General features: G+C 36.1%; 1 protein-coding gene across 13 annotated transcripts; it reads left to right on the plus strand.

Annotated features, from left to right (window-relative positions):
* Nucleotides 1-38787: 38787 nt before the first annotated feature.
* Nucleotides 38788-233196, plus strand: MEF2C (myocyte enhancer factor 2C). Of its 13 annotated transcripts, XM_072606199.1 has the most exons (11): nucleotides 43168-43956; nucleotides 111291-111487; nucleotides 140500-140703; nucleotides 181162-181305; nucleotides 181366-181503; nucleotides 192657-192843; nucleotides 194850-194897; nucleotides 217824-217996; nucleotides 220411-220540; nucleotides 221154-221289; nucleotides 228361-233196. In XM_072606199.1, the coding sequence occupies exons 2-11, from the start codon at nucleotides 111434-111436 to the stop codon at nucleotides 228680-228682; spliced, it is 1536 nt and encodes a 511-aa protein (XP_072462300.1). In that variant the 5' UTR covers nucleotides 43168-43956; nucleotides 111291-111433; the 3' UTR covers nucleotides 228683-233196. The 13 variants fall into 13 exon arrangements, with proteins under 13 accessions (XP_072462291.1, XP_072462296.1, XP_072462299.1 ...); XM_072606190.1 differs by lacking the exons at nucleotides 43168-43956; nucleotides 181366-181503 and adding an exon at nucleotides 38788-38881; XM_072606195.1 differs by lacking the exon at nucleotides 181162-181305 and having other exon boundaries at nucleotides 43167-43956.
* Nucleotides 233197-288358: the final 55162 nt, after the last annotated feature.

Below are 288358 nucleotides of genomic sequence, written 5' to 3' on the forward strand. Positions count from 1 at the left end.
AATCTAAGAAATCCATATACACTAAATATGTGACTTGTCCAGAGCCACATAGCTGGTAAATGTCAGAAGTAGGATTTGAGGCCATGCTTTCATGATCCAAGGCCAGGTCTGTAACAACTATGCCATATAAAACCTGGATGGCAAAAACTTCAAAAATATATTCAAATTTGCAAAATAAAAGAGGACAGGTATCCATGTTGCAATTATTAATAAGCCAGTGCTTCATGAATACTTTTTTCAAGGAGTTTTAAAAGATGTTCAATATGGTCATAGTGATGATCAAAATCATAAAAAATAAAATTACTAATATCTAAAGAGGAAGGAAATGCTTATGAATGTATGTAGCAACCGTTTCAGAATGAGTCAATAAGATCAGATCACCTACTAATCAAGACAAAGGTCAAAATCAATACCAAAATATGAGAAAGAATAAAGATAGGATGAAATTACATGTGTTTCCAATCCATATTTTTAAACTCAATAGTGTCCCAGAGGTCCTACATAGCTGCAAATAATGGAAAGCCATGATCTCAGGAGAATCAAAATTGCAAGTTACCCAAAGATGACAAAAAGATGGCAAATGAGTATAAGACAGCAGCATTTATTACCAGTGATATTTTGCAGGTAATCATTAACATAAAATATACCAAATAGAACATGTATAACTGAAAAAAGTGGCAGCACAAGCATGCATTAAGAGAGAAGGATGACAAACAGCACCCAAATACTAAATAAAAAAAGAGGAAAGATTCTAGCTCATTGCCAGGATCTTTAATAGAGGATATGCTGAGAGACACAGATAAGTATCACAACAAATAAGAAAGCTTAGAAGAGTTGTGGTTGGAACTGGTGAAAGGAGCATTGACATCAATGAGACTGCGAAACTGCTCTGCATAGTTGTTTTAATATAACACTTTGCATTGGACAGTGCCGAATCAGAAATTTAATCTCTACTTAGGATGAACACAAGTGAATGGGAGTAACATTCGTGTTCTTTTGACTGCTTTAATTTGACTCACTTAATTCTAAACAAGTTCTTCCCATCTACCTGCCCTCCTGTTTGTTACATCTTTTCTCTCTAGAATCCATGTTTTTCCTGATTGTCATTCCAGTACATTTTTATGATTCATGACTGGATTATTAAAAATATATGCATTAAAAATAATGTTAAAGATGTGGAGGGGCGGAGTCAAGATGGGGAAGTAGAAGCAGAGATTTGCTAGAGCTCTCCCCCCAAGCCCAGTCAAATGCCTGTAAAAAGAAGGCTCTAAACAAATTCTGGAGCTGCAGAACCCACAGAATGATGAAGTGAAGCAAATCTCCAGCCCAAGACAACCTAGAAGGTTGATGGGGAAGCATTTATCTATCGTGCTGTTCTGGGAGTAGAGCACAGTACAAGTGAGGGCCATGGTCTGCACAGACAAGACCCAAACAGGCATAGAGGGAGAAGGAGGGTGGACCTGAATCTCTGACTCCTGTTGTGGTTTCTAGACTTCACAACCCCAAAACACCAAGGACAAATTGGAAGGTCAGAGGAAAAAACCTGTGTGACCTATGTGAAAGAGTAGAGTGGTATGGTCCCAGCCCCAGGGCAGCAAAGGGGAGGGTTTGAGGAGACTGCCACAGCCACAGCAGCTGCTGTCTCTAGAGTTTTAGGCCTACAGATTTTGGGGGAATGGAGCGGCTAACAGTACACCCTTTACCCTCACTGGAAGCAGAGAACCACCTTGACAAAGAACTCAAAAGTCAAGTAAATGACTGGGGAAATGAGTAAACACTGGAAAAGACTATAGATTCTTACTTTGGTGACAAGGAAGAGCAAAATATACAAACAGAAGACAGCAAAGTCAAAGCTCCTACATTCAAAGCCTCCAAGAAAAACATGAATTGGTCTCAGGCCATGGAAGAGCTCAAAAAGAATTATGAAAATCAAGTAAGAGAAGTACAGCAAAAATTGGGAAGAGAAATGAGAGGGATGCAAGAAAATCATGAAAAACAGGTCAACTGCTTGCTAAAGGGGACCCAAAAATGCTGAAGAAAATACACCTTGAAAAATAGACTAACCCAAATGGCAAAAGAGATCCAAAAAGTCAATCAGGAGATGAATGCCTTAAAAAGCAGAATTGATCAAATGGAAAAGGAGGTCCACAAGCTCACTGAAGAAAATAATTCCTTAAAGATTAGAATGGAGGAGATGGAAGCTAATGACTTTATGAAAAATCAGGAAATTATAAGACAAAAACAAAGGCATAAAAATAATAGCAGACAATGTGAAATATCTCATTGAAAAAACAATCAACCTGGAAAATAGATGGAGAGACAATTTTAAAATTATTGGACCACCTAAAAGCCATGATCAAAAAAAGAGCCTAGGCATCATCTTTTAAGAAATTGTCAAGGAAAACTGCCCTGATATTCTAGAACCAGAGGGTAAAATAGAAATGGAAAGAATCCACTGATTGCCTCCTGAAAGAGACCCCAAAAGGAAAACTCCTAGGAATATTGTAACCAAATTCCAGGGTTCCCAGGTTAAGGAGAAAATATTGTAAGCAGCCAGAAAGAAACAATTCAAGTATTGTGGAAACACAATTAGGATAACACAAGATCTAGAAGCTTCTATATTAAAGGATCAGAGGGCTTGGAATACGATATTCCAGAGGTGAAAGGAGTTAGAATTAAAGCCAAGAATCCCCTATCCAGCAAAACTGAATATGATATTTAAGGGGAAAGTGATCAATCAATGAAATAGAGGATTTTCAAGCATTCTTGATGAAAATCTCAGAGCTGAATAGAAAATCTGAATTTCAAACACAAGAATCAAGAGAAGCATGAAAAGGTAAACAGGAAAGAGAAGAGACTTACTAAAGTTGAACTGTTTACATCCCTACATGGAAAGACAACATTTGTAACTCTTGAGACTTTCTCATTATTAGGATAGATGGAGGAATTATATATATGTATATATATATAGACAGAGGGCACAGGTTGAGTTGAATATGAAGGGATGATATCTTAAAAAAACAAGATTAACAGCTGAGACAGGAATATATTGGGGAGGAGAAAGGCTGAAATAGAATGGAGCAAATTATTTCTCATATAAAAGAGGCAAGAAAAAGCTTTTTCAATGGAGGAGAAGGGGGGAGGTGAAAGGGAAAGAGTGAACTTTACTCTCAAGATCTGGCTTAAGGAGGAAATAATACGTAGTATGAAAATCAGTCTTACATTGTAGGAAAGTAGGGGGGAAGGGAATGAGAGGGTTGGGAGGAGGATGGAAGGGCAAATGGGAGGAAAGGGTAATTAGAAGTAAATACTTTTGAGGATGGACAAGATCAAAAGAGAAAACAGAATAAATGGGGAGCAGGATAGGATGGAGGGAAATACAGTTAGTATTTCATATCATGACTGCTATGGAAGTGTTTATCATGACTATACATGTATAACCTATATCAAATTGTGTGCCTTCTCAGTGGGGATGGGTGGAGAGGGAGGAATGGAAAGAAGTTGGAACTCAAAGTTTTAAAAAAGAATGTTAAAAAATGTTTTTACATGCATTTGAAAAATAATACATACAGGCAATGGGGTATAGAAATCTATCTTACTCTATAAGAAAATAGGGAAGGGGATGAGAAAGGGGAGAGGTGTGACAGAAGAGAGAGAAGGTTGGGGGAAAAGATAATCAGAATGCAAGATATCTTGGGGCAGGGGGAGGGAAGAGATGGGGAGAAAATTTGGAACTCAAAATCTTGTGGAAGTGAATGTTGAAAACTAAAAATAAATTAATTAACTGAAAAGTGAATTTTAAAATTGCCTTTATATGTAAATAAAATACTAACAATACTAATAAAATACCAAAAAAATTAAAAATAAATGCTTGATACTCATTGAACAAACACTGTAAATGAACGAATTAATGAACATTTTATTAAATGCCTACTATGTGAATGAATGAAGAAAAGGATTTATTAAGCACTTTCTATGTAACAAACACTGTGACAAGTGATAATAAAAGCAGGAAAAATGAAGACAGTCTCTCTCAAATTGGAAGAGACAACACAAAAAAGAATTTTCAGTCACATGTCAGATGGAAAGGACCAGAAGACTTATGGATGCAACAATAGGTCACATTGCAAGGTTCTTAGATAGCATTTGTTGTTTAGATGACCCTTCCAAGGGAATGCAAAGCATAGAGACAGAGCAGACAATAAGACCTAAAGAATCTATAGTGATAGTAGCAAGACAGATGCTAAGTCCTGGTGGTCCGACATTTTATCAGAAGGTATAGAATTACTCTTGTTCATTTGTTCAACTGTGTCCAGTTCTATGTAACCCCATGAACCATAGTAATCCAGGTCTTTTTATCCTTCACTATCTCCCAAAGTCTGTCCAAGCTCATATTCATTGGATCCATGACACCATCATCCATCTCATCCTCTGCTATCCTCTTCTCCTTTCAAACTTTCCCATCATTGGGGTATTTTCCTTTGGTTCCTAGCTTCTCATTATGTAGCCAAAGTATTTTAAGCTTCAACTTTATTATTTTTCCCTCCAATGAGTAGTCTGAACTAATTTCTTGAAGTATTGACTGGTATAATGTTCTTGCTGTCCAAGGGTCTCTCAAAAGTCTTCTCCAACACCACAAATTGAACATGTCTATTCTGCAGCACTCAGCTTTCCTTATAGCCCAATTCTCACAGTCTTAAATTGCTACTGGAAAAAACATAGCCTTAACTCTATGGACTTTTGTCTACAGGGCAATGTCTCTGCTTTTTAGTATGCTGTCTATATGTTTTTTTTTTCCTTCAAAGAAGCAAACATCCAATTCCATGTTTGCAGTCACCCTCTACAGTGATCTTGGAGCCCAAGAATATAAAATCTGACACTACTTCCATTTTTTCTCCCTCAATGATCCAGGACATGATGAGATGAGTTGCCTATCTTACTTTTTTTTTTTTTAATGTTAAGCTTCAAGCAAGCTTTTACACTCTCCTCTTTGACCTTCATCAAGAAGTTTCTTTAATTCCTCTTCACTTTCTGCCATCAAAATGGTATCACATGTTTACATATCTGAGATTCTTCATATTTCTCCCAGGAACCATAATTCCAATTTTTGATTCATCCATTCTAGCATTTCACATAATGTACTTCACATAAAAGTCAAATATATAAGGGAACAATATGCAGCCTTACCATACTCCTTTCCCAATCTTAAACCCTGATCCATAACTTTTGGATAAGGATTGGCTCTAAGTGCTGGGCTAGTCAGGCTTGGGTGCAAAGTGGGGCTGGGCACAGACCAGGGCTGGAGAAGGCTCTACTGCTCCCCTCTCGGCATCATGGTCGCAGGAACAATCAATCGTTCCATGCTCAGTAATGACTGTTGCTTCTTGGCATACATATAGGTTCTTCCAGAGACAAATAAGATGATCTGGTACTCCCATCTCTTTGAGAATTTGCTACATGTTGTTGTGATTCGCAAAGTTAAAGACTTTAGTGTAGTCATCAAAGAAGAAGTAGTTTTGCTTTTATTTCTGGAACTCCCTTGCTTTCTCCATAATTCAATGAATGTTAACAATTTGGTCTTTAGTTCATCTGCCTCTTCAAAAACCAACCTGCACTTGTGGTAGTTCTTGGTTCACATTTTGCTGAAGCCAACTTACAAAAATTTATGCATAGCATCGTTGGCATGTGAGATGAGTACAATTGTTCAATAATTTGAACTTTTCTTGGCATTGTCCTTTTTTAGGACTGGAACATAAAGTGATCTTTTCTAATCCAGTGGCTATGGTTGAACTTTCCAAATTAACTGGCATGTTGACTACAGCACTTTAACATCATCTTTTAGGATTTTAAATCGCTCAGCTGGAATTCCCTCACCTCCACTAGCCTTATTGTTAGCAATGCTTCCTAAGGCCCACTTGACTTCATTCTCTAGGATGTCTGGTTCTAGATCAGTGACCACACCATCATGGTTATTGGTGGTGTTAACATTTTTCTTGTGTAGTTCTTTGAATTCATGCCACTTGTTAATCTATTCTACTTTTGTTAAGGTCTTATTATGTTTGGCTTTTATCATACCCATTTTTGAATGAAACATTCCCTTGCTATCCCTCATTTTCTTGAAAAGAGCTTGTGTTTTTCCCATTCTGTTATTTTCCTCTATTTCTTTATATTTCTCATTTAAGAAAACTTTCTTATCTCTCCTAACTATTCTCTGAAATTCTGTATTCAATTGAATATATCTTTCCCTTTCTCCTTTACCTTTCATTTTCCTTCTTTCTTTAGCTATTTGTAAAAAGCTTCATCAGACAGCCATTTCACTTCCTTGTTCTTTCTTTTCTTTGCGATGTTTTTTGTTGCTGCCCCTTGTACAATATTGCTAACCTCTGTCCATAGTTCTTCAGGTGCTCTATCTACCAGATCTAATTCCTTAAGTCATCACTTCCATTTCATATTCATAAGGGATGTTATTTAGGTCATACCTATATAGTCTGATGGTTTTCCTTACTTCCTTCAATTTGTGAAAATTTTGAAATTAGAAGTTCATGATCTGAAATACAATCAGCTCCAGACCTTGTTCTAACTGATTGCATAGTCAGTTGACTGCAAAATATAAAATCAATCTGATTTCAGTATTGAACTTCTGGTGATATCCGTGTGCAGAATTGCCTTTTAGGTTGTTGAAAAAGAGTGTTTGCTGTGACCAGCAAGTTATTATCTTCAAAACTCTCTTTTAGTTTCTTTTTTGCCTAATTTTGTAGTCCAAGGACAAATGACTGTTATTTCAATAATCTTTTGATTTCTACCCATCCTATGATGAATGTGACATTCTTTTTAATGTTATTTATAGGAGATATAGAATTCATAGAACTAATCTACCCTGGCTTCTTCAGCACCAGTGGTTGGAACATAGTTGTATTACTGTGATGCTGGGTGGTTTGCCTTGGATTTGGATAGATATCATTTTGTCATTTTCGAGATTATATCCCAGCACTACTTTTCTCACTCTTTTATTGACTATGAGGGCTACTACATCTCTTCTAAGGAATTCTTGCCCTCAGTAGTAGTATATGTAATGATCTCCTGAATTAAATTCAACCATTCCTGTTCATTTAGATTGACTGACACCCAAGATGTTAATGTTTAATCTTTCCATCTTCTGTTTGACCACATGCAGCTTACCTTAGTTCACAGATCTTTTATTGCTATGCAATATTGATCTTTACAGTATCAGAGTTTCCTTTCATCACTGGATGCTTTCTTTCAGCTTTGGCCCAGCCACTTCATTCTTTCTGGAACTGCATGTAATTGTTCTCCACCCTTCTGGAGCATGTTAGATATGTTCCAACCTGAGGGACTCATCTTCTCGTGTCATATCTTTTTATCATTTTAATAATATCCCTGCAGTTTTTTTTAGTAAAAATACTGGAGTGGTTTACCATTCCCTTCTCCAGTGGATCACCTTTTGTCAGAGCTCTCCAGTATGACCTGTCTGTCTTGCAAGAATAACTCAGAATGGCATAGATCATAGTTTCATTGAGATACGCAAGCCCTTTCACCATGACTAAACAATGATTTAGGACTAGGGTACAGAATTATTGACTTCCAATTCATCCAAACTCTATGGCTGTCAAGCAGGCCTGGAGAGGAAGAATGCCCCTGGTGGTAGTGGGCCTTTAAACCTTCCAGTTGTTTTTGACAAGTTCTGCAGCTGGTCTATGAAAAATTACATTGTCAGTGCCTTCAAAGAGCTTACATGCCAATGGAGGAGTCAATGGATATAAGGGAGTGATGACAAAAAAAAAAAAAAAGATTTTTGATCTGCAAAGTCACAGGTATGGGGAGCTGAGCCACAGGTGAGTGAGTTGTTATATTCTTTTCAGTAGCAGAGACAATATTGATTTGATTACTGTTCATGGCATAGTGAATGGAAAGCTGGTCTCAAACTCAAAAGACCTAGGTTGAAATTTTATTTTTTCCATCACTTAAACTATCAGTATTCTAGACTGTAAATTGCAAAGAAGTCACCAACCTTCATTGGTTGAAGGAACTTCCAAATTGAGAAATTCCCAACACACATAAGGGAATGGTAAGCAAAAATTAGGGATTTTGATGGTGAGTTGAACCATGGAGATATGTCACACTCTTTGTGGGAGAAGCACAAAACTGAAATCCCAAGGCTAATCCCTTTTTCACTATTCTCAAAGGAAGAGGAAGATGTGCAAAGAGGGGGAAAGGTTGGTACATGACAGTAAGGCAAATACTAGATGCCAATACTGGATAGTTTCCAGTTTCCTGGTTTATAGATGAATGCAATGTGAAGTATGGTCTGGAACCAGCTAGATACAGTGGGTTGGTGATTTGTATTTTCTCACCTCACCAATAAGAGCAGCTCAGCCACAGGGAAAACACCAAAGCTTAACAAATTAATTTCCTCAGAGAGGAGAATGATTGCTATTCTAACTGATGATAAATGGGGCAAAAGTAAAACAGATGACTAGAAGCCCACACTCAGTAAATGGATTTTTCTGGAGAATGGAGTGTGTGTTGAACATTGTCAAAGAAATCAAATCAATCAGCAAATTTGACTGAGTACAGAGTATGAACAAAATACTTTACTAGATCCTTTACTAGATCCTTATTAAAGAGACAAAATTCATGGCCTTGATCTCCATGTAGGCCAGTTAATATTGTTATGTTCCACAAACATAACCTCACAAGCATCTTACAAATAGAAGTACATGACTCTAGTCATAAGGGAAATGAGAAAATGTGGGTTTGTTAGACAAATATACCTCCACTATTTAAAAAAGAGAAAATAATTTAACATATTGATGTTATATCTACTGATATCATCTCTGTGTCCAGAGGTCAGCATATAAGTATTCCTTGCTTTTGAAGAGTAGAAGAATGAGTTACCATAGCAGAATACCCTCTAACATTGTGATTGGAGGGAGTGTCTCCTTGTTTTGGAAAGGAATGAACTTTGAGCAGAATTTTGAAGATAGAAAGGTAGTTATATTATCTGGTGGAAAGTATTTGGAAGTGACATACAATAGCCAGCGGGCAATTACATGGCACAATAGATAGAGTGCTAAGCCTGGCCAGGAAGATGTGAGTTCAAATGTGGCCTCAGATACCAGCTGCGTGACTCTAGGAAAGTCACTTAACCTTGCTTGCTTCAGTTTCTTCATCTGTAAAATGACAAGGCAATGGCAAACCACTCCAATATCTTTGCCAAAAAAAGTCAAAATGGGGCCATAAAGAGCTGGTCACAACTGAAAAGAATGAACAGTCACAACATGCAGTAGCTTGTGGAGAAAGAAGGAATTATATTCATAAGTAAATATAAAGGAAAGGTTAATTCCTCTTCATTTCTATGGAAAGGTTGTTGGATTTGGAAATATTTTTCATTTGTACACAGGATGAATAAATCAATCAATCAGCAAGAATTTATTAAGTACCTACAATGTGCCAGGCACTGTGAATACAAAGACTAAGGTGAAGTAGTCCCTGCCTTCAAGGAACTTATATTCTAATAGGGAGGCAACATGTATATAAAAAAGAACATAAAAAATATGCAAAACAGACTCAGGGAAACCTTAGAGTAGCAACTCTAGCACCTAGGTGGACCTTGAAAAAGATGATATCTAAACTGAGTCTTGAGAGAAACCAAGGAGAGACTGAGGGATTGAGAACATTCTAGTTATGACCACCCAAGTGTGAATGGCCATCCAAGATGAGAGATGGAGTACTATGTGTGAGAAATAGTAAGGAGGATAGTTTAATCGGATTACAAACTAGAGAGTAGGAATGAGGCTGAAAAGAGAAGGTAAGGCCTTATATGCCAAGCAGAAGGGTTTATTTTTGATTCTAGAGAAAATAGGAAGCTGTTGAAGTTCACTGAATTGGGTTGGGGTTCATATGCTCAGCCCTGCACTTTAGAAAAGGTGTCTTTGTAAGATGTGGAAAATGGATGGGAATGGGAAGAGATTTCATTAAGTCAGGGAAAGTAATTAAGAGGCTACTGCAATCTTCTAAGTGAGAGGTGATGAGGGCCTGCACAAGGGTGACCATTGTGTCAGTAGGGAGGAGATATATAAGACAGATATTATGGTGATAGAAATGACAGGATCACCAACTGATTAGATATGTAGAGTGAGAGTGAGGAATCAAGTATGGCACCAACTTTATGACCCTGGATATCTAGAACAGTGGTGGTTTCCTTGACAAAAATAGAAAGGTCTAAAAGAGGGCTGGGTAAAGCAAAATATTTTTTTGTCATCATTTAAAATTGTCATTTTAGTTTGTCACCTATGCATGTCTAATCAAATACCTAGGATAAACATCTACTGTCACCTCTACCTTTAAGCTATAAGGCATCATTTCTCATTTTTTTCACTTTCAAAATATATTTCACATGGACCCTGATCACAACACCATTTTAATTGACAACTTCTCTAGGAAGTATCCTGTGTCAAAACCCTTTCCAATCCTACCAGTTGGTAATGACACCTCATAAAACCCTTTGTTTTCTCTCTATTCATATATGTTGTATTGGTTTTTATTACATTATAGTATAAAGTAAGAACTCATTGAAGTAAGACCTTTCTCCAACAGTTTAGATTGCAAGTCATCCACATCCTATGTGATTTTTGTACATGTCATCCCATAAATACATGAAACCTCTAAAGAGGATTTATGCGAGACTCTGGATATCTTTCTCTGGGTTCTTTCCCCTACAATACCAATATGCACCAATGGTACCAATATGGTACTCAGATTGTGTAGCTTTTATTTATTGCTACAGCTACATGACTGATGACCTTCATTTGTGATCACACTTTTTCCAGATAATATATTTTATACTACCTTTGACATTCAAACTTTGTGGGGAATGTGCTGCAGCCTTCCAGATCATTAAATTCCATTTCAATGAATAACATTAAATATTGCCTAGCTATTTTTTCATTATTAAAATGAATAACTGATTTTCTTGTGTCCTCAACTATTGAGGACACAAATGGTCTGCCTATGTCCATACCATCAGAAAGTTAATGCAGATTTGAAAAAAAAAAATGTGTTAAAGTGACTAAATGCAGGATAGAGTGAAATGGGGAGAGATTTGAGGTAGACAGATCAACCAACAGGTTATTACAGTAATCAAGACATGAGCCAATAAGGACACGTCCTAGAAGGGTGGCAGCATCAGAGGAAAGTAGAGAGCATCTTTGAGAGATATTGCAAAGGTGAAATTGTCACGTCTTAACAACAGCTCAGATATGGGGGTGGGAGAAGTGAGAGAGAGTGAGGAATCCAGGATGACTCCTAGTTTGTGAGCCTGAGAATCTGGGAGGATGATGTTGTCCTCTACAGTAATAGGAAAAGTAGGAAGCAAGGGAAAACATAATGAGTTCTGTTTTGAACATATTGAATTTAAGATGCCTACTGAATATCCAGTTCAAGATGTTTGAAAGGCAGTTGGAGATGTGAGTGAGATTGGAGATCAGCAGAGATGACGGGAAAGAAAAGGTAGATTTGAGAATCATCTGCATAGAGATGGTAAATAAATCCATGGGAGCTGGTGAAATCACTAAGTGAAGTAGTATAGAGGGAAAAGAGAAAATGGCCCAGGACAGAACCCTAATCTACAGTTAGAAGATATGATCTGGATGAGGATCCATCAAAACAGAATAAGGTGTAGTCTGATAGGTATGGGGGTGGGGGACAAAGAGAAAGCGGTATCCCAAAAACCTAGAGAGAAGGAAGTATGGAGAGAATGATCAATAATGTCAAAAGGTGCAGTGAGGTCAAAGAGAATGAGAATTGAGAAAAGATGATTGAATTTGGCAAATTAAAGACCATTAGTAACTCTGGAGAGAGAAATTTCAATGAAATTTTGAGGTTGGAAGCCAGATTATAAAGGGTTAAGAAGAGATGGAGAAGAAAGAAAGTGGAAGCACCTTTTGTAGAAGACCTTTTTGAGGAGTTTAGCAACAAAGGAAAGAAGAGATACAGCATGATAGCTTGATAACAAGGATGGAAAGATCAAGTGAGGGGTTTTTTTCAGAATAGAGAAGACATGGGCATGTTTGTAGACAGTAGGAAATGAGCCAATAGAGAGGACATGATTGAAAATAAATGAGAGTAAGGATAACAAAAGGAAACGCTCTGCTGGAGGAGATGAGATGACATGAGAGCAGTTGAACCAGAAAAGAGTTAGCCTAAGTAAGGAGTAAGGATACTTCTTCATGTAAAACAGGGCTGAACAAGGAAAAAGGGACAGAAGACACCTGAGTGATGGGAGATGAGGAAGAGAAAAGAAAAGTAAGGTCATGAAGAATAGCCTCCATTTTTTTCCTGTAAAATATGAGGCAAAGTTCTCAACTGTGATGTATGAAAAGGTTCAGAAAAGCTGCTGCAGAGAAATTGATAGTGAGTTGATAAGGGAGGTATAGTAGGATTAGTTACTAGCAGCGAGGGTCCACTTGAGATTTCATAGCATACATTTGTAGTGGACAGTCAGAAAAGTTTTGTGATTTTCTTCACTTTCATTCAGCAGTTTCTGTAGGTAGGAAGGTGACAAAGGGTGGGAGTGATCCCATGCTGAGGACTGGATGGGGAAACTGGTGATATGATGAGGGAGCTAAAGATTCAAGAAAGGAGGGCAGTGTAGAGTTGAATTGGTTCCCTAGGGAGTCAAGATGGAGAGAAGAGGCAAGAGTATTATTACAAAGGCAATGTTTTGTAAATTTGACCTTCTACTATATGCCTATCTCTAAACTTTCCTGTAGTATTCTCCTTACCTGGAACCCATTCCACTCTTTGCTCCTTTGCTCCTGACTTCCTCCCTGCGCCATTCTCCTTGTCTCAATCCTTCATATCCTTCTTGATCGGTCTCTCTCTTCCATGAAGCCTACCTAATTGCTTATCTCTCCTTTGAACTTACTTTTATTGTCACTCACTAATATTTAATCACCTTATATTACTTATATAAACTTTAACCCTTTAGTTATCTATATACACATAGTATTTATCTAACTAAATTGGAAATCCCTTGAGGACAGAAACTGTTGTGTCTTACACTTTGGTAGGTATTCTACTTTCTCTAGCACAGTGACTTGCAGAGAATGAGCTCTCCATATATATTTGCTGAATGATTGGTTTAAAAAATGAAGTTAATTTCAATATTCTTCCATATGATTCTGTGGGGGCTTGCATGGTCTCTGTAATTTTGCATTATTAATACATAATAGTATTATTATGCACCACCATGCAACCATTGAATGCACAATGAGGGATAAGAAGTCATGACTTTGCTTTGGAAGCAAAATCAGCTATGAGGTCTCACAGTGAAAGAAAAAAATGGGCTGGTAATTTTTTGAAATTATTTGCAAGCCTTTAGTGAAGAAAATATACATGAGCTGTTCAACATATTTATCTCCACAGATAGAAACTTCATTACAGTACCCCTTGACTTGACAGTCTTGTTTATAATGACCATTTTAAAAGTTGCAACTTAAGACTCATAAAGCAATGTTATCCCATAATGTCTTCCCATCAACAATATTAAAAGCATTCATCTCCTGGAAAATGTTATAAAGAAATTTCACTGTGGTGATAATTCAAGCATTAAAGTAAATGTAAACAACGATTCTGGACGAAAAACACACCCTATTGAGAATGCTTAGTAAAGGAAATTTTATTTTCTGAAAAAGTAAAATATTTCTTTTGAAATGTCTACTGAAGAAAAATTTGCCCTTTTTTTTAAAAAAAAATCTTCTATTAGGAAAGCTAAATGTATGTTAAGGCTAAGGTACATTTACTGTTTTGAATTAGTGGAAATGGTTTCTATTTATGTGATTCCCCCAAGATGATAGTGACTCCCCCCAGAAATCACCGTGTGTTTACTTTGCCTATACTTTGTGTATGTTTATATTTGTATGTGTTATTTTCCCCAATAGAATAAACCTCCTTCAGGGCATAGACTTTCATTTTTATGTTTCCGTAGCCTAGCTACGCAGTGCCTGCAACATAGTAGGTGCTTTATAAATGTTTGTTAATTGATTGAAATCAGAAAGGAATGATCTGTTCTGTGAATATCCTAGCTCTCCATAGAATGAAACAGCAGCACGCTGATGTGGGAGAATTTGCATGCGCACGTGTCCTATTCTATTTCTATGCATTTCTGCCATCCTATATCATCTAAAATTTAGCACATTTTGAATACCTTTTGTGGAGATTTATACTTCAATGTAAATAGGTCAAATTAGGCCACAGGCATTTCAATGTAGACTTCCTTTTCCTCTCAGCTACAAGCAGGATGTATTTCAAAGGATGTCTCCATTTCCTCAAGGCAGTGAATTCTAACATTAGAAAGCCTTTCCCTTCATCTGGTGTTTTCTTTCTTTTTTAAGATCTATATAACCCCACCCTGTTTCCCAGTTCCCTCAACAATAGCCCAGAATTCATTTTGAAGCACGGAATTCAGACTTAAGCCTAGGAGGCAGTGCTTGAAGGCTGGAACAAAGCTTCTTTCTTTAAAATCTGAGATAACGAGCTCTGTGAAGTTTTTAACTAATGTAAAGGATATAGTCTATAAAGCAATCTCCAAAACAGAGTGGAGCTCCAAAGCGAATTATTGGAGCCTCAGATTATTCTTATTCCTAATTAATATTTCTTAGTGTGATAGAAAACATCACCTCCTCACTTAGAGTTATGCTGTTTTGTAAATTGTAAAAACATATTTGTAATTTGTAAATTACAAATAAATATGTATGTTCATATATACATGTATATTCAGGGTATAAACAAATATAATTTTATATAGGTAAGAGATAAAACAAAATGTTATTGCAATTCGTGAGTTTTATTGCAGAGTTGCAAATGCCAATCTGACTGGCTTCAAGAAAATGAGAGTTAGAATGCTTTTACCATCAGCCACCCACAGAAACTATCCAGGTAAGGAAAGGTAGAAAATACAATAGTAACTAAAGCAAATGAAATCATCCATAGCCAATAACATCTCCACACCAGGAATTCAAACCAGGTGCATTTAAATAAAACCACTAGATACTTGGTGAAAACAACAAATACTCCTAATTCAGTTCTAATCATGTCTTTATATAGCAGAACATTTAATTTATGAGGCTGGTTTAGATAGATAAGAGAGATTTATACTTACATGATTAGGTCTATATTTAAAATTACTGCATGACAAAATATACACAATAGAAACAAATCACACCTGAGTAAAATTAAATTGTACTTAAACTGTTTTTGATCTTGAAAGAGAGAGAAGACATAAAAAATAATTGAAATCTTGTTAAGAAAAGACAGAAGTAAGATATTCAAAGTATTTTGAATGTGAGTTTTCTGCCGGAGATCTTGATAATTTTGTTAATTTCCAGCACACACTTTGCAAATAGTATAGATAGAAAGGTATGGTCCATTTTAAAATGATTTTTTGTTGATGCTCATGGTGCCCTGAAAAATCATTTAGAAGCTAGTCTGAGAAATGCATTGTAATTTGTACAAACATGCACACATATATAACGAAAGAAACATTTTCAAAATCGTGTCAAAAGAATCTCAAATTCTTACTCCAACTTCACTATTGAGTCTTGACGATCAGGTTTAATTTTCAATGTCCTTAGTAATTTTTAAACTTTAGTTATTTACTTATCTATTGGCTCACTTACATGGATACAACTCAAAGTCCAATAAGTAGCTACAAGTGTTTACCAATAAAAACAAAATATTCCAACTAGTGATTTTTCTACATTTTAGACAGCAAAACAATTTATTTTTACATTAATTAGAGCTTTGCTCCTAGAACAAGACCTTTGAGGCATTGTTTCTCAGACACTAATGGGCCTTGGAAAAGTTCAGAACTCCCATTCATTAGCACTTTGAGAAAGCTGTTTTGTACCTAAGAGAGAATTGATGGAGAGATTGGGACTGAACACATAATTTTATGAAATATGATGAAAACATAAGGGTTTTGTTATGACGCACGTAACAATCAGGAACCTGTTTCTTTTTAGCAAGCTCCTAAAAAGTACCTCCTGTATAATTATTAAATAAAAACACTCACTTATTCAGTACTCAGCTAGCTTTTAAACCCTGAATAAGAGAAGTACACAGTGAGAGAGGTACTTACATGGTTTCCTTGGATACTGGATGATGCCAATCAGGTCTATGTTTTTATCTGAAAGTGGTGCCCCTGCAGAGAAATAAGGCTTGGTGAGTGGCTGTTTATACATAGTAGGTAAATAGGAACTTTGTTTATTTTACAAAGCATTTTTTATTTTGACCCAGATTTTTTTCTTCCTCATCACACCCCACCCTTTTAAGCAGCAGCAGTGTGGTACAACAGGTACCCTGCCAACTCTCTTTCACATCAGTTGAGAACACACACTTAGTGACGCTGGAGCTCAGTAGGGATGCTTTTGCTAAGTCCCTTACCCCTTAATGTTGCTTTATATATCATGGACTACTCTATTTATGCCAGGCATATCAATGAAAAGTGCCTACCTCAACTTCATTCTTTGAAAGGAAAATTTTCCACACCATCAATAAAGGAATCAATCTGGAGAATCTACATAAGTGATACATATTCTTACCTTAATCCAATGGGATAAGAAACTTTAGTCAGCTTAGAAATATCAAGGGCTTCCACATACATTAGCTGCCATTTTTAATAGGGGTGGATCCTAGCTTCTCAGCAACATCAGTGCTATGAACATACAAATTTGACATCTAGTCTTTCAACACTATATGCATTCTAATTTTGGTAGCATGATTAATACCCCTATTTGAGACGTTTTAACCTTCTAATATTTCTCTGAATCAAAAGAACAAATGACTTAGAGCAAAGAAAAGCAACCAACTTTTAATACTTAACACAATTTAATAACCTGAAATGAAATAAGTGTGTGCTGTTTCCATTAAAAAAAGTTTCCAGTCACAATTAATAGAACAAAAAACTTGTCTTGTTCTGAGATTATTCTTGGAAATGTAATTTTAAAGTCTATGTGAAAGAAGGAAACTTTTTTGTCATATGAAAGTAATTTCTTTTTTTTTTTTAGTGATTTTTGGATAGGACTACCGATTTGATATTTTCCATTTGATCTTGCAACATAGTTTTGGGGGACAGTAATTCTGTGTTCTTTTGCCAGCACTGACAAAGGTCTAGTTGTCAGTGATACCATTTACAGCTAAATTTACTCCAGAGTGGCAATAACAGGTGCACTGAGTCCTGCCAGACACTTGTGCACAGGGATCACGCATCTTACGGCTCAACAACCAAAGGGGGAAAAGCCTCTGTCTTCATAGAAAAGGAGACTGGAGCAAACACAACCCAAACTGGGGGGTTTCTCTTCAAAGCCAGCTGGTCTGGCTTTATTCTGCAGGAATTTTTTTACCTGTCAGAGTTTCATCAACAAAACCCTCAGCAGGTGCTGAGGTACGACTTCCTGGAGAAGCATAAAGGCACTGGTGAGTTTTTATGAACAAAATTTATTTTTTAAGGTCTTTAAAAGTTGATTTTTATATCTAGAAAGAGCCGTTCCCTGGGTATCCATCTTTATGAAGGTGGTGAGACTACAGGAGATGAGTACTACTCCACTCCATACATCTACATCCTGTTTCAAGTAGAGCTATCATATAATTTTACTTATCTATAAACTTTTTTTAAAGTTTTATTTTGAAAAGCAAACAGTTAATTCTTGAATATGTAGTCTCTTGCCCTTTAATGTTTGAATTCTGGAGGGTCAACCAAGTACGTGCATTAAGTGATTTAAACAAATAAACAAATTTTAATTCCATTCTTTTGTCTAATTCCAAGCAATTTTTAATGGAAAATCAAGTTTCAATTAATGTGAACTTAAATATATATGCTTATTTCTTTCTTTCAAACTATTGCACTTTGATTGTATGTGTGTGTGATAAAAGCACTGAGAGTGGAAGTCTGTAACTTTTTAAAGCATTTTGAAAACACCTTACAAGAATATAAAATATTCAACAGCTAAAGGGAAAATATATCTTCACCAATTATTTGAAATGTCTCAATAGTTAGAAAAGCAAATCTATTTTCAGTCAAAGACATCACTAGAATATCTTTTCACATCATTGATTTTCAAAGTTAAGTTTATATACTTTGTGTTTTACTTTCTTGAATTCAAAAGTTTGGAAAAATATTTTCATTAGATTTTAATTAATAAAAAACAACATGGAACAGTAAACCATGTCATATTTTTTAAAAAGCAGCTCTTTATACAATACTATTTAAGAACTTGTTCTTTCAGATATGCTTCATAGCATTTCTTACAAAATGCTGTATTAAAGTAAAACAAAATCATGTATTTAAACAAGTAAATGAAAGACTTGAAGTAGAGATTTTACAGAGTAAACCTATGAAATCATTTCAATGATAAAATCTCGTTTACCAGCAAAATATCCCAATGAATGTAGAAGACTCAGAAGACTATATATTGATCAACTATGCTAAAAATTACTGTCCAAACAACCAATTCTTTGAGATGTGGGGACTGAGGTTAGTACCTAAAAATGGAGCTGTCCCTTATTGATATGTGATTCCTTCTGCTGAAGCTACTGTTTTAATTTGATATTACTACACATAATTTTTGGTCATTATAATTTATCTGAAAGGTATGAAGGACAAACTAATAGACTAAAACTTGCTTTTGGGCGGGGGCACAATAGGAAGAAAAAACCCATAATTAAAGAAACCAGCTATTTCTTGGCAAACTGTTTCCCAAAGTTCGTATTCTTTTAGTCTGGCTTAGTCATTATTTATAGTAACGTTGATAGCCTTGTATTTGGGGTTTTCTTTTAGCCATAACTTATTGAATAAACTTAGAAGACAATGCCTTATGCTCAATGAAAAACATTCTGACGTTTTCATGTATAAAATGGTATCTGCATTTATATACATTCTAGTAATGAATTATTGCATATTTAAATAACTCTAAACTTGAATATGGTATTTATTTGGAGAATAGTGTAAGTTACTTATGTATTTCAGACAATATCAACATATTTGTTCAAGAAAGAAATAAAATGTATCTAAGGATCATATGTGTGCTATTATCTCCAAAATTTTTAATTGTGTTCTTGCTTAGAGTCTGGGTGACAGCACTTAAAGGGGATGTCTTATATGAATTTGTTGTATTTTAAAAAGGTAAACTTGTGTTTCAATGCACTTGAAAATTATTTTAAAATTTATTTTAAAAATTATTCTACTAAATGATGGAGCCTTTCAGTTGTCAAGATGGTGATTAAATCATTTTTTTTAAAATGCAGATCAAATCCTTTTCAAATAGAAATCAACTTTACAATTGCCTCTTAATTTTGAGTATTATTATTCACTATGAATATCAATTTTCCCTATTGTCAATACTAAGGATAATAAATACTAAAATGTTACAGTACATATACTTTGCTGTCTAAAATATTTAAAGTGTTTAAACATTATAGATATCTTCCACCTTTTCATATGCTTTTTAAATGGCTGCTTCCCATATTTTTCTTTTAAATTTTGAGAAATCTCAACTTTTAATTCCATTCGCAGTAATGTTTTCCTTTTGCATCAGAAAAATTTCCAGACTCCCTATCACAAATACTTGTAAATGTCCTCAACTTCAATTTTGGCAGAAATAAAAATAAAAGTGACCAATGATAGCATGACAAATAATGCATAATTTTAAAGCCTAAGATTCTTAACACTGGAATTTATTTGCAATGGCCATTATTTTTTATAAAGACTATTTATACAAGGAAAAATTGAATATATTTATATGTTATCTTGAAATTCTGTGAGCCAAAAAGACTTTTGAATAACTTTTTCTCTCAATAATATAGTTTCTAAGCCCTCATCTCCATAAGGCAAAACCCCATGTCTACAAGGAACTGATCGGCAAATACACATATATGAACTGACTTCTTCATTGAAAAACTGTCCCAGAAAGTAATACAATAAAATGTACCACATAAAACTTCTTAGTTATACCAAGGTGAAGGTATCAGGAAAAATAATGCTAATTGGTATGTTTTAAGGAGAGCAAAATATCTTTGGACTTTTACATGTAATTTGCATGTACTTTAATGTATAAGTCCCATTGACAATGCATCTGATTGACAGTTATCAGCTGTCAGTGGACAATATTTAAATGAGTGCAGTTAAAAATTACATATTACTCAGCAGTACTGACCAAACCTCAATCCAGTAGGATTTTAAATAGATTATATATGGAAAGGGGTAGAGTTTCTACTTCCTACCTTTCCCATTCTCTCTCCTCCATTTTTTTTCCTAATCTAATTTCTTTTCCTCTAATTCACATAGTTAGCTGACATGCTAAATAATACTGTGTAATTTACGAGATATTTTACTCTCATTTTCTAATTATCTTTTCACAATGACCCTATGAGACAATATCATCATTCAATTTTCCACAGACTACTCCCACATTCCATAGATTTAGAGACTCAAAGGACCTTAGTGGTCATGAGGAGATCGAGGCTCAAATCCTTTAAATTATTTGACCACAGTCACATGACTGGTAATTGACAGACCTTGGATTGATTGCAAGTCCTTTAACTCTGAACTGAAAATACTTTCTCTTCTGTTGCAACCATTACTTACATAGAGCCTTTGACGATATTTTCCACCCATCATGTCAATCAATTCTCATCTTTAGTATGTCAAATATAGACATAAATAAAGCCCAAATTAAGGGAAGTCAAACTCAAAATTAATCAGACTTATTGATAAAGAATTTTAGCTATCCCACCATCATCCATTCTAAAGTTGGTCCAGTGCACAAGGTTTTGTTTTTTCCTCTTCTTTATTTAGTTTGTCTTATGTACCTTCATTTAAATGAAAAGCAATTGATTTTCATGGTAGCGCAGTTGGTTTTCCCATGCTTTTTGTAGCCTACAGAGGGAGATAAAGGGGAAATAGTATGCCACACTGGGCCACATCAATGTGTTCCTGTCAGTTTTGGTAAGCAACCTTCCCGCAGCTGTAAAGCCACTAACATTTAGATAATCCAAGTGACAGAATATTCCTCATATTTAATCAGTAATATCAGTGAATAACGCAAAATAACTTTCCATCCATTATTGACTCAATAGTCATGTTTTTCCAGCTTCTGGTAAAAAAGACAGAGTGCTAGCTTTGGAGTCAGAAAATAGGGTTCAAGTCCCAGTTGTGTACTTTATTAGCTATATGATTGTGCTAAATACCATCTCTCTGAATCTCAACCCTTTCATGTGTGAGATAAAGACTAAAACCTTCACTACATATCTTAACAGGATTGTTCCTGGGGAAGTGTAGAGTGCTTTATAAATTTGAGCCACTTTTCTATAATTCTGTAAACTGTCTGCAGAACATATTCACAAGTCTCCTTATATTTGATATGGGATACTCACTCTATTGGGAGATAAAGGGGTTGACCCTTACAGAAACAAAATCCAAACTCCAAAGCAAATACAAGGAGATACAGTAGAGAGAGGAAGAATTGGGAGGTAACAATAAATAAACAACATTTACCAAGGTACAGACATGGATAAAGTTACAGCTTAGGAGCATGAAGTAGCATGGCAAAGAATTTCACAATTCATAAAAATAGATTTTTAACTTTAGAACTAGCCATGGAGAGAGGGATAAGGGTTTAATGACTAGAGAGAGGGTCAGCCTTGGAGTCTAGAAGAATTGGATTCAAGCCCTGCTTCCGACCCAGACTAACAGTGTGACCATGTGCAAGTCAGTTAACCTCTCACTCCTCCATATCACTCCATAGGCTTAAAAGGCTAAGTTACAAATTTAAGAAAGGAAGTAGGATGATATACAGATTAGAATGCTAAACTTAGAGTTAGGAAGACCAGAATTCAAATCCAACTTGGACACTCTGTGTATGACAATGGGCAAGTTAGACCTCTAAGGTGATTTCTTCATCTGGAAAATGGTCCCACACTCCATTTTGGGCCATCTCCAGTTGTCTTGATCTATATCTGGTTATGGGATCCAGGTGGTGCTGGAGAAGAAAGTGAGGCTGGTGACTTTGCACAGTCCTCCCTCACTTAAATCCAATTCACTCGTACGTCACAGCCTCATGTGCCTGCTGTCATGGTCTTTGAGCTCTTAGAGCGCTGAGAACAAACAGCAACCCTTCCAGGTGGAAGTGTATGTTTATGTTAAGTATTAAACACACGAGGGATCAGCAGAGTTTAGCAGAGCACCTGGAGCACGGCAGGTGCTTAATAAATGTTTACTGATTGAATTTCAGCACGAGATTTCCATCATCCTCCATCGCTGCCGCCATCAATAGTTACGAGAACCCCAGAGTGAGAATGTAACGGTAAAAGTCATTTAAATCCTATCCTTAAGGAGAAAGGCTTACTTGTGTAAAATTTTTGAAGGAAACAGAATATATAGGCCTAACCTGACCCCAAAATGATACTATTGTAAATCACTTCAAATAATTCCAAGATAATCACAGAGGGGTGAGGAGATCTTGTGACCACCTAGTAATTTTAGCTTTACAAGTTTAGGGAGCAATCTTGGAATGTTTAAAAATATATATTTACCATTTCCCATGCCGTAAGCCAACTTGAAAATGTTTGCCCAGAGCACAAAATTGCCATTTTTTCAATAACAGCTAAAGTCGGAACCAGGCATACTTGAGAAAGTTTTTTTTCCTTCCCTAGTTCTTAGTTCTAACAAAATGTCTGGCATTACATAAAGGACTTCAAGCTCATCTTGGCTACTGGGTGCCAGCATGAGAGAAGCTGGATGGCATATTTATCCCCATGGTAGCTGTTATAATGAGATGGAGAGGCCAATTGTCCATTGACTGCCTTGAAGATGATGGTAATTATTGGAACCCTAAGCAGGATTGCTAATCAATGAAAGGCTTGTTACCACAGAAACCACAGTACTTTAGTGACTAACTATAGTAAAGAATAACTTCAGTGTTGAGATGTTCAAGGTTGAGGTAACTATTATTGTGTCCCAAGCTACTGGTAGTAGGGATCCATGGGAGTAAATAAAAGGTGATTGTAAACATATGTATCACTTTACTCATTTCTATTACCACAAATATTACTTGCTGTATTAGCAATGTTTTTCTCAGTATTATCATTTTTTCCAGACTGCAAAATCCCTGCATAGAATTTCCTTACATTCAAAAGTCAATGATTATATTTGATTCTAAGCATTATCTCCTAAATTCAGAGACTATAACCACCACAAGGCAGTAGGAAAAATTAATTTCTCCAGTCCTTGAAGCTGTCACAAATTCATAAAATGCATACCTTGTGGTCAGCATTCAAAATATGAAGCACCCAAACTTCAGTGAGAGTATAGAATTGAGTGGAGTTGGTGAAACTGGACTAATAAATGATCAATATGCATGCATTTACCATGCTCCTCTTACATATTAAATATCATTATAGAAACTGAAAAGAAAACAAGTAAAGGATAAGAAATGGCATCTGTGCATCCAAGGGAACTTCAAATGAGATTGAACTGGGAAGCCAAGCCAAGGAAGACAGTTTGGTGTAGTGAAATGAGCCCTAACTTGGAACTCAAAACACAGGAACTCCTGGGTCGGGCACTTAGACACTATTCAATGTTCAGTAAGCCATTTGACATCATCAAGACTTAAATTTCTTCCTCCATAGAGTGGAAGCAGTAATATATTCACTATTGCCTTCATAGGGTTGCAAAGATAGGATAAAATAATGTAAACCTATCGTAAGCTAGGTAGAGATGTAAGCTATCGTTAATTAAGATGCAATTAGGGTCTGATTTTATGATGTCTGCCTATAAAAGAATGAGAATATCTTTCCCAAGTATATCAGAAGTTATCTTTCAATCCAATAAGCGTTTATTAAGCAGTCATTATTTGCAAAGCATCATTCTAGATGAAGGAGATAACAAGATGAAAATCTGAATCATAAAAATGAGTGCTAACCTTCAAACCCTAGAAAATTATTATTCCTGTGATGTTATCTTTTTCTCAAAACATATTGGAAATCCTTCTTATAAGGATTATGTTTTCAAACTTTGTGAGAAAATGACTCATAATTTACATGCATGTCTCTTTTTAATATGTATTAAGTGTGTATTTATATATGTGTGTGTTTATTTATATGTATTTATGTGTGCTAAGCATTGGAGATGCAAAAAGAGGTAAAAGACAATCCTCTGTCTTCAAGGAGCTTACGGTCTGATGGGGAAACAACATGCAAGCAAATATATACAAACAAGCCACGTAGAGGATAAACTGGAAATACTTAGTAGAAAGAAAACACTAGAATTAAAAGTATTGGGAAAGTCTGGATTCGAAAATGGGATTTTAGCTGGCACTTAAAGGGAAGTCTAGTAAACAAGTAGGCAGAGTGGAAGAGGGAGAGCATTATAGTCATGGGGGACAGTTGGAGAAAATACCTAGAGTAGAGTGTCATGGAGTTATCTTACTGGTGGAATAGCCAGAAGGGCAGAGTTCCTGGATTAAAGAATATATGTCAGGGAGTAAAAAGAAAAGAAATAGAAGTTAGGAGGGGGCTGGGTTATAAAGGGCTTGGAATACTAAACAGAGCATTTTGTATTTCTTCCTGGAGGCAATAGAGACCTAGTGGAATTTATTGAGTTGGAGATGGTAGGTGACATGATCAGACCTGGGATTTAGGAAAATCGCTTTGGTGGCTGAATGGAAGACTAGTGGGGAGGGACTTGATGCAGGCAGACCTACCAATGGGCTATTCCAATAATCAGGTGTGAGGTAATGAGGGCCTGTAATAGAGTAAAATTGAGAGATTTTGAAAAGGTGAAATGGACAGGTCTTGGAAGTAGGTTGGATTTGGGGAGTAAAAGAAGAGTGAGGTATCACAGCTCAGTTTTGAGCCTGAGGAACTGGGAGGATGGTGCTGCCCTCTTCAGTAATAGGCAAGGTAAGATTGGGGTGGGGAGCAGTTAGGGGGAAAGATGATGAGCTCTGTTTCAATTCATTCTCAAATAAAGAAAGTTTGTCACCAGTGAGAATTTTTCAGAGCAATCTGTCCTAAAATTTGAAAGCAGTTCTAAAGAAGAGTTCCAGAACTGTTTGGGACAATACATAGCAGAATCATTAAACTCATTGAATCCTGTTCTATGTTGGAAGGCCAACAAGAATCTGAACCTCCTACTCAATGCTAGAAGTTCTTACAAATGTAAAGGAGACAAGTCATTTGAGCACAATATGATGTGCTAGACAGAGCCTTGATTTTAGAATAAGACAGTTCAAGTACTGTCTCTAATATTTACTAGACAGGTGACTCAGAACAAGTTATTTAATTTTTGTTTGTCTCTTCTCTCAAATTTATAAAATAGGGTTGTGTGTGTGTATATGTGTGTGTGTGCCAGAAAGCTACCCCAGGTTCAAATAAGTCTATATCCATTCAAAGCTATAGCTCACAAACCACCCTTGATATGTTTACTTTTATAAGACAGCAAGAAAACACAATTAATTCAAAACAAAAGCAATTCATAACAGAATAATAATAAAGATAACAACAGTATAATCTTCCCATATACCCCAGGCTTCTGGTGCTATGGAGTCGCTGCTGTCTTTTGTTGATGTCACTGAGTTACTTCCTGTTTCTCTCATCTGGTCATATCATTCCACTGGACTAGTATTTTCTGCTTGTCTTGCGGCTGCTGTGGCCCACATCATCTTTCTACTTGTGAGACCTACAACGAGTCAGTTAATCTCCCTGGTCCCATGTTTACTCATCTAGAATTAGATGGAACGGTCCCTTTCAGAATGAGATCTTTGAGTTTCTCATCCTAATATTTCTATTAGGTATCTTCATTATTCAATTCCAGACATCTCTACTGAGTATACAAGATGACTAAGCCTTTCTCTGTTACTAACTATTGGGTTTAATTTCTTTAGGACCAACTACTGACCATCTCAGCTACTAATTTCTAAGGTACAGTGACCAAAAAAAAGGATGATTCTCTAATCATATACAAAGACTTTGAGTCATTACACCAAGCTAAGCAAGGTGCCAGCAAAGTGCTCCTATGCTGAGATTATATCATTTTCTTTTAACTTCCTCTATCTGAAGACACTGAAATTAATGTCCTTTGTCCCTGACAAATACCTGACTTAGGTTTAAAAACTCCCAAGACTCTCTGGTTTGACATGTAAATGAATGTGAATCAGAAGAAAAGCTAAGTGAACTCATGAACTTCACCTACCTGGCCAGAACACCTGACATTATAACATTATGAGGGGGTAGGGGTGCACATGAGCTCACACATGATGGGCAAGAAGTCTCTCAAACTTGTCACCATAGACTAATATTTAATTATCTCATAATATTGTGAGAAAAATATTACAGTATGTAAAACTTTAAGCATTGTATAAATGGCTTGATATTATGAAGATTTATATGTTATTAATGTTTAAAAATCCATCACATTGCTTTATATTCATTCCTCATATAAAAAGGTGCCAAATTTTGTGGGCCAGAAGACATTGGAACAATTTGGAAGCAGTGATAGGGAAAATTAAATAGGGATCACACATCTGTAATATAGGAGCCATACCAATCTGTCTCATCTCAGTTTTGAGAAGCTTAAGGTTCTCATTCAGTTTTTCTCTGCTCTTAAAACAGTTCTCTCCTGCTCCACAGTAATAAGAAAACTGGAGACCATGATCAAGTTCTCCAGGACTAAATGGAGCAGTATAAGGACACCAACAGAGAACATTGCCCAGTTTTGCTCCCAGAAATGGTAAAAAAAAAGGTCTGCACTGGATAAGAGTTAGCCCTAGGGTTTTTGGTAAACTCTTTGTAATGTACAGGGACATTACATATCATCTGTTTTTAGATAGCATTGGCACAGCAGTCCTTGGGTAATGCTTATAGGTTAATTATTATTCATGTGGATTTTAAAATGATTAAGTACAAGGAGTTATCAATTTCTCCAGCTCGAAGATCAAATGAGTGTGAATGAATAAGACAATATTTAGAGCCCTACGTACATCTTCTATCTGATTATGGGATCATGAATCTAGAAAAGCACTGAAGAAGCCATCTCAACTAACTCTCTTATTTTACACAAGAAGTAGCAAAGGCTTAAAGGAGGTTTAAGTGACTTGTCCACATAGCAAAGAGTGAGGGGGCAGCAAGTTTACAGAGAGATGGTTTTGAAGTATATTGGCTCTATTACCCTGCACAAGCTTCTAAACTTCTCAGTGGCCCTCATTAATGCCCTTAGACAACCTTCTGCAAGCCGTTGCTAGTCTACCACAGTAGAGGGAGATTTCTCACCAGGAGTTCCCTTCAACAAATAAATCACAAATTCAAGCCAAAAGTACTGGGGGAAAGTCACCAAACAATGCCTGCTGAACTATGACTTTAAAAAAGTCATTAAAAATGACATGGATGGTATTTAAAATAAGAAAGAGTGAGACTCCCTCAGAGAAATCACCTTTTGTCTGGTAAACTACTTGTGATAGCTATTTCAGCTGATTAGAGGATGTTGACAATGTGGAAAAGGTTGGTTAAGATTAAACATCAGAGAGGGCCTCATCTTACAATTGAAGAAAGTGTGGATTAGTGAGAGGAAATGTCCAGTCACCAAATCAGTGACTAGAGGGGGACCTCCTGGAGGTCACATGAGATCAGTCTTCATGAAAAGAACTTAGTTATGAAGCATGGGAAGAAAATCGAAACCCATTACCATTATAGGTCAAACAATTCCAAGCATACTGCTGCACTGACGATGAATTAACTTTTGCCTGCTTCCAGATTTGTTTCATCTTTGTCTACAAATGGAAGAAATAGTATCAATAATTATAACTAGAAAGAAAAAGAAAATTTGAGTCATATATTTTGTAGGGTACAATCTACCCCTAGAAGTTCAGCACATTTGGAAGGAATATTAATTTTTTCAGGTAATTCAGAGACCATTTAGGGACCTGAAGTAACAATTTATTAGAAACATTCTGGTATCCTGAAATAAAAACGAATGATGGAGCAGAAGTTTATTCCTTTCCCTTCCAGCTACCCAAAATTGTAAAACATAAGTCAACAAGTCCATACACACAGCAGCCGCCAATGTGTGGTAAATGGCAATCGAGGAGGTTACAATCTACAGGCAACAAGACAGTTACAACTTAATGAGTCATCTTTTTCCCAAGTTCACTGAAAGTATTTTTTTTTAATTTATTGCATCCCACTATATCTTTGTAAAATTAAAGGGAGCCAGGGAGACTGGAACAGGAGAAGAGGGGAGTAGGTTTAATAATGAAAAATAAAGGGGTCAAAAGGAAAAATGAGATCGGATGTGTTTCTCTATAAGTTTTCTAAAAAGATAAAATTATTCATTTAGAATTACATTTATTTCTGATTCTATCTAAAGGGATACATTTATCACATAAAATAACCATATCTACATATTTATGATATATCATATTTGCTTGTCTCCTGAAACATATAATGGGCTCAATTCTTCCATTTATACAAGAAAAGAAAAGATATTAGGTCTGTCATAGAAATGATCCCACCTTCCATAATTTTTACCCACAATAGCCTGTGATAACACTTAATAATTGTTATTTTTCCCTCATCAGAACTTCCATGAACATAGTTGTTGGAAGTAAAGGCATGGTTTCTACTTGTGTCAAACTTTACTGGCATACTAACCAAGTATAACGCAATTCCATTTAATTCAACAAATATTTATCAAGATCCCCTATGTGTAAGGCACTGGGGAGGGGGAGGGGGGAAGGAAGAATGAAAAATGGTTAAGTCTCTGCCGTTAGAGTGATTCCATCTGACATATGACCCTGTGACTCAAATACAACCAGGGAAAGGAATAAACTTCTACTCCATCAATAGAGGTTTTTGGAGAAAAGAAAAAAGATTGCCATTGATCATTTTCTTTACTATCTTTAACCCCCTGAAGTCTGCCTTCTGTCTTCATGACCACTCTATTGAAATTGGTTTCATGAAAGTACGGAATAATCCCCAACAAATCTAGAATTCTTTTCTCAGTCTTCAACCAATTTTCTTCTTTTGTCAGTATCTAATTTCCTTGAAATTGTCCTTCCGTGGATTCCATGAGAGTATATTCTCTTGGTTTTGTCATCTTCCATGCTGACCACTCCTTTATCCTCCCTCCGCTTTTTCCTTTTTCCTGCTTCTTAAGATTAGACAATCGTAAAAACTCTATCTTTTCCTCTCTGGATAAAGCTATTTAGTCTGGTGACCACAATTCTCACCTATCATGAAGTTGACTCTCAAATCTACAACTCTAGTCTCAGCCTCTTTGCTGATTCCTACCTGCTAGAAATCTCTTCCTAGATGAACTAGGTACCGTTCAAATTCAAAATGTCCAAACTTTTCTCCCCAAGTCACTTCTTCCTCCCAATTTCCTTGTTTCTGTAAACAGCACCATCATTTCCCCAATAACCCAAGCAAGAAACTGCAATCACATTGATATATACTTCTCCCTTGTTTCCATGCTCAACTAATCATATTCTACCACTTCTAGTTCCATAATCCTCAATTGTCCAATCATATCCCATCGCCACTACTATAGATCTGATACTTATTGCCTCTCACTTATATTCATTCAATAGCCTCCTAATTTAAATCCCTGCCTCTTATCTTTCACTTTACATACATCCTGTACATTCCCTCCAGAATAAATTTCCTGAAACAAATTCATCACACACACACACACCCCTCAAAAGCCCATAATGACTGCCTCCTTATTGCCTACAAAAAAAGTATAAATTTCTTAGTGACAGTCACAGTCTACCTTCAACCTGACTTCGTATCTTCATTTCTTCCAGTCATGCACCCTATGCTCCAGTCAAACTATACTACTTGCCATTCCCTGAACATCCCTTATATTTTCCTAACTCTATGTCTTTGAAAATACTTTTCCTGCTACTAGAAATGACTTTCTTCTATTTTCAGTCCATCCTTCCAGGCTGTTTCTCCATTTCCTATACCAAATCCTACCTTCATCCCTTCAGTCAGAAGTAATCTCTCCCATCTTTATTTTCCCATTGCCCTTTGCATGACCTCTTTTGCAGCGTTCCTATAGCAAATTTTGGCTTTTATTATGGCAATTTGTGGACTTGTGATAGTTCCCCTCCTACACCGTAAGCTTCATGAGGAAGGTCATTGTGTCTTATCCTTCTCTATTTCTCCTGTAGAACATAGCATGGAATCTTGTACATAGCAGATACCTTTAAAAAATCTTTTAAATTGAATTAGATAATCAGAAGGCATTCTTATACTGTTTGAGTTCTTGGAGATGCTCTTTTGGGTTAGTATATCACCTCCAGTAAGTCCCCTTAAAAAGATTTTTTAGGGCATAATTAAGCCTCAATATAGCTGCGGGTTATCTTCCTTGCCACATTATCACTTACACACATAATTAATTTATAGAAAATTCAAAATTTCAAAATAATGCCAAGTAGATACTGGAAAGAGAATACAAGGAAACTTCATATATTTTGTCTCAGGAAAATACATTTATACAGTTTTGTAAATTCATAAAATTCCTTATAAATATAAGGCAGTAAGTGTTGTTTATCAGATTAGTTAGCTGCTATCTAAGAAAGTAGAATTTTAAAGAATAAAGATTAAGAAGATTCTAAAGAATAAATGATATTTCAAAAATGGAATCTAGAAAAATATGGAGCATAGGGTAGTGGTTAGGAGGGGCAGAATCTTATAGGGTATCATATTATAGGGTCATGGGGCATTTTATATACAGTATCTCATTTGATCTTCACAACAACCCTATGAGTAGTTGCTATTATTATATTAAAGATGAAAAAAATGAAACTCACAAAGGGAAAGTAACACAGCTAATAAGTACCTGAAGTGGGGTAGGAACACAGTTCCAGTCATAGAGCCACCATAACACACTAATTTTATTCTATCAGAAACAAAAGTGATGTGACAAACCAGGGATAAAAAAGTGGGAATCACCAAAAATCACCAAAAATATCAGTTTGGGAGGAGTCAGTTGATATTTCTCAACAAAAATATTGAAATAATTATATTTTTTCCCAACATGACTACCCAAGAAAAGGACATCCCTTGGATGTGTATGTTCTAGCATTGTTGTTAAACAAATACAGACATACTCCCATTTGTTTCTGAGGAAATAGGACTTCAGGTAAAATTGTGTTTCATGGACAGGTCAGTTCCACAGTGAAAATGTTAAAAACAGAAAGTGTATTCCTGAGCAACCAAAATTGGTACTATAAAAGCTTAAAAATCAGTCTTTACAGGAATTGGAGAATATAATAGGACTAGGATGGATGGAACTAAGATAATAATAGAACTCAGTTAGATTGGTAAGATCAGCTTTATGGACAGATGCCTGTAAATCACAACGTTTATACCTCTTGTAGCCTTCTTTGGCTTTCCTGAGAGACTACTTCAGTATGCCTTCCAGTGACAGTAGTGTTTGCAAGAATATTTCAAAACTAACCAGTCAAGTCAATAAGTTAAGTAAACATTTATTAGTCCCTACTGTGTTCCAGTCATTTTGCCTAAGTACTGAAGACACAAAGAAAAGCAAAAAATAATCCTTGCTGTCAGTCAAATGGGGGAGACAACAACATGCAAACTGTATCAAAACATGCTACATATAGGATCAATTGGAGATAATAGAATCTAACATGAAGAGAGTTTTAGGAAAAGCTTCTTGTAGAAGGTGGGATTTTAGCTGAGACTTGAAGGACAGTGAAGAGACTATGAGAAAGACACACGCACAAAGAGTTAGGGAAGAGCATGGGATCATACATTGAGAGCTAGAAGAGCTTTATTTCAATGAATGAAAAAAATCAATAGAAAATCAAGTTTGGGTAATCAATTCTAAGAACTACAAAACACCCTAAATGCACATAAATCAGTCGTACGTGAATAAAATAAATTAGCTGCATGTGAATAAAAACATATCTAATTTAATTAGTTCTACATAAAGTTCCAAAATATCTTAGAAAGGTTTCCCCCAAAGAGTGGAATTTGTCTTTTCCCCACTCTAGTGAATTAGGATGTGGAATAAGTATTTAGTTTTCTTACAAGTAATCATGTCCACAGAAAAGTATCAAACATTTCTACATGGTATTTTCCTTTAAAAAGTAATCTTATGTCATTCTGTTTAACTCATAATATGATTAGAAGTTCTGAATAAAATAGTTATGAAATCTTGAGAAATTTTGATAATTGCTCCATCACCTACTTATATATAGATGAAACACCTTATGAAAACTACCTATAGATGGGGAGGAGGAGCCCTTTGTCCTAAATTATTCAGAGATTTAGGGTAAATACCATATGTAAATTATGTTACTATACTCTCTGAGTCAATGTGTTTCCCATGATACTTATTCATAACAACCATGAAATCAATGGGAATTGTCCCCAAAGAGGCTTTATTAAAATCAATAACATAAAATGGCCACAGCTACCATTTATTTATTTATTGAGAGGTGGTGAATATACTGGCCCTCACAGCTGTGGATGTGGTTGATCATGAGCCCAACAGGGAACTACTCCTGGGCTGCTGCAGTCACAGAATGCCACATTAGGCATTCCACAGGCACTGGCTTCCCAGCATGCTTCTGCTCAGCCCAGTTGCCATAGATGGCCATCAGGCATTTGAAATGACATCAGGAGACACTCTGAGCAGGTTCTGCCCTTAAAGAATTTAAGCTGGCAGGGGGCTGAAGATATCAGCGTCTTCCTGGCTGACGGCAGCATTCCAAAGGTCAGCCAGGGAGAAGAGGGGTGAGGCTTCGGGTTTCCTGTGTCTCTTCAAAAACAAAATAACTTTCAAGTGAAAAGAGGCATGCCTAGAAAATGACAATGACGACAGGGAATATCCTACAGGCAGTGTGTGTGTGTGTGTGTGTGTGTGCGTGTGTGTGTGTGTATGCCTGTGTGAAAGGGACAATGTAATCCCTTCAAAAGCAAACCTTCATTCACACCTTCTTATACCCCTAGCTCTTCCTTGTTGTGGTGAACCCAGTTCATGATATTCATAATATAGATACACAATTAAGACGATGGATTAAGTGATTATGATTAAATGACTAAAAAGAAATTAAAAACTCAAGAGTACATTTGCAGGAGGATAATTCACATTTGGTCCCATGGGCTGTTGTGAAATAAACCCATTTGTCCCAATATTGTCCATGAAAGAGTGTGGACTTTCAGAATGTCTTTGCCCAACAAATGTGTGTGTCTATATGTATATGCACATAGATCTGTGCTTATACACACATATACATACATAGACACCACAACAAACACTGTAAGGTTTTAGAAGGGAAGAAAACAACTCTTCCTCAAGCCTACCTTTATCTCCACATACACAAAATTATTATATTATAAACAATTCATAGTTTTGGAAGATAGTAAAGATACTTGTGAAAAATGCTGATTAGTTATATACCATCTCCCTACCCCATCATAGACACAGGTAAGTGAAAAGCATTTCCTATTTATTAGGACTTAGAGTCTTTCTTTTCTCACAAACTATGGCTTGATTTTACTGTAAAGTTCATCTTATCAAAAAAATATAGACTTGAAAATTTTCATAAAACAAGAATAATGATGCAGTGAGAAATTATACAATTTTTACCTAAACATTAGAGGGGTTTAAGGATAATTAGGATGGATTATCAGTTTGCATGAATAAGTTTAGAAAAGAGACAAAACCCAATTCTCACGTTTTACAAAATGATGAGGGTGAGGAATTCAAACAATAAACACTAAACAAAGCAAAGGAATATAGTGCCTGGTTTTAAATCAACTGATCAATAAGCATTTATTAAGCACCTACTATATGCCAGGCCAGACACCATACTAGATGCTGAGGATACAAATATAAAATAATAAAAACAATCTCTACTCTCAAGGAACTTACATTCTATTAAGGACAATATATCCATAGGTGTGTCTATAGAACACTTTCAAAATAGTTATATACAAAGTAGTTTGGCCAGGAGGTCACTAACATTTGGGGATATCAGAGGAGACCACACAGAAGATGGTGCTTGAACTCTGTGTTGAAGGAAGAGAGAGATTATATGTGATCAAGATTAGGAGGGAGTTGATTCCAGGCATGAAGAATACCAGCACAAGGCAAGAGACTGGAGAGGGAAGTCAGTTTGGTTGGATTGAATGATTAAAGGAAAAGGAATGAGAAGCAAATGAGATAATATATGGAGAGATAGATATAGTGCTTTTCCAACCTTAAAGTCTGGTGTGGGGGGTATGTATATATATTATATATATATATATATTCATATATATGTATATATTCATATATATGTATATATATTCGTATATATAATATATGTGTAATATATTATATATATGTATATATGTAATATATATGTATATATGTAATAATATATATGTATAATATAATATATATTCATATATATTAATGTGTTCATATTAGTGTTTTTATATTATACCTGAAGTCTTTTCTAAATATTTATTTACAAATGTTTGAGTTGAAATTACATGCTGCATGTACACTATTGCAATTTTCTTTCCAAATTTCACTCTAATAAAGATGAAACACAAAGGTGTCCAAGTAACATGTCATATATATGATATAGACATAAATATTATATTACTTCCCCAAGAAACACAGCCTAAATATATACAGCACCCTTTTGCCCCCAACAGTTAGTTGAGTGTTTTAGGTCCTTATCCTAAAAGGAAAATCTCATTTCAGAAGAATTGTCTGAGGACTCTAAAGTAAAGAAATAATGAAGATATGTTGTATGATTAATTCCTTGTAGGAAGGTTAGTATAAAAAAGTTGTTCTACGGTCAAACATAATTTGCTAATTTGACTGAGTGTCTGTGCAACTTACTCTTTTTTTTTATTCCATTTGACTGAATCTAATTCTATTCTGTAGTAGCACTTTAAAATAAACAATTTAATTTTTTAAGCTTGAAGGAAAAAAATGTACTCCTTTTCTGAGAATATAAATCATGACAAATTTCTGTAAAGTGAATTCATCTCATCCAGATATAGACTATCAAGACTAGTGGTTTATAGTGGAAATGTTAAGAAACTCTAAAATAAAGTTTTGGAATTACAAATTGCAAAGCATTTTACTCCTCTTCTGTTGCCTCCAGAGGACAGTTTAAAAAGCACATATATACTGTATCCAAAAATATTTAATGTGGTTTTTTTTAAAAAGACTCCATTGATGAATTTTCAGTTTTACCACAGCCAGAAAACTTTGTAAATCACTTTGAGTGCAAAGTAGGCTTTTTAACCTGTGAAGAGGTTTTTAGAGGAACTCGTGATGATTCTCGGGGCAGACCAAACAACCAGCTCTCTTGCTCTCACCAGCAAGAATATTTTTGTTTCAGTGATGACATTTGTGCAATAACTAAGATACCACGCTAGTCCTGCATGTTAGGGAAAAGGAGGCGGGAGTGTGCATGACTGGGGGCCAGGGGTGGAGGTGCGGGGGAGGGACAGACTACTCATTCTAGCCCACCAACAGTAGCTTTCTGCTCTCCTACTCTGGGAATCTTTCTCATTGGCGCATCACTAGCAACCGCTGCTGAAGCTGCTGTTGCTGCTGCCGCCGCTGCCACAACCGCCAGCTGTTTGCTGCTAGTCGTCCCAGAGGTGGACGACCTGAAACACTGAATCTATGCCTTGAGATGACAACAGAGTCAAGGTCTCAGGGACCCTCAGTTCATCTCTCTATCCTCCTCTTCCAGACACACACTCTAGAGACGTGCGTGGGAGAGGGGTCGGGAGAAAGGAAATATGGCGGGGGTGGGACTAGGGAGGGGACTGGACTCTGCCCTGGCGGCTCCCACACTCCTGAGGTTCCTGCCCAGTCCTGAGATGACTTCCGATAGGCACGGCATCCAGACCAGACCGCCTACAGCGGCGGAGCGAAGCTCGCTTCTGTCAGTGTGGTCTTGGGTCGCCCCTGTCGCTTCCTCCGCTCTCTGCCCCTGCTGGGTTGGAGAGCGCGCAAGCAAGCGAGCACTCTGGAGAAGTTATTCTGATTGAAAGGACGCAAGCTAGCCCTGCAATTCCCTTCCAACCCTTCCCCCACGCACACCTAGGGTTTCTCACTCCCTGCATCCCCATTTGCCCAGAGCACACGCTCCTCAAGATTGCAACGCGGCATCTTCTCAGCTCTCGCCTTCACCAAACGTGACACTTTCTACCTCCCCCTGCCCCAATACACACACGCGCACAGACACACACACACACACACACATACACACACAGACACATACGCACACACATACATACGCACATACACACACACACGCACGCACACACCTTGACATTCACTCTGTCCCTGGCCTAACTGAACCCATCCACTACGCCCCTCCTGACTGGCCCCCAGCACTCCCAGACACTAAGCCCTCCTTCACGCCGAGGTCCCACGTGGCACTCACCCCCCATTAGTTTCTGCCTCACAGCTTTAGAACTGACACGACTGTGCGACCGCTCACCAGAGCTTTCACCCTTAGCCCTGGCGGCATTAAAGAATTGGGGCCGAGGCGGGGTGTGGGGGGTGGAGGCGGGCAGAGGGAGGAGTATGTTGTTGGTGAGAGTTAAAGAGGGGAAGGGGAGGGAGAAAAATTGGATGTCTCGCCGTCAGAGAGCTTCCGTTGAACACAGAGTCAGCACGGGTGAAGTGGTCACACGAATTATTGTGGTGGGACTGGAGCTGCCTGTAATCAATAACTCAATGGAGAAAAGAGTGCTACAGTCAAAGGCGGCCCTCGTATTTAGCTCTTTAAGAGTGGAAAACATCTGAGCTAAATGTGTGTCCCATCCCTTCCACATAGGATCCACGTTCCTAATTCTCTCTGGCCCTTCCTTTATTAACTCCCAAAAGGGAGAGGATGTTTAACAAGTTAAGGAAGACACATATACTCCTTACACACGGACAACTTGATACAACTTGTAGGGGGAAAGAAAATATCTGACAGAACTCTCTAGGGGAAGTGTGAAAATTCATTCCTGGAACTGGGTGTCTGTGACATCTCAAGAGATGAAATAAAATCGGTTTTCTTGTGAACAATTAAAAGTCTTCTAAGGAATGAAATTAAATGAATACCTTCCCTGATTCTGCTAGGTCTTCTTTAATTACCTCCTATGCAATTGTCTCAATGAATGCTTTATTCCTCTGCCACTGGAAGAAGGTAAACTCTTCGTGGACAGGAACTCCTTGTATCTCCAATACCTTGTGCAATATAAGTACCCAGTTAATAAATGTCTGTTGAAGGGAATTGTTGCTGGATTAAATCTTAGTTAAATTCACCAATATACATCCTTTATATGTATACTTTAATATGTGTACTTTAATATAAAATATATGTATACTTAATATAAAATATAATATCCAATATGCATAAAAGCAAATTATTGGTCAGGTTACATCAGGGCATGATGTCATTGGATTCTTATTGCCAAAGGTATTTTAAAATGACATAATAACATTCTTTATTGACTTTCTTTCATAAAATCCATATTTCTCTGAGATAAATGTTTACTTAACTCTCATTCTCATTTTCGGTGCTACCAAATTTACCTGAATGGTGATGTTATCTTGGACAGGTCCGCTGATATGACACATGATTCTGTTACTTACTATAGGACTCATAACAAAGTATGTATACTTTAAACTAATTTATGTTGGTTCTACTGTGAATTCCTGTTGCCCATACCTCCTCTCTAAAAAGAGCAGGCCAAATTAATTCATCTGTTGTAACAGAAAGAATAATGACTGATCCCTGGAAATTTAACCCTCTAAAATCCTTCAAAATATGAAGGAAACTTTACCATAAAAAAGCGTTCATATTTGTACAATGGAAAAGTTTATCTAGATGGAGCTATTGTTTGACAGAGCCCAGGATAGTTGTTTCTGTCCAAAAATAATCCATTTTTGAAGTGAAGGAAGACTGAGAGAGGTAAAGTCACTTGTCCAAGACCATGGAATCAGGATTAAAGTAGTGATTTCTGGCTCCCATTCCTGTCCAGACCTATAAAACAATTCCTGTGATTCATTGTGGAAAGTAGAAGTCTGAGACTGTGTTCTATTGAACCTAGATCTATTCCAAGGTATTTAACAGATTATGAAATTACCTTCAGCAATTGCTAACGTGTGCAAATACTCCCTAACCTCATGTACTAAATTTTGTTAGCCTTCATTAAGATCAACCTAATTTCTCCCCTTTAATCAACACGGTCATCTCAAGCACAAAAGCCAAGGTAAACATGTATGCTTTAGAAATATGTCAAAATGATATTCTTACAGATGAAATGTATTGTAATTTTACATTACAGACCTTGCTTGATAACGGATTTTACATTCACAAACGTTTCTTACGGAGCAGATTTACTGTTTGTCTTTTAAGACACTGTCTAGTGTATTATAAAATGCAAATTCTTGGCTATATTTCTGCTCTGGAAATTGCACTTAGGAGAATCTTTAATAATAATTGTGCATTTTCCCATAACTGTTGGCTAACTGATGGAAATTAAAGTATAAATTATGTATATATATATATATATATATATATATATATATATATATATATATATATATATATATATAAACAGCAGGTCAAATTATCCATTTAAAAATAAGTTGATTCAAGTAAACTTTATCATTAATGAAGAACTATGTTTTAACAGAATATCCTTCATATATGTTCATTTTTAAGGTGCCTAAGAAGAGTTGAAAACTGTGAAGTAACTTCCATGTAAGAAATTAAGAAAAGAATTGAAGGCCGATGGTTTTGACAATAAAGACGTGGATGTGGTAAGTGCCTGCTATTTACTGTATTAACTGTAATGTAGAGTTATTTGTTCAAAGTTGATCTGATAAACTACTGCGTTATATTCTTATAGGTACTGCAGTGACCAAGGTTTTAGATCATCATTACTTTCTCCACATTATACCATTTTCATAATGGCATGCCATTTTATTTAAAGTTCATATGTTAGCTTTCAGTGCCTACCTTTGCTAGTATCTTTTACAATTAATTTATTTCACTGAAAGTTATATGCATCCTTTTGCCTTCAAGAATCAGAGATTATAAAATATATTTAAATTAATGCTTTTGGAATCTATATCTTGTTATTTTTAAACATTCTGAACTTTTATGTTCAATTATAAAGTATATGTATTAAAAAAAGTATTGTAACTGAAGAGCAAATACTGTACCGTTGAATAATCTTGAGGGGTAGATTAATCTATAGCCTTTCTTCATCTCAGGGTGGGTTGCTGTGGCAACCACCCCAGCTCACTTTAAAATAATTTTTTAAAGCTCACTTCAAGAGCTACACCCAGCGTGGGCCAGGCTTAAAAGCAGACAGGCAGTGTACTGCTGTTTTAATATAGAGAGGTAGGAGGAGGAGAGAGAAGGGTGGAGTAAGATAGGCCAGACCTCTAACCAGAAAATGAAAATTAACCTGCCATAGTGTGAAAATCTAGAAAATCATTTCCCCAGGCACTTCTGTGGCTCTTCTATTTAAATACTGCATTGATAACTGGGGAGAGGAGGCAGGGGCATAGAGAAGGTATAGACAAGATGCTGAACCTATGTGAATCAGAAAGAATTATGAAGAATACTAAAATCATGAATCAATAAATATTTATTGACCTTGCATAAAATCATATTTTCATGGAAAGTCACCACAATGTTGGCCTTGAAGCAACTTTTTCTCACTGGAAATATCATAATGCATTTAAATAGAGAGCCACTAGAGATCACTTGGGTTAAACGGAATATCAGAACTTTCAGTTTTCATAAAATCATAACACTGAAGTACAACTAGTCCAATTTTTACATATTATGCAGTTAAGGGTCAAGTAAAATTATGGCAGTTAGCAGCATAGCTGACTGAGACTAGAACCCAGATTACCTTGCTCCTAGTCCAATGTTCATACCTCAGCTCTAAGTGCTACAACAAGCAGTGTTAGTTCTCAGTAAATTGTAGGGATGAGATTGATTTAGGGTAAAAAAAATGTTAGAGGTACTGACAGAAGAAACATACATTCAATTTTTGGTTGTATTTTGTGGATACATTGTGTTATCCATGAACAATTTAAACTCTCAAACTAGATTCCCCTTCATGTACTTCTGTCACACCCCTCCCCAGTTACTCTCATTAGACTCATCATACTCAAAAAAAAAAGGGGGGGGGGAAATTATTTTCACTTTGCCTTAAGGCAAACATATTTAAGAAGAAAAATCTTTGGGGAGAAGAATAATGTAAGCCAGTGGTGTCAAACTCAAAAAAGAAAGCAATACCTGAAGGGTCTGTTGACTTAGAAAACTACAAATTAACATTATGTTTTATTGTATTTCTATTTGTTAAGTATTTCCCAATTACCACATAGAGCTGCCAATCGCGAGTATGACACCTCTGATTCCATTCCAAAGTCAAAGTTGATACACTTTGAATCCAGTATTTAAACTATTTATTATCTACTGCTTTGGGTTATCAGCTGAGCAGGGCATCTTCATGATCATACAGAATTGAATGCTAATTGTTAGATATGTCTAAAATGTATTCAGGATAGAATTGTGCATAAAGAAAAAATAGTTTCTTTTTTGAACAAAAACAAATTCATATTTGAAATCAACTACAACAAACAGAATACCATGAATGAGGTATCAAAAGTAATGTCCTTTTATCCACTGATATAATTCATTAGGTGATTGTTTGGAAGGTTAGTTTTCTTTGACATGGGCTGCAACTATACTGTGTAGTAAGATCAAATGTAAGACTAGGGGAAACTTGTCCATTCATCTTATTGCCAATGAGGTTTTATATATATATATATATATGAATTGGCACATAGTTGATTTAGCTCTGGTAATCAGTACTGCATCTACAATGTCATCTACAATGACCAAAATTAATGGTTGGTTTCAATGCATCTACTAAATATTGACCAGGCCTTAGTGTTTAAAATGCCTACACCTCTTAAAATTCCTTTAAGTAACTGTCCTCAATGAAAACCTGCCAAGTCTTAATACTTCCCTTGTTAGTGAAGATAATTAATTTCAGTTATAGACTCTTCCTTAAAAAGGGGGAGGAGGAGACATAAGAAAGAAGGAAAAAGAAATAAAAAGAATTATAGATGTTAATCTGCGAAGGAAAATCGGCGGGCAACGGCAGTGTTAAATTACTGGGACAGTTTGTGTTGCTGTCTTGTAATAAAAATAAGTAAGCTATCTTGACTATACTAAGAGAAATATGAAAGCTGCAAAGAAGCTAATTGGATTATATCTATAGAAGCCACCTTCTCCTTCCATCTAAAGTCCTGGAGACAGTTCCGGTATTTAGTGCCCAGCTTGAACTAAAAACTGGCTCTTTAAATCAAGATGGCCATTACATACTGAAATTACTGAAACCTGGGGGTCTTTCTGTGTCCTGATGACTTCAAGTATAAGAAGGGGGCTGAAAGTTACATTAGAGAACTTAATGGATGATGTTAATTATTAAGTAGATAATGATAAAAAAAGTTTGGAAAACTTGTCAAAACATGTGTGCACCCATTGTCCACTTTTGTCCTTAAACATTGTTCTTTTCATGAAGTCTGATCTTGTTTGTACAATATTAGAGGCTGACTATTTTATAGACCTTAAGCAAATGTTGCCCATGATATTGTAAATAATTTATATTTCTACTGGCACTGAATATCCTCTTTTCATTCTGGTTTTAGCTAGTGAATGAATGAATAAAAATTTTTATCTTTTTTACCTGACATTGAAAAACAGAGTATTTGAGACCTCATCAATTTAAACAATAAATACCATTCATTTTAAAATGCTGTATATGTTACATCCTTAAAAAAAAAAAAGTAATGCAGCTTGGGACGTCTTAAACTTTGCTTCTGTCCTTATTTCTGAATCCAGTAGAACTGAAACAGTCCTGGAAAACTGAAGCCATCAGCAACTGGATAGGGGAAGCTTAATGATTTGGGGAAGTTGTTTTAGTTTACAGGCTTGAAAAATGACCGATAAAGGAGAAAGACTAATAAAGGTGTGAGAGAGTTAGAAAAAGATTTTTTTTTTTTAAGCACTGAGGAAACTGCTGGGTATTGTGATTGTTTTCCCCAATTGATTAGAAAGTTTATGCCCCCAAGCTGATTCGGTGCTTACAGGTTTAGGTTATCGTAATTATTCATATTTTGCACATCATTTGCACCCTGTGACACATTTCAGCACCCCTTTTAAGTCATGCAATGCTCCAAATGCTGGAAATCTGCAAGCCTCCGTGCAGAACTGCTTTCTGGAATCCAGTTCCACAGGGATGCTGAACCGTTGCTTTTAAAAGATAAAATATTACAGTACTGTACACGGAGACGCATGGATTGTAGAGGAAATGAAGTGGTTAAGCGTCACAATCACGAACAAGACACTTGAGTAACTATTTGTATTCCGATAATGTTGGTCAATGACAATGATTATGACTTTCGGGGGACTTTAGCGGTCGTTTCCTAGTCGTTTTCCTGGCGTGCGTGAAGGGACCCCAATTCTTTATCTTCGAGTTTCTGCAGTGATCTGGGCGTCCTCCTGCTACTGTACTTGAGAAGAAATATGGAGTTGCTCGCCGTGTTGTCTTAATTTCGCGTAAAAAAGAATTGTCATTAGGTTTGCGTATGGCATGTGCCATCACCCCACCGTAAAACTAAAATTAGCAAAATGTCAGGAATGGAAAGATTGATTCACCAAGATGCAATTATCATTTAAAAGTGCTTGATTGAGGTGCTGATGTTCCGTGATTTATTCTGCATACCATATACATAATTAAAGTAGTGTAGTGGAGTAATTTATCAATCTAAGTTGAGACTGGATGGGGGTAAGGAAGGAGCTGCTGTATGTTTGTTTTATTAAAATGTTTCGGGATGTAGTCCCGCCCCCTTTTGCAAGAGTGAAACTGATTATTTCTCTAGCTCTGGAGGAGTGGAAAGAGACAGTGAGTGCTTCGTTTGGGATTGTGGGAAAAGGGAGAGAGAGAAGGGCAGAGAGAAGAGAGAGAGAGAGGAGGAGGAGGAGGAGGAGGAGGAGGAGGAGGAGGAGGAGGAACAGAGAGGGGGAGAGAAAAAGAGAAGAGTGCAGAGGAGAGAGAGAGAGAGAGAGAGAGAGAGAGAGAGAGAGAGAGAGAGAGAGAGAGAGAGAGAGAGAGAATCAGACGTGTGCAGTTTTGAATCTCAGCCTTGCTCGAGCTCTTTTTTTTCGTGTCTTTCCCTCCCTCTTTTTCTTTCTCACTTTCCTTCTCCCTCCCTCCCTTTCTCTCTCTTTTTTTTACGCGATGTTTCAAAGGCTGTGAGTTGCTCTCCTATTCTCATTCGTCTTCTTTCACTTCCTTCCTGGACGCTGTTTTCTGGACGAGTCCGGTTACTTTTAATCTGGCCAGCGGCAGAGAGCTACTTTCTCCTCCTCCACGCTGCACACACGCGCGCGGACGCGCGCGTGCCCGTGCGCGTGCCCACCCAGACAGACACACACAGGCACAGACACACACGCACACACACATACAGACACACACTCCTCTCTCTCTCTCTCTCTCTCTCTCTCTCTCTCTCTCTCTCTCTCTCTCTCTCTCTCTCTCTCTCTCCTCCCTTCCCTCCCTCCCTCCCTCCTTCAGTCACTCACAGACACTCGAACACACGCACACGCACACGCATACACCCAGACATCTTCTGGCTGCTATTGGATTGACTTTGAAGGTTGTGTGTGGTTCGCCGAGGCTGCACGTTGAATCAGGTGGAGAAAAATTTTAAAGGCTGGACGAAGCAAAAAGATCATTATTCTTACTACTTTTTTCTTCAAGAAAGGAAAATATTCCAAGGACTAGTCTGATCGTGTCTTCCTTCATGTAAGTACCCTCTTGACATTTCTAGAGGAAATATAAGTAGCTTGGTTATTGTCTCTGAGCTCCGCATCAATGTATCCGATTGTAACATATCAGTATCCAATTGCATTTCTTGAAGGCTGAAGTTGGGGTAGGTGATGCACTTTTCTCTTTCAATTACACGATTTTTCTGTCATTTGCTAAAAGTAACTTTTCAGACAGTCTGAATATAACTGGTTATATCACCGGTTATTCAAATCACTACTTTTTCCTGTTCTCACCAGTGTGTTTAAAGTTTCATGAAGTTAGTTCACGTCATTAGCATGGTTGAAATGGAGTTTGTGAAGCTTACTGGATTTTAATAAATGAGAAAAGGATATGTGACCTTGCAGTGCATGCTTCCAGCTTTATCACATAGTTCAGTGAAGAAAGATGCTACCATTTTGCAGCTAAACACTTTGAGGATAGATGTATACTTAGGTTCTTTTTAATTCTTAGGATTATTCTGAGATAAAGCAAGTCTGTCTATTAGGGCACATATCCGTGTGCATCTCATTTACTCACTGAAGTGTTAGATTGAGAGCAGGCTTCTTAATTGGCAGTGGGATAAGAAGTCACTCACTGTTAACTGCAGACTACATGTTTTAAACCCCAAGTTCTAGTTATGATACTAGCATGCACATTGTGGTTTATGTCAAGTCAAATGTATAGCTATATAGAATGGGGAAATCACTCCATTTACTCTTTGCACTTTGGGTGAAAGTTACCAAAAGTTGCCTTTGAAATATGATACTAAAAGAATCACATATAGATATTGGCATATTATTTACCCTTGGGGGGGGGAATCTTCTTCAGTAGGACAAGAATTTAAATTTTGTCTAACAGGATTTTCTGCCACTGAAATGGTGGCAGCTGAGATGGTGCTAAATGAAACTTTATATCTGAATCATTTTTGACAGCTCTGGAGCCAGTAATTATTTTCCTTTTATCCTCATCCTTTTGGGACAATATTATTAAATGCACTCCTTTTGTGCAAAATACCTTTATATGTAAACGCCTGCAGTATAATTAAAGAAAATCAATCTCTCTACCAGCACTTTACTGGTCTTGAGTGGAGGATTGCTTTGACACAATGAGCGTTTTGCTATCATGAATTTGATACTAATTCCAGGAGTTACTGTTTAAAAAAAATGAATAGTAATGAATAGTTTTTGGTTGTTTTTTTTTTTTTTTTAAGGTGTGAAAAAGGAAACTCCAACAGTTCTATTATACTAGTCAGAAAAGTGGCCAGCCTTCTTTTCAGTGGCACCTTGCATGGAATTGTGCTTGCAGAGTAAAGATGTTTATGTGGAGTAGAATAGCTATAATCCCTAGAGACTTGGCAGGACATGGAAATATGACCACCTGTGAATCCATTTTAACCTCTGTATTGCATACTAATTTTAGTTTTAAATTCAAAGGCAAATGACAACTATGGAAAGTATAGCATTTAATTTATACATTTTTAGTAATGATACTCTTGGTTATTCTTTGAAGAGGCTAAGTACAGAGTATCAAGTCGTAAAGTGTCTACTTCTTTGTCATTTTTTGATTTGGAGCATGGAATTAGAGTATCATATCATTGTCTGCCTATATCGACACATTTAGATAAGTACACATGAAATTCTTTATTAAGTATAAAAGGTAATTCCAAAACACTTTAGTTTGGAAACCTGACAGGTAATTTATACTGTTCCTGAATAATACACTATCTCAAAAATAAAACCTGTTAAATATCCTATCCAATAAATAGGAAGCATGTTTCTCTTAGTGAATTAATATTGACTAATTCTAATATTGTTTATAGAGAAAAGTTTAAAACAAAATGTTGCTTAAAATGTGTTAGCTAGACAAGTGATGCATGAAATAGTTATGTATATGTATTGTTTGACCAAACTTTAATATATCCATTTTAATGTTTATTATTTAAATTAATATAGTATTGCTATAACTAATACATGTTTATGTCTTTTGGGGGTGGGATATTGTATAGAATCAGTTATTTAAGACACTAGTTATGAGTATGTATTATTAAATTACATATATCTTTAATTTCTGTGTATTAGAAAAAATAGAAAATTTAACAGTCTGTTCTTAAGTTTCAATATTAAATTTTTAGCTTATGAGAAAAAAGCAGCTTTTTTATATCCTTTGTGACCTGCTCTTCATTAAAAAGTGTAAAATGAAAAAAATTAATTTTTGATTTGGAAAACATTGATAGTAAATGTAGATTAGTAGTAATTAGTAGGAGTTGAAAATTGCCTTATCAATCCCCCTTCCTTTCTTCTCTTTGTAATAGGTATTTCCCAGATGTTTTGATAAGCAAATACATATTTAAAAATAATTCATTCTAATATTGAAAAATCAGTCCACCATACCTATTATCATAGTAGCTCAAAATCTCACACTGAATCCCCCTTTATTTGGGTGGATGGAGAGTTACCTATTTCACAGTCTTCGCCTTCTGTATTTTTTAATTTGGCCTTCATCAAGTTACAACTTACATAATACCATAACTTTGCCTTTCCAGAAATGAATTTACCTTATTTCTGAATATCTTAGAAGAAAAAAAACCCTGAAATATAAGGGTTCCACAAATTTACAAATTACAGATAAACTTAAAGGGTATTTCAAAGAACTTTTTTTGTTTATTTTACTATATTGTTTTAAAATCTGCCAAACTGAATCTGTTAAATTTCAATGTGTGACAAAATCGGGAAGCATTTCTGCAGTAATATTTAGTCTGCACCACAACTTAAATATGCCTATTTAAATGAGAGTTCTAGGTGTATAATTCACAGGAACATGAGTTCAGCCCATAACATAAGGGCCACAGAAATAGACTTTAAAGAGGATGGAATAAGTTTTGTACTTTGTTTTAATGACACTCACTTGTAATATAAGTGAAAAACAAAACAATACAGGAATTTATTTGTAATAAAAGTGCAATAATTGCTTAGATTTTCAGTAAAGACTTTAACTAATCTTCTGAGAATTGCTCATTAATATGAACATGTGAACAGGTGATTAAAATCTCCCACCTTCCATACTGTACTTTAATCTTACAGTCTCACTGACTGTACTACAGTCAGTAAAACTTGGGTGTTCACTGAGATCTGTCATTTTTAGGGAACCAGACCAGCTTAAAGAAATGATTTATAAAACAAGAATGACGAGGAAGTTTTATGTCCCTTACAAAAGAAGGGATTAGTCAGTTCACATGTTATTTGATAGGTCATAGATTACAGCTGATTGCTGTAAAATGGCTCGGCACATTCGAATTCCAATTGATTATTAGATAAGGGCTCCTTTTGCTTCATCACTTTTGAAAACAATTCAAATAGTAGAAAATTCAGTCTTCAAATAATTGCCTTTCATTAGTAAAGTAACAGAAAATCGTTTTTTACATATGACATTGTTATTTAAGAATTATACATTCTACTATTATTTTACTAATGACACTAAAGTTGCTGTTGTTATGTGATACCTTATAAGGCCTTAATAGATTAGACATTTTCAAAAATGCTATAGACAGTTCTGCATTTGTACTTCGGTAGAAACATGAAATAAGTGTAACACATACATTCATAGTATTAAGTGCCTCCACTCTCTAATTGAACAGAAAATCCATAACGGTGAATATCCATTATGCTATCTTGTTACCAAACATTATTCATACACACAAAAATATACAATTATTTAGTTGAATGAATGTCCAGACACCGTAAAGTGTACCCTGATGGCTCCTTGGCAAATTCATGTACTTTTGACACGTGATTGAAGATAATCACATTTTACTATAGATCATGAAGTTCTAACAGTTGATTCGGTGAATAAAATTATGGTTTATATAATAACATTTAGAAATACCCAACTTCTTAGACATCCAGTTCCACAATAATTTCTTACTTCTTCTAAAATTGAACTCCTTTTTTACCCAACTGATGCCTCCTAGTGTTTCACACAATAAAACACTAATGAGTCACCCATAAATGTAAACATTGCATTTTCATTGCCTACATCTTGTATGATACATAAAATTAATATTTATGTGTTTAATTTTGTGTGCATTGTTATAATCAGATAGGAAATTTCAGTGAATGAAGTGTTTCATCTTAGTGAATACTGTGCACACATTTACAAGTTTTCTTTGACCATAACCATATCCTACTGAGTTTTTTAGTAAGTTTATTACCTTCATGTTCCAATTTACATTTTAGCTTTAAAAATTTTTTTCTCTTTTATTTCAAGTGAAAAACATGGGCGGTAAAGCTCAACTTCCATTTTGTAGGCCTGGAAATGAAAAAGCAGAGGGTTCAAAAGAATTCAGGAAAATCTCATAGATAAATTTCGAAGGGATAGTTTGTAAGGATGATGAAAACCATATAATTTTTAAAACTAATCTCATGAGACAACAGTCTTCTTGTTTTTCATTTTAAGTTATTAGGTTCCTATCTATATGCGGAATATAGAATATGAGAAGACAGAAGAAAGATAGAAATACAAGAGTTCCACAAATTTAGCCTATCTCTCATCATTAGTGAAGGGTAAAAAGGTTATTGTGACAATGTGTTATTTTGTTAGAGGAAGAAGAGATTTGTTTTACATATATATTAAGAAATAGGGTACATTTTCTTATTTCCTCAGTCAGTTGTTATAATAAATTGTAATCTATTGGACTCTAGTTTTTCTGAGTATTTTCAGGCTTAATGCTGAGGAATTATGATAAAATAACATAGGATTCTTAGTATTTTCTGAATAGTTTGCCAGCGAAGACAAAATCATTGCTTTCTGAGGGTTTTTTGGCAAAATTTTTCAAATCTAAGAATTATTCCATTTTCATGGGTCTTACAGATCTAGTAAAGACCCTATGGTATTCTTATAATATTGGAACATGTATGTTAATAAGTATTCTTCCTGATAAGGTTTTTGGGAGTCAATGCAGTCTATCTATTTGTCTATATAGATATAGATATATATGTATATATCTATACACCTAGCCACGTGTAGTCATGTTTTCCTGTTTTCAAATGAATATAGCTTTCTAATGTAGACTGTCATTTAAGGCACTCTAAACTGGTCAATACAGTACTTTTAAAACTGTGTGCATGTTGGATACATTTCAAAGAATGTAAGGGGGTGGGCTCCTTTCTTCCAAGGAAACAAACATGTAGAAAGGGGTGGGCCTTTCCCACAAGAGCCACATTTCTTTCTTTGGAGATATAAAGCAAATTTTTAGTATTTATGTGAATAGCAGAAGCCAAGAAGAAGAAAACTCTGTAGAGAAATTTGATGTAGTCTGTAAACAGAAAAAAATACAAAGGAAAATGAAAGCTTAATTTTTAAAGAAGACTGCACCTATGAAAGTTCCATTGTTTTGTTGTGAAAAACTAATGAGTGAAAAACTAATATATGTATCATAATCAGTTTGTATTCCTCTGCATAGATCAATATAAGAATATTATACTCCCATTTTACAGATAATAAAACCAAGGCATATTGTTAAAAAAAAAAAAAAGGAAACCTAGGAGCACCACTTCCCCACTCCCCCTTGTTCACACTAATAAATAATGTTACCACTTTAGTTTTCTTGTTTTACTCTATATTGGATACAGTATTCAGTACTGCTTGTTGAATGAATGAATCGACAGATAAATGAATGAATGAATGAATGAATCTATAGTGAAAAGCACAAGGATTGTGATCTAGTAGATCTCTTCAAGCTCTCATTTCATTATAAATATACCTGTGGTGTTTCCTCAAAATTTATATTGGGCATGGAATTTATGAAATGATTTTTTCTAACAGGCACATAATTCAATCATTGTGACTATATTGGCCGCTGTTTGTCTTTATCATTAAGATATCTGTAATATAAAATACATCAACCTTCCACTAAGAGTGGCCTCTATATTTACTTTTAAGTAAAATCAATGGGTATACTATTCAAACACATTAAAAAAAAGGATATCTGGGGGAATCATAAAGGAAGGTGATAATGTTGTAAGCAACAATATAAATTAAACCTATTACAGGCAGATTTCTTTAGGAATCATTACTTTTTAATAATGCAGAAAGGCAATCATGATAGAGGTTTTATTAATTCTTAATATCATAAACTTAGAATGAAAACAATGTTTTTCATGCAATAATATGTTAAGGTTTTTGAAAATGGTAGTACATACCTTTCAACAATGATTTAAATAAAATGACTTCAACTTATTATTACAGACATGAGAAATTAATCTTTGGAGTGGTCCCTGCTAAGATCCAGCTTTGCTCAAACAGTATCCTAAAAGTGGTCTGCTTATCTTCTGCTTTCTTGTACTTATGTACAAAATGCAGATGAAGAGTTCATATAAATTATGTTCAGGGATTATGGGCTTCTGGGAAACTGGCTTTAAAAGTAGGTAGGTGTTGTCCATTGACAATAAATTAAATCAATATTTTAGTGAAGAGAGAGGGCAGAAACTCATTTTTAACACATATTTGTGATTATGTCACAAAGTCAGAATAAATGGTAGGGAATACATCTTTCCAATAAAACAGAAGATAAGCAACCTAATCTAAAACTATATTCTCTCTCTCTTCTCTCTCTCTCTCTCTCTCTCTCTCTCTCTCTCTCTCTCTCTCTCTCTCTCTCTCTCTCTCTGTCTCCCTCTCTCTCTCTCTCTCTGTCTCCCTCTCTCTCTCTCTCTCTGTCTCTCTCTGTGTGTGTGTGTGTGTGTCTCCATAGATGTGTGTATACATTATATATTAGAAAACATAGCCATAAGCATAAAATTTTAAAAAACATAAGTAACTAAAGGGCAGAAGATTCACTGAAATCAGAAGAAAAATAAATAAATTGTGTTCATTTCCTTAATAGCAAATCTTTGTATGAGGTCTAAAACCTACACTTTATGTGGAGGGTGGCAATTATTGCTTAAAGTAGCAAATTGATATTTCTTTAATTTTAAAGATAGTGATTATTTAGCAGAAATATTCACTGGAGCATTTTATTTTTAGAAATTGTGGTCAAACAAGGAATCCTTTATATGACTGACTACCTAATTGTCATCAAAGATCCCTTTAATGAATATACAGATACATTTTGAGAATGTAATGGTTTTATATTTTAAAACTTTTTTTGCTACTTTCTTTAAGTCTCTACAGAAGTTATATGGTTTAGCAGATGTTTTAAGTTATATCCTTCATGTAGGTGAGTCTGTAAATGAACCTTTTAACTTAAGTGGCTTTGTGGGAAGGTAGATTTTGGTGTATTTTTTAAAATATATAACTGCAGTTACTTTAGTTTCAGCTCTTTCATTTTAAAAACAGTAATTATACCCAGTATAAAGAAAGAAAAATAAACTCATTCAATTCTTTGTAACATTCAGGGTTTCTGAGGTAGAGTTCTGGCTATATTTTTCTTTCTCCATATGAAGGGTAGGCACTAGCAGCATGGCTACAAAGAAGAAACTTCCTGGCTACAGACCAGATACAGTGCATGGTGCCACATCATAAAATTGTCTTTTTATGTCTCGAAGTGATTTCATTCCTAAGCAATGCCCCTTTTTTGTGCTATGCTAAGTGGACAGCCTGATTCTTTTGCTTATGGCACTTTCTAGAAATACAGTTCATGAGTTTTAATAAAGAAAATCATATTAGTTATTTTCTTTGTGCATGGTCCCCAAGAGTTAAAATTTCAGTCCTTTAGGTCTCTAAGTCACTAACTGAGATAAGAACTGAGTAGTCCCTCTTCATTCCTATATGTATTGCTAACACGTTAGTTACGGGATATCCATCTCCCCTCCCCCACTGACCATCCTTTGGCCCTTATCTTCTACCTCTCTTTTCCTTCCCTGCCCTCCTCCCCCCCAGTCTATCATGTTATCTTCTGCGTTTTCTTCCCACTACAGTGTCATCTTTGTAATGAAAATAAATGTTAAAGTATTGTTGTATTTACCTTTGAGGAAAAAAAACCACCATTCTATTAGTGCATCTCACTTTGCAGTACTTTGTAGACAAGCATTGAAACATTCTTTTTCATAATTATTAGACTCAAAATACTTAGTACAAACAGGTGCAAATGTGAACTTTCAGTTTCAGATTTTTATGTTCTGAGTTTCAAAATACAGTACAAGTAATTCTGCACAGTACACATTCATTTCTATGCAAAATAGAGTTGTTTTGGGGGGATGTATATAATAATTCATGCTTGGATTTGATATTAAAAATATTTACCACTGAAAATGAAATTAAAATTCATTCAATCCTAGACCCACAGTTACATTAAAAAAAAGAGTTGCCTAAGGGGGAAAAAAGAATTATACGAGATAATCCTTCATGAAAAAATAATCTCCATAAACTTTAATATCATCATCTTAATCAGTAGCAGAATTTTTATACATATAAGGTGGGCATATCATTGCCAGCATAGCTTTCTAAAATATTACTCTTTCGCGAATTCATTAAATGAGAGCATTTGGCTAAAAGTATTAATGTGTAATAAACCTCTTTTATAAATTTATCTTCAAATTAAGTATTCAGATGCAAGTAGTTTAGTTAACAGATCCAAAAGATGGAATTTTAAAGCACTTGTATAAAATTGACCAGACTAGACCAGTTATTAAGTGTATGCTAAAATGATCTGACTAGACCAGCTATTAAACACAAGTATATTAAAATTATCAGAAAACATCATATACTTTGTCCAGATATTATAATTTAATCTTCATTTACTTGTAGTAGGTACTTAATAAGTGTGTGTTTAAGTGTGTGTTGACTGATTAGAGTTTAATAAGGAAGATAATTATCATTAGTTTAACTGTCTTATCTTTCAAACTTTCAAAGTAGCTACAGACACCTAGATTCTAATTTTTCAGATGTATTTGGTGCAGCTCTCATTTCAAAATGTCAGGTTCTCATTTATTCTTTGAGAGAAAGAATGTGGTAAAATGATCCATTTAACTTTTAGGAGCAGTGTATGCGATCCCAGTCCCGAAACACTTAAGCATTTTTTAAGGATGATTAAGAAGACATATTTGAAACTTTTTCATTATCATGCATATTCAAATAGTTTGACCTCAATATGTAGATTTTTACATTAACACCTTACCTTTATTTCACTGTATGCAATAAGATTCTTTATTTTCTAAAAACTTCTACTAAATAATTGGACACTTAAGCTGGGAAAATTTCAAGACTTGTCTTTTAAAAATTTTGGTCATGTGTGATTTGTTGACATAAATGTACTGGACAACAGTTTAAAGTTTACTATTTGGCTGTTTGAATATACCAACTATGACTAAATAAAATATGATACATTTAGCATATCTCAATGCTGTCTTCTGTGGATAATGTTGTTAAGAAGCATCATTTAAAAACTGATGTTTTTGAAAAGCAACAGTAATTTTTTAGGTACAAGATTTTTCATCTTTTTTTAGAAGACTTGTTGAGTCATTGGGTGGTCTTTAAGAAGAAATTCTATGGGTTGGCAAGCATACCTTCTTAACCAGTTTCTGGAACCGTTAATATTAATATGCTGAATATATCAGTATAAATCCAAACCTTACTTCCCCTCTGGATTATTATGCTTAAATAAATGAGTAAGAATAACAAGTTTGGTTTTTAAAAAATGCACTGCTGTTTATTCTTGACCATTATTTATCTAAGAACTATTTAAACTCCATATAGGTTGTAGAATAAAAAACTGGTTTTCACTTTGAGTTTTTTCCTTTCTATTAAGAGCAAAATATTCTCCCGTTACATAAGCCAAAAGGAAATTCACACAGAGACATTAATAGATTTACTAAAGAGAACTGTATAAGATCCATTGCAAACATTTCTTGTTTCTTTGTGAAGGGTGAGATAGGTTGTTAACCTCTCTGTCTAGGTCTGTTTTAGTCTTTTGTTAAAATATAGCTCAATATTCCTTCTTATTCCCTTTACTGTCAAACTAAAGCTTAAGAAAATGAATAGAAAATTCTTGACTTAACTTTTTTCTTATTTTTTTTTTCCTAAAAGGGCATCAGAGCCCGCTCAGCCTATTGCATTGACTAATATGTAGTTCAGGCATTACAAAGAGATTTATTTTGCGGCACCAATTCCTCATCTTCTAAAACTTGATAGGTGTGCGTAAGTCATATAACTGTCGTCCCTGTTCTAAATGAGTCAAGAGTGGGCTAAGGTACAGCCTCTTTGCAGGTGTGCTGACCAGAGCTTTGGAACACTGAAAAGTCAAGGCATAGAATAATAGTATGGCTCTCATTAAATGTTCCTAAGCTGGGCTGTTTGATAAATCCATTTTGTTTAATACAGTACAATAATATTTTAATTCTATAACATTTTAGTCAACAAATCTTTATGTGTGTGTATGTGGTATATATTTGTGAGACAGAGAGTAGTATATGCAGATAAATATGAGAATAAGGAGTAATTAGGCCTTTTTGCTTCGGATAAATGAATATCATTGCTCTTTGGAACCTGTGTCCTGTCTTTCTTGTCACCTCAACATTATATGGTTACAGCTTAATACAGAATTTTAAATACCTCCACATTCAGGCACTCTGCGATCAGGGGTAGTGGCCTCGTTCCATCTCTTGACTCTGGACATTTTTGCTCCTGCCCTCATGCCTGGAATATTCTCCTTGCTCATCTTTACCTCCTACTTTCCCTGGCTTTCATTAACTCCCAACTAAAATCCCACTTTCTGTAGGAAGCCTTTCCTGGTCCGTCTTCACTCTAGTGCCTTCTCTCTGTTGATTATCTCCAGTTTATCCCATAAATAGCTTGTGTATTTGTTTACATGTCATCTTCACCATTAGACTGTGAACTCCTTGAGAGGAGAGACTGTCTTTTTACCTTTCTTTGTATCCCCAGCATTTAGCACAGTGCCTGGCACATAGCAGGTACTTAATAAATCCTAGGTGGTCCAGAGAGTAGAGTGCTACGTCTGGAGTCAGGAAGACCCGAGTTCAAATCCAACCTTATATATTCACTAGCTGTGGGACCCTGGACAAGGCACTTAATCTCTATTTACCTCAGTTTTCTCATCTGTTAAGTGGAGATAATCACTATGTAAATGCCAAATATCATTAATAATAATGTACAACATTCTCATTGTTAATTCCTTTCAAACATTAGTTTTCCTTTTCTTTGTTTTTTTCACCCACCTGTGTCTGTTTCTAAAGACAGGGGAATCACAGAAACTAGAAGTGAAAGGGATGTTACAGATCATCTTACCCAACCCCTTTGTTTTTATAGAGGAAGAAACTGAGGAAGAAAAAGATGAAGTAACTTGTTTGAAGACACAAAGGTACTGAATCAAGATTCAGACCAAGATTGAATGACTTCAGAGCCAGTGTTTGTTCCCATTGTATCATAATGCTCTGGCTTTTCCTTAGCTTTTCCTCTTTCTTCCAAAACTGAACATTCAGAGTATAGATTACATTCATTAGTATTTGATCCACAGAAGTTCTAGTAATAGTCACTCTTTAAGAAGAAATATTCTGATTATATTCCTAGAACTGCACCAGGTGCTTAGTTTTATGCTATATTAGATTACTTGTAACTATAAACATTCTTCAAGAAAACTGAATTTCTTCATTATTTAAGTAAACACTATTTCCTCTAATCAGGTAAGGAGAAATTGAGGCCATGAAAGGATAGTTTTACCAAGAAAGTACAACACTTTAGTAGAACTACAAGTAGAACAAAAAGAACCCACAGGTTTGACTCAATATTGTGAAAAACATATTTATTGTTGGATATATTTTCAAGGTAGATTATTTCGTATTTGGGGTCCAAAGCATGGAAAACATTCATTCTATCATGTAGTTGGTATGGGATTTTAATTATGAAATATTTATGTAACAGTATTATTCACCTTGTTATGATACTTTAGTTACAATATTGTATGTTTCTGGTTTCTTTTCTTTTTTTTTACTTTTAGAAGCAACATTACTTATTAAATTAAAGTCTTAGCAAAGATTATATCTAATTCATTTTTGCATGTCCAACAGTCCTTATCGCTAGTGCCTTCCACATAATAGGTGCCCTATAAATATTTATTAAATGAATTTATCCATGAGGAAAGGATTTGTGTTTTCACATAGTTATGTAATAAGCAAGTCAAACTTTCTGCCTTCTTTAAAGATATTAATAATTTTTAGAGCTGATAGACTTTGTATTCAGAGTTGAAACTCCCATTAGGAATTATTACATGATTAAGCTTATCTTTTGTTTTACTACTATTTTTAACAATTATTAATAACTTCTTACTCAATTCACAAAAGTCAGAATGTGAATGCACTCCTAAAGATGGAAATGACCATTGATATTGGTATAGATGAAAAATGAGCATTCTAGATTCGAGGAATTTTTTTCAACAATTTTACCAGTAGATTTTTTAAAAAATAACTCTTGTTTTTTTTTTCAGTCTTTGCTCATTTCATTTGACTTTTCATAGAAACTGACATTTTAGATGATCAGGCAGTAATGATGAATCCTTCTCTGTTTTTCCAATCTGTGTTTATTTCAACCTGGTGTTGAAAGCATTTGAAAACTATTCTTATGCTGCTGAATTGATTTACTCCCTTGTGTTCAACCTCCTCTTCCTACAATGCATAATCTCTTATCTGTAAAGTGTTACCATCAGGAGCACTTCTAGATTGGACCTGACTATAGTGAAAAAAAACCAAAAAACGCCAGCATGGATAGCTCCCAACACTACAATCAAAGATTCCACTAAAAGCATTGATTTGCCAAAATTAATAATAATAATAATATTAATAATAAATCTGCATGAAGAGATAGCCTACTTGAGGTGCATGAGCTGAGAGAATTTACCATCTGCATTCTTCCCCCTCTTAGTAGGGGGGATTCTGCATTCTTCCCCCTTTTCAAAGGTTATGATTAGTAGGAAATGGCTGTTAATCACCGGAATTTAAAAAAAAAAATTTTATTGCAGCTGCTTTGTGTATACTACTAAAGTGTTAAAGAACTTTGTCTTCAGTTTTAAATGTGCATTGTACGTTAGAACAGTCTTTGTGATCATGACATCCAAAAGAATTTCTAGATATAATTTTTTTGAATTTGATTTGTATAAAATTTTCCCTGATGATATTGAGTCAATTTTTAAAACAATGCTGAAATTGATCATCAGATAAAATATCATGAAACGATCATCTTTATTATATAAGTAACTTTTGACAATAGTCATATATGAGGAATATTTCAATTACTGTGTCTTCCATACATTAGAATACCAATATGCATCTCCATATGCAGTGATGGGGGACTTAAGATATTTCCAAAGTTAACACAGACAAGGACTAACTTAGAAATCTTGTATTTAGTTAGATGTCAATAATCTTTTATCAAACTAGTAGTAGCACTGTTTGTTAAAGTTATTTTTATATCAGATACATTTCATATCAGATCAAGGAATTGTTGTCTTGGCATTTCAGATATGATTTAAAGAAACATGCCGGAATGCAATTGTGTCAAACTTTTAAAGCTTAGATGAGATAAAGCAATTCTATTTTTCAGGATCCTTTAAAAATACATTTGTATATGTAAAATAGGCCATGAAAGGTGCTTGGATGGTTTTCATCTTATTGGAAAGCACTCAATTAAAGTTGAGAACTTTCTATTCCAGGTCTTTTTTTTCCCTACATTTTTTATTTGTTGTGCCAAGGTATCCATGTGCGTTTTTTTCTACTGTCATCTGGCTCATTCCCAGCAGATGCACACAATCTGTTCTGCTGTCACTAACAGGGTTCAGTTTATGAAAAGAATGTGTCAGAACATGCCACTATAGTCACTTTTACAGATTTTTTAAAAAGAGTAACTGAGAATATATGCATTGCCCTAGTTTTATTGTACTCAGTCCTAACGAGATTTCTAAGAAACTTTTGTAATATTCATAAACTAAGTGCTTTATTCTAAGCAAACTTTTTCGTTGAGTTATTTACTTTTCTTTTTAAATAGTAACATTAAAATATTCAAACATAAATAGGAATAGACATTAGGTTGAATATACTTTTAAAAGGTCATTTATAATGTGTCAAAATAAAAGCCTTGCTTCTTATTTAAAAGATTAATAAAATTTGCCATCTGATGTAAAATATATTGTACATCATAGTATAAAATAAAAATCTATGTCCATCACATACTATGACATTAAAAATTAATTTGCTGGAAATTATTTGGAAAGCAATTGAGTGATCAGTTTAAATAGTTCTATTATTGATTTATTGATATTGTACATAATGTTGACTAGTTTCAATCTTTGCCACAATTAAGATAAACGTAGTTTAAGTGTAGTCTAAATGTTGTCAGTATAAAAGGAGTTTTTAGGAAATTTTAAATCTCAAATTATTATAACTTTTATACTTCAAATTTTGTAACAATGTCATATAATAACTATATTGTGGAGGGAGTATTTTTTTAAAGTTTTTCAAATACTACTACCTACCTCCTTATTAAAAAAACATAATTTTTGCCTTTCTTCAGAGACAGTAATTTTTCTGGGTTTTTTTTTTTTTTTGCATAACGTCAAAAAAGTTCAGCAACAATATAAAGTGTCATTCATTCCCTAAATCAAAAACTGACTTAGTGAGCTTAGTGTATTGACTTCTTAAATACACACACACACACACATTTGCATACAAACACGTTAGATGTTTTAAGTAATTTGTTGCATAAACATCAATTCTCATACAAAAATTATAATTTAAATATAAGAACAGACTATAAATTCAAAAACAAGTTAAGGAATAGTCAAACGAGATACAATCAATAATGTTTCCACTAATTTAGGAAATTTATATGGTAAAATGCAGTCTATTCCAATCCAACACCATGTATTAAATGCTTCTGATATGAAAGGTATTGTATTAAGCACTGGGAACATAAAAACAAAATTAAAGATAGAAAAATGGGACCTACTTTCAAAGAGCAATCTGATGGTGGAAACAATGCATGTACAGATAAGTAAATAGCAAATAATGTGAAGGAGAAAAAATCAACACCTGGGGAATGAGGGGAAGTTTCATGTAGGAGGTGCCCCTGAGGTGTACCTTGAAAGAAGCTAAGAGTTGTAAAGGGTGAGAATAAAGAAATGGTGAATTAAAGACGTGAGAGACAACCTGTGTCAAGACACAGAAATGCATGACAATGCTAAATTCGGGGAACAACAAGTTTGTCAGTTTGGCTAGAATGTAGAGTTCATGAAGAGCAGTAAGGTAAAATAAAATCAGTTTTCATATGTTAGTGCAGTGGAAAATTTATAGAATATATAATAATGTACAACGTTTCTAACTTGTGACTTTCACAATCCCGCTTTTGCATAGTTTACTAGCATAAAAATAATCTATAGCTTGGAAATCTTCAGCTAAAGAGTCATGATGGCTACAACAACTGCCAAATAATTTATGTGTAACCTCATTAGTCAACGTCTATAAGATCCCTTCTTGCCCTAATTTCTATAATTCCAAATTATCTCTCAGAAGTTGGTCCAATATATCACATGCAAGTTGAACTAGACAGAGGAACAGACAAATCTGAATTATAAACCAAAGGTACCTGAATGTGTTCTATTTAATTATCTGATGGTATCAATCCTTGGGTTTAAAAAAATCATACTCCTTCAAATAAAATTCACAGAGTATAATGAGTGTTTAGAAATAAGTAAAGAGTATTTTACTGAAAAATTTTTGAATACTGGAATTCTAATGAATGTTGTTATCTCTCACACTTACATTTAATTTCTACTTATTAAAGAATTCAATGGATGATTTCACCTTGATCAGACTTGTAAAAATGAAAGAGAAAGCTGCTATGAAAACTGAAATTTTGCTGGTGTCCACAGGATATGAACAGTGTGGGCATTTTCTCTTAAAAATACACTTCAGCACTTTGCCAGTGGCCTCAATTTCCGATGTGGAGGGACCACCCTCCTCAGTGGTTGAGAGGTAATTCTTTCTCCATGTTAGCTTAGTCATAGGTCTTTCTTGAGCAGAGAGTCTATTTTTGTAAATCTGTCCCCAAAATATGTATTATTTATAGAATATGTGATCCAGCAAAGAGACTCACTGCACATGTAATGACAGGTTGGACAGTAAGGACCAGTATATCCTTGAATAAACTTTCTTAAAGGATTTTAAAGATACTTATATCCATTTGCAAGACATTTTCCTCTCTTTCAACTTGTGTTGCCTAATTGGTTTCAATATGTGATGAAATGGTATTTGGAAGTATGTATGATCTATTATAAGTAGATGTAAATTCCATATGTGAACAAAGACATTGTAATTTGACTTGTACAAAGTACCATGATACATCTTCTGGGGGAATTCTAATGATTTCTACAATTTTCAGAATTTTTCTAATAATGCAACATTATTAGTGCATACCACTTAGAAAAAATTAGATAAACTTAGATAAAAATATTAATTTTAAGCAGGTATTGCAAAGGTCAAGAGAAGGCCAGGCAGTTGGTAAACAAAAACCATTGTTTCTTTACTACATGTGATTTTTTATTTTTATTTATTTTAAAAAGAAAAATAAATATGATTTTTTCATATGCATGTTTTTTCGAGAGTTATTTAACTTTCAGTAAGTAAACATACTTTCCCAAAAGTTTGTTATGCCACATTATCAAAATTTTGTTATAACTATGAAGTTTGTCATTCTTCTCTGGTTACACTATAAACAGGATCATATGATTATAGAATTAAAGCTGAATTAGACCTAGAGATGATCTAGTCTACCTATTCATTTTACAGATGAGATAATTCAGGTAGAAAGAAATTAAATAACTTTCCCAGGGTTACACAGCTAGTTAAGTGTCTGCAGCAAGGTCAAACCCAATTCTTTCAAGTCCAGTACTCCATGCTGCTTTTTAAATATTACATTACATTTAAAATAGGTCATTTTTCATATAATTCCAGCAACTCCAAATTGTTCTAATATTTAATTCATAATCTTTACTAGCTATGTATGCATTTATTTTCATGTATTTATAATAATATCTTTGACAGTAACTACCAATGAAATTAGTGACACAGTGGATAGAGAGCCCAGCCTGGAGTTAGGAAGACTCATTTTCCTGAGATCCAATCTGTCTCAGACACTTAATAGCTGTGTGACCCTGGGCAAGTCATTTAACCCTTTTTTCCTTGGTTTCCTCATCTATAAAATGAGCTGGAAGAGGAAATGGTAAACCAATCCACTATCATTACCAAGAAAACCCCCAAATGGGGTCATACTCAGATATGACTGAAAAAATGAATTAATGAATGAACCAATGAAATTGAACTGGAATCCAGCAGTTATATAATGAATTTGATAAATGTTTAGAAAATCATTCAGGATAACTTGAGGTAAAGCGATCTTTTTCCTCAGTAGGAGATTTTCCTCCCTCTAGATTTTTAGGAAGTTGCATATGCTACCCACTTTGACTTTGAGGACATAACTTTAGAAAGCACAGAAATTTGGTGAAAATGTAAAATGTTTAAGTTTCTTAAAATAGGTGTTATTAAAAGTAGGAAAGGAACACTACATCTAGTAATTCAAATAATGCAAATTTTTTTTGCTTGTTTTTATTTGGAATTGAAAATTTCTGCATGTGTCTTTTTAAAAGTATCTGAAAGAAGAAAAGGACCATTTTAGCTTTCAGAAAACAGGATTAACAATATGAACTTTCTTTTATTTCATAAAGGGTTTTCTTGTTTCTCCAGAAATGACAATGCCAAGTTTTAATCTATAAATGAAGACAGACCAGTTAGTTAGAGGTCAAATTGGTCTCAGATAATACAGGATAACCAAATGAATTAATGTTCTTTGGATTATGAACTTATTAGCCACCATGGCTTTAATTCCTTTACAAACTTGAATAGTATGTTCTGATAAGTAAAATAGGCTCCAATTTATAGAATCATTGCTTGGAAGAATTCCTTCCTTCCCTTCTTCTTCCTTCTTTTCTCCTTTCTCTCTTTCCTTCCTATCTTCCTTCCTTCCTACTAATTATACATAAAGCATTATGCTAGGGGGTGATACAAACATAGATAAGAAACAGTCACCAATCATCTTAAATTAATGCAATACCAAAATAATTTTTGTATTATATATATATACATACATTCAAAATTATCATATTGGAATCATGATGTGTTTAGAAAATATGTGCTCTTAAAAATACATCACAATAATTGATTAGCTGTCATAATTATTTGTCCTCTACTTTCCTCTTAGGGAAATGTTGCAGGGAAATGGTATGTTTCACAAAATCTTTTAGTGGTCTGCTAATTTACTTCAATTTTTGTTGTTGTTATTGTTTACAAAAATAATGCAGCCATTCTTTAGAAGTAGATTGCGGCTGCTGCAATTTATGCTCTACCCCTTGTCTCTGTGTTTTAGAGTAAACACTATAAACTCTTAGGCAGACTTTTTAAGATCAATTAAAATTTGCATTTATGAACTATAATTTCTAATTCAACTCCAAATTTGCAGAAACCCAGTACCTATAGAGACATAGACTAGAAGGGATCTTGAAAGGTATCTGACGCAATGCTCTTTCTGGTTCATTAATTCCCTCTATAATATCTCTGAGTGGTTGTCCTTCCTTTAAGATAGGTAGCTCCATTTTGTTTATATAGCTTTAAAAATTCTATGCTCCTAACTGAACACAGTATTCTGCATTAACAAGGCCAATTAGACTGACTCTTGCTTGTTTAGTTAAGTTCAGCAAGTTTAATAACACAATACCCAGCCTCTGTCTCTATTGTTGATACTTTTGAAGTAAGACTGGGCAAAGAACAGAGACCTGTGATATGTTATTTCCACATTAACATCAAACCTTTGATTAATATTTATTAAATATATGCTGTACACAGAGAACTGTGTTCAATACTGAGAGATATGAAGTATAGCTTATGTACGAACTTATAATCAAGGAAGGGCCTAAAGCACAAATACGGATTATTATTGTATACTTCTACATCATAAGTAGATTTAAGAGTTTCCAAACAAATTACTATTTGAGCCCTCAGAGGAAAAGTTGCCACCAATCTGAGGGAATCAGGGATTCATGGAGATGGACTTTAAAAGATGGGTAGAATTTCAATATATAACGGGAAGGAACAAACTTATTCCAGGAATGGGGAATGGGGACAATGTATATTCTGGGGGACACAGAATCATAGAATTCATCCCGAGTGCAGAGTACATACGGGAAGAAATATGTTAGATAATATTGTAAGAATGGCGAGTGGTAAGAAGAATCCTTAGGGCTGCCCCCGCCTATGTGAGTCCTTTTCTAATTCCTCCCTCCACATGCAGCCTCCTCTTCCCCTTACAGGAATTACCTGATATTTGCTTTATTTCTATTTTATATTTCCATATATATGCACATTCTTTCCTCCAAAAGAATATAAAGTCCTACAGAGCCCAGACAATTACATTTTTCTTTCTCTGCTTTCTATCCTGAGTGCCTAGCACAGCGCTTGGCACAAGATAAGTACTTAATAAATTCTAATTGATCCATTGATAGTGAGGCTTAAAAGGAAGTCATGGATATGCGAGATGTTGTGGAAACGATACTGACAGGACTAGGTTACTGATTATATATGAAAGAAGAATGATAGGGAAAAGTTAGAGATAACCTAAGCTTACAACACTTGATGAAGGGTATTACTATACAAAGGAGAAAAAAGCAGATGACAAGGTATACAGAAATACAAAAACTTGAAGCAAATTTAAAACTGTGATCACTTAGGGATATTAAAGAGAAATTAATATATGTGTGTGTGTGTATGTATGTATATGCATATATATGTGTGTGTGCAAATATTATATATAATATCAATTTGAGATTATGTGTTCTTAAAGATATCTTTGACTTATGCACCTATAGGATCATAACGTATTCATCTTTTAAATCAATTTAGAGTAGTCAGAAAAAGATGAAATAAAAAGGGACAACAAATTTATACCAAGGATGTCATGGGGGGTGACATATATATGAGGGTGACATGGAGGTGAAATACAAAGATGCTCTCAAGGAAGATCAAATGCCTGGTCATCAGACACAGAGGCAACCCTGCAGTACACTTTTGTCTGCTCTGAGAAGTTTCTCCAACAACATATTCCTTTCAGTTGGGGAATGATGCTCATTCTTTCCTCTGAAATTAGAAAGCCCTCGCATAAAAAAAAACTTTTGCTGGGAGCTAGCCCCTTAAGTCAACAAACATTTATTATGTTTACTAGGCGCCAGGCAGTATGCTAAGTGCTAGGGATACAAAGAGAGGCAAAAACATGACTGCTATTCTCAAGGAGTTCATATTTTAATAGAGGAAAATACATAAATAACAATGTACATACAGGAAAAAAGTGAAAAAGGAGGTAAGCTAATAAGAAAAGGAAACTGAGTCCTCTCTCTGCTGTGCAAAGCAGCTTTCTAAAAGTATGAATCTGACAATCAACTTGACAGTATAGTGCCACATTCTAGAATTTCTAAGACCTTCTGAGGTAATAGAAAGCAAGACCCTGTTTTCTTCCCTGTCTGGAAAAAAAATGTGCCCAGACTTGTCATGAATGTTAAGTTTCACAGGAAACCTATATTGTTGATGAGGTAAAGGTAATATATTGCAGAATATAGTTGGAGATGGAGTCCTCTGTGTCCTACAGTATGCCCCCAAACTCTGCTTGGATGAACCTCAATCCACAGCTTCTTCCTCTTCCTAGACACAGCTGAAGGGAAGGGTATTCTAATCTAATTATTCCCTGCAGTCCACTATTTTGGCAAAGTTTACAGAACAAATTATGAATGGAATAATAGAGAATATTAAACAGACATTATCAGAGGAATAACATGTATAGTATGGGAAGATGTAGTGTACTGGGAGGAGCACTGAACTTGGATTTTGAAGATCTGGTTTTGATATACTTGAGTCTATAACAATTCATAATGATGTGATACTGGACAAGTCTTAACCTCTTCATGTTTCAGTTTCTATATCTATAAAATAGCAAGGAAATTACTCCCATTATTTATCTCTCAGGGCTATTGTAAGGAAAGATATACATTTTTAAGCTATATATTAGTAAACCATTATTGATAGAAATATGCTTCAATATGAAAAAAGTGAATAAGAAAAATGTCAGTGGAATTCATTTCTTCCCCTTCCCATATTCCACTTACACTCACATCACTTTGGATATACCAGATTGTTGGAAAAATTTTGAAAGAGAAAATGTACTTTGAAATGTCTTATATATCATCAGCACGTAATAAATGTTTATTTACTTTTAGGTTATCAATTTTAAAGAGAGACATGAGACAAACAGAACATGTGCCTTTTGAAATTGGAAGGGCAATGGTTTTAGCATCAGATTCCAAAAATTCTGGCCTTGATATGGAATAGCTCTGTGACCTTGGGCAAACTCTGAGTCTCAGTTTCTGCACATGTGAAATAGGAATGATAATTATTTTAATACCTATATCACATTCTTTTTGTGATGTACATGCTTTGTAAAAGTTAACGGTATTAAAGTGCTAATACTTTACCAATAATTATTAAAGTAATGTAGAAATGTGAGTTTTATGATTATTTTATTGCTATAATTATAGAGCACACAAAGTCAAACCTACTGAACTCAATTCTTCTCATCTGGCATCTCTATATGAATTTGGATGCATATAAAATATGTAAAATGCAGAAGTTGTGATGATAAACCAATGAAACTGATTCTACAAGACTTACATGAAAACCAGCTTTTTACTTTAGAGTCACACCTTGCATATAAAGCCAAAACAGCATAAATGGGGAAGTTTTATAGAAAACTAAAATGTTATCTATGTTTAGTGTGGAGAGACTAGGCTGTAAGCCTCACTTTTTCATGAAACACTAGTACTCTGCATCTTAAAATACCTTCATTTCCACTGTTAGGACATTTTTGTTTAAAAGCCAATTACCCTTGTATAAGAAGGGACCAATGTTTTATTGTAAAGAAACGGGCAATACCGGACCTTGACTTTTCAAAAACATCTATAGTTACTAGATGGTCTTCTTTGGAAACGAAGGACGAACACAACAATAGGTACTAGAAGTGTGAATTCAATTACTTGTGACATCTTGGCAAATTTGATTTCACTTTAGTTGGTTTTTCAGAAGTTATACAATTTGCTACTTGCATAATACAACTACCATGTAAGTGTAATTACAAATTACCATCTTGAATAAACTAAGTATACAGTATTGAAGTTCATTGCCATACCATTGGACTTTTACAAGTTAGTAGACATTAGGAGTTGAAATATGTATCTTTTAAAAAGTGGGAAGGGAAGAACTTCTTTGAGTTCAACATGATCAAGTTAAGGATTTTTGAATTTCAAAAATGCAAAACCCTCCCCCAAAATATTTAGCATCCTCAATGTGCTGTAAACTGACATATTCATCTGAATTGCTAACTTATGATATAATAATATATGATTGATATAATTGGATTCAGAAGATCTGGGTTTGAATTCTGGACCCAAAACAATGTAACAGTGACACCTAGCTTAACTCCCATGTGCCATTGTTTCAAAGGAACCATGAATGACCATCTCTAAGATTGCCTACATACATACATACATATATACATACACACACATACATACAAACATATATATATATATATGTTCTATGAGTGAGGGAAACTTAAAGGTGGACTATTTTTCTTGCTCCATGAAGTAGCTATGCAATATTTAGGTGTGAATTAATTTTTATCAAAATTGGCAAATTGGTAAATTTCAAGCATAATTGCTTCTAAAGTAAATAATACTGTTTTGCATTTATACTAATATGGAACACAGAACTCTGTCATGCGAACACTTTTTCTCCTACAAAAAGTCATTAGTAAACTATAAGAATTATAGTTAAACTTTACCAAAATGTTGTTTGGTCAATCACCTATTTATAATTTTGTTTCTATTAAATTAAAAGCTCTGTGTGGCATTGTTTTGTGAGTCACCTTTTGTCAGAAGTAACAACCAAATTTTAGATAGGGTATGCCAATAATACTTTATATTTTTTTAAGATTGTTGGACAGTTTTCAAAATTCTTAGTAAGTCAGTATTCTCAGCACCATAGTGAAGTAAGGTAACAGAATTATAATTACTTCCCTTTTGAATGTGAGGAAATTGAAATGAAGGAGATGGTAAAATTCTTTTTATTTGTTTAGAAAGTCTATAATAGTAGAGCAGTAAAAAAAGATTCTTTTCCAGAGAAATTTTTTTTTCGATAAAATCATTTGTATCAGTCAAGTTTCTAAATTACTGGAGTATCTAAGGATGAAGCAACAAGGAGGATGAAGAACTTTATAAATAAACTCTGCCTGAGATAGTTGGCATGAGAGATCAAGATGTAGGCGGTACTGGAAAAGGACTTTAGCTTGGGCAGCAGCCCAGGACAACAGTTGCTAAATTCCTGAGCTATATTGATAGAAAACTGTCTCTAAGAAAAGAAAGGGTAAAATCCCCTTTAAGAATGTAACTTGTCTTTTCCTCCACAAAGTGTAGTCATTTAAATTCAAAGGTAGAAGTGGAAAAAAATTCCAACACATCCTTTCAAGACAATTTCAAAACTTACCACAGAAAATCAGAAGTAGGACTTAAAATGTAATTGTTCTGGGTTTGCTGTGGATCATCTGAATGTTCCGCATGGGATGAAACCAATGCTTCCAGATTATAGTTGCCTGGCACTGCTATATACATCAGCTGCCGCAGACTGAATTTGACAGTCCCAATGGTTTGTCGTAAATGCACAGATATGGCATAAGGCAATGCCTTGTAAGATTTTTTTCAGTGTGGCATCTTTACATGGAAAAAATTACCATTTCTTAAATTAAAAAAAAACCCTCAATTTCATTTCATAATCCTTTTGGAATGTCTATATGATATATAGCATGATGTAAAAGAAAGACAAAGACAGAGACAGACACAAAAAGAGACAAATAGATGGGAAAAATCAATAAAGGATCAAAATCTGGTATGAATTAGACTCTAGCAATAGGTCCCCAATCAATAGAAGTTACCAAAAGAACTCATCTTTCAGTTTAAAAAGATCAATATAGTAGAGAAAGATTTGATTTCTTAGAGAATAATGCTCTCATTCACATCTGAAGTACTGCCTTCCATGAGACCATTGGCCTTCTGTCCTGACTCTTTTGTCTGATATTTAAAAATGTGTGTATATGTGGGAGTATGTCTATAAAAGTTATTTTATTTTAGTGCTACTTTTGGACAGTATTAGAATATTTACCTTATTTTATAGACTTTTCCCATGAAATAAGAATTAATTTCTGAGTCCTCTAACTTGTGTAGGGAAAATAACATTTAATAAAATGTTATGGAGCCTTAATTATTACTTGTAAAAGAGAATTTGTATCTTTCTGGGCATGTGTGTATATAAGGGTGATATATAATAGACTGCTAGAAAGTTGAGGTATATTGTTTGGAAGCTATAGAGTGTGCCCCTACTACCTCTTCAATTATAATAAATTATCTTGATATTTCTAAATACTTAAAACATTTTGCCGAAAGAATTTTTGTACTTCAGTGCTTTTAGATCGGCCAGGGATATCCAGCAAGACAACACGTTTCTAATACAAGAGGTTTGGGGATTTGTTTTTTTTAATTTGTTTTTGTTTTGATTTTTGGTCCACCCAGGAAAATGAAACAGTTATAAAGTTAGCTTTATCAGTAAAGTTTTTTAAACTATTAGCATCTTTATATATGGCATAACAGTAGTTTGTATACTTTGTATAGAAAATTGAAATTTTTATTAAGCTACAGAGTTTTTAAAATAAGTAATTGTGTTTTCTTCTTTTATGGAATACTTTGTTTAAAAATATTCTAAATATAAGTATGAACATTTGGAGCAGTTTGCTTTCTGTGTTTCCCCTTCACACTGGAACCATGTTCTCTGGAAGAAAAGCGGCTAAAACTGTCATTTCATAACTTCCTATCATCTATATAAGAACAGGATTTGCGAATTGAAGTTAATAAACTTGTATTACATATGGCTATTGATTTCTATATATGCCAATAAGTGTTTTCTCACACAAAAGTTTCTGAAGAAAGTATTTATAAAATAAGAGGAATATGATATTTATGCTAGATTATAATATAACAAAATTATCAAATAAAATATAACTCTTTTTGGTTAGAATGGAGGGTAGAATTTAAGAGTCTTGCTTAAGATCACACAGCTACTCAGTTGCTGAACCAGTAAAGGAAACCAAGTCCTCTGCCTTCCTAATATGCCACTTTTCCTTCCGTTATACAACTCTCCCTGTGTAACTGCTATATAGATTATGATCGATATCACTACCACCATGTAATAATAATTAATTATGTCAGTTTTGTTTAATAATGAGAAATGGTGACTTAGTGCATGGCGAGCTGGCCTGGGAGTCAAAAGGAACTGCAAGTGAGTTGTGCTTCTGGCATATTGTGGCTTCATAACCCTGGGCAAGTCACCTAACCTCTTCAGGCACTGAGGCAAGGCTCTAAATCTATAAGCAAACAGACATAGAAAGATAGGTAGATAGGTAGGTAGATAGGCAGACAGACAGACAGATAGATAGATACATAGACAGATAAAAATACCTTAACTCAGGAATTAAGTAATAGATTTGATGCCTTAAGATGGCACAGTTACAATGTAGGTTAGGGTTTCCGTGACCACATCTGGAATCAGAAGGATGGAGTTCAACCTTGACCTCAAAGACTTACTAGCTGTGTGACCCTAGGCAGGTTCCTTAACTTCTGTTTATTGCAGTGTAAAATTAGCATGATAATAGCTCCTGCCTCCCAGGGTTGTTGTGAGGATCAAATGAGATCATATAAAGTATTTAGTACGGTGACAGGTACCTAGTAAGTACTGTATAAATGTTAGATAGTATGTCTATTGTTATTATGTTACAGAACAGGCTCCAGTATGTATTAGTAAAAGGACTTTACTCACCAAGTTTCCTATATCGATGATATCACAAGTCCAGTTTAAAAAAATGCTCAGTAAAATGCATGTTACATATAAAAGATTTTACGACTGAATTTCAGTACTTTAGGACTGGGATCCCATCAGCGCTTCCACTGATATGGATCAAAAACCATTCATTTTTTCATTGTCTGTGTTACTTGTTTGTTTGTTCCCATCAATCCTTCATATAGGACCCATTTTCCATGCAAAAGGGCTTCCTAGAATTGCCTACGTATAAAAGTCAATGATGTTAGAGAGGGGGAAATAATTGTTGGAGATTTTCAAAGACTAATATAAAAAGTGAGCATTGATTATGAACTTCTTTTGGGAGTTGTCCCATGCTTCATAAAGGTCTTTAAGCAGAAATTCATCTGTGCTGTATTGAAGGAGAACGATCAAGTGTATTCCACGTGAACTTCAGGAGAGTAAGAAAAGGATATTTTTTTTAACATTGTAGAGTTACTACCTCCAAGAAATATCGTGTATGTGCTATCTTATGGCAGGAAATCTGTTACTGAATTTTTAAGGGCATTTTCATCTATCGATTAATCTATGTGTCAGTCTAACTATGTCTACATACTTATTTTATTTGGATTGAGAAAGAAAAATGTATCCATCAAATACACACACATACACACACACATGCACTCACACACATATATTTATTCAAATGTGACTTATTTTTTAAAAATCTGACAAGTACAGAAACAATGCAGTGAGCCTAGACATTCCTTTATAATAATCCATTGGATTATTTCAATTTTGATCCTGGCTTGGTTCTAGGAATGAAATTTCTCATGGCTAAGAAATATGTGTGTGTGTGTGTGTGTGTGTAATGTCAAAAGTAAGTATAAATGCATCAAGAAAATGCAATTATAATATTATCTTTATGTACACTCACTTCTGACAGACATCTAACTCTGAGCACAATTTCTAAATCTATAGAGGTACTTATTACAATCACGTAATTAGGATCCATATAATAACACATTTAATAAAGCATGTATTGATGCCTTGATGGATCTCTGTGTATGAATGCACAGAGATCCCTGTGGTGTGGATTCTCCCTCTCCTGAAGCAAAGCATAATCTCTCTATACCTTTTTATCCTGGGTGAATCTTGTTTGAGTCATTCTATAAATCCCCCAATGAGAATTCATCCAAGCCCTGGAGGTTTTTCCTTTGTTTGCAATATTTGGGGAGGGAGTATAGGACCAATATACTACTTGAGCTTTTGTGTTCTTTTCTCTCATTTTTGCTATTTGATCTATTTATTTTTGTTACTACATGGCCTGGTGATCTTTTTTCACCATTTTTTTCACATTCAAATCCATTTTTAAAATCTTATTTTCTACATAAGGAGGAAAGTTGGAATGCTTCTAAATGACATTCCCCTAAACACAGTGCAAGTAATAAATGCTAACATACTTCATTTACAACCAGTCTTTTAGTCCATATCTTAAAAGAGCCTCATAATGAGGTTTTACTCTATAGACAGAAATATACATATAGAGAGACAGCATGTATATATTACGTATACACAAATATAGTTGTTGTTGTTGTTTTTCCTTAATCTTTGAAGAAGAATGATTTCACAGGGTGATATCTTGACTTGCACATGAATTATATTTAAGTGAGGCAGAGTTCCACAAAGTTGTCAAGCTCACTCTCTCTTCCAGAATCACTGAAGTCCAGTGGTAAGACAGTGGTAAATCAGTTTAAAATTGCCTAAATGAGTGTTTTATTTATCCTGACCAACATGGCTAAAGTTTGTTAGACTGACAGAGATAATTTATAGACGTCCCCCTACTTTCCTCCCCCTTTTCTGTTCCCAATTTTTCTATTACTTTTGAGGGTATCACCATCCCCCCAGTCACCCAGACTCTCAACCCCTATGTCATCGTCAAGTCTTCATTTCTACTCATCCCATATACTCAATCTGGTGTTAAATCTTGCCATTTCTACCTTTACAACATCCCTCATATATGTTGTCTAGTCACCACCTTGGTACATAGAGCTCTACCTTGCTCCTGGACTATTGCAATAGCATTCAAATCTGTATCCTCCCTTAAGTCTCTGTCTACTCCAAGCCACCCTCCACTCAGCTGCCAACTGACTCTTGCCATGTCATCTCTCTACTCAAAAAACCTCAATGGCTCCCAAGAGCCTCCAGCTTCAAATGTAAAGTCCTCTCTGTCACCTAAAACTCTTCAAAATTTACCAATTCCTGTCTTTTTCAGGGACCTTCTATTTTGGTGTTCCTTTGACCTAAAATGGTTATACTCTTCATTTCTCCTACTTCAGGACTCCCCATCCCACCCCCAGATGCTAGTCTTTGCTTCTGAGTTTTACTTTCAGTGTATCTTTCACATTCATAGTTACACATAGTTTCACATTCATAGAGGTCCTTGAAGACAATCAGTGGGGTTTTTTTGTTATTTTTGTTTCTGCCTTCCTTTGTATCTCCAGTGCTTAGTGTAGTGCCTAATACATATTAAGCATTTTTAAAATGCTTACTGACTAACTTTTTATCCACCTTTCCACATCGTCAGATTCTATTCATTCTTTTTTTTTAATTTTTAATTTTGCTTATTTTATTCTGAACTTAAGAAACAAAGCAAGCATTTCCATAACTTAGAATAGGAGAAAAAAGATGATTGTACATAAAACTGCCAGTCTATTATGTACAACTTGATATTCCTTTTAAATATATAAAGTTACCTTGTAACTTTTCTTCTTCCCCATCAGACACAAATATACATATGCGTATATATATATAAACACATATATGTGTATATGTATGTATATACACACATACATACATTTTACACATATATGCACAGGCATATATACATATATCCATGTGTATGTGTGTGTTATATATATATATATAATTGTATATATATATGTACATATACATATATGTACATATATATATATATAAAATCATCCTATATATACACTTGTCTTTATCAATTCTTTTCTGGATACAGATAAGCCTTTTAGGCCTTGACAAAATCTCACCTCTTTCGTAAAGAATTGACAATGCCAGGGCTTACACTGATCCATCTCATTCCTCGCCATCTGTGTCTTTATCATCTGTGCCCACATGGTGCCACTTAATAATAGTCTTATATTGCCCCCTAATTGTTTCTTGAATGTAAGCCTTTGTCTACCTAACCAGAAGTAAGCTTCTTAGGATCATAGGATTTACAGATAGAACTCAGAAGTACCAAGCTGTTTCTTTTCTAGATGAAACAGAGACTTCTGACTTGCCTAAGGTCACGTGGGTGGGAAGTAGCAGAGTTAGAATTCTAATTCAGGGCTTCTGACTCCAAACCTACGATGATTTTTGCTATGCCATGCCTTATAAGTAGTAGTAGCCTTCTCTTACAAATGAAGAACCATGTTAAGGAAATTAAATAACTTTGTGTTCACAAAGCTACTAAATGTCCAGGCTATGATTTGAACCTGGTCTTCTGGCTTCAAATTGAATGCTCTTTGTGCTATACTATGCCACCTTGCCATTGTTGTAGGTACACGTTTGTACCCTGCCTGACATCTAGCATTTTTATTGTCCAGACTTGGACTGGTGAGGAAATTCACTTTTATCATAATAACAAGTTGCTTCGGATACTTACTGAGAGGTTAAGTGACTTGACTGAATATACCATAGCCAGTATATGTCTGAGACAGTGCTTGAAAATGTGTCTTCCTAATTCTCCGCTTTCTAGCCAACTCTGCATTTTCTTCTGGCATAACACCAAGTATATATAGTAGGTCTTCAATAAAGTCATTATTTTCCACAGCATAAAAATTGATTGTGTCCTAGAAGTTTGTTTGTGAGGTCATTGAGTACCAGTCAGAATATTTGTTCCCATAGAAATAATGTTGTAGTTACCAGTTGGGTGCTCAAGCTGGCCAACCAAAGTCTAAAATTCCGTTCCTTGATAATTTTTTTCTTTAAAGAATGTTCAACTGTCCTTTTGCCAAACCAAAACCTCTTACGTAACCAGTGTAACTATGGGTAATTCACTAGCCTTCTCTGAGGCTGATGGAAAATAGGAAATCAATTCCTGTAGGACCTGCCTCATAGGATCATGGTGGAGGTCAAATGTGTGTAGAGCACTTCACAAACCTTAAATCGCCACATGAATGTCAGTTCTAATTATTGTTACTTAGATTTCCTAGCAACTTTCAGTCCCTGTTATAAGGCAAATGGTTTGTAAATCATACAGTGTTATGCGGGAGTGAGACATGATTAATACTGCCAATCAAGCAAACAAGAAATATTTAAAAGAAAAAATCTTTTATTTTAAATAGTGGTGGTTGATGAAAGCCAAGTTTAATTAGAGAAGAATGAATACGTAGATAGAAACAAGGAGATTCCAAAGCTGAACTTCCTGGCATTTCAAGAGCGCTAGAGACTTAGGAGATTATTCCTTTCATTTGACCATAGGATCCTAGATCTAAAACTATGAGGGACTGTAAAAAGTCGTCTCGCCTAATACTCTAATTTTATAGATGAGTAAACTGAGGTCCAGGGAGGTTAAATAACTTGTCCAGGGTCACACAGTTAGCTAACAACCTATGGCTTTCCTTTTCCTTGCTACAAATGTGTAAGAGTTGTATCATGTTTATTGGCTGAGATTAGCACTGTTCTTTTAACTAATAAATGAAATAGAGATTTTCTTTGAGAGAGTTATACCAGAGAAGAAGAAGGAAGGGGGCTGAAGAATATTGTGGACGTGTGACAAAAAAAAATTGACAAATGTATTTAACCAAGGTATGAACAATGGAAAAAGGAGGAAAGGAAAGGATTTAAACTGGTACATAATCCTATCGCTGGGGAAGAAAGAAAAGTGTAGCGAAGAGATATGAAATCTGATGTTTCCTTTGCAGACCACTACGTGGCATCATTATACCAATGTCTTAGCTGTGGAGTGGGTTGATGAGTACAGTGACTTCAGTGTGGGTAAAGGGGGAAAGAAGTGGGTAATTTTTTTTTTTTTTTGGTACAGTGGAAAGAATACTAGTTCTTGAATCAGGGAAGTAGAGTTCAAATCACACCTCTAATATTTACTACCTGTGTGATTCTTGGCCAAATCACAAACTCCCTGGGCCTCAGTTTGCTCATTTGTAAAATGAGGATTTTGGACTTGGTGGAATTTTTTATTGAGTTAAAGAATGATGTAAACTCATTTAAATTCAATAATCTTTCAAAAATTTTTTCGAATTGATTGTTTTTTAAGCCCTGATTTTAGATTTTCTATACACCTAACACTCCTTACCCCAAGAAATGTTTAATACATGTGTGGCCTTCAGAATAATGAAGCTCTTAAAAATGAAGAAATGAATGAATAAATAAACAAATTTCTTAAATAAATAAGATCAACTCAACTGAGAAAAATGTTAAAGAGTACCCCCATAGGCACTATGATATAGTGGATGAATGGGTGACCTTGGAGTCAGAAAAAAAAATGGGTTCAAGACCTGTCTATTAATGCCTGTACATAATTACTAAATAGGAAATAATTATTGGTCAATTACTAGCAAGGACACAATTTTTATGCTATAGACAAAATGATGTTATTGCAGATCTGATTTATACCTAGTGATATGCAAGATAGAAATGCAGAGTTGGATAGAAAGCTGAGAGTTGGGAAGACCAGATTTCAGCCTCTACCTCATTTATATACTGGCTGCAATATATCTGATCCAGTCACTTAATCTCTCAGTAATTCAAACTGTGCAAATCACATTATTTTTAATTGTCTCAAAACAACTGTCAATGGTGATGGGTTCCAGAGGAAATATCCATCTGTATCAGTGGAAGGTATTTCCATACTGAAAGTTTCCCACACTGATGAAATCACAGTTACATACCAAAAAGTACAATCCATATTAATATATTAACAGGGAAAATATAAAAATATACCAATAGGAAGATAAATTATGAAATCTATCCTCAATAAATAATTTTTCTGGTGCATGAATGTTAAACTCTCATTAAAACATGGATTTAATTAATAGTCTCATGATTTGTTTACAAGACATCTAACCAAACTTTCATTCTTTTATTATTTAAAGAATAGGGAAAATCCAGACAAATTCACTGAATTTATTTTCTGTAAGACATTGGAAAGTAAACTGTCAAGGGGAGAAAAAATTTCTACCTTCTCTATTATAACTTACCAAATTTACCAGTTAAAGGTACAGTTTTGAAACAGTGGCTCTTCAGCTAAAGTACTTACTTCCTAAGGTGTTGTGTGTGTATGTGTGTGTTTGTCTGCGTGTGTATGTGCCGTCAATCAAGACAAATTTAAGCCAAAAATAAATAATAGTACCCATTCTTGCGGGGAATGTGATGAATTGTGCTTGGTATGATAAAGTGGCTATATGATAACTACTTCAATGCCCTTGGAGTGTCCCATTACTTTCTGTGATGTGGAACTCCAATGTTGATACTCATCCTATGAAGAATCCTCTTTGATGCTGGAATGCTTGTGCCCTTAGACTCTGCCATGGTAAAAGGATTCCTCCATTTTATATAATTCCTCAAAGTCTGTAGATATGGACAAGTGACTCATTGATGCCTAATTTATTTGGTAGATAAGACATAGACTTGTTAGTAGTATTCTTATTAGATTACAATTTTATATTTCTTTTAAAAGTTGTGACCCATCAATAAATGCAATAGATTAATGTGTATGACTGTTTTTATTATATGCTGAGTCACACAAGGAATTTTCTTGTAATTGAAAAAATATAAGAGAAAGAGAACAATTATGGTTGGTTGGAAGGCGCGCCTTTTTAAAATACTTGTTAAACATGTTTTAGCATTGATCTAATCTAATCTCACATTTGTGTGTGTGTGTGTGTGTGTGTGTGTATGTGTGTGTGTGAAAGCACTTGACCAAGTTGGGTTTACATTTATTTTAAGGATATGGAATAACTGAGTACATTATACTTAGGAAGCCAATTTTATCATTTTTAAAAACCTCTTACGCATTTTTCTTGTTCATGTTGTACTGTATGGCAGCATCTCCACTATAGTCACTTCTGGATTATTTAGGAATTGATTAACAAATGCAATTGCTTTTCCACCATCTTTTAGCTAAAATTACCTGTTAGCCCTTCTGTTACATGTTGTAACTTCAGTATACAATAGGAAGAGTTAAGAGAAGATGAATTAAAATCAATCACTTTTATTATTTGTACATACTTTGTAAAAGGGAGGGTGGAGATAGAGGCTGAAATGAGTGACGTTTTGATTATTCATGGACTTTACTCATACATTCTATTTCCCATTGGCAAGGCAATTAAGAGGTCATTATTACTACATTATTAATGGTCAGTATTTTTTTGAATGTCAACATTAGTCTAGGGAAAAGACAAAATTACCCCCTACTTCATCAGTATTCATCAAAAAGATATTAACTCATATCTAAGATATTTTATATGCACATAGAATCATATAATTTTAAAGTTATAAGGACCCTCAGATCATCTAATAACAATAAATCATATTTTATACTCTAATAATAGTGATGAAATACATTTCTGGTAGATACATGGATATAGATAAATATAGATAGCTTGAACATTTATTAAGCATTTACAATGAATTGGGAATGCAAGTTCAGGGAAAGGAAATTATGCCTCTGCCCTCAAAGAAATTATATTCTAATAGGGTAACATCACACATAAAGGGGGTCGGATAGAGAAAGCACTTGTGAAGGTCTGTGACATAGAATGAAGCTAGCAGAAGTGGCCAGTATCCCAGCAGGATAAGACAAATGCTTACCTAGCACAGCAAGGGCCTACAACACCAACAGAGAGAATTTGGAGGTGATTATCTGAGTGTTCGGAAGAAAGATAAGAAACAGGTATTTAATTAAATGCCTACTGGATACCAGACAATGTGCTAAGTATTTTACATATATCATCTCTTTTTATCCTTATAACAACCCTGAGAGGTATGTGCTATTATTTTCCCCATTTTACAGATGAAGAAACTGAAGAAAATAGAAGCTAAGTGACTTGCCCAGGGTGACACTGCTAGTAAGTGCCAGAAGCTAAATATGACCCTAGGTCTTCCTGACCTGAAGTCAGATTCAACCTAGGGTGCTACTTAGCCGGTTTAAGAGCAATTAAAAAATCTTATCCTTTAAATTTTATTTTTTTTCCTTAGCAATGCCCTGAGATAAGCCATGTTCTCTCCCTTTTCCCATCCCATTTAGTAAGTTTGCTGAAGCAAAAGCCATTTATGAAAGATTCCATCGCACCCATAAAGCATGAACTTGCATTATGTCCACCCCTCTTGTCCAGCATTCCCGAGGTCAGCATTCTCATTTTCCTTACTATATATATAGGTCCAGTGCCACTGGAAGGAAATGCTATTCTAATGAAAATCAGCTTTAAAAAAGATTTATGCTAGCCATAGATAATACCACACATTTCTTTTTTTTAATTTAAAAAAAATTTATTCTTAGTTTTCAGTGTTTACTTTTATAAGATTATGAGTTCTAAATTTTCCCACTCTCTCCCATCCCCCAAGACGGCATGCAATATGACACATGCTATATATGTACAATCAAATATATTTCCACATTAGTTATGTTGTGAAAGAAAAATCAGAACAAAAGGGAAAAAAAACATGAAAAAAGCAAAAACAAAAAAAGAAAGAGAAAATAGTATGCTTCTATCTGAATTCAGATTCCATAGTTCTTTGTCTGGATGTGGATAGCATTTTCCATCATGAGTCTTTTGGAATTGTCTTAGATCATTGCATTTGGAGAGGAGCTAAGTCTGTCAAAGTTGGTCAACATACAGTGTTGCTGTTACTGTGTACAATGTTCTCCTGTATACCATACTTATTTCAAGCAATATTTGATATGACCAAGAATATGGACATTTCTTTGGTATTTATTTGAAGAAGAGATGATCTATAAAAATCCAGTTTAATGATCATTTTCTCTCATTCAAATTTTTCCTCTATTTTCTCCATTTTTAACTTTTTTGGCTATTATGTATTATTATTTTTGTTATTATTATTACTGTCCTGAGGAAAACATTTCCAACTAGAAAGAGCAAAGCTTCAGGGCAAGGGTGGCATTTGATCTGGGCTTCAAAGGATAAGCAGGATTCCAGTGGATGGAGACTCAAGAAAGCTACAGGAGGGAAAGGATTCTACACAGAAGGAAGGCAAAAGAAGGCACAGCCAGGAAAGGTTGGGGTCTATACTGGGGCAGTGAGTACTCCAGTTCACCTAGTGTAAAGTGCAGAGAGTATTGCATTAGGGAAGCTGGAAAGGTAGGAGAGTGACAGCTGCAGAGTTTCAAATGACAGAACAGAATAAGTTCACTGAGTGAATAGTAGGGAGTCACTGAAGGATTTTAGGGAGAGACGTAAAATGACCAGTTCTACACTTAAGGAAAGAAGCTCGACACAAAAGGCAAAGGTACAAAGAATGGATAGAGAAATAAGAAAAGAGGTTCTGGGCTCCTTAAGGGCAGGGACTTTCGTTTACCTACTTTTGTATCCCCAGTACTTAGCACAGTTTCTGGCATATCAGAGACACTTAATAAATGTTAATTTATTGATTATTGAATTATTTATTGAAAGCTGATTAGATTGAGTGATTATAGTTCAGTAATAGATCAAAAGAGTAGTAGGTAAGATGACTAGAAGAAACCAATAGTTACTCTTAGTAACTATGATAATGATGAACATAAAACATTTGGCACGAATCACTTCTAAGCTGAATCACTCTTGAAAAATTTTATTTCCTTTATCATTATGGTTATTAAGACACTTCTGATTGAATTTTCTTAATCATTATGGAGATTAAGATAAAATATAAATAGTGTAGTTCTGTTAAAGGTGATTTAAGATTTTCTAAATTGAGATAGATAATTATTGTATTCATTCAATTATATATATTTTATTTTTTGAGATATTGACATCTTTACCTTTAAAAATAAAGTACAATTTAAGTGGAATTTTTGTGAGTTCAGATATTTCTTATATGTTATATAGGGTATGTCAGCAAATATACACATGTAGAAATTATTATAATAAGCAATATTATAATTTAAAATCATTCTGATTCCTTTATTTTCCATCAGTTTATGTCTTACCAGATTTCACTGAAAGCCTCCCATTTATCATTTCTTATGGCACAATACATTCATATTCAGACACACAATAATTTATTCAGTTTTTCCCCAATTGTTGGCCATCCCCTGAGTTTCCAGTTCTTTGCCACAACAAAAAAAAAAAATAGCTGCTATAAATATTTTTGAGTCCCTAGATCTTTTTTGTATTTTTTTATCTCTTTGGGGAATGGGTCTAGTAGTGACATTACTAGGGCATAGGGTACTCATAGTTTCATTACTTTTTGAGAATAGTTACAAATTTATTTCCAGAATGACTAGACCATTTCACAACTCCATATTAAATTAACAAGAGTTCTAGAATTATCAGGGCATGGGGACCTTAGAGATTATCTAGTCCAACCCCTCAGGTGAATAAAATGAGATTCAGATATTAACAATTTGGTACACATCAGCCAGCTTAGGACAGAACCCAAGTCTTCTGATTCCCAGTTTAGCCATACTGCCTCAATATCACATTATTAAGTAGTTTCAGAATACTAACATTAAAGATAAAGTTATAAAATCTGCAAAAATCATGTCCAATAAGTTCTGAATTTATATCACATTAGCGTCCTTTGGTACTTTAATGAATCTGTGATGTAATCCATATGACCATCCACTAGAGTGACATATATCATAACATATCATAACCACACCTTCTCATCCTATACAAATCTTGTACATTTTCTCATTTAGTCTACACAGAAGGCCTTCCTCAAGTTACTTAACATTTTGTCGATATCCATGGAAATATGATACTTAAGAATGTTAATATTGCACATTTACTTTTCAAATTGTGTGAAAATATATTGAATAGAGCAAAAGAATCCAAGATTTCAAGGGTCCTGAATTCTGTAGGAGGAAACAATTTGTCCACATAGAATTATACACAGAACATATATAAAATAAATGCAAGGTAATTTGGGGAAGGGGAAATATTTTTGTCAGGAAAAACACTCATGTAGCAGGTGATACTTGAGCTGAGCTTTGAAGGAGACTAAAGATTCTAAGAGGCAGAATGAGAAGGGAGTAGAGAGTCCAGGCATGGAGGATGGACGGTGGGGGGATAGTCTGTACAAAGGTAAGGAGAAGAGATATGAAGTGTATTGTCAAAGCAGAAAGATCAGCTTGACTAGACCAGGGAGTATATGTAGGGGACTGATGCATAATAAGACTGGAAAACAAAAGAGTTTATATTTTGTCCTAGATGTAGTAGGAAAAACCAGGACTTTATTGATCAGGAGAATGGCATGACCAGATGTGTACTTTTGGAATATTATTTTGGCAGATATATAGTAGATGGACAAGAGAGAGAAATGACTTCAAGTGACCATATCATTTAAGAGACTATTTTAACAGTCTTGACAGCAAATGCTGACCTGAACTTGGGTGGTGGCAACATCGGTAGAGGGAAGGGAATAGATTAATTTATTATTTTAAGAAACAAATTCACTGCCCCCTCTATTGCAAACAAGACAGATTTTCCTGTTCGATTTCTGTGTTCTTGGCTCTTGTCCACATGAATTTAGATATTTGTGTTTTGAATTCTAAAAGGTGTTTGAACCCTTGAATTTGTTAGTGGTGTTCTTTACCTCAAAAATGAGATCACTTGGATACGAGCAGAATTAAAAACCTGTTAAGAGACAGTTTTCAACATCGGAATCCATTTCCAAATGCTTTCCAGAAAGAGTGTCTTCTACATTATCAGTAGGGAAAACAGAACTTTTCCAAATGGCAGAATTTTCACTTCCCATTGATACATTGTATCAATATCTTCATCTTAATTCATTTCTTCTTTTACATCATAGCTGTACATGCTAATGAAATAGCCATTTTAATATTTCTTTGGCTGTTTGGTATATCCCACTGAAATACAAAAAAAAATTATTTGAAATGCTTTACAAAGTTTGAATGCATATAAAATGAAACAATGAGAAATAAAAATATAAAAAAAATTTAAAGGAGCAAAGTCCTCTTAACAATATAGAAATTCATTGACCAGCCTTTCATTGGTGTGTTGAAAAAAAATAATAGTGGGGATTTTTTTTGGTACAAATCTAAAAAATAAGTTAACTAGTTTATAATCATAGTAAGTATCAAACAATTCTTTTGATAGACAATATAGAAGGATTTTTTTTTCTAAGGTTGTTCAGTCTTTTGGTTGAGACCTAAACTTTTAAAAAGAATATTGATTGAAAGTGAGAAAGAATTTGTTGTTTCTTTTTCCTTGAATTACAATTGACTGAAATAGTTGACTCTGCCAATTGACTGCTCAAAAGTGAAAACTCATTTTTAGGGTGTTTTGATAGATTATAGTATGTAAGAGAAAAATAAAATCAGAGGATATTATCTTTAATTCTAAATAGAATTTTTTTTACCATCTTACTCTGTGGACAGTTGTCTAATATATTGTTAATCGTTAGACCTTAAACTGAGATCCAGGCAGAATGTAGTAAACTTTTAATATTAATGTCCATAATGAGCAAGTTTTATTGTAGCATCCTAGAACATCATTTATTCTTTTAATTTATGATTTATTCTACTTAAATGTATAACTGGAAAGAAGCTATGTTAATCTATCTTTTCACTCAAAGTACATAAACATGTCTGCTACACTTTAAGAACTAGATGTATTCAGAAGCCAATATTCACACACAACCCACATTTGTTCTGTGGATGATGAATAATATTGATAAATGAAAGCAACAGATCTGCAATTGATCTTAACTATTGAACATGAAATCATTCTGTTACTGTGTTCCAAAGAAATTTTCTAAATAAAAAAAATGTCATTCCTACATTAAAAAATATTTGTACGAGTTTTCAGTAATTTAAGCAAGTGTACATTTATAAGAAAATTCATAATGCAGTCACTAATAATTCTAAGATTCTTAGTACTGTCTTCAGATGATACAGTTTTCAGCTTAAAGTAGTATATTTAAGACCTCTTTTCTGCCAAGATTTATGTGCTACTCATTTGGTAGAATTAAAATAGAAGAGTGGAAGACTACAACCCTCCTATCTGTATTTTGGAAAACTTATTCACTCACCCCATTTTGTCAGTATGCATTAAGAGGTTGGCCATTATTCAGTAGAGGAGGAAGAAGGCAGCTTTAACTCAAGAGACTGACATACACTTCACGTGGCTGTAACACAAAGTGACAGTGACCTTGGCAACATTACAGGATAATCTTCTTGTAAGGATGAACTCTTTTTGAATGATTTCTCTAATGTGGTAAGCACAAAGCAGCTTCTCCTTTAATATCACACTTAGATCTTTTCTTTTAATTTTCTTTTATCATAAAGAAATGTTTTGAAAGTGATCATGGAAGACTTTCCGTTTCCCTATTTCTCCATATATCCATTACACATTATCTTGGGGCACTCACTCCTTGGAATTTAGTATTATGACCTGCTGTCATTTTTTTTTTCTTTGCAACAGACAGCATTTACATGAGATTGAAGTATTTTTTTTAGCACCTGTGGTTGATTTTTACTCATAGGCATAAACTTGTTCTTAAACTTTTTGTTATCATATAGTTTTAAAAGATAGAAAAATACAGGTACAAAAGTGAAGGTGGACTATCAGATATCCATCATAAGTAGATTATTCTAATAGGGTAATTCATTAGGTACTTATTTAGAAAAACATATTCATTTTCACCCAAAATATTTTCTATAGTCAGGAAAAAGGAGAATCCATAATGGTGAATTTTCATATACTTTTTGCTCAACTAATGAGTAATGTCATTACCTCAAGTAATGTGCTTGTCAGATCAACTATCTACAGATTATAGAACATGCAGATATATGAAGGGGGAAAAATCACAATATATAGTAAAAACCATAGTCTCCTTCATGAGATGTGCTACTTGTAATTTGCGATTGAATTGTGGGTATTTCTCCTGAAATATAAAGAAAAATACAAACTTCCTTTGGTCCTTGTTTATTGATTGATCCCTTTTGTCTCTTTCGCTGTAGACAGACTCAAACATGAATGGATAACCAGATGCAAAGAGTACTCATTCATGAAACGGATGTCAACAGGGAGAGAAATCTCATATGTAATGCCCCGGGAATCTGTCCTTGGCACTGTGCTTTTCAATACTTTAACCAATGATTTGTGTGAAGGCATAGATGGCATACCTATCAGATTTATAGGTTGCATAGAATTGGGAGGAATAATTAACATTTTGGTTAGCAGAGATGAGATTCAAAAAGGTATCAATTGGCTAGAAGAATGAACTGAATCTTATAAGATGAAATTCAGTAGGGATTGATGTAAAGCCTTACACTTGGATGCAAAAGCTCACCCATGCTAGTTCAAGATTGAGGTGGAGAGCTAATCCAGTCTTACGGTTCATTATGAGACATGTGTCTAGAATAAGCAATAGTTGTATTCCACGCACTAGTCCTCATTAAGAGTATCAGGTCCAATTCTGATTACCACATTTTTAGGAAGGACATTGACAAATTGGTTTATGCCAATAAGAAGGCAACCATGATAGTAAAGAGACAGGAGACTGTGTCATATGGTTAAAGGGACTAGAGCTTTTTAATCTCAAGGGCAATCTGCACATGATAGCTGTATCCAAATATTTCAAGAACTGTCATATGAAAGAGGGCTTAGACTTATGTTTCTTGGCTCCAAAATACAGACTTGGGAGTTAGGAGTAGAAGTGTAAGAGAGGCAGATTTGGGCTTGGTACAAACAAAAACAATTGAGAAGCAATGGATTGTTCCTCAGTAGAAGTCTGCAAGTGAAGACTGAATGTTGACTTGTAACAGTTGTTATATAAGGAATCTTATTCAGGTAGAGTTTGTTCTAGAAGGTATCTTAAGTCCCATTTAACTCTATGATTTTGTGATTTGTTGCCAGACAACCAAAGAGTACGCAGTTATTGTTTCTGATACCTCAACGCTCATGACCACGTTTTTGTGATTACCCTCTGTCTTGAGTTCCTTATGCAAAATTCCAAATACCTATAAGATATATCTCTTGGATGTCCTGCTGGTGCCTCCACCTCAGTATATCCAAAACTGTTGAATTCACCATCTTTCCACAATGATGTTTTTCTTTCTGATACTCCCATTCAAAAAAAAAAAAAAACTCCTTAGACACTGAGGCATGAAGTTTCAATGAAACATTATCCCTTCTCTTTCTCCAAGTTCCATTAATTGCTGAGTCCCACCAGTTTTACCCCCACAATTTCTCATGTTTGTATCAATAGCAATGTTTACATATCTTCAATTCAATATTTGTATTAAATGTCTTGACTCTACCACTTGGTTATAAGCTTCCTTATTGGAAGATGCCATGTCTTATTTATATTTTTAATCTCCCTTAATTCAGCCACATGATCCTGAACCCATATTTCATCTGATCTTGGAAGCTAAGCAGCGTCACGCCTGGTTGGTACTTGAATGGCAGAGGACTAAGGAATACCAAGTACTTTAGGATTTACAGATCTGTTGGATAGTAAACCAGTCTCAAAGCCAAGTAGATGTGCCTTCAAGTCCTACCTCTGACACCTATTGGTTGTGACCAGGTTGTGACACCTAATGTATGACCAGGGAAATTATTTAACTTCTTCATGCTTTAGTTAACTCTCTAAGATAAAAGCTGCAGGGAAAGTACAGACCTACATTGGTAGAATGAGTATAATTCATTTCATATACTACAGTAGGTGCTTGATAGATATGTGTCTGATTAAATAAGCTAATTAAACTGACTTTTAAAACCTTAAGAATAACTGAGAAAGGAACTGCTCATCTGATATCATCCCTTTTATACGGGAGTTGTTTCATTTTTGTCTTTTTGTCATTCTCTCTTTCCTAGTACAATGTCTTGTATATCATAGGTGATTAATAAATGTTTGTTTATTTGAGTAAGTTTGAGTAAATTGGCTCAAAGTAAATCTTATGCTCTTTCATAAAAAAAAGTCTTTTATATCTCCAAAGAATTCTACACTTTTCAAATGTTTTCATCCATATTTACTTTCCTGAATGTTGAGGTTACCCATTATGGTTTCTGAATGCATTGCCACCATCCTCCCAAAAAATCATTAACCAAGGAACCTATTTTAATGTTAGCACAATTTAAAATTCAAAATATGTCTTAAACCCCAGAGCCTTTATGAAACTGTTTTTTATGATTTCAAATATTCTTAACTTCTGTATTCTTAATGTTAAATTATAGAAAACAATTTGAACTTACAGTGACCATATTTGTGGGTACATTTCTACTAGTGGAATTAGGTTTTTTAAGTTTCTTCTAAAGTAGTGGTAAAGATGTTATAGGTACTCGTGATTTTTCATAAGGAATGTTGCATTCATCACTTCACAGTATACATTTTCACATAATCATAGAATTTTTTTTTTAATTTTAGGTCCCTGAGAGAACATCTAGGTTAAATTGTTCTTAAGCAAGAATGAAATATCCCCCAATAAGTGGTTAAGAGCCCAACCTCTCCTCTGAAGCCTCTAGGGATTGAAAATTCACTCTCTATATAGCTCGTTCCATTTTGGGACAGCTTTACATGATAGAATGTTAGTCATATGTTTAATCAGTACCCTCTGATTTATACTTTACAAAGAATTAAGGCAGTCATCCTGAGTTTATCCCTAGTGATACAGAACAAAGAAACAGCAACATTTTTGAGTATCAAGTAGGTGAAGAATTTTTAAGTGTTCATATATAGAAAGATCAGTTCAAATGAGTAAGATAAACTTATAAATTCACAATAAATTAAAAATGCATGAAAACCATAATAAAATAAAATGTACCAGCTTACTAGCTAAGTAAACATGTACAATAAAATGTAGGTTACTTTTTTCATTCTTATTTGCTAATATTTCTAAATGTAATAAGGGACTGTGATCTATAACATTATGAATTTCTGAAATAAAACTCCTCTCAATATACTTACTATAAAGCTAGAAGTACAATACTTTTGAACATTCTACAAATATTAGCTTATTTCAAAAAGAAAGAAATTTGTGAATATTTTGTCACTGAAAATTTCAAACAAGTTTGTTTTGGCAACTAACAGTGCTATTTTGAAGCTCAGCCTTGGAAAGAGAATTTGCCCTTGAAATTACTGTAAATAAAATATTCCCTAAGTATAAAATCAAATCAGAGATCATTTTAAGCTTGCTTAGATCTTGAATTTGAAGTATATTTTGGTAACTTTGACCAGTTTTCAAAGAATGATGTGGGAAAAGCAAAAAAAAAAAACTTTCACTTAAGTATTCTATAAATTAAATTTGTAATTTTATATATACATATGTTAGTGTGCAAGATATGAATCCATTCAACCTAAGTCAATTACAACTTGAGTTTGAAACTTGAACATTTAAAAAAACTCTACTGTTAACATTGTCTTTGATTCAGTGAGATTATAATCACATATGAAACTTGAAACAAATAAACATTTTGCTTTAAAGGATTGAGATTTCCAAAAAATTCAACTGGCCAATCTTTTTTTGAACAAACACATGAATGCTTTGTTGACAAAATTCGAGATTATCAGTCTCCCAAATTTTCCTTCTTGAAATTTGCCTCCTCAGACTTTAAAATAGGGGAGAATAGTGTACCCTGGAAATTTTCTGAAGGAGGAGAAATTATTGAATTCAACTTTCATAGGTCATAAACCAATGCTGAATCATAAACTTTTAGAACAAGAATGAACTTTCAAGGTAACTTCTCTGATCTCTTGATCAGTTCGATAATTTCTTGTTACACATGATTGAATGTCATTTAGAGAAGGAATTTTGGAAAACAAAAATGTTTTGCAAATACACGCATATATACATATATAGTTATGTTGCATACATTATCTTCACAATAATTGGTCCTGTCTTGGGTATGTTTTGTTTTGCTTTTGTTGTGGCTTTCAGGGTACAATTAAAGACAACCTAAATATTTCTTAACTCATCAGTAATACCTAGTTGGCATACATTTGGGCATATGGAATTCTAATGGCACCTCAAAATTATTTCCAAAATGAAATCATTATATTCTCTTTTAAAATTTGCCCTTCTCCCCACTTTTATCTTTCTTTTGATGGTACTAACATATTCGCAGTCACCCAGAATGATTCTGGAGTTTGGTAGAGGGAGCCAGGAGAAATCTAGTGATGCTGAATACTGTGTTTCAAAGAATGAAATGGTAATTCAGAATAGGGATGGTTGACAGAAATTGAGAATATGGGAAAATAGGTGATACCAGAGAAAAAACCTGGTGAAAAACTAAACCATCTAAATTTATTCAAATATGTAAATCCCGATGATTGAAGCCTGAGACTCTATCAAAACATAATCTGCTTGTGGAATTAACAGATACTGTTTTTGAGAAATTTTGGAGGTGAAGAAAGATTGGGAGAAAGCCAATGGGAAAATGTTAATCCTGGAAACTACAGTTCAATAAACTTGGATACCTGGAAAATTCTTGCACAGTAGCAGGGAAAGGGAGGAGAGAGAAATCATGAAAAAACAAGCAAAGATACATACATACACAAATGCATATTGTGGTGTTGACAAAAACCAGGGTGTTAGTTAAAATCCATAATGGGAACATAGGAACACTTTAATCTTTGATGGCAAAGCAAATCTGAAAAATTAAGGGGGAAACTATAGTTACAACGTTGACATTGTAAGATCAATGATTTTGTCTTTCATGATGCTCATCAATGAATTGGGAAAATATTATGTAACCTACATGTACAATTATGTTGTACCAGTGAGGGTGGGAGTTAGGAATGTAGAATTATAGTGGACAACAAGTTGGTCCAGAGTTTCTAAGATAGGGTCGTTGCTGCTGTTCAGTTGCGTCCAACTCTTCGTGACCCAATTTGGGGTTTCCTTGGGGAAAAATACTGGAGTGGTTTGCCATTTTCTTCTGCAACTTATTTACATATGAGAAATCTGAGACAAACAGCATTGTGACTTACCCAGGGTCACACAGCTAGTGTCTAAGGACAGATATGAACTCAGAAAGATGAGTCTTCCTGACTCCAACATGGCCCTCTATCCACTGAGTCACCCAGCTGCCTTACAAGGTGATATTATACATTAAAGAGTAAACAGTAAGATTAGATTCATTAGTAACATTATAAGTAGGAACATGAGGCAACTATATCTGGTAATAATATTGCCTTTTTGGAATACGCTGACTAATTCTAGATTCATCATTGAAGAAGGTTATGGCAAAGTGAAGAAAAGTCAATGGAAACCCAAAAATGGTGATTAAAGGATAAGAAAATAATAAGGGAAATGTTTTAGAAACTGACAAAATTTAACGTGGACAAGAAAAGACTGAAGGCTAAGTTATACACACAAAGGTTCTCCTCTGAAACATGGTGTTACCAACTATTATACTTTTTTCGTACTAAGGACAAAAAAAGAATAACTTATGTTATTACAGGATAGGTTAGATGGAAGGAAGACTTAACTCAGAGTGAGAGTTGTGAGATTTTATCATGGGTTTCTAAGGGAGTCTGTGTAATTTCCTTTGCTAGAGATCCTTAAAAACAAAGACTAGTTAAATTCAAGGTGGGAATGAGGAGTGTGTAATATCTGAAAGAAGGCACAAATTCTATGACCTTTTTCCAACTCTTCCACATAAATGTCTGCCAAAAACATTTTCTGACTCTTTTTGAGGTGTCAGAAAATATGTTTCACTAAAAAACTTGTTTTAAGGTAAGTGGCCTTTCTAAATCCATCCTGAATGTCATTAAAAATGTTTAGAAGTATTTATGTAACACTAAAAATGTTTAAATCTTCTACGTTAAGTTTCTCCAGAAGAACTTTGTGGCATCGTGTGTCTACACTTATGTACCAAAGTTTGGAGGGGAAAAACAGCTTCAAAATAGAGTTTTCATGTTAAATGGCACCCGTAATTTCTTAAGTCATATGGCACTATGACAATCATTAGTCAGCATATTTAGCTAACCCTGGAAAGTCTGAGTATCAGGTGGGAAACTAGAATTTTTTAGTGTCTAACAGTGATATGCATGGGATTATTGTGAGGATATTTTCTATTCAGTTCAATTCCATTTAATAAGTACTTATCAATTGTCTACTATCAGCAAAGTGCTGTAATAGATTCTGTGGGTAAAAAGGTAAAATGTTGAAGTACAGTACCACCTTATAATGTCCTGTTGTTTGGGATTTGGGGGGAGGGGGGTGGTGGAAGAAGGGGAATGAAATATTTACTTAGATAAGTAAATACCAGAAATGGCAAAGGAAAAAGAGGACCTGTAGCTAGAGCAAACATGAGAATCCTTCCGTAGGAAAGTGGCACCTAATCTAAGCCTTCAAGGGAACTAAGGATTCTGAGGTAGAGTCAAGAAGGGAAGTCATTCTCAGAGATCCAAAATGGAGTAACAAGTTCTGAGTATAGCAAGTAGGAATTGCTACTGATAAAGCATTATATCCTTTTGATCTATGATTAGTATTATGATGGTCATTCCAGAATCATGTTACTTATTCTATGAACGACTGGGTTTTCAATGGAATGATGGTGGGTTCCCTGAACATTAAGGATATTTCACTTTGGCAGGTTCTTCTCACTGGCAAGGGTTTTTCTTATTAAATTAGAAACCTCAGATGATTCCTTTTTCACCAAGAATCCCTTTTCAGTGTGTAGCAAATGCCATTTGTGGCTTTCATATTGCTCTGCATCCCAGGGGATTAGGATGAACAGTACACATTCCAGATTGAATTTAGTGGTTGAGTATGAAGAAGATCGTATCTATTATCTCCATGAGATTTTCTGTGCTGACCCAAACCCCCATTCCCTTAAAACTATAATAATAGTTACAGAGAAGTATGTGATGTCTCATATAGTAGAAAGCTGAACAAACTATACTATGATACTTGTGATACTATAGATTGTAACTTCCTCATGTCATATTAGCCCTGAATTTAAGGTTTTGTAATAAGCTGTGAAAATGATAACTTGTACAGACTACGCCATCAAAATTTACTATCAAAGTTTGAAATTAATTTTCCTTAGAAGACATCAACTGATTTTTCTCCAAGAAACTTAAATACTATATAATCATTAAATTTTTCTTTTAATTATGCTTCCTGTTAGCAAACAAACAAAAATAAAGCCAGTGGCTCCATGGAGTAGGATAAGAGAAGTGACGAGACACATATTTCCGTAGGTATAGGCAACTGCCACAGGATTCTGGTTGATTCCTTCTCTGCAATTTATAGTCGTAGCTGCCTAGAGTACTAAAAGGTTAAGTGATTATATCTGGATCCAATTAATGGCAATGATGAGGATGAAGATGATCATATGATGTCTTCCATAAGCACAAGTACTTACTGCTTTCTTTCAGGGTCTACTAGGTTTCCAGACTAAATTCCACCAAATTAAATTTGTACAACAGTATTGCTGTCTGTGAAACTGTGGTGTCAGAAGCAGAATTTGAACCCAGGTTCCTGGCTTCTAGGCTAGTTTTCTTGAAGAGCCAGGGCATACTGCCTTTCAGGCACTATGATGTGGTTGAGTTTGAAGTGAAAAAAAAAATGTTAAAAATCCTGATAGGGAAACCAGGTCTAACTTGGAAGGAAATTTGGATTCATCGCACAGAAGGCAATGTTATTAGATGAATATAGTTTGGTAGCATTTAATCTGAAATCCTACCTAACAGGGTGAGTGCTTATACTTACTGAAGACATGGTATCATTAATACTGCCCTTCAGAAATGAAAATGATCCTGTTAGGAAAAGATCTTTGAGGGGTTTTTTCCACTATTATTCATGTATTCATTGCTAATCGACTCATACTCAGCAGATTTCTTTTGTTAACAGCAGATTTAGTATCTGAGAGGATATTTAGGGTGATTCTGTTACAACTTTAATACAGAGTATGTCCAGTTCAGATTTCACTCTGATTTACTACTTGCCGTAGGTAAATAATTTATGCCAAGAAAAATCAGCAGATGAGGAAAGAATAAACAAAAGAATAAACGCTTTAAGAATAACCTATTTCAATTACATTGAAAAAATCAGAACCTCATCATTTCTGCTTGACATTTCATTTTTGAAGTCCTCCTTTGTAACTGTCTTAACAGTACTTAGGATGATTTCATTGCTAAGTGTCTGACCATGGTAAGCACATGCAAGTTGCATGATGTAATATCTATTCTTTGCATGTATTTCTTAGTTTCATGGAAAATGTATAATGCGTACTATGTTTTGATTGGCAAGATGAACATTTGTTTGGAAAACAATACTTTTGTGCAATTTGATAGATTTCCAGCTAATATCGTTTGGTTTTCATAAGATTGTGGTACCTTTTAGATAAATACTTTTTTTTGAATTTTGCATTTCGCTGGATTTAGTTAATGAATGAAGGTAGGGCTAGAAAGGAATCTAGTGATTACGGAGTTTAACTCCTTCAGTTTACAGAGGTACAGATAAGAAAACTGAGACACAGAGATCAGGCCAAGGACATAGAGCCAGGCAGTGGCAAAGGAGGAACAAAATTTTTAGTCCCCTGATTCTCAGCTCATTGTTCTTTCCTTTTAGCATGCAGCCTCTTACTAATATGGCTCTGAAGATGAAAACACTGGGGTTCTTAATCTCTTAACCTGAGGCCCATGTGTTTGTATATTGCCCTTTGTTATATATACACATCTGTGTATAATGTGCATATGCATATATTTATATAAATGACCATATTTTAATATAATTGCTTTTCTTTATAATATCATATATTTTATTTTATACATGTAGAAACATTATTCTAAGAGATTCCTAGGTTCATCAGACTGACAAGAGAGTCTGGTTAATAATCCCTGATTTAAGTGCTAATTATATATACACATATATATTATACACATATACACATATATTATACACATATATACATATATATTATACACACATATAAGTATACATTATGCACGTATATATTATACACATATACCATATACATATCCATATATACATATATGTATATGTACATGCATGTATACACATATGCATACATGTGTATGTGTGCACACATGTATATGGGTATACACATGTGTGCATATATATTTTTTTTGAAAGTTCACTTTTTTCACATTTACATCACTTTGTGAAACCAAGAGCCTATAGACATCCATAATATTTCGTAGCTCTCTGCCAGTATATCTTGATTTAGGTATTGTAGCAAGCTGGCCTATTCATCACAAAGGTCAATCAGTCAGCAGAAGTGATTTCCTTTCTTTAATCACACTGCGGCCATGAAGACCTAGAGAATAATGAATGAGCTTCCCTCTCACCTGTGTTTCTTTCTGTTCGCTTCCAGAGAAGCTCCAGAAATAGTGAATACCTGGTGGTCAAGATAAATATGGTTACATTTTTTAAAAACTCCTGATATTTCATCCTTTTGGTCTTAATAGTGTAGCCTGGCTATGAAAGTGTTTGTTATGATAATTTTTTTTTCCTTTTAGAGAAAGAGTTCTTAACCTAGAGTCTGTGAGCTTACTTTTTTAAAAATATTTTATTACTGTATTTCAATATAATTGATTTTCTTTGTGATCCTGCATATTTGATTTTATGCATTTAAAAAACATTATTCTGGGAATAGGTTCCTAACATAATCCAGACTGTTAAAGAGATCTGTTCTTTGACACAAAAGGGTTAACAGTCCCTGGTTTAGAGATTTCAAAACCCTAGAGTCAACTCTCTCTCTCTCTCTCTCTCTCTCTCTCTCTCTCTCTCTCTCTCTCTCTCTCTCTCTCTCTCTCTCTCTGTATGCATGTGTATGTGTATGTATGTATATATGCAAAACACATCCACATCCACACATATAGAGATATATGTTTGTATGTGTGTGCATATGTACACACACACATATATATATATATATATATATATGTATATAGTCAGGATTCTTCATCTTTTTTTTCCTGCCAAGGTCCCAATACTACTGGCAAAAACACATTCTTAGTGGTAAAGTGGCTACAGCAAGTGTTTTCAGTGAGTCAGAAATGATAATGATCTCATTTTTTTTATTACAGCCTCTCTGCCTCAGTTTTAGCTACCTACAGCACATACATCCATGCATACATGTATAGAAAAATATGGTGCCTCAGTGTCATCAATTGCAAGTCAGCAGAACACCTGAATGCAAAACCACCAAATTATTAAGTGCCAGGCCCTGTGATACGGGATTAGGGAGAGGGATAGAAACTGGACCTGTGATTTCATTGATACGGGAAACTATCAAATGAGGAAACTCCATCAACCAATACAGATTGGCACTTCTTTTACAACTTTTTTGTCTTAGACAATTGATTGGTTGTATTGAGCCCAAAGATTTGCCTAAAGTCATATTTGGGGATAGGGATACAAGACAAAAATAAAATAATCCCTGACCTTAAGAAGTTTACTTTTTATTTGGCAGACAACATGTATGCCATAAGGATACACAAAATCAGCTTGGAGATGTGCTGGCAACTAGGAGATGCAGAAGAGGCTTCACATAGGAGGCGATGTTTAGGTTGTGTCTTAAAGGAATTCTAAGAGGCAGATGTGAGGAGGGGAGAGGTGGGATGTTGTATACAAGGAGCACCAAGAAGTTCAGTTTCCATGGACCACAGAGTTTTTGAGGGTTGATAATGTATACTAATGGACAGCTAAGTGGCTCTAGTACCGGGCAAAATCAGGGAGACTTGAGTTCAAATCCAGCCTTAGACACTTACTATGTGACCCTGGGCAAGTCACTTAATTCTGTTTGCCTCAGCTTCCTCATCTATAAAATCAGTTGAAGAGGGAAATATCAAAACTCTCCAGTATCTTTGCCAAGAAAATCCCAAATGGGGTCATGAAGAATCAGACACGACTAAACAATAACAATGTGTAATAAGCCTTGAAAGTAGGTTGGAGATAGATTGTGAATGGCTTTAAAAGCCAAAGAGGGGATTGTCTTTAATCCTAGAAGTAACAGGAAGCCTCTGTAGCTTACTAAGTAATGACATAGTCAGGTTTGTGCTGCAAGAATATCACATTGGCAGCTGTGTGAATAATGCATTGGAGAGGGGAGAGGCTTGAGACATGGAGTCCAATTATAAAGCCATTGCAATAATCCAGGCAAGAGAGTATGAGAACATGAATCAAGTGGTGGTCCTGTGAGTGGAGAGAAGGGAAGGACATGGGAGATGTATTACAAATAGGAGAAATCCAGACATTAGTGAATGCTGCTCATTCTTTCTCAGTAACCTCACCTGGCTCCTCCATCACCTGGCTGCTGCTGTTGCCACTGCCTCCAAGACCCATCTCTGGTGTTCCTGTCCCTCTGGACCAACCCATATTCCACTATCACAGACTTCTCCTTCAAATCTTCTAAGTTACCTTGGGCTAGGAAAGATGTCTCACCTCAGTCTTTTGTTGGCTGTGGTGCTCCAGAATTTGATTTGAGACATTATTTTAAAGTTATATGAAGAGGAATATTGGGAGAGGTGGGCTGTAGTGATTCCTCTATGCCGCCATCTTGGCTCCACCTACCTTACTCATAAAGGTTCTAAAGAACCTTTCCACAATCCACAGAAGATACTAGGAGCCTCTCAGTCCAGGATAATCACATATTATCCTTCTTTTACTCAGTGTTCTAGTTAAATTTGTCAACATGCTATGGTTCTGTACCCAATATTCTTACTCCCTGCCACACAGACTGCTCCCCCATACTAGCAATACGCTTCTTCCTCTCCTCTACCTTGGAGAATCCCTTCTTTGACAGTACAACTGAGGTGCTACTTTCTCCAGGAGGACTTTTGGGATCCCCCCAGTTGTCAACGCTCCCTCTGAAGTTATTTTGTTTTGACTTGGAAGATTGATTATACATTTATCCGTGTAAGGTTGTTTATGTCCCCTTCAACGTAAGCTAGAGAGCGAACTTTTTGATTTAGTTGTTTGCCCAGAATTTAATGGCAGTGCTAGCACAGAGCAGGTTCTACATGAATGTTGGTGGAATTGAGTTGAATTGAACTGAGTTGGTATTTGAACGTATATGGCATAAAGGAAAGAGTTTTGGATCTAGAATCCCAGGGCTGTATACTTGCTATGTATATGATTGGGATAGGTCACTGCCCCTCTTGGGACTTCATCTTCATCTCTAAAACAGGGAAGTTAAGCTGGATAATTGCTGACATTCTTCTTAGCTCTACATTCTATCATATTATGACCCATCCTGCTACTTCCATTGGCTATCTTGGCTACAGCAGCCCCTAGCAGAACTTCTGATGTAATCCATTTACCTTGTTCCAATTGCGTATTTAGTTAGGGCCTAGCAGTAACCCCCTGAGATTGCTAGATGGTATAATAAATAGAACACCGGGTCTGGAGTCAGGAAGACCCCAGTTCAAATCTGGCATTGGATTATCACTAGCTGTGTGACCTTAGGCAAGTCATTTAACCCTGTTTGTTTCAATTTCCTCATCTGTAAAATGAGCTAAAAAAGGAAATAGAAAACCATTCCAGCATCTTTGCCAAGAAAACCCAAAAGGAGGTCATGAAGAGTCAGATATGACTGACCAACAAAGGAGTAACTCCTTATGGCAAGTCGTCATACAAGTCTTGCATGAGCTTTCTTTATCGGTCATTTTACCTGGCTGTATTTATTTTCTCTTCTGTGTTGACACTTAGATGGTTTGAACCAGTTTTATAATAGAAATATGCTTATATAGCTAGTGCAAATGGTTATAAATTCTGAGATCAGAGGTAACATGAAGTATAAAGTACTTATGTATGCCAGGCACTGGGTAAGTACTTTATAAATATTATTTGATTGACACAACAACCCTATGAGGTAGGTGACATTAATATTCCCATTTTACAGTTGAAGAAACTGAGGTTACAGGTTGAGGAAACAGAGTTTAAGAAGCTTATCCAGGGTCCCACATCACTCCATATACTGAGAATAGGTGAGTTCAGATTCTAGTTCTACCAGTTATTGTGTGCGTGAGACTTAGACTAGCTACTTCCCCTCTTTGGCCTCAGTTTCCTCTGCAGATGGAAAGGTTTGGACTGAAGGGAATCCAAGATCTCTTCTTTCTCATAATCCTAGATGCCTTATGGAGTTATATCTTCTAGAAACTGCATCTGCACAACTTAAGGTCAGTGGTTCTGCTCACCATTTTTCTAATTCAACTACATGTTTCTCCTCAGCACTGACATAAAAAAAACAACAAGCAGATATGTTCCTGAAAAAATAAATGACTTTTCCTCTTTACCTCACTAGTAAATATACTCTTTCCACTCAACCAATTAATTCCGGAATCCATGACCTCACACTTTCAATTAGACAATAATAAAGCTAAAGAATTAAGAATTAAGTAAGAATGTAGAATGAGGTTGAGCAATAAACATGTATTTACATTCTGAGTACAGTCATCCTTGGGATTAGGGGGATGAAATGGGTGACCTCTAAGAGTCACATTACTGTGATAAGGAAAAAGAGAATAATATGTAATATTGGCTTCGCTCTCACGGATCAGATAAATGAAAAGAACTGTATAGTGGGGTTTTTTTTAATATAATAAAGATTGTTTGGAAATACATGGAGAAAAAATACTTAATGCTAAAGATTTAAAATTTTACTTCTTGTAAGATCCTTGCTTAGTTGTTCCTGCCAATTGTAGATTAAAACAGATTAGCATTAAATCAGACTAGTTACGTTACAAATTATTTCCCCTCTTCTGTTTTATTTTTAAGGGCATAATTACATTCATGTATTAAAATGGTCTAGAAGTAAGAACATCTTATTTTCTTAGGAACTTCACTAGAAAGAATTAAGTATATATTACCAACATCTTTTTTTCCTTCCTTTTTGAGAAATAGGCAGTCTATAATCATTCTTAAACTGAAAAGCTTTTGAATTGGAAAATTTCAGGGGAAAATGTAGAAAAAAATCTACTTGTCATGGTTCTTCCCTTGCTATTTGTGTTTTATACATTCATAGTGCTTTGATTCATATTTTCTTTTAAATTCTTCCTTAAAATGCATTGGTGTTAAATGCATTGGTATTACTAATCTAGTTCTTTCGACTATTCAGTCCAAGCTGGAAATTAATCTATTTGGCTTGAGGCTTAAGAGTTTACTCTCATTAGTTGGAGATGTCCAAAGATATGTGAATATTTCAGCTATAGCGAAGCCCTGGGATTTTCAACTATATGCTGAGATCTTAATCAAAAATGTTGCTGATTGCTTGGGACTTAAGACCCTTGAGAGGGGAAAAAAAAATCAACATAACCTGAAGACTATTTAAGTTACATTAATGATTGTCATAAGACTTTCATTTGCTAGTAATACAAAATAGATGGTTTTGATTTAGAATTTCTTTTATACAAAAAGTGTATGAAAAAATTCATTTTAAGGAGACTTTACATCACATTTACATAGTGCAATTAGTAATGTGATGCTCAGAGATTTTTATCATTAAAAAGTATATTTCCATGCTTTACTACTATTGCCACTGGTAATCAGTTCCTGTGTGAAATTCCACACTTTTAATGGGAGAGATAGTTTAGATTGGAATGACATCATTATATCTATTTCTTATACCTATCACCCCCAGGATCGAAAACAAAATCCTCTGTTTAGCATTCAAAGCTCTCCATTGACTTTCCCTTCCCTCCAACTTTCCAGTCTTTTTATGCCTTATTCCCTACCACACACTATTTGACCCAATGACACTGGCCTCCTTCCTCCTCTGAGAACAAGGCACTCTATTTCTCCCATCCAGGCATTTTCTCAGACTGTCTGCCTTCTCTGGAATGTTCTCCTTCCTCATCTCTACTTCCTGGCTTCCTTCAAGTCCCAACTAAAATTTCATCTTCTGCAGGAAGCCTTTTTCAACACCTCTTAATTCTAATATCTTTGTAAATTACTTCCTATTTATTCTTATTTATCCTGTATATAAATTTGTTTATGCAGATTTGTTTTCTTCTTGTCTCCCCTGTTAGACTGTGAGTTCTTTGAGGGCAAGGATTGTTGGTTTTTTGTTTTGTTTTGTTTTTGCCTCTCTTTGTATCCCCATTTTTAGCCCAGTGCCTGGTACATAGTTTTGCTTTTCAGTCATGTCCAACTCACGATCCTATTTGGGGTTTTCTTGATAAAGATAATGGAATGGTTTGCCATTTCCTTCTCCAGCTAATTTTATAGATGAGGAAACTGAGGCAAACAGGATGAAGTGACGTGTCCAGGGTCACAAAGCCAGTATGTCTGAGATCAGATTTGAACTCAAAAAGATGAGTCTTCCTGGTTCCAGACCCAGCACTCTATCCTCTGTGCCACCTGGCAGCCTACATAGTAGGTCCTCGATAAATGCTTATTAACTGACTGCCAACAGTGATGCAAAACATTCCTAGATATTCTTTTATATAACAGTGAAGGATAGAAAACAAGTTTTAAAAGTGAATTCATAAAACATCATCTCAAATTACTGAATTCTTTATTTTATTGATAAGTTTTGTTTTTTAAAAAATAAGTATTTCATTTTATACTCAAACATCTAGTTAAGGGGCCAGGTAAAGACAGTATGTGCTAGAGACAGTAATGAACTAAGTACATCACAACAAAGTATATGGAAATTCATAAATGAGGAAATGCCTGCTACCAGTTCAGGTGAGCAAGTTTTAAGTAATATTAGAGAGGACTTAGTCATTTTCCCAGGGGCACATTGACTATATGTGTCAGAGGTAGTACTGGGTTCTGAGGCTGACTCTGTCCACTAAGCCACACTGTCTCTCCATAGAATGTCAGATATGGTGTAAATTATTATAGCATTTAGTAGCATAAACTTACAAAATCTGAAACAAAATACTTTTAAGGGAAAATAACAAATAATTGCATTTGCGTAGTACATAATAATTTGTTTTCAGACCATTTTCATGCATATTATCTTATTTGATCCTCAGAACAGGGGGTTTTGATAAGCAGGGTAAGTCTTCTTAGCCTTGATTTGAAGCTGAAGAAACTGAAACCCAGAGAGTCTCAGTGACTTTTCCATGGTAACATGCTTTGTAAATGAAAGAGCCAGGTTTAGAACCAGTTTCTGATGCTTCATCCAGTGTACTTTTCATTATTTGTCATTTATTTGTTAAATGGGAGAAAAATTATCGTTATCCCTTTAACTGTACTAAAGGCCAGGCTGAGATTTCTTTTTAAAAATGTTTACTTGGGACTTGGGGGAACAGGGGAAGGACGATATTGTTGTTCAGTCATTTCTGGTTCTTCATGTCCTTATTTAGGGTTTTCTTGGCAAAGATAGTAAAGTGGTTTGCCATTTTCTTCTCCAGATCATTTTCTAGGTGAGCCACTGAGTCAGACAAGGTTAACTGATTTGCCCAGAGTCACACAGCTAGTAAGTGTCTGACGACATATTTAAATTCAAGAAGATGAGTCTTCCTGACACCATTCTAGACACTCTATCCAGTGCTCCATTGAAAAAAAAAAAGGCTGTAAATTGAGAATACCTATTATTGAAACTCTTTCTGAAGTAGATCTATACTTAAAACAATCTCATTACCATGTGTATTAGAATCATTTAAGAGATTATACTGACCCCTACTCGTGAAAATGCACTCTGCAAGTACAAGGAAAGAATCCACCAAGTACTGAAGTGTCTGTATTGTCCTAGCTATGTGTTTAGAGATATAGTGACTGGAACAAGAGCCTGCACTGGACATTTTACACAGATAAAGATAGAGAGTGGCTATAGATTTTAGAGAAATGCTTTGACACCACTGTGTATCTTGAGGGCCATCCAGCTCACAATGAAGGTCTGTATTTTAAAATAGATCTGTAACAAAGTAACTACAGAATTTTGGCAAGGGTTTCAACTATTTATAGCACTCAAGTAAGACATAGTAAAATGTGCTACAGTACCCAAGTTTCTCCTTTGCAGTAACCCCAAACCTTAAAGAAATACTATAATTATCTTTTTTTCAGCTGTTTTTAAAGAAAAATCATAGTAGCCATTATCAGTTTAACCATACTAAAGCCCAGGCTGAGATTTCTTTTTAAAATGCAAGGTTTTGATTTTTCAACAGCTGCATTGGGTCTTTAATCATATATTATCTTTATGGAGCCTTTTCCTAACATATGTTAATTGGCTGTTTTCTGTGACAAATTATGAGCTCTTACTTTGATGAGGTTCAATTGCAATCATGTTGGAGTCGAGTATGTAGAGTTTCCAGCCCCCGCTGGCTCCTCAAACCACTACAAACATCTGCACGTCACTGCAGTGCTGAGTAATGGCAGGATTTGGGTTGGTCTGATTTCTCTACAGTTTTTTTTTTTCCACAGGATATTTTCAGCTCTTTGTACTAAATCTGTTGCAGGGTTTGCCCTTTTTTAGCAGAAGTGTGCTCTAAAATTAACATCAAATCTTATTTAAGATTACCAGAATACAGTGAGAAATATCTTATAACACAATACCCTCAGCATCTGTTTTGCTTTATTAAAATTTTATTGCATTTCTTAACCATAAGAAAAGTCAGCCAGTTGTGTGGCTAGCTACCATTTTCTAGATCATCAGCATTTGGAGGGGGCATTCTCCTCCAGAGTTTTCCTATTCTGTTCATAATATCTATGTTTTATTATTTTGGATATTTTCTCAGTATATTTGGTGAGAATTCAATTTATTACAGAGATAATATAATCAAGAACAGTGTACTACCCGAACTCAAAGGAAGACTACACTTAATGATTTATATTTTTAGAGGTTTGCACAGTAAAGATAGGATTATTACACAACTGCTTTACATTTCCAGTGTGCTTTGTATCTTAGTGGTATAAAAAAATAAATAAAATTTTCTAGCAAGGTTAATGAGCTGTGTGATATGCAGCATATATTCCCAATGCATAGTTCTAGTGTCCATTTTTAATATATTATTAGGAAGAACAAATATATAATAATTCATCTTCGGAAAACTGTATCATATAGGATGGTTTTCATACTGACGTTGAGTCATTTCAGTCATGCCCAACTCTTCATGACCCTTTTTAGGATTTTCTTGGCAAAGATACTGAAGTGGTTTGCAATTTCCTGTCCCAGCTCATTTTACAGATGAGGAAACTGAGGCAAACAGGATTAAGTGACTTGTCCAGGGTCACACAGCTAGTAAGTGTCTGAAGCCAGATTTGAACACGGGTCCTCCTGATTCCAGGGCCAACTCTCTATCCACTTCAACATGTCTGTCACTGCCTTTTCGTACTATCAGTATGTTCAATAATTCTGATCATTAAGATAAATGAGCTTATTTTAAAAAATTCAATATTACATACATTTGGAATGACCTCCAAATTTGGAGCCAGAGCACTGAGGCTCAAATCCCACCTATGGTAATATTTGTGGGATATTGGGCTCATCCCTTAATACCCCTGGGCCTCCGTTTTCTGAGATGAAAAAAAAAAAGGTGGGAGTTGAACTAGCTGGCCTTTCAGATCCCTTCCGGCTCCAGATCTGAGATCCCATGAAATTCAGGAGAAGGTGATGTGGCTGTTCAACTAACTTGAACAAAACCTTTAGAAACTGTTTCAAACTTCAATTATATTGCAATTAATTTAGCTGAACATTTAATGATTCTTCCTTGACCTGAAGCGGATGGCTATGGATAAATCTGTTTGTTCTTCAGAGCAATAGATAGGGGTTAAATTTCCAGGGAGGTGTGAGAGTTTAGAATAAGAAGGGCCAGATGTGAATGGGAGCTACTTCAGCCTCTTAGGGCTGTTTTTAATTCAGCCATTTCCCTAGAGGAGAGCACAATGAGTTCTAAATCCTGGGGCTACCTGCATTTCTGTGAAGACCTGAGAACACTGTTCCCAGCTCACTACCGAACATATGTGGAAAAATTAGAGCAGAAATTAAGGGTAAAACAGGTTAACTTCAGAAGTCATTCTTGGATACAACATTTTTCAAAGAAGATTGTAAAGAAGTCACTTTATAAAAATTAAACTCAAATTGAAATATATCCTAAGAGGTCATTGTAAACAATCCAAATAAAATGGTATTATTGATTTAAAATTAGTCATTACTCTTTGAACGTGTGAACGGATTTAAGGGTGTCTAGCTAGGTTTAGTACAACGTAAGTTACTAAATCTAAAATTTCCTTTTCCTTTCATAACATCAAGGTGAATTAACATGACAACTAGAAGTGATAACTTTAGAGGAGCTGTCCAGTATATCAATGTTTCTGTAAAGTAAATTGATGCATTGTGTCTTGAGTATAAAGAAATTCAGTTCCACTTGATGACACATGCTTAATTGGCCTTAAGAAAATAAACTAAGGTAAAAAAAAAACAATGTGTAAATAAAGTAGAGGATCTGGTACTTTACTGGATATTGAGGCCTGTAAGCCATGTGTCTTAATTGGGGCCAGTTGGGATCATTTAATGATTGCTGTCAGAAGATCAAATTTAATTCTCCTTATATAAAGACCACAGTGGGATAGAGTTAAACAAATTGTCATCTGAGGTTTCAGATGAACAAAGCCTTAATTAGGTTGATTAGGATGCTGTAAAAGAGATGAAGAAGTAGAAAAATTAATGAATCACTCCTATGTTGCATTACGTAGAGTAACAATATCAAGCATCTTTATCCTGAGATTTTGGAGACTATTTTATAATAATATTTGTATTTTTACATGGGGTTTTGATATAAACTATGATATAAACTTGGTACATTCCCAAAATTAACTAGAGGCAAAAAAAATGATATACTATAGTTAAATCCTGCTGATCTCAGTTAAGCAATTTTTACCCTTAAAAAAAATGATTCCAAATTGTGGTGGTACAGGGTGAGAAGAGGCCCTATTAGTGTTTCTTCACATTTCAAGGTCATTTTCAAATACTCAAATTAATCAAGAAAGATCCATACTGACAAAAGCAAATAATTTTCAAAGGAAGGATTTTGTGTTGTTCATACTTTCATTAGAATGAAACAAAACCTCTTTGTTAGCTAGAATTTTCTTTTGACCACTGGGATCACACCGTTAACATTACTGTAAATGTTCTACACTTGATGCGCTCAGGTTGACTCAAGTATCTTCATGGTGAACTTTTATCATTATTATATGAGACACTGAAATAGGCTGAAACATTGAATTCCCCCCACCCACCCATACTGGCTGTAGTTCTACAGTGAAATGTATCATGTATAAGAGCAAGTATGCCTTTATGACATCCAGACTTCTGACAACTGTCCCTGATGTGTTATTATTGTTATTGTTAATAAATTCTGACCATTCCAAATTATTTCTAAATAATCAATATTGAAATTTAAGACGTGAAAAGAGATTTTTCAAATCAAGAATGTATTTTTTTCTAATTTGTATATGGTGAGCTCAAGACTTTAGACCTTGTTACAATAAACTGAATACAAACGATAGAAAACTGCCCTATTTAAACATAGTTTGCTCTTATAGTAGACCATTTCAGCTCACACCAATCTGTGTGTTGCACACTGCTTAACCTGTTTTGTTCTCTAATACCACCACCACCACCACCACCACCACCACCACCACCACAAAAAAGTCCAGTTGCATGTAGTTTTGGAGTGGTTACAGCTGAAGAGCAGTACATTTTATATGATGCTACGTAGTATCTTCTGCTTTTTCATGAAGAGTTGGATTTACCTTCCGATGAACAGTGCTTATCAGGAAAGGGCCTTTCAAAGAAAACAGTTATTCGAAAAATTAGGAGAACAAAGGCATGATAAATCTCCAGGTTAATTATTTAATTCAAAGTGGAAAGGCTGAAAACCTAGCGGTCTAGTAGAATAATGGAGGCTTTTGACATTTTTAGTCTATTTGGAATTACTTTGGCAAAGAAAATACTGGCCTAAATTCAATGAGGAAAAATAAAAAGTCCAAGTTCAGATAAACCATAGGTAGCTGTGACATAGTGGTTATGCTAAGAGTTCACTAAATTGTCTATAATACAATGTGGTTATTTAAAGGTATGCTTCTTTCCTAATTTTTGGAGCTGTGTAAACAAAATTACTTGTGTCAGAGATAAACACAGGTTATTCCTACCTGTTAAAACTAATTGCAGGGGTTTTCAAAGAGGTTTCTTTTTTAGCCTTATTACATCTCTGACATACATTTCATCTCCTTTTGTCCTTGGGGAAAAATGTTAAAGTAGGAATCGAAACATTAATGTAGAGTTTTCAGCTGTCGTGGTCACTGGGAAGATTGATATATTTCCCTTGCCATTTCAGCATTTTGAGCCTAAAGCAGTCTCTTGGCAGACAGTGAGATAGTAGAGCCCTCTTAGTTTTTATAACCCTGTTAAGTTTTTCATAGTATGCTAATTCCTATAAGGACTAAATGGAGTATAATCCAATAATAGGTCTTCATTCTTTGCTTTTTAGAGTGACTACTTGCTTTACATGAAAAGCCACAATTTAATTCATGACCTTACCATATGGGCTCAGAATTATAGCGCAAAATGTGAATAGGATTATAAATAATATCACATGTCATTAGTATCATTAATTAGCATCACACGTTTATCCTGAATACAAGATGCTACACAAGGACAATAAACTTATTAGGTGAAGGGTGCACGTGACCATTCTACTTCCATTTAAGTTACCAATATGCAATTTATGCATACATGTAGATAACTAGTACAAAAAAAGTTTTTTTAAATGTTTTTGATAGTCATAAGAGAACAGAGTGAAATACATATTTTAATGTAAAAATGTTTTAAAATACCCTAAGCATTATTTTATAGTCAACTACATATTAGCATAACATGCAGTACCACAATTTCAACATGACATCAAAATTTTGTCATGCTATCAGTTACACTTTAAATATATACTTGGAAATTAATTGTATGATTTCCAGTGGGGTGATAAAAAGCTTGGTTTTCTTAGAAATACAGAAGAGTGACTTCTGTACTCATCTCTATGAGACTGAGTCATAAGAGGATACTTATTAAAGAGAATGATAGAATTTTGTATTCTCATAGTGGTAGTACTAGACAGCAGATCATATCAGAGAGAGTGACCTTATCTTGAAGTGGAGTGACTTTCAGGACTATGGCTGTAGTCATGAACATAGCCAACATCATGTAGGCAAATACCAAAAAGGATGATCACTGGTCTATTTATATCAAAGTAGTGATATAAGTAATCAATACAAATCAATATAAATCATTGAGTAATCAATACAAATTCTGCTTTCCCTTTGTACCTTCAATTAAACTACATATACATCATGTGTTTCAAACCTGGAGTAAAGTAGCCAAATTAATGCATTGAGACTCAGCAACGTGAGTAAAGTTTTCTACTTGAAATGACAATGAGTCATTTAAGTGTGTGAATCAGTCATACAAACTGCTGCAGCTGGTGAGCTCATGACCATTTTTTCACTTCACAAATATTTAGTTTGCCTTTCTTTGTAGTAGTTAGTCTTGTTATGATGGTTTCTTGATAGCAAGAGAGTTTTTGTAGTGTTTGTTGAGAATGTATGTCAATGAAAGCATTATTAGCTAACATGAGAAAAAAACAATTCAAGTTTCTCGTTTGCATATAGACATGATACATTTGAATGTCTTATCTTTATGCATATGCTCTGTTTTAGTAAAGTGCCTCCATGATGACTATTGTAGCAAAATCTATGCTTTGCTCAGATAAATTTAGTAGAATTGAATTAGTCTTCCCACATTTTTGATGTGACAGTCGTATTTTAATAGCAAAACATATACATGAAGGGTTTGTTTAATTTCTAAATCAAAGTTCTGTGGGCAGATGATTGAAATCTGAAGATGACTCAGATTCACTTGATATGTGGATTTCTTCCTACAGAAATGTTACAGTAGGCTGTACCATTTTCATGTTAGAAATATCATAGCAATGATGAGAAAAATGTAGTTTTTACATGCACCCCAAATTCTATAAAATATCTTTTTATCTGATTCTGAATTAATTAATAGACTTTTAGGAGGCTTTAATCTTTTTAAAATCAATGTATCTTTTAATATATTTATTTTAAAACATACATGTTGTCAGTAAATATTATCATTAAACTTCTGAGGTTATGAAAGATTTTGAGATTTGCACTTTTTCTTGCTTTTTTACAAAAGAAAGTAGTTTACCCGTTGACCATTCAGTATTTGTAGTAAATACTTCATGTTGTAGGCCTGTATGAACATATATAAAACATGTTTTTTGTGAAAACATTATTCTGTAATGATTAATTGTCATGGTAAGGGAATATATAACCACACCAAAGTAAAACCATTTTTATTTTGTTTGTATATTCTATTTTATAAAATTTCATTAAAGTTATATTGAACTGGATTTTTATCATTTTTAATAGTAGTTAAAACCTACTTAGCTATTCCTTAGTATCCCTTATCTGAAACATTCAAAGGTCTCTGTGTGTGTGGGGTGTTGCAGCACAACAGAATCGGACAGTTCTGTTCAGAGAAGGAAGTGGAGAGTTTTGGTTCCCATTTTACACTTCTGGAACAGTTTAGGGAAGGAAGCACCTTTACACCTTTTATTGTTCGTGGTTGCTGACATCATATCCTTCCCTGACCACTCTGTGCGTGTTTCCTGCTATTCTGTCAAGATTCTTCTATGTTACAGGGGAGGGATAAGGAGGGAGGGAGGGAGGGAAGGAGGAGGGGGATGGAGAGAGAGAGAGAGAGAGAGAGAGAGAGAGAGAGAGAGAGAGAGAGAGAGAGAGAGAGAGAGGAGAGAGACAGAAACAGAGAGCATGTGCTTGAGTGTGTACGAAAGAAAAGAGGTGGGTAAATAATCTGTCCACAACTTTTCTCTGCTTGAGTTTCAAATCACTCTTCCTTCATCTATTTGCTTATGCCAGATCATATAGTGAACAGAAGCTTACCATAGTGAAGTTCCTCTTTTTAATAAGCAGTCTGATTTTATTTTTCTTATATTTGGGTATGAAAAAATAAAAACATGCTTAAGACTCTACAGAGTAAGGATGGCAGAGTTTTGTTGTTTTTTTGTAATTATTTCTGATCGTTTATCTATAGCTGTGCTATTATCCAAGAATGTCTTTTATGTGGAGAGTTATTTCAGCAAAGCTTCTGAAATTACTTTAAGTTTTTTAAAGATTATTCATAGAGCTTCTAGGCCAGTAGGAAATTCAATTACAGTTGGCTATCCTGAAAGCCTTTATTTTTATGTAAATTATAAAAAGTTTTGCAGATTGAAGAAGCAGTGTAGTTATCTGCCCTGTTCTTGTCCAATTTAATATGCTTGAAATTATACCCTTACATTAGTTTAAACATAAGGCTTAAGAGTCAGAGAAGTAGTTGTATAACTAAAACAGGTGGTGGGCAATTGTTGACCTTTCTAATTCGTAACATTCTCACTGACAAGCTTGGAATGTGGTGACCCATGAATCAGATGTTCTAAACCACACACTTCAGAATGGACACACTTTGCTGGGTCTGGATGCCTACTGGTTATATCCTCCCAGCCACATTATCACTTATTCACGTAATTGCATTAGACAAATTTCAAAATAAGCTCCAAGTAGATACTAGAAAGAATACAAAAGGAAATTGTGCATATATTTTATGTTTCAGGAAATACACATTTTTAATAGAGGGAAAGATGCCAGTTTCATTTCTTGAAAGTTCAATTTATTTCTCCTAGAGCTATCTACAAATAATCTACAATACATTTTTCCTAAGGAAATTATCTTGAATATTATTTTCATCTAGCAATCTATTTGAAATATATCCTTTAGAATAAAAATAATAATATTCCAATTTTTTTTTAAAAAAAGATCCCTTCTAGGCTGTTTGAAAAATGTCTCCTGTTTAAATATTGGTGTGAAACATATGGTCGATATGGGAGGGGCTCTTCATAACTTGAGTTCATCTAGAGCTGCCTATGCTACGCTTGGAAGACTTTCAGAGCCCTGATGCTTCTCTCCTCATTCCGTTTCAAAATCTTGATCTGTAAGGGAGCTCTCATTCTCACTAACCCTGTCACCACCTCTCTAATCTGTCCACCCTGACCTTCCACCTTGAAGTGAAAAAGAGCTTAGACAGGCGTAGTGCTATAAGCCGATAGTGCCATTTGCTTCGGTTGAATGAGAGGAAGGGAAATTGTTGTATGTGCATTTGCTGTGGATTCGTGTGTTGGAAAGCCTGTTAGTTTCTTTTTGTTCTTGCATGTGTTTGGGAAATAGTATTCTTACTTGCTGTTTGTATTTAAGGTAAGATTTATAGGAAACGCAGGAAAGCAATGCAGTTGACTGATATTTAATACTTTCTAAAAATAGATGGATATTGTTTGGCAACAGTGACTGTGTGATACAATTGTGTTTTGCAGGATTTCATATTTTAATGTGTAGTTTAATACCTTTAACAGCAAATATTGAAAAATATTGTTAGCTATGACTATGTCAATTTATGTTATTTGTATGTCATAAAAACTTTTGAACTATTTCTAGATCCCAAAGAAACAGCTGTAGTAATAGTTTTTGTTTATCACATCGTGGCCTTGATGTTACTCAACCTATATATGCTCTGAGCCAAAATCAAGCATGGATTTTCTACAAAGGCATTTGGCAAAAGGGAATAGATATTCTTAGTGTCTGAGCACTGTTTAATCCACTAGAACTAATTATATCATAATAGCTATGGCAGTTAGCTGATCATAAAAAACCTTAATTTTAAAAATGTTCATTCAAGGTGATAACATATTTAACGGTTAATACAAAGAAATCAAAAAGTAACTTGAATATCAGAATAAGTGTGCAACAGCTTTTCTGCTCCAATAATGTTGAATTGGAGCCAAATAATAGATTAAATAGCCAGGACATTGGCTTAATGTTACGTAACATATTGTAGGAATTTATCAGCTTGGTTGTCAGAACACCAAGTAAAAGTAAACAGGGAAATTCCAAGCCATGTGTAAAATAGTTAAATATTCCATAGGAAAATAGATAGAATTAGGAAATTTATTGCTTCTACATAAAGAACCCAGTATGAAAGGGTTTTTTTTTCTTTGTTTGCTTTCATTTTTTGTGTAGCCTTGCTTTTCTCAAATAAAAACTTAAGAAAAAGCAGTAAAGATACAAAGGAATATGCAAATTTATAAATTTTATTTTTCCTGGGTTTATTTTTATTATTCATTATCTTCTCTTAATTTTCTTTTTTCTAAAGATAATAAGGATTTAGCAAGTTTCTATAAGTAATCTTTTATAAAGTTGTTTTTGCATGCACCATTTTGACCTCTTCAACCAGTAGTTCATGATTTTGTTAATACATAAATTAAATTGCAAATGCGCCAGTATTTCCACTTATATAACTTTTATTACTGACCACTGCTTTCTCTTTTTTATTGATTTCATATGTGTTGCAAGGTTTCTTCACTGTAAAACAATCTTTGGTACTCAAATAGAGAGAGGATTTTCTTTTTACATATATACCAATGCAGAATTGGGACATATAGATATATATACCAATGTAGCATATTTTGGAAAGTCATAGCATTAACACTGATATATTCCACATTGTGTTTTCTGATATTCTCATATTAGGGTTTATATGAGGGTTTGTGTTTGTGTATGTGATTTTTTTAAAATGAGATTAAAGGATTTAGATTTAAACGAGTTGACATTTCCATATATCAACTACCACTTTAATAATGGTCCATCCTATTTGCATAACTAGGGACGTTATCACCTCTGCTGTCAAAACACAAGATTGTTTTCTCTTCAGAAATGAATTAGCTGGCCTACTTAGCATACACAGGTATAGAAAGGTTCATTAACTCTCTGATTTAGGTACTTTGTCATATTTTAATAGTGAATAATAAAATAGAGACACCTAATTCCATAAAAACATTAAGAAACACTTTAGAAGAGATATTATTGAAATATCAGGCTTTAAAGCATAGTTTTCATAATTTTAATAACTTATTAAATTAATTATGAGATAATTTTAATTATAAAAATAAACTGTTCATAGTTAATATGACTTTACATATAATTTATGATGGAACTTTGATAAATGCTTGTTTTAATTTATTTTATTTGTAAAATTTCATATTATCTCATTGATAAAAAGACATAAGTTTATGAAGTCAGCTTGCTTTTTTATTTGTTTTATGGTAATGTTTAATTTTTCTGTGTTTTATATTTAGCAGGAACGAATGCAGGAATCTGTGAATTGAGTAGCGCAAGTGCTGAAGAGGGAGGTTTGTTTGGAGGAAACGGGAAAGAGAAAGAAAAGAGAAGGAAAAAATACATAATTTTAGGAACGAGAGAGAGAAGAAAAACGGGGACTATGGGGAGAAAAAAGATTCAGATCACGAGGATTATGGATGAACGTAACAGACAGGTAAGGAATTTGAAATTTTATTTGTATTATTGCTTCTACCAGATTATTTGCTTTTTCCTCATGAGTTTTTTTTAAAGCATTGAGAAAATTTTGAACTTAAATTGCTGTGTCCATAAATCTAACATAAGAAAAAGTTAGCTTATTAAGTGGAGTTGTATTTACAAAGTGTTACATTTTCTCTTACGAGCTTTTAAAATTTATTCTCTTGCATGTATAGGAAAAGTTATGTTGCCTTTCAGAAAGACAACTGGATCATTTATTTTTTTTTAAATAAACCTTCCACTTCAATATGGATTTCAAATGGGAGTAGTACTATGGAGCACATGTTTAGCTTAATAATCAAGAGTTAATAAGCATAATATTGCTAGATTACATGCATCATCAAACAAAGATCCTCTTATATTGTTAGGAAGCAGATTTTCCATGATTGTAAATTTAATGCTTTGTGAATTCAGACAACTAGCCTCCATAAAGCTATATTCATTCTACTCACCAGAAAGTTAACTGGGGGCTGGATGCAACAATAACATTTTAGCATTTCACTCCTTAATAAAAATATATTCTTTGGTAACTTAAACTATGCAGAGGAGAAAAACAAGTTAAATTAATTCAATCTCTTTAAAGTTGAAGAATGTATAAAAGAAACGAGACAATTCTGAAGAAAGTTCTCTAGGGAACCAGGGATGGTGTCTACATAGCTAGGGACAACCTGCTTGGAGTGTTCTCTGTATCCAAATAGCATAGCTGATGACTTCAGTGAGAGTGTTTTTTATAATATTATGAAAATCTAAATATGGTTTGATTTTCAAGTCAATAATATGTTTAATAAGTAGTAAATAAAAGAGATATAAAGTTGTGTTGTGTATAATCTCTGATCTCAGTGAGTTAATGAAATAGAAAGGGAGATGAGATTTAACTGTGGAGCAGTTAAATTTTGTAAGAATGGGTAAGGATGAATGTAATGCCCTCTTAAACATTTTAGTATTGAAAGGAAGAGGATCATCCTTGAGAACGAACACCATGCTGTCATGTGACAGTGCTATACTTTATGACATAGAGTAAGCCTTATGTAGTGGATGTGGGGTCTGCGCTTAGCAGATCTGTGTTTTGGCCCTGTCACTTGGTGTGACCGTGGCCAAGTCAGTTAACTTTTCTGGGTCTCAGTTTCCTCATCTGTAAAATAATGTCTTTGGATGATGATTCTCTATGTTCCTTCTAGTTCTAAATCCATTTTCCTATGACCTCAATTATGTCTAAGCACTGGGAACCTCAGAGAAGGTATGAACTATGGATGGAGCAAGATATATCTGCTGTAGCAAAGCTATAGTGACAGTAAAGAAAGCTGATAGGATAGTGTTTACTTTTTGATGTCTCTACATTCCCTAATTCTCCATTTTACTCAGGTGAAAATATTATAGCCCCCTTGTATATACTGGGCGTACAAGGAGTGGTATGGTATAGAGCACCTTTCTGGGGTCTAGAACTAAAAATGTCTATGATGACTACTTTATGCATAAATTATCACTTGTATTAAATTATGTTTATCTTTAAGTCATTAAAAACCATAGAGCACTCAGGGAAAAAAGCAATTCAAGATTTTGGGAGGGGTTTGATTTCTCAAACTTGCCTTCCACTAAATTTGTACACGCTTTGTTGAATGCATAACTTAGGCTATTTGTGGCAGAAAATTAAGTTGAAAAAGCAAGTGATAGTGCAGTTTATGATGGACATATTCCGTGTTTTTCCTTTAATTTGTTTGTTGCTGTTGGCTATGCCAGAAAGCAACAATTCTGTCTACATGTTTGTTTTAATTAATTAATTGTTTGGAATTAAAATTAAAACTGAAATGTTGATTAGCACATATTGATAACCTGTTGGACTTTGGGCATTTCACTGATACCTATACTTTGTTTAAAATGTTCTGAATTAATGTTATAAGAATAAGAACTGTCCCTTTGATGTTATTGGTATAGGGAATTCTCAGATGAATTCCTCTAGCAATGCAGATTGGGAACCTCTATGCCACTTAAAGTCTAACAGGTTTTCCAGGGCAACAGAACCATTGTATGTCAGAGGCAAGATCTGAATCCATATCTGACTGATGTTCTATCCACTATGCCAAGCAATCATAAATAATGAGAGATAATTTTTACATTAATGAAATTAACTTAGAAAGTTACCTTTAATAAAAAGAAAGGACAAATCTCATGAATAGTTAAACCACTTTCATTCATGACCTTTAAATGGGCCTTGTAAAGAAAGCAGTATAATGTGCAAACAGGGATGCAAACTTTTTAATACTATCGTTTGGATCTAATCACTGAAAAATCTTTCCTGGATTTAAATACAGTTTCAGTCAGAGATGCTTACGCCATTCTTAGCCATGATATTGAAAATCAGTTGTTCTAGTGTGAATATGCACTTACTTAAATTCTGTGTCAGACTTTTATTGGGAAAATGAGGTGTGTTTTCTATTGTTTTTAGAGGCTAAGTAATACCTACAGAATGTTTTCTTAAGAACATTTTTTCTCCCTGCTTGTTTTTGGGGAAAGAACAATAGACGCTTAAATTTGATACTAATAAATCAGTAAGACAACAAGTCTCCCCTCTTATGATCTATATTCTAGTTTTGTGGCTAGACTTTTCTTTGATAGAGATACTTTTTTGTACATTGATGAATACTTGGTTGTCACCCACTTCTTTCATGGGAATGATCATGAGCCACTTGAGAACGGCTAAGAGGATAGGACTCACAAGATCTCATTAAAATACAAGGCAACTGCTACTGTGCATAATGTCATGTCATAAAGTATTCTTAACCTATGTCTCCTTTATATTGTGTGTTAATACATTGTAAGGTAAAGGAAGGTATTATTAATACTGTCATTTCTTTCAAATCTTCCTCTTCCCAACGAGCTCAGCAGTGGATTGTCCCAATGGAAGCTTAACTAACATTTTCTTGAAAGTGGTGTGAGGAATGCTCAGAAAATGAAGGAGTTTCTTTGGATACACATGTATAAAAGTGTTTTCTTACCATTATAAGAATTATAGACATATAGTATGTGAACAAGAATTGGAGGTAAAATTTAAACTTATTTGAAGAAAAATAGCGACTTTAGAAGGTAGTACAATATAATATTTTAAAAATCTATATTACCAGATACCTTTTATCTTTAATATCAGAGATACTGCCTAGCTAAAAGTCTAAAACACTAATACGATGTTTTTAGGTTAAAAAAACTATAAATTACATAGGAAACATAGCCAAAGGTATCAAAATTATTAACTATTCATTATGAATTTCTAACCTGAAGCTTATACTTTAACAGATATACTTTAAAATATCTGAGATAGCATGATACATAGGACAGCTAAGTAGTACAGTAGATAGAGTGTTGGGTCTTCAGTCAGGAACACTCATCTTCCCAAGTTCCAGTCTGGCCTCAGACACTTACTAGCTATGTGACCCTGGACAAGTGACTTTGCCCTGTTTGCCTCCATTTTCTCATTTGTAAAATGGGCTGGAAAAAGAAGTGACCTTTGTCAAGAAAATCCCAAATGGTGTCATAAAGAGTCAGACATGACTGAAAAATAACTCAACAAAAAAGCATGGTACAGTAGAAAGACTGCAGTTCTAAAGTCAGAAGAAGAGACTTCAAATCCTTTCTCTAATTCTGACTTCCTGTGTGACATTGGACAATTCACTTTACCTCTTTGGCCATCAGTTTTCTGAGCCCTGAAGTTCATTTTAAGGGACAGGCTGAAGCCTATTGGGTTCAAGGGGATGAGTGGTATAATATGGAAGGAAAAGCTCTAAGAACTTATTGGAGGACAGGAATGGGCAGAAAGCTAGAAAAATGATAATAGAATGAAAGAAGGCTGGTTGCACTGGAGGTTTGTGGATAATGTAGAATTATTACAGGGAAGCAGATGGGGAAGCAGATGGCCTATTGGGTGAGTGGGAAGGGGTATCTTTCCACAAGGCTTTTGGGCCCTGACTTTAAACTTACTGTAATGAACAGAACATTTTGCACACACTAACTTATCACAATAGCTTCCCAACTATAAACTTGAAGAGATTCCAGTTCAGAGATGTAACTAGGAATTTTTATACCTGGGGCAAGCAGAAGTAAAGGCACCCTCAGTTTCTGGAGTTTGGGGAGGAAGATATAGATACGTACCCCCACACCTACCCAGACCTGCCACCCTCAGACTCTGAGATACTGTGAGACTCCTGTCTTCCAAGGAACTCAGCCAATTGGTAGCTCCTTATTGAAACTAATTATTTTTGATAACTAGGTGCTAAGTTCAATTATTTCTTCACACTTGGCATTCAAAGGACCCAGAGGGGTTGGGGGAGGTTTGGGAGAGGGAATGATTACTCTTATAGCAAATGGAGAGACAGAAGATTTTGAAGAGAGGCTGGGCTAAAGCAGGACTTGAGATGTTACACACACACACACACACACACACACACACACACACACACACACACACCTACCTATAATAATGTGTTATATCAGAATTGGAAGGGACCTTAAGAATCAACTATCGATTTCACAGAAGAGAAAAGGAGAAAGGAAGTAATATCCAAAGTTACAGAGGAAGGCACATTCAAGTCAGTCAGTTTGTGGCTGGGCTTAGATGGAGTCAGAAGAAGCCCACATCTCATAGAGACTATTAGAGCTGAACTTTGCCCAGCACTCTTATTTGATATAGGAGGAAAGAGAGACCCAGAGTTAATTTCAGAATCATGACCAGAATGTAGTTCTCTTGATTCCCAAATTGCCATTTTTAGTAAGTTCATGGAAATTTTACCTCCCTTGGATCTAAATTTGTTGTTCTTGTTGTCCATTCATGTCCAAGTCTTCATAACCCCATCTGGGGTTTTCTTGGCAAAGATACTGGTGTGGTTCACCATTTCCTTCTTCAGTCCATTTTATAGATGAGGAAACTAAGGCAAGCAGGGTAAGGTGACTTGCCCAGGGTCACACAGCTAGTAAGTATCTGAGGTCAGATTTGAACTCAAGAATATGAGTCTTCCTGACTCCTAACCCAACACTTTACCCACTGTGCCACCTAGCTGCTGGTCTAGAGCATCAGCCCTTTCTTGCCATGACAAGACCAATAACTAAGGTAGTGATTGTCTTTAGGTGCCTCAAGCCCCATCAAACTTTTCCTCCCTCCACAACCCATGAATGTTTAAGGAATTTGAGAGTGCAAAGCTTGGAAGGGGAAAAAAAAACTCAAGGATGGAGGACTCAGGCATTAATTCCCCCCTCCATATTGCCCAGCCTTAACTTCCCACAACGAACTACCTCCTCTCTCTGGACAGACCATACTGAGAAGGGGAGGAGTACTCCTAAAGAGGAGGAAGTGTTTCCCATTCCTAGGAAACCCTAGCCCTGGCAGGGTCTGGAATCCCTAAACTGCCCTTTTCTGTCTCCTTACAGGGCAACCCACTCATGAAACCTCGGTCGCCTTCCAGCCCCTTTGGGTTTTGTAAAAGCTTGAGATGCCAGGGAAGGGGACAAGGTGGGGTCAAATTCTTAGTCTTCTTTGTGTCATGGACCTCTTGGACAGTGTGATGAAACCTATGGACCCCTTCTCAGAAAAAAAAAATAGTCTTAAATAAAATACATAAGTTTACAAAAGAAAACAATTATGTTGAAAGTTATCAAAATATTTTTCAAAAAAGTCCACAAACTCCAGGTTAATAAACCCTTCCATAGAAAAGTCCAAAGTCTCTGGAATAGAGAGATAGAAGGGTCCCTAGGAAAATATCAGCAGTGATCTCTTCCTTTCCCTGCCTTGTCTCTGACCTGATGAGGCCCCTTTTCCATTAGCTGACAATAGGTAGGGAAGGAGGTGACCCTTCCTAGCCTATGACTAGTCCTTTGAGTCTAGGTGACAGGGTGTAAGCTGTGAAGCCAATTACTGTTTGAGGGACTTATGCCACGGGCTTTGTAGACAAGGGAAGAGAGAATGGTCAATCAGGGATAGGCCTGCTACCCCAGAGGATCTATCCAGTCTCTCTATGAAAGCCTACTCTCTGCCTACAGTCTAATCTCTCTTTCACCTGTTCTACCAAGCCACAACTGCATCCTCTTACTAGGCACTGCCACTTCCCTATTCCTTAAAGGAACACAGTTGCTATCAGCTGTCCTTTAAATCGCTTGCCCTAACGCAGATTTCACCACTCTTGGACAATTTCCAGCCCTGGGTCAAAGCCCTTATCAATCTGCCCTAGTTACCACTAAAATTTGAATAGCAAAAAGCAGCTTTCACAATCTTTAACCGAAAAAAAGTTAAGGCAGCCTCAATATTTCTCGGTGACTTTATGATTTTATTGCTTGAATTATATTCCTACCAATAACTGCCTTTTAAATGAGTTTTATTCATCTAGGAGAAAGTATGCATTTCATTTAGTTGTCACATCTGTCCATGTTTTAAAATATTTGCCTTCCTAAATAAAAGATGGCTGTGAAACAACTGATAGCTTTTCTCCCTAATCTTAAACCAATTTTTGTGACTTGTTTGTAAAATGAATTTAATCATATATGTATGAGAAATATTTGATGAATTGGAAAATTAGTGAATAGAAAGAAAAAGTTAAGAAAGGACATTTTATAGGTTAGTTATTTTTTTAACTCAGTCCTTAGAAACAGGTTCAACAGTAGATCCTTGGTTCAGTATCGTTGTGATCCAGAATAACTCCCTTAGACTTACCAATCAATTGACAGGTTGTGGTCTGCTTAAGTAGATACTGCTAATAGTACATGAAAAACCATTGGCAAGAATATACAGATTTTACAGCTATTAAGAGGAAACTTTCCATTTCAGAGAGGAACGTGTGAGTCGATGAGGACTGGACGTTGGTTTCTTCACAGTGAAGTCAGGGAGTGTAGACCAATATTTTAGAGAAATGTACTGTTTGAATTGGTTTTTACTGTATAGCAACAAGCAGATATGCTTCCAAATCCACTGCTGGTGTCTAGTGAAGAAAATTAAAATGATGTCATGGTGAGCTTTGCCTTTCTTTTATAGAAAGAGTCTGTTGGGGTTGAGTTATCGACTGGGGGAAGAAACAATAAAGACATCTGCTAAGAGATGTGGGCTAATAAAATAACTGCTGTAAGTCCATAAAAGAGAATATATAAGAATAGTTTTCTTTTCTTCCTTCCCAATTTTTTCTCCCTCATACTTTTCACTGCACTCAGTAGATAATTGAAAAGTTGAGATAGATAAGAATGGCTATAGCCCGTTAGAATTTTTATATACTGATCATAACTAGAGTTGTTTCTAAACTATTGCCAATGATTCCCTAACTAAATAAAAATATACTTAGTGGACACCTCTTTAATCCACACTGTTCCTGTGTTTCAGGATAAAGAAATAAAGATTACTATTTGAAATAGAATAAATACAAGAACTTCTTTCAGTATTTGTAGTCAAAGGTCAAATCATGATCAACAGATACCAGCTGAATGCATCATAGTTCCATTTCTTCGTGAACCCAGTTTCTACAGTTTTAGCTTTTTCTCACCATGTCAAACATTTTTAAATATTTCAAATTTTAAATGAAATGTAACTTTCATTAAAAATAAAAGATTAAATTACTATTTATGAAAGGGAAAACTACAATATTAGATTGTAAAATCACATCCTAATCAGATTTTATGAAAATTGATACCAATATTTCAGCTTTTCAGGGCATGAAACACTTTTATAACATGAATTACTGAAAGATTTTAAGCGTTTGTTGTAGAACCATGATAAGTTCTCACTGATATCACAGAGCAATATAATACAGTCCAATGGCCAAAGTCCTCACTGATGCTTTCTACTAACTGTTGAAGGACCTGGCATGCTGTGGTCCATGGGGTCATGAAGAGTCGAATAACAACTGAATGACTTAGCAACAACAGTGAAAAAGACTGCTGAATTTGGAGTCATAAGACCTGATTTCAGATTCTGCCTTTGCCATTTACTTCCTGTCTCACTCTGGACAAATCACCATACCTCTCAACCTTGATTTCCTCATCTATAAAATGGAAGAGTTGGGCTAAACAGCCTGTCTTCCAACTCTAGGCTTCTGGTCCTAAATTGAACCATCCTATACTATTCATTTATTTAGTAGCAGCAGCTTAAATCATGCACAGGAGAGTTTTATCTACATTGGTTCATTGCCATGCTTCAGATCTAGCTTACCAGATTTGTGGCTTTAAGGAAGATTCTTAAGCCTGTTACATTCTCCTGTATTAAATGATGTTGTTGGACTAGATGATCTATAAATTTCCTTTCAACTCTAATATTCTATGAGCTGCCTAAAACCTCTAAGGAGAGGTTTCATAGGGTAGTGAATTCCTTTTCTCTGAAAACCTTCAAGCAGAGACTAGGTAGCAACTCATCAGGGGCACTGCAGATGAAATTCATAATTGATGTAGAGGTTCATTTTAATTCAGTTTTGACAAGAGTATATTAATCAAATATCATATTCCAGGTAATGTACTAGGAGTTGGGGCTACAAACACCAAAAAAAAGTATCCCTTGATCCCTTGCCCTCAAGGAGTTTCCAATGGCTCCCTATTGCCTCTGGGATCACACATAAGCTCACCTGTTTGGATTTTGAAGCCCTACACAACTTTGTCTTAACCTCTTTCCAACTTTATCGCTCATTACTACTCCTGCACCTACTCTGCTGCTGTTACATCACTTCAGTCGTGTCCAACTCTTATGACTCCATTTAGGGTTTTCTTGGCAAAGATACTGGAGTGCTTTGCCATTTCCTTCTCCAGCTCATTTTATAAATGAGGAGCTAGGCAAACCACAGGGTGAAGTGACTTGCCCACGGTCATACAGCTACTAAGTGTCTGAGGCTAGATTTGAACTCATGAAGAGAAGTCTTCCTTATTCCAAGTCCTATCCTTTGCATTTGCTACCTGACCTACTCCTACTCTACTGTCTTGCAAAACTGGCCTTCTCTCTTTCTCACACATAATATCTCATCACCTGTATTTATGCCTTTTTCAGCGGCTGTCCCTCAGGTCCAAAATTCACTGCCTCCTTACCTTCTGTCTCTTTAATCTGAATCTCTCTCTTTAAGATTAAGCTCCAATGCTACCTTCTACACGAAGCCTTTCTTAACCCCCTTTTAAGTGCCTTGCCTACCAAACTGAATACCTTGTGTCTAACTACTTTGCATTCACTTGCATTTAACTTTACATGTAATTATTGTCTCCTGCGTTAGAACGTAATTTCCCTGTGCGTGGGGATCATGTCATTCATTTTTATTTGTATCTCTATTACCTAGTATAAGGCTCAATAATATTTACTTGTTGATGGTCTCTGAGGTTTCTTCCAAAGATCTAATTCTATGATAAAGTGACCCAAAGTTTGAAATAAAAATAGGTGCTGAGCTACTTCATCCATGAAAATAGTTTTATCCTTTTTCTTCAAGTCTTAGATAATAAATTTAAAACTTAAAAAAACACAACTTAGAAATCAGTTGTCCCATTTTACAAATGAAGAAACTGAAACACAGAGAAGTTACTCATTTGCCCACAGTCACACAGAGAGAAATAGCCATAAGCACACAGATAAGTTGCAGAACTAGGATTTAAATGCAGGATCTTTGACTAAATCTATTTCTATTTTCCACTACAACAAGCTGTCAATGTTAGTATATAATTTACAAGTTTCCACGAAAGCTCTTTTCCATTTTTTTCCTGAAGCATCAAGGTAAAAATGTTTTAAAAGTAATTTATAATAGTTTAATATGATTTGCCATTGAAAGTCATATCATGCTATCATAAAAGGCATCTTATATTCTTTGGAAAATTTATTTTCTAACTCTCATCGCTATAGTTTAAGAATAAATATGGAGTTTTTAAATGTGCATTTATATTATGATGGATTTTATTTGCATGCTGTACTGCAGTGTAATTGTATTTCTACAATATTTCTGACCATAAGTAATGATAATAATAAAATCATAATGGCTGTATATGTAGAAGGGATGGCTCTTAATTTGAAATAACAATCTGACTCAAGAAATCACAGTAATAGACATTTCAACAAATACCACTGTGTTTGGAAACTACAGCCAGAGACAGCCCCTTCTGCCTTCTGTCTTGCAAGGATTGATTTGGAAGGCCCTGAGGGAGGAAAAAAAATGCTGTAGTTAGGAGGTAGAGCTTAAGCTATTGTGGAAAGGAAGAAGTTACATTCTTCCTGTTATGACAGGAAATGCAGACAAATGTGCTTCCTGACCATTTGCTCAGCAGGGAATGAAGCATTCTCTGACCTTTACCTTAAGTACATTTTGACTTGGTTGAGCTAGTAAACATGTTTTTTACACTCCTCCCCCGCCTCCAAACAGTAATCCACTCTGTTTTAATTTTCTTAAATCATTCTTTCTATATGGAATTACATATTTGACTCACTGAAAGGTATGTGTTTTCATCAAGGATGAAAATCAAAACAAACTAATATTTGTAGGATTTTTGTAGAGGAAATGTGACTTATAATCTTCTGAGGTTTTTTTGAAGAACTAAGTACGTTAAGTGACAGTTTTTAGAAGGCACTCAGAATGCGTGGGAATAGGATCTTGTTACTACTAATAAATTTTTTAATAATTTGTAGGTTTTTGCATCCATTAACTAGCATATCTGTAAAATATTCCGCCTCTCAATTCTCTTTTGAGGACAATTGTCATACCAAAGATCAGTAGGAACATTTAAAAACTCAGAACCTAGGTCAATTTCAATAAGAATTTAGTTTATTTATTACACAATTCCCTTTATCCACCATCTACTCGATGATTAATATGGTAATATATTTAAAATAAAATAATGAAAAATAAAAGCTTTTCTCACCATAGCTCTAAAGCACAAGTTTTTTAAGCCCCTTATTTTAAATTATTTATCATGTTCATGGTTTTAAAACATCCCATTTAAAAGTGCTGCTCTTTAGAGTTACTATGACATTCTAGCAAATCGTGGCTCAGTATGCTTGAGGCTATGAAGGACAATAGTCCTATTGGTAGCATAACACACTGCTGTCTCATCCTTGTAAATTATGCTGGAGGGTTACAAGCACATGGTAGCAGTCTGCTTAAAGAGTCCCTTAATGCTCTTTAATGAGCCTTTCATTTAATATGGCAGGCCTAGGCGTTGCATAAAGGAAGGCTTGTCTGAAATACCAGTCTGCAAGGGTACTACTTCCTTACACCATGTGTAATCATGAAGGCTTGAGCTAGCAAGCCTTTTAATGGCAGACTGAATTAAACAAAATAAAAGCAAAGAGGTGCTTGAAAATAGCTGCACCAAAAAACATTACTTATGATCAGAATATGAGAGGGAAGAAAATTTACATTTAACTCCAGACTTCCTATTTGCCAATTAGAAATTATCATGCCAAATGTCTGACTCCATCTCATCTTTTACTTATATATCATATGTTTTAAAGGATGAAGAATTTCTATCTATTCATCATCCTTATTATTGCATAGATACTGGATTTTCTTAATGTGACAATGGGCTGTTTCTTAGGGAGTGAGAGTACACACACACACACACACATACACACACACACACACACCCTTTTTTCTATTCATGTCTTTTCATCTATAAAATGAAGGAGCTGGTCTAGATGTATCTCTAATGACCCTTCTATCTCTAGAGTTTATAGATTAATGATTGCCGCTGGTGTCAAAATATTTTCAATTGTATTTGAGAGCAGTATCTGAGGTTAGAACTGGTAGATTCTTCTTCAATTAACATGGAGTAGTTGCTATTTCCAAAAGATTACCCACTTATCTCAGTATTTCTTTAGAGACAATGAATCTTCCTGATCATCCACATGGATGGCAGTAAAGTTCTTCTAAGATGAACCTGTTAATGGGGAAAAGTGGAAATGACTTCAAATGGCCTCTCACTACTCTTTAGGAAGTGACGCAGAACTTATCTTTTGTTCATAGAAAAGAATTTATTTTGCATTCATTTGCACTTCCAGTGTTTAATTCACACACATACCTTATTATTCACTTAAGGCTACGAGCAGACTTGTATTTGTTACCAACTAAAATATTTCTTATTTCCTTCGATTTGAACAAACACCCATAAATATAGAACCAATGTCTGCCCACTGGTGCATGCATGTGGTTCCCATTGACTTCTTTGGGAGCTTTCTGAGCTTACGAAGGCAATGTCTGCTGTTGAGTCCACATAAAATTGGCTTTGGTTTGTGGTTGGAACCTAGAAACTGTCTTGCTCCCAATTTTAATATTTTTTCTTAGCACAAAAAGCAAGTCTTGCATTCATTTATGAATATTTTATTTAATTTAACTTCAGTAGTCATCAACATCCCTAAAGATCAGTATCTTTAAAAGTGTTCTCTTTCTCTCTCTCTCTCTCTGTCTCTCTGTGTGTATATATATATATATATATATATATATACACACACACATACACACACGTATATGTAAATCGGTATTCAGTAAACATTTGTTGAACAGAATAAATGAAGAATGTATTATGTTATTGTATGTTTTCAGCCTATAATACATTTAATAGTGGGAGACAATCCTAATAGAAAGACTTGTGAATTTTGAGAAATACATTCTATTCCCAGCTTTTCTAGTGACTTCATTATGTGACCTTGGACAAAGAATTTCACACCTTTATTTCCAGTTCATCGTCTGTGAAGTGGGAACGATAAACTGTGCCTATCAATTACTTCAAGGTGATAGTGTCAGGTTTTGTGAGATAATATATTGGGAAGACTTTGAAATTCCTAGAATTAAATCCTTGTGCAAAGTAAAAAGGCATCAACAAAAAGTAGTATTATGAAAATTATTACATGCTCCATTTCCAAAACCAAAACCACACAAGGAGATGGACACTTCTCAATTTTTCTTGTGTTCTCCATTGCAGCTAATGTATAGTAATATTCAAAATTACAGTTAAAAAATGAACATATTGCTTTTCCCTCTCATTGGGAGAAAAGCTTCTAAATTATACGACTTAAACATGCTGTGTAAGAAATTGCTATTTATTGCCTCATTCTTGAGTCCAGAGAATGCATAATTAATGAGGCATTTTTACTGTAGATAGCTCAAATCTGCCTGTTTTGCTATTTTAATGTCCTTTTACTGCCATGCTTTATCACAACTGTAGTCTCAATCATATTATACTTCAGAAAATCTGTGATTTTACTGAGTGCTTACTTCCTTCATTGTCACAAATCAGAACAGCTCCGTACTTTATTACCCCTTCTGCATGAGTTGGTATGGAGCAGCTAGGTGGCACAGTAGATAAGAGTTCCAGGCTTTGAATCAGGAACGCTCATCTTCCAGAATTCCAGGCCTCCGTGTCTGGCCTCAGACCCTGTGTGCAAGTCACTTAACCCTGTTTGTCTCAGTTTCCTCATTTGTAAAATGAGTTGGAGAAGGAAATGACAAACCATTCCAGTACCTTTGTCAAGAAAACTCTAACTGGTCCTGAAGTGTCAGACACAACTGAAATGACTGAATGACAACAACAAGTTGTTATGACTGAAAAAAAAGTCATTGCCTGATAGGTAACCTTCTAATGAGGAGCCTTTCTGGATTTCGGTCTGCTTGTTCTCCACTGATAGACATATAGTCTGTGTCTCTCACAGGTCTGATACTTGAAATGTTTTCAGTTTGCTAGGACCAGCTTGACTATATTACATACAGCCTTTGAGAATTGAGTCACCTCCGTTTCATGATAAGGATATAAATGAGCTTTAGAGTAGGATTTTAATGAGCTTTATTATAGAAAGCCAAAATAAGAACTTCCCAGATCTCTATATTCCCAAATCTCTCTTCTCCCAACTATTCTCTGGCATAAGTAAAAGGGTATGATATGGAGTCATCCTCAGTATTCTAGACAAAGTGGTTACATTTGTTAAAGTCCAGGATTTAGAGCTGATTTTTGATAATATGAAATGGGTCAAAAGAGTTGATGCTGACTTGATTCATACTTTCTTTAATTACCCCATATTCAAATAACCAGAAATTATAAATGTCAGTGCCAGGTAATCCTAGAATCATAGAACTGAGAATGTGGGGATCACAGTGCAATTTCTTATGGAAAATAAGAATCCTCTCTATATCATTGAGATCCTCCCTTTAATTAAAGCATCAGATTTAGGAAATGTCTGGATACTTTGACTTTGGTAAGTGTATTTAGCCTTACTGGAAAGAAATTGAGAGGGCAGCTAGGTGGTGCAATGGATAAAGGGTTAGTCTCTGAATTAGGAGGACCTGAGTTCAAATATGGCCTCAGACCTTACTGACTGTGTGATCATGGGATAGTAACTTAGCCCCATTTGCCTCAGTTTCCTCAGCTATAAAATGAGCTGGAGAAGGAAATAGCAAACTTCTCCAATATTTTTGTCAAGAAAACCCCAAATGGGGTCATAGACATGACTGAACAAAAAACAAAAAATAAGATGATGACTGAAGAGCCTTCCAATTCTCAGATTCTGTGATCGTATATTAATAGTGAATGGTAACTTGCTACTTCACGGGGCAGCTTTTTGCATCATTTGGTAGCTCTAATGATGATACTGCTTTGGTTACGTTGAAATCTACCTCCCTTTATCTTCCATTAATGGGCTGGTTACCCCGTTAAAGAAACACAAAACAACTTGACTGCCTTATCCTCAGGAAACCTTTAAATAAATACCTTTAAAAAGTGACCAGATCTCCTCTTACTCCTTTCCGGTGTAAATATTTCCAGTTCCTTCAGACATGTCTTATGTGACATGGTTTACAGACATCTACCACTCTGACCTTCCTCTAACTTTTCATTGGGTCTCTTAAAATGTGGCAGCCAGACTGAATGCAAAATCTCACTTGATCATCAGAGATTGCTGTGGTTCTTTGACTTTCTGTGATTGTGATACCATGCATTAATGAACCTAAATATGGGCTATCTTTTTGATATGTCTATCATATTTTGGGCTTGTATGAAGCTTACGTTCAGATCTTTCATATTTATCAACATCACTGTCATTTATGTAACACCTATTATGTGCCAGGCACAGTGCAAAGTGCTTTATTATTATCTCATTTGATTGTCACAACAACCCCGGGAGGTAGGTGCTATTATCACTCCCCTTTTACTGATGAGAAAACTGAGGAAGACAAACAGTAAATGGCTAGTAAATATCTGAGGCTGGATTTGAACTCAGGGCTTCCTGATTCCAGACCCAGAATTCTATCTTTGCGCCAAGATGTTACTACTCTAAATCTCTCCTAGCATTTGCTTTTATTGCAGGGGGGAATGGGGTAAAGCAAAAACCCAAGCTCATCAAAGAAATTTCTGAAGTTAGGTAGCTTCATTCTTTTCTCTTGATTGTGATTGTTTGCAAAGAGAATTTTATTTTTTTAAACTCTCCTCTTTAATTACCTCAAAGCCTCTGCTGTAAAGTTTAAATTTTAAATTTTATTTATTATTATTTTGAAAGGTAGCTTCATCTTTTCCTCTTGATTGTGATTGCAAACAAAATTTTATTTAATACACCTAATAAACATATTAGGTGTATTTTCTTTGGGTTCTGTAGCCTTAGAATTATTCCTGTTATTAAGAAAAACCAACTTTTTTAAATTCCAGGATTCATAACAGACTTTGCCTAGCATTACCATCACTCTCCAATATAAATTCCAGAATGGCATGGAATTGTTTTTTCTAATATTTCTCTTATTTTTACTATGATTATAGAGCAGTTCTTTGGTAAAACTGGTCTAATATCAGAACTGTTCCTCATTCTAATTTCTGAAAGATGAAATTTTCAAAATAATATATCAAAACTTTCCTTTTAGCAGGAACTAAACTTTCCTTTTATCTTCTTGAAACATTCAAACCCCAAAGAGGGCCCAATTTAACCCTATTTCAACTTCACACTGGAATGATGAAACCTGAGATCTCAGCAAATGACAAAATTTCACCACCTTCAAGATACTGAACTTTGAAATCCCACTCACCAGTCTTAGCTTCCTGTCCTTCTGTAACACTTTCTTTGAACTCATTCCTCTACACTGATAAAGTAGGTCCCCAGGGGGCAAATGAAACTATAACTGGAAATCTGGAAGTAACCCATAGGGTTGGCTATCCTCCCAGCCCTAGCATATGAGCCCCCACTGGTGGTGTTAGCTTTATCAGTCAGCCGTTAGACTTGGTTCTTTAGTCGAAGACATTTATTCAAATGATGTAGCAAGAAAAGTATTCATAGATCATGTCCCTAAACTAGGAATCCAGTATCCCCCAAATACACAAAAGTCCACAGGAGGAAAAGTGGATATGAACTTAAAGTACAATACTAATGAGGCACATATGGGAAACACATGTGAACAAGGGTATTCACAACTTCAGAACTGCAGAACCTCATTGTCCTTTCTTTTGAAATAAATTTTCACAGAGTTCTCTAGGTTATAATGGTCATAGCACCAGTGATAGGTGGGTTGCTCTGTTGCTCATATGAGCTGGCTTCTCACAGAATTTAGCATCTCTGTGGTCTGACAACTCAGCTTGGGCTATTCCATATAGAGAGAGGTGTCTCAGTGGCTTTAGTCAATCTGATGCTAAACTAAGTAAGACACGCCACTTATCCTCTAGACTGCTACAGGACTGGTCCTAGCAGGTCACTCGATTGCTATGCAGCTACCAGACTAGACCAAGCAGGCTTCTTGGCTACTAGGGTCTTCTCAGGACACAGAGTCTCTGCTGGACAAGCAAATTCACTGTATTTGCTCGGGTTATTCTTCGTTGGCCAGCCGCAGTCTTTTACCACATTCACCCACTGGTTGGACAGGATGGTACTGTGCTGTCTTCAGCTGGAGTATTACAATGCTCTTTTCAGCTGTATTTCTGTGTTCTTTGAGCTAGAGCAATAACCCATAGTCTGTGATGAGCAGAAGCCTCTCGTCTTTAACTACCTCAAAGCCTTTGCGCTAAAGTTTAGCACCTCCAAGAAGTAAGTAGAAGTCATCAAGGTACTCCACCAAAGACTTAAGGTGATCAGTCTTAATGTGTCAGTTACACTTCCCAGAACTGTTTTGCAGTTTTATGCAGATGTTCAACTAGATATAAAAGTAAGAATACAGCCTATGCCCTTGAGGCAAGTTCATTGATCTTTGCTAGTCTCTTCATATGCCTTTGAGTTATCCAAGCCACAGACCTTTTCTAGGATGTAGAATGTTTATTTTGTATATAAACCACTTCCCCTTAACATTTAAATGTCCCCGCCTTTTCACTTCCTACAACCTTTTTTGCTGAAGTCTTGCCAGGGTACCCTATTACACTTATAATTATTGTACTCTCTCACACACCCTATATTTCAAAGAACCTTCAGTCCCTTGATCTCTCCCTCTTTCTCCATCCCACTCTGGCTTAATGTGCCTCTGTAGACAGCCTTGACGCTATGTACTTCCACTTTAATGTTTCACTATCCAATACCCTGGAATTCCTTGCTTCCCTAACATTTCACTATTTCCAACCTATTAATCTTCACTCATGAAGATAGGTTCAATAAAAACAATTTGCACAAGCTTCTGTACACTCATTTACAATATACTTCTTCCTCATTTTCATCTCTTAGAATCCTTATGGGATTCCAAGGTTTAACTAAGGTTCCAACTGCTCTGTGGGGAATTCCGTGACACCCCTAACCCTGTGTGCTTTTGCCATCCTCAACCTTCCCTGCCTTTATGTCTCATTCTACATATTCTCTCACCTCAGCAAAATGAAGCCCTTACCATTTGACTTTTCTGCCCCTGCTTTCAGCCTGAAAGAATCACAGGAGATCACAGAATAATGCTGATTTCACCACTACACATTTATTGAGCATAAACTTACATAAGGCTTCACTACTTTTTTTAATACTCCTTTTTTAATTATTTTGATTTTTTTATTGATTGTATTGATTTCATTATTTTAATGATTATCTTAATTATTAAATGCAAACAAAAGGGACAGAAAGAGGATTATATGTGAAACTAAACTATAAATTTCAGGTATGTAGTTTGTTTTTAAAGTATACATTAAATTTTAAAAGATAGTAGCAAAATTGCCTCCTTTGTGTCTTTTTCTGACCTTTTTGTTTTCTTTGGAACTCACTGCTTCTTGAAAGTAGTTCTGACCTCTTCTTACTGAATTTCTGTCTCATTGCCCCACAACACCCATTCCCAACCTTTCTTCTCTTTCCCCAAGTCTCCAGTTATACCCCAGTAAGTTCCGGAGTTTTCATCGCCTACATCACTGATTCACTAATCTTCTGACTGAGGCTAATTGATGTAAGCACCCTCAACCCCCCTCCTTCATTCTTCAAGACTTCTCTGTATTATCACCTACTCTCTTCTTTTTTTCTGGTCACAGAAGAAGAAATATCACGATTCCCTATTCATTCTGGCCTCCTACAGTCATTTAGTGCATTTGATAAGATGAAACTTAACATAGATTTTAAAAAAAATTTTTTTTTAAATCTTTGGTATGTGACAGGGTTCTATGGGAGGTAGAAGGAAATATTGAAAATGGTAACTTATAAAATTATACAAATATATAAAAATATAAAATTTATGTGTGTATAATATACATGGTATCTACACATGTGCGCACCTTTACATACATGCATACCAATGCATTATATATGTGCATGTTATGTGTGTATACATGTATATATGCACGTATGCATTGTGTATGTGTATATATGCACATAAATATGTGCATATATACACATACATAGATACAGAAATTGAGAAAGACAACCTGGTACGTATAACTAGCTTTCTTTAAAGCCAGGAAGATGTTGTTCAGGTCATACTTCTTAAACATTGGCTGTGTGACCCTAAGAAAATCAATGACTATCTGAATGGCCTGTGGGACTCTCTAAGTTGCAGAGGAGACTACTGATAATGGTAGAGGGAGTTTCTTCATCCAGGAGTTCCCTACAACAGTAAAATCATAGATCCATTCCATATTGCTACCCTATCAGGAAAAAGTTAAGGAAATTTAATAGGAATATATTGGGAAATACAGACGATGTTAAAAGATGTGAAAATTAAAAGAAATTTCATTTATAGAAATTTAAAGTCCTATACTTAGGTTCAAAAAAGCAACTTTACAAGGGTAAGATGGGAGAATATAACTAAAAAATGCTTTAAACATATGTATGTATGTATACATATAAACATATATACACACACATATATGTTTTAGTTGATTGCAAACTGAACAAGAGTCAGCAGTACAACACAGGAACCAAAAAGTTAATGAGTTCTTAGGCTGTATTTAGAGACAGAAAGTGTCTTGCACGTGGAAAGTGTCAATCCCAACGTGGTCCGACTAGGCACACCACTTTGAAGCAGTTCCAGAGAAGAACAAGTGGGATGGTGAGGGGCTTTAAATCATGCCATCTTAAGACAAGAACTCCCCATTCCTTGGGGGTATTGACATCAGTAAAGAAGTGCTAGGAGAAATATATGTATATGTGTATAATATACATACACATGTATGCATATATGTGTATACATATACACATGTATATATATATATCATTCTCTAATATATCATCATCCTCTAAATCCTTAAAATCATCAAAAAGAGGGTTTTTATTAATTCTGCTCAGCTCCAGAGGGCAGAACTAGGAGTCTGTGTCAGATGCATTGAGGCAGATTTAAACTCAACGTTAAGGAAAGTTTACAACTTGAAGAGTTATAGAACAAAACTATAACAAACTGCCTCAGTCGGTAGTGAGTTTCTACTCTCTGGAGCAGAATTTCTTAATCTTTTCGTGTGTTATCAGCCCCATCCAGTGAAGCCTGTTCTCAGAGTGTTGTTTTTAAACGAATAATAATAATTACCTATATATGCATATATACATACATATATTGCAAAGGAAGGCAATTATATTGAAACTTCTTCTGATATTTGTCTTCTGTCACTCTCATTCAGGCATTTAGCCCTAGATGGCACTTAGCACCCTCTCTGGATCACATTCCCAAGCAACCTGATTCTGAGAACTTTGAGAAGCACAGATTTGACCATGTCCCTCCTTTGCTCAAAAAACTCCAGTAGGATAAAATATAAACTCCTCAATCCAGCATCAAAAGCTCTTCATAATCTGGTTCTAACTCACTTTTCTAATTATTTCATATTATGTATCTTCATGAACCCCACATTCCAGAATTTAGCAGTTAGCAGTCCAATTTATGGGCTCCTGTTTCCTCTCCTCAACATTCCATCTTCCATCTCGATACATTCACACGAGCCTCCTCATGCTTGAAATTTACTTTCTCCTCATTTCCATCTATTAGAATGATTGTCTTTCTTCCAGGGTTAACTGAGATTCCACCTCCATGAAGCCTTCCATGAAGCTGTTAGTGATTTCTCTTATCTCAAATTACTTTGTGTCTCTATGTATATAATGCATTCCTGCAGAGTAAATGTTGCCTCCTGGAGAAGAGAGAGTTTCATTAGGTCTTTGTATCCTCAGACCTGAGCATAGTGACGTGCATGTGGTATACATTAAATATAGAACAGAATAGAACAGAATGATCTGAACTTTGTATTTTTCCCACTGCCTAAAATAGTACAGTTCATACAAGTGATATGTAATCGAAGTTGTAGAATTAAACTTAAAAAAAGTTTCTAGAGAACCTAGTATGTGAAACTTAGTGGAAAAGTGTAGAAAGTCCAAGAAACTTTCTTTGAGTACTTAACTTACAATCTTCTTTTAAAAAATGCATCTTATAGTTTAATTCTATCTTTGGTTCAGCATAACTTGAAAAGTATGTGCACTTAACTTTCTTACCATGTCCAGAACTAAGTCAGTAGGAAAATATACAGAAAAGCTTTATCTAGCTATTAAACAAACAAAAAAGGCAATTGAAATCATTAGTGTCTCCTGAAATTATGAGTATGTCTACACTGCCTAAAGGGAATTTTATTTTAAATAAACAGTGTTGATTTTAAGCATTGGGGTTTTCAATACTATTTACAGGGAAATATGCCATTCGGCAACTGCCTTTATTTTCTATAGTTTCGTTTTTATTTGCCTCTTTAAAAGTATGGATGCATTCCAGCAATTACCTAAGGAATGTGGCTTATTCTTTCAAACTCAAAAGTGCATAAATCTGATTAATATCCAGTTTTCTTCTTGAAAATCCTGATTTTAGGTCTTGATATAGGCATAAGCGAAATGGCGAATTTATAGGAAGATTGAAATTTCAAAATCCAAATACTTCATACTGTGTCACCTTTACATGTGAGGCTTTTAAAATCCAAGATGTAAAGGAACTTAACAGTGGTCAATATCTGTAGACTAAGTTTATTTTCAATACATATCTAACTTTTCAAGCTATCAGAAAATTGAAAAATAAATTTTGTTGAATTGTATGGCTCACTTATACATTATTGGATTTATTCCTTGTCACTGTGCATGCTTATTGATGTGCATGTTGGAAACATTCTTTCCTCTTAACTACCTTAAACAGTTTCTTTGCTCACCTAACGTTGAAAATACTATTTTTGAAACAGAAATATGGACTTCTCCCCATTGCAAACTGTTGTAAAAGTATGAAAATGTAATCATTATAGTACATTATCATGTTTAAATGTAAAAGCTCTGAATTGCAATCTTTGTCATTGAGTGGCATATTTTAAAAGAAGAGTAATATCCTAGATCTCTTTAAGAACATTAATGCTTAAAAACAATTTTATCTAGCTATGAACAATGGGGGAAAGCATTATGAAATACATTTGGAGAAATGCTATGAAGAACATGAACATAATACTGAATTAAATTTAGAGCAATTAAGAGCAAAATTTGAAGATTTTCTTAAATGGTTTAATACATTTGTCACTCAATCTGCAGTTTTATTTTAAAAAAAAGGATATGCATTGCATCTCGTGATAAGTGTTATTAAGTATGCATCATCCTGAAACCTGTTTGGTTAAGTTAAATGTATAGAAGTACTGAAAGGTAAAATAAATAGAGATTTTAAAGTTATTTTAGTACTTAGGTGAACTTTGATGGCCAGAAGCTCTAACGAGCTAAATTTTGAGGTTTCTATTTTACAGAAACCATACAGTATGGAACTAGTTCATCTGCAACTTTGTGGTCACCGAGTCCGATTTAAAGTGATTTTACATTAGATTAGATACATTAAAGTATTTTGAGTCGATACAGTCTACATTTTGCATGTGATATGTTACCTATTTCACTTATTAAAATAATAGTGATGTACTCAAGTAAATGCCTCTCCTCTTCCTGAGTGGCTGCTTCTTAATGGCTTAAAGATGAAAACAGCTGAAGAGCGAGCATTTGTATTTCAAAGAGAAGCAGATAAATAGAGCAGTGAAATCTGTCCCCCAGTTAACACTACCCTCTTCTGTTTTGTCTTTCTAACTCAAGCACCTTGCACAAAGTCCTTTTAAATTTTTTTCCCTTCAAATCAACAAGCATTTGTTAAGCGCATGCTGTGTGTCAGGTACATGCTGTGTACCAAGGAGTAGGGATACAAAAAGAGCAAAAAATAACAACTTTCGACAATAACAATTGTCCTTGACCTCAAGAAGCTTGCTCTCCAGTGAGGGAGGTAATATGCAAACAGCGATGTACAAACAAGAAATAGAGGCGTTAAATTAAATATAATAACAGAGAGAGGCTGTAGAAGTAAGAATGAACAGGAAGACTCATTGTATGTGGTAGAATTTTATCTGTAACTTCATAGGTGCTTTTTATCTGAAAAAGTTGAATAAATCTACACTCTTAAGACCTTGGTACCAGTGATATCTATAATGGTTCCATTATTTTTTGCTCATTCTAAAAAAGAAAATACTGCATTTAACTCTTTGAGATTAGTAATACTTGATCTTGTCCATATATAAAAAGTCAGCACTAAATAAGCTGATTTTTGAAGTAGTTCTTTAATCAGAAGTGAAAATATTACAAAATCTATATTTTATCATAAGCATCTTGGCAAGAACTACCAATATAGTACTATAGAAAGAATGTGTGCTATTAGTATGCAGTGCAAAGAAAAATACAGAGAATAGACACGTAAAAGACATTTTTGAACCAAGAGACTAACTGGCAGGAATTACTAACACAGAAATGTCAGTTTCTCTGTGGCATGACCAGCAGGGATTCCAAGGTGGAAAGAGGTTACATCTAATATTAGTTTGTGTTAGGAATTCTAACAGATTAAAACACTTTATAAATTGCATGTATTTGAATTCTTGTACCACCACATTAATCCACCAATTCCCATGTAATTGTAGATAAGTAGTACTTTGCTACTCACTTAAATAAAATATCTTCCATGTATATTTAATAAATAAAATATAAATCTTATATTAATAAGACTTATACTTTTATTTATCTTAAAGGGGGAAAAAGTGACCTATCTCTAATTTACTTAGAAAATTATACCAGGGGAATATCAATGTTTGTGATTATTCATAGTATTTATAATTGATGCTCTTAAGTGTTTTGCATACCAGTGCTCATCAAATTTTTAAGATATTATAGGTTACATCCAAGAAATCTTCATACCTTTTCCTTCATTTATTATATTCATTGCCCCACAGTGGCAGCCAAATAGGATTCATCCTCTTAATATATTACAGTAGATATATAGATAGAGATAGATATATAGATATGGATATAAATATATATAAATATATGTATGTATATATATACATATGTGTATATATATGTGTATGTATATATATACACATGAACTAGAACTAGGACCTGGAAGCAAGCAGTTTTCCTCAGATTCTGATATCCAGGGAGGTTCAGGTACTACTACCAGCAAAGGGGAATGCTTTTCTTCCTTCACCCCTTCTATCCATCATCCCCCAAATTTCCACACTTCACAGAGTCCCATATCTGTTGGGCTTCCACTCTGAAGTTCCATTTATTCACTAGTTCAGATATTTCCAGATATACCCCTGGCCCAGGGCCCTGAACCGTACAGAATGGCTGAGATCATCAGAAAGACCTCTACCTCTGTGCTTTATGGCTCAAATCCTCCCAAGTCCATATTTTCTTTTGCCCTCCCTTTCCACTATATCCTTTTGAACTCTCCTCCTTTAAACCTCACTTCAATCTAAGTTATTTTCCCCTCACCTTCTCTCCATCTTCTTGTAGTTGCTGAAATTTGTTTTCTTAATCTTTTCCCCCAAAACACCATATCTCTTAGCATTATCTCTGACAACGACTGCTCCATTTCTCACACTCTGACACACAAGGCCTGTAGAATGTCCCTTTCAAAAATTCCCTCTGCTTTTATTTCTCAGCAACACCTCTTATCTTTTAAAGTTCATTCTATCCTATTCAGGTCATTGGTGCTGTCATCTCTAATATCACTCCAGAGGACACACACACACCCCTACCTTAATTAGTTGTTTCACAGTGTTCTCTACCCTTGTTCCCTTTAAGCATCCTACTTTCCACAATCCATGTTTCTAATGTGTTTTGGCTATACATAGGAATGTTCATATACTAGACCAATATTCTACCCCATTGGAATTCCTAGTTTTATTTTGCTTCAAAACATAACAAGTCTTGGCTACATGACAAAAGTCTAGTAGGTTTCATCGGTTATGGGGGCCACTTATCAAACATGAAAGATGAGGTAAGGAGGGAGCAGGTAAATACTGTACATCCAGGCAAATAAAGGTTAACGAGTAGAAAGACTTGTCAAGTTAAGAGACAAATGTGGGTTCAAGTAATACAGGTAATTCAATTAAGGCAAGAAGGGAGAAAGAAGGGTGGGATCCTATACAGGACCAAAGATTTAGAGCTAGGAAAAAACCTCAAAGGTGATATAGTCCAATGTTTTCATTTTGCAGATAAAGAAACTGAGGGAAATTAGGGCTCATTCCTTCTGCTGCCTGGTTGTGTCAAGGTGTGTGAGAAATGGGATAGCCATTCTCAGAGATAATGCTAAAAGAGAAGTGGTGACTTTAGGAAACTTTAGGAGAGAAAGTAAGAGCAAGGGAACTTTGACTGAAGTGGGATTTAATAGAAGAGAGTTCTAAAGGTTACCATGGAAAGGGAGGGCAAAAGAGGATATGGACTGGGGAGGATGAGTGCTGAGTTTATTATGAAGGACAGAAGTCTTTCTGATAGCCACAGACAACTGGCTTTCCCAAAGTTACACAATTAGTAAGTGGAAGAGCTAAGATTTGAACTCGGGTCCTCTGTTTCCAAATCAGTACTTCTACAATGGGACTGAGCAAAAAAGAGATGTAGAATCTAAGAAAACTAACTTGGGCAAGGAGGAATAAATAGGTTATATATATAAAGCTACAATCAGGGAGACCAAGCAACAGGTGTAGGAACCCAAGGAAAGTAATAGAGAATCAATTTTCAGAAAAAGCAAAGGTTCTGGGCAACAGTGGAGGAAAGCAGACCAAACAAAAGAGTCCAGGCATTAATAAGCCAAGATTAAGAATTCAGTGGAAAGAGCACTAGTTTGAGAGTCAAAAAATTTAGGTAAACTGTTTCACCTTGGTTTTCTCTTAATCTCAGAGTCTGTTTCACCATCTGTAGATTGGAAATAAAAATATACATACTTCTTAACTCATAGTTATCTTGTAAAGAAAGCATTTAAACCCCTCTGGGAGTTTGAGATTTTATTACCTTTATTGTCTAAGTGACTTGAATTTGGTAAGTTATCAAAGGCTCCAAGAGTGGGGCAGACCCTCTATTCCTTCTGCCATGACTAAGGGGTCCAAGACTCCAGTTAGAAGTGAACTGAGAGCTTCAACAAGGTGGAAGCAAAGAAATGCTAATACTTCTCAGTGTTGTCAGTGGGAAAAGGTGTATCTCCAGAAATTCAACTCAGTTGAATTTAATGAGCATTTGTTTTGTTTAAGACACTGTTTTAGGCCCAAGCTGTATAAGGGTGTCTATACAGGAGATAATATACAAAAGTAAATGTGTCAAAGTTAAAATATGACAAGGCTAATGGAAATATACAAACAAAATATGCTCAGAAAGTTTAAGAAGGAGATATCATTGGAAGATTGGGTGTTAGGAAGTAGGGGTGAGGTTTAATTTGGAAAGGTTTCCTAAAGGAGGTATCACCTGAAGTGAGTGTTAAAAGATGTGAAGAATTTCAAAGGTAAGATAAGAAAGGATATATACATTCCATGTACTGGAAATTTACTAAATAAATACACAAGCAGGGATGGATCATGAAAGAGGAAGTAGTGTAGTTTAACTGAAAGACAAAGAGGAGAAAGGAGAGTAATCTGAAATACAGCTAGAAAGGCAAGTGGGTAACAGATGATGGAGGGCTTTAAGTATCAGGCTAATTTGTCAGGTTTTTTTTTAACTTTAGATCGATGTTTCTGAGTAGTTAAGCAACACAAGTTGTCAGATCCATGCAAAAGAAAGATTATTTGGCAGATATAGAAAGGATAGACTAGAAAAAAGCAGTGAGTAGAGAGAGTGACTCAGGAGGTGTTGTAGGGCTGAATTCGAGTTGCTGATATGGGAATAAGGAATGGATGGAAAGGATGTGGAAGTGGAGTAAGAGAACTTGGTAATAAATTAGATGCGGATTGAGAGAGAGAGAAGAAGACAGCACCAGACTTGGAGTTTAGAAGACTTAGGTTCAGATCCCACTTCAGACATTTACTACCTATGTGATCCTAGGCAAGTCACTTAGCCACCCTGTGCCTCAGTTTCCCCATCTGTAAAAATGATAGGGTTAAATTTGATGACCTCTAAGGCCCCTTTTCACTCTATTTTAGGGGTTAAACTCAGAAAGATGATAACTTGAGAGGATAGCAGAATCAAGGGAAGGCTTTTTTCTTTTCTTATAAGTATATGATCAGATAAAAAGTAGAGGGATAGTAAAAATGAAAAAGTGAATGATTTATGGAACAAATGTTTTGGGGAGTCAATAAGACATGAATAAAAGGCAATAGTGAAGAACCAGTTGGACTCAGAAAATATAAATTTATAGTATATACAGTCAGGTTTAGTGTCTTCCTTCAACCATTCTATAAAGTGGGAGCAGAGAAGGCAGATGGTATAAGTGAACTAACGTAGGAAAATAACAAGGAAAGAATATCAGCTTTTCAAAACAACAAGAAATGTGAGGGTAGAAGACAGTGCCTTGTTGATAGTCAACTATGAAGTCAAGATTTTAAAGAGGATAAAGTGATGCCATAATAGGGGTGGTGGGCTGGAGGAATATGGCACAGGAGATGGAGGAAGTCACAGGAAGGGCAAAGAACAGTTTTAGGATGAGTAAAGCAAAGATGAGAGTGGAAGAGGATGATGAGTTTGAGTCTTCAGAGTTCTGGATGTCAGAGAAAGGGTAGTTACTTATAGGTGATGGTATGGTCTGAAGTCTGACCACTCCAGTTGTGACTTGAATTAGAACTGACATGAAGTTCTCACATAGGAAGAGGTTAATGAACCAAGCCGAAGGGTTATGAGAGTCAACTATATGAAGAATAAAGTCAACATAGATGATGGAGAAATTGGTATAATAAATAAAAAGAAGCAAACAAAGGAGAAATTGGTATAAAAAAACTAAGAAGCAAAAAGAATAGGAAAGGTGAAATAAAACATCAGCCTGTGAGGTAGTGGTCTGAGAAGGCTTGCTGGAAAGCATGAGACTTGAACCAAGCCATGAAGATGGGTGGAATTTGAAGAATTAGAAGAAATTGGAAGGATGTACCAGCTGAGAGAAACAATTATGATTATAGTGAGGACCAGGCAGAAGAGTTTGGACTTTATCTGGTAAATAATATGGCGTTTGGAGAGTTTCATAAGGTGAGGAGGATAACATGATAGAAACGAAATTTAGATTACTTTATTTCTTCATGTTGATAAATTGGAGGAAGGAGAAACTAAGGGTAGGGAGGACAGCTGGAAAGCTGACTATTGCTAGAAGGTTTAGTTGTCTTAATAGGAAGTTATGGAGATCTGACTGAAGTACTGACAGTACAAATGGAAGGAAATATGTGAATCTAAGAGACATTTTGAAGGAAGAAATGAAAGAATTTAGTGAAATATTAAATAAAGGGATGAAAGAAAAAAGGGCCAAAGATAATTCCACAGTTTATAACCTGATTAGATCAGAAGAATGATGTTCAGGAAAACAACTGATTTTTTTTAAATTTGTCTAAAGGTATTTCCTGAATCTCAATTTTGTGACCCCCAGAAGAGAGCTCATGGGATCATAGATCTAGAGCTGAAGGGTCCTGAGGGATGATTTCGTACTACCTTCTCCCTTTCCAGATAAGGAAACTGGATCTCAGGGATGTTACATAACTTGTCAGAGGTAACATAGAAAGTAAGCCTTTGAGGCAGGATTTGTACCCAGGTCCTCTGATGCCAGAATCAGGGCTGTTTCCTTTGTACAATGCACAATTAATCATTTCTGATTTTATCAGAGACTTAAATGAATAAGAGATTAAATTTTAACTTTCAGGTTAGCTAACTTGATGCCTACCAGTGAGGTCTGGGGAATAACAATAGTTTCTGACAGAGTTAGAAAGTGAGCTTTTGGAATGTAAACCTAAAATATGAAACCCTTAGAAGAGAAGGGAAGGGAGGAGAAGAAAAGTGTAGACAAGAGAAGGAAAGGAAGATTAAATGAAATGACATATTTGGGCAAAAAATATTTAATGATCTGAAATGAAATTCTGTCAATAGATGGTTCTAAAGGTAGGGCATTAAATTGTGAAGCAACAAAAACCTCCTTGTTTGCCTTCATGAAAACACGCTACTTTCAAATGATGCATTGAGTTACTCATCTTTCTAGAGTTTGGAACCCACACCTTTTTATATTCTTTGCTAAAAAAAAAACAGTTTCAGATTTGTTTGCTTTCCTTCTGAATGTAGGAGTGCGTGGAACAGTATGGCAGATACGTCATTGTTTTAAGAAAGAAAAGAATACTTTAAAGAACACACAAGATTTTGACAGACTTGTTTTCCTTTTTTTTCCCCAGGTGACATTTACAAAGAGGAAATTTGGATTAATGAAGAAGGCTTATGAGCTGAGTGTTCTATGTGACTGTGAGATCGCGCTAATCATCTTTAACAGCACCAACAAACTGTTCCAGTATGCCAGCACGGATATGGACAAAGTGTTGCTGAAATACACAGAGTACAATGAGCCACATGAGAGCCGAACAAATTCAGACATTGTTGAGGTAGGAATTAAGGCTTTGTGAGAGTAAAACTTTAACAGAATTGTAGGCTATCTCACCAAACTTTTATATTGCTTCTAAACTGCAGGACTTAATTCTCTTTTCAGAACGTAGTCGCGTCAAGAGTAGTTGGGAAAAAATTACTTAAAACTGATGCTGTTACCATGGATCTGTTTGTTTTTTGTTCCTTATATAGTTGTAATGCTAGAGGAAATTATTGATTTAAAATCACATCATTTGATCCACTTCTGTGAAATTTTAACGCACATTTAGGATCTGATATTTGGTGAAGAAATAATTCTAAATACATGTTGTAGCAAAGTATTTTATTTACAAAAATGAACAGATTTCATATATTGCATTAAGAATTAATGTGGCAGATTTTCAACACAAGTGTTTTAGTTGTCTGGTATGTTCAGGGATTCATAACCCTTGTCTAGAAGGTGGGATGATATATCCATGAATATGATATGCAAGTTAAATACTGACTAAATTCAGAGTGGAGGTTAAAAAGAAGTAGCCTGAGTGATTCAAAAAGATACATCAGGGAACACTTTGTAGAAGTGATGATACCTGAGCTGGCCTTGAAAATAAAATCTACAAGGGGTAGGGTTCAGTGTGAGATGGGGGAGTTTATTCAAGGCCAGAGGTCAGGAGGGGAGGACAGGAGCTAATGTGCAAATGTACATGATTGTAGGACGGGGGAAGAAATGGTGTGACACTGGCAAATATTACCCAGCAATAAGTCATGACAGCAAGGATAATAAAATTTTATTATAACTTGTTCTCAGTTGTTATGCGTACAATATGTTTAAGTGCTGTAGTTTAGAAATAGCTTTGGATCACCTACCAAATAATCCCAAGGGTTTATCTTCATGAGCAGAAAATACTAAGGAAAGGAAGTAAAAGATGAGAGTTTTTCCAGTTTTATTAACTCACTCTTCTTAACCATCTTCTACTGGGTTTTGATAATTTTCCTGCTTTCCTAGAATATTTTGAAAAATTAACTTATTGAAGTCATTTTGGTCAAAGTAAAAAGCATTCCTGCCATATTTAGTCTGGGTCTGTACTAAGGAAATAATAGTAGTATTTGTTCAAACAGAATTAATCATCCCGTAGCTCTCCCTCCCACATTCTCTCTCCCTTCAACAGTTAAAAGTATTTTTTTTTTAACTTCACTGTTACTAATGGTTATTACTAAAAGTTATTTTGAAGTTTGCAATGAATGTCTAGCTTATAAATATTCTACATTCCAAGACTAAGCAAAAATGTAGCAACTTTAGAGAGCCAAGAGTAAATTACAAATAGGTCTCATGCAGTACACACTTAAGAGTTCTTGCAGGTATACATTTATTAATAACACATCATTCAAGTTGTCCCTTACAAATATTAAATTAAAAGTTTATAGTTCACTGAAAAATATTTTATGTTTTGAGGAAATTGTAATATTTATTTGCTATCTCCTTAAAATAGTATTATATTCCTACGTGTGTCTATACACATACATGTATATACTTATACATATATGTTTAAATAAACAGATAATATAAATAGCTTCTTTTGTTGTTGTTCTGAGAACTCTGTATCGGAGAACTCTGAGTATGGAAACTCCTTCTAACAGTGCTTATTGGCAACTCTTGTACAACTTAGGACCTTAGAAAATTGCCTGGGCTGTTGAGAAGTGAAGTGATTCACCCACTAGCAGGCTGCCAACATGTGACAGGTCTTCTGGATTCAAAGGCTGGCTCTCTATCCATAATGCCACACTGTTTCTGTATATAAATACACAAATATGTGACTATCTGGAAATAATCTGTTTGTGGTGTAGTTCATTCTCGTGGTATCCTTATTTTGTGTCTACATATACAGGTCAAAAGTATTATGTCAATCAATGTCAGTAAGAATTTATTAAGTACCTACTGTGTTCTGGGCATTGAGCTAAGTCTTGGAATACAAAAAAGAAAATGCAAAAGACAAGAGGAGCTCATAGTCTAATAGGGGAGGCATTAAGCAAACAAATATGTACAAACAAGCTATATACAGGATAAAAGGAAAAAACAGGAAGAAAGCATTAGAATTGAGGAAGATTGGGAATGGGCTCCTGTAGAAGATGGGATTTTAGCTGGGACTTGAAGGAAGCCAGGGAATACTGTTAAGACAAAGTCTTTCATTTTTCAAGACCATAGCTCATTTATATCAAGTAATATTTAATGCTTTGATATTTCATCTTGGTAAAGGATGCATTAAGTTCTTAAGGGACATGTAATTGGAATTTGAACTTTGATATTTCCTAATAAGTTGGAAAACTTGGTGTATACACCTGGTAAAGTCCATCGTCTCCTAAATTCAAAGAAAATCATCATCAGAAGTTTGACCAAAAGTAGATGAAGATTTTGGTCACAGTAGTTCACGAAAACAATCTCAGACGTTAAGGTCTATATCAGAGGGGTAACGGACCCATGATGATGGAACCACAGACCCTAGAAATATTAAAGGTTTTTAGGTACAGAAGTATTAAGTACAATTCAACAACAAAACTTCAGGACAATACAGGCAGTTGTTTTTAGGTCCTTAAAAAAATTTATAATAGGGATTAATTTTTGTGGTTTAGTCATATCGAACTCTTCATGACCCCTTTTGGGGTTTTCTTAACAAAGATACTGTACTGGTTTGTTATTTCCTTTTCCAACTCATTTTACAGATGAGGAAACGGAAATAAACAGGTTTAAGTGATTTGTCCAAGGTTACGACACAGCAAGTAAATGTCAAATTTGAATTCAGGACCTCTGAACTCCAGGCCCAGGACTCTATCCACTGAGCCACTGAGTTGCTTAACACCTAGTTGTTCAACTTTTATCATTCCTAAAAGATTAAGCTAAATATAAGAAAATTAATTTGATTCAACTGTAGGGAGGTTCTTCCCCTCTGTGTTTTGTGGTCGATTTTTTAAGAGTTTAACACAGACGTGAGATCTCTTTTTTAGAACACAATTAATGGAGTACACAAATCCTCCTAGATAGATCAGAAGCACTTAAACACTGCTTATTTGCCATTTCCTTTTACAAATGGAGCTTTGGAAGGCTTTAGCATACTAAAGAGGCAGTTAGAGTTTCTTCAGTCTGACATCACCAGATTACTTTGAACCCAGAGAAGGTACTATCTGGAGCTTCTACGTCACACTTTCAGAATGACAACAAATTTTACGTTGTGAGATACTTATCTGAGAATATGCCAGTAATTTTTATGATTTGTCAAAATAAAATTTATCAGTAATTTAAAAAAAAAAACATTACGGTTAGTTAAACGCATTGAACCTTCTCAGCCCAACTAATTCTTGGCTTTCCTGACTTTCTTCAAGCTTCAGCTAAAATCTTTCCTGCAGGAAGTCTTTCCCTTTCCTCCTTAATCCTGGTGTCTTTCCTCTAAGGGTATTTGCAATATATTTTTTATGTGCCTTGTTTGTACATGTTTGTTTCCACAACGTCTCTGCCATTACAGTGTAAGCTCCTTGAAGGCAGAGATTAAAAAAAAAAAATCCTCTGTGCTTCACACATTGCTCGGCAAATTTTTGTTCAATCATTCATTAGTGTCCAACTCTTTATGACCCAGTGGACCATAGCACACCAGGCCCTCAACCTTCTGGCAGTGTCATGCATTTTAATACTGCCCATGGGGTCTTGGCAAAGTTACTGGAGTGATCTGCCATTTCCTTCTCCAGTGGATCACTCTTTGTCAGAACTTCCCACTATGACCTGTTCATCTTGGGTAACTCTACATCGTGGAGTTGTGCAAGACCCTTTTCCACAACAAGGCAGTGATCCAGGAGGGTTTTGGCACAGAGTAAGCATTTCATAAATGCTTGCTGACTTGATTAAACTCTAACGTGGCAGAAATTTGCCTTGACCAGTCTCTAAAAGTAGAAGACATGGTGATCATTCAGGAAAGAAGAGAAGGATGAAGGTGGAAGAATCAGTCACATTGCTAGAATTTCTGCACTTGGGTAGAATTGATTATGAAGCATATAAGACATGGAGAATCTGATTTGTGAGGAAAGAGAGTCCTGAGAAATTAGTTTCCATACAGATTTAACAAAAGCTTGAAATTTCAGTAATCTTGCGGCTACTCGGTAAAGTTTTCAATCTTGTTTATCTGTAATAAAAGGATTCTAACTCAATGGAGTTAAACAGCAGGAGAGCTCTAGCATGAAGGGTCATTTATTATGCTTCTTCCCATTTGGACTATTATCCTTCCTCCCAGCCCCCCAAATTAGTTTATTCACAAGGAAAAAGAGAAAAACCACACTGTTTCCAACATTCAGACTGAAATATAAGATTCCTGGGCCATGCTACAGACTGTTGCAGGTCAGAGGAAATTGTGCAGAGCGTGGGTGTTGAAAAAGATTCTTCTCTTAACAAAAAAGCTCTGCGTAATTATCATGTCTTTGCTTGATAATTAGCACTACTGTTACAATGGCACAAAGACTCACAAAAGCTTAACGAGAAGACTGCAATCGTTTTGTTTTTTTTCCCCCATTCTGAATGCGATTTGAATATATGTTTAGATACAATATATAAATGTGTCGGATTTGGTAAATGTGCTAAATTTTTAATCCATTGGTTTAAAAAACAAAAACAGTTGTTGGATTTAAAGCATTTCCTCTAAAGGAAGTCCGTTTCATTTAACTTTACTGACATTAAGAGAGAATATTTACCTTTCTGTGTAAGGCTATTAAAATGCTATAAGAATTCTGAAGATATTAATGGGCCATGTCTTTCCTCTCTCAATTGTGCCTAACCGTCCAAATTCACTTAACCACCCCCTACCTTACATACAGAAAATGGTCGCATTTACGTAGAGAACTATTCTGAACATTCTTCCTTGGTATTCTGTAGGCTATGCTTGCTGCTCATTCCTTTAGTATACATTATTAAACACCAACGGTGTACATGGATCTATCCTGCATACTGTAAGGGAAACAAAAGCAGGTGGAGAGAAACTGACAGCCCGCTTGTGGAGACAAACACAGCCTCCATTAGATGTATTGTATGGTACCAGAATGGTACAGTTATAGGAATGAATCCTAAAAAATCCAACTAAATTCATCAAACATCTATTCATTGCTTTCTGTATATAAGACACTGTGCCAGGGGTGGAAAGAAAAAGGCCAAAACTAAATAGCTTCTGTCCTCAGAGAGATCACATTCTACGGGAGGCACCTTCTGAGGTCCTTTCTACACCTTTCTCCTGTGTTCTGTGTTACTGTTTATGACCAGCGAGCATCCTTTCCATGATTCAGGAGCTATCCGTATCTTTGTAGTTTTATGAACTCACTCCAGTAGGCTCAATGGGCATTGAAATGGCACAGTGGATAGAGAGCTGATCCTGGAGTCAATAAGATCTGTGTTCAAATCCAGACTGATATGCAATTTGGGTGTGTAACCCTGGGCAAGTCACCAGACCTTTGTTGACCTCAGTTTCCTTATCTGTAAAATGGGAATAATAGTAGCACCTACCTCAGGGTTGTAATAAGGATCAAATTACATAATAATTCTAAAGTGCTATAGCACAGCCTGGTCCTTAGGAAGTGCTATTTTTTGTTAGTTATCATTATTAATTATAAATAATAGAGAGTGGCCCAACAAAGCAAATGCATCAAAGAAACAACTTTTCTGCTCCTTAGGAGACTATACACTTACATTTTTAAAAAACGCAGAACAAGTTAATGGCTTTCTAAGGAGATGGTTCTTCTCTCTGATATATTTCACACAACCATAGCTTCAAAATGCTCATCTCTAGCCATGCAGCTCAGTGGTGCAGTGGGACCATGTTGGACTGAGCATCAGAAAGATTCATTTTCCTGAGTTCAAATTGGACCTCAAAGCAAGTACTAATTGTGTGACCCTTAACCCTGTTTGCCTCAGTTTCCTCATCTATAAAATGAACTGGAGAAGGAAATGGGCAACCACTTTTTGCCAAGAAAACCCCAAATGGGGTCACAAAGAGTTGGACTTGACTGAAGAACAACCATTAAAAACTATGCCACTTCCTTGTTCAAAACCTTCAGTAGTTCTGTGGAACAGAGAATTAAAAAACAAAAACAAAAATGCATCAACCTTGTCTTGAAAAGCTGCTAAAATCTATTTCCATCTTCTCTTTCCAGCCTGATTTCATTTGAGCAGCCTCTTTGCCATCCAGGATCACTCACTGAGCCCCAGTCCCAACCTGACTTTCCTGGCCAACCTTGAAGGCTATCATTCCCCATCCCTAAAATGCATCCTCTCCCTGTTTCTCAGTTTCCTGGATTCCTTCCCTCCATCGTTGGCCAGTTCAGGTGCCACCAATTTTATGGTGTCTTCTATGATCCACAAAGCTAAAAGTGACTTTTTCATCCTTTGATTTAGAGACCTCAGTCTGTTTCTCTCCCTTTGCTCTTATTTCCTACCTGGGTGTACTAAAAAATTTTGTGCAGCTTTAGTGCCTTAAAAATCACACTAAGACTTTTGGGACACCCTTTATCATCTTTCATATGTGTACATAGTGGATTCCTTCTTTTATATTGTAAACTTCTCAAGAATAGGGCTCATGAGGTCATTTTTCATCTTTGTGTATCTGGCACAATTTCTTGCACATATTATATGATGATCATAGATTTAAAATTGGAGAAGACCTCAAAGGTAATCTAATCCAACTCCCCTATTTTTATCAATAACAGAATTAATCCCCGGGTATTAAATGGCAGAGCTAAGATTTGAACTCAGGTCAGCTGATCTTAAAGTCAGATCCCTTTCTACCGACACTACAAAATGTCTGAGCCCAGTACTCTATCCAGCTTGCCCATCTACGGAGAGATAATAATGAAACCATGAGACAGAAGAGATCACCAAGTGAGACAATCTAGAGAGGAGTCCTCAAGGGCAGCCCTTTGACTGAATCCAAACCTCACAGAACAAATTCCCTTGAGAAATGCCATCAATGCTTAAAGAGGGGAATCTGGGAGGACAGGGTGATTGATGATATCAAAGACTACAGATAAGTCATGATGGGTGAAGACTAAGGAAAAACCATTAAATGTGACAATTAAGAGATCAGTGGTAATGTTGGAGAGAGCATTTTCAGTTGACGGATGGCATCAGAAGCCAGATTGTAGAAAGTTTGGAAGTGAGTGAGAGAAGATGGGGAGGTACTCTGTTTACATGACTTTCTCAAATATAAACCTGGCCTGGACTCAGGAAGATACGAGTTCAAATGTGACCTCAGACATTTACCAGCTATATGATCTCGGATAAACCATCTCACCTGTATGCCTCAATTGTTTTTCTTCTGCCAAATGGGGTTAACGATAGCACCTACTTTCTAGGGTTTTTGTGAGAATCATTTGGATTATAACACATTGTAAAGTCCTTTGTAAACCTTAAAGAGATTTTTAAAGGTTAGTTGTTTGTTATTATTATTGTTTAAAAAAAGAATTGACTAATTATGGCTTGTTGGAAACTAATGGAAGAAAAGCAGTTATAGAACCACAGAAAATTGATTTTAAGGGACCTTAAGGGTCATCTAGTTCAACTCATAAGTAAAGCATGAAACCTCTATGAAGCATCCCCATGAAGTAATCAACTAAGCTTTGCCTAAGTACTTCTAGTGACAGGGAACTCCCTAATAGAAAAGTGCTGGCCTTGAGTCAAGAAGACCTACCTTTGAACTGTCCCCTTTGATACTTAACTAGCTGTGCAACAGTGAGCAAGTCACTTAATTTCCCCACTCCTGTTTCCTCATCTATAACAAGAGAATGTCCATACAACCTCATCTCACAGGGCTGCTTGGAGGACGAAAGGAGATGATGTAGATAGAGTTCTGTATCATTTTTATCATTATCGTCTCCTGATACAGTCAATTTCAGTTCTTATACCTGTCATTATTAGGTACTGCTTTTTATGTAGTTCAGATCTGACTGACTATAACTTTTACCTTTCAGACCTGGTTATTCTCTCTATCCAAGCAAAATAAATGTAATCTCTTCACTGAAAATCCTTTAAATATTTGAAGAGAGTAATAATAATAATATTAATAATAGCAACTGATACTTATCAAGTACATTAATAAGATTTGCAAAGTTTTTTACCCTGTGATATTATAATCTATTATATAATGTTATTATATAATTGATATATGATATATGATTATATAACATGTATATATCCACATGATATATAATTATATAATATAGGATATTATATAATGCTGTTATAATTTCCATTTTAGCACATGAAGAAACTGAGACACAAGTTAAGTGCCTCGGCCAGGGTCACACAGTGTGTCTGAGGCAAGACTAAAGCTAAGGAGTTTTATGACTTCAGTTTGAAATCTGATGCCCTTAAAAGCTAAAACACATTTTCCCTATCAAATCAATAACTCTACAATCAGTCTTTAAACCCTATTTCTGATCGTAAAGCAATTATCGGTTATTAGGATATGTTAATTGTGAAAATCACATGAGGTGCATATAAAGTGTGATTCTCTGACTTGTAAGAAAAATGATTATTTTCGATATGATTCTGTGTTTACTTAAAACATCATGGAATCTCTTTTTGTTTAGAAACAGATAAAGCAGTGTTTTCAATTTAAAAGGTTTACATTCTTGGACAAAGTAATTTATTTTCTTCTGAAAATGAAAAGTTGTTTTTTTTTTTTTAAGATTACTATTCTCCATTTTTTTTTGAACCAAATGCATAATTTTATTAGTATGGGGAATTCTCCAAGAGGAAACTTTCTCTACCAAAGCAAATTGACACCCCTTCTGCAATTTATAGAGTTAAAGTATTATCTGGGACACTGAGAGCTTAAGTGACTTAGCCAGGATCACACAGACCACCTGGTTCACAGGTGAGAGTTGAACCCAGACTTCCCTGACCCAAAAGCCACTTTTGCATCCAGTATGCCACATTCCTTTCAGTGGTATCCACATTGATTAAAGCCCCTTCTCTACTTACCCAATAACAATAAAAATATTAGTACTTCAACAAAGTTCTCTCTGTTCTTCAATTGTTTTCATCAATTTCTTTAAAATGCCCAGAATCAGTATGTTCTATTCTGAACCAAGATTCATAACCCCTCTACATTGAGAATAATGGATGTCCATCAAAAAATGAACATTTTAAAAAGTGGGCTTTTGTTAAGTACATTGACTCATTTGTGTCCCTACATTCCTTTTTGTTCACAATTATAACACATATATTTAGGAAATCTTTATATAAGACAGTTGTACCATTGTGCCACAAAGTATAAAAAATTAGATAACTAAAAATGCATAAACAATGTGTGCACACATACACATTGGGTATACATACATGTATAAAGATACGTGTATACATATATGTATATTTGAGTATATAGGGTGTTTCAAACCCTGCATAGTGCAATTATACACTGTCAAAGTTAATATACATATATATACATTATATATATATATGTGTGTTACACATATACATACTTACATGTATGCATCACATATATATTAAATAAATGCATTATTTAAAATAGGAATATATTCCTAAATTTGGTTTGTAATAACGAGTCTATGTGTGCATCAGTTATGGGGCATATAAATATAGAATGTATCTCTGGACATGGTGGCACACATCTGTAATCTCTGCTATTGGGGAGGCTGAAACTGGAGAATTTCTTGAGTTTAGAAGTTCTGAGCTACAGTAGGATTAAAGTAGATTGGGTGTATACACTAAGTCTTTCCAACTAATTTGGTAAGTACATGAGAGTCATGTGTAAATACACGTATCTGAGTATATGCATACATAGACTATATACACAGAATTGTGAATATGTGAATATGTACACGTGTATATATATGTGTGTGTATACACACACATAAAGCATAAAAACTCAGACGTGCTCCATTTGTGACCCACAATGGCTTGCCTCTGCTTGGGCTAGTTCCAGATGCTCAGCATATTAGTGGAGATTTAGTTTCATATACCCAATCAAAACGAGCCCTACTGCAACTCAAAATTACAATGCTCACGCTATCCACAGATCCCAGGATCCCCAATAGTGAGGATTACAGGCATGTGTTTTTCATGCCTGATGATAATTTTGTGTTTGCATAGCTGAAAACTAACCCATATCTAGGCTAACTGTTGGATACCCAGTTCAGAAATATGTTCCTATTTTTGAGTGATGCCATTTGTTTAGCTTGCACATATTTAATAAATATAGATCCTCAATCTCACTTAAGAAAACAGTCATTACTGAATATGCAGAACATCACTGCACTGAATTTAAACACTGAAATTGAAAACTGAGAACAAATTCACAAACTCACTTCCTGTGCAGTTTGGTTAAATTTGCTAAAACAAAATATTTCCCTTCTTATGAACTCTCTTAAAAATATGAGTTGTTGTTCACAAAGACCATGGTTTATTCCAATGAATAAGGGGCTCGACACAGACTCCTGTTCACCATTCTGAGAAACAATTGCATCATCTCTAAAATTATTGGGTTCGAATCTATGATTCTTAGGATTTTTTCTAGTTCAAATGGTCTGTCTTGAGTCTTTATTCGTAAGCAAATTAAATTCCTTATAATTCTTAGACTGCTTCTAATGGATTATTGGGATTAATCAATAAGTAATCATAGAAATGATTTCAGAGACAAACGGAACAGGGAGTTTCAATAAAGAGCAAAAAGCATCTATATAACTTTAAGTGGTGTAAGTGTGAGATAGAGTTGGAAGGTACTTTGGTGGCTGTCTAGCCAATCCTTTCATATTACAGATTAGGAAACTGATGTCCACAATAATGAAATGACTTGTCTTTCCAGAGGTCACGTAGTTGTAAATGTCAGGGGCAAAGATTTGAACTTAGGTCTCCTGACTTCATAGCCAAGGCGCTGATCTTTTCACTCGATTTTTATTACCATTATTATTATGAACCAAGAAAAGTAACATAAAGAAGTGAATTTCCTTTAACTAGAGATGAGAAAGGGAGTATTCACTTTAGAACAGAGGTTCTTTACTTCGAGTCAATTAACTTAAAAAAAAATTGTTGACTATTTCAGAGTAATTGGCTTCCTTTGTAATCCTACATTATTTTGTGCATCTAAAAACCTTTTTCAGAGATGGGCTTCTCCAGACTGCCAAAGGATGCCTACTATGTGCCAGGCACTATGCTAAGCACTTTACAAATATCACATCTGATTCTCACAATGACTCTCGAAGGTAAATGGTGTCATTATCACCACTATTCAGTTGAAGAAACTGAGGTGAAGTGACTTGCCCAGGAGACACGGCAAGTGTCTGAGGCTGTACTTGAACCCAGGAATTCTTTTTGACTCCAGACCCAGCACTATCTCCTACTACTGAGTTGCTCTAGATAGCTATTAAATAGTCTCCATTGGGGCGGGAGAGTGGAGATAAATATTGTGAAATAATGTTCCCACCCTTGGTGATTCTTTTTTAAGACTTTGGACTTTGTAGCTCATTTAAAACACAATTCATATCATATCATACTGTTAAAACACATCAAAAAGATTTCAAGACACAAATTTTACTTTGTTTAAGGACTAGTTGAAAACTTAAGTTGTTTAAACTGTACATGTGAAGAGTTCCTCACACAAAGGCAAATCACAGATCCATGTTCCCCTAACCCCCTCCCACGTATGCACTACCACATCTCCCCCCCCCCCCCAAAAAAAAAGGCGAGGGGAAGAATTACCACTGAAAGAACTTAGAGACTAAGTTAATTTTCAGGAAGAATTTCAAAGAGCTGCCCTAAGGCAAATTAGAAGATGAAAGCTTTTTAAGTGGAGGAGAAAATACTGAAAAATAGAGTCCTTCACTATGTGCATATATGTACATATAAAAGAATATGGCTCAGTGGCAAAGTTTCCTTTGTTTATATTATATCTCTTCCACTAATTAAAGCGAAGTAAGGAGGGAGGGGGAAAGGAAGGAAGGAAGGAAGGAAGGAAGGAAGGAAGGAAGGAAGGAAGGAAGGAAGGAAGGAAGGAAGGAAGGAAAGGAGGGAGGGAGGGAGGAAGGGAGGGAGGGAGGTGAGGGAAACAGGGCATAAAGCAGTGTGCTAGGCACCAGGGATAAGGAGTCAAAATGAAATAAATCCTGTCCTCAGGGAGTTTGTCATTGTATTGGGGGGAGGGGGAAACAGCATATAAGTGAATACAAAATACACAAAATAATTTCTGTTGGGAGAGCACAGGTCAACTACAGACAGTTTGTTAGCAGTAGAACAGGGATACACACAAGCACAACGTGGGATAAGGGCACCAAGAGATGGGGCTGACATGAATAGGTTTGTAGGAGGAGGGAGTGGTGAATGGAAAGTGCAAGAATTCAATTCATTTTAATGAACATTTATTAAACGACTCCTACATGCCAAGCATTAGGCACTGGGGATACAAAATGCAAAGAGGCCTTGCTTTTAAGGAGCATAGGAAATAACTCTAGAAATATAAGTGAGAGCTATATTATAATAGGATTTAAATGCCAGGGGAAGGATTTTGTATTTTATCCTGGAGACAATAAAGAGCCATTGCCAATGTTTGAGCAAAGGAGTTTTTCTTCTTGGAATTATTTCTGCATTCTAGGGAAATGATACAATATCCTTGTAAAAAGAAATCTATATTTTCTATAGGATTTTTTAAAGAGCTGTGTGTATATATGTTTTGAAAGTATATTATGTATGAATAGGACTACTTAACATTCAGTGAAACTCATAAATTCTCTATCTACTTCATAGTGGCAAATAGCTCTGGCCTTTGCTTACCTCATTCTTCTTGGGCTTAGATAATGTCATGGAAAATTCTAATATCAATAGTAATTCCCCCAAAAAAAGACCTTGATCACTAAAAAAGGTTAAGAGTTAGACAATTAATAGTATTCAGATGACAAAGACATAAGCACGTGACAAGCTACATGGATAGATCATTTCGAGGGAAACATTTTACTGATTCATTACACATTATCCTGCCAAGATAGCAATGTATGGAGTATATCCTTTGCCATGCTTAAGTTTGGTCACCTGGTTGAAGTTCTGAATGAGAAAAAAAAATCCCCTGTCAATTATTTGTAAAGGTCACAGAGTTAATGACTAGCTGGGAGGTTAATTAGATTCTGAAAGCCTCTTCATAGCAATTAGTCTCCTAATCTTTATGTTTTTCGTAAATAAGCTCTCTTACTGTTTAGATATACTGTTTAAGGTAAGAAACACTGTAAATAAGAAATCGTAGTCTCCTACTCAATGTGGGCTTTTTCCCCCCTCAACCTAATCTCAAATGTCATTGGATAAGAATTATGATCTAAGAATTCATACTGAACTTTTACATAGTAATGAATGGAAATTCCTATACTGGAATTTCTATATTTTTATACACTTTACAGATTTTTTTAGTTAGAGTGTCTCAGTTCAACAAGCATTTATTTAAACATGTACTGTGTGCAAAGAACTGTATTTTATTCATTAGATTAATTTTCTAGATGAAAAATTGGCAGTATATTGATGTCAATTCAGGGTTAAATTACAAAGGAGGGAGACAGGTATTTACTAAGTGTCTACTATGTGCCCACTTCTCTACAAATATCTCATTTGATCCTCACAACACCCTCCGAGGTAGGTGCTATTATTATCCCCACTTTATTGAGGAGGAAACTAAAGCCCATAGAGTAAGTGACTTGCACAGGGTCACACAACTAGTGCCTGAGGGTGCATTTGAACACTGGTCTTTTACTGCACCACCTAGCTGCCTCAATGTAGCAAATAATCTAGAATTACTTCAGTTTTTCTGTCTTTTGTTTAATTCTAGACAGTTACAATCTTTTAACATTTATACTCTCCACTCCCTTTTCAGAAAATAAATCCTACACTTGAGTTTTATAAGAAGTCAGCTATAAAAATGTGCTTTTAAACACAAAGCTGCCTGTCAGATGTTTGCGTGCGAGGAGTTCTCCGATGGAAAGACTGGATAGTAAATACAGAAATTCAGGATAAAGACAGAGAATCCAAATTTTCATTTTTGGAGTTGTTGGAATTAAGGACTGAGTACAGTCCCAGAGGAGAAGATCATCACCAGAGAAGCATTTAATAATTGCCCATAAAAAAAAAAGCTAGGCCAGTTCCAAAAAGTGCCCTAAAAAAGTAGAAACACAAGACTGAAATTTATCAAATAAATATTAAAAAGAGAGAATAAAACAGGAAAAAAGTGAAAAGGAACAAAAAATTTTGTAGTTGTCAATGACAGGAAAGTTAAAATCTGCAATAGTCCTGTCTGACATGTACACATACAACATATGTACCAATACTGGTAAGTTTGCCAGTAGTTAAGAGTAGGAATTTTATCTTCATGCAAGGATTGATGTTTGGAATCTCTTTCTTGCACATTTTGAGTTTACCCCAAATTAATTTCATATGAAGAAAAGGAAGCTCAGTAGTGAGCTGATTTTCGTTGAGTGATGGAGGTATTGTTATAGAGAATTCAGTTTATTCAGCATTAAAGCATTTGGTTTTCATCAAATGACTCATAAAGTAGGACCTGGAGAGCAGTGTGGTATATGATAGCAGACTGAGAGAATTCGGAAGCCTTAGCTTCTACTCTCAGCTCTGCAGGTTACTAGCTGTGTAATACTGGGTGAGTCACTTAACCCTCATCCTTGTTCCCTCATTTATAAAACTGGGATAATAATTCCTGCCCTGGTGTGAGGATACAGTGAAACAATGGATAAAAAGATGTTTTGGAAACTTTAAAGTATTGTTAAGATATAGGATGCTCTTATTTTTAATTCCAAGAGAAAAGTTTAACAACTAAACTTTTGCTGTAGGATAAGAATGGTTTCTGAATGCCCAACATTTGAAAATGTTAACTTTTTCAAAGTGTTTTCCATACTAAGTCCTTCCTTTACTGTCACATTAAGCAAAAGAAAGGTAATGAGTAAAAACAACCAAAAAAATGCAATATGCCTTGTGAAGGTAGATGATGGAAAGGATAGCTGGATAAATTGATAAACGATACATAGAGAGAAGGCTGAATAGATGGATCGATAGATGCCATCACATTTTTCAAGTTTTTTTTTCTTTTATTATGTATGAGTCATTTGTAAATGTCTTGTTATAATTTTCACAGAAATTCTGTGAGATTTTTGCTTGTGCAAAATATGAAGGGATGTCTATTGTCTTTAAGTTTGATAGAAGGTTCTCTCGCTGAAAACTGAAACCTGCCTCATGGTTAGACTTCACAGCTGAATGTTTTTCTTCTCCAAAACATGATATATCTGGCTGTAAGGCTGGAAAAATTTTACATGTCTGTGTAACATTCTTATAACCTAATAGCTCTACGGGTTTTCTCCCAATCTAGTCATTGGAGAATGTTCTTTGTTTTGTAGTCCCTGTTTCACATAGTAACAGCTTGTTGTATTTTGGTCTGTTTGCCAGAGGGTAGGTTTATTTTTAAAACCCTGAACTCTGAATTTTCTTTATTTTTCCAAGATTGAAAGCAGCTGAAATGCCTGGAGTTACAGGTTGAAGGCTGCTTTACAATATGGGAAGGGAAGCTTGATTCCCTCCCCCCTTTGTGTTTTTTTTTTAATTTTTCCTAACAAATGTCTTCTAACTGGTAGTTGTCTAAAAATAGAAAGCCGCCTAACTAAAAATAGCTTGGCTCTCAGGCTTGCCAAGGAAAATGGAGAGGAACAGGCGTGGAATGGAAGGCTGAGTAATCCAGTTCAATTCATTCAGAGATCCCTTGGAGAATGCGGGCGATGATAAAGTGCCCTCCAAAAACCACAAGCCTGACTTGCTGTCTTCAGACTTCTAGGTGCCAATAAACATTTTAGCCCAAGGATATATTTTTTTCTCATAGGTCGTAAACACTTTCTGAAAGACAAGGCTTTGTTTCACAGGGCCTGACATTCTGTCAAAAATAGCTACCTTTCCTAAGGTCTTTTTTCTCTTTTAAAGAAATCTCTCTTAAATTTTTTACTTACATTTTCAAATAACTATCTTAATTATGAAATAATGTGACTTCAATGGCAGTTCTTTGAGTTGTCATAAAAGTTGCAAACTGCTTGTGACCTCAAAACTTTAAAGGTTTTCACAGAAAGAGAAAATTATTTCAGAGCTTCCTTTAAAGTAGCGAGTGAACGCTGATTTATTGCTTTGTAGGTTCATGCTCCCTAGATTACCCAGCAGCACTTGATATAGCATCTTTTAGCCCTCATTCTTAGTTTTTCCGACCTAAGCTAGACAGTAAAACCTCCTTCCAGCCTTCTCTCTCTCCCTTGACACTCTCTCTTTTTCTCTGTCTTTTCTCTCTCTCTCCCTATTCTCCTTACCTCCTCTCTTTCCTTTTATATATCTTTCTCTCTCTTCCAACTCTTTTTCCTCCTTCTCTCTGACCCTCTGTTTCTTTCTCTCTCTCTGTATCTATTTTTCTCTCTCTCCCTCTGTCTCTGTATGTCCATCACTCTGTCTCAGTCTGTTAGTTTTTGTCTCTCCTCCCTGTCAAGTATTTAACTCTCACTTTAAAGAATTAGAATTCTGAGACAACTAGAAAACATGACATAGGCCTATTTTGCAATCGTAACGCTTTTTTCCCCCATTTTGGTCTGCTTGAGTAATCTGAATAACCAGGTCAAACATAGCAACAGGGTGTGGAAATGTCAGCACAGTTCATGGGGTTATTTGGGCCTGAGTATTGTTCTGTCCAGTTCCTGTAATGTTGCTGGTGATAAGGCTCCTGAGACACAGGATGAGAATTGATGGAAGGAGACTTAAATCATTGTAAGAAGAATCAGGGTCCTTGTATCTGTGTACATGGACTCTTCTGGTCTCCCGTCTTGTACAACATTTTGTCTTCTGGCTGCTGGCCCCCTACAGCTCTTTGTAATGGATGCAGACCACAAGTGATTCCTTTATGCAGTACACAGGGTATAATTGTGTCTGTGTGGTGTATTAGTAATTACCAAGCTGAATTCCCATATTGTATCTTTACTGCAGGCATGGAAAAATAGGACACACAACCCCGCACGACCATTTGCAACCTAGATAGTGAGCCACTAATAGCTATGTTCCAGGGACAAAGACTTTTGTAAGCACATACATGTTTCACTTTCTTTGTCAAATTATCTCTTATGTAGAATAATTTCAACTTTGGAATTACTTTTCTGTGGTCTTCTACTATTAATTGAAAATTTTTCAAATACTGTAAATCCCCGAAATTATTGAAAATGTTCATTGCTTTTAGTTGCTGAACAGAAAGTCACATCAATTTAGTATTACTGAACATGCATTAATTATGCTAGAGTAGCATGGATGGAGTATTAAATTAGAGCATATAGTAAAGATATGCTTTTAAGTAAAAATTAATTAGTATAGTTATGTATTTCCATAATATTTGGTATTATTAATTTTCTAAATAATGAATATTGCTTTCTAAAGATAATTTAATGATTTTTGTCTCAGAGGCTGTTAAACTTCAAAAAAAGCTGACATTTGTTTTTTGTTACAGTAAACAGATATAAATTAATTATTAATTTCCTTGCTATAAAATTTACATCCATCCCTTATGTATTATGGAACATATTGATTAGTCTACCATTTACCTCCTATTCATGGAGGTTTTTTAATGTCTAGAATATGATTTATCTATAAGAGAAATTAAAATAATAGAGGCTACTCGATATAATACATCAGAAAACTTAATACATCAGAAAACTTAATGTATTTATATTATACAGAAGTCATTTTAAGCAAAGCGATATAAGTTAAAACTAGTTAAAAACTGGTAAATATATCACTACAGCTCTTATATTGTATTTAAATTAATTATGTTGAACCCACAAATGTTTGTTCTGTATAATGACATGAATTGGTTTAAAATGTAAAATGCTTTTATATTTTCACATACAAATCTGAAAATTTATCTATTTTGAACATTAAATATTATTTTCCCATATTCATTTCAGTCAGTATTTTATAAAGCACCTTCTACAGAGAATATTGTTCTAAGCCTAGGAGGGATTAAAAAAAGGTTTAGGAAACACTGCCTGCCCTCAGGGAGCTCATAGCTTCATTGGGGGAAAAGCACAGGAATGGATTGGATGACCTGTAATGTGACAGATCGATAGAACAGGAAGAGGGGAAGACTTGTTCAGCCTGACCCCCAGAAGGCAGAACCAGGAAGATTGGTTAGAAGTTTCAGAGAAGTAGATTTAGTTTTGATGTAAAGAAAATCTTCCTAAAAATTGGAACTTTCCAAAAATAGAAGGAACTACACCATTAGGAGGCATTGTGCTCCCTTTCTTCAAGTAAAGGCTGTGACCACTTTTCAGTAGTTCTGAAAAGGGAATTCTTCTGACATAGTGTGGGCTAAGTGGCTTCTGAAATCCCATCCAAACCTGAGATTCTGTGATTGGGCAAAGAATAATCATTAAGTTCATTTCCCAAAAATATGTGCCTCTGATTGTGAATTCTTAATACAAAAAGAGGGATTGGATATTCCGAGACCACTTTACAGATACAATATTCCTTTGTACCCATTGCAATTTGACATCTTGTTTCTTGTCTATAATTCACAATACAACTTTCACCAAGATATTCATTCACAGCCTACATCTCTGTTTTGTCTCAGAAATTTAAGCTTCCTACTTCTTGAGAGTAGTCATGTACAATCATATTTGGAAATATCAGTGGTGATGTGGAGGGCAGTGAATAAAAGGTATACATGCCATTCAGGTACACATGAAGAAATTCAAAATATACATATTAGAATATAGGGACATTACTTATCAAATAGAAAAGCATTGTCACATATTTATGAACTTTAGTTATCAGATATTCTGATAATATTTTCTTCTCTGGCATCACTCTAAAACTATTATGTCCTTGGGGACAGCAGACTTCATTTTTAATTTGAGTATTAACTGTTTTATAAAAAGAAAGATACTGTTTTATGATATCAAAATGCCTAACAGAGACAAAGCAAGGAATTCACTGCATTTCCATCGCTTTGTTTAACATACAAATCAACAGACTGAGTTTATTAAAATATTCTCAGTATTTTTTGCATTCAACTGTAAATTAAGCCATAAACATTAATTTAGCACCTGCTGTGTGCTGGGCATTGTGCTACACCCTGGAGATACAAAAAGAGGCAAAGGATAATCTCTGCCTTCAAGGAATTCACAGTCTAATGTGGGAAGTAACAAACAAATAAAAATGTACAAACAAGCCATATACAGGATAGATAGGAAGTAGTTAAGAGAGGGAAGATTCTAGAAGGATTGGGATAGGGTTTCTGTAAAAGATGGGATTTTAGTTGAGACTTACAGAACACCAGGGAAGACAGTAGACAGATATGAGAAGGGAAAGCATTCCGGCCATGGGGGACGATTTAGAACAGTATCTGATATTAGACTAATCTAAGAAAATGTAGCATTATTGAACTGGAGCTAAACTGAACCTTAGAAACAGAGTCAGGAAGGCTTGAGTTAGAATCCTGCTCCAGGTAACATACTCTATGTGACCTGGGCAAACCTCAGTAACCTCATCTGTATAATAAGGAACTTGGACTCAAATAGCCTCTAAATTCTCCTAGCGCTCTTAATCCTATGATTTCATTCAATCTGTCTCTTCATTTCTTGGGGAGAAAGTCCAAAAAGTTTAAGTGAAGCTTGAGGTTACAGAGCACAGTAAGGGAGCTGAGATTCAAACCTAGGTCTTCTGTTTCAAATTCTGTGCTGTCTGTAAAAAGGGAGAGAAATAAAAGCCCACTGTTACAGTGGACCAAGCAAGAAATAGTGAGAACTTGAACCAGGATAGAGGTTGTGTGACTGTAAAGTAGGTCTAATGACAAAGAGATAGGTATCATGGATAAGACCTCTCAGCCGCGTGGGTGTGGTAGCTAATGAGGGAGAGAGAAAAATATCAAAGACAAGTCTTAGATAGGAAGGTTTCTCTGTCACTCAAATACTAAGCAACACAATGGCCCAATGAGAGAAAAGGTAGGAGTGCCTAGAGGATATGAATGAACCTTTCAGAACTCTTAGCTCATTTTTCATTCAAACATACATATGCACAAATATACACCAATATACATGGATCCATATGCATCCAGTTATTATGAGTTTATAAAGCCCTAAGTATATTTTCAAACAGGAACTGAGACCTAGAACCAAGTGTCTACTGGGTATAGTTTTCTAAGTCAGGTCAGTAATATTTGCCATCATACTTCTGTCATTGTCTGCATTCCTCATGAAATAGATTGGCAGTAATGAATTTTGTTTTGGGTGGCCCTTACTCACTTGTCTACACCTTCGTTTCAGACATATGTTGGATTGGGGGAGGGAGAAGTAAACCACGAGGAGCAACATTTCAGAAGTCATGTGCATCCTCTTTTAACATTAATGTTTCCTTCATCTCTTAATGTATGTTTTTAGTAAAAAGAGAGATTTGTATCCAAGATAGTGGTTTGTTATTATTATTAAATGTTTAAAAATTATACGGTTCATTTTATATGTCCAAACAAAATCTAGGTTTTTAACCCATTTGAAAAATTATGTCCTAGTAGTAAACATATCCCAACTGTTCTACAATTTGGTATATGTGTATGTGTGTGTATCTATCTGTCTATCTGTCTATCTATACATATGTGTTTGTATATACATATATACATGCATATGTGTGTGTATATATGTTATATATATGTTATACATACATGTATGTGTGTGTGCATATATATATATGCATATATATATATATATATATCTTCACTTTCTACCTAATGAAACCATTTATTTATTTGTGGGGCTATGGAAAGTCTCCAAGGAAAACTGGAGAACTCGGCTACTACTGCAGGAAGTGGTGTCAGCAGCTCCGTGGGTGGCATTTTCTCTGCTGAGTCAGTCCCACAACTCGTTTTCCAGCATGTTTTTCCTAGTCGTGCTGACTTTCTGACAAGATGCAAAGCTGAAGTCTTAGAAGTTCTGGGAGATCTCCTGCTGTTTTCCCTTTCCCCATTCCCTTGGGAAAATGCCATAGAAGATGACATCTTCCTATCTAGGTTATCCTTGTCATTTAAGTTGGAAAAAATTTGCAAAATATTCTGCCATCCTTCTTATTTTACTCTTCATTAACTCTATAAGATGGCTCAGTATTGTCAGAACCATTTTGTTAAGGAGGAAAAATGAGGTTTTTAAGAAAAAGTTTTAAGTGTTTCAAGATTAAAGAATGATTTAATAGCACATGATTAATGTTTTAATTATTAACTCATTAATTATTAATTAATTTAATAGCATTATGATTAATAAGATTAATTCTTGCTTCTATTACATAGGCTACTGAGGAATGATGCCTTTGTCCTTAAAATATACATTTCCTCTTTTGAAAATGAATTATAAAAGTAACCTTCTTATTCAAAATAATTCAGGGAAAGTTGAGTTGAGAGTTACACAGTTACCAAGTGAACCTGATTAAGATGGGCAGCCAAAAATAACTCCAAGATGTAAAACTTTCTTTTACCAAGTGTTGAGACATTTGCATCTGCTATCTGGATAATTTCATCAGCCCTGCACATCACTTTCCCTGGGCAGAAACAGTTTGTTGTTTAAAGGTGCATCCTTCCATCATGGTGTAAATTGACAGGAAATGGTAAATTATTTTCGAGTAGAAAAGACATTCATCAAAACAACTATAATAGCTAGTATTCATATATGCCTATATAATTTATATTACTTCATCTTTTCCTCACAACAACCCTGGGGAGATATTATTATAGGCTCATTTTACAGAGGAGGAAACAAAGGCAGGTAGAGGATAAGTGACTTGCCCAAGATCCCACAGATAGTAAATATCTGAAATCAGAGTTGACCTCAGGACTAATTGATTCCAAGTCCAAGATTCTGTCGACCATGCCCAGATATATAAAAATTTTTCACTTCATTTACAGTGGGGAAAAATAAAAGTAATCAAAATAGAAGTGTGTTAAATCCATATGTGCCTGTAGGTAGACAAGCTAGGTAACTGGGACAAAATTCTTCTCAGTCCTGCTTAAGTGTGCAAAGTTGAACTGTGTACCCAATACATTTCAAACTCTAGCATTTGTAGGACCTAATTCTAGTTTTTTGTGCTTCTTGATTTGTCTTTGTCCATATATTAGCCTATATTTATGGATCTAAAGTGTTTCATTTTATTTTTAATACTTCTAACGATCCATGATATCATTTGGTTTGGGTTCTTGCTCCACAAAAGCAACCTACACTCAGTCTTCATGAGTTCCTATGGTCAAAAAACTTCATCAACCAATAACTGACTTTATGTTGGTGCGGTTGCCCATCTGGGAAAAGTTGACTATTGGGTGGTGAATTTTTAGACTGGTTTTTGGCTAACAGGCACACGGTTCGTTGCCAGACCCATACTCAAAGCCTTTCCAGGTGGGTATGGACATGCCAGAACCTGACCCCATTGCCTTGGCATTGCCTTTGAGAACCTAGAATCACCTCCATGGAGGGTTTTATTTTATAACAAACATAAAAGCAAGAATACTTCAGTTTTCTTTTAGAGTTGAGTGAAAATATTTGCAGTCAGTATACCAAGTATGAAAGAAAAAGGCAAGGGCAGTGAGGTATTCAGAAAAAGAGGAGTAAAGAAGTATCTTGTTGAGTTATAAAATTTACTTTTTTAAGTGGCTCTCTGTTTCATAATGAATTCAGTTGAATACAGTCCAGTTCAATAAATATTTCTTACATGCATGCAAGACTATGCTAGGCTCTGGGAATAAACGAAGACAAGAAGCTAAAGTAGCCCTGCCTTCAGGGAGCTTAGATTTTATTGAATAAGGAAGGAGGATAGAACCCATACACAAATAAGAAAATACAAGGCATTTTCAGGAGGGAGAAAGCACTGATATGTGGGATGGAAAGAAGGTCAACATAAAAAATTTATATATATATATATATATCAAAAGTAGTTATGAGGACATGCCAAATATAATGTTTTTCTCTTATTGTATTTTTGTACTTATAAAGAAAATTTTCAACTAATACAACTATAGTTTTTATATTTATTCAGTCTTTATTTATCCCTTTGATGAATTTATATCAATTTAGAAAGAAAAGGGGAAAACATAAGCATCACTCTGGATTGCTAAGCTAATTGTAGTTTGTTTTCTCTGTTTTCAATCATTGGACTATCTCTGTATATGCAAGAGAGAGAGAGAGAAATCACCAAATAGATGTTTAAAAAAAAATTTACAACTTTGAAAATATTCAAACATTTTTATGCATTATATATTTATTTTTTGAAATCATATTGTTTTAAACAATAATATTAATTAATTACAACTTATCAATTCCAATAGTTCGGTCAAATTGAAATAATTGTTTTTATTATCATTTCAGATATTTGTTATAGTATGATAACTGTAGTACTAATAATTTGTAAGTTCAGAAGAATGAAATAATATTATTAAAGTAAAGAAATTCTTTTTCATAATGGTGGCCACAATTGGACAAAGATTAGAGTATTGGAGTTATATTTGCCCTTAAGATCATTTCAGCTGTTTCCAAACTAGAGGAAGTCTCACCTATGGATGTCCTATAAACTCTCTATACGAAATTCATGTTAGCTGGACTCCGAATCTAACTAATCTTCCACCCCAGGACTTTCTGGGTGACCTAGAGAAATCCCCTCTGGAGCCATTCCAAGGTCCAACATCATGGACTAAGTCTGTCAGCCTGCCCACAGATATGCTAATACAGATACGGGAAGTTCTAGCAACCCCCTGCCAAGTTGTGAATCCTGTTGCAACATCATTTTGCAACTGTACAAAGAAATCTCAGTTTAATGTGTGTATGTTTAGTTGTTACAAAAAAAAAATGTTTTGTTGTGAAATTCATGTGATTTTCTCTGTGCACTTCAATCGGGTAAAATCTTAGTCATAAAATTAATTAGTATAGAACAGAGAAGAAGTTGTTGTATAAGAAGAAAAGCTATGAATGTTCATGACAGAACAAATTTTAAAACTGAAGTTTAGGGAGGTAACAGAATTGATATGTGAAACTTGAAAATGAGGTTTACAATATGAAGCATTTTTTCCTGTTGACAGCTAAAATTATTGAGAATATGACATCCAAAAATAGTAGACAACAAGCCACAGCCCTAGTCTATAGAGATGTAACAGAAAAGTCCTTCTATGGTCATGCTACAGATCTCTCAGTTTAGATTGGCTCCTGTCTTTTGGCCTTGCCAGTTGAGACAACAGGTGCAGTGACTGGCAGGTGTGGATATCTAGGATGAATAAAATTGCTGATGGCTAATGATATGGCTTTATGTTAGATCTTCAACTGCTGAGCTCTGAGACAGTAGGAAGCCAGCTCACATTCTTTGGGGTCATTTGATGCCCTCCCTGGCTTATTTTTTCCCTCTCTTTCACAACTCTCCACCTCTCTCATCCAACTTACTGTCTGTCTCTTTCTCTGATACATAGGCTCCCTTTTTTTCTTTTCTTCATTCTGCTACTCTCTCATTCTTCTTTCTGATCTAGTTTTTGGAATGTCATATAAGGTCTAAGTGGCTAAATACAGACCCTACCAGAACTTAAGAATAATATTATTTAATATGAACTTATTAACTGAGAGTTTGTTTAACACCTTGGAGTCAGAGGCAGCTAGGTGGTGCAGTGGATAAGGCAGTAGCCTGGGAGTCAGAAAAACTAAAGTTCAAATCCAACCTCAGACACTTAATAGTTGTGTGATCTTGGGCAAGTTACTTAACGTCTGCTTGCCTCAGTTTCCCCATCTGTAAAATGGGGGAAATAAGAGCAGCCACGTTGCAGAGTTATTATGAGTATCAGTGCCTGACTCATAGTAAGTACAATAAAAGTGTTGATGATTCTATTGACAAGATTTTTAAAGTCTTCTTACTATGACAACTCACAACTTAAGATTTGACATGAGTGATTTGATATAAATGAATATGGAGAAAATTCCAAAAATAAGTAAAAAAAATAAAAATACACAAATGAAATGTTGAACTGTGCATAGTATTACAAATATTAAATAATGCAGGAAATTCTGATTTAAAAAAAAATTGCTAGCAGTTGACCTAAAAGAAAAGATTAAGTCCTCTTTTCTGAAGGGACATGAGAATAAGCTTTTTCTGACCTACTGAGTAGATTTTCCATGTCCTATTTAATTTTAACATGGTCAACTCTTGGTTATCTGCACTAATAGAAGGAAACTAACATCAATTCTATTGCAAAAAGCAGATGCCATATGCCAGTGCCTGAATCATCTTATAAACAGACAACTCATATAACAAGTAATGGAAGGGGCTCAGAAGGAGGTTCTAAGAAAGAAGAGTGAAGGTGATAATTCAGACATTTTCTTTCTTGATTCCTTAAATGCCTACCTTCTAAATAACAGAGAAAAGAACTGAAAATTTCTTTATCTTGCACCAGCTGAAAATGAGATTGTTAGAAAAGCAAATGCAATATTTTTGATTGACAAACTCAAGTTTTTTGCATAAGAAGAGAATGAATGAGATAAAAGTCTTACACTTTGTAAATATCTACTCCCCATGTCCACAGAGCAACATCCTGAGTGTTAGCTATTCCAACAGACGTATGTGACAGGATGACAGTGTTGATAATTATCGAGGGGATAATTATCACTGGAGGAATGTGCTAGGTAGGAAAGTGAGCTCCAGAGTGATCAGCCAGAGGGGAGAAGTCTACTCTTGGCCTCCAAGTGAAAAGGCATGCATGAGTTGATTCCCTCGAGTAAGGAGCCTTATATACCTAGATACATTGTTACCATGATTACTTAAGATGATCTATGTATCTTCTTTTGTTACAGTCACAGTCATTGATAATTTATAAAAGATGCTACAAAGTATTCTTACAAGAAAAAAAATCCTTCCGAGTCTGTTTTTGTTCCTGAAACCTATTTGCAAGTAAAATTCCATAATCTTTCAAAGGTTAATATGTGGAGTTACAATTAGGCTTTATCCCTTCAAAGTTATAGCTCCCTGATGGCTCTTAATTTACTGTCGTCTTCTATTCTGTTTCTCAGCCTTTGTTTCATTTTAAACTTTGTCCTCTCTTTTTCTCCCACATCTGAGGAGTCTCCTATAAATTAAATTCTTCAGGAGTTCCAATTAAATTGATTTTTATCTTTACCCATTCGATTCATTAGGCCATGATGAAGTACTTACTAGGTGCGAAGCACTGCTCGGGATGCTTGGGGATAGAAAAGGCAGCACCTCTCCCCCTTTCCCACCCACCCCACTCATGGGGGAGGGGGCAGTAGAGCCAGAATGACTCAGTGGCCTCCCCTGAGGAAGCCTGAATCCCTTCATTGATTCTGGTATTCACTCAGTTTCTCAGGAGTCCTCCATGCTAGTGTAAATGCAGAATATGACCAGAGTGACACAGAGATAGCTAAATGAGGTGAAATTTGGGGGACTTTTACCTTAAAATTATACTTCCTCCTAATTCAAGGTAATGGGTTCTCATTTAAATAATATTTCTTGCCTTTCTTGGCACCAGTGTTTAGCACAGTATGTGCAACATAGTAAATACCTACCAAATGTGTGTTGATTGACTGTTAATACTGTATGTCTCTGCTTCTGACTATGTTGCTTCTCTAATTTCTTTCTCCACCCTTCTTTTCAATCTGCCTGAAACCCTCTATTTTCTTCCTTACACCATGCCTTCTACCCCTTCATGTTGATGTTCTCATTGCTATAATGATTTTCTCATATCTTTCGGCTATTAAACATTTTCTGAAGACTCCTATCTCTTCTGACAATTTATCTTTGAAAAACTGAGACCTCAATTTCTAAAAGCTTTATGACATTACATCCTTGAGTTTTAATTAGTTCCAAATTAAGTGCATCACACGGTGTCTTTTATAAAACCTTAGGAAGATATTACCTATGTCATACTTGACTGAACTCTATGGTATTCCAAGGATCTTTGACCTCCTGGGAACTCCTATTTATGAGGATTATGCCCTTCCCTTTCCCCACACACACACATCTTAGTAGATGGTTTTAGAGAGTTACTACAGACACCTCATGATGAGTCTTTCCAAACTTGAGTAGAATAGTTCTTTGGGCAACAGACAGAAAGCCCTTCCAGCGTGGTAAAACTTGCCCTTACCTCTGCTCCTTTACTACAACTCCCAAGAACTAGCCCTCCCTCTCCATGCTAAAATGAAAAATATGAGCAAGACTTCAGTTAAAGACATGGCTGACAACCTCCCCAAACAGTTTAATTTATAACATTATCCTCAAAAGAATATATAAGACTGTTCTTCCAAGGGTATCAAATCATAGACTCATTGCTTTAAGAAAAAAAAAGAATTCAGAACGATGGTATGAACTGATGACCTTTCTTGGTAGAGAAAGAGCTGGCTCCAGCATCAGAAAACCTGGGTTCAAGTCCTTCTTCTGACACACATTGGCTATTTGATGCTTGGCATTCTGCTGTCCCCAAGCAACTAAGTCACAGGAGAATTTCCCGTCTACATTAGTGGAGGGAATTTCTTTACTGGAAGTCCCCTACAGGAATGAAATTACAAGTCTAGATAAATACATCCACACATACATCTGCATATGTGGATAGGAATATATTCACCTTGTAACCATTTACTAATTTTTTTAATCAACAAATGTGGGGACTAGGATACTAGTGCCCCCTTCAGTCTTCAAGCTGCCATAGCTTCTCTTAACTGACCAGGGCACCCCAAACCTAATTTCCATGCCTAGAGAAGGGCACAAGCTTTCCTGATCCTTTTCCCTTCCCTTGATAACCTTCTAACCATTTCTTTGGCATTTAAAGGCATTTTACTGGGAAGAGCTATAGAAGAATATATACATATATATATATATGTGTGTATATATATATATATATATATATATACACATATACACACATATTTACATATATAGTGTATAAAACATATATACATATTTATGTATACATATGTATATATACATACACATACACATGTGGGCAAGTTAGGAAATAAAACAGAGAAGGTTAAAACTTACGCGACAAAAACATTCGTAGTTTAATTCTGGTGCTCCATCAGAGATAGGCCATTTGCATTCTCCTTTCTACCTCCTTTCTTCTTTTTTTCCTGTTTAATTCTGGGTATTTAACTCAGTCCTCTCTCTCCCTCTCCCTCTCTCTCTCCCTCTTTCTTCCTCTCTCTCCTTCTCTGTGTCCCTGTCTCTTCCTATCTCTCTCTCTGTCTCTCTGTGTCTCTCTCTGTCTCTCTTTGGCTCTCTCTGTCTCTCTCTGTCTCTCTTTGTCTCTCTCGTCTCTCTGTGTCTCTCTTTGTCTCTCTCCGTCTCTCTCAGTCTCTCTGTCTCTGTCTCTCTCTGTCTCTGTCTCTCTGTCTCTCTCTGTCTCTGTCTCTCTGTCTGTCTCTCTGTGTCTCTGTCTCTGTCTCTGTCTCTGTCTCTCTCTCTCTCTCTCTCTCTCTCTCTCTCTCTCTCTCTCTCTCTCTCTCTCTCTCTCTCATTGCCATAGAATTGAGTGAGGCTGCTTATTATAGTCTTCTGGAATTTGCTTCTCTAGGATATGAGACTCAGAAAGGAAATAGAAACTCTGCTTCTTCTCCACTCAAGCTTAATCCTGATGAAAGAGTCATGGATTAGGAGCCAGAGGACTTAGGTTTCCATCTTTGCTCTGCTATAGAGTACCTGTATGATCTTAAGCCAGTCTCAGCTTATTCATCTATGAAATGGAACTGTTTCCCTCCTCGCCTCCACCTCCTCGATTCCTTGGCTTCTTTCACATTCTACAAGCATCCTTTGCTTGTCTTCTTTAATCTTAGTATCTTCCCTCTGAGGGTATCTCCAGTTTATCCTCTTTATATCTCCTTTGTACATAGTTGTTTATGTGTTGCCTCCTCAATTAGATTCTGAGCTCCTTGAGAATGGGGACTGGGACAGGCTTTCTTTGGAACACCAGTGCTTATCATCATACTTAACACATTTCTAGATTCTAGTTGGCTTCACCAATAAGGCTACATGATGTCTGAAGTACTTTCCATAAATCACATATCTAGGAGATCCCAGGATCTTTTTTCTAATGACCCACAAAATCTCAATGAAAAACAATTCTTCCCTGAGACCCAAAGGCAGTCCCCCTCAGGTTTCAGCCTGGTGGCACCCCATCCTTCCCCAGAGCTCACTCTACATGCTCTAACTCCTGACTGTTCCCTTGAAAGCTTTTATAAGCTAAATCATTTGCTGATTTCCTTAATGAAGAAAAAAAGAAGCCTCTCCCACTACACCAAGACTGAAAACAGCCATCCCGTGAGATCTTTGCACTTCATACCCTGTATTCCATGGCGGCAGCGGACGAAAACAAATCCAAAACATTCTCATTCTGAATTAGGACTCCTAGGCAAGAGTATTGTTGAGCTAGGAATCCATCTAATCACTCATCCACCTTATGATGGTAGGGATCATATCTCACATATTTTTAGTATTTTAAGGTCATAGGGATAATAACTTGAGAGCTGAAAAGGACCTCAGAGATCATCTTTCCCAACTCCCTTATTTTACAAATGGGGAAGCTGAGGCCCAAGGTGGGTCAGTGATTTGACCAAGGTCATACAAATAGCCAATATCAAATACAGGATTTGAGCCAAGATCGTCTTAGTCTTGGACCAGTGCTTTTTTTCCATTGTACTCCACTGAATGAGTCACTGACACATAGCACAGTGCCTGGAACACAGTAGGTGCTTAATAAGTGTTTATTGGATTGAATTGGTTTATCGGACTGGCCCCTCTTGGACCTTCCTTCTGGTAGCTGATCCCGAAAACTGCATGTTATAACTATGATTATAAAAGAAATAACTCACAGACATGTTGAAATAGCAACATATTCTCACCCCTTCCGACAAATAGACAGAGCCATCTCAACAAAGCTGATAATTGGCTGTGGGGCTTTAGGCAAGTCACTTAATGACTTTGACATTATCAGGAAAATGTAAAGAAGAATATAGGACACTGGATCTTAAGTTTGAAATGAACTTTAGCAATCATCTATTGCTGTGCTTGTACTTTACAAAGAGTGAGACTGACATCCAAAATGGTTAAGCATAATAAGATGTTACCTTGTCTAAGACAGGCAAAACCAATCTGTTCCATGTAGTAGATCTGAGAATCTATGAAATATTCCTATTTGAATATGTTTTAATCAAAATGTAGCCATTTACAGATGGAAAAGAGGACCTTAGAGGTAATCCAATTCTGTTCTCTCATTTTACAGATCAGGAAATTAAGTCCAAGACTAGGTATTGAGAGCTGGGACTTGAATCCAAGTTCTTTAACTAAAAAACCTAGTACTTTTCCCAACTAATTCATGATATAGCTTTAACTCCACAGTTGCGTTCGGACTTCAGGAACCTATAATTAAACTCCTTTATCTTCACTCCTCTACTGAAGTCTTACTCTGTTGCCTTATCATAAAGGTTCTCAAAGGCTCTGATAGAAAATGTTAAGCCCTAGAGAGTTTTCCCAAGCTGAAAAGGCTTTGAATACAGGCCTAGAAATGAACTTTGTCAGTAATTCAAAGACTGGCCTAGCCAAGTTCAAAAATTTCACCAGAAACTTGGCCACAAAGTGATGAATTTTTTTTTGCCACCACAATTCATAAATAGTAATAATCACAATACGAGTAGGAATATTATTAACAAAGTAGTAATAATGACAATAATAGAACATTTTAATATAGCACTTTTAGGTTGTAAAGTACTTTTAATATCTCACTTGATTCTTGGAAGTTAAGATCCTCACAAATCATAGTAACTATTAAGTATTACCATCTCCATTTTACAAGTGAGGAAACTGAGACTTAGAGAGGGTAAATGGTTTTCCCAGCACCACCCAGCTAATAAGCATCTGAGGCTGATTTGTAAGTCAGCCCTTCTTAATTCCAAGTCTAGCGCACCATCTATTATGCCACACTACTTCTTAAATTAATAGCTATGCCTTTGAGTGGCTCTAGTCAGCATTGGTGTAAAGAGTAGCCAGATTAATGAACTAATGACTCATTTAAATATTTTTTAAAAATCCTTTATTTGACAATTTTTAAAAATATATAATGTGAAACAATACTAGTCCAATACTGAGATTAATTTTTGGAAAGGTTAAAAAAAAAGTCCAGTAGCCTGTGAAAGTCATTAGCTTTCCATTTGTCACTGATGGTCATAGAGAGCGTTATTTTTTCTGGGGCAATGTAGCACCAGTAAGGTAAAAAAATACAGTGGTTATGACAGCATTATATTTTCAGTTGTTTCTAAAATTCTTGCCCACAAATTGATTCCTTTTCAAATAAAATCTAATTTTCTTCAGATCTTGAATTGTGAGGCTTAGGATGATTTTTCTAGGTAAAGTTTGCAAATTAACTCTGCTCAGTGCCTTGAAATTCAAGAAGTACTCATTAAGCACCAAATATACTATATTTGACTAGATCCTTGCCATTATCATATTAAAAAGAAAGTGAAAAGGCCTAAATCAGGAGGCAGTAGTATAGTCCAGACCTATAACTTTGATCATGAAACACTAGGAAGAAGCTTCCTGTCACATGATGTCTCCTCAGCCTGATAGACCATCAGCACGAATGACTAGCATGTGTGTGTGTTTGTCCTTCTCTGCCAAAGAAGACCATGCCATCAGAGAAATGATGACATGACTTGCACTTGACTTTGTTTTGAGTGAGGGAGAGCTGTGCAGGTCACCAGCCTCACTCTTCCTCCAGAGCCATCTGAATCCAGTGACCAGATATTCATCAGGATGACTGGAGATGACCCAGGATGAGGCAATTGGGGTTAAGTGACTTGCCCAAGGTCACAGAGCTAGTGATTATCAAGTGTCTGAGGTGAGATTTGAACTCAGGTCCTCCTGACTCCTGCACTGGTGCTCTATCCACACTAGAATGTAAACCCTAAGAGAAAAACAATGGATCCTTGTGAGACTGTGCTTCTGTCTGGGGTAGCTCGGTGATGCCATAATGCACAGATTCAGGAACACTCACCTTCCTGAGTTCAAATCTAGCCTCAGACACTAGCAGTTCAGCCCTTGGCAAGTCACTTAACCCTGTTTACCTCGTTTCCTCAACTGTAAAATGAGAGAAGGGGAAGGAAATGGCAAACCACTCCAGTATCTTTACCAGGAAAACTCCAAATGGGTTCACAAGGATTTAGACACAACTGAAAATGACTAAATAATGACAACCAAATAATACATTGCAACTCAGTGGTACAGAACAAAAAAAAAAAAAAGGCAGGACTTTGATTCAGGAAGACCTGGATTCAGATGCCGCCTCAGCTACTTACTAGTCAATTTCTTCATCTGTGAAAATTGGGGATAATAACAGCACCCTCCTCCCATGGTTGTAAGGATCAACTGAGGTAACATATATAAATCACTTTGGAAACTAAAACACTCTATAAATGTTGGCTATTACGATGGTGTTATTATTTACTAGAATTTTCCATTACCCATACTTTCTGAATAGCATGTCACTAACCATGCTAACATGGCTATTGTCCAGTAGCAAGCAGAACCCTAAATCTTGAAGGGGCTCCAAGATTCCAATCCAAAAGTAAATAATGTTTGTGGCAAGGATATTTGAATATTTTCGCTGATTCAACAACGGATATTTACAAAATGTTATCCAAAACCCCGAAAATGCCATAAAATATTTCATTTACATGTAATATGCACTTCAACTAAACCTCTAAACTTATAGGAATTTGCCACTTATTAAAGATTATTTACTTTCTTATGAACTGGCTCTGATCTCATGGGGAAAGTGCTAAAGGCAGTAGAAAGTGATCTATAATCAGGTCGAGAAAGATAGACCCTGTTAACTAATCCAGTCTTTTTATTTTCCTATATGTAATTCCTGCAATGCACTTCTGGGGTTGTTATATAGACATCAGTGGGGTAAAAAAAAAAAAAAAGAAATCAGTTTATTTTACATTTCATAAAAGATCATGAGATTCATGAGGGTCTTTCCGAAATGTTCACTTCAGTATACAACATTTCTAGCTATACCATGGATTCGTTGGAAAAAAGTACTAGCTTTTTTAGTTAAAGAACCTGGACTCAAGTCCCAGATCTCAGTACCTAGTCTTGGACTTAACTTCTTGATCTGTAAAATGAGAGAATTGAATTAGATTACCTCTAAGGTCCTCTTTTCCATCTGTAAATCTATGATCTCGAGAAAGGAAGTTAAAGGAAGGATATTCAGATTTTGCCTCCTTTAGGACAAAAAGATAACCAGAGAGAAGGGAGGAAAAAGTAATCAAGTTAGTAGCAATTTTATGTGATGGTAATGGTGCTCTGAAAGCATCTAGCTTTTACAGAGATAGCACTATAGAAAGATACATTGCTTTATGTAATTAGCAAGTGCCAGTGACTTATAGTTATTTCTTTAGCTAAGTAGGCAGTAATTAAGGGGGAGGGACCAGTCTGGGTGATTGTATATAGGAACGGTTTTTCTCCATGATGATATTTAACACAGGAACTGATACTTCTCTCTGATTTTTCTCCATTTTTATTTCTTTTATATGGCATCTGTTTTCTACATCTATATATTAGAATTTTCAGAGCATCTATCATCTGTCATTATCCTGGCTTGTGAAGATTCTTTTTTAAAAAAATATGCTTTAGATGAATACATATAATAAAATACAGTCCCTGTGTCCATGCATTTGTGAAGGGAGTTTGCACATAGTTTATAAAGTAAAGGTTCAACTTCTTTTCCCATTTATTATTTGGAGTGTGTCATCTTTAGTCAACCTAATTATCTCTATAAAAAATGGCTCTTCCCAGCTCAGAATATGACATTTGCAGTGTTAGGAGAAAATCTCTGAAATCTTTTTCATTCAGTTGGTCTATTCCAAAAATGTCAGTCACCTATGGGAGGCTGATTTAAATATAGAGATTTACTTAAGATTTACAGAGCTCTCCAAGGGAAGAGTTTCCTTGGACACAAGAGCCAGGTCACTTTCGATAGCTCATTTTATTTATCTTGACACACATAAACAAATCTTTTCCAAATATGAAATCAGTCCGCTGAGAGGCACTGAAAATGTACTTCTGGGCCTCGTTGCCCCTAGGAAAGAATAATGATAAGTACCTGCGTGACCCTACAAATGAGAATCTGGAGATGTTTCTGAAAACCAGCACCCACAGAAGTTGATTTTGCCTGAAAGGAACCTGGAGCAATTGCACTTGTTTACCATTTGGCTATGCCCTTAGTTTTTATTGACATGGCACTACTGTGATAAAGATAGACATGGCAAACTCTAGCCTTATTTTCTTTGTCATTACTGAAATAGTTGTGGATTTCAGAGGTAATGAAGATAAAACTGTTATCATGGTATTACACTCACGTATGGTATTCAAGATTTTGTCAGCACTTCCCTATGTTAAGAGGTTTATGATTCACAGAATCACAGAATTCACAGAAGCCAAAGAAAGAACCTCAGTGGTGAGCTAGCCCAAACTATACCTGGAAAACCATTTCCTCTACAATGCACTCAAGGAGGAGTCACACAGTCTTTGTTAGAATATTTCCAACGAAGGGAAAGTCAGCATCTCCCAAGGTGGCAGATTCTACGTTTTGACTGCTGTAATTGTTAGGAAGTTTTTCTTCACATCCAGCCTAAATTTCATTTGCTCTGGATAGAAATGTTATGCAAAGTCATTTTAAATCTTTTTTTAGGATTCTGATTGTGTGGATATAGGCACTTACAATACTGTGCTAATTTCTTTTCAGCTTTGTACTTGTATATCTCACCATTTTCTTTTTTAAACAATCAAATTTGTTTTAAAAATATAAATTATCACGTAAACAAATGCGAAAGAGTAAAACAAGATTGTTTTTTAACTGAGGGGTCATAATGGTAGTTTTAAATGGAATGAAAGAAAAGGTGATCCTAGACATAAGCTGAATTTTGAAAGAATTCTCTAACTCTGGTGTTTCCATTTTAGTCTAATGATACCTCTTTTACACGTCTATTGGTTGGCCTTCTTCTGGTGCTAAAGCTTAGAAAGAACACAGGCTCCCATCAAATGATACAGACAGAAGAAAAAGAAAATGACTGCTGAATCTGTGTTTGAGAAAAAGGGGAACATAAAAGATAGGATTGTTGCTTGGGGTAGATAAGGCAATGCTAATGGATGACAGAGAGAAAGCAGAATGAATCAACCTTTTTTTTTACAACTGTTTTTTCTACCACTATCTCGTAAGGTCTTATTCTAATGTCTCATGGCATGGAGATGACTCTAGATTCTCAAAAGTTACACCAGTGAAACACAAAATCTGGCACATATGGCCAAGCTGGATATCTTTCAAGTAAGGGCCTAGTAATGGATTGAACTTCTGTTGACCATAAGATTGATTTATCTAAGTTTGGAGAGGTTAGCTACAGAGTAATAAAATTTTTGACTATAGCAACTCTTGAAGATTTTATGTTGTTATGTAGAAGGGTGGCTATCAGCATCAGTAGATGAAATTATACATTCCTGAAGTAATGAGATATTTATCTCCCAAAGAGAAGCATCATTAACTGGAAATAGAACAAAAATAGTTAACAAAGGATTGTCGCCCAAGATGAATAAGAAGATAATGAGGTATTCAGCTACACTTGATGAGTTTAAGTTATCTGGTCCAGAGAAAATACATTACAGAATCCTGAAAAAAGTGGCCTTTGTGATTGCTAAGCTATTGTCAGTGATCTTTCAAAGATCATAGAAAATGGAAGAGGTGCAATAGGACTGGAGAAGGGAAAATATTTTTTTGAAAGACTAGAGTACATGCTTACCATATTTGCTGAGGATGCGAAACTATGAGGCATAGCAAATGTATTGGATAAGAGAATCAGGATTACAAGAGACTTTCCAAAGGCTGGGATGCTGGGCAAACAAACAGAATGAAACCTAGTCAGGATTAGCATGACTAGGTGAGGATCAAAAAATTGAACTTCACAAGTACAAAATAGGGAGGCGAAGGAGTAGTCAGTTAAAGAAAAGACAATACTCTTGAGCCCAAAGTGAGTTGTCCAAGTGTAGCACAAGTTCATGAGATTTTTATATGACATGGACTGAGTGTCCATGTCCATGTCCTCCTAACACAGGAGGACACAGTATCTCTGTGTACCCTGCCATGGTAAAAACCCAACTGGAGAATTATGTTAAGTTATGGGTATCACATTTTAGGAAAAGTACTGACAAGCTATGCTGTTCCTAAAGAGAAGTAACCAGGATGGTGAGGAGCCTTGAGATAATGTCACGCAAGGATCAGTGGAAGGAATTTAGATATGTTCTCTGAGAAAGAGGAAAAAATAACGATAGCTAACACTGTGTTAAGTGCCTTACAAATATTATTTCATTCAAATCAACAACCCCATGAGACATATACTATTGGTATTATCTCATTTTAATATATGCATGTGGTGGATATTATCTGATCGTAGTAACTGCTTGTAAAGCACTTTACATACACTCTGTCATTCTAATCAATAACCTCATGATGTCAACATTATGATATATGATATGATTATGATGTTATGATATGAATATCATTATCTTCTTTTACAAATGAGGAAACTGAGGCTAAAAGTTGTTAAATTCCTTGCTTACAGTCATCAGCTAGTATTGTGACAGATAAGATCTAAACCCGCATCTGCCTAGCTTCGAGCCTGTTACTCTATCCCCTATACCATGCTGCCTTAGATAAATGACCTATAAGTACCTGTTCTCCTTGGTCTGAGAGGGAAGAACTAAGAGTCAGTGATTGAAAATTGAAGAAAGTTTGATTTTGACTCAATGTAAAGAAAAAATTCTACTAATTAGAGTTATTGAAACTTTCAATGGGCTACTTTGGTTAAACCAGGGAACCCTATTTATTTGAATTCTTCAAGCAAACTCTGGGCAGCCTCTCACGGAGGATGTTGTAAGATAAGATTATTGTCCATATAGGGATTGGATTAGACAGCATCTGAGGTTTATTTTAATTCTATGATTCTGTGACTTTACATGTATAAAATGGACCTAAAGGCCTAGAAGTTTTTTTAATCTATTAACTCAGAAAAGTTTTTAACTGACCCGCAGAATTTTCACCAGCCTTATGCACCTTGACCAGCACTAAGTATAAAATGTATGGATAATGCTGATATTATAGGCCATAATTTAATTTTTTTATTACAGTTTTCTTCTTGTGCTTCATTTTTTCATAGAGGTGACCCTGGATGGGTTCCCTAAAAATAAATCAATGAAGCACAGCGTATAGGAAGTCCTGCTAAACTGTAATGGTAAATTTGGGCCTAGCAACCAATTTTTATCCTGGGAGTAGGCTAAGAGTGCTAGAAGGTTAGCCACTAAGTCATAAACTGCTTCACCCCAAGAACACATAAAGCAATCTACTCAATTCTAGAGGGAATGTAGGCTAGACTGTGGAAGGATTGCCCACATTGATGAGATCACTGAAAATTTTTTAAGTATTTTCTGCCTCCCCTTATCTCCCTGCTCTATCCTTTTAGTGTCTTGACCCTATGGATGAGGTGAGGTGGGGGGGGGGGGAGAGAATGGGCAAGGTATCATATTTGTGATTGGATCCATTAAGGGCACAATATAATTTGGTATCTGCAATGCAACATATAGTCTCAGAAAGTTTCCTGGAACACTCAGTTCGTACATGTTAAAAGCAGGGATTGAACCTACATTTTCCTTACTCTGAGGTCAGCTTCACATCCACTGTGTCATTGCTACCTCTAATACAGTTGACCCTATACAGACCATAAAAGATTAGAACTGGGATTTATCCTCAAACTCCATTGCTTTACTTTACAGATGAGGAAATCGAGGCCCAGTGAGGTTAAGTGACTTATCCAAATCAAAACACTAGGACTACCTCCACATTTTCTGACCTTGATTCAATGTTCTTTCTACAAGATACAGCAGTCTAACTCTTCTAGGCTGAATGGAATACTTGGGCTAAGGGTCCTTATAAGCTTCAGGGGAGAATTCTGAGAGATAATGAGTTAATAGCTATGACGGTCTGTGAAATATAAATGCTACATAAATACCAAGTGTTACTGAGATTCACATTTTTGTGAACCAAACATACTATCTCCCCGCCCAAAAGATTCATAAGAAGATTTAACACCCATGTATGTACCAGATGGATAGTAATGACAGATGATGGGTCCTTCTTAACCCTTACATTCTGTTTTCAGAAACCACATTTCAAAACAATTCTAGTTCTTTGTTAAGAAATAGTGTGTAAAAGCTTAGTATACACCCCAAAATTTTATCAGCTAGGACTTCAGAGACCCTAAGTAAATGAATCATTTATTTATGAATATACCTGATATACCTAAAGAAATGGAAGCAAGTTGATGGTGACACTAAGAAGGTTATATATGTCTCTCAAGTCTTAAATATATTTCTGTATAGTTGCAATCTAATTGCTATGGTGTATAGGATTGTTATGATATATAAGATATATTTCAGTAACTATGAGTATTTACAAAAGTCCCAAGACATGTAGAGATCAAAGTATGTTCATAGTAGATAGTCATAGAGAACAATGTAGAATGAAAATCATTAAATAATTACTCGTCCCTGTGGAAGAAACTTTGGTGGAGAGAGGGCCATTATAACCTCACTTAAAAAAATGTGGGATCCCCTAGGAAGACATAGTACTTCTCTTTTCTAGTGAAAGTAGTAGCAACAGATCCATGGTAGGGGGCCAGGTGGCCCCACCAATTACGAAATCCCCAGAACTGGAAAATGTATATTTATCATCTTGTGTCAAAATATTCATTTTAATATTCAAACATTTATGCCACATAACAAACTGTAACCATATGTTTATTTGTTATATTATGCCACTATAACATAAATAAATATTTACAGGGAAGTAAGTCATACAAATATTAGAAAAGGTTCTTTTTCCTACTTTGCTTTTGGAGGAGAAGACATCAGACACGCGGAAACTCATTTTAAATAATGTGAAGTTTGTTACGTGTTGACAAGAGCCAAGGAGTTCAGTATTTTAAGGCTGACACTCCCCCTTTTAACTAATGTTGTGTTCTTGATTTTCCCCCCAATAGTGTGCATTAAAGATGGAGTGTTATCTCAGCTTTGAATTGCCTGGCTTTATGTCGCAGCTTTAACTGTATTTGAATGTACTGTTCAGTGTTTAATAAAGATGAGTTGCACTGTGGAGCTTTCATTTAAGCCTTGTTTTTTTTCCAAAGTTGGTTGAGGTTTGTTGGAGGGTTTTTTGGTGATACTGAGAAATTTTAGACTTTTAAAATTTTTATCAATATATTCAATTCAAATGTCATAGTTAAAATGGCAAGAATAATTAGTTGAAATACATTATTGAAATATCTGAAATATATTATTCTTTCTTTATAAAATATCTTATATAACTAATCAACAGCTATCATTAAAATAAATTCAAATATCCTGGCTTATAAACACTGCTTCAGTGCAGAATTTGACAGCTGAGACTAGCCCTAGACCTACATTCAGGAGATGAGAAAGTCAGGATAAAGCACTGGCTTTTCCCTTTAGCATGTCAGGAGATTGCCTTGAAGAACTCTACCCAAATGGATATAAGCTGGCAAAATTTTATACCTGACATGAGAAAGAATCTTTTCTTGATCAACAGTTGTTGACTCAGTTTCCTAATTTTTGACATTTTTTTTGTTTCTAGTAAGCATGTTGATAATGTAACATTAAAATAACTGTTTTTAATTTTCTTTTAGCAGACATTTTAGCAATAAATTCCTCCATATGTTAAGTTTGAGTGTAGTATTTCATCTACATTTTGCAATAGATTTTTTTAAGTTATCAAAATGAATATAGTACATGAAAACTCATAATCACCATTTTTCCATAGTAACTCTAGCTATGTACCTTACTTTGTTTTCTTTCAAGAGTGTGCAGTTGGGAATGGTGGGACACCATTACTGTCATGAAATGTATTACGTTCAGTCTAAATCAGGGATTTGTATTAAACAATTGCTTCCGAATCACAGGTTCTGAAAGCATTGAGCAATGTCCTGATTTCTTTATTTTTTTCCTTTCTTTTCTACTGGTAGAAAAGAGGATGTTACAACTGGTTGCTTTTATTTTATTCAGTTATTGTCTCTAATTTGAGTAGCAAAGTATCTACGACCTCAATATCAAATGACTTAAACCTTTTCCATCAATTAATTGAATCTCATTTTGAAACAGTTTCTTCTATTGTTGACTCACTATATCTATATAAAATTTATTTTCCCTAATATAATATATAATGTGTCAGCCTTAAATTACTGGACAGCTTGAACCTTTCTCGTACAAATGAATCTCTTGCATCCTGTGTCAAGGTTTGAACTTTCCAAATTATCTATTTCAGACGTTGAGAAAGAAGGGACTTAATGGTTGTGACAGTCCAGACCCTGATGCAGACGATTCAGTAGGTCACAGCCCTGAGTCTGAGGACAAGTACAGGAAAATTAATGAAGATATTGATCTAATGATCAGCAGGCAAAGATTGTGTGTAAGTACCAAAAACGCCCTTCGTTTTTTTTTACTTCTGATATTTCTCTGAACCTGGCAGGCATTGAACAAGAAAGAAAACAAAGGCTGTGAAAGCCCCGATCCTGACTCCTCTTATGCACTCACCCCACGCACTGAAGAAAAATACAAAAAAATTAATGAAGAGTTTGATAATATGATCAAGAGTCATAAAATTCCTGTAAGTACCAAAGGGAGATGAGATGACTGGTCTGCTGACAACTGCTGCAGTAACAAACCTTAACCCCTTCAGTTCTGGCTTACTAGTCAGCATCTGAGAGAGAAATGAAAAGATGGCCCACATAAAAATAAATTAAACTCATATAGCACTTTAAGACTTTCAAAATGCTTTATATCTCTATATCATCTCATTGTCAATGATAGCTCATTTTCAGAGTATCTCCTGAATATGAGCCCCCTTGGGGTTAAAGTTATTTTGTTCTCAATAATTAGGAAGCACATTTTAGGACTGAAGACTCACAGGGCAAAATAGGGATGTGAGCTAGGACTACTACATTGTCATGGGGTACTCCCGAACCCAGAAATGCCCTCTACCAAAACAGATTAGTACCTGTCCTGTAACATTTAGTCTTAGAAAGCTGCCCGGAGCACTGAAAGGTTAAGTGACTTGGCCAACATCGCACAGCCAGCATGTATCAGAATAAGGCTCCTGCCCCCCTAGTTTGATTTATTTACTTGTTTGTTTGTTAATTTTATTTTCTATTTAAAGGGACCATCCCCTGACTACCTTTTTAAAGAGGTCTATTCACTGAATGGGTATTCCCTCACTCTAAGTGAGTACTTGAAAAGGCCAAGGTCTCCCATGGCATCCTGGGCCATCTCCAGTCATCCTGATGAATATCTGGTCACTGGATTCAGACGGCTCTGGAGGAGAAGTGAGGCTAGTGACCTGCACAGCCCTCCCTCACTCAAAACAAAGTCAAGTGCAAGTCATGTCATCATTTCTCTGATGTCATGGTCCTCTTTGAAAACGAAGAATGATTACAGTCAGAATAAGGGCTTGAGCCAGGTCTTTCCTGACTCTGAAGCTGTCTTTTGATGCCTTATACAATATTGTCTCTCCCAGAAGGAAGTTAAAAGTTAAATATAATATCCCCCAGCTTTATGTGACTCTTCCACTATAAAATGTATACCATTAATATAATACACTGAAGGAAAATACCGGAAATTTTCCTGGGAACAAGTTGAAAATATTTTCAGTATTCACATATAACCAAAACACGTGCAGAATTAAAATTCTCTCAAGTCACCTAACAAAGACATCACACAAACATTTTTCTCCTCATGAGATGAGATCCTAGGGCTCTACGCTAAGTTCAGTAACAGCACTGAAGGGTTAAAGCTATTTGCTCGCTGCAGAGAAACAGACTGCATGAAAACCTCATAGTAAAATTTGCACCTGTCTGTGTGCTGGGGTGACGTTACAGCTTGATCAGGAAATTTGCTTCGCCAACATCACCATTTTCCATGCTTTAACATTTGGCTAAATTTTGTCTTAACTAAGTCAAAATCTCTAACAGTCAGTCATATGCCTTGCCAGATACTTGAGAAATAACTCTGCATGTGCTGTTTGGTTTATATACGTAGGTAGAAGAGAATACATGCCCTGATTAAGTATTGCCACTATCTAAATAATGTTAAGTTTGTGATATAATGGATGAAATTCAAAGCTGACAGACATTTTTGAATATCCCTTGTTAATGTCACAACTTAAATCTTATTTAAACTTTAGAGGTGGTAATCAATTTCTCTTAAAAAGTACCTTGTCATTTAACAATAGTAGCCTTAACCTGTAGAAGGAGATAGACTCATCTCCTTGGTGTGAACATGCTAGACAATTAGTATCTGTTAATGCCTATTCTAGAAGAAAAGCTCCAAGACAAATAAGTTCTTAACTTAATTAGTAGATATTTTAATCATATTTATCCTATAGGTACCTGTTAAAATCACAAATTTTTCGTAGATTTTTATGTCAACAACAGAGTTTTTATCTAGTTGAACTTATACTGTATATTAAGAAAATATAAAGTGACCTAAACTTTAAGATGTTCCAAAAAAAAAATGAAAACTACTTATATCAGCTTTGGGGTAGGAACTTTATCAAGTATAGTTCTCTATATCAAAGGAAGGCATGGAAAATGCCAGTCTTGAGAAATGTTGAATTTTGTTAACTATCCACAAAATCAATCCTGTTTTAGGGAAAGAGCTCTAGAGGGCCAGAGTTTGTCCCTCCTCCCCAGCCTTCTACTTGGCACAGAACCTTGGACCCAGAGTCAAAAAGACCTGAGTTCAAATCTATCCTCAAACATTTGGGGCAGCTAGGTGGTACAGTGGGTAGAGCACCAGTGCAGGAGTCAGGAGGACCTGAGTTCAAATCTCACACTTGACACTCACTAGCTGTGTGACCTTGGGCAAGTCACTTAACCCCAAATGCCTGATCCTGGGTCATCTCCAGTCATCCTGATGAATATCTGGTCACTGGATTCAGATGACTCTGGAGGAGAAGTGAGGCTGGTGACCTGCACAGCCCTCCCTCACTCAAAACAAAGTCAAGTGCAAGTCATGTCATTATTTCTCTGATGACATGATCTTCTTTGGCAACGGAGGATGAACACGCACAGAGGCCCTCCCACCCACTGCAGTATGAGTTATGTGCTGAACATGTAGAGGTTTTGAATTGTCTAATCCCAGTTTCAAGGAGATTGTCGTATGTTTACTTGTCGTGGGAACAATTATTCCACTCTAAGAAAGTATAATGTGCTAATCCCTGTTTGGGTGTACCTTTTCCCTTGTCTTCTATTTCCTGTATACATTTTTTGTTTAGAAAACTCCTGGACACATCCTGTTTGGTGACTATGTAAAGTAAAGCCTGATAAGCAGCATTGCTTAGGATCACTGTTGCCTTATATATAGGTAGGGGTGCACTTCATCTCTAAAGATGCAAACAGTGGTTAAAATAACTCTGTTCCCCCACTACACATCTTCCTTTCACACACAGAATTAAAAAAAATGCTGCATAATTTCTTAAAAGGTCCAATAATTGATAGCACAAGAGTTAAAATCAAATTTGATTAATTAAAAAATATTCATTAAATATTTTCTCTGTTCAGGGTACTATGCTAAGCACTATATAATTTTGATATTTACTGTATGTATATATGTTGTTTCCCCTGATAAAAACTAAGTTTCTTATTTTTGTCTTTGTATCACCAGTGCCCAAACAGTAGGTGCTAAATAAAAGCTTGTTGATTGGTTGACAAAGATGAATGAGATGTGGCCATGACCATCAAAGAATTTGTAATCTAGTTTGGTAAAACCTGTCTAAACCTGTGCCCTCATCTTATTCGCAATTATACTACGTGTCCAAGTTAGCATTCATCTTTACTATTTATTCTAATTGCTTCTGAACAAGGCTTCCTACTTCCATTCTCTCACACCTCCAGTTCATTTCTGCACAGTGCTGTCAAATTTTTCTTTCCTCAGTACAGATGTGATCATGTCATTACATTACTCAAACTTCTTTAGTAACTTTGCAATGCTTTCCAAAAGCGATTGAAACTCTTTAGCCTGATATTTGTGACTATCCACAGTGTTCAGGCATGTCTGACCCTTTGTGACTCTGGGGTTTTCTTGGCAAAGATACTAGAATGGTTTCCATTTCCTTCTCCAGCTCACTTTACAGATGTGGAAACTAAGGCATATAGGATTAAGTGACTTACTCAGGGTCACATAGCTAGTAAGAGTCTGAGGCCAAATTTGAACTCCGGAAGATGAGCCTTCCTGACTCCAGCACTCTATCCACTGTGCCACCTAGCTGCCCACTCTATTGTCCAACCTTATTTCACATTACTACTGTTACTAACACTATTACTACTACTATTACTACTGCTGCTACTACTACTACTTCTGCTTCTACTACTCCACACACACATACACTAAATTATACTACGTGCCATTGAAACAAATTCCACCCTGTCCTGTTAGTGTGTCTTTACTCTCACTTCCTTTTATTCCAGGAACTACCCTCCCTCTCCCTCCAATCTTTCCTTATTGAAATTCTGTTCTTTTAAGGATACTCAATTCCAGTTCTTCTATGAAGCCTTTGCTCATATCCCCACTTGTACCCATTAATAATGACCCTTCATTTCTTGGAGTCAGTCAATCAATAAGCATTTATTAGGCACCTACTTTGTCTTAGGCACTACCCTAAGTACTGGAGGCAAAAGAAAGACAAAAGATAATCCCTGCTCTCAGTGGGCTCCCAGTCTAATGGAGGAAAACAATATGCAGACAACTCTGTACAAACAAGATACATACAGGATAAACTAAAGATAATCACCTAGGGAAGGCACAAGCATTAAAGGGGATCAGGAAAGTCTTCTCTGGAAATGCAGGATTTTAAGTGAGATTTAAAGGATTCCCAAATATGTCTTCATATTTTGCTTTTCTTCTGCACTTATAATGTAGCACTGTTGCTCCTGGTAGAATGTGAGCTTCATGAAGGGGGTCACAATTAAAATAAATTAAATAAGAGCATATCTTAGCTGACCTTGGTTTGTCCTCTGGCATCTGATGCAGTCCTCTGCATATTAAGTATTTAATAAATATATGTGGAAGTTATTACATAAGACTGGTACACAAATGATTACAATCTATATCAGAATATGATAAGTATGTTGAAGAGATGCAAAACACAACAACAGGAAAGAGTCCAATAATGAAGAGAGAACTTTCACTTGGGGTTTTAAGGGAACTCTTCATGGAGATGATATCATGCATGTAAACTGAGCTTTAAATGATAAGAGAATTTCAATAAACAGAGGTGGGGGCGCAGTTTGAGGCATGCAGTATAGTTTAAGCATTAAAATAGAAAAAGGCAACAAGAGACAAAAAAACAAATGGTTATTTATCAGTTTGTCTATTTCCCTACATTTAGGGGGCTAGGAGAGCAACCAATGAAGATAGAGAAAGTTCCTAGAGGTAGGAAGAGGACCTTGGGAATATACTATTGTTAGGGGTAGTAGCTAGGTGACAATGGATAGACGACTGGCCCTGGAGTCAGGAAGACCTGAGTATAAAGCCAGACTCAGACGCTTACTAGCTGTGTGACCCTGGGCAAGTCCCTTAGCCCCTCTTTGCCTTAATCTACTAGACAAGGAAATGGCAAATCACTCCAGTATTCTTTCCAAGAAAACCCCAAATGGGGTCATGATGAGTCAGCCACTACTGAAACAAATGAATAACAACAGCGTATCATCACGGAAGCTACGGAAGCAGAGGATTTCAAAAAGGAGGTCATCCAACATATCAGATACTGAGTAGATGTCAAGGAGAATGAGAACTGAAAAAGGACCATTGAACTGAGTGATTAGGAGATCAACAGGAATCTTAGAAAAAGCAGTTATGGTAGAATAGGGAAGATGGAAGCCAGCACTTTGCCCTATGCCTTGCATGTAATAGGAATTTAATACTTGTTGAATGAAAGCTGAGTTGAGTGTAAACATCATGGCGTCACTGGCAAAATTATGGAAAGAAAGCAACGCAGTTACTTTAGTAAATCTTTTAGCTTCCGTAGTACAAAGCGTCATGTTTTTTTCTAATGCCTCCAGTTGCTGTAGAATCCTTCCTTAAGAACAATGTTTTGAGAAGTTCCCAAGGCTGCTGAAATGTTTAAAGCAATGACAAGTATGATCTTCTTTGTGAAAATTAAACCAACTTTTTTTAAAAACTCAAAAGTACTATTTTTTTTCAACTTCAAAGACTCAACCTCAACAACTCTCCTTTAAAGGAAAAATTATCATTTCAGCTTTTTATTTGTATGATAGAATTTATATGAATTATATCTATGACCTAGTATCCTGCCAACATTTTTCAGTTACATGAAAATAAACTATTTACAGAGGATTTCTCATTTCTTGAAAATTCATAAATTGTATTAGGATTTATTGAGCTGATTTAGAGATTACTACTATTTCTGAAAAAAAAAAAAAAGGATTTGCTAGGTTTTGTACAAAATCATTACAGCAAAAGAAAACAACCAAAGCTAAGGAAAACAATTCAAAATAGAGTTAAGGACCTACTACTCACATGCACGTATGAGTAGGAAATACTATATGAGTAGGATACTTTAGACGTTGTTCTTGAGTCTTTTCGACTCTGTGACCCCATTTAGGGTTTTCTTGGCAAAGATACTGGAGTAGTTTGACAATTCCTTCTCCAGCTCTTTTTATAACTGAGGCAAAACAGGGTTAAGTGACGCCCAAAATAACAGAGCTAGTAAGTGTCTGAGACCAAATTTGAACCCATGAAGATGAGTTTTCCTGATTCCAGGCCTGGCACTCTATTTACTGTGCCACTTAGATGCCCTGAGTAGCATACTACATGTGAGCGAACCACATACTTACAAATCCTTTAGTGGCAACATCCTATGCCCAAATAACTATGGGTCCCAGATTGCTTCCTTTTGAGCTCTTAAGGACAAAGGATCTAGGACTGGAGGAATAAGCAGTTTTGAAATGCTTTTTAACCGTATAGAATCTTTGTCCAAAGAACATTAAGTAAAGGGAAAAGTATATGAAAAATGAGATTTAATCAGGTATTAGAAGGGGATTTTGGAATTAAAAAAAAACCAATCATGCAAATTATTTTTTGATTCAGAAAGTAAATCATACATTAAAAACATATTGACTTCTTTAAAAAAAATTAAGTGTAGAAGAATTTTCTGCTTACTTAAAATATAGTTTGTGACAAAATTTAAAAATAGCGGGTTCTGTAAATGTGTACAGATAATCTTTTAATCTTTATTACTTTTGAATACTTTGTACAGTGAGGAGAATAAAAAACACATAAATACTGTGCATTCATCAGCCTGTATTTCCTTTTTCTACATATTCTGTCCCCTATATTGAGTGCTCAGTTCATTTGGGGCCTGGCTACACTCTCCTTATAAGTTTGCAGAATTTTTTCAGTCTTATTATTTGACTACTTTGTGTATTTTTATGTCTTTTTAAAATATGTTCTATTATCCTTGATTTGAAAGAAAGAACAAAGGGGAAAGGACTGAATTGCTAAGCAAATAATCATGAATTAGTATTCACTCTCCATTCAAAAAAAATACAATCATAAAATTGTATCTTTGAGATGATTTCAATTGCCGTCTCACACACGCCTCTATTTTGCTGACAAAATAACCTAAAGGGATAAGGTAAATTGCCTAAAATTACCCAATTAGTTTACTAGTCTAATCTAGAACTAGCTAGAACGAGAGGTGTCCTAATTCTTTACCTCATTTTCATTCCATGATGCCACGCTTTTTAGTCGAATCAGTTTTAACTTGTAATTTTACCTCTTACTTTAATATGTTTAATTCATGATACAGATATGACAATGAAAGATGTGATAAAGAAGGTGTGAAAAAAGGTCAGCTCAAACATTCATCACTGATCTTGTCAATTCGAGAATTCAGAATTTCCAAAGTCTGTTCTCATAACCAAGTAATACCTATTTCTGATCTGTGAAGAGCTATCCAGATACTCACATCAAAGCTGTTTCATAGTGATTATCTTCAAAACTACCCTAAACACCTAATTCTGAATAATTACTGGAGGAGGTCAAGGAGGGATTGACCAAACTACTTAGAGCAGTCTTGTACTTATTAGATACTTGTGAAATGTGCATCTTCTTTGAATGTGTAGTCATAACCAACTACCCTTTACCCTGATAAGACCCAATCAGCTTTCAGAAAATCAGTATTTTTATGGTCCTTAGGCCATCATGAGATAGTAATTGCATATTTATTGGTAGTTATAATGAGCCATTATTAGCATGCTGCTAAAAGTATTTTTAATGAAAATAACCACAGGAAATCAACTCTTAGTAAATATGGGGGTGAGAGAGAAGAAGTGGGAGGTGGAGGGGAAGAAGAAAGGACAGGTGCATGGATATCCATCTTTGGGTTTTATTCTTTCCAGGGCCAAAGTAACTCCCAGATAATAAGATAGACACAATAGAAGTCAGATGAATAAGATTTCACTTAATGCATTATTTCTGTAATCCTGAAAAAGTTTGTGTACATCCCAAAGGGATTCTTTCACTGCCAGACAGTTTTATGGGCATGGGGGAGAATGACCATGTGTGCCGGTGAATACATCCAGCATGTTTTCACTGACAATGATGACCTTGGTAAATATTCTTACTCAGAAAGATTGCATTTTTATCCCTATATTTGTGCCATAAGAAGAAAGTCAAGCTTATCTACTGCAAATTAGAGAAGAATCTCATTATACCTACATCATAAGTTTTCTGAGTTAAAGTGGGAAAGATACATCATTATGAATTTGAACATTATTTGACCTTTATTATACCTGATTCCCTGGTATACAGAGATGTAGAGTGGGGGCTGCTTTACTATACATACATACATACACACACACACACACACACACATACACACACACACACACACACACAACTTCCATTGAGATGTGGGGCTTAAAATGGCAAAGTTCTTTAAATTTTAATATTTTCATAGAGTCATTGATTTCAATCAGAAAGGGATCATAGTGGTCATGAGTCCATCATAAATTGATTTTAATACAATTAATACATTTTCTTTGTGAATGTTATAAATTGTTTCACTTTTGTCTAAAACAAAAACTAGGGTTGACAGGTTGACTTGCTCAAGGTCATTCCTCCAGTAAATATCAGAAGTGGGGATCATCTCATTCTTTCCTGACCAGCATTGTATCCACTATGCCATAGTGACTCTCCAAAGAGAAAAGTTATACTTTGTTGGTAAATATACAAACTTAAAATTGATATTTGGGAAATAAATTGAGAGACCGTGTGCCATAATATATGGTGTTGGACTTGAAATCAGGGAAACCAACATTCAAATTCCAACTCTGACACTTACTGGTTATCTAACCATGGGCAGGCAACTTAGCTTCCCTGGATCCCAAGGGACTGTCTAAGCCTACTAAGTTGTAGATGAGTTGTAGGCTATGGTGGTGGAGAGAAATCACACCTGTGAAACCACAAAGCTTTAATATGGTGATGTAAAGTAATCATTTAAAATTAAAGGGGTAAAACACTTCAATGTCTGTGTGGAACCATAAAAAACAGACTACTGGGCACCATGTTTAAATTCCTCTGCCCCTTTGGCAGCTGGTAGACTTTGAGAAGTTACCAACAAGACAAATATCCTACCTATTCCATCCTGGTCTCAGCTGATGGTTCTTTGGAAGGAATTAGAATAAATACCATTTGACATCTTGAGCAGTTAAAAAGAAATGTTATCCATCTGTGCCTTTTTCTTCTATGATACAGTGTTTTATTTGTAAAAAATCATGTTGCTTTCTCAATGGGCTACTAAGTGTGGGTATGTGTTCTTCTTTGGTATGTTATCAACTAATGAAGTTCCTTATTTCGATGTAAAAATAAGCATGGTGTCTTTCTAAAGTAAAATTTCATCTTCCCATCTTACCACAAGATAAGGTCTATTAAGAGTAATTTTAATAATCTTGCAGCTACAAACTTTCATCCTCCTCTAAATGATAAGGAATCAAAGAAATAAGAAAGAAAGGACTTCTTTCAATACCCCTGTCAGACCCTAGGAGACAGGAGGAATGAAGCATTATAAAGACTGTGGGACATGAAGGACCTTATAAGACAAAATGAGAAGAACTGAACAATAGTACTCTCATAGAACTGTCATGAGATTTCAGAATTGTCCTAGGCTAGACAAAATTAAATGTAGGATTTAAAGAATGAAAAAAATACTTCAAAATATTTTCCATTTATATTTTCTATTATACAATGTTTGTGTGAGATTATTTGAAACAAATACCTATGTAAAAATTATTTATGGAATATTATGTATACTTTCCATTTTTAAGATTACGTGTGTGAGTATGTATATATTTATATCTCTACATAGATATACACATACATATATGCCTTGATATATATGATCTTTTATATATCATATCTTTATATAAAAGATATATACATATATGTGTGCACATATACATACATGCATATATATATATACACATATGTGTATATATCCATCCTTTGGCAGTTTTGTTGTTCATTTGTATTAGTTATGACTCTTTCTGACCCCATTTGGGGTTTGCCATCCATTTCCTTCTCCAGCTCATTTTACAGATGAGGAACTGAGGGAAACCGGGCAAAGTGACTTGCCCAGAGTCATACAGCCAAGAAATGTCTGAGACCAGATTTGAACTTAGGAAAATGAGTCTTTCTGACTCCAAGCCTGGTGCTCTCTCCCACTGAGCCATCTAGCTGCCTTTGACAATGTACACAATACAAATTTCCATTTCAAATGTAAGAAATAACTTTGTAGGTGTGTGTGCTTCTTAAGTATATTATTTAGAGCTATTAATATCTTCATAATTCCAAACAGAAAAGCACCATCACACAAAATGGTATTTTTTATAGAACTGCCCCCCCAAAAGAAAGAGAAAAATCAGGATTTGGGGCTTTATCCTAATTAGCCACCTACATGACTTTACCAGATAATTACATAATTACAAGCTCTTTCTAGTTGATATAGAGTTATAGATCTTATCAGTCTATCCATGGTAATATAGTTTGTATGCTCTAAAGCCATTATAAGCCTCCACCACCACCCTAAATTTGAAATTATTAGCTAGTATGTACCATTTGTACTTCTGGACATTTGTATACACCTTTCTTTCATCTACTCTCTTTGTAGTTATTTTCAGAAGACAAAATTTCTCAAAATGCAATTATACATATATACTGTTAAAATGCCAGGAGATAGCTTTGTGTTATTAACATTTCTGAATAAATATATGTTTAAGTAATTACAGTAAAATTTCCCTTGTGTGTATCACAGTCCTCACGTTTCTATGGGCGATGAAGTCTTCACCATCATGTACCTTTGATCATTGAGTCATTTGTAATTCCTGATTAAGATATCACAGATGAACAATTATGACTTATGACTTCGTTGAATGGAATAAAAAAAAGATAAAGTCTAATGAAGTCGACTTTTGTTTTAGACAAAAGTGAAACAATTTATAATATTCACAAAGAAAATGTATTAACTGTATTAAAAATCAATTTATGATTTTACCATCTTAAAAGCCTTTCTTAATGGTCTAAGATGTAACTGTATAGTAATTGATCCTCATACCAAAAAAAAAAAGCTTTTTAAAGAATTTGAACCACAAGCTACAAAATATTTGAATTAAAACGAAAAAGTTGTACTTTTATGACTACTGAGCTTCTGTACTATTCTGGTCTCTTCTCTTTATATTCATGCAGGCTGTTCCACCACCCAACTTTGAGATGCCAGTTTCTATCCCAGTGTCCAATCACAACAGTTTGGTATATAGTAATCCAGTCAGCTCGCTGGGCAACCCCAACCTTTTGCCACTGGCCCACCCTTCTTTGCAGAGAAATAGTATGTCTCCTGGAGTGACACATCGGCCTCCAAGTGCAGGTAACACAGGTATGTACTGTCAAATATTGAATGTCAACAAATAATTTTTAAGAGGCTACTTTTAGCAGAAGAGTTATGGTATTTTATTTACTTTGTACTAAGGCAAGGTGCCATCTCATCAATTCCAACATTATCCAAGTTATTAAGAGAAAAACTCAGAAGCCAAACCATTTCTAAATTCTATGCAGCATAAATCTGTGATATGTTTGTATTGGAATCTTTTGAAAGAATGCTTTGTAGAAAGTAATTTTGAATGTGCTTGGGTTTGTGGATCTACATTATAAGAAATTAAGCATTTTATTCACATTTTTAAAAATGTTTTCTTCAAAAACGTCTCAATAGATAACCCTTAAAGTCTAAGGAAAAATTTGTTACCTGTTAATTGCTTTTACTCTTTCAATTAAAAAAATACATTAAAATGCATCCATATATTCCTCTTTCCACTTTATAGAAATTTAATTGAATTTCACATTTGTTGACATTAAAACTAATCTGAAAATGCAGTGGAATTAAATGAAGTAGAGTTATAGTAAAGAGACTTGTATCAAGTCCTCACTCTACTTCTTAGTGCTTGTAGACCTTGAACAAGTCTCTTCTCTTACATACACTCTTTATGTATAGAATGAGTAAATTAGACTACTTAATTCCAAAGTTCTCTCCTAGTCCTAGAAATGAGACCATGAAAACATTGTCATTCTTGCTACTTAGCCTAGAAAGTAATCCCAAGCGCAGTAATGTAGTACTTCATGCGAAGCACTGGCCTCAGAAAACTGGTTTTTGGACATGACCTCAACCACAGATCATACCCATGTGAGACCACTATGAGCCTCAGTTTATGCATTTGTAAAATGAGGACAATAATCTTGACCCTAAAAAACATCACAGAGTTTTGAGGAAAGCATGTTGCAAACATAAAAAGGAACTATTCCTTTTTACTTATGAAAAAACTCATCTTTTCCATATCATCTCCTCTATAATTGAAAGCAACTATGATAGAATAGGGATTTTTTTTGGACTTGTGGTTTCACTGGTGTAGACAGAGGAAACTCCCTCAGCTGATGCCATGTGGCACTTTCTTGGCACTCCCTCAAGCACTGAGAGCTTAAGTGACTGCTCAGGATCATGCAAATAGAATGGGAATTTAGGTCTTCCTGACTTTGAAGCAAGAATGCCTTTTGAGGGCTTCTTAATTCTTTTTAACCAAATTTTACTCTGAAAATAAATTTTGCCTCCACATTTGAAAATCAGTCATGAACATATTAAACATGACCTTAGGAATCATGTCTATGACTCAATAAATAATGGACAAGGACTTTTTCAAAAACTTTTTTGCACTTGATTCACTTTATTTGGGAAAAGAGGGTGTTACATGATTTGGCACAACACTTGCTTCCTAATAAACAATTTTTCCCATAATGTTTGCTTGGGGGGGAAAACGATTTCGCAAAACTTTACCAAGGAAAATTATCTTCTTGCTGTTGCTGCCATAGAGATATCTGTGAGAAGGACACATAGTTAATAGTCAGTCTGTTTTCATGGGCAGTTGATAGATGAGGGTAGTTTTGGTTTTAGGAGGTAAGAACGTTAATTGTGTAAGAGATCCAACATCAAATATGGAGTGATAAGTATTTATTGGTGCCTGCCTTACCGAGCTATTTTATTGTGTCTTTGGTTTTTCTGAAATGATTACCTTAAAATAATTACCTTGGAAAAAATGAAAATATTCAAACCACCCAAATGTGACTTTTTTGTAAAAAGTGTAAATTTCCTTGGACAATGTCAGTGGTAAGAAAAAGAAATGATCTTGGCACAGTGTCAGTGTAGAATGTATTTTTAATGTTTGAGCACAGAATGTCATGATGAAACAAACATGTCAGCTGAAATATGACTTGGGGGTACTCTGAAATCTCATGGTTGTTTGGAGGGGTAAGGTATTAATGATGCTGAGGGCAAAGTTTTTATGATTTTTTTTTTTTTAGCCATTCCTGTTCTGACAATGTCCTCTTATCCCATAGGTGGTCTGATGGGCGGGGACCTCACAACCGGTGCAGGCACCAGTGCAGGTAACTGAGACAATTTTGCATACTCCAATCTTTTTTTCGGAGGGGATTGGGGAACCTTATGATGACTGATAATGGATGATATGGATAATGGATGAGATAATCCAGAAGGTAATATGGAAGAGTTTGTGACAATGAAAGGAAAAACCTGCCCTTTTAACTATCTCTTGGTTAAGTCACATTCTGAGGCAGTTAGCTTATTAAATGATACCTTAGTAATAACCTTTATATTGAATAGTACCTTAATTAGTGAAACTTCAAAAAGTAAGCAGTATGTAATCGAGAGACCTGAGCATTCACAATAGATGATTAAATTCTAGGCGCCATTGCCAGGAATAATAAGGGCACCGTTATAAGGGCATATCACTTACAGAGCTGAATACTTGAGTCACACTAACTGTGAACTCTTTGCTCTCAAAGATGAATTAACTTCCCCAGGCCTAAAGTAAGAGAAAACATCATTGCAGGTATTTGCATTGTGCATAATATAATTTATAAAATAAAACCATAGTTGGCATTAAAATGAGGATAGCTATTAAATAAGAAACATGAAGGGGGGAAGAAACCTTTAGTTTGTTTCTACACATCTAAGTCCTTTATACAGTGGCCTCCATAGCATATTCCATCAAGGTTCAATATTAATTCATAATAATGTGATTATTAAGATATTGGTGTCATATTTGATGCAAAGGCAAGAAGATACAATACTTTCAAATGCCAACTGCAGTTCAGTGTTGGTATAGGAAGTAACCATGGCAATTTTTCTGCAGCTGAGGCTATGCTGTACATTTTAAATTGCAGAGAGTGCATGAATGACATGAGGTTATGTTTGAAATGTCAGAAAAGGATTCAAGTTTATTAAAATATTCATGGATGATCTAGTTAAAATATTCTGCCAGGGTCAGATGTAATAAACAGCTGATCATAAGAAAAAGGATGGATTTGGGGCTTTAGCCTTTACACCCCCAGAAAAATACACACACACACACACACACACACACACACACACACACACACACAAAACATTTGTTTAACTCTATCCACTCAAAGGTAGTATTTCTTTCCTCTGATTTGAGTTTTTCCCTGTCTTGTATTCACTGACCAATGCATCCAAATATGAAACCCAAAGTAAGAATTTCACTGATTTGTTAAACACCACACCCATAATGTCTCCTCTTTGAAGTGGACCAGATGGTTGGTTTTTCCTTTTTTATTTTAACCCAGTAAATAAATTTGAGTCAGAAGTAAAATTACCTATTTTCTCAAATTATTTAATCAGTTAGGATAGTAGTACTTTATGCACAAACAATTTTTGTTGAATAAATATTGTACCAATGACAGAGAAAACCTAGAAAATCTAAATCTATTCTACAAATTCACGCTTTTAGTTCACGTTGTGCCAAAACCTGAAGCCAGAGAGAAGTAGAAGGAGCCTGAGATACCTAGAAAAAAAAAGACCTAGGGGACAAGATTATACATTTGACCTATTGGCACAATGCTCAAGACATTAGGAATTAGTTCCATTGTCAGCTTCTATTCAATACTAGTCCAATAGATAAACTGGTCCTCCACTAACAGAAAGTGCACTCAATTTTACTTTAACCTACATCAAGTCATAGTATCATAAAAAAGTCCTTAAGATGTGTAGCATTCCTCTCCACTGTAAGACCACTACCACAGACTGATAAATTCTATTTAATTTTAGAGATTCCTAGGTAAGGAAATTCTATCCTTTATTAAAGTCTCCTTATGGCTATTGCCCCAGATTCATGATTATGATCTACTCAATATATCTTGATGAACAGAAGCCAGTTTTGTTTAGAATAAGATACTTATTTCCCAGTTTTCACTGGTTTGGGATAGAGCCACAGCTCCTTTGGAATTTTTTCAGTCAGATCATGGAGGAGTTGTGGTTCTTAGGAACACCTGTTGTAGATGCCACATAGTCTTCAGCTTAGCTTTCATGTCCTGCCCATAAATGGAGCCTTCTTTCCTTCTTTCTTGTACAAGACAGGATCATATGTCTAGGCTGAATATATCTCTGCTGATGTCAGTGTCACATAGCAGCGAGGGGAAAAGAGGCCAGCCAGGATGCCTCTTGGTTTGCAGAAAGGGAAAACTCCAGCAAAATAATGAGATGTCTTCTGAATTCTGAACAGTGCCTTTGAAAAACTGGTCAGAAATAAAAATGTGAACTCCGAGGTCATGGTGCAGGCACCTATACAATTGTTTTGAAATTGTTTTTTATCTTGGTTGCTATTTTAAAATTTTATTTTTACATCAGAAATCATCTCAACATTGAAGAGTGAGGTTTTAATAAATAAGCCTTCATTGCTTAAGCCTTCCTCTTAATATATTCCCACTGAAAAGTGAAGTTTTTGGAAAGTAAAATATGAAGGCACATCATTCCTCATTAAATGCCACCCCCTTATACCAAAACAAAAGACCTGCCAACTGAAAAGCAGCATATAGACCATCAGAAGTGCAAGGAGCCCCAGAAGTCATCTAACACAATCTTCTTCTTTTACAAATTAAGAAGTTTAATCCCAGAGAGAGGTGAAACCCAAGGTCAAACATTGGCAAAGTAAGGATAAGAATTTGGTGTTCCTAGTTCCCAAGCCAGAAATCTCTCCACTATACCACACTACTTCTCTGGTATGAATTATATGAGTGGGAAAAGAAAAACCAAAAGTCACAAAAAAGAAAGAAATTGTTTTTATATCCAACTCTGGTTAGATGCCAAAGGGAAGTCATCTGCATATCAATTTTGGGCAGAAATAATGTGGAGAATAAAGATGATACTCTGTACTTTAACCCCCACATGGTACTAGACTTATTTTCCTACCTAAGATTATCCTTGAAGAAGAGATTTTGGGTACAACTTGATTAGAGAACTCCCTCATTCCTTGTACTCCTGGTGGGTTCAGTACATTCTAGTTCTAAATCTGACCCTCTGAGAACACCATCTTTTCTCTTATTATCTTTGTAGCATGGCTTTTGCTTTCTCTAATTACTGAATTTCAAAGGCCAGTGAATACCCAATATCCTTTTCAGTACTCACCTCATACTTTCCAGACTGGATGCAATAGAACCATAGACCCTTGAAGGGGGAAGGAACTTTGCATGCCATCTATCCAATCCTTCCACCAAAGAAATCCCCACTTTAACAGAAGATCTAGTTTTTACTTATGTCTCCTTTGATTTGGAGATCAAGAATAGATGGTGGTATTCAAAACATTTTTACCACCAATAGTATTTGAATTACAGGAGATAAAATCCTGAAGAGTGCAACTAGTCAGAAACCTTCAATTCACTGGTTTCCACTTTTCTACACCCAATATTCATTTTTTAACACGTTTTGAAATTGCTTCCCCACTTCCTTTGGTTCACCTTTAACCACATAGACATGATATAAAAACGTCTTGTGTGGCTATTGGTCATGCTTCAAGGTTCCAAAAGGGGTTATCTTGCATACTGATTCAGGGGAGGTCCTGGTCCAGATGTGAAGATCCAGTACAACAGATTTAAATGTGAATATAGATTGGACCTTTGCCTTCAGCGGCATAGTGAACTTTTGGATGCTGAGTCGCTCTCTCAATGAAGACAGACACCTTCCTTACAGTTTACATTCTCAGAAAATTGTCTACTACTCTGAGAGCTCAAACAACTTGCCTCAGATCATGCAGTGTGTGTGTGTGTGTGTGTGTGTGAGAGAGAGAGACAGAGACAGAGACAGAGACAGACAGACAGATCTCAATCAATGTAGAATAACTTATATAGTCAAAAACTTATATAGTCAAAAAAAAACTTTAGGTAGAGAAAAGATCCCCTTGTTTAAATTTTGATCAGAACACTCAAATACTATTTGATTTCCTGAAACCAAAAAGAGGATGAACATATAATAAGCATATCTCAGTGTAGTAATAACAATAGACATTTAATCAAGCCATTAATCAATAAACATTTATTAAGTGCCTACTATGTGTCAGGCACTGTACATCTATATAGTGGCTTGAAGTTTGGAAGATATTTTGTATTCATAATCTCATTTGAGCCCCACAACAATCTTATGAGGAAGGTGTTAAGTCTATTATCCCTATTTTACAGATGAGAAAACCAAATGTTAGAGAAGTCAAATGACTTGCCCATGGTTGGGTGAGAAGTGCACCCAAAATTGCACAAAATGTCCTAAATGCTAATGTTCTGAGTTGAAGACCTCAATGCTTTATTGAAAGTTATCCCTGAATTAGGTTGCCACTTCCTTTTTTAAAATTATGTTAATGCTGAAAGAACCATTTTCATGATAAAGTGGTAACAAGAAAGTGACAATAGGACTATGTGTTGGATGTAACTGGAAATGAGCTGGGAACTTAGGTAGAGTTTCTACTTTTATTTAGAAGTTTCAGTTGGCAATTATTGATATAAAGTTTAGGTCTGAGAGTCAGAGGTTCAAATCCCAGCTCCCACATTTAGCTCTCTATATACCATAGAGAAGTCTCCATGTCCCTGGGTTGGAGTTTCCTCATCTGTAAAATGATGAGATTGGACTAAAGTTCCTCTGAGGTCCCTCCCAGCTCTAGATAAATGATGTTCAGATCCTTTATATGACCAAAGCCTACTCCCTCAACAATCACACTGAGAAGTTGCAGATTCCTTAATTAGTTTTTTATAGTTTATCTGCAAAATTGAATTTATAAAGTGATAATTTTTTTTGGTAATACTTGATAATTGAAAGATCTGACTCAGGACAGCTCTCTTAATGACTTGACTCTATTGAAACAATTGCTATTACCAGAGTGAGGTTAAAAATTAAGGAAGAATACCTACTGATTTTTTTAATGTAGCTCTGTTTGCTTGCACTTTAACAAAGTTGCATAGCAGTTAGTAGAAATGAGAAAGGTGCATTTTATTATTAAATTAAAGATGAAAATAACCAATGTTCTAAGTGATTTCCTGGTTTGTGATTGTAATAGAAAACAAACTAATATTGTTCCTATAGAGAACTGATGAGAGTTTTACATTCTAAAATAATTTGACACTAAGTCAAGATATGTAATATATTCAATAGTTAGTAATGTATATAATATCTATGTGGTAATTGTTTATGTGACATTTATTATAAATGGAATATAATTTATATAAAAGAAAATTATTCACTGTTTTCTTTGGCATTTACTAGCCAGTTTATGCATTTAGGTACCTGTATTGCCATTCCTTAAATATTTAATCAATATAATGCTAAATAGACACTTGAAAACAAGAAGTGTGATGAAGTAGGAAGAAAATGGAACTCTAAATCAGGAGACATGGATTAGAGTTTCAGCTAGACCCTTTCAACCGCTTCTTGATTGCAGAATCCCTCCATCCATTCCAGTAAACATTTATTCAGCACCTACTATGTGCCAGGCATGATGCTAAGCTCTGGGATACAAATTTTTAAAAAGCAAAACAAAAGGAAGACCCTATCCTCAAGGAGCTTAAGAAATAATTTTGTTGTTCAATTATATCCAACTCTTCATGGACCCATTTGGGGTTTTCTTGGCAAAAATACTGGGTTAGTTTGCCATTTCTTTCTCCGGTTCATTTTACAGATGAAAAAACTGAGGCAGAGAGGGTTAAGTGACTTACCCCGGGGGTCACACAGCTAGTAAGTGTCTGAGGCAAAATTCGAACTCAGGAAGATGAGCCTTCCTGACTCCAGGCCTGGCACTCTTTGCCCATTAAGAAGCAGGAGGAGGAGACAGTACACAAAAGGAAGCTGCAAGGAGGTGGACCCTGCACTTAAGTGAAGCTAACAATAGAAAGTGGAGTTCATTAGGTGGAAAGCCCAGATCCCAGCCCTCCAGAAAGGAAAGCTTTCCCAGGAGTTTGGTGTTCTACCCTCCAGCACTCCAGTCACAGAGGAGAGGAGAGGAGAGGAGACGGAGGGATCTGGGCTTCTGTTGAGTATGGTGAGGAGATTTAAGGTGATAAGGTTATCTTGGGTGGGGTATCATTCTCCCTAGAGTTCCAAACAAGCCCAGCTGCATTACTCATGCAATGAGATTTTATGCTTCCAATTTTGGGACCTTGGACAAGTCAACCTCAATGGGATTCAATTTGTGTAAAACTGGCAGGGGGTAGAGGGAGATAGATGAAGGCTCAAGTTCTTCCCAGCCCTGAAATTCTGTAGCTATATAAATCTTCCTTTTTTTAATGTAAAGCCTTTTTTTTATTAATATGGTACTAATGGTCAGAAATACTCAGGCATGTGCATTTTTCTATGTATGTATTACAAAAGAATTGAAGAAATTCATTATACAATAGACAGGAAGGAAAAATGATCTTTAATTCAATCGTAGAATGTTAGAGCTTAAGGGGACTTTAAAACTCAACAAATCCAAGGGAATAAGCAATTGTAACTCAGAAACATTAAATGATGAAGGGAATTGATTCCTAGCAAATCATTTAAGCTTTCAGAACCTTAGTTTCCTCATCTGTAAAATAGGAATAAATAGTTGTACAACTTACTTTACAGAGTAGTTGTGTTGTAAGTACTTTGTCAAACATTTAAAAAATATGTAAATTGGAGCTAGCACAGCTAGGTGGCACAGTGGATAGAGTGCCCAGCCTAAAAGTCAAGAAGATTTATCTTCCTGACTTCAAATTTGGCCTTAGACACTTACTAGCTGTGTGACACTGGGCAAGTCCCTTAACCCAGCTTGCTTCAGTTAGCTGTAGAAGGAAATGACAAACCACGCCAGTATCATTGCCAAGAAAACCCCAAACGGGGTCACAGGAGAGTCAGCCACAACAACATATGTGGGCTGTTAATTTTTAGGGATTTCATGTACTAATATAGGGAACCCCAAGGGAGGAAATTCTCTCAAACAGTGTGAGTTGGAATGTCCTCTGCCTAGATCACTGAGAAGTCAAGTGACTTATCCATACTCATATTATTAAGTTGCAAAATATAATAAAAATACTTCAGTTAAAGTATCATTATCTTTACTATTGTTTGATTGGCCTAAATCATATAATTAGTTTACACTAAAGCTGAGTACAAAATACAGATTTCTTGATGCTCAGTTTGCTTTATAACAATACCCCTGCTTTGGGAAACCTTTTCTTTTAAGGATAAATATAAGTATTGTCTGTCTTTATCTCCTTTTTAAATAATACACAGAGGTACCTATGGAGTTGTCACTAGGCAACCATAAGGGTTGGGATTAGCCTACTGAATCCCTGCACTTTTAACCATATGTAAGGATAATAAATTTATATTTTTTTTGCCCCCTAAGACAACATTATATTAAAAGACTCAAAAAATAAAAATTAACTATAATTTAGTCACTTCTAAATGAGAAAACGACTTCTGATTTCTAATAAAAGGGCATAATTTGTGTGTGTTGCTTCTTCAAAGGATATAAATGAGAAATGAAAAGTGAAGAAAGAAACCACTTAGATTAGCAGTGAGGCCCGTGTTTTGAAAATGTTGTTTTGCTGGTTTGGATTGTTCTAAGCCATAACCCTGAAGTCATCTACAATTTTACCTTGGGAGCCAACCCAAGACATAAATAAAGCTCAAGAAAACTGCTTGCTTTTTATTATCATTACTATCCTGTGCAATTAAATAGGACTGATATTTTTAACTGAAACCAAGGTTATCTCAGGTTTGTTAGAGAAAAAATTATTTTGTCATCTTACGGCATACCCCCACATCATGTGATGTGTGGCTGCTACCAGCAAAATGAGTATACACTTCCATTTACAATAGTTGGCAAATTATGTAAATGTAACACCCTTTCCTAGAGACTTCTATTTGGGGGACTGGTATGCAGGGAGTGGGAAAATCAACAACTCAAGGCCAGGTCATTCCATTGTAAATTCTACTTTACTGTCTCCCTCTTCTTCTGCATTTGAGACTGATGCTACCTGTTGACCTAGATACATAAGGAGTTTTCATTTTTAAGGAAAGCACATGCATTTAAAAGATTGATGAGGATTGCAAATTGTCACTTGCTAGGAAGTTATTCTTGGACTCTGTAGCATCAGAGAGTTTATATTCATTCCTCTAATGTATATTCTGTTTTCACTCCAGTGGCCTCCAAAGTTCTTCATATTTTTTTTTCTTAAGATGCTTGGCCAAATCATTTCAAGAATATGGTTCTCCTTTCAGGATTTACTTAACATGAATGTGGTTGTTAGCAGAATTTGGCCTCAGTTACCCTAATTGGTTGCTGCATTTTTTTTTATTGTTCCAAAATTCAAGCAATCAATATTATTTCCACCAACTATGAGCATACACCTTTTTTGTGTGTTTCTCTACTTCCTAATTTTCCACATCATCATTATGTGATTTATCTTGGGGCAAATATTGAAAGAAAGGCATATTTTAAATGATAACGACCAGAAGTGTGCGCACTATGGCAAATCCTCCTCTTCTGGAAATCAAACTCTATACTAGGGACTTTCTAACATGGGCTTCTCAGTTCTCGGCCACTATTATATAGCACAGCTCGTCAGAATCCTATTTTTCACTAATAAACTTATAGCCTATGAAGATGGAATTTCAAACCCAAGAATATCTAAAAGGATAGCATATATTCAGAAACGTAGGCCAAAAGATCATTAGACACTTCAAATTAAAGAAAATGAAAACTATGTCTATACGGTGCCAAAAGCTTGAGGAGCAGGGGAGGGAGGGTAGGAGCCAAAAATTAATCATCTGGATGTTTTGTCTACAAGATGCTAAACATCCAGATATCTAGCCTTGCATAGAAAAAACATCCAGATGACTGATTTTTTTCATTTTTCATCCAGATGTTTTGGTAGCAGCCTATTCGTAGTTAAGGAATGGGATTCACTTGGTACTGCCACTAATTAGTTATGCTAATTGAACAAAACTCAATCTTCCTTTTTTTTCTCAATCTAATATTCCTCCTTAAATAAAATGGGTATAAATATTTAACACCAACTCCAGCTGAGAAAAGAAAACTAATGAAATTATATTTGTAGAGTTAGATGAAAACTTAGGCTTAGAACCAGCATATTTCTTCCTAAAATAATAATAATAAAATTTTAAAAAACACATTGCTAGTATGCTAATTAAAAAAAGGAAAAAAATAGTTTTTTTGGTCAGCATACAGTTTTGAAAATGTTTAAATAATTTTTTACATTTACATATGAGTCAAGGAAGATAAAATATATTTGCACCTCATGAGTTAACTGTATAATGCTAGTAGCATTACACATACAGGACAAAAACAATTTATTCACATCTCACTCAACAGAAAACTTGACTACTACATGCTGCAGGTCACTGAGAGAAGGAATTAGGTAGAGAAAGAGGAAGAAGAGTGTGAAAAAGATATTTTGTAACAAGGTCAAGGGAAGGAGAATGGATGTCTGAGCTATTAAGATATGCCTTCCTCATCATTTCTTGGAGGGTTTTAGCCTCAGGGTCAGAACATACAATGCACAGTCAGAAATGTAAATCTTGACAAGTTTGCCAGTGTTCATCATTTGCCTGGGCGAATGCCAGCACACAGTGGCTGAATTAAAGAGATACTTACAATAATAATAGCAAATCCTCATGTATAGTGAAGATAACTACTTATTCCAATGTTGCCATTGTAATGGATTTTTTTTCCCTTAAACACTTGTATTAATTGAATGACACATAGAAAACTACAGAATTTGAATTATAGTCTAAAAAGATGCCATAGTTTTCTTAGCAAAATGTTTCTGAAGCACCATTTTGGAATGAATTGGAATGAGAAACACTTTACAAAATAATATTTTTTTCATGGTATAGATAATTATTTAAGTGGGAAGTGGCATTATTGCTCTTGGCAAAAGACTATAAATTCAGAAGCTTTATCAGTCTATTTATATCCTTATTTCTGCTTGCCACTCAAAGAAATTCATAACAAATGCTGTTCTGATTTCTCTAGACTTCTCATACATCTGTAGCAGTTGCATAAATATTAAAAAAAAGTAGTTATTATTTCTTTAATCTGTGCCATGTCCTCTCTCCAATTTAGACTGTCTCAATATTTTTATTTGTAAAAATGATTGAGGAAATTAGTGGTCATGTCAATAATGAAAAACGCCCTGCATTGGTAGTAAGGTGAGAGGTCCCAAATCCCAAATAATAAGCAATTTAAAAGGGGATTTAAAATCGAGCACTGGTTAAGTGAAATTTTGCTAGATGGAAATGTTCAATTTCATTTTCATGAAGCAATTAAAATATCCCTTGAGCAAACTATCTCCAAAAGCAATAGCTCTGAGTTATATTTTGTGTACGTTTATGTCCTGGTAGCATCCCATTGTCCATTTCATCTTCTTGCTGCAAGCTGCATCTTTATTCAAAGATAGAAAATATATGGACACATTACAAATCAGAAAACATCTGGACTTCATGCTTGAATATTGAAGAATATAGTTTAGGTTTCCTCGATCTTGGAATGAAGCATTGCGTATCTGCTCCAAGGTAGGAAAAGAAAAGAAAGAAAACAAGGCATGCATTTAAATTCTTGATGCCAAAAAAAAAAAAAATCCAAAATTAGTTCATAAGAGCACTGACAAATCAAAGCTCTGAACCTCTCCCAAGTACAATATGCAATCTATCTCTTTAAGAGGGCTTCTCAGTTACTATTTCATAGGCTTGAAGAGCTGGCCCCAGCTCTTGCAAATTAATATGCTCCACTAGCGATAGTTGTATCCGTTGCCTAAAATGCTAAATAATACTGGATAGAAACCAGTGTGCACAATTTTATACTTTCTACCCAAAGTTCCCATTCAGCTTAAAACACAGCAAAAGAAAAAGAAAAAAAAATCCCATTACAATGGCTTTGCTAGGTTTTGTGGCAGGTATGCATGTCAATGCTTTGAAAAAGCCACGTGCTGCCAGAAAGTGAAGCAAAGACAAGCATGTACATTCAGAATCCAGGATGTTTAGGGTAGAGCTCCTTCTCTGTAGGCTGTTCATTTCATGAAAGATCGCTAAACAAAACAAGACTGGGAAATATTCACAAACAAGGGTCCCAGACAGAATTCATGTGACATGAGCATAGCCTCCATCATGACATGGTCAAGCAGGCCCAGAAATATCTTTTTAGTTTGTCTGCTGCCCTCTAACTGGTATATCTAAGAATAGTCTCTTGCTTTTGGTATATTCTTGGCTTTTTTCTCTCCCCCCCCCCACATCACCCCCCCCCTGAGAATAGACCACAGCAGTCACTGAGGTTTTGCCAGGGTTTTCTTTGTAGGCTAACCTTACACATTATCATTCCCATAGGGAAAACAAAGAAAGGGTGGAGACATCCTTTTATGTTAAGAATCTATAATCAGAAGACTTTAGCTGGTTAAGAATCTTAAGTCTTACTTTCTTGCATTGGGAATACACGTAATTTTTCCAGTAAATCCATTAACATCTACAAAGAAAATCAGTTTTTCCATATTTTTGACCCTACCTGTTTTGTGGTTGTCTTTTCCCTTAACGCTCTTTCATGAAAAAGACATAACTTTTTTTTTTTCAAAAAATATTAGTGATTCAGAACAGCTGAAGAAATAGATATATTGCCTGGAGCTTTAAAAAGGTTTTCAGGCAGTCAGAATAACTGGTATGAATATAAGAATATAAGCTTCATTTTCACAATATTTTTCTCCTGATAAATTCAAAATAAGACTGTCTTTTTCAACACTGTGATATCTTACATAAGCATGTTTACTGCATGCTATATGATATTTGAGGGACAATCATATAAAAATAATTATAATTTTAATTTCAGATATAAAATACAAGCCTGACCTTGAATATTTTGCTTCCTCCCTGGTAAACCAACTTTTCCTTTTAAAGTTAAAAGCACACAAAAATGTATTCCAAAATTGTAGTGTTATTACTTATGTCTAAACCCCAAGATGAATAAGTCATTGGGATGTAAATTTTTTTAAACTATTCTAACAATAAAAAAACCTAATAGGGCAAAACATTTTGCTGAAGTGAAAACAAACAAATCAATACCATTAGAGGTTCAGCTATAAGAAACATAATGCTTTCCTGCATTAGAGCAATTTGCTCCCAAATTCCCAAAAATCAGATGCCATTAACAAATTACTAAACAGAGCAAATTATATACCTATATATTAGAAATTGTTGTTGCTCACTAATAGCGGATACTATAAAACTCCTCAAAGCTCAGCGATACTGACTGCAGAGTGGTTCTGGTAAAAGCGGATATGTTTAAACTGACAATAAATAGGTAATCATCTTTACCCTTTGAGTCTATTACAGAGAAGAATGTTATTGACAAAATTATTATGAAATCCAACTTTAGAAACATTTTAATATTAATCTTAAATAACTTCACCAAACATTAAACAATGTTCCGGTGTCCAATTTTTCTAACATGCCATTTGTATATTTATATGTGGATAGCTGGGTGGTGCAGTAAATAGAGCACCAGACCTGGAGTCTGGAAGACCCAAGTTGAAATCAGGCTTCAGACACTTAATAGCTATGTCACCCTAGGCAAGTCACTTAGTTTCTTCATCTGTAAGATGAGCTGGAAAAGGAAATGACCAACCACTCCAGTATCTTTATGAAGAAAACCCCAAATGGGATCATGAACAGTGCAACATGACTGAAAAACAGCCAAACAATATATGTACACATACATACTGTTCAATTAGGGTGAACAGAAAAACTATCTCAAATAATCTGATTTATTATATTAATATCAGAATTTTCCATGTCTTCCAGTTAATCAGATGACAAATTTTCCCACAGCAGTTTTCCTTGTTTTTTTCCTATCTGTTAAGATATTCCCCTCAAGTGAGATTTCCTTATTTAGATCAATTATTTAAACCAAGAAGGTACTCCAATATTCAAATGATCTACAATCTCCTCCATGTGGCTATTTCCTCTAATCGTCCAGATTGTAACCCACAAAACTAAGAATTGAAGAAAATACTAAATCACCAAATATCCAGATTACTTCAGTTTACTATATTATTTGGGACCAATTTTCCTATTACTCCACTTCTCCATTCTGAGTTCCAACCAGAACTAATTGGATGCTCATCATATGCAACATTCCATTTCCCCTCTCTGTGCCTTGGATGTTCTACTTCCCTCCACTTCCTAATGTCCTTAACTTTCTGCAGAACTCAACTCAACTACCAACACAAAGCCTTTCTAACTAAATCTGCTCTTGTCCCCCAAATTACTTTAAATTTACTTTTTACAAGTTTGCAGTGACTTAGCTATTTATATATTGTTCCACCCATAAAATATAAAAGGATGGGGAATCATTTTGTTTTTGTTTTTACATCTCCTGAGTCCTAACCCAGTGCTTGCTGCATAGTAGGTACTTAGTAATCAAATAGTTATCATTTATTAGGCCTAATAAAATGTTAATGAGCATAGAATATCTAGTTCAACTTTCCAAAAATCAGTTTTGTCTTAGAAAACCATATGACTTTCTTGTATGTTACATTCTATCATCTGATTATTAACTGAATATTTCTATAATGAGACCAGACTGATGATGGAAATAAGCATTCTTCAAATCCAGATCATATTGGGGCCTTCCAAAGCCATGGCTTTAGAAATGAACAGAATTATTACAAATTTAGCCAGCCTCTTTCTAATTCTGAGAGCTACTATTGTGTGGTCTCCCTAAAGGAGTCCAAGTCTGAGTGACCATTTATTAACAGTCCAAACTCATTTCTTCTATTTACTAAACAGATGAAATAAATGGAAACTTAGATTGTAGAATTTTAGATCTGAGAAGGCTATCACATATCTTCTGTACCAAGCTATGCCATTTTATTGATGAAGAAACTAGAGCTTTAGGAAGGTGAGAGATTTTATGTGAGGTCTCATAGCGGTAGTTCTGTGGTTAGAACACGAAATTCTAGTTTCCCAGCCCAGGGTTCTCTCTATCAGTTTATCTTCCATTTGTTGGAAGATACCAAAAGCCATTATTAAATATGTCTTGAGGTGGGTATAGCATATGACAACAATCAACTCTGTTAATATGAAATGAAAATATGATATCTCACTTAAAAAAATATTTCCTTTGCATTGGTGAACACTCCCCTGACCTTGGCTTTAATTCTGCCACTTGCAGTTAGCCAAGGTAATATACTGTGAAATGATGAACAAATGCAACTTGTGAAAAAAAATCTTCAATTAATTCTACATAAACAAATATAGTAGGTGGGTACCTGTATGGTTTCCTATTTCGTACATTAAAAAGCTAATACCCATTTTGTCTCAGTGGTGAACTATTTTGCCATCCATCCATATTAATCATCTGACATAGAAATTCTTCACAAGTATCAAGAACAGAGGCACCTAAATCTTCAAATGATCAAATGATGGGGGGAGGGGGAGGTTTAGCTGTATAAAATTTCCATCTGCCCAAAGCTTTGTTTTAGTATAATTTTTAATGGTATCTAGTTGCCACTTTGAATTCTGTATATAATGTAGGATATGCCATATACTTCTGCCAAGTCCAAGGGTTCTTAACATTTTTATTGTGTCCTGAACCTCTTGGTCAGACTGGCGAACCTATGGATTCCTTAGAATAATGTTTTTAAATGCATAAAATAAAATACATAGGATAACAGTGAAAACCAATCATACTGAAATAGTTATCAATTGTCTTTTTAAAGTTCATAGATTCCAGCTTAGAAACCCCTGTCCTGGGAGAAAGAAGCTTATGAGAAGCACAATAACTTACGTAGAAAAATAAATTCCAAATGTTCTCTCAGGAATATTTGCAAAATTCAAGTCTGTTTATGACAACCTAAAGACATATAACCTAGGAACACATCTTGCTATTATGGGATGATACAGTAGGAGCGCTGCCTCTAGAGCACCTATCTTCAGATCCTTCCTCTGATGTTTTCTACCTTGTATGTGACCTTGAACAGATCACTTGGTCTTCCTAGACCTCAGTTTATTAATCCCTGGGTAGCATCCAGAGTAACTGTCAGCTCTAGATCTATGAGCCTGGGCTCCCGCAAAACACAGATGTGCTAAAAGTTGTTCAGAATCCTTCATGCCTAGAGATATTTTTGGATTAAGAATCTCCTGTAGGCTTGACACCTAATCAGTGGGAGAAATCTCAAAAAATTTGTAAGGCAAACAAACAAAAAAAGTCAGATGGAAAAGAAACATATGCCCAAAGAATTCAGTGAGTATTCACTGTGTGTGTTTTCTTCTGAGCTAGGCACTGGAAGAAATGTAAAAGGAATTTCAGAATTGGCCCCTGTACTCAAGGAGTTTAATTCTAAATTAAGGAGATAAAAGCAATTTACCAGAAACAACTGGACAACATTTGCGTTGCTCTGACTAGGAACACAATAGAAATTCCAAAAAAAGGAGAGAGATTCATAGAATCAAAGGATCTAGAGTTGGAAGGGAATTCTGAGGCCCCCTAGTCTAGTTCTTGAGGAGACTGAGGCCCAGGATGGTTATATGATCTGCCCAAGTTGTGCAAGTTGTCAGCATCAGAGATAAGATTTAATACAGATCCTCCAACTTCCTCTCCACTGTACTGAAGATCTAATGGAGGTGAGACTTGAGCTGCCCCTTGAAGAATGGTAAGATTTAGATAGAAGAAAGTGATTTCAAGCAGGAAAATAGGCTGGACAACTAAGTCAACAAATCAATAAGAATTTGTTAACCACTTACTATATGACAGGCACTGTGCTAAAATCTGGGAATACGGATACAATAAAAATGAGAGTTACTGTCTTCAAGAAGCATCCATTCTAATTGGCAAAGACAAGACATCAAAAGAAGTTGGGAGGGGAGAGAAAGGACTCACTTGGGAGCTGATAGAAAAGGTCTGGAGAGTTGAAAGTGGAGCCTAGAAAGACTAAAGATATGGATGGCCTGTTTTCCTTTAAGTGGAGGTTCTAGAAAGAAGTGACCAATCAGGAGGGAACTAAAGAAGTGGCATGTACTTCTAGTATGAGAAGTCCGGGGGTGGAGTAAACCTTCATAGTGGAGAGGTTTCTGTGGCATGGTAGAGAAAGTCCACAGAGTGAAGAGTGGAGCCTGGAGCAGGACAGGTTAGGATAGGGGCAAATTACTCCTAGCTTTGAGAGCCAGGCAGAGGTGTTCAAATGTCACTGGTACATGATCGATGGTAGAGGGTAAATGTTCAGATTTCACATGTTAGATGAACCGTTTTAAGTTCTTAAGCATGAGCTTATCATAGTAAAAGCTTGGCTCAGGAGTATTTGTCTGATTTGCCTGGTGAGGTAGGTGTGCATAATGGGAAAGGAAGAAGCTGGAGTCAGAGAGGCTATCCAGAACATAGTGCTCTACTCAGAGTAGGTTCTTAAGTTTTATTGGATGTTTATTGAATTAAGCTGAAGGCTGAGATGAAAACCTAGGCATGAGGAGATGAGAACAATGGTGGCAGTTTGCAGAGAGAGAGAGAGAGAGATAGAGAGAGAGAGAGGGAGAATGAATGCAGGAGATATTTTGAATGAAAAATAATTGAGCTTGGTGGAGATCGGTTATGGAAAATGATGCTGAGAGTAAGAGCTGACACCAAGGCTCTTCTATCTTAGAAAATGAGGAGAGCATTGACAAAACTGACAGGAACTCTCCAAAGTCCAGTAAGGCCCAGGTAACTTCCAGTTTTTTGAGGCCCTATTTCCTTTTTAATGAAAATACACGAAAACAAAGTCAGACATCCAAAAAATGAGAATTTGAAATTTTAATTGAAGAAATTATTTTCCACCCTTTTTTTCTAAGTATGCTACTTATGGGGAAAATGCCTAGCTTTCATGTATTGCAATGGCTGATACTAAGCATTCACTCTTTTTCTATGCTTGAAAGGTGGTTGTTTAGATACTGAGTTAGGAAGCCTCCTTTCAGAGTGAGGCCCAGGGCAAATGGCCCTGTTGGCCTCTCCTCTGATTGGCCTCCACTATGGACAGAAATATTTTTTGCTGGTTGGTTTTATGTCCTTGTATTTGTAACCAAAGGCTGAGTAACATTCAAAAAGCAAATAAAAAAAAAACAACTAATAATAATGCCAGGCATTTCAAGTAAGTCTAAATTTCAGTTTCGGAACTTTGAGCTGGAAAGAAGCTCCCTGTTCAATTGAGCTCTGTGAGACAAGGAGCAAATATGCCCCTCATAACCTTAGCCAGGAATATGTTCTTTGAATTTACAGCTTCTTAAAATAGGAAGCAACATTTTTTTTTAAGGAGAAAAAAAGAAACAAGTATTTGCAAGTTAACTTTGTAGAAAAAAAAATATTTTTCTCCTGAGATGTACATTTCAAGTTCCATAAATTTGCACAAATTTTATTATGACTATTTTAGAAACTTGAACACCTAAGCTTCTTTTTATTATTTTTCTGAATAAATTATATTGGCATTCCCTAAATTATTTTATTTGGAAGAATAATTTTCATCAAAAAAATTCTAAAATGAACTCGTTTTAAAATTCATCTGTTTTTCATTTTCTTATAATCTATAATCAGGAAATCCATTCATTCATGCTATATAATTTCTGTCCTTTCAAGTGGTTAGTAGAATGTGACATTCTGAATGCAGTCACATCTAAATTGATAATGGTCTAGGCGGAGGGTAATTTTAAAGTATAGGGTAAAGTAAAGGTTTAATCTGTATATTAGAAGGTTTATGAGGGTAGCTTTTTTGCTTTATGTGTGTGTGTGTGCGCGCACACATACGCGCCTGCTCTCTCTCTCTCACAGGCGCACATGTGGACACCCTTTTGTGTATGATGGGTTTGGGGTCTGGGAATGTAAATGGGCCTGTTTTCTTTGGTAAATTTACCTTAAGGTGGGACAACTGCTTCAAAGCTGGCCACAGCTTTCTGAGTAAGGAGGAGGATGCGGTTTCTGAGCTGGCTTAAATGCAGGCTCTCCTTAGCTATAAACCACATGCATGTATTCATCATTGATTTTCAAATGATAGGTTTCTATATCACTGGTTTAGGATCCACAGCCTTGCATTCCTGAATCTATATTATGCCAAAAGAATAACAATTTGGTGGCTGGAAACAGAAACGGTTATTATATGGCTCCAAAATGCTAGCTGGCATAAGATGCCAGAAACAGCAGGAATCAACTAGTAAAAAGCAGATTGTAGTAGTTCTTAAAAATAACACTATGCTCTAAAAATATCAGTCAGAAAAGCGTCATCATTGTTCCAAATATTTTACATCAGCATGTATATTCATCAGAATAAATGACCAGCGTTTTAGAATGCAATGGTTTCTAAATAATGAGAGACGACATACCATTTAGGTTTACATGTTATCCAGAGAGAACTAAAATATAAGTTTATTTTTCAAATAATCTTTTTTTTTAATTGGGCAAAGAAAATGTGAGTTTTGCTGGAATTTCTCAAGAAGTTTACTATGTAAGGGGAGGGGGGTGACAACTTACTGCACAGGCACTGTGAAGCATTTCCATTTTCTCACATTGGGCCAGTACTTGTCATATCGTAGGACAACACATTTCACAAGGCGGTTTTACTTCCTTTTAGCAAAATAGCTCCTGTATGCAAACCAAAGCAGTATCAGCGTAGAACAAGCCTAGACTTCCATTTCTTCTGATCTATTCAAGCTTCACTGCACTACTTAACTGACTTTTTTTTTCTTTCTTTTGAAATTACCCAGCTAATTTTCCATTTGATTGTTTACTTAAACCAAATCTCACATGGGGTTTAATAGCTGAATGACACATGTTCAGTGTATCAGTTTGAATTTTAATTGACAAGAATGTACAATGCAGAATTTTTCATAGATTTTCTTTTTACATCTTCCTTAGTATCCAGTTAATGAAAATTTAGCTAATACATACACAATAACCATTCACTAAGAAACTTTAAAGATAAAATTCTTCTAGACTTCATTAAGTGATGACTTTGCATCCCCATATTTTTAGATGAACACATACTTTGTTTTTATTGATCTGAGTGAGAGAGAATTAATAACAGACAGAGGTAGTTTTTCTCCATAGAAAATCATTCATATGAATTGGAAAGAAAAGAAAAATGATGGACGTTTTTGTTATTTCTTGGCTAGATTTAAAGACCTTAAATAATTATCCTAACTTTTTTACTATGGGGGAATTGTTTATGTTTAGGGATTGTTCACGGGATTTTTTTTTCCCTTGTAACACATATAATATAACTGACCAATTGAATCTTGCGGTTGACTTATTATTTTTGGGTATGCAGCCAATTTAGTCATGCATAAAATAAAGCAGGTAAACAAATAATATATAAAGAGCAAACATGCTTTCTGTAGTCTATTCAGATATTTTCCAATTCAAAAGACATCCAGAAACATGCCCTTCTTTGTCTTTCCCACTGCTACAGGGTCCAAGATCACATGACTTTGTACTGTATCTATAGCAATGTTCTTGTAGTTGATCACCCTCAATTCTATTTTCTTTCCCTTCCAATCTATCTTCTACACTGTTGTCAAAGTATTCATACTAAATACCTATTACTGCTTCTTCTGTAGCTCCTGTTGGCTACAGAATTAAATCCAGAATTTTTTTTGTTTGACTACGCATATTTGTTACAAGAATTTTTTTTTTTTGAGAGGAGAGAGGAGTGGAGGAATGAGGAAGGTGGGAGAGAGAGAAACAAAATGAAAACCATAAAATTTTATTTAAAAAAAACTAAGTCTAGATATTTGACTCTTAAAACATCGCAGAATTTAGCATTAGAAGCAATGTCACCATCAATTCCATCCCATAACCATTCAAGATCTTTTACAGTCTGGTCATAAATATAGCATGGTACAATGGAAAAAAGCAAGTCAGAGGACAAGTCAGTTTGGGTCTCAGTTTATTACATGTCAGATAAGAAGTGGAAAACAGATAATCCTTAAGGTCACTTCCAGCTTTAAACCTAGAATCTTATGATTATGCGGCTCCCATATTATTTCTCTTTCTTCAACAAACAATTGCACATGGGCCAATCCCTAATATGACTAGTGTATGGGCATTACTGATAACATGTGTATTCATCTCTTTTTCCTACCTGTAACAGTATCGTCTTCCTCTTCTCCTCCTTAGCCTTCAAGTATAAATTTCAAGTCTGATATCCTCTATGAATGTTTTTTTTTTTTTTTGGTATTATTTCCGTTCATAGTGATCTTTCCTTCCTGTGAATTGGTATAATATCCAAATTCTTTGTAGTCCATTTATGTTATTTTTTTCCTTTTAATTCCTTGAGCTCCTGGGGAACAGAGATCATATCTTCCTGACTTCTCAGATTTTACACAATCCCATGCACATAGGAGGCATTCAATAAACGTTTGCTACTATTGATACGATGGTGATGGAAATGCCTCCTTCAGGGATCCCACAGAAGATGGGATCTTCTTACTGATTTATTATTGTTTTAGTTAATGATAACTGAAGCGATACAAATCTACAAAAACAATGAGCTAACATGGATTCATTAAGAAGTCTTGACTGACTAGTCTCATTCCCTTTTTTGATACAGTTACTAGATTGATACATAGGAGAATGCTACATACATAGTGTGCCAAGATTTCAGAAAAAACACTTGACACATTTCATTTTCTTAAAGATACCTTGCCATATCCTTTTGAACAAGATAGAGAGTTGTAGATGAGAACAATGAGCTGAATTCACAACCGTTTAACCAGACCCAGAAAGTGGATCGCTATCAAATTGGGGAGAGGTCTCTAGTGGTAGGATACCACGTTCTAGACTTAATTCTGCCATCTTCTACTTTTCTCAGTGATGCACACAGAGGCATTAGTGGAGGCTTATCAGATTTGCATGTGACAAGAAGCTGTAAGGGAAAGATAGCACAAAGCAGCATCATAACATTATAGTCAAACTCATGCCAGCTTATACCACATTAAAAGAAGCATATTTTTCACAGCAAGAGAGGTGATAGTCCTGCTGTACTCCGTCATAGTTATTCCACATCTGGAATGGAATTCTGTTCTGAGTGCTACAATTTAAAAATGTTGACAAACCATATTGCTTTCAGAAGAGGACAGCCAAGATAGAGAGGGTCCTAGACCCTGTGCCGCATAAGGATTGTTTGAGGAAATACCTGTTTATTCTGAATGATGGTGGGGGAGGGAGGATAGGAAAGGGAGAGAATGTAATCATTATCATTAAGTATTTTAAGCCATTATCCTATGGAAGACAGATTAGACTTGTCCTGCTTATATCTCACACAGCAACACTAGGACGAATTGGTAAAAAAAAAAAAAAAGTCAAGTCAAATCAACAAGCATTTATTTATCTATTAAGCATTCATTATGTTCAGGAATTCTGCTAAATTCTTTGGATACAAAGAAAGGAAAAAGCAACTCAAGGAGATTATATTCTAATAATTCTTCAAACATGAAAATAGTCCACACAAGATATACACGGAGTAAATTGATGCTAGCACCAAGGGGAACTGGAAAAGGTCTTTTGCAGAAAGTGGGATTAGAGGTGATATGTGAAGAGAGAAAGGGAAGTCAGGAGGTGGACATGAGGAGAGAAAATGATCCAGGTCCTGGAATTCAAAGTCAGTGAAAATGCCTAGAGTCTAGAGATGAAGTATCTGGGTCAGTATGTAGAAGGGTGTTAAAATGTAAGAAATCTGAAAAGGCAGAAAATGACTAAGTTGTGAAGGACTTTCATAGCCAAACAGAGGATTTTATATTTGATCCTGGAGGTAAAAGGGAGCCACTAAAGTTAAATTCCAGTTCTATTAGGAAATTAGAAGAAGAAAAAAAAAGCTATTAAAAGTAGAGTGATATGTCTCAGGTTGGTGATGAGTTTCCCCTAACTGGAGGCTGGATGGTCGCTTTCAATGATGTTGTAGTAAGGATCCCTGTTCACATACTCACTGCACTTGGTGGCCTTGTGAGATTCCTCCTAACTCCCAGATTATATAATAGCATGGTTTCTTCTGTTTCTGCATTAATCATGGTAGAGACCCAGAATCTGGTTTCAGACTTTGCTCTCATCCTGGCTTAGATTACCTCCCAGATGGGAGGTAATGTCACTGAGTAGGAAGTCAAGGTGCAATTTTTCTTCATGTATTTTGAAAAACAGGGTAGCAGAAACCTTCAAACATCCATTTCCCACCCCACCCCACCCCCGTTCGACTCAGGCTAAACATCTGAGATTTCAGAACTCCCCTGCTGCCTTGTGAGGTGGCTGCTCCCTTACTGTGATGAATCAGCATTTTATGGCAACCTCTGCTCATTGCAGCTACTGGCACAAGTGTTGCCCTCTGAAGTTCTATGGGAGCCCAGTCAAAAGAACCAGCCTATCAGAGTTATTATTAGAACATACCGAAAAGGGCAACAGGGACTGAAGAGCAACTGTAGGGAGAATTTGCTCAAATAAAAGGGGAACTGAATGACAAAAAGATTTAAGAATCTTCTCCTCCTCCTCCTGCACATCCTAGAAATTACAGTATTGCTCTTATACCCTTGCTTCACTTAAGAAAGAAAAAAAAAAACCAATGAAGTAAAAGGGAGTGAGTCAGGAAGGAAAGTCAGACCCCTGTGTTGTGCCAGCCGATTAAAGCACAGTACAATTGTATGCTTTTCTTAGACCAGAAGACTGTCTGACTTTCTTCCTGAGTTTTCTAAATAGTGAAAAAAAAAGTTTGAAGGACACAAGTTCATCTTAACAATCCGCTTAGTAAAACTACTGCTAGTAAAATTCTGCTTTGAAACTATTCAAATATTGTATGAATTTATTTTTAAAAACTGTTTTAAATGCAGTAAATTCAGGAACTCTGTTGCTTTCCTACTCTTGTACTTTACACCTTTAAGACCATGTTAAATTGTTTTTCTTTTATTTTTAAAGTGACACATTTTGATATCTGGAAATATGTTTGAACATGGATTTCTTTTTAAAAAGTACTTTTTTTTAAAAACAGGGAATGGGTATGGTAACCCCCGAAACTCACCAGGTTTGCTGGTCTCACCTGGAAACTTGAATAAGAATATGCAAGCAAAGTCTCCACCACCGATGAATCTGGGAATGAACAATCGTAAACCAGATCTCCGAGTCCTTATTCCACCAGGCAGCAAGAATGCAATGCCATCCGTGGTAATACTAGACTACATTTTAATGCATTTTCTATTGCCTTCTTAATAGTTTGCTTCCTATAGTGAATTCTTAAAACATATTTGATCATTTTTAAATTCCTCAAATTCAACCATAAAAACAAAACAGTGGCTCTGCTAGGACACTTGGTGTCCAGCTATAGCTTCTGTTATCTAGTGTCCTTTTTTTTTTCTTTTGAAATAGAAAAAAAAAAACAACCAAGAATGTTCAGGAAAGGCCCATTGATAATGCTGGTGTCAGGGCACATGGACAATATCCTCATTGTGGTGTCTCTAGTTTCTATTTAGAAAGAATCATTCATCTTACATCACTATTTTATGTTAGATATTCAGTTGGCAAGAATAAAATTTTGCAGAATATTAAGGTCTTAATGGTCTTTCAGCTGTATTCATTGATAGATGTTTTCAAGGTGTTGAAAATACAAAGTATTTTCTATAATTTCTAAATAGATTTTTTCCTACTAGTTTTCTTAAATTCATTTCAGTAACGATGGTTAGTGTGTCTTATACATCTCTGCTTAAACTCAATTTAAGCTTCTGTGCTAACAATGTAAGAGCCAAAGACAAACTGTTTTTAAATCCCATTCACTCTAAGAATAGGGGTCATGTTCTACAGTGATAAAGGGGTAATAGTCATTTCTGAAAAGGAATAAAATAATACATAAAGAATCCCTGGGTCTATGCACTTTTCTGATTTTTTTTCTTGTACCTGACAGCCTTCAGTTTATTATAGTAGGACTAGATTTGACATTAAAAGGTCTCATATCAGTGTTCTGCAAATTAGCTTATCATTAGAGGAAGAACATTAGAAACACCTGATTTTTTTTTAAAGGATTTTGTAGACAGATTTAATTCATGCTGTAAACACATTTCTTTCTCCTGTTCGGTGATAATATCAGGGCAAAAATTGTACTGTGAGCTGATTAATATATTATGACACAGTACAGATTAATTTTGAAAATCTCCCCCCCTCCCAAATCACATAAAATGGAGTGACCCCTTTTGAAAAGACTGGAATTAATAAATATGGTCTCCTACAGGGCTACACTCCAGCAGACTGAAGCAGTGACAAGCTGTCTCTATCAATGATTTATTCTAGGTCTCTTAAAGCTGATATACTTTCCTGGGGATTCTATCTATGAATGGCCAGGGCTCTGGCAACCAGGTGCCACTCTCCAGCCTCATCCACCAGTGAGGCTTGGAAGTGTCATCTTTTCTCTGGTGGCGAAATAATGAATGCTGAAACAATGACCTGTGCTGAAAACGGGGTAGATTGCCTTTACATTTGAGACAAACAGCTCATTAGAGGAAACAAAGAATGCCTTTGTAAGGAGTTATTTTTATAGACTGGGTTCAAAAACTGTTTAAACTGTTGTGCCTATCAGAAGATGCTTTACATTATGTTGAAAGGAATTTACCCAATGATAAATATTTACTCGCACTAATTATTAATACTCCTTTCCTACGCTCTCAGTCTGAGGATGTCGATCTGCTTTTGGTAAGTGGTGGTAGTACTCCCTTAAATTTAATCATGCAAAGAAACTGATTGTTATTTTCAGATGGAGTTGGTGCCTGTGGTGCAATTGAGAAACGTTTAGAGATTACCACAAAGGGTCGATATTGCTAAATTTTTAAATATTTATAATTTCCAGTATGCATCAGAGGTGAAAAGAACATTGGGTCATTATATTTTCCAGCTTAACCTCTCTCTGTGTAGTGCCAAGTTTTAAACAGTGTGTCTGCTTTGTGGCATACAAAAAGGACTTAAAACTCACTGGTTAGTTATTTTATATCCTTATTATGATGTATTTTTTCTAGTAATTAGGTTTCTTGTAGTCATTAGGTTTAAGTGGACCTTAAACCTTTTTGAAGTAAAAGAGTTGAAGATAAATGTTAACTGCTTTGCTTCCTAGTTTGAGAGAAGTTTGTTTTAACCAGGGTTTGAAAGAACCAAGTGGTCAGAGCACCATCTTCTGGTCAAAGTTTGATATACAGCATTACTATGGTACTGCTTATAGAATTTCACATAAAAACCATTATTGTTGGCTTTAATGAAAAAAAAATTTTTGCATTTGAATGAAGATTGAAACAATGGAAGTACAGTATACATATTTCATCAGTTTTCCACATGGTCTGTTTTTACCCACAATAAAGCTATCCGGCTTGTTACTAGTTCAGTTGCCTAGGAGATACTGATGTAATGGGTTACTATGGCAACAGCTGGTCTCTTGAAGGATTGTAAATGATAGGGTTGGCAGAGTTCATAGAGGCACATGTTAAATGATTAATTTCATGAAATTTGTACCAAGATATGTTTTATGTGAAAACTAATACTGAAATCTAATATATTTAATGTATTTGAAATCAATCAATAATCCCCTTTTTTTACTTTAATAGAATCAAAGGATAAATAACTCCCAGTCTGCTCAGTCATTGGCCACCCCAGTGGTTTCCGTAGCAACTCCTACTTTACCAGGGCAAGGAATGGGAGGGTATCCATCAGCCATTTCAACAACATATGGTACTGGTGAGTATCTTCATAAAGTGTAAATAGGACATTTAATAACAAGACAGAAGAAGTCTCTCTTCTTAGTCAGCCAAGAACACCTATTGGTGATCCCTTGTGTATATGCATAATACTTAAATACATAAAACTTATGCTATTTCTGTTAAGACCAGCTGAACTTAGAGATCTTTTCTTTCTTACGTGTTTGAAGTCTCATTAACCCAACTTGATAAGTTGAGAAATGTCAGGAAATCCATGAGGTCACTTCATCATTTTACATAGAAAGGGCATTTCTTATGAACTGTGTGTCTCTTACAATGTTATTTAGGAAACCCTTCCAAGTTTATGAAATCTAATACTCTGAATAATGTACGTAATATAGTCCAGCACTGTAATGATGATGCATTGAAGAAATTTATACTTTTAATATTTAGACAGTTTTATCTGGACTGCTACTTTTCCCCCAACATTTAGTATTTTCTTTTTTTAATTAAAAAATGACTCCCTTGTCTTTCTGAAATAAAATAATTGCAATTATGAAAATGTTAGGAAGTAAAAATGTTGATTCTGGTCACCACTTAATCATTTTAAAATTAATTATTTCTCCATGATTATCTTTTCTTTTCCAATCTAGAGTACTCACTGAGTAGTGCAGATTTATCATCTCTCTCTGGGTTTAATACAGCCAGTGCTCTTCATCTTGGTTCAGTAACTGGCTGGCAACAGCAGCACCTACATAACATGCCACCATCTGCCCTCAGTCAATTGGGGTAAGCAATATTATTTCTCTATCATAGTCTTTTAAGAGATAAAGATGCTTTTTTAAAAATGTGTCATGGTATTAGAGTCCATTCACCTAAAATGTGCCATTATACTATAGTCTTCACTGAAACTGAAAACAAGTATTAGATCAGCAACTCTTTAAAGTATGTACTTAAATTGCAATCTTCTACATCCTTTACTAAGAAAGGTAAATTATTATTGATGGCTTAAGTCTTCCACTTTTATTAGCAAAATGCATTGGTATTTCTTTCAGGGCAGCATTAAATAAAATAGACAACATCTTTTTATGGTTTTTCTCCAAGCAAAATGTAAAGTTTATTGGAGATAGAGAATAAATTTGTGATTGGTAGTTCTAAAAAATGTTTCTGATATAATTGAGACAAAATTATTTAGGATAAGTGAAAATAAAAGTTTACATGGTTAAGATCTGATCATAGAATTGTTATATTTCCATCTGTTCAAGTGACATGCAGGCTTCATATATTTGTAGCTGCCTTGTAAAAATATAGCCTAATTACCTAAATCTGGATAGAATATTTAATTTTTGTTTTCTGAAACCAGAAAATGTATATCCCTGCCCTCTTGTGGTGGTTTTAGGATATTTCTGTAGTACAGGAGTACCTGGAGGGTTATATTATAGAGAGATTAATGCAAAAAAAAAAAAAATCAGACTCACATTTCTAACTAAACAAAGAACCAGGAAATGATTTAAACTAGAAAATTATTTTAAGTATTGCTAGCTCCTCCATATTTGCACTTATAATTTACAAAAAAAAAGGCCCTACTTAAGCAAGATGAATATGGTAATTTGCTTGTGATATTGCAGATTCCTGAAATTTGATATTATTATAATGGACTTTTTCATAAAGTCATTTCATATAAGCATAAAATATTTATTTACAAAGCAATAGGTTGCCTAAATCTGTTAATACCATAATGGGGAAAATTCCAAAGAAATTGGACATGCACATGTCAAATACCCACTCAGCACTTAGTCTCAGTTGTTTCCAATGAGTTCCTATTTAAATGTAACCACCCCTTAACCAAAAAGGATAGAAATGAAATCTTGAGTCAGCCTTGTTCACTTTTTGTATTCCCACGTTGTCATTTCCTAAATCACATCTTTAAAAAGTTAAATGGTAAAGCAAGTAATGCAAATCACATCCCCTTTGTGATTGCGTACCTGATCTTTATGAATTGTAGTAGTTAGAATAAATACAAAAAATTCATCCCCTGGTGGCCATCTTCCTAGAGACAAGCCTCTCTGAAAGCAGTTGTACAAGAAATTTAGTCCATGTCAAACTTGTAGGAACTTTTCTACTTTAATGGTGTTGTCCAGAATTTGCACTTGTATAAACTTTCAAAGGCCAAAATCAATTTCATGACACCAGAAGGATTAGGGTAGAGTTTTAGTAGAGAAGAGATTTAAAGAAAGATATTGCCTCTCAATCAATCATTTACGTAATGTAGTAGTATCTGTGAAGTACTGTTAAACATCATCAGAAAACAATATCCTTAAATTTTCTGTAAAATTAAAAGAATACAACCCTAAGCCATGGAAGCTTTCCATCAACATGCCCAGCCTGTTTTTCCCTTTAAAAGCTAAGGAATCCTTTTATGCTATTTCATTACACCCTCAGGTTTCTTCTGAATCCAGTCAAATTAACTTGATCAGTGTGTGTGTTGTGTCTGTGTCTTTGTCTAGATAGATAAATTTCTAGAAAAAATAATCAAGCTAAATTCAGATAAAAGAACTCCACAGTTGATTGACACAGCTATTTCTTCTAATAGAACACCAATTCCTTTTTCACTTTCCAGTGACTGATTTAGAACCAGAGATCACAAGTAGGAGAAGATATCACCTCACAGCATATTTTCTCATGTATATTCTAATTTTTTGTCATTAGCATTAAAGATCCAATATGATCTTACATTCACTGTATAAATATCTTAAAATGCCAATTAACTCCAACTGTTCAAGTCATTTCTGATGCTCTCTAAACATAGAGATATTTCAAATATATGGTATCAGTATATTTCTACTCACTTGGAAGTTTTGTCACTTAATCCAGGAATACTGATTTCCCAAATGGGTGTTATTTAATCATATTTCCAATCAGTTTCCCAAGGAAGACTAACGTATAAAATAGAAACCAGACCCAAATCTTTTTCTTTCCTTAAATGTGGTATTGCATTGCTACAGTATGACAGTGAGTCCATTCTGTCCAATATTGACAGGAGAGGTATTTTTTAATTTTCATTCAAAATAACCAGCAAAAGATTTTCTTAGAAATTACCAGTAATAAATCAAAAGCAGCATTGTTAGTTTCAAACATGGCTTTATCGGGGGTATAAGTGAAGATATTTTGTCATTTCAGATTACTTTAAAGTTTAAATTCATATTCATTTATATTTTTCATCATTCTTTGTGATTTTTTAGAAAGTGACTATACATTAGCTACTAGATTCTATGCTAGCCAATAAAGGGCCTTCAGTACGTGAGCAAAGGTTTCAGTGGATTGAAATAAATAAGGAATTCAGGCTGGAGGGGAACTGAGCATTCATATAGATAAAGTCAAAGAAAAAAAGTATGATTTGATTTTGAAAGTTCCTTTCTATGCTTTTTCTTATCTTGCATGTCTTGCCCTAGAAGTTATGATATAAGTTTTCAATGACTTTTAAATAGTAAATATATAAATATTTGTTGAATTGGAGTCCCTGGATAATATAGTAAATACAGCTCTTCTTCATCTTCTATCAAAACATTACATACACATGAGTGTACACACACTTAGATCCTCTTAACACAGTCCCTGGTACTTAGTAGGTACTTAATACTAGTTGAATGACTAAATAACACACCACACACACACACACACACACACACACACGCATACACACACACAGAGTTGTCATCACTTTTTCCAACTCTTCTATAAATGATAAGGTGTGTGGTTTTTTTTTTTTTTTAAAAATACATCTTCCTAGAAAGCAGTGGCTTTAAGAAAGGGAGTTACTTCAAATATACTAGCCTAATTTGACATAATTAAATTACATTAAAAAGTTATTTTAAATATCAAAAATTCCCCCACTAGATCTCTATCAAAAGACTCATTTCAGCCACTCTGATTCATTTCAGAAGAATCAACTGAAAGATTCACAGCAAATGAGATTAATGTCTTATTGGGACCTTGGGTCAAATCCAGGATGACAGGCAGGTCTGATATTTCAAAGGGAAGTTGTTTATTATGGAGGAAGCGGGATGTTTTGGAATGTCAACTAAGCCAAAATGAACACTGGCAGTCCAGTATAATTATCAAAGTGTCACTGAATTCGTCAATACTCTACCAAAAATAAAGAGAACAACGTGTGTATTCTTTTAAGTGGAAATGTCTTTAGGCCTTCATAATTATGCTTTTAAAAAATACCTGGCATCTGATTTTATCCATCCAACATAAAGAATGATTCACTTTGGGTGGTAATCTCCTACACAAGTTTCTGAAGTTAGTGGGAGTTTTACGTAGGGAGTATGTGGCAGAAGAACCTGGCCCTTCAAGATCAGTGGGAGTCAATTGTGTGACTAAGAGTGAGCTTTTTCTAAAAAATGGTCATTTTCCATAAAAGTCGCTTTTCTTCTTTAAAACTCAACAATGCCTATGGGCTTTCCATAGGAAATGCCCCTTTTATTTTAGGTGCTTTTTTATTATCTAAAAAGGCATGCCTTCTAAGCATTTTCAGACATCGATTCTTGTGATGTGGGTGCGCAATGCATACTGTAGAAGGCTATTTGTGGGTACAGGCAACTTTGAAAAGGTTAGGTAAAAATAGGTCAGATACTCTAATATATTTTACAGGCGGAGGCAGTAAGAATTTGAATAAAACTATCCAGTCATATTTGATCTCTGTTCGAATACGGGGAAAGGTAGGTGTTTTCCCAGTTCTAAATTTGGCATCAGTAGTAAATGATAACTTTCAGTGTGGACTTTAATGTGAGCAGCTTGCAGATCAGATTTTTTACTCTTCCACATGTTCTTTTCAATAGTAGCACATATTCCTCACAATTATCTATGTCCAAAATCAATATCTAAACAAACACCAAACCACAATCTTCTACTGGTTCCTGTATCTGAATCTGGCATGAATAGTGCTAAGTTGTGTTTTTTTTTTAATTGACTGTTCTTTATTTTCCAGAATTATTTCTTTAAAAATAAGAAAATAAAAAATAAGAAAACTGACCAATTAAATTCCTGTGTTATAACAGTCACACAGTATGATGTATTTTGTAGCAAAGTATCTAACATAATCATCTCACGAACTAAAAGTTTCGTGTTTGTGGATTTATTCCCCAGAGATTTTAAAGAGGCTTTTCTAACAAAGTGTTTGAAATAAATTTTCAGGATAAAATAAAATATCACCAAAAGTCATATGAAAGTATTTGTATTAATCTACTTAAAACATTAATATCTCACAGTGCTTTCCTCGAAACAGCCCTGTGGGGCAGATGGTAAGAGTATTCTCGCCCTATTCTGCTGCTGAGACCATAACTCAGAAAGTCTATGTGTGACTGCACGGTCACATGACTAGTGAGAAGCAGAGTCAAGATTTCTTTACAGGGAGGAATAATTAGTATTCCACTTAGTTGTACTGAAAGAATCTAATTGCTTATGAGAGTTGAAAAAAAATTATACAAATAACGTAAGCCTCTCTTCTCCCCCCACCAAAAAAAAAAAAGATATTTTTATGATTGAACAAAAACATTTGTGATATTTTTGAGAGAATGAAGGTTGCTTTGGAAACCTGATTTGTCCAGCTTAGCTATTATCTTCACTGATTCAGTTCACAGAATAATTTTTCATTTCTCCATTTCCTTTTGGCAGTGAAGACAAAATTTAAATTGCAGAGTTGAAAAAGACATTTATCGATATGCCACTTTATTTTCAGTTTCCTCACAGACAAATATTATTAAATATTTTCTTGATTCATACAAGAATTATTGAATTATATTTTAGTCATATAGTCTAGTAAACATCCTTTCCCCAAATTCAAAAGATGGTTTTCTTCTTGCTACAAGGCAGCAAGCATTTATTGCTTACTCTGTGCCAAGTGCTACATAAAATAATCACCAAGTAAGGCTTAAACCAAGAGCAAATATCCCACCCTTGAACTGGAAGATGTAGCACTGTCGGTGTTGTTTCTTGTTCTTGCGCCTACTTTCTCCCTGACTTAAACAGTCTGGGATTCATATCTGGGAATACAGTAAGACTAAGAATATAATAAACATTTTTAAATTGCTCAAAGAACATAAACATACCTGAAACATCATGTGAAACATCAGTTTGGTGTCTAGATAGATAATATCAAGACTGATTTGCTTCCATAGACTCATAGAGGTTAGAGAAAGAAAATGTTTATTAAAGAAACAAATCATTCTCCTTTCAAATTATTTCCTATATTACGCGATGCATTAATAGGAAAGGGAAAGCAATTTTTTGCCAGTAGGTGGTGCTTTTGTACAAAACATCACTCATAAACTCTCATTTCTGTCTAATTTCATATTCCTATACGTTTTCAGCACTTATTGTATCTCCCACAAAGCTGATTCCTTCTATCATATACTTTCTCCCAAATTTGCATGCATATAATCACACATTCACAGCCAAGTCTAAAATAGAACTTAAGTGCCTCTTTTAAAATTGGAAAATGAAATAGGAGCTTATACCGGCAGTCTTGGGTCCCTTTGTCTGAGATGGGTGGGTCTTCATTTAAGTGATTATTTTTGTTTTTCCTTGATTTAAGGGGGGAGAAAGATTTTTGAAATTTCCTAGCAAAGCACGAAGCAAGTTGTGCTGGTGTACATAGCATATGTCAGCATTCTCTGCCATGGTACACTCCTGCTGTATAGACCAGCAGCCCTGTATTTGCCTTAGAATGCTCACAGCTTCTGCATGCAACCTTCTATTTGAGTGATCCTGGCCAATGATAGTTTGTCTATCAATCTCCTTTGAAAGGTTGGTTTAATTCTTATTTCCTAAGATTGGTAGCATCACCATTTCTTACAAAAATTTGAAGGAAGTGCAAGCTCTTGAGGAAAGCAAGGAAGAATAAATGTTCTAAGCACAATTGAATCACCACCAGGTCTTTCTTTGTAATATGTTTCTCCCATTGAGTCTCACATACCTAGATGCGTTTAGAATAATAGGGAGATGTAAATTCAGCATTTTCTTTATTCTTACAGTTTCACATACATGGCAATGCCTGACTAACATTAATGAAAGCAATATAGTTGGAGGAAATGAACTCTATTTTCATCGTGCATAGTTAAGTAGGAATAAAGAATTTCCACTTATTTACATGTATTGTCAAGGGTAAAAATCTGACATTCATTTATAACTACCTGTAAAATACCAATAATTATATTCACCTTTCAGCTCCTAGCCTCCCTTCCTCTCTCAGCTCTCCACCCCAATACAAAAGAGAGCTATTTACTGTATGGAGGGCTTTGTGGGCCTTATTCATCAGAAGCTTAAAAATCTCTTCACTTTCCATATAAAGGATGTAACTTGATTATGCATATGCTTCTTTAGTAAATATATAAAAGCCTCCATCATAAGTTTTTCGGTACATACACATAAAAAATGTCAAAACAGTCTTACTGATTAGGGAGGTCTAATTTGAGAACCAGATACTATGCCCTCAAGTCCTACAGAATGTAAAGGATTCAGAAAAATCTCTTACCACCATCTCTTGGACCATAATTCTGGGCACTGCCACCCAGAGCTCTTTGAAAGCTCTTAGGTGCCATGTCAGAACCCAGAAAGAAAAGCCTGAACCAGTTAAATATTGGAATTGCTACAGGTTTTAAAAAACAAGGCATCATGATGAGTTTAGGGATGCTTCAGTTGTCCACTCATTCTCAGTATTTCCTCTTCACCCTCTTGACACACACAAGAATCGGTATGAGTCTTTAAGGGGATGTTTTATGTGGATGAGAGTGATTGTGCGTTCCTGGGGGCTCCAGGCCTCCTCAATCTGTAACTGGGTTTCCTTTCCTCCTACAGAGCTTGCACTAGCACTCACTTATCTCAGAGTACAAATCTCTCCCTGCCTTCTACTCAAAGCCTCAACATCAAGTCAGAACCTGTTTCTCCTCCTAGAGACCGTACCACCACCCCCTCGAGATACCCACAGCACACGCGCCACGAGGCGGGGAGATCTCCTGTTGACAGCTTGAGCAGCTGTAGCAGCTCGTATGATGGGAGCGACCGAGAGGATCATCGGAATGAATTCCACTCCCCCATTGGACTCACCAGACCTTCGCCGGACGAAAGGGAAAGTCCCTCAGTCAAGCGCATGCGGCTCTCTGAAGGATGGGCAACATGATCAAATGATTACCTGCTAGTTTTTTTTTTTTTTCTTGCAGTGTGTGTGTGCTATACCTTAATGGGGAATGGGGGGTCGATATGCATTATATGTGCCGTGTGTGAACAAAAAAGTCAGGTACTCTGTTTTGTAAAAGTACTTTTAAATTGCCTCAGTGATACAGTATAACGGTAAACAGAAATGCTGAGATAGGCTTAGCACTTGAGTTGTACAACAGAACACTTGTACAAAATAGATTTTAAGGCTAACTTCTTTTCACTGTTGTGCTCCTTGCAAAATGTATGTTACAATAGATAGTGTTATGTTGCAGGTTCAACGTTATTTACATGTAAATAGACAAAAGGAAACATTTGCCAGAAGTGGCAGATCTTTACTGAGAGAGAAAGCAGCTGATATGCAACATATAGAAAATGTATAGATGTTTTGACAGACCCAGCAATGGGTGGCCACTGGTCAATGTTAGAAACTGATGAGGTCACCTAACATAGCAATGTTGCTCACAAACATTCAGGCATATCATCGGAGTATGGCACTCAGTTAAAAGGATCAAAGACATTTAAAAGAGGACCATACTTATAAAAATGTGGAGTTTGAGGGCTAACGTATTTAATTTTTAAAAATTCTGGGTCTGCATCACTTATTAAATAAAAATATAAAAATATGTACATTACATTTTGCTTATTTTCATATAAAAAGTAAGACAGAGTTTGCAAAGCATTTGTGGCTTTTTGTAGTTTACTTAAGCCAAAATGTGTTTTTTTTTCTTGATAGCTTCGCTAATATTTTAAACAGTCCTGAAAAAAGCAAAAAGGGACTTTTTGTATAGAAAGCACTACCCTAAGCCATGAAGAACTCCATGCTTTGCTAACCAAGATAACTGTTTTCTCTTTGTAGAAGTTTTGTTTTTGAAATGTGTATTTCTAATTATATAAAATATTAAGAATCTTTTAAAAAATCTGTGAAATTAACATGCTTGTGTATAGCTTTCTAATATATAATAATTATGGTAATAGCAGAAGTTTTTGTTATCTTAATAGTGGGAGGGGGGTATATTTGTGCAGTTGCACATTTAAGTAACTATTTTCTTTCAGTTTTCTTTTACTCTGCATACATTTTACAAAATCAAAATCAGTTGTCGAAAGGATAACCTGTGGGGTTAGATTGACCACATCATAACAACCTAAATCATTTTAAAAACTACATTTGCAATCTACTGGGTGAACAGACATCCATTGTATATATTGATTAGTTCCTTCAGTTTGGAAGTTTTGGGTTTTTTTGCATTTTACCAAATGCAGGGCCCCATTTCTGATCTTAGGTATACCCCTGTGCATCTCAGAATTCCAATAAGTAAGGATTACAATTTGACCTTTATCCCAAATCATCTGGTTGCTATTCAGCCCACTGATAATACTATTTGGTTGTTGTTGTTTTTTTTTTTTAATCTGCCTGGAATGGGCTATGAGTGGTGGTACATTACATCCTGAAGATATGTCAGAAAAAAAAATGTGATTGATGTGGAGATAACCCAGTGAATAAGTTATATTCGCCCACATTTAGAGAAAATATGAAGAAACTTGATGCTACAGAAAAGAAAACGAAACAGGTACCCAGTATTGTTTTATTTTAACTTGTACTCAACAAACCTTGTTGGTATCATCAGGCTGTTGTTGAGGGAGCCCAGTGTATCAGGCAACCCCACAATGTCACTTCTGCATAAGGCATGTATGTCATATTTTTTCCTTCAATAAAGAGAGTTAATAGCCATTGCAAGAAAACCCATTTAAGATCCTCTATGTCCCTTTTCGTTCAGAGAAACAATGACTTATTGAACATATGTCTCTGGGGATTATTTTCTGGGTCATTCCCCTTTAAGAAGTTAGTGCCATAAGAAATGCTTATATTTCTTCTCCAAGCGTAGTTTCGGTTTTTGAAAGAATTTAGGAACAATTTCCTTCTCATGGTATGTGGAGATCAAGTTTCATCTCCCAATCAGATGCATTGACACTAGCAGCAAAAAAAAAACATGCACACACACACACACACACACACACACACACACACACACACACACACACACACAAAAGTGATGCAGTCAGCACAAACAAATCTAATTTAGTTAGGCCATACTGAGACCCATTCCCCATCAACTTGCATAGTTTTTGTGTATTTCTCATCATAAGAGGCTGCCGCTGGGTGGCAGAAGCCAAGAGATTTTACTCACTGGACTCTATTTTCCTAACTTCATCTGAAATTCCCAATTAGTTCTCTGGTTTGTGCCTGACGAGGATGCCAGTCTGCCTTGTGCTCATATTTTGTATACTCTAAGCAGAATACAATTCAGCTAATTCATTCATCCTATTTGATAAGATGACCATGGAACATGGAAAGAAAGCTATTTATGCAGAGGAAAAGCAGAACTGGATCCCTGACCTATTAAATGTAAACACACATAGACACACACAGTATTCAAAGCCACTCTCCTAACCTTAAGCATGATCCCATTCTTAGAGTCTCTTGCTGAGATTTTTAACTTGACGTGTATAAAATATGCAAATATGTCACAAATGTGCTTTGTCATTTCAAAACACTTTGGGTTTATCAGAATTGTTAGTAGAAACTTGTCAGCGGGTGGGGAGGGGGTCAGTCTATGAAAATACGAAGAATAGCCATATTATTAGTTTACCTTGCAATTTGCCTCAGCAACACAGGAAAAAAGGAAAAGTGAGTTTCTAAGGGGGTGGTTGTTTAAAGTAAGCTAAAGAACCAGCAGAAGCCAGGGTGAAGATGAAGCCTTGGCTATTTATAGCAGTTCTGACAATGGTTTTATAAGAACATTTAAGAGAACAGAATCACTTGAAAATGGATGCCAGTCACCTCTTGTTCCCACCACTGAATTCATCTGAAGTGGTGGCAAGATAGTGAAGGGATAATCTGAGAATTTTTAAAAGATGATTTAATGAGAAGAAGCACAACTTTGAATATGATGAGTCACTTTCTGTCAACAATAACTGTCTATCTTTTTTACCCTTGTACCTTTCTCTGTAATTTACCATTTACTGTATTTGCAAAGCTAATTTTGTGTTTTTTTTCACAGAGATTCCTTTGTATGTAAGGAGTTTGGGGCAGAGCCCTGAGGGAGTATTACTTTACAGAACCCCAGCTGCAGAAATCTTTTTTTTTTAGGCAACACTCTTCATTGCAAGTTAAAATACCCCCAAAGTGGCATTTTGTTCACTCGCGAGGATTGTAATCACTAATCCTTATTTTAAAAGATTTTTAGCAACATCATCGAACTGAATTATTGGTGACAATGATATGATATACATAAGCTGCACAACCTGTATATTGTATGCATTGGTGCCTTTCATTTCGAGACTGTTCATTTCAACATTTTTGAAAGTTCAGTTTTATAGCAAAAAGGCATATTTTTCCCAAAGGCAGAATCTAACAGTTTTGTAATGATGAATATGAAAATACCTGTCATCTTCAGATCATTTTCAGGTTAACTAAAGTGAGAATTTTTAAAATAACAATGCCAATTCTCTCTTAACAAGAATGTCAGCCCTCTTGTACCTGGACGTGTTTGTTTTATCTTTCCTACCCAAGTCTTTAACTTAGGCATAGAGGGTTTTGGGTTTTTTTTTTTTTGCCCCTTTCTTCTTGTGTTTCTTTCAGAAAGTAAATGCTTTGTATTTCTTTTTTTTTAAGCCACTTGAAACCTCAATAAAGGCTGTTGCCTAAACATGGAATACTTCATCTGTTCCCGTTTGTGCCATCTGCTGTGATGTCGTCACTTATATGGCGTTAATTTCCTGCCACTACAGATCTTTTGAAGGACTGATGGGATATTGGTATATGTTAGAATGCTTCAGATTGTAGATGTAATAAGAGGCTTTTGTTAATATGTTTTAACCAAAGATGTGGAGCAATCCAAGCTTTTAGCCACATACCGTCTGCATCAAATTTGTCCATTTGGGTTATTTTTATAATCGGGTGTTACATTTTGCCTTCCCTGTGCATACCTCAAATTGATCCATACCTCACTCTGATTCAGAGAGGTCAACTAAATGATAGATTTTTTTTTTCACTCTAAATGGTAGTACCTGTGTTCTCTTAGAGTAGAGCAGAAATGGGTCACTGTAGGCATAGTACTTGGATTGCTTCAGATGGTTTGCTGTATTCTTTTTTTTCTTCTTCTTTTTTTTTCTTTTTCTGGGGAACTTGTTTCCATTAAATGACAGTAATTCAAAAAGTAGCTTGTAAATGAGGGCATACAAGCATTTGCAACAAATATTAAAATAGAGGCTCACAGCGGCATAAGCTGGACTTTGTCGCCACTAGATGACAAGATGTTATAACTAAGTTAAACCACATCTGTGTATCTCAAGGGACTTAATTCAGCTGTCTGTAGTGAACAAAAGTGGGAAATTTTCAAAAGTTTCTCCTGCTGGAAATAAGGTATAATTTGTATTTTGCAGACAATTCAGTAAAGTTACTGGCTTTCTTAGTGATGCAGTGTCTGTGGTGCATTTCTTTAATTAGTGCTTCATTGTTTAAATTTGCTCCATTTTGCCACATTTTAAAAAGTAACTTCTACCACAAGGACACCTCTTTCTTAGCCTTGACAAATTTCATATCCAGATAGCATACACAAAGATAGAGATGGATGTAAATAAAAGTATCTATGTATATTCTTAGACAAAGATATACCTGCATGAGTTATGAATTAGATCTTGTTCAGAGAGACTATTTGTTCTGCAAATTTAATAATTATGAGGTCCTGTCACTGATTAAATACTTGTACTTATATGACAGGTCTTTGATAACCCAATTTTTTCATATGGATCTCTTCCTAAGGTTAGTGAGAGGGCCATACCCAAGCTGGTGGAAAATGGTGTTGGTTGTTGGAAGTTTTTTATATGAGATTCTAAAGGAAAATCTGTACCATAAATACTTCTTTTTTGCATGACGTTTAATTTAAAAGCAATGTTGGAAACTCACAATTTTTAAATTATGTGAGCTTTTAATGGTTAGGAGAGTCTATATATTTTCATGTTTATGAAATAGCACATTAATTGTCAAAATTACAATTCTGTTTTTCAAAAGCAATGAGCCTAAGAAAGTCAACATGAAAAACTATAGAACAGAGGAAGGAAGGAAGGGAGGGAGAAAGAAAGAGAGGGAAGGAAGAAGGGAAATAGGAGGGAGAAAGGAAGGGAAGAAGGAAGGAAATGATGGAAAAGGAAGGAAAAAGGGAGAGAGGAAAAGGAAAGGAAGGAGGTTGGAAAAAAGGAAGGAATGTAGATCAGGTAGAGAAGGAGGGAGAAAAAAGGAAGGCAGGAGAGAGGGAGAGAGGAGGGAAGGAAAGAAGGAAGGAAATAGGGGAAAGAAAGGATGGAAAAAGGAGGGGGAAAAAGGAAGGAGAGAGGGACAAAGAAGAAGGGAAGGAGATAGGAAAAAGGGAGGAAGGAAGGTTGAGAGGAAAACAGGAAGGAAGGAGGGAAAGAAGGAGTGGAGAAAGAAAAGTGTTTGTTAAGTAACTACCATATGTCAGTCACTTTGCTAAGTGCTTTACAGATATTGTCACAATTGTGTTATTATCCCCATATCCCTATTTTACAAATCAGACAGAGGTTGTCACTTGCTACAGGACATACAGCATGCAAGGCTGGATTAGAACTCAGGTCTTCTTGACTTTCGGCCCAGCACTCTGTTCTCTGCCCCACCTGGCTGCCTTTAAAAAAAGTTATAAGCCACTGATGAACTGGAAGCATAAGCTCCCTTCCCACTCTAAATCTCAAGAGCTAGTAATTCTATATATAAAAAGTTCCCTATTCTGGAAACTCACTGGGAGAAATGTTACCAATAATCCCTACCGTAATCCCAAAAAGCTGGGAGTGATATAGCTAAGACAGTCATGAACCTCCCGGTGCTTGCAATCTGGGGGAAGAGACAGTATGTGTACAAATAAATATAATGTGAGGCACTATGTGATGAAGGTCATAAGATTTACAAAGCATTATGGGAGTTCAGAGAGGAAAGAAGTCATTTCCAATGTGAAATATGGCATTTAGAAAAGTGACGTTTGAACTAGGTACAATTTTCATGAGCAGAAGCAGAAAGAAAGACGTTAGCGGAGGAAGAAGACCAGTCACAGTGGAAAGAAAGCTTGGAACATGTTTAGAGAATCAAGTATAAAAGGAAAGATGGAGAAATAAAAGCCAGAGAGTGGGATTGGAATCAGTGTGTATGTGTGTGTGTATGTGTGTCTGTGTGTGTCTGTGTGTGTCTGTGTGTCTGTGTCTGTCTGTGTCTGTGCGTGTGCCTGTGTGTGTTTGTGTGTGTGTGTCTGTGTGTGTCTGTGTGTGTGTGTGTCTATCAGACTAATGCTTTGAACTTTATCCTAGTGGGACTTAGGGAGCCTTTGAAGGTCTGGAGCAAAGCAGGAGGATAATCAGACCTGTGCTTTAGGAAGATTGGCCTGGCAGTCATGTATAAGATGAATTCTATCAGCAAACTAGGCAAAAAGAAATAGGAGGTGGGAGACTTTGGGATGAAAAGGAAAAGCTGAATTTAAGCAATCAAATAGTTGTACCATCAATGAAACTTAACTGCGTGGTTATGTGATATCTCATATAACTAGAAAGAAGAATCAGATGATATGGAGGTCTTGTGACTAGGTGACTTAGACTTCTGGTGCCATTAAGAGAAAAGGGGGATTTTCAAGGAGGAGTAGGTTTCTTGGAGGAGATGGCTTCAGTTTGGAACAAGTTATTCTTGTGTTTGGAATACTGGTGGGACAGATAGGTAGACTTATCCAACAAGGAGTTGGAAATATGGAACCGGAATTCAGGAGAGAAGTTGAGGCTCTAGATCCAGAACTGAACTGGAAATAATAAACATTCACCATAGTTGGAGGGCTGAGAGTGGAGAGTACGAGAGGGGGTGGAGGGAGAGAATGGAGCCGAAGAAGAAGAAGAAACATTGAATTCACATAAGTTTAAAGAGAGCCAAGTAGACAAATAGAGGGAGAATCAGGATAGGACAATGTCCTGGAGGCCAAGGGAAGAAATTACTTTCGAGAAGTAATAGGTACTCAACACCATCAAATTGCAGAAAAGTCTGTTGATGATTGGACTCCATAGTTCATTTCTGAAAAAACATTGGGGCAGCCAGGTGGCATGGTGGATAGAACACCAGCCGTAAAGTCAACAGTTGAAATCTGACCTCAGACACTTACTAGCTGTGTGACCCTAGGCAAGTCACTTCATCCCAATTGCCTCAAAAAAAAGCAAAAATGTCATTGACATTTTAGTGAAGAGGGTATTTTAAGGTTAAGAAGTTAATTCATGGTAAAGCAAATTTCTGAAAGGAGAGAGATTATGGCAAAATATTTAAGGAAACTTTTCTAGAGGCAGGGGACCACACATGCCTTTGTAAACAGAGGGAAAGAAAGCAGCTTATTAAGAGGGTGAATGAAGATAAAAGAGAGATGAGTTCAGACATCGTACTATCTTGAGACAGGAAAAAAAAATAGAGATTGACTTAAGCCAGTCAGTTTAGGCCTCAGCCCAGAGGAGGAGAGTGGATATGCAGTAACTGATGAACTCTCTAATTCCAAAGGAATTCCAACTTGTCTCCATTTATCCTTATATGACCTACTTGTGATTGGTATAATCAAAGGTTTGCTTACCCTAGACTGGTTTGAGACTCCTGGTCCCTCAGTACAAAACCACACAGCCCGTATTATCTTCAGGATATCCAGGATAACTGCTTAGATAATGCTGGGTTAGCTGTGTTGCAGTTATACATGAAGGTTCATTTCCCTAGCCCAAGCCAAAGCAGAGATTTGAAATGACAACAGTACACACTTGTGCCCTTCTTATATGTCTACGTTCTTTGGAATCCTGGATTTGCCCAAGTTAAGAAACAGGTATCAAACCATTGGTTCCATTGGCAAAAATGAGTTAGACTACAATTATTTATTTTATCTTTAATGGCCTAGCTGAAATAAGACAAAATTCTTGGAAGAAGCTGTAAACCAAGCTCTACTTCCCTCCGTTTAAATGAAAAAATGAAGCATTTGAGACTGAATTTTGAGACAGACAAAAATCTGTCCTTTCCATCTGTTTTGCTTCATTTCCATGCTAAAAGGTAGGCCTTCTTACCAGAAGATGGTCTTCCTTTTATAAGTAGTAGCTTTGCAAATAAGTTCTAAGCAAAAGCCAGTGAAGAAAATTGAAACTGCATTTGCTATATTAATAGTAATAATAACTTTTTATAGTGTGTACTATGTGCTTCTTATCTGGCTAATCATTTTAATGGATAATGACTGAGTAGGCCAGTATGTCACAATATCTTTCCCAAAATAAGCATTAATTTTTCAAGGACTGTGATTTCATTAGGGTAGATGCTCCCACCCCCAATGCAGACTCACAAGTTCACAACTTCTAACAACTTAGCAGATGATATCTGAAAGTTGCTATAACCAAAAAACTCATCACCCAGAAGAAGACCTAGTGATGAGTCTTTCCAAACTAGCTAGGCTTCCCCTTAGATGTGTAGTCTGCCAATGAGCTCATATGTAGAAGCTTTTTCATCTTAGTGGAACTCCCCTGTTCAGAACCTTAGTAGAATCTTTTCATCTTAGCAGAACCTGTGTATTCAATTGTAATACACTAGCATAGTCTTCAAGAAGTCATAGTCACCTACATAACACATTTCAGGGAATTTTATTGTCCTTGGTGTAACAAAGAAATAAATACCACTTTTGAGAATTGCCCATATAGCAAAGTTTAGTTAAACATTGTAATGTAGGCTCTGCATACTGGCCTGCTTAATAGCTCTGGGGTAGCATTAATTTCCCAGGTTGCCTATTTGCCTCAAAATACAGTAATTTCTGTTATGGTTGTTGTTCAGATGTTCAGTCATGCCCAATTCTTTGTTAATTTGGGGGGGGGGCAAGAATACTGGAGTGGTTTGCTTTTTCCTTCTCCAATGGATTAAGGCAAATAGAGATTAAGTGACTTTTCCAGGGTCATACAACTAGTAACTATTTGAGGTGGATTCTGAACTCAGGACATCTACTGAGCCATCTAGCTGCCTCTTACGTTCTTCTATTACCAAGAAGGAATTCATTTGTTTTACCTCTTTTCTCCCAATTGTATCTTTCCTTGCTCTGTTTCTCATTCTCACTTACTGTAGTACTTAGGAGAAATGAGTGAGAAACTTTCTGTTCCCACTTGGCCACAAATGGACATCTGTTCCGGCAACGAACACCAAATAAAATCTTCCATCTTGCCTTACTTAAACTTGAAAACTTTCAGGATCATAAGGAACTAATATAAACAGTCTATACTTACCCATAAGTGGCAGCAGCCAAGCCAACAACCAGATCAAGGTAACAATGACCCAATGAATCTGAAATCTGCAAAGAGAATCGATAAAAGGACCACTTTTCCAGAAGAGTAACTGGAAAAGGAAGTACTTTGCTATTCATCCAAAAACCAGAAATATTGGCTTCCTGCCAATCTACTCCCTTACCCCAGACCTTTCCACCACTTGGAAAGCACAGGTGTTCAATGAGGTAACAATGTCAGAGAAGATCCCTGGAAAAGGAAAAGAGAGGTCATTTGATGGCATGATATCACATCATAATGTTCCCTGAGATTGGGAATTGCTTACCAAGGATTCTGATTTAATAATTGATATAAAACAGCCACCACGTATAATTTAAAGCCTTACTGTCCATTCAAACTTCCCAAATCATATGTGGTCTTGCAACTGTTATAATCAGTCATCGCTTTCTTGGAGTTTTATGACTGGAAATGCATCCATGCTACTTTGAATTATATATTTGATTTGTAGAGTTCCCTTGATTTAGGCAACAATGTGAGTTCATTCAGTTTCTCGTAGGTTCTATTGGTCTGGACTGTGGTAGGGTTAATAGTGGGGCATGGTGCATCAGAAAGCACAGACTTGAGAAGTCTGGTCAAATAAGTACTTAGAGACAAAGACATCATGTAGATTTCCTTTATTTCATCCTCATGAATACGACTCTGTGATAGTTCTTCGAAGTGAAAATTCATGTGCGATGCCAGCCAACATGTTTACTTGTCATTGGACCTGCCTAAAGGTATCTTGAGGGCAATGGGGGAATTCTGATTTTGCAGAAAACTTCACACTCATTGAAGAGGACACTGAAAGATACTCCAACCTCTGATCTCTGTGATTGGTGCTCCTCCCACAAGAAGGTACATAGGTGAAGAAGAATTCTCAACTTTTCCTAATTAGAAAATTGGCAAAATGCCTATCACTTTGGGATTACTAATTTCCATTTTTTATTGACTCAAGTAACCTGCTAAAGCACTGTAACCAACATAGATCATTTTCTACAGATCGAATGACTATCAATTCCTAAGGGAGCATTGGCTTTCGCTCCTGACAACCATTTACCAACTAATCCTCCTTGGTAATTCATAATGGGTGCTATAAACTTAAATTTCTTCTTTCTGATCAAGAAATCTTGCTTTTCCCTAGTCAAGCTTTCTTATCATAGTGCTGCCTAGGATCTGCCTACACAGCTAGGTGGTGCAGTGGATAGAGCACCAGTGCAGGAGTCAGGAGGACCTGAGTTCAAATCTTACCTCAGACACTTGACACTCACTAGCTGTGTGACTTTGGGCAAGTCACTTAACCCCAACTGCCTCATCCTGGGTCATCTCCAGTCATCCTGATGAATATTTGGTCACTGGATTCAGATGTCTCTGGAGGAAATGTGAGGCTGGTGACCTGCACAGCCCTCCCTCACTCAAAACAGAGTCAAGTGCAAGTCATGTCATCATTTCTCTGATGGCATGGTCTTCTTTGGCAACGAAGGACAAACACATACATACATAGAACAGCCCTGTTAGAATTCACCTTTTGACTCTATGACAGTATCTTAATAGAATACCACTGATTTGACAATACTTTTTAAAGTTCATCATGGGATGTATTAGGAGGATTCTGAGACTAAAATTGATCTAGCTTACCTTTTGACAGATCCTGGCTTATATGGTTTGGATTCAACAGAATCCAAATTCAACAGAATACACATTTATTAAACATATATAAAGAACAAGGCACTGACTGTCACTGGAAATACATGTATAAGAGACAAAGTAGTCCATACCCCTAGGGGACTTTCCATTTTATAAAGAAGGGAAGACACAACTACAAAAAAATTATTATAAAAGTTTGAGTATGACTCTGCATAGGAGAGCTTAAGCAGTAGAATGACATATTTGAAGATTGTAAGGTTTAGAGCTCATAGGAACTCATCCAGTCCAATGTTTTCATTTCACAGACGAGGAAACTGTCCCAGAGAAGAAAAGAATTTACTCAGTGTTTGCAAGTAGCTGAACCAGGATTTGAACTCTGACTTCAAATCCAGAGCTATTTTCATTCTGCATTGTAATGTATTTGTTGTTGGTAGCCATCTCATATAAATATGACTGGCTGAGTTCTAAGGAAGATATTTTGGAGACTAGGAGGATGGCTGACCCAGCCCCACAAATGGCCTAGTTTGAGAGGAGCAAACTGAATCCATAACTACCTTACTTGGGTAATCTCTCCTTCACTCTTCAATCCATAACAGGCCTAAAAACATATCTATCTCACATCTAATATCTGTAGTCTAGAATTCAGAATAAAAGTCATCTGATTGGTTTCAGTGAGAGGGTGGTAGTTTATTTAATCTCCCTCCCTCCAAATGCTGCTTGCACAAAAGACCATGAAAAGGTAGTACATGAGTATCAAACAGGAGTATCAAATAGAAATTGTGGGTGTTTATAGATTAGAGTATGTGAATGAATATACAATATTCTGAGTTCTTTCACTGGAAGTGAGGTAAAATCTTAGCTCAGTCAAGGAGAAACAAAGATCTCACTGGTGGAAGGTCCACTCTTAGTGGTCTCTAGGGTTGGAGGAGGTAAAAGTAAAGGGTCATGTTGGAAACCACATGTCTTCAGCTCATAGGAGATCTTCCATCTACCATTCAAAAGTTTTCATTTGCCTTTCTAACATTTCCTATGCACCTGTTCCAAAAGTCATTCTCAACCTGAAGAAAGTTCATTCTCCACTTACACAGATCATAAGCTCAGAACAGAAGTCTCTCATTCAATAGAGAGTCATATATCTCTCTAGTTACACAGCATGCCTCAGTTGGGACCATATCCCTCAGGGGGAAAAATGCCCCAGGCTTGGGCAAGAATGGTACAACATAGTGAAGGAGTTGTTTCTAATTAAGGCAATCAGGGAAGGTATAGACAGAGCTTGCACCTACTGATAATTATAATCGTTACTTTCATGTATATAGCACTTTGAAGTTTGCAGATTGTTTTTAATACTTTGACTTATTTTAGCATCCTGACTACCTGCATACAAATGCACTTCAGGCAATATCACCATTTTTAAAATGAGGAAACTGAGGTGAAAAGAAGCTAATGAATTTTCCTCTGAGCACATAGATAATGAATATCAGAACTAGGATTTGAAACCCAGATCCAACAGAATCAAATTATAAAGCAGTGAATAATTCAATCTACTTAGACTCTATGGCATGTTAAGAGGAAGAACATGAGGACAAAAACGCTGAGAAATTAAAAGACTGGAGCTAGGTTGTAAACGTTCTTAAATGCCAAGCTCCATGTTTTATATTGTATTCAAAAGGCAGTACTGAACAACTAAATGTTTGGGGGTTGGGCTTTTTTAAGTTGAAGAATGATGTAGTCAGACCTCTATATTAGGAAGATTACTTTGAAAGCAATATAAAGTATGTACTGGAGAAGGAAAGAAGTTGAAGGCGAGGAGACCAATTTAAGGAGACATTATCAATCCAGAAGGAGACCAATCAGGTGACTGATTCTGAACTATCTCTAAATCACAGATATTTAATGAGAGATAGATATGATGTTAACCCCATTAAAGAGAGGAGAGTGAAGGAGAGGATTCCCAAGAATGGGAATCCTGGATTCAGCCTGCCCTTCTCTCACTAGGCTATTTGTGGTGACATCCAAGCCTTCTGCAGAATGGTGGATATCTCCCTTACAGATCCAGAAAAGATCCAGTTAATGGACTTGAGAGGTAATGAACATCTGAACTAGAGCAGTGGCAGTTAGAGGGAAATGTGGAATGGATACAAAGGTAGAACTGACTTGTGGCACAGTGGAAAGGTGCTAGATTTGGAAGGTGTCAAGGGCACAGATTCAAATCCTGGTTCTGTCACTGATTCCCTTATGATGCTGAATAATAATTTAACTTCTGTGGGCTTTGGTTTCCTTATCTCTAAAATGAAGGATTTGGACTACATGACCCCTAAGGGGTCTATTAGAGATTTAGAGAAATGGAGAATGAGACAGAGAGTGACAGAAAGACCGAGAGAGACTGAAAGAGAAAGACGGAGAAAAAGAGAACATTAAAAGATGACTCTAAGGTTTGGAGCATGAGTGAGAGTATGATGTTACCATCCTCAGAAACAGGAAATTAGGAAGAGGGCCATGTTCTGGGAGAGAAGATGATGAGATCAGTTCTGTACATGTTGAATCTGAGGTGCTGGCTCAATGTCCAGATGGAAATATTCGAAAAGAAGTTGAAAATATGGACCTAGAATTTGGGAGAGAGCTTGAGGCTACAGAAGTAGACGTGAACATCCTCTGTTTAGAGTTTCAGCCATTGGAGTAGACAAAATTGCCAAAGATAGTGTAAAAATAGAGAATTTGGAGAATTTTATCCTTAAGGAAGGGAAAAGAGAAAGCAGCAAAGATAAAAGAATGAAAGTTAAAAAAAAACAAGGTCAGGCTGTGTCCAGGATTCCATGAGAAAAAACAGTATAGTATCAAGAAGGAAAAGGTGCTGTGTGTAGGTTTAAAAGGATAAGGTTTGGAAAGAGATCACTGGATTTGTTCTTTAGATGGTCATTAGTGACCTTAGAGAAAGCAATTGCATTATCTCTGAATATCACTTCCCAGAAAAAGGGCAAGTTAACACTCCCTAAACAAAAATATCTTGAATTGTGATATGGAATCAGACTGATACTGCTAGATTCCTGGAAAATAATCCTGTGCTAGTTTATAGTTAATAATAATAATCCGTATAATAATCTGTACTTTCTGGATTATGAAAATTAAGTTGCATTGATATTTTTAAGGTAACAGGGAAGAACAGATACCGGAGTAGTGAAGATTTGAGAACTGTGGAAGGATAGTAAATTGTCTTCAGAGAAGGGAGTTTCTTCCAGATTCTTGGAGTTTCAGCAGAGTGTAGTTGAAGGAGACTAGAAATGGTTATGTAAATTGAGATTAAGGAAGTGAGAGGCCCCTGGTGTTATAAAAGTCTTTGATATATCAATATTGAGGTCACCAAGGATACCAGCAGAGGACAGGGAAGAGAGAAAGATTAAACCAAATGTCAGGATCATTGAAGAAGGCTGGAAAAGCTAGCAAAGCCAAGAGCATATTCTCTTTTCCTTATTTCACTGATGTGTTGAAGGAGAGTGATTCCACTATTTCCCAGCCAATTGTGGATGTATTCAGTCAATCAGTCACTCAACAAGTATTTTTCAAGCACCTTACTATGTGCCAGGCCTCTGGTTAACTCTGGAGATACAAAGAAGGGCAAAAATACAGTCCCTGTATCTCAAGGAGCTTATATGCTATGTATATACAAGATATCTACAAAGTCAACTGAAGGCAATCTCAGAGAGATTACTGGCATTGAGGGCCACTGGGAAAGTCTTCAGAAGGGAGGAGTTGAGCTGACTCTGAAGTGAACCAGGAAAGCTAGGAGGCAGAGGTGAAGGGATAGAGCATTCCAGGCCTAGTCAGTAACAAGGCAGAGGTACAGGGATACAGTGCCATGTTTGAGGGACAGTAGGAAAATCCATGTTGCTTGATCATAGTGTATATGGAGAGCAGTAAAATGGAAGAAGGTAGGAAAGTGCCAGGTTGTAAAGGCTTTTAAATGCTAAACAGAGAATGTCCTACTTGAGCCTGGGAGTATTATAGCAAGATATTGGAATTTATTGGGCAGAGATGGGTTCCCCTCCCTCTATACTCTACCACTCTTTGATCTCATCAGCACCCATGGGTTTATGTTTCCATATCTTTATGCAGATGATTTCCAGATCTATATATCCAGGCCTAATCTCCCTTCTGAGCTCAGTCCTGCTCCACCAATTATCTTTTGGATATATTAAATTGGATATCCCATAGAGCGCTCAAGCTCTACATGTTCTTTTAACCTTCCACCTTTTTCAAAGTGTGCAGAGAAGACAAAAAGGGTGACAACTGGGAAAGAGTTATTATATTAAATAATTATGAAATCCTTCCTAAGTTTGGAGAGAAAAGTTTCAGTTGAATAATGAGTTCAGAAACCATATTGCAGAAAGTTTAAAAGTAAATTAGAAGAATTGTTGCTTAAATTGGCAATCAATCTAACCAGTTTGTGTAGCTGATGTTATGGAACTCCTTTCTCCAACTTTTATTCATACTGGCAGCCTGGAGCCCCAGAGTAATGCTGGCTCTTGTCCCCTCATGATTCAAGAGACTGAGAGTGGAGATTGGGGTGGGGAGGGGGAGGTGTACTAATGCTATGGATTCTAAACCTACACTGCTATGCTTCTTCCATTATAATCAGTCAAAAGCAATTAATCAGCCAGATTGAATTAACTTTTATGGAAAAAAATTTACTAAATCGGTATAGTAAGAGTGGTTGGTATTAAATATTCCCCCAGAAGTGTGTGACACAATCTCCCAATGATACAGAGTAGAGGGGAAAGTAGGATTTAGGTTATAGAACACATATAACCAAGAGTTACTGAAAGTTTGGGGTACTCATGAAGTACCTTAGGTATGGTACTAGCTTTCTGCTGGACACCTTGTAGAGACCTTGAAGCTGCTTTTCCTCAATTTGTCAAACTCATCTTCAGCTCCAGATGTAGACACTACCATTAGTTTTTCTGGGGCTGCGGCTTGGATGACCATGAGAAGACCAAAATCTGGACCTTTTGAAAGCCATAAGGTCATCTTTTATCTAGGGACTGGGGAAAGGTGGGGGCAGGATCAGAAGGTCTATCCCTACTTTCCTTTTAATGACCCTCTCTGGGCCTTGGCTGGAATAGGTCTTTCCTCTCTACTTTCAGACACTGTAATGCAGGTTCTGAACTGGCTGGTTATTTTATAGAAGACTCACAGAGCATAAAAGGGCAGCACATTAAGTGAACATCTCAGATTGATTAACTAATCAATACAGCTGTTCTCATCAGATAAAATGATCAAGTTACTTTAACAAGGGTGAGGTGCTTTTTGACCAATTGAACTTCCACCCTTACATCAACAATCATTTATTAAGTGCTTACTAGGTACTGGGTCTATGAATGAGAGATACAAAGATAAAAACTAAAAAAAAAAATCACTGCCCACAAGGAGTTTGCATTCTAAAGGATAAACAATATGCAAATGAAGAGTAATTACAATATGAAAACACTGTGTATTTTCTCTTTCCAAGTCATCTCAGCTACCCCATCCACTCCATATTGCATCCTTGAAAAGGCACTGGCTATGAAAATAAATCAACAATGAATGAATGAATGAATAAAAATACATGTGTACAGACCCAGACTGCACATGGAAGCCCTTTGCATCCCTGAAGCTTAATGTTTCCTTGCTTTTGTCATAGATCTCTAAGCATTTTGTAAACTGCCACTATTTATGACAAATCTATCGGATTTCTAGGCAAATCATCTAATCTCTCTGGTTTTCAGTTTCCTCTGGATACCTGGAATTGTTGCCCTACCTACCAAATAGGGTTGCTACGAGGCAAAGTATTTTATCAAAAGGTATCATATAAACGTGACTATTAGTAGTAATAAAGGAATATATAAAAATAAGCTGAGTAGGAGAGAAAAAGATATGTATACAGGCAGGGAACGGGTATATGAAAAAAAGATGTTCCCAAAGAACGAAACACATAAATGCTATACCTAAACATAGCTCAACACTAGCTCTGAACACAAGACTAGACATTACATGGGGCAGAATATAATCCCTTGTTTCTTGCTAATAGTGTCATAAGTAAAATGTCACTGGTTCAAACTAATTGGGTGGGAAGTCTGAACTCTAGAAGAGCTTAAAGGAAATGCAGGTATATAGCTTTCCACTATAAGAGCAGATTTCATCCTTTCTACCTGATTGCTCTCCTCTTTGTGTACCCACTGAAAAGTTACCAGTTACAAATAAGAAAAACACAACACATCGAATCCATCTGTGACCCACCAGAAATGGTGGGGTCAGGAAAACCTGAGTTTGATTCGCAGCTTAGACACATCTGTGTGTCTTTGATCAAGTTAATCAGCTTCTTTCTGTCTCAGTTTCCTCATTTGTAAAATGGGAGTGATAATAGCACCTTCCTCACAGGGCTGTTATGGGGATAAAATGAGATAATATATGTACAAGACTACACAAACCTTAAAGCTCCATATAAATGCTTGCTACTATTAATGCATATAGATGACAGCATGGTATGGTTTTAGAAAATACTTCCTCAGCATATTCCCTCCACTGATACAGAAGGACAACATATCTATGGCATATCTTAGAGAGATGTCTGGGAGCACCAAGAGGGAATGATTTACCTGTGGTCACTCAGTAGATATAAGATATGGAACCTGCACTCATCTTCCTAAAAGCAAGACCATTCTTCAGTCTACTAGGCTGGACTGTCACTTGGCTGTTTTTCCTTAAGTGTTTAAATAATCATAAGAATCCATTCTGGACTTTTCCTAAATACCATTAGCTTACTTTTCTGGGGAAAATCTTTGAATCCAATGGTATTTGTAGTATCAAGAGTCATTTAACAAGAAGCTAATAAAACAAGTCTCTATGTTCCAACACATATCTATCTTCCATCCACCATCCGTTCAATAATTAGCAAAAATAACAAATGAAAATAAACACCTTTTGCATATTTTAAGGCACATTAAGTGAAATTAAATTCAAAATCTCTCTGCTTAAGCACTCTCAAGCTCCGATCGAAACTCATTACAGGATGGATGAATTCCAAACAGGTGACTGCATATTATAATGTGATGGATTAAAAACATACCTATGTGTTCTCTTTTCATCATCATTCCCTTATTTTGAAAGCTTTCAAAATAGTAAACATGCAAATCCTTTTTCTAAATGTTAGGTGACATTTTTCTGTCATAATTAACAAGTGCTCCCCTAAATTTCTATTCCAATATCTTACCACAAAATAGAGAATACTTTAGAATCTCAAAAGCGACTCCCCTTAACTATACACTCTGATGGATCTTAATGAGCTGGAAAAAACTTCAAATATGGGCTTACAATGGTCTCCATGTCTATTCTTTGAGCACCAGCATACCAAAATAGGGAGGGGCTCATCATAAGAAGGTTGGCCACCAGGTAATGAGTCCTTCAACACTGGCAGTTCATGAAACATGATGGTATTGGGAAATAGGCATTGCTGGAGGAAATATCCACACTGATGACTTAACAGTGATTAAAAGTATCAAAATGTTTACCAAATGATACATTGATGAGAATCTGTGCAATAAAGCAACTTCAATGAGGCACTGATGACCCAATCAAGATGTCAGTCTCAAAATGTAAGCTCTACATGAGCAGGGGAACTTCCATATCTCTCCTTGTGATTATCCTCTTTTCTAACTAGCACGCTACCAGGTAATGATAAAAATTCAGCATTTGTTGATAAGCAGGAGAGAGAAAAACATCTTTTCCCCTATTGTCTCAATTCTGCAGTGGAGGCATTGCTAATAACCTACTACACCTCCCCTACTAGTGATTAACTTAGGCAAAGAAAGAAAATAAACAGGGCATAGACTGTGTCCATCATGGCTCTTCAGAGGGAAAACTGTAAATACCTGAATTAAAGCCTAAATAATCTCAAATCGGAGCAAAAGTTAATGTCTAGCATATATAACATCATCAAACGACTAAGGTCACTGTAGGATCTCATTGCATTCTGGGAGCCTATATAATAGTGCATATAAAAGTGTAAATCACATGCTAACACATACTAAAAACATCCTTCTTGTGAAATCATGTAGTCATTTCAGGGGGATTAACTAAGATAAAATTGCGTTTTAAAAACATTTTGTATGTAGTGGTTCAATATCTCTATAATCGTACGATCATAGAATTAGAGGTTTAAGGGACCTTTCAGGCCATCTCTTCTAAACCCTTTCATATGTAAAAGGAAGAAGTTGTGGTGGTGGTGGTGGTAGTGCTCAGTCATGTCTGACTCTTCATGACCCCTTTTGGAGTTTTTTTGGCAAAGATACTAGAGTGGTTTGCCCTTTTCTTCTCCTGATCATTTTATAGATGAGGAAACTGAGATAGAAAGGGTTAAGTGACTTGGTCAAGATCACACACAGCTAGTAGGTATCTAAGGCCTGATTTAAATTCAAGATAAGTCTTCTTGACTCCAGACCCAACACTACTTATTGCGCCACCCTGCTGCCCTTTCCAAAGGAAGAAACAAGTCCCAAATTGGTTAAATGACTTGCCTGTATTAATTTTCCAGTTTTTACATAAACCCAGAGATGAATACTCTATAGATTTGTAATATACTCACTAGATACTATAGAATTTCTTATTTTGTATTGCTTCAGTTGACAAGCAAGATTGTATGAACATAAGTCTCATCTTTTATGAAGGTAATAACATCTTCCCTGACTCCTTTTAAAGAGTCTCTATGAAGATTAAATGAAATGGTATATGTGAAAACATTTTGTAAACTGTGAAGTACTTCATAAATGTAAGATATGATGATGATGATTATTTATAAGCTGAGATCAAAGTAACAGAATTAAAAGACCTCTCTAAAGAGAAATCTTTGGTTCTTTAAGTTGCCAGACATGGAATGCTTGCTAGTTATATAGGTGATATTTTCTCATAGTTTAGAATAGTAATAATAATAATAGACGATATTTCTATAGTACTTTACATCTTATAAGGTGATTTACCTGAATTATCTCATTTGATCTTCACTCCTACCCTGTGATCAAAATGATTTTAAATTGTGAACTTGGACAGCTCCTCAAATATCTCCTAGGTCCATTTTGCTGTTTTGTAGAATGGGTCTAATAATAGCCATCTACTTCACGTGGCTCTCAAGGGACTCAATTAATTAAAGTTTATTTTTAAAAAACCCTTTGAAGTTCTTGGATGAAAGGTGATTGGCAAAGCAATAATTATTGTGATTTCCTGATTATAGTATAAGTAAAATGAAAGTACTCCATAATTTCTGAGTTCTTAGAATTAGGTGAAAACATGTTAGCATATCTGACACTGAATAAGATTCCTTAGTAACAGCTGAAAGCATATGGACCAAAATTCAGTTGAGTATCTAAAACCTACATACCATTTTTATTAGTACTTACGACCAAGGAAAGGAAGCCTTATTGAGTGTCATGAAGTTTGTTCATCATTATATACAGGGAACATGCATGTGAATGAAGCATGTTTTTCTTTTATAAATGGGAAAAACATTATTTCACTTTTTGTGATCTTTGGCACCTACATATTCACTGATATGAGATATTTGTCTTAGCAAGCAAAAGAGAAGGAAGGAAACAAGTATACATAGTGTTTCGTTCTTAAATAATTTATCCAGCATTTCCAATCAACCTTTAGTTAATGACAAATCTGAAAGGATTATGAAAGGAATTCCTTTCTATGAAAGGTAGCCTATTACCTCTGTAGAATTAAAGCTCAGTCGGGTCAGGGACTGCTTCACTTTTGTCATTATATTCCCAGTGCCAATTTACAAGTCTTATTTTGTTCCGGTTCTATGATTTCATTGGTACAGGGAACTCCCTGTAAGGTAACTCCCTCTACCCAGCCACTCTGTCCTCTATGCCACCTAGCTTCCCTGGGCAATAGCTCCCCAATTGTGCTCATCTCTCCTCTTTCTAATCCATCCTCTGCACAGATGCTTTTCATAAAAAATAGATCTGATCATGTCACTTTTCTACTCAAAAGTAATCTAGTGGCTTCCATCTAGGATCAAATATTAGTTCACCTTTATCTCATACTTTTAAAACTTCCTGGTTTATAGAGCCATCTGGTGATACAGTAGGCAGGGCCCTAGACCTGAAGTGAGGAAGACCTCAGTTCAAATCAAACCTCAGATATTTAGTCATTTGACTCTGTGCAAGTCACATAATCTTAGTTCCTTCAACTATAAAAAGGGGATAATGGTAGCATCTGCCCACAAGGTTGTTGTGAAGATCAAATAAGAAAATTTGGGGGTGGAGCCAAGACGGCAGATTAGAAAGACACACATACACTAGCTCTTCCCCCACAGTCCATAAAATACCTGTAAAGAAAGACCCTCAACAAATTCTAGAGCAGCACAAGCCACAGAACAATGGAGTGGAGGAGATTTCCAGCCCAGGGTGACCTGAAAGGCGGATGGGAAAGGTCTGTCACACTGGACTCAGAGTGGAGCAACCCAGCCTTGGCCAAGCAGCATGCCAGGAGGAGGACCCAAGCAGGCTTTGGTGGTGGAATCCCCAGTGACAGTAATGGTGGTTTGCAGATCCCTCCACCCACAGGAGCCAAAAGTCAGTGAGGGGGCTTTTTCAGCTGGCCAAGAAAGGAGCAGCATCTTCCCATAGCTCTGGCCTCAGGAGATGGCAGCAGAGGCTGCATCAGGCTTCAGCAGCTCCCACAGCAGCCCGCATCCAGTGCGGGATCATAAAACCCCTGGGGGAACTGAGCAGCTGATACTATCCTTACCTTACCTCAACCCTGTGACAGCCCTGCCCCCACCTAATGCTCCAGGGGATATTGAGCAGCTGATCTTTATCTCACAGTGAATGGTGGCCCTGCCACTTCCTAAAGCCCCTGGGGGAATTAAGAAGCTTATCTGAATCTCAGCCCCCAGTGCTGGCTTGGTGGAACTGGAGGTCAAGTGGTTGTGGAGAGGAATCTACTACTCACAGATTCTGGGCACAAAAGTTTCTGGTTGCTGTCCAGACCAGTGTACATGCTTAATTGTGCTACCTTGGAGGAACTGAGATCTTACAGATCCCCAGAGTATACCCTACTCTTGACAAAGGACCCAAAAGTCAAGTAACTGGTTAGGAAAATGCCCAAAAGAAGGGAAAAAAATAAGACTATAGAAGGTTACTTTCTTGGTGAACAGATAACTTCTCCCATCCTTTTGGTTGAGGAATAATAATGCTTACCATCAGGGAAAGATATAAAAGTTAAGGTTTCTGTATCTCAAACATTTAATATAAATTTTCAATGGTCTCAGGTCATGGAAGAGCTCAAAAGGAATTTTGAAAATCAAGGAAGAGAGGTGGAGGAAAAATTGGGAGGAGAAATGAGAGAGATGCAAGAAAATCATGAAAAGCAAGTCAACAACTTGCTAAAGGAGACCCAAAAAATTTTTGAAGAAAATAACACCTTTAAAAATAGGCTAATGGCAAAAGAGGTTCAAAAAGCCAATGAGGAGAAGAATGCTTTAAAAAACAAAATTAGTCAAATGGAAAAAGAGGTTCAATAGCTCACTGAAAAAAATAGTTCTTTAAAAATTAGAATGGAACAGATGGAGGCTGATGACTTTATAAAAAACCAAAAAGTCACAAATCAAAACCAAAAGAATGGAAAAAATGGAAGATAATGTGAAATATCTCACTGGAAAAACAACTGACCTGGAAAATAGATCCAGGAGAGACAATTTAAAAATTATAGGACTACCTGAAAGTCATGACCAAAAAAAAGAGCCTAAACATCATCTTTCATGAAATTTTCAAGGAAAATTGTCCTGATATTCTAGAACCAGAGGGCAAAATAAAGATTGAAAGAATCCACCTATCACCTCCTGAAAGAGATCAAAAAAGAGAAACTCCTAGGAACATTGTAGCCAAATTCCAGAGTTACCAGAGCAAGGAGAAAATATTGCAAGCAGCTAGAAAGAAATAATTTGAGTATTGTGGAAATACAATCAGGATAGCACAAGATCTAGCAGCTTCTACATTAAGGGATCAAAATGTATGGAAAATAATATTCAGAAGTCAAAGGAACTAGGACTAAAACCAAGAATCACCTACCCAGCACAACTGACTATAATACTTCAGGGGAAAAAATGGTCTTTCAATGAAATAGAGGACTTTCAAGCATTCTTGATGAAAAGACCAGAGCTGAAAAGAAAACTTGACTTTCAAACACAAGCATCAAGAGAAGCATGAAAAGGTAAACAGGAAAGAGAAGTCATAAGGGACTTCCTAAAGCTGAACTGTTTACATTCCTACATAGAAAGACAGTATTTGTAACTCTTGAAACTTTTTTCAGTATCTGGATAATTGGTGGGATTATACACACACACACACACACACACACACACACACATACACACACACAAACACACACACATATAGAGAGGGAGACAGAGAGCACAGGGTGAGTTGAAGAGGAAGGGATCATATCTAAAACAAAATAAAATTAAGGGGTGAGAGAGGAATATATTGGGAGGAGAAAGGGAGAAATGGAATGGGGCAAATTATCTCTCATAAAAGAGGCAAGAAAAAGATTTTTCAATGGAGGGGAAAAGGGGAGAGGTGAGAGGGAAAACGTGAAGCTTACTTTCATCACATTTGACTCAAGGAAGGAATAAAATGCTCACTCATTTTGGTATGAAAACCTATCTTACAATACAGGAAAGTGGGGGGAGAAGGGGATAAGCAGGATGGGGGGATTGATGGGAAGGCAATGGGAGGAGGGAGCAACTAGGAGTCAGCACTCTTGGGGAGGGACAAGGTCAAAAGAGAAAATAGAAGAAATTGGGGGCAGGATAGGATGGAGGGAAATATAGTTAGTCTTACACAACATGACTATTAAGGAAATCATTTGCAAAACTACACATATATAGCCTATATTGAATTGCTTGCCTTCCCATTGGGGATGGGTGGGGAAGGAAGAAGGAAGAGAATTTTTAGGAGCAACTGTTGAGTATTGTTCTTGCATACAAATGGGAAATAAGAAATACAGGTAATGGGATATAGGAATTTACCTTGCCCTACAGGGAAAAAACAGAAGATGGGGACAAGGGAAGAGAGGGATGTTAGAAGGGAGGGCTGATTGGTGGTAGAGGTAAATGCTTGGCATTTTGTAGTTGGGGAGGGGAAAGATGAGGAGAAATTTGGAACTCAAAATTTTGTGGAAATGAATGTTGAAAACTTAAAATAAATCAATAAATTTGAAATTAAAAAAGAAAATTTGTAAAAAAAATTTAGCTTTTTTAACTGGGCAATGGGATAGGAGAGGGAGAGAGAAAAGAAGAAAGTTATATGATAACTTTAATATATATTTAAGAAGAATGACAAGTAGTATAAAGTAAATTTGCAATTTCATGGGCACTTATCTTTTTTATTATATTATGCTATGGAAATCTTATTTTATCTCATAAATTAAAAATAAATAAAAATAAAAAGCACTTAGCTCAGTAGATGGCACAGAGTAGGGACTGCATAAATGCATATTCCCTTGTCCCTTTGAGTGTTACCATACTTCTGATGAGGTAATACATTTATAGGATTTATAAATTACTAAATATGCATATATTGGGGGCACAGAGGTTTGGGGTTTTTTGTTTGTTTTTACTGATGGTCATATATGAACAAAAAAGTTTGGAAATATCTGCACTATACCATACTTCCACTCACCCTCCACATAGTAAGTACTTAATAAGTGCTTTGTTAAACTGAATTGAATCATGAATAGAGTGTATTTCTCTTTATCTATAACACTGTATATTAATTAAATCATTTGTCTTTTGAGAACTTTATTCTACTTAAACATTCGATGTACTATAATAATAGCATCTTACTTCTCCAAGACAATTCAAGTGACTTTTCTGAGGTTCCCAGATAAGTTAAATGGTGCCACAACAACCAACACGAGGTATACTCTTCATCTTTAACAACCTGCAAGGGAGAACCTGAACAGCCAAGTAGAATGGAACCCATTATAATATATGCTCTGGGAATTGTAATACTTGTTGAAGCTTGAGTCAATGGAGTTCACTGTCTCAGAATGTCTGAGTTAGAAGAGTAATTTAGGGATAATCTAAGTTCCTTATTTTATATATGTGGAAACTGAAACCCAGAGAAATGCAGTAGTCTATCCAAGGTCATGCAATGATTGACTGAGCCAGTACCTCTGCTCTAATCTCCTGACATCTAATCCTCTGTACATTATTCTCCTAATAAATAATACAGATTTTAAAGTTTACAATATGATTTTATATACATTTGCCCATTTGATCTTCATAAAAACCTTGTGATGGAGATGACATACGCATTATCCTTGATTATTAAGCATCAGTTCATCTCTAAGACCCCACTCCTGACTCTTCAGATTCCTTTCTCCACCGCACCCCCTAATGGATACCTTGTCACATCCCCTTCCACATCTTTTTATGTGTTATCTTCTCCCACTGATCTGGCCACTGAACCCAGATGGCTCTGGAGGAGAAAGTGGTGCTGGTGACCTTCAGCAGCCCTCCCTCACTCAAATCAAAGTCAACTGCATCACTGCAACATGCAGTCAACTGCAGGATATCTCTCTGTTGTCATGATCCTCTTCAAGAATGGAAGACAAACACAACAGTCTTCTCCCATTAGAACATTCCTGTTCCTTGATGACAGGAATTGTCTTTTTGCTTCTCTTTGCTTTCTCAATGATTAGCACAGTGCCCAGAACATAGTAAGCATTTTACAAATGCTTGTAAAAGCATTGTTGGCTTGACTTGAATACTGCATGTACAGTACTCTTTTCTAGTAAGTTCTTTAAAATGGAGAAAACATTGTTCCTTCCTTCATAGAACTTACAACTAGGAAGTACAAAGAAGAGATATAACTAGGATGGGTATATCCCTTGCCCAGGGATGCAAAAAATTTACTAGAGGACCTTCAGCATCATGGAAACAATTGAATATAACACCTAGACAGCAAGAATAGTTAAAATAGAAAGCTATCAGATATTGACTGCCTCCAGTGCCTGCCCTACCAGTGGCCTAATGTTGCTGGACATCTTTGCTACTCTCCCTGAAACTTAACTAAGATACCATTTTGTACTATTTGCTCTGAGTACAAAAAGTCCTGGTTATGGCTCCGGTGAGGCACACAGACTGAGGTCATGAAGGAAAGTCAGGCTAGGCAACTGGCTCTTATAGTACTCCAAGCTATGACCCTGGCTCATTAGCAACTTAATCTACCAACTAGTCTAAATGTTCCAATAATAGCTGTAACACCAACTATATCATCAAGAGTGTTATTTTCTCAAAATTGCATTTTGGACAAAGGTAAAATGCATCCTACAAAGATAAGTCAGGAATGTGGACATGTAAAAATACACCATGCTTGGCACATAGGAAGCACTTAATACATGCTTTTTCATTCATTCATTCAACAATGAAGGATTTTAAGTGTAATCACTTTTAAAATTCTATAATCTCTTCTATTTCATTTGAAGGAAATTATTGACACTTAGTCAATAATTACTTATCACACATGTATATGTACATATATATACATACACACGTCACAAACATTATTTGCAAGTGATTATTGTTAGTACTACTGACATCAAGATCTCGTATTTGGTATTTCAAATGCCCACATCCAGTCTTTTCATTCCTCATTCTGAAAAGAATTATCTGAATTTCAAAATACTGGCAGTGATGATTTGAGATTCTGAAAAATATGTATTATATTTCTAAGTAAGGTCATAGGTTTTTTTTTCTTCTGGGTCAGTTTTATATAGGGGAAAAATTAAATTCCCATTTGGACAATGAAAAGTGGTTATTTTAGTCCAGTTCTTAGTTCAGTTTCCTGCAACCACTTCTTGGTACCCCTTTCTCTTGTGTAATAGTTAATACTGATGCTTGTATGAACAGCAGGGACTCCTTTTCTTTAGAAATGTCAAAAGGAGGAGAGTTAGGAAGTGTATTTTGACACTACTCTATTGTTGATGTGATCTAGAGTCCCCAAGTTTAGCACTTCCAGAAGCACCTTAGCAATTTGGAATTCAATCCTATGTTTTTCTCCACCTGAGCCTTAAAGTCAGTGTGCATGTGTATATGTGTGTGTGTCTGTACACAGATAACTGGATAACTCTTGAAACCCTTACTTTATGATGTTGGTAATATTCCTGGCCAAGGGAGGGCTCCTTTCTAAGAAGGAAAACAGCATTTTCTGGGAAATTAACTAGAAAGTATGACTCATAGGCTTTAAGTGAGGACAATGCCAGCACTGAATTGAGGTGATTGTCCTGATGGGAGAAGAAAAAGAGATCAATGGATGTGGGCCCACCTCTGATTCACTGAACACCTGTAAGTTTTCCTTGTGAGACAAACTCAAGCCTAAGACAAAGTGAAAAATATTTAACAAAACAATTGTAGATTAATTATTTGAGTCATTAAGAGTAAATTGTCCATATCCACATTAGAACCATAAAATTGAACCCAGAGACAAGGAAAGAAAGGTATTGCTTTTTTCCCCCCACATTTTCATACTTCCTCCAAGTAATGATAGATACAGCTTAAGTGTTGGCATGATGGAGATTTTACAGTGCTACTTCCATCTACAAAATTTATTAGAGGAAGCAAATGACCTTTCAATCTCCCTATGTTTTATGTTCCAGTAGCACCCTAACTTTGGCCTGTAAATTTGCTTTTACTTTAAGAAAACGTATCCATCCCCTCTCCCTCTATTCTCTGTCTCTGTGTATGTCTCTCTCCCATCTTTCCTTATCTACTCTATTTTTGCTTCCTTCCTCTTACATATGAATATGTTAATATCTCCCCAATCTTAAAAACCTCTCATTGAACGTGACCACTCCTCAAGCTATGGACTTCTGGTCTTCCTTTCATTGTAAAACACCTAGAGTTACCTAAGTTGCCTCTACTTCTCTCACCCACTTGCTTGTCGATACTTTGGCCTTTTCTCCTTGATGAAGAGCTTCTGACATCCTAGCCCATCCCTTACTCCTGGATACTCTTTCTTCCCTTGATTACTCTCTCTTGGTTCTCCACCTAGCTATCACTTCACTCATTCTCAGTCTTCTTTACTGATTCATTAGTCATCTCTTCTCTGTCTGGACTCTGACTCTTGATGAAAATTGTGACACCAGTGAATGGAGTGCTGCCCTTGGAGTCAGAAAGTCCTAAGAACAAATCCAGCCTCAGACACTTACAAGCTATGTGATCCTAGACAAGTGACTTAATCCCTGTTTGCCTCAGTTGCCTCGTATGTAAAATGGGGATAATAATAGCACCTATTTCCCAAGGTAGTTGTGAGGATCAAATGAAATGATAATTGTAACGTGCTTAACACAGTGCCTGGAACCGTAGTAAGCACTATATAAATGTTATTATTAAATAGGCAGCTAGGTAGTGAAGTAGATAAAACACAGGACCAGGAATCAGGACGACCTGAGTTCCATTCCAGCCTCAGATATTTACTAGCTGTGTGACCCTTGGCAAATCTCTTAACTCTGCCTCATTTTCCTCATCTATAAAATAAGTTGGAGAAGGATATGGCAATCCAATCCAAGAAAATCCCAAAATGAGGTCACAAAGAGTCAGAAATGAAGGAACAAGCAGGGTATTAACCACAGAGACATCCTGACTGCTCCCACTTTTTACTTCTCACATTCAAAGAGTCCTTCATCCCTTTCTCATTCAAACATCAAGGTTCAAATCAAACTCTAGCTCTAGGAAGATTTTCTTAAGCCAGAAGATGCTTTCCCTACTCCCAAGCCCTAATTACCTATATTGTCTTTGTATGCACTTTTTATTTACTTATCCACACATAAATAAGTACATATCCTCTCTGCTAATAGAATTTAAACTCTCCTCAAGATTCTCAGCTGTTTGATTTTTGCCTTTGTATCCTCAGCAACCTATGCAGTTCCTGACATATACGTAGTGCACATGTAATAAATGCTCCTTGAATTGAATTGAATTGAACTCTTGAAATAGTCTCCTAGTTGGTCTCCCTGCTTCAGTTTTTCCTTTCTTCAATCCATGTCTACCAAAATCATCTTCTGTAGGTACAGGCCTGACCATGTCCCTGCCTTATTCTAAAACCTTCTGTGGTTCCTTCTTGGCTCTAGAATGGAATGCTGTCATACTGGAAGCAACTGACAATCTTCCTGGCTGTGTTTCACATCATTCCTTTTCACACACTCTCATGTTCTAGGTTCCAGCCAGGCTGGAGGCCTAACTATACCTCAAACTCAATCTTCCATCTCTTACTTCCATGACCCATACAAGTTCTCCCCCACGTCCACTGTCTCTTCATCTCTCCCTTTCAGGTAGGCCAACACCTGTGCTCTATGAAACACCATGTTGCCTTTTAGTATCTTTTTCTTCCTCTAGGTCTTAGCTCTGGAGTAACCTGCTCTGTCAAACATTTCCCAGTTCCATGTATTGATAATGTTCCCTGTTCTCCTGACATTACCTTGCCATCATCTGTGTCTGTTCCCTCCCTCCAGGAGAATAGAAGCCTCTCAAGAGCTGGAACCATCCTACATCTGGAACATATTGTGTGGTTGTTTTTGGTTTTCAGTTGTGTCTGACTCTTTGTGACCCTAACTGTGGTTTTCTTGGTAAAGATAATGGAATGGTTTGCCATTTTCTTCTCCTGCTCATTTTATAGATGGGGAAACTGAGGCAAACAAGGTGAAGTAACTTGCCCAGAGTCACACAGCTAGGATGTATCTGAGGCCAGACTGGAAGTCAGGATGATGAGTATCCCTGACTCCAGACCCAGCACTCTATCCACTGCACTACCTAGCTGCCTGAACATTTTGTAAGAGGCTCTTAAAAAATGTTAATAATCAGTCATTTCTAGTTCTAAAGCTTAAGAAGTAGTAATCTGATCATATGTTGGTGCTGTTTGGCAGACATGGCATGGGTTACAAAGACAAAAGAAACAATCTGTGGCCTCCAGATACTTACAGGTTCCCTTGGGTAGAGATATATAAACTCATAAAAAAGCTCATTAACAATACAAAACAGTGTTACTGGGTTGTTGCTGTCGTTGTTTTCATAGTACTCTTATTTGCACTCGTCAAACTGGCGTATGAGCCATTCCTTGTACATGACATTACATATCCCACCTCCATTCTTCTGCACAGACTACCCCATCCTTGGAATGCACTCTCCTCATTTCTGCCATGCAGAAATCCTAGCTTTCTTAAAAGTGCAACTCAAGTGCCATACCTTATATGAGGTCTCCCCTCATCCCCCAAGTTGCCAGAGTTCTGTCTCCCTCTTGAATTTAGTATATGTTATGGTGGATAGAGTTCTGCCCTGGAGTCAGGAGGACCTGAGTTCAAATCCAGCCTTAGACACTTGACACTTACTAGGGCAAATCACTTAATTTTGCTTGCCTCTATCAAAAAAGGAAGGAAGGAAGGAAGGAAGGAAGGAAGGAAGGAAGGAAGGAAGGAAGGAAGGAAGGAAGGAAGGAAGGAAGGAAGGTCTTCTTCAGCAACGAAGGACGAACACACTAGTTGGCTAATCTGATAAATGAATCCTTGACAATATATTCATTAGGTGCTAGTATTTTTTGTGTTACCCATCTTACATACCTTATTCGCATTTTATCAGAAATCTTAACTCAAAGGAATAATTCTGATGATCAGATTTATAGACTACTGGGGTAGTCTTCAGAGGATTGGTGGAACTATCAAGATCCATCTAATCAATCACCAGGGACAGCTGCCTGATCTGTTTATTCAATCTGTCTCTTCAGCCTTATTTTCCTTTCCATACTCCATCCCTCATTCACATGCCTTTGCATCGACTATCTCCCAAGCTAGAAATATACTTCCATCTAAACTCTGCCTAATGGAGACCCTCTCTCCCTTTAAGACAAAACTCAGGCACCATCTTCTGCATGAAATCTTTCCTGATCACAACAACTGCTAGTACCCTACCTCTCAAATTATTTTTATCTACCTTCCATATATTTGTTTTTACTAGCTCTACATTTATGTTCTCTCTATATATACATGCAATATGTAATACATAATATAATATATATGTAATATAATGTAGTGTGATGTGATCTAATAATATAAAACAATACAGTACAATAAAGATAATCTATATTAGATGTAATTCTTATCCTCCTCATTAGATTACAAACTCATGGCAAGTAAAGATTTTTTATATTCTGAACTTATATTCCCAGTACCTAGTATAGCATATGGCACATAGTAGGAGATTCATAAATACTTTTTGATGACTTGAGTAGGGTTGGACCTGTACTTTTACTTCAGATCAACACTGGAACTGATCCAGTGAATTCACCTAAATTCCAGCAAAATTTGACTTCAAAGAGATGTGAAATAAAGAAAAATGAGAGCACTGAACTTCACATGCATGACCTTTCTTAGAATTGAGAATATAGAGAAAAGTTTCTCTACTATATTTTCACTTTATCCCCTTTTGCAAAGAATTGTGAAATCATTGACCTGATCCAAAAACAGAAAGATCAACAAAAGAAAAAATTCCGGGGGGATAGTATAGAGTTTGTTGGCCAAATGGCCAACGGAGATGTTCAAAGAGTACTGTTTGGACAGAGTTAATGGCAGTTTCTGTCTTTGTGACAAGCCATGGACAATCAGTAAATGTAGTAAGAGTGTCAAATATGGTACATGATGAAAATCAAAAAGGGGTGAATGTGAGATTCAATGTTTGGACAATTGATGTAAAAAAATATGGGTACAATATGGCAGAAGGTGGTACAAGGTGGCCTCCTCTACAAATGCAATATGCTCATTGAAAGAATGTTTTATATGGGAATGTCAACAGTTAGTCCTAATCTGAGAACCCAACCATCAAGTACCAGATGAGAAGTGCAAAAATGCCAAGAAACATATCAAGAGGGGACAGGAGCCAATAAATAAAACTTCCATCTTCTGGCAGTTTTATGAAAAAGATTTACATAGAAATCAAGAGTTAATAACAGGAGCATATAAATTACTGTGGAAAATGATGATTAGTGATAATAATTGTTCAAGAAAACATGTGTGTCACCTGCTTCTAAATGGTAATTTACTTTTAACTAATGAATAATTCAAGCTCCTAATGCTTAGGACAGTCACTATACAGTTATTACTAACTAGTTCCCTAGTCAGACTCAGGAATGATATCAGCAATTGTATACACCTAGAGATTCGCTTATCCCATTCTCACATATATAATTCCTTTATGTCACTGACTTACTGACCACATTTTCTCTTATTATAGATCATACTCTCTGTATTCAATTTGTCCATCTTCAAATCCAAGTAGTAGTTAATTGCCGGTGGCTTCCAGGTTTTCTGATTCCTCTAAATGCATTGATGTTTGCGGTATAAAAACTTTGAGATCAACCATGCAAAACAATGATAGATTTGACAATCTAGAATGAAGAAACCCCATAGGAATACTGGTCATGGTGGGGTTTTTTTAACAGGTTTTTTTCACATATCTGAAAGACATCTCTGGCTGTTTCTGTGCTACTCGGTGTTCTGAACACTAAACACATCACGAGGGCTGCTGCATGTGCTATTTTAAGTACCAATATTCCACTAAAACCCACCTCATCCTGATGTGCCACAGACAAAGGCATTAATGGAACAAAGAGGTTACTATAATTCTAGCCTTCCCAGTTGAGAGAGATGTCTTTCTGGATATCATCTTTGAGTAGACGTGCTATCATTTAAAGATTCCTACTCCATGAATTTCAAATGGAATCTTCCAGTAATTATTCTGCTAAATACAGTTGAGTGGTTAATTTTTAAACCCCTGATTGTTAACCATTAAATGATTTAAACGGGTTTTAAAAAAAAACTTGAAGTGTTTTATCAACTAAAAATCAACTTTCAGTTACCTCCAATAACCTTTTTGTTACAGGCAATCCACAGATACATTAGTGAGTATGGTGTTTTATGGTGGGGTTCTTTTGGGGGGGGTGGATAATGAGGAAAGACATTTTTATTAGCTCTTCTGCCTTCCTTAGTACAAAGCTTGGCACATAATACATGCTTAATTTTTTTCAATAGTAGCTACCTTCTTCCTCCCCAGAAAAAAGAAAGTTGACTAAAACGATCCCATTCTCCTTCAGTGCCTTTTGAAAATATAACCCAAAGAAGCATACCATATATAAATGTGAGAAGTACTATTATCAATAGCCAGTGCGGCATCTGCTGTAGTAGAACTTAGGTTAGGTCTTGCTGTTCTGTTGTATTAGTGAGTCCTCAAACAAGAATAATCTCGTAGACCCCACATGTTATGATTTCAAAGATGTCCAGAACTCTACCCTCAAAATAATCTCCCTTGTCTGCTCTCTGATGCCTCAAATTCCACAATTAGATATTCATTCCTTTGATCTAAGCCTCATTAAAATATAAATTCTCCTGAGAGTCAGCATGTGTAGGGGATAAAGAGCAGCCTCAGACTCAAGGAAATGTGAGATTGTGCCCTGCTTCTGACTTGTACTGGCTATATAACCCAATTCATTTAATAACTCAGTGCCAAAGACAACTCTCTAACACTATAAGCTATAGGGAAGGTGCTGATATGTGTTGATGGATAGATGGAGTTTCTACGTCTAAACTTGCCTATACCAACAAAACCACAGGCCAAGGATTATCCCAGTTTTGAGGAATATAAAACAGTCAGCTTTATTCATTATAGCCAGTCATTCCTCCTGGGATGTGAATCTGTCCTGTGTTCAACTATTTCTCTACCTTCTCTTTTTTTGTCCAGAAAGGCAAGAGGCTTACTGGATGGGAAGGAGATTTCTCCTCTCTGCCCCACATCAAGCAGCTGAGAGAAAAGAAGAATTTGACCATCCAGACTGTAGAGATGAGCCCACATGGAGACAGTAACAACCAGACAGTCTGCTTGTTATAGCACCTGAATCGAGGAAGGCTGAGCCATGGCTGGAGAATGTTTGACCAGGACTCACATGGAAAGAGATGGTTTCCTCACTGACTGCATGTGAACAACCAACAGATAGCATACAGCAGCAAGAGCAGTTTTCTAGCAATGATGCCAAGGATGTACACACTGAGTTTTTCCACCCCCATTCTGGTTGTAGAGGCACCTTGCCCATCCCTTTTCAAGCATGCATGCCAAAGCTGCTCTGATAGCAGGGGAGGCAGTTGGGGGAGAGGGGTGCCAATGGAAGGAGTGGAAAGGATTCTCATTCAGGATTGTGCTGTTTTCTTTTTCATTTTATTTGTAACAGAGTTAAATTCAGAAGTCTCGGATTTTTTTAACTGGGTGGGAGCAAAGTTGCCAAATATAGGTAAATTAATTATTAAAAATCTCCAAAATTTGAACCCAAATTGATGAGAGCCAATACATGATGAGATCCATGAACTGCATAGTCATTTATATTCTTGTGTGAATGAGTTTATTAGTTCCTTTTCTGAGAAGAGGTTTCCATAGGTTGGAAGAGCAAGAAAGAATCCTGTGCCGTAGTAGGGAAAGAAGATTATATCCAAAGCAGGCAAAGGGTAAAGAAACGATAAGTTGGAGATACCTAAGCCAGATCTTTTCTACTTTGTCATTTTCTTTCTGTTTGACATTTACAGCCATTTTTAATCTGATGGGGCCCGTTATATATTTACTCTCCTTTGGATACTCTACAACTTAGCCGAACTGCCCTGCTAGCTCTTAGCTATATTGAATAACCCATCTCCCTTTTCTGTGTCTATGCATAAGCTTTTCCACACCCCACTCCATGCCTGGAATGCTCTCCCTCCTCGCTATCACTTTTTAGTATCCCTAATCACCTTTAAGACTCGGTTCAAGTAGTATCTCCTTCAAGAGACCTTTCCTAATTCTTCCAGTTGTTAATGCTTGTCCCCTCATCGCTGCATTTCTTGTGTGTCTGTCCCTGATGTAAGTAATGTGCACATTTTTGATCCTCTGAGTAGAATGGAAGATCCTTGAAAGAAGGAACAGTCTCATTTTCATATATGTATTTCCAGCACCTAGAAGAGTGATTGTTGATTGATCAACTGGTTGACTGATTGGCTGATGTTTCTACTTGTTACTTCATGGAACATCCACAGAGCAAAATCTATATCCTTTTATGAGATTGCACACTATATGACATGGCATGTCAACCAAAGGTTCTAGCTACACAAATGGCACTGTTCAGATCAATCATTTTGAAAGCTATTTTAGCTTTTTACTTTTACTTTATGCTTTTCCATTTTAGTTTTCCTTTCCTGGGTAACCTGCCACAACTATTGGAAAAAGCAAATGAAAGCATAACAATTTAAGTTGTTTTTTTCCCCCAACAGGGTTTTTCTTCCAATAGGTCAAGCATTAGAGCTGCCTTCACATACAAAAGAGAGATTTATAAATTGAGGAACACTCCAAGGCCAAAAGAATTTCCTTGAACTTGTTACAATGCCTTTGCTTTCTTTGTAGGCTGAAATTCCCTACATTTGTCATTAATGGTTTCAATTTAAAAAAGAGAACTTTTCTTAAAGGCTGCTGTTAAAATGCACATATTGGACTCCTATTTAGCCTATCCCAACTCCCAGTGTGAGCATCATGGGCCAATAAACTACTAGAACTGGAGCCGGAAAGCCCAGTTCTGCTACCTACTCTTGGTGTAAACTAAAGCAAATCTTACCTGTAAAATGACAGAACAGAATGAGATGGTCTCCAAGGTTCCTTTCCCAAATGAATCTTATGAGCCTGTCAGGTACTTCCCCTCTTCAAACCTCAGCTTTCTCATCTGTAAAATCAGGGAGTTGTACTCCATCAACCCTGTTGTCTCTTCTGATTCTAAATCCCATGATCCTGAAACATTAGCAAGTATTAATTTTTCTGAGTAGTTAACCACCTTGGAAAAGAATGAGAATCCAAAGGAATTGGAAGAAAGGAAAGGCAAGTTTTGATGGGTCAGATATCAAATCAGGAAAGGGAAGTGATGAAGAATAGGTGTGACCCTTGTACAAACAATTATTTGTTTGTCCTGTACAGGACAAACAGTAGTTTGGACAAGAGTGTCAAGTTCCTTTTTATTACACAGAAAACATTGTCCAGGCCAAATGAACTCAAAGGTTTCGATCAGGTTTTTCAAAATGTGAAAGCTTAACCCTTTCCTTACCTTGATAAGATATATGAAACTGCATAGGAGAAATAATTGATGATAGCGATAACTACACCTCACGTTTATGTAGCTCTCCATATTTTTAAAGCATTTCAGATACATAATCTACTTCGATTCTCACAAAAATCCTTTGAAGGAGATAATGTAAAAGTCATTATTCCCATTCAACAGATGAGGAGGCCAGTTCAGAGAGTAACAAAGCTAGAGAGCAAGAGCTGGAAAGGCCCTCAAACACCATCCAATCCAGCCCTGTCATTTTTCAAACGAGGAAATGGAGGCACAGAAAAGTGAAATGACTTGCCCATGGTTACAGAGAGAGGAAGGATCAGAGGCTAAATGGTAACTCAGGTCCTCTGGCAAAGTTCAAGCTGTTAGGATGGGACAGAATCAGGACTAAACTTCTAAGGTCAAGTCTAGTGTTCTTTCAAGCCTGGTCAGGCACAAACAAGAACTCTAAGAGACCTTAGAGATAATTTAACCCAATTACAAATCTGGCAGATGAGGAAATTGACTTAATATTTGTAAAAAGCACTTAACAGCATCTGGCAGATTGTAGGCACTTAGGAGGAAGAGTCTTTTCCTCTTTCTCCACCTTTGGTGTTTTTCCATTTCAGTCCTTCTTTTCTTTATCAGATAACCTACCACTACTATTAGAGGTCATCTCCTCTTAACATCCTCCCCCCCACCCCCAGGCCAGAGGGGTTAAATGTCTTACCAGAAGTCACACAGCTTGAAGGTGAAGAGGTGAGGGGTTGGGTGGGAATTAGAACTCCTGTCTTCCAGTTCTCAGTTCCGAGCTCCTTCTACTATACCATATTTACATGGATCTATGCATGTTGAATTGACAGTGGGTTATAGATGAAACTTTTTTGTTCCTTTTGTTTTGAAAACTGAAGTGCCTATTTTAACATAATCAAACTAACCTTTAGCACTGGCTGCAATGCTAAGCATATAACAACTTTTAGGTTTATATTCCATTTTTTATAACTTACTTGTCATCCATCACATAGGTTTTTCACACACACACACAGACTTTTTTTTTATCAGGGACACTTTAGCAGTCTGGAGAAACCTATGAACTTCTTCTAAGAATACTTTTTAAAGCACAAAACAAAATACACAGGATTATAAAGGAAACCAATTATATCAAAATATTCCAAAAAAATTCATGAACTACATGATCTACCACAAACATATATCAATCTGTTTGTGAATCTGACTATTGATACAGTTTAGTAATGACGTTGTGTAAGAGGTGGTTGAAATAGCCTCCTTCCTTTTCATCAGATGAAAAGAGAAAGGGCCATAAGAAAGTCTTCAGAAACTTTTTTCCTCCTTTGCACTAGACCTTTCACTAGAAGCTGAAGATTGAAGGCCAAAAATGTGGGAGAGAAAGACTTATCTGTCAGAAAAAATTCACCCTCATTCAAAATCAAAAAGTACTTTTTGTCCTTGAACATAATAATTATAATAGTAGCATTTACATAAAACTTTATATAAATTCCTTTCGATTCCTTAAAGAGGACTTTATAAAATCCTCTACAAATATTATCTTTTTTGACACTCAAAATACATTTAGATGGTAGTGATATTAGACCCACTTTACAGATTAATAAGTTGAGGCAGACAGAAGTTAGAATGAGTTACCCCAGGGTCACAGCTAGTTAATGTCTAGGGCAGGGTTTGAATTCAACCCTCCCTAAATCTGTCATATGCCTACCCCTTTAACACTAGAATCATCCCCAATATTACAGATCCATCCAGAAAATATATTCTTACTGCTTATTATGAACTATACCTTGTGGACAATAATATGGAAATCAAGACTTCATATTGGGGAATGTATTGCATCATCCCTACAATATAATGTGCTTTTGACTTAACAAAGTCTTTAAAACAGACGCACATGGCAGATTTGGTTCAAACTTTCAGTCATTATCTACCAATGAACTCAGATACAATGTGTTTCTGGTGCTGTTCAGGAGATTCAGCTCCCATTTCACGTCCATCTGTGTGTCATGTAAACAATATTTGACTTTTGGGGGGATGAAGTTGATCTGTGCTATCTTTTCTTTCACTTTTCACTTCTCTGCCATGGAGATACCATGAGAATTAAAGCTTGATTTTGACATGTTTTCTATAGCCCAATGATTTGCAAAAGAACAACCTGTATGAAAGAAATAAAATTCCAACTTAAACATAGAGAAAAAGTCAATGTATTCTTTAAAGCAGCACTTCTCAGACTTTTTGATCTTAATATCCTTTACACTGTCAAATATTAGTGAGTACTCCTGACCAAGAGCTTGTGTGTGTGTGTCTGTGTGTGTGTTGAAAGAAAGAGAGAGAGAGAGAGAGATACAGAGAGAGAGATACAGAGAGAGAGAGAGAGAGAGAGAGAGAGAGATCCATTACCAACAGTAAATTGTGAATAGCAACCCTGAATCCACCTGAATTAATGATGGAATAGCAAATGGTACCAGCTTCTAAAACCTTGAAGATGAGTGGCAGGAAGATGCCACAATTTTATTATTAAGGAGAAGATGAACGGGAAAGCCTGCAATTTGTTCCCTGAGGACAACATAGTCTGTATCATGCTAGTTAGAAAGATCCAGGAAGAGTCACTGCATGTCTATCTTTTCACCTACGGCAGTGTTTAAGACTCTATTAGCATGAAGGCATTGACGTGTTCCAGCTGGATCTGCCCACTGCTGACTTCATAATCAGCAAAATATTCATCTGTGAGGGACTTCTGGCATCTCTGGACCAGCTAACATAGACAATGGTGAGGCATCGCACTAACCGTACCATCCAGAAGAACCTGACTGAACTGCTGGCAGAAAAACTGGGTAGCTTGGTGGAAAACAATGAGCATGTCTTCAACCATAAGCAGAACACCTATGGAGGTTATTTAGAGACCACAAAGATGGCTACTGGAAAAATGAGGGTGGCTACATATCAGGGAGGCTACCACCAACAGCAATCACACTGACTTCCTCAGGGTTTGCACCCCTGAAATGTAACATTCATCCAGAGTAATTAAAAGTCTCTATTGTGTTGAAAGGGAAAAAAAGTCAGAAAGACTAAGCTTCCTGAGTTCAAATCTGAACTCATATACTTACTACTGTGTGATCTTGGACAAATCACTCAATTCTATTTGCTTCAATTTCCTTATCTACAAAATGAACTGGAAAAGGAAATGACAAACCATTCCAGTACCTTTGCCAAGAAAACCCTAAATGGTGTCACAAAGAGTCAGACACAACTAAACAACAACAACAACAATATATTTATCTATCTACCTGTCTGTCTCTCTGTGTCCATCTATCCATTTATCTGCCTACCTGTCATCCATCTATTCATCCATCTATCTATCTATCTATCTATCTATCTATCTATCTATCTATCTATCTATCTATCACCTGTTCATCCATCCATCTATCTATACAAATCTATAATCCTATGATGATCATCCACTTTAAAGTAATTGCTTGGGCGAAGGCTATAAACTTATCCCAATAATAATGTTATTTGGTTAAAATATGTTCAGAACTATGTTCAGAGCATCTGACTATCGCATTCTTTTGAAACTTTTTGTCTTCTGTTGTGGCAAATTTCACTTTTGAGAGCCAAAAGTTATTAGGCAACACATCTGATTTTTTTAAGTGTGTGATCAAGCTGGTAATGCCAAAGAACAAGATGTGACTCTAAGATAATGAAAATGGAAATTCTTATTGCATTTGATTCTCAAAATGTAACCCCACAAATGTCCTGTGTGGCATGGAAACATTCAGTTCCATTCCATTGGGCTAAGTATAGAGGGTACAAGGATAGAAAGGAAATAGTTTCCAACTCTAAGGGGTATATATTCTACTGGGGGAATAAACTACACAGGGTAGTGAATACAAAGTAAGACAAAGCTTTCAAGAGGGCACACATGCTCAGAATGGCTCTTTGCTGCATTTGACACTGTTGACAACTATCTCTTTCTGCATATGCTCTCTCCTCCTACCTCTCCCTGTCATATGACTTTGCTGATTCACCACCGTCTAAGTCTCTGTCACTAAATGTGGGAGCCCAGCAAAAACTCTGTCCTGGATCTTTCCTTTTCTCTCTATGCTATCTCTCTAGACAGGCAGCTAGATGATCCAGTGGCTAGAGTGCTGAGGCTGGAGTCAGGAAGAGTTCTAATCTGGTCACCACAGTTATCACCTGTGTGAGCCTGGGCAAGTAAGTCATTTAACCTCTGTTTGCCTTGATCTACTGGAGAAAGAAATGGCAAACCACTTCAGCATCTTTACCAAGAAAACCCCTATGGACAGTATGGTCCATGGGGTCATGAAGAATCAGACAGGACTGAATGAATGACTGAACAACAAACCTCTCTAGATAACCTCATCGGCTCCCAAAGGTCCACCTATCATCTCTATGCAGATATTGCCCAGTGATATTTATCTCCAAGCATAGTCTCTCTCCTAAGCTTCCTACATGTATCACCAACTGTCTCTTGAATATCTAAAAATGGATGTCCTAAAGATATCTAAAAGTCAACATGTTCAAAACATAACTCAGTATCTTTTGTCTTCCTGCCTCCCAAGCCCCCACAAAGCACTTCACTTCTATTACTGATACTACCTTCAGGGCACCATCATCCTTCCAGTAAACAAGGTACTAAACCTTGGAGTTCTCTTGACTCTACTTTTCCCCAGTCCACATATCCATCAGCTGCCAGATCTTGGCATTTCTGTCTCCACAACATCTCTTGCATATGACTCCTCCTCTCCAATCCCACAGCTACCACCCTATATCAGATCCTTATCCCCTCTCACCTTGACTATGGAAAGAGCCTCCTTCTGGGCATCTTCCTCCTTTTCCCACTACAATATGTCCTCCACACAACTGCAGAAGTGCAGGTCTAATCATGTCACCCCATCACCACCAGTCAACAAATTCCATCGACTTCTTATTGATCATAGGATTGGTTATTAATTCTTCTGTTTGACATTTAAAGATGTCCACAGCCTAATCTTTTATTACTTTTCCATGTGTCTGTACATGCACATATATGTATGTATATATGAATGTATATATACATGTGTGTATACATACATATGTGCATATATACATGTAGGTATGCATGTATAAGTGTGTGTTTACTCCCCCCCTCAAACTCTGCATTCTAATCATACTGGACCACTTGATATTCTCTGCTCTACCTCTCCCAGCTCTGTGCCTTTGCATTATCTCCCATGTATGGCATGGAATTTTTTCCCTCCTTATTTCCGCCAGTTGAAATCTCCCATTTCCTTCAAGATTCAGTTGAAGTGCCATCTTCTTCAGAATGTCTTTCCTGGTCTTCCCAGGAGCTAGGATACCCCTTCCCCAAACTCCAGCATTTTAACACAGTACAATTAATAAATATTTCTCTGATTGATTGATAGGAGGTGGCATTAGAGCTTCACTATGCATTGCACCCTGCCCCCACCAACACTACCACCAGCAAAGAAAGAACCTTAAAGAATGGCATTTCATTGAAAATACTGGTATGCTTCTTTCAAATCTGTATCATTACCTCCAGGAGTGGGGAACCTATGACCTTAAGGTCTCATGTGGCCGTCTAGGTCCTCAAGTGTGGCCCTTTGACTGAATCCAAACTTCACAAAACATATCCCCTTAATAAAAGGATTTGTTCGGTAAGAGACTCAGTGAAAAGGCCACACCCAAGGACCTAGAAGGTCACGTGGCCTCAAGGCTGAAGGTTTCCCACCCCTGGTATGCCCACAAAAAGTTAGAGCAGCAGTTTTCAAACTTTTGGGTCTCAGAACCACTTTGTATTCTTAAACATTAGTGTGGACCCCAAAGAGCCTTTGTTTACATGGGTTATATCTACTGATATCTACCATATTTGAAATTAAAACTGATAAATTTTAAATGCTTATTTATTCTAAGATGACAAAAACAACTCCATTCCATTTTAACATAAATAACACATTTTTTATGAAAAATGACTACATTTTTAAAAAACAAAAATATTCGTGAGAAATGGTATTGCTTTATATATTTTTGCAAACCTTTTTAATGTCTGGTTTAATAAAAGACAGCTGGATTCTAGTATATGTTTCTGCATTCAATCTGTTGCAATGTGTTGTTTTGATTGAAGCACATGAAGAAAATCCAGCCTCAAACACATGTGTAGTTGAAAAGGGGAGAATTATTTTAACAGGCAAATAACATCTTAGTATTATTATAAAAATAGTTTTAACCTTTAACCCCCTGCAAGGATATTGCAGACCCCCTGAAAGGGTGTCAAGGATGCCCAGGAGTCCTTGAAGTACACATTGAAACCCACTGAGTTATTATATATTAATATCAAGGGGATTTTTTTTTTTTTTTTGGTGTAGGGAGGAGAGGCAAGTTTTTACCTGGAGCTGTTGAATGTGAAGACCCACAATCTCAAAACGAATTTCATTCAATTCACATAATATAATCTGATTTGGGTCATGTGGTAGGGGAGGGTTATCATCGCTGCACTATTGTCAATTTCTGGCAGGTACAAGTTCAGAGAGGTCTTTCTTTATAATCAGTTACTCCTGGTACCAATTGTTCCTATTGCTCTGAGATCTCTGACGTAAGGCCTAGGCTTAGGTGTGCCCATTCAACCAGCCAAATAAAGCACATCTGACTGACCCTCTATAGTAGAGGTAGATATAAGTCAAGAAGGAGTGAGAGAGTCAGCACAATGAGTACCTCTCCAAATCTCACTTATTGCTCTTTAGAAAAGTGAAGAAGACTATTTTAAACTTTCTCTATTAGAAGTTAGCTTCATCCCAACTATCACCAACCTGTATTTATTTCTAAATCATTATTGCTTTTGAAAGTGAGTCAGGACTGGATGTGAGCTCAAGGGATTCCCAAACTGGAGGAGGTTGTCATACATACACACACACACACACACGTACACACATACAGACATACACATACATATATTCATATATATGCACATGTAGCCAAATAATTTTCATACTTGGATGGAAAAAAATCATCAGACTGTTATTAGAATTGCTAGGTCCTACCTATGATTTCACTGGTGTTTTTTTCCCCTTTGGCTAGTTAAAGGGGAAATGTATGCATATGTATGTGTCTGCATACATGTAAATATATATACATGCACACACATGTATATAACTTATACACATCTATACACACATACATACATGTATATACACATATGTCATAAAGTTAGGCCTTAAGGGGGCAACAAATGAATTCTAGGGTCACCCTTAAAATGCTAAATGCTTGCCACCTAGAATTGAACAAGTGGGATTTATATTTAGATCCTCTCCACAAAACTCTCTAGACAGTAACAGCTATTGCTCTTGGAACTTTTCAGGTAGAGAAATTGAGCCACAGAGAGATATTCAATGACTTGCTCAAAATTACACAGCCTCCCCCCACTTTAAATGGCCATTCTCTAAATAACCTTGGATTTTCTAAAGTGCTTTTGTAATCTGACGTGTGTGTTTCTTTAATGGTAAGACCAAGAGTGGTCTTATTACTAGCAATTTTCCAAGGATAATTTAATAAAAGATGTACAGGGACAAAAAGAAACATATTTCAGTGCTTGCGAAACAATAATACAGTGATGAAGTCTCCAAAGAGGTTGTAATCACAAGAAGCTTTTTAGCAAAGTTGGAGGCTTTGGGGAAAGCAAGGGAGGGGTATTCTGTAGTTATCACACCTTCCATCAAACAAGTTTCAAAGTAACAAAGTTATTTCAATTCCCTTGTATTTCTGAGACTTCCCAAAAGGAGGGAAACTATTTGTTTAACGAACAGACAAAAAAGAACTAATTTATTTTTTAATTACCATAATCCTTGTCAATTAAGAAGGGATGACAAATGAGGGGAAGGACTTTGTTTTAAATCTGGTTTTGACTGAAATAAAGGATAGTCCACTCTGCACCCGCTCTGCCCACCGCCATCTCCCCCAACCCTCCACTCCACACATCACCCTGGCATTTAAAACGTAGGAAAGGTGGATACGTGGAGTAAGAGGGGTCAAGGAGAAAAAAAAGCAAAAGTCTTGTTTGTATTAAAAAAAAACAAAACAACCCAACAAGAAATTGTTCAAAAACACACAAAACGTATCTGCCATTAGTTAAAAGTAGAAATCTAGCGAGGAGCCAGGAGCAAACATAACAAGGCGCCGCAGAGGGCATAGACTTTCTTAGTGCCCTGAATGGCACCGACGGCAGGAGAGGACATTCTCAGTCTTTGTGGAGAATCTGTTGCCCCCAAACACTAAATGCAAGGACATCAGGTTGCGTTTCGAGAGCTGAGAATCCTTCAGGCTACCTTCGGTGACCCGGGCTAATTGTTTTCAGAGATTGCCCAAGTTAAACTGGTTCGGTGATTCGCTGACTAATAATTTTTAAAAAGTGGGTCCCTTCCAACAGAAGCGTTTCTCTAGTTTAAGCTGACTGCAGGGGAGCTGAACATGGGCTGAGTTGGTGCCACCTAGATTCCAGGTCGTTACCAGTTTCTGGAGTCGATTTTTTTTTTTTAATTCAGCAGTTTCAGTTTAAAGATATCTTCACAGCCTCACCTAAGTGACTAAATGACATCCACTTATTTGCTGCCCTGTTCGCCTCAAATATCGCTAAAGGGCAGATAAATCCAATTTTTCCCCAGTGGGGAAAATCTTAAAAAAAAAAAAAAAATTCAACCTTGAGTCAATAAATCCGGATCCTTGCCAGAACGCACAACGCCCAAGTCTCCCTTGCTCTGATCTACCCGTGGGGCTGCTGCTAAATACGTCTCCCTCACCGCCTAACCCCCCTTGCCCAGCTTCCTGGATGAATACATCCCCCACCCCCACCCCCAGGTTACCGTGAAGCCGGTACAAAAACAAAACAAAACAAAACAAAAACACCGACACACCTTCCCTGGAGTGGAAAGCACGCCTTCCACATGGAACAATCTCTGCGGAGTCTGAGTCTATAAAGCCTGTATTTTGTGACTCTCGCGCTTTATGGAGGAGTTCGCAACTACATGTGTCAAGGGGCTCGGATGGAGGAGCACAAAGGCTGCCCATATATTTTTAGAAGGGTTCGGAAGTTGAAGAGTCCTCAGCCACAACTGGAAGCCTGGCCCCAGGTTAGCGCCGGACCCGAGGCACAGCAGCCCAGGTGTTCCCGCCTGGCCTAAGGCGCGAACTGGGTCTCAGTCTTTCGGAATGACTTTTTAAAAAGAGAATTTAAAAAAAAAACAAAAAACAAATTCAGACACGTACTGATTGCCCTGAGTCGCCGAGGTAAATGACCTGGTGCGGGTTATCTACATTTGGTCTTGACTTTGGAAGCAGCCAGGTGACGTGAACTCCAACTCGGGCACTGCGGTGCTGTGGGTGCCCACCCGGGCCACAGGACCGGTAGGGGGAAATGTCACGTGCCGGTCAAGGAGGCTCAGTTATCTAGTTCACTTCTGGGCTTGTTTTAAAGATGAAAAATAATTGTTTTTCCTGAGAGTATCCGTTCCGTTTTAACTTTTGAATCTCATCCTAATTTATTGAAATTTCATTTTGTTTTAATGTATATTTTATGTTTTGAGTTTTGAGAACTCGAACTCCCTCCCTCCTCCTTTGCACTTTATTGAGGCTTTCTCGCAACTCTTCTCTACTGCGCTGTGGCATGCACAATATCCACGCGTGAATCTAGAGCTGCGGTCGTCACCCAGCATTCCATTTCCTCTCCCTTTAGAGGTCCTTTTCAAACACTTGGAATCTCTAACCTCTTAGTTCCACTTCCACTAACCTCGATTTTGTCCCGGAGTTGCCAAGACAGGTGGGGCCCCGCACCTCCCTGCTCACTCAGTACTGCCCAGTGAGGGGCAGAGGACACGGTTGGGACGGGAGCATCTCTCTACTTCCTCAGAAGCAGCTACCTGAAACCCCAAGCCCTCTCGGCCTCCTGAGGGTCCCAGTGCCCTCCTGCCTTCCCGTGGCAGCACCTCCCAGGGCGGTGGCCCATCTCCTGGATCCCTGCTTCTTGCCAGCCCCAGCAGGCTAGGTGTAGTCGCCAGAAGGGGTTAAGTGTGGGGAGGGGGAGTTTAGGAAGACCAAACGGTCCTCCGGGGCAATAACTTCGCTTTTCACTTTCGGCTCATACTCTCTCCGTGAGCCTTTCACCCCAGGCTTCACCTCAACTTCCCTTAGCCCTGGCTTTGACACTAGTTTCTCCCCCTGAGGACTGGGGGCTCTTGGGTCTTGCTTGTCGAGACTAGAATGGGTGAAGGAAAGGGCTAAACTCGGGCCCCGGGCAAGTTTCTCTTGTACTGCCCCATTACCTAAATCCCAGAAATCGTGAGATTGGACTGGAAAGGTCTGGTCTTTTCTGGATTACCACCTTTTGCTTCCCCCCCCTTCCCCCCCCCCCCCCCCCCGCTTCCTCCAATCCCAAACTTGGGAACCAAGAATCCAAAAGTCTTCAGACATCCCACTTAAGGACTCTGGGAAAGTTGGGCGTCAAGTGTTCCAGGAGCAAGTGTACTTCCCAGTTGGGCTTACGTTTGAGACGTTTGTCTCTAGTAGTCTGCCCCTAGACAGAATCTGTAGAAAAGTGTACAAAAGTGGAGAAAACTCTAAATGTCCAGTTTAGGGACGCAACCTTTGGGTCTAAAGCACCGGAGGGAAAAGGTTCCAGTCCTCTCCTATTGCCTTCAAGTCAAGATTTCACTATATAGTCTTAAAATCACCTTTTATCCCCACAGGGGATGAATTTCCTCAAAATTTGTTGTAATCTTTGAATTGGGTACAGGGATGGTCTGTGAAGCACAAAGTGGGCATTTGGTAAGAGAGACTTTAAAAGCACTGTGATTGAGTCTCCCATCGTTAATACGGCAGACTTATTCCAAAGAAATGCTCTCTCCCTAGCTACATGATGACTTAAGAAAACTGGCAAGTTTTTTTTTAATTCCTTCGTTAAAAAAGGAGGTGGGCAACTTTTGTTTGTGTGTATGAGAGATAGTAGTTAGTAGTCATAAGCTTTGTTCCCACAGCGCATTCCTTCTCCAGCCTTTTTCTGCTTGAATTGTGCCTCTTAAAACAAAACAAAACAAAACAAAAAAATAGACCTTGCGACTCCTGATTAGCTTTGCTGACTGTGCTATATTTCTGCGTTACCCTATCCCCTCTTGGCCTCCCTCAGCTCGTCTCACTTCATTGGGCATTGAAAGCACCAGTTTCCCCCAGAATCGAGAGCCCCTCGGGATCAAAGTTCACGCAGATTTCCTAAATCCTTCTTTCTAGGTTGTTCCTATACTCTCTCCACACTCACACCCACACCCACATAGTTAACAAATCAATTTTTAAAATGGCATTAGGATTGAGCTAAAAGGATAGCTCAACCAAGTGAGAAACTTGACCCACATCTCTAGTCTTATCTGGATACTTTTACTAAAAGCTCAGATTTTGGAAATGGTCGCTGCATTGTTTCCCAGTTATCCCAAAGAAAAACAGCGGAGGTAGCTAAAGGAGTTTTCTGTGGAGTTCTCAGAGAAGAATCAGCCGTGGTGCATGTCCTCCAATGTCCACTAGAGGTCACTGGCCCCTCGCGGTCTTACTGCACCGAGGTCCACCTCCATTTCCTCTTACTCAAATTAGCACTGCGTTAATTAACACTGTAGTCCATCAACGGGCGTTTCTCTCTGTACAGTACACCAGCAGGGCTTATATAGACAAACCATACCAAATCAAAATCCAAATCTCCCAAACAAAACACCTTCAGCATGTACAAAGTGGGAGGCAGGCGCCTGAGTAACCAGGGGACAAGGTATAGTGGCATCACTTTAACTTTTGCTCTTATTTACTTACTAAGTTGCCGTTTAAAAAAAAAAATCTCTGCCTCTACAGGTTCAATGGGGTTTGTCATTTCCCTTTGGTTCTCCAAGGCTTTTGGACGGTAGATTTCTGATTCCCAATGTAATGATATTGAGGACTCCTGGCGTCGCGTTCTCAGCCTCAGGATTCTGGAGGTGAAATGGGCTCAACACTGGGCCGTCTGGATTTGGGGAATGCGAAAGGAAATGAATGCTTGGCTACGGAATGGAAGGTTAGACGTAGGTCCATTGTCTTTGATTTAGGTGTAAGGAAGAAATGGCAGGAATTAGCATAGAAATGATCACATTTCTAAGGACTATGGATTGGGAATGAGGGAATGGGGGTGGGATGGGACAGGTGAAGGAAGGAGAGAGGGAAGGAAAGAGGAGAGGAGGAATTCAGGGGTTAACGAAAGGAATCTTTGAGCTTTGGGCTCTTGGGAGGAAAGTGTATGGGTTTACCTGTCCTTTTTATTGTGTTTTCCTGGCACGAACTTCTTTTCAAATACCTGGGGTACTTTTTCAAATCTGTGCTGTGCTTGAGACCTAAGTCTTATGTATTTATTTGTTTATTTCTTTTTACGTAGTCCAAAGAACATTTTCTCATGTGAACTGGAAAGACTAACGCACACGAGAACAGAATTAAGAAATGTTTTTATTTCAACAGGACTTCTAGGGTTCCTATATACACACACACATACACACACACACATACATACATACACACATACATAATTTATATACCTTTTTAAATACAGTGTCTTGAAGGACTCAACGATTTCCCCAGGAAACTTGAAGGGTTTTGCAGGAAAATCCTGCCGAAACATTTATCTTCATTGATAATATATGCGTTTCCTGGAGGAGAAATGCTGGCAAGCTAGTTGGGAAGCGGGAAAGGTTTCGGGATTTGGAGGCTTTCGCGCTTTTCTTTTCTCAGAGGCATTAACTGAAGCACCTAAAGCACTAGACGGCGAGGAGTCTAGCTTCAAACTGCGGGATGGTTAGCTTCATCTAAAACTACATCTGGCGCGATATGTTTTCAAATATTTGTCACACATATTCAATAAAGCCTGTATTCTTTTAATGAATCTTTTTAGCGAGTGAGAAAGAAAGGGAGAGAGGAGGAAACAGAAAGAACGAGATGGAGACAGTTTTCTTTTAGGGAAAATTGGGGACCGACTACAGGAAGAGGGGACTAGCTTGCATCTCTGGTCACTTCAACCTAGTTATCTTTCTTCGGTTTTCCTGAAATTATATCAAAGATCCAAGAGCCTGGGCGGGGGTAGGGGAGAGAGACAGAGAGTTGCTGAAGCTCGTCTGGCTGAGAGAGATTCTAACCTGAGTCCTTTGCCCCAAATGTTAGAGCATGAGGCGTCTAGGAGTGACCTTCAGACGCCTTAAGAGGGCAGGAGGTGAGGGGTCACGTGATGTAGGACAACCTGATTGAATGAGAAAGACCCCCAGCTATGAGTTGAGAAAATCCTGCGGTGGTAAAGACCATTGTCTTTTGTTTTAGTAGATACTGACATGGGTGGCACTAGCTGGAAACTTCTGCTAACGTTACATATCCACACTGCCACCGTGGGATGGGGCATTCTCTCTTAAACGGTTCTTTGCCGCTCCTCCACCCTCCCATTGCCGGACGAAGCTCAGTCGTCCTGACACTTACTGAGAGAATGGGTTAAATAAAATCCGACCCAGGTTCCGTTGCACAGGTGTAAGTGTGTGTGTGTGTGTGTGTGTGTGTGTGTGTGTGTGTGCGTGTTTGAATTGACATTATGCAATTAATTTGGCAGAGCTAGACTCTTACCACAGGAAATTAAGGAGGTGGAGTTCTCCCTCCCCTTTTGAATACTTCTTGTGTCAGATGTCCCCATATGCAACAGCAGATATTATCTGTGGGAAAAGACTAAGTGGAGAGGTGGAGGAGATCACAGATCCTAAGGACAGGGCCCCAAGGCAAATTCTCCTGAATTCCCCAAGGGAGTTCATCTCCCTCCTGCCTGGGTCTTGCCAGCATTTCACCTTTGTGACCCACCCCACTCCTAACTCCACAGTTACTCTAAGTTTAGCTACTCACGTGCCAGATACTCAAACCCCGTACGCATCAAACTTACTTAAAGAAACATGCGGGGTGTGTGTGTGTGTGTGTGTGTGTGTGTGTGTGTGTGTGTGTGTGTGTGTGTGTGTGTGTGTGTAAATGAATTATTTCTATCTTAATTACTACATGCCTTTTACTAACCAGCAAATCATTTCCTAATATTCCCTGCATGTGTGCCTGTGCCTATTTATGCGTGCATCTGGGTATCTTTTTTTTTTTTTAACTGCTTTAAAAAAAATCTCTTTAAGGAAGTGACAGAAAACTATGTCTTGAGTTCATAGGTTTACCTGCAAAGTGTCATAGCGTTCCAATGCGCCCCAAATTAAAGTCATCCTATTAAACAGCACTTCTGAAATGGGAACTATTGAAATCAGGATTATTTTGATGGTAGACTGAACGTAAGAATTTGAGGGTTTCCTTTTCGGTTTTCGTAGTTAGATAAGAAATTGTGGTTTACCTTTCCCAATTTGCATTTGAATGAGAAGAAAACTTTTAAGTGTTATCCTTTTCTCCATTTTTCTAACCTATGTCTTTGAAGAAGTCAGTAAATATGAATGCTCTCAAAAGTGTACAATGTTGGAATTCAACTCAATACTCTTCCTTAAGCCTTTACTAGTCTAAATGGTCAAGTCCTAAATTTATAAAGGCGCATCCATGGAGTTTCTCAAATGCTCATCTTTTGGATATAGTCTTAATTTAAAATGATAGACTATGAAAACCATTTTTTTTTTTAATTTTACTAACGAGGTGGCTGCATTTTGAATAATCCCCACCCTATGTCCAGAGTAGAGCTGCCATTAAGGTGATATAAAGGGTAAAAGCTAAGGCGACGTGAGTTACGGCACCACTTTGTGACGCTAATAGAATAGAGAGTCTAGTTGCTGATGCGGTAACATAAACTATGGAAAAATATACCCCACGTTACTTAATTATTTCTGATGAATTGGGAAGAGTTAGTCACAGCCATAATGACTCAAATAAATAAATAAATAATAAACCAATAAACAAATAAAAAGTGACCTCTATCGAGATTAGTTACATTTATAAGGGAAACCATTAGGCAATGCTTAGTTAGGCTTTTTTTTTTTTACCTTGGTATTTACATGACCCCAAACTGAGATTGTATTAATTGTCGCACAGACTGCAGGGATTGTCTAAATGCAAAGTCCTGTAAGGGATAAACAGTGAGAAGATGAGCATCTGTGAAATAAAGGGGGGGAGGGAGAGAATGTAAGACAGCATTTGAACTGTTTCTGGTTAAATATCCCTTTGTTACTACAATTTAGAAGTAATTGGAGGTGTTAATTTAAAAAAAAATTATCCAAATAAGCAAAAGAGAACCTAAAAAAACAGAATCAGTGATATTAGGATTCCCCTCTATGAACAGTATTTATTAGAGCTGATTTCAACAGCTGAAGACTACATAGGTTACCTTGAAGGAACTAGCCTCCATTTGTAATCAGCTAGCTGGTCCAGGGCGGAACTTGGCTTTCAAACACATTTTCAAGTCAACAGGTAAAATGAATGTGCCCGGAATCAGTTCTTGTGTTGAGGTTACATTTCATCTTTACATTTAAGAACTTTAGATGTCCTTAAGATAAAGTACTCAGTGATGACTCTACAGAACTAGAATCCTCTTCTTGGACTTTCCAAGACCTTTTAATGAGATAAGGTGCTGGTGGGGACATCATTTTTTTCTATGAGTTACTTCGTTTACTGGAAAAATTAATTTTGAGTATGTACTAATAAAAACCACAGCAATCTGTGGGGTTTTTTAAACTTAAATTTTTGGAATTTACTAAAATTGCCTCTTTTAAATTATCAAAATCTAGTTGGAAATAAGTTGAAATTAGAAACCTTCAAGTAACTGAATTTAGTTATACTTTTTTTTTTAATGATTTTTTAAACATCTGGAACCCTAAAGCACCAAAAATTTGGGTCCCTTCCCCAAAGAATATAGGATTGAGTTAGAAACAAACATTAACTTGTGGTTTCAAATAAAAACATAATTCTATTAAAATTCTGAGAAGTGTACAATAAAGATTAAATTTTGAACAATTATTAATCTTTAAAAGTGCCCTCCCCTCCCCCACACACAGACACACTCCACTGTAATATAGTTGAAATGCTGCATATGTCCCGCTTCTGAGAATTCATAAATGTTCGAATGGCTCTCATAGGGAAAAATCCTAATGACATGAAATGAACCTGTAAATGTATGTGGGTGGGGATTGGTCTGTGTGTGCTCTGAGAGTGCACTCTGGATATATACCCCACTGTGTGCCTATTTCTAATTCCCTACATAGTCCTCTACTCTCTGAGTTAAAAATGACTTCGCATTTCTAAAATATGGACAGAATTTAATTAATAGTTTACACAATGATCTTATTTTGGGGAAAGGAAAGTTTTTTTCTTTGAAACCAAAAATAATTTTAAGAATAACTTTCATTCTACTTGAATACCATAATTGAAATGAGCAGTCATTAGCTTCTTTAGTTATTATGAAATAATATTTGTCAGGTAAATGCATCCCAAAACATGTCAACTATTCAATAATTAGACGTTTACTGCTCCTTACACATATAAGGTAGTTATATAACTTTAGAACAACCATTATCTTCTCACTACAGCCCACATACATAAATTAGTTGTTTACTATGTCATAGAGTACAATCCTTTGAATGGAGAGGAGAGGGTTATGATGCAAATGCCATTGTGTACATTTACCGACTGTTACGGAAAAATATAATTGAAAATATAAGGGATTTTTCTTCCATTGGAAACAGGTGTATTTTTTTTTGTTTTCTTTTATTTTTTATAACATTTTTATTGTGTGTCATCTACCATGATGAATGTTAGCATCAGAATATGGGTGCCTATTAACCTTCTGCAAAACTATAATATCTCACCTACAGGTCAACAAGGAAATGCAGAAAGAAATTATGGTGTTTGAAGTTGTGATTATTGAGAATACATGTCTCTGCGCTTTTAGTGTGTTAGCGCTAGGATTTTCTTCAAGTGTATAGTTTACGAAAAATGTACACGCAACTAGCGTCTGTGTACTATACGAAATGTGTACAGGGTTTGGTTTCTACAGGTCATATAAAAAAAATCTCCCATATAATCTCTCTGAGGGTCTATTTTAATGTACTTAGTAGAGAACTAATGGGCCTTCAGTATGGAAAAGCACTACCATTTATTTTAACCCAGTCACTATAACGAAGCATCAATTGGTCAGTCTAGGCGTCCCACCCTTAACTAAAATCTGAAAAAATATATATCATATCTTTTGCTAGGATAGTAATCCAAATGTCGCCATCCATTGTGAAAATGTTCTCCATTTCCTTTCCTCACCCTCACTTCCTCCCCTTCCCCCCGAAACTATTTCTCCTTCAAAACAAAACAACAACAACAAAAACCCAAAACAAGTCTTTTTGTCCGGGACGGGGTGGGGGCCAAAGAAGACGGTTTCAGGAAGAAATCCAGTTGAAGTAATCAATAGTATTGTCGGCTTGACTCTCTCACCTGAGCCTGCTTTAGCAGTGCCCTGAAACACTGGACTTTGAATACTTTTCCAGGGCTCAATTTTTCTTAGAGACTGAAACTAGAGGACCTTCTTTCTTGCTCCGAGCTGCTGAGCGCACTCCCGAACATGCACACGCACACGCGCGCACACAGACACACACACACACAAACACACTGTGAAAATAGGGGTGCAATGAGATCGCGAATAGAGACGGTTCTAAAGTTGAAGTGAGCTAGCTGCAGGATGAAACTAGGAAACTGCTGTCTGGGGAGAGAGCAGCGCCTGCACACAGGGCTGTGGCTAAAATTGAGGCATTAAACTGGGGTAAAGAGAGCCAGAGATGCTGGTGAACCGGAGCTACCTTCCCGGACTTGGTGAGAACCCACCACAGCTGCAGGAGAACCTAGATGGCAATGAAAGTTCCTTTTAGCCCTCTTCGTGCCCCTAGCTTTCTTCTCCATTTTCTACCACTTCGCCCTCCTCTTACACGCACACGCACGTGCTTACAAATACACTTCTATTCCGAATGTCTGCACACTCTTGATAAGTGTATAGAGAAGCACGGAAAGGGGGTCTCAGCTTGCACAGGCTTTTGTACATCTCCGCCTTTGGTCATAATGAAACTGACGCACCGGCTCCCCCTGGAATTCTGGAGGCGTCTCATTCATGTTGGGTGGGGAACAATTTATTCCTTTCTGTCCCATCCCATCCCATCCTACTCCACCCTGCCCCTCCCCACTCTCCTCCTCCTCCATCTTCTTCACCATCACCATCACCTTCTGATTCCCCACCTCTTCCTCTTTTTCCTTCTAGCGTTTTCCTCTCTCTCTCTCTCTCTCTCTCTCTCTCTCTCTCTCTCTCTCTCTCTCTCTCTCTCTCTCTCTCTCTCTCTCTCTTTTCTTCTCGTCTTCTCTCCCTCCTCCTCCCTCTCTCCCTCCCTTGCTTCTGCCTCCCATCCTCCTCTTCCCCTCCCCTCCCTTTTCCCCTTTTTTTCTCCCCTCCCTTTCTCCACTGAATTATCAGGCTTTGGCTCTAAAAGTCACAAGTAATCCTCATGTGTGTGACTGTGAGAGTGTGTATATGTGTGTCGTGATGAGAGGCTGACGAAAGGAGGCAGGATGGCAGACTTTTGCACACAGACTGGGAAAGGGAACTTGGAGCTTCTGGGTCACCATTTGCATTGGCATCGCTTGGGGTAAGTACCTGGGGGTAGCCGCAGCTGGTTTCTCTACCTGGGAAGGGTCAAGTTCCTCCCCTATATCCATCATCACACACACGCCTCAAATCCCAACTCCCGAAAACGTTAAGGAAGGACTCGGTCGTGTTCTAATGGTTACCTAAGGCTAATTAAATAGGAGATAAAAGCAGGGGTGAACAGGAGTAGGAGAGCTAGGAAGGTCTCTGATTGTTGAACACAGGGTAAAGAGGGCTGAATACTCTTCGCCCAGGATGAGATGCTGCCCTGGGAGCACCTTGGTCCTCCTCTGCTTTCGTACTTCTAGGATTAGAAAGCGAGATGAAGGGCTGTAAACTGGGCATCCAGATGCTTAGGACTCTCTCTCCAGCGTTCTGTACCCCTCCTCTAGTCTCTGACGTCTCCCTTTCCGGAGCTCGAGTGCGCGCACACACATACACGCGCGCGCGCACACACACAAACATGCACACATATGCACATACACACCCTTTACACACTTGCACATAGCTAACGTCTGTTCGCTATAAATTTGGGGAAGAGAAAGTTTGGTGAGCTCAGGGCCCAAAAGCCTGTCAGCCGGGGACCGAGCTAAAGTGGAGGACATTGGACAAAAATTCTGGGGTTTTTCTCTTTCCTATTAAGAAAAAAATCTTTCTATTAATGAAAAAATATATATTTATAGGAAAAAGACTATTGGATTACTATGTCTGATCAGGTGATAATGACCTGCCTATGGGCTTGTTAACACACCATGCACACGAACACACGCCCGCTCCCGAATACACACACACACGCACATATCACTTATCGGGTATTGTATGCAGTTCTGAGGGACATCATGTGTAGGTGTGAATTCTGGGAGAGGGAGGGGGCGTGTAGCAGTGGTTTTTTAAATGTGATGGGATTGTGTAAGTGTTTTAAGAGGAGTGAGGAGAATAGGGTACACACAGAGAGTTAGAGTTCTGTGTGTTTTCTGTGGCTGAAAATGCGTGTGTTTAGTATGGCGGTATCAGCTGAAGGTTTCTAAGGACAGAGCGGTGCCAGGGGCGTGTGCCACGAATACACCTAGACACTCCAGTGCTGATTTGGGAATCATTTGGTCGCTGCGGAGCGGTGACTACCTAGAGGAGACTGAAATGCGGTTAGGTCATCTCCCCAAGGTAGATTATACTTGTAACAGATGGTTCAAATAATAGAAAGGGGGGGGGGGATGGAGAGAAGAGATTTTTTTTTTTTAATAGGAGAAGAAAGGTTCGAAAGAGCCTCGCCCCATGTTAAGGAAATACCAGGATAGTTTAAGACCAAATTTCACAGGAAATGAACGATTTTTTTCTTGATATCAATAGCGGCAATGATTGTGTTTATGACATGGTGATATTACCATTATACACACACACACACACACACACACACACATACACACACACACACACACACACTCTTCTATGGTGATGAGTAGAAACCAAGCTAATTTGTACCCCATTTAGTGTATAGTTTCAGCCCATATTTTGGGAAACTGGAGGGGCCCATCCCCACCTCCTATCTATAACACTGACATCAGCACATTGATCTTGAAACCAATGCACACAGGTGCCCTTTGAGCTTTACTCTCTGGATCCAAATGTAAATGGGACCCTATGGATTTTCCTAGAGCTGCAGGAGGCCAGACAACACTCTGAGTGCACCAACCCATTTCCAGAGCTGATTGTGCAGTCTGCTTTCTTGTATAGGCATAGTCATTCCTCACTAGCCTGTCAGCTTATAAATTGATGAGATTTAAATATATACATATACACACATATGTGTGTATCCACATCATTGCAACTAGTTTCATGCCCATAAGTTGTGGTCTTTTTCAATACTGATATACTTTTACTTCCTTATTCCTTTGCAAGGACAGAAACTACACACCTATGTAGACACACAGAAGGTAAGAGTGACAAAGAAACATAAAAGATTCCCAAAAGCAGTTTTAGATTTCCTTTTTTTTTTTTTAAAGATAAGTAGAGCTGCAAAAAACAAATCAATAGAGATGTTAGGAGAAACACACCCGCCTACCTTAGCACATATTCTAATATAAAAGCCAAAAGAGGGGGAGAAATCTTGGCATTCTAAAGCCCCATGAAGAAATTATTTCATAGATCTAATTTTACATTCATGGCAAAATGTCTATACTTTAAGAAGATATAATGCCCCAAGCACTGATGATTAGCAGGTTCATGGAAGTTCCATCATTTTCAACAAAAAATGATAATGTCTATCTTTTAGTACCAAATGCCAAACAACAGCTTCTATAATCATTAAAACAACTCAGCCACATGGTGTGGGGTAGAGAGAGAAAAAGAGGAGAGGTGGTATTCTGGCTAAAGTTTTGTAGGAATAAAGTGAAATTTATAAACTTGACAATGTCTTCAATAGGAATCATTATCAAGTTCCTTAAGAATCTTTCAAGTACTCAAAGGTAACTCAGAACGTGATTTGTTTTGTGAATCACTGCTGCATATTAAATGCAGCAAAATTTTTCTTTAAAAAATACTCCTTTCCATGAATGTCACTATTTTAAAGGATATATGTTTCCTTTGATTGGGGTGCAAAATTCTTCCAGAAAACATGTCATTAAATGCAGTTGTATCTTATTATTAACAAACATTTACCTCATAAATACTGCTCAGGGACCTGTTTGTGACAGAATGAAACAACAGGACCTATTTCGATCTACAATAAAAATAAGTCAGGAAAAACTCCAAGAACCACAGCAAATTCCCCTTCATCAGAATATTTCAACCATCTCCTTTTTTAAAAAAAATGTACCTAATTCAAAGACCAGATTTGGGGGTTTGGTGTGTGGGCATGTTCATTTTATTTACAAAGCAATCCTACCACAAAATTAATATTCTGAGATTGCAAAAAAAAAAAAAAAAGGAAACTAAAAATACAGATTACTGCCCCCCCCCCCAAAAAAATCCTGACTTAGGTCCAATAACTTTGCAAAGGTAGGGCAGGAATTTTGCATTAATCTTCAAATTGAAAGGGAAGTTTTTAAATTCTTCTTTTGAAATGAATAAGATTCTTGTTTAAATACATCCAGGATGCAAATTGGTTTGATCACAAGTAAAGCCTTAGCTCCACCCCCATCACCTCCATTCTTCTGGAGAATTTTCACCGGTTAACACCATGAGCAAAACTTAAAAGGCTGTTTTTTTGTTTAGGCCCAAACACAAACTCAAAAGAAGGGGATCGAATAGTAATCTCAAAGAACAGGGCAGAACTGTGAAGCTAGAAGGAATGGAGGTGGGAAGGACTAGACTGACTCTTACATTATCCACATGATTTCTTCTTAACTTTAAACATACCGGAAATTGTTTAGAAATAAAACAAAACTTCCACACTAAGCAGAAATAATTACTTGAAGAAACAACTTACACTGCCTATAGTTTTTAAAATGTCATTAGTGTTAGGCTTTTGATGTGTTGTGATTTCACTATCATTTTCTATCTTTAACTATTAAAAAATAAAGTGCCTACTGGAGCCAAAGCATTTAAACTCCAACTCCAGGATAATTATTTAAGCAATTTACAAACCTTGATTCGTTTTTGGTTTTGCTTTTTACTTTATTATTCTAACTAACTAATTGTATAAATGGGATAAATCTAATGCAGTAAGGCAGAATCTGGTTAAGAGCTGAATATCTCGTTCAGGGTTGTTGTGCCAGAGTTTACTTTTGGATTCCATCTGAGCTTCCTTTAGCTTGCAGTGCCTGTTAGGTGTGTCCTTGACCCACAGGTCTAACTCCTTTTACAGATATGCCATTGACTGATGTATAAAGGACATCTATCCTTAGACCTGAATTAGTAGGGAAGCCATCCCAACTTCAAAATGGATACTTAGGTCGTGAACCGCAAAAGATCCAAAACTCAAATCTCCACGGCTCCCTTTCTTTTCCTTTCTTTCCTGATTTCTTTCTTAGTGATTTTTAAAAATAGATAGGAGGTTAGTAGTTGCATGTGTATAAGTACGTTTCTTCCAGGGCCTTGGGGGTTGGTGGAGATGATGATTTGGGGATTTTTATAATGGGGGGTGGCTCTGTATTCAATCTTGCTTATCCTTACATTTGGCCTTGCCCTCCTCCCCGCTCTGTGCTTCCACTTGCACACCTAGAGAACTCCATTCGGTTTAGATCAGATAGAGCTTTTTCTTGGGTTTTGCGAAGCTTCCTAACTATCACCCCTGTACTGTAATGTAAGCAGCCCCCTACTGCCAACATGAGTAGCCTGCGAAGCCGGTAGGTGTCGCTCTTCCCCTGCCGGCCAGAGCTAGGAGCCTGGAGCTGGCCAGGGGCAGTGGTTGCCCCGCCAGGCGCTCCTTCCCCAGAGACCCATTAGGGCGGCAGATAGTATCTAGAAATTCACCTTGTTCACCTGGTCTTAACACCAGGGATGCGGTTCCACTGGCCAAGATGGAGAAGTTACAATCAGAAAAGAGGAATAAACGAGCTTCGGGTGAAAATTGCCCTACAGAAGCAGAGAGAAACGTGGAACCTCTGGGTAAATGCCGCTTTCCTCTAGATCACAAACTTTGATTCATCTCTTTCCACCTCCGCTGGGCAGTTTTGGATTTGGAGTGCCCTAGCAAAAATCGGAGACTTGGGGCTTAATCAGCTCTTTAGACAGCTCATTAAAACTAAGCAGGATTATGCATCGCTTCAAATAGTAGCTTCGTTGATACTATGCCACAGGGAGAGTGAACAGT

The sequence above is a fragment of the Notamacropus eugenii genome, chromosome 4 (assembly GCF_028372415.1).
Source record: "Notamacropus eugenii isolate mMacEug1 chromosome 4, mMacEug1.pri_v2, whole genome shotgun sequence".
Classification (NCBI taxonomy): Eukaryota; Metazoa; Chordata; class Mammalia; order Diprotodontia; family Macropodidae; genus Notamacropus; species Notamacropus eugenii.

Coding starts and splice junctions, on each gene's coding strand:
- MEF2C (XM_072606199.1), top strand. CDS start 111,434: ATGGGGAGAAAAAAGATTCAGATCACGAGGATTATGGATGAACGTAAC. Junction 111,488..140,499: donor TGGATGAACGTAACAGACAG/GTAAGGAATTTG, acceptor TTTTTTCCCCAG/GTGACATTTACAAAGAGGAA. Junction 181,504..192,656: donor TCAAGAGTCATAAAATTCCT/GTAAGTACCAAA, acceptor ATATTCATGCAG/GCTGTTCCACCACCCAACTT.